At 47.8% G+C, this 227,125-nt stretch overlaps 10 protein-coding genes, 2 long non-coding RNA genes and 1 other non-coding gene across 39 annotated transcripts in view; 7 read left to right on the forward strand and 6 right to left on the reverse strand.

The window, feature by feature from the left end:
• Positions 1-2,298, forward strand: part of LOC121308872 — a 6,326-nt gene extending 4,028 nt beyond the window's left edge. For all 3 annotated transcript variants that reach the window (XM_041241549.1, XM_041241550.1, XM_041241551.1), the window contains 3 exons: positions 241-489; positions 912-1,082; positions 1,871-2,298. In XM_041241549.1, coding sequence (XP_041097483.1) covers positions 241-489; positions 912-1,082; positions 1,871-1,914 — 464 coding nt within the window. In that variant the 3' untranslated portion in view covers positions 1,915-2,298. The remainder of the gene's footprint in view (positions 1-240; positions 490-911; positions 1,083-1,870) is intronic.
• Positions 2,299-22,863: 20,565 nt separating this feature from the next.
• On the forward strand, positions 22,864-59,077 carry itga5 (integrin, alpha 5 (fibronectin receptor, alpha polypeptide)). The gene is made up of 30 exons (XM_041241583.1): positions 22,864-23,286; positions 34,559-34,689; positions 38,189-38,289; positions 38,476-38,599; positions 38,869-38,930; positions 39,714-39,759; positions 40,327-40,452; positions 40,748-40,792; positions 41,125-41,168; positions 41,564-41,620; positions 41,819-41,871; positions 42,304-42,512; positions 42,646-42,837; positions 43,088-43,133; positions 43,273-43,398; positions 44,492-44,547; positions 44,721-44,875; positions 45,445-45,582; positions 47,813-47,880; positions 49,118-49,268; positions 49,679-49,771; positions 51,157-51,236; positions 51,877-51,957; positions 52,354-52,459; positions 52,592-52,750; positions 54,420-54,527; positions 57,362-57,475; positions 57,874-57,975; positions 58,194-58,316; positions 58,626-59,077. The coding sequence occupies exons 1-30, from the start codon at positions 23,024-23,026 to the stop codon at positions 58,707-58,709; spliced, it is 3,243 nt and encodes a 1,080-aa protein (XP_041097517.1). The 5' UTR covers positions 22,864-23,023; the 3' UTR covers positions 58,710-59,077.
• A 133-nt stretch (positions 59,078-59,210) lies between these two features.
• On the forward strand, positions 59,211-66,748 carry LOC121308885 (protein FAM171B-like). 2 transcript variants are annotated; one of them, XM_041241588.1, is made up of 3 exons: positions 59,211-62,582; positions 64,772-64,883; positions 65,283-66,748. In XM_041241588.1, the coding sequence occupies exons 2-3, from the start codon at positions 64,786-64,788 to the stop codon at positions 66,370-66,372; spliced, it is 1,188 nt and encodes a 395-aa protein (XP_041097522.1). In that variant the 5' UTR covers positions 59,211-62,582; positions 64,772-64,785; the 3' UTR covers positions 66,373-66,748. The 2 variants fall into 2 exon arrangements, with proteins under 2 accessions (XP_041097522.1, XP_041097521.1); XM_041241587.1 differs by lacking the exon at positions 59,211-62,582 and having other exon boundaries at positions 63,508-64,883.
• Positions 66,749-66,945: 197 nt separating this feature from the next.
• Positions 66,946-89,984, reverse strand: rapgef3 (Rap guanine nucleotide exchange factor (GEF) 3). Of its 3 annotated transcripts, XM_041241585.1 has the most exons (28): positions 89,856-89,984; positions 89,572-89,720; positions 84,353-84,397; positions 79,440-79,546; positions 79,214-79,335; positions 78,596-78,773; positions 78,055-78,139; positions 77,665-77,725; positions 77,464-77,540; positions 76,918-77,064; positions 76,443-76,555; positions 76,121-76,209; positions 75,513-75,591; positions 74,548-74,698; positions 74,269-74,351; positions 74,003-74,039; positions 73,773-73,851; positions 73,486-73,623; positions 73,035-73,132; positions 71,623-71,748; positions 70,989-71,170; positions 70,776-70,866; positions 70,409-70,459; positions 69,967-70,054; positions 69,378-69,442; positions 69,228-69,282; positions 68,295-68,366; positions 66,946-67,957 (listed from the first exon to the last, which is right to left on the reverse strand). In XM_041241585.1, the coding sequence occupies exons 2-28, from the start codon at positions 89,593-89,595 to the stop codon at positions 67,839-67,841; spliced, it is 2,562 nt and encodes an 853-aa protein (XP_041097519.1). In that variant the 5' UTR covers positions 89,596-89,720; positions 89,856-89,984; the 3' UTR covers positions 66,946-67,838. The 3 variants fall into 3 exon arrangements, with proteins under 3 accessions (XP_041097519.1, XP_041097518.1, XP_041097520.1); XM_041241584.1 differs by lacking the exons at positions 89,572-89,720; positions 89,856-89,984 and adding an exon at positions 85,883-86,678; XM_041241586.1 differs by lacking the exons at positions 79,214-79,335; positions 79,440-79,546; positions 89,572-89,720; positions 89,856-89,984 and adding an exon at positions 85,883-85,916.
• A 1,156-nt stretch (positions 89,985-91,140) lies between these two features.
• Positions 91,141-97,103, forward strand: slc48a1a (solute carrier family 48 member 1a). 2 transcript variants are annotated; one of them, XM_041241589.1, is made up of 4 exons: positions 91,141-91,256; positions 91,665-91,804; positions 95,030-95,197; positions 95,504-97,103. In XM_041241589.1, the coding sequence occupies exons 1-4, from the start codon at positions 91,156-91,158 to the stop codon at positions 95,638-95,640; spliced, it is 546 nt and encodes a 181-aa protein (XP_041097523.1). In that variant the 5' UTR covers positions 91,141-91,155; the 3' UTR covers positions 95,641-97,103. The 2 variants fall into 2 exon arrangements, with proteins under 2 accessions (XP_041097523.1, XP_041097524.1); XM_041241590.1 differs by having other exon boundaries at positions 91,210-91,352.
• Positions 97,104-97,568: 465 nt separating this feature from the next.
• Positions 97,569-123,774, forward strand: LOC121308879 (twist-related protein 2-like). Of its 2 annotated transcripts, XR_005948575.1 has the most exons (4): positions 97,569-97,631; positions 100,248-100,512; positions 118,885-121,921; positions 122,348-123,774. XR_005948575.1 is itself a non-coding variant. In XM_041241582.1 (2 exons), exon 1 carries the CDS (start codon positions 112,106-112,108, stop codon positions 112,607-112,609), a length of 504 nt encoding a protein of 167 aa, XP_041097516.1. In that variant the 5' UTR covers positions 111,794-112,105; the 3' UTR covers positions 112,610-112,625; positions 118,885-121,940. The 2 variants fall into 2 exon arrangements, 1 of the variants encoding a protein (XP_041097516.1); XM_041241582.1 differs by lacking the exons at positions 97,569-97,631; positions 100,248-100,512; positions 122,348-123,774 and adding an exon at positions 111,794-112,625 and having other exon boundaries at positions 118,885-121,940.
• Positions 123,775-127,107: 3,333 nt separating this feature from the next.
• Positions 127,108-181,807, reverse strand: hdac7a (histone deacetylase 7a). Of its 12 annotated transcripts, XM_041241581.1 has the most exons (26): positions 181,625-181,807; positions 164,108-164,176; positions 148,529-148,734; positions 147,939-148,026; positions 146,178-146,295; positions 145,921-146,024; positions 145,635-145,757; positions 145,358-145,467; positions 145,071-145,166; positions 144,790-144,967; positions 143,936-144,111; positions 143,577-143,774; positions 142,713-142,926; positions 142,200-142,333; positions 139,034-139,154; positions 138,584-138,633; positions 137,285-137,392; positions 135,378-135,433; positions 134,651-134,738; positions 133,938-134,057; positions 133,125-133,222; positions 131,568-131,686; positions 131,332-131,465; positions 130,842-130,926; positions 129,883-130,033; positions 127,108-129,335 (listed from the first exon to the last, which is right to left on the reverse strand). In XM_041241581.1, exons 1-26 carry the CDS (start codon positions 181,653-181,655, stop codon positions 129,296-129,298), a joined length of 3,015 nt encoding a protein of 1,004 aa, XP_041097515.1. In that variant the 5' UTR covers positions 181,656-181,807; the 3' UTR covers positions 127,108-129,295. The 12 variants fall into 12 exon arrangements, with proteins under 12 accessions (XP_041097515.1, XP_041097507.1, XP_041097510.1 ...); XM_041241573.1 differs by lacking the exons at positions 127,108-129,335; positions 129,883-130,033; positions 181,625-181,807 and adding exons at positions 152,058-152,154; positions 164,621-165,520 and having other exon boundaries at positions 130,251-130,926; XM_041241576.1 differs by lacking the exons at positions 127,108-129,335; positions 129,883-130,033; positions 164,108-164,176 and adding an exon at positions 152,058-152,154 and having other exon boundaries at positions 130,251-130,926.
• On the forward strand, positions 137,400-142,193 carry LOC121308880. Of its 2 annotated transcripts, XR_005948578.1 has the most exons (4): positions 137,400-137,500; positions 138,730-138,791; positions 139,271-139,395; positions 141,449-142,193. It is a non-coding gene; the product is annotated as an uncharacterized LOC121308880 (long non-coding RNA). The 2 variants fall into 2 exon arrangements; XR_005948577.1 differs by lacking the exon at positions 137,400-137,500 and having other exon boundaries at positions 138,640-138,791.
• LOC121308881 lies at positions 161,912-164,098 on the reverse strand. Of its 3 annotated transcripts, none has more exons than XR_005948579.1 (4): positions 163,552-164,098; positions 163,014-163,109; positions 162,717-162,866; positions 161,912-162,283 (listed from the first exon to the last, which is right to left on the reverse strand). It is a non-coding gene; the product is annotated as an uncharacterized LOC121308881 (long non-coding RNA). The 3 variants fall into 3 exon arrangements; XR_005948580.1 differs by having other exon boundaries at positions 162,717-162,962; XR_005948581.1 differs by lacking the exon at positions 161,912-162,283 and adding an exon at positions 162,606-162,637 and having other exon boundaries at positions 162,717-162,962.
• An 8,400-nt stretch (positions 181,808-190,207) lies between the features above and the next one.
• Positions 190,208-209,741, reverse strand: LOC121308891 (vitamin D3 receptor A-like). 3 transcript variants are annotated; one of them, XM_041241609.1, is made up of 9 exons: positions 209,043-209,741; positions 198,436-198,583; positions 197,429-197,559; positions 193,438-193,634; positions 193,047-193,158; positions 192,749-192,923; positions 192,504-192,655; positions 192,088-192,204; positions 190,208-191,841 (listed from the first exon to the last, which is right to left on the reverse strand). In XM_041241609.1, the coding sequence occupies exons 2-9, from the start codon at positions 198,579-198,581 to the stop codon at positions 191,588-191,590; spliced, it is 1,284 nt and encodes a 427-aa protein (XP_041097543.1). In that variant the 5' UTR covers positions 198,582-198,583; positions 209,043-209,741; the 3' UTR covers positions 190,208-191,587. The 3 variants fall into 3 exon arrangements, with proteins under 3 accessions (XP_041097543.1, XP_041097544.1, XP_041097545.1); XM_041241610.1 differs by lacking the exon at positions 209,043-209,741 and adding an exon at positions 200,916-201,623; XM_041241611.1 differs by lacking the exons at positions 198,436-198,583; positions 209,043-209,741 and adding an exon at positions 197,847-197,990.
• A 2,238-nt stretch (positions 209,742-211,979) lies between these two features.
• stn1 (STN1 subunit of CST complex) lies at positions 211,980-217,245 on the reverse strand. 2 transcript variants are annotated; one of them, XM_041241613.1, is made up of 2 exons: positions 216,908-217,245; positions 211,980-214,241 (listed from the first exon to the last, which is right to left on the reverse strand). In XM_041241613.1, the coding sequence occupies exon 2, from the start codon at positions 213,816-213,818 to the stop codon at positions 212,742-212,744; it is 1,077 nt and encodes a 358-aa protein (XP_041097547.1). In that variant the 5' UTR covers positions 213,819-214,241; positions 216,908-217,245; the 3' UTR covers positions 211,980-212,741. The 2 variants fall into 2 exon arrangements, with proteins under 2 accessions (XP_041097547.1, XP_041097546.1); XM_041241612.1 differs by lacking the exon at positions 216,908-217,245 and adding an exon at positions 215,197-215,886.
• Positions 216,488-216,559, forward strand: trnaq-uug. Its single transcript has one exon. It is a non-coding gene; the product is annotated as a tRNA-Gln (tRNA).
• A 1,195-nt stretch (positions 217,246-218,440) lies between the features above and the next one.
• LOC121308894 (calcitonin gene-related peptide type 1 receptor-like) lies at positions 218,441-225,544 on the reverse strand. 3 transcript variants are annotated; one of them, XM_041241616.1, is made up of 13 exons: positions 225,191-225,544; positions 224,870-224,972; positions 224,495-224,651; positions 224,001-224,111; positions 223,500-223,612; positions 222,798-222,889; positions 222,567-222,693; positions 221,879-222,077; positions 221,238-221,298; positions 220,995-221,061; positions 220,436-220,654; positions 220,038-220,079; positions 218,441-219,337 (listed from the first exon to the last, which is right to left on the reverse strand). In XM_041241616.1, the coding sequence occupies exons 2-13, from the start codon at positions 224,951-224,953 to the stop codon at positions 219,131-219,133; spliced, it is 1,479 nt and encodes a 492-aa protein (XP_041097550.1). In that variant the 5' UTR covers positions 224,954-224,972; positions 225,191-225,544; the 3' UTR covers positions 218,441-219,130. The 3 variants fall into 3 exon arrangements, with proteins under 3 accessions (XP_041097550.1, XP_041097549.1, XP_041097551.1); XM_041241615.1 differs by having other exon boundaries at positions 224,495-224,654; positions 225,191-225,542; XM_041241617.1 differs by having other exon boundaries at positions 221,879-222,032; positions 224,495-224,654; positions 225,191-225,532.
• Between the last annotated feature and the right edge of the window lie 1,581 nt (positions 225,545-227,125).

The following is a 227,125-nucleotide window of genomic DNA, read 5'->3' on the forward strand; positions in this document are numbered from 1 at the left end:
ATTCCCAGTTCCCCCGGGGAATTTGGAATTGATATTTCAGATACATGATAGCTGTTGAGGTTGTTCAGCTGTTTTCATTGGAAGTTCAGTAAATCAATCACTCCTCCAGCTCTTTGAGGGCCAAAGTGCTTTACACGGGAAAACAGTGAGCAGCACAATCAGTCTAACAGATTTAAAGGGGCAGAATTAACTGTTCCTTCTCCCCTCTCCTTTGTTCTTCTCTTTTTCTCCCTCCTTCAGTCTCAGTGACTGTTGAAGGCAGCGGCGTGTCTCTGCACTGCACTGCCTCCAGCCTCCCGGCCCTGACCCGGCTGCTCTGGATTGACTGGGAGGGCAGGGAGGCTGCGTCGGGGCAGGGGGGAGGCAGCAGGACCCTGACCCTGGAGGTACCTGCAGATGCACCGCGAGGAGAGTGGACCTGTGCTCTGCTAGAAGGAGGATTTCCAAAAGCAGTCTACCCTTACCAGCTGGACACCAGCACATTCGTAGGTAAATGTTCTGGTGTGTGCCGATCCCTGATCGATTCCTGATAGACACTCTGAAGAATGCCCCAGCTGGCACATTGAGCTTCTTGCAGTCAGAGTGTTAATATGGGTGTTATGTGGAGTCCCTTTGTTTGCAATTCTAGCCCTATTTCTCCTCCTTGATTGTTATACAGTGCTGTGAAATCTCTGCAGAGGGTTTCTGACATTTTATCTTTAAATTCAGTGCAGGTGCTACTCACTGTTGGCATCTGAAATGTAGGTGTGTGTGTGTGTGTCTCTGTGCCTGTGTGTGTGTGTGTGTCTCTGTGTGTGTCTGTGTGTGTGTGTGTGTGTGTCTCTGTGTGTGTGTGTGTGTGTGTGTGTGTGTGTGTGTGTGTGTGTGTTCTCTCTCCTCTCACACTCTCCTTGTTTTGTATTCCTCCACAGAGCTGTTGGATGGCTGCTTCACTGACTCTGTGCTGTTCTGGGTGCTGGTGGGATATTTGACTGTTAAAACTGCAGCCTGTGTGGGGCTTTGTTTCTGCTTCAAGAAACTTCTCGATATCAAGGTGGAGAAGGAAATGAGAACCAAGAGGCTCCGCGCTGGCACAGCAAGGGGTGAGTGTCTCTCTTTACTGAGTGCTTCTCCCAGCACCCAGTCTGACTGGAGTTCAGGTGGGAACCAGTGCTCGTCACCTTATTAACCACAGAGCAAAGTGAGCTAATGCGTCAAACACACCAGCCTTTCATGGCAGGATCTCAGGATCCTCTCACTCATTTTTGGGGTCCTCCATTCAAAATGTGTAGCCTTATTCCTTGAGCACGCCAGTCCTGTCTGTCTGTCTGTCTGTCTGTGTGTCTGTCTGTCTGCTGGATGCACATTGCATGGGGAACATGTAACTGCCTTTTATCATCTCCAAACTTTGATCATTGACTCCCAGCCTCCTATAGACTTTTTGGGTTGTTTGGGTGCCACCTGATAGTATATGAATTTTACAGTAGAAACATTTGCAACACATCATTATGAGGAGGCTGTGTGGTCCAATGGTTAAAGAAAAGGGATGCATAGTTCACACACCCCAGTCTATAAGTCGTCTTGGATAAAGGTTTCTGCTGAATAAACACACACTGAGGAGCCTCTGTGTGTGCGCACTGGTTTCCACTGTCCGCTGCTTTGTTTCATTTGTTATAAGCTTTGTAAAGAATTTCCCTACAGGCTCACTTATCAATTTTATTTTTTATTCTACTGCATGTGACAGGATGGAGGGGTGTTTGTATGCTTTATCAATCGCTTCTATCCAGTTAATAACTCAAGGTACAGGTGCCTGTTCTAGACCCCGTACCGAAAATCTGTTTCAAATTTCATTTTCAATTTCTCTAAAATATTTCTTTTTTTTTCTGTGTAGATAACAATTCCACCACGTTTTCAATGCAAGTTTCTGGGGAGTGAAGAGCATTCCTCCCTCCCTCTCCCTCCATCCCTCTCTCTCCCTCTCCCTCCCTCTGTCCTTCCCTCCCTCTCTCCCTCCCTCTCCCTCTCCCTCCGTCCCTCCCTCTCCCTCCCTGTCCCGCTCAGGCATTTCAGCTGATGTGGAAGCAAGGCGCTGTTGAAATCAGTGGTTTCTGCTCATTTTCATTTGAAGGCAGTCCAGCTGGAGGGGGTTCCTCCTCTGTGGTTGCAGTGTTTGTGTTGTGGAGTCCTGCATTGGGGGTGCTGGTCCCTTTCCTGTTCCTCTGGCTGTTTCACTCGGCTCCATAATTGCTCGGTTTCTATATGCAGTTTATGAATGAAGTATAGTATAACACAATCTGGAATTTCATAGTTTGTGCTTGTGTGATTAATAATAATAATAATAATAATAATAATAATAATAAAATAAGCTATGTAATAAATTTATTGTTTCCTTGTTGTTTGTTGTTGCTTGTTGTTGTTGTTTTATATTTTTGTTCTAATTTAGTGGTATTTTTTAAGAGCTGGTCACCACCCCGCCCCCCCCCCCCCCAAAAAAAACCCAACTTTTTTAATGAAGATTCCTCACGCAAACCATTTCTGCGACAGACCATTCATTGCTTCTCTTGAACACCAGAGGGCGCCAAATACTTGCTAAACATCTGCCGAGCCTGACATTCATGGTTGAACCTGAAGGCGCCCTTATAAAAGACTGCGGTAGTAAAGCATGCTTGCAAAGCTGGCATCCAGGGAGCTGCTGAGCCGAGGCCTGGGGGAAAGGTCTCTTGATTCGTTTTTAGGCGCTGCGCTACACTCCCCCTCTGCCGTTGTTTAGTTTGCAAGCTCCTGTCATGGTTTGGCAGCGGCTCTGAAAAGCCAGTTAATAAGAAGGGGTTGGTTTTTTTAAAGAGCCCGGCTGCAGAGTCTGGTTTTGATGAATTGCAGAAAAGGCTCTGCGTTTTTTAAACACAGGACCGCGGCAGGCTAGGCTGGAGAGTACCCTGTGGAAAGCAGGGAAGGGGGAGCGGCGCAGTTTCTGTGTGTGAGAAGCTGATCACTCCTGAAATCCGAGCACATTCCAACAACAGTTCATGCTGTATTGTTATTATTATTTATTGTAGACATCCTGGCAACGGGATATTTGTGCAAGGGTTGAATGGCTGGGAGTGTCAGGGGCACAGGCTGGACAGAGTGGCACACATCTCTGCTTCCCTGAGAGCCGGCTGGTCAGTGCCCTCTACAGCCTCTTTGTGTCCCGGGGGGGGGGTTAGACCTGCGAATGGAAACTCTCTCTGCCGGTGTCAACAAGCTCCAGGTGTTTTCTCTGGAGTGCTTCTGACAAACTCAGAAAAGCAAAATTCACATTTTCACAGATTGAGTGTCATCTCCTTTGAATGCATGTGTGCGTGTGTGTGCATCTTTTTACAATGTGTTTTATTGATATTGGTGAAATATTGCATCGTCACTCCTTCGTCTTTTCTTTTTTTGAGACTTTTAAAAGGTCTGATTTTTTATTATTATTATTATTTTTTATTAGGCTTTCAAATAAGACAATACATTTTTTTTTTTTTTTTTAAATGGGAAACTTTAAGCTGTTGTTAAAATATCTCAATTTAAGTTCTAACTTTGAAATAAGAAAATGTGCAAACCCCCCCCCCCCCCCCGAACCCTGCAAATACTGCTGTCTCCCCTTTGAGGTGTTAGTGCTTTCGAATCCTGCTGATAGAATGCCGGGAGCAGTGCTGCTTGTTAAGCCCGGGCTGTGTTTGTGAAGTTCCCTTGTGTTCAGAGAGACAGGAGCAGAGCGGTGGCTGCAGCGCTCTCCCCTTCCTGTTTCTGGGCATTGTGTGGAGAAGCAATACCAGGAAGCCGTTCGCCCGGCTGATAACGGCGACGGCGGGGGAAGAGAGACAGAAACCGCTGCATCGTAGCGCCCTGAAACAATTGCCTGGCTGCGGAGAATCAAGGTGTTGAGAGGGGAGGGGCTGCTCTGCCCCTGTGACCCAGCCAGCCCTCCCCACAGCGACACCGCGCTGCAGTGCAGCTTCACAAACGCAGCTTAGAGAAGCCCCTGGCCTGCAATGCTCTAATTCAACTTTTATATTCCATCTGGAGACCGAGGCTGGGGAACTTGACCTGGAAATGCTGAGCACGAGTCGCTGTTTGTTAGAGGCAATGAAACACACTTGCTGACGTGTTAGTAAGCTTGTTGTTAAGAGATTATAAACTGACGATTTATATAATAATTCAGACAGACAGGGCTGGTGAGGAATAAGGTTTCACATTTTAGAATCGCTCCCTCAGCTCACTTTTCATGAATTTCACATTTGGAGCCAGCGAGAAGGGCGTCCGGGAATTTCTTTCAGAGGAAGAAAGCATTGTTAGCACAGCTGCCCTGTTTCTCAAGAAAAATGCGCCTCTTCTGGTTTTTGGCGTGCAGCTGTGGAGAAACATGTGAGAAACCTGACAGTGCTTTAGAGATGAGGAGAGTTGCTTTAGACCAGGACTGGCTCAAGCTGGCTCTTCCAGTCGGGGTCTTAGTTCCAAACCCTCTTCCAAATTGTGCAATTAAACCTCCGCCTGGACCCTGCCATCCTTCATTATCTCATTATGTTAAATCTTTCTTGGTGATTTTGCCTGTTCAGTTCCAGTGCTCATCACATTCCCCATCCTAACTTAAAAAAACCCATCAAAACAAAAAGACACAGCCCAGGACCAAACGAGGGGAAACGAGATCCTGCTGCCAAAAATCACAGAACGCAAACAAGAAACAAGGGCCGGGTCCTATAGAAACGAGGGGATCTGAAACAACAGGAGCATCTCGCAGCGGCTTCCTTCGGAACAAGTGACTGCCGAGACAGGAAGCTGAGCTCAGAGCAGGGGGGCCTCGAGTGCTTTGTCTGCTTGCTTTTCCAAAAGCAAACCATTCCTTTATCGACTGTATCCCTGCTTCCCTTCCCAGCTCCAATGCCCGCTCCCCCTCACTCCTGTATTGACCTGGAGTCCCAGCCCATTGGATTAAATGGAGAGGCAAGGGCTGGAAGCGATGACCTCGCTGCTCAAAGATGAGCGCCTTGCCATTGGACCCGAGAGCAGGCTGTGCAGGCGAGAGGCAAGCACGGGCCTCATGCTGATGTCAGTCTGATGAACTCATCAGCTGCTAGGAGGAGATCTTCAGTTGAATGTCAAGGCCTTCCTCTTTGAGGTTTGCGGTGTGCGTCCAGCCCTTCCCTTTCCATTCAATTCAATGGGCTGAGATGCCAATTCATTACAGCGTGTGCTGTCTGCGATATCGCTTGCTGTCTGCAATGTCAAGCCCCCTGTGTCCAGTCTGGTTTTTAATGCCCGAGGAGGGAAGCTGAAAAGCGCTGACCCATGCCAGGAGATGAGACCGGGAAGCTGAAAGGGAATCTCCACTCCGCTGGCCCAGGAGGGATGAGTCAGGCGTCCTGGCAGGTGGAGAGGGAGGAGAGTGGAAGAGCCGCCGGGATCACCCGGCTTCCTGTGACAAGAACAGGAAGCGACCGGCAGCGGCTTCCACTTCCTGTCTCCAACACAGAAAACAAACTCCTGAATTCCAGCGCCAGACAAACCGACAGAGACAGACAGAGAGGCTGCTGGCTGTCCTGCCATGGATGCACGCTCTCTCTGTCTCGTTGAATTGCTGTCTCTTGACAAAGTGCTGCATCGTTAAATGACTGTTTCATCTTGTTATGCGTCATGCAAGCAGCCCTCATGTATCGCGATGCACATCACATCGCGACCTGCACATTGTGGCTCCGATCGTATCGCGACAGCGCCATCACTATGTGCGGTCTTGGGGCTCTGCTGTCGTTTTCATTAAAGGGGATTAAGCTGTCACCGCTCCAGGGAAGGCTATGATTTCGGAGAGCTCGTATTTAAGCCTGATTATTCACGGCTGTGTCTTTAAAGAGTCACCCCAGTGAACCCTCGAGAGGTGCTCCATTCTCCCAGCCAGCTAGAGTTCAGGTACACGCAGTCTGCAGGGCTGTAGCGCTGTGTGATCCGTCACCCTGCCCTGCTCCTTCCTTCAGCGGCAATAATAATAATAATAATAACAAGAAGAAGAAACTTAGCTATGAATTACATTGAAACAAGAGGTCTCTGTGTCAGGGTCTCTCTGAGTGCATCAGCACTTGAATTTAAGACCTCTGAACTGTATTTTGACTTTAGCAAAGAAGCGAGGCAGGTGATGCCACCAGGTGATATCCCAATAGGCAACAGTGCTCCTCCCTCTGCAGCAGTAGGAGGTTATGAATATTTGGCATAAGATCTCACCAGTGAGAAAGCTTTTATGATTGCTGTTCTGTGTGTAATATATATATATATATATATATATATATATATATATATATATATGTATGTATATATGTGTGTGTATATATATATAATATATATATATATATATATATATATATATATATATATATATATATAATAAACATACGTAACATTTTTTGTATGCATTCTATGAGAAATGTATTTGGCAGGGAAAAAAATATATATATATATAAAATAGATGCTGTGCAGAAATAAATGATTTATTAGCTATGGATTCCATTGCTGGGGTCAGGTTAAGTATCAGAAGAGACTCTCAAATGAACGCTAACCGCTCTCGTGCGTGCGGCAGGATCAGGTAACGCTGCGCTTTCCTCTAGCGTTTGAAGGCAAAGTGAAAGCAGTTTGATTTGCAATTCTCTAGTTAAAAACAGGAATGTCTCGAGAGCTGAAAACGACGCTGTAAATCAATGGAACCGGTGCGTGACATAGAGAGCTTGCAGTGTTTTTTTTTTGTTGGTTTTGTTTTTAGTTCTGCTGGATAAACTGTTGAGTTTCACTTGAGATTTTCCTCTTTTCCATCACACCGACCGCCCTTACAAGAAGCAGGAGTGAAACATCCTTCTTTTGAACTGTCCTCGAAAGTTTCAATTAGATGCCAAACAGCAGTGATCAGATCGCAGCCTGCCTTTCATTTTCCGAGACTGTAATACTGTGCCTTTACTCACAGAGGCCAGCTTCAGCACACTGTGTCTAATCAGCTCGTGGATCACTGTCCATGAGGCTCCACAGATGTGTAATCCACTCAGCCAGCCCCTGCTCTGAGATTACACAGCACTGCATGGCTGCAAGCTGTAGCGCTTCATAAGGACTGCACCTGAAGAGGACTCCTGACTTTCATTCCTAAACCAGGAGATTTACCCATAGAGGCTGAGTCCTCGTTTACAAGGGGGTCCTGGAAAACAGACATAACAAACAACACAGTGAAAACATGTGCGGGTCAGACTCAATCAGCAGCACGCAGAGGCCACAGAACACCGTGACTGAGACAGGTTTCTGTTTGTTAGTGTGGGCTGAAGGAGAGGCAGTGGCACGAGGGTCGAAGCAATTCCCCAAATCGGATTAAAGCACTCATGATATTGGGCTCAGTCCAGCACTTCATGATGGCGACGCAAAGGCCATCTATTAGGAAACTAAAAAGAAATGTGTTGGGGAGTGGAAAGGAGAACTGAATGCAGTAGAGCAAAACCAGATCCAAAAATAAAATAAAATGACATTCATCTCCTCGCTGAGCTGGGAACCCAATGGCTTGTTTATCAAGATCGAGGAAGCCTTCGCGGGGCTGGGAACGAAGGTCACTGCGAGGGGAATGAGAGCGAATGTGAGCAGTGTGTGTGTGTGTGTCTCTCTTAAACAGCGTGAAAGGTGTTTCAGAGTTCCAGTTGAGTGCCAGTGTGAACAGCTTCATCAGCTCAGAGTTGGGTTATTAGTTGTTCTTGCGTTTCATTGTCTCAAAGAGGTGCTGTTTCAATGCCAGGTCTGTTTTATACTTTATAGTGTTTCTTTAGAGGCATGATGGCATCCATGCGGCCTCCTCGCAGCTTGCCCCTCTGATCTGGTACAGACTGCATCAGCCCTGCTCCCACGCCTCGTAAAAGATTTACTGTTATTGGGAAGACATATTTTCCATGTTGGGTCACTGGGATTCTTTTTGGTACAAGCCCTGGGTAGCTGGGAGATATTTTCACACAGTGGGGGCAGACTGTGACATATCGTTCCACTTGCAGATCCCTGCATTACTGTACTCAAGAGGTATTTCCACTCTCGTTCCGGGCAGATTTACTGCTGCTATCCCTATAGACGTAGATAACCACAAGCAGAAGTGAAAGTGAAGGCCGTTGTTCTAGGCGTCCCGCCCTCGCTGGTTGTGCAATGCTGTGCTGCTCAATAATTCACACGTTTGGTTGAGTAACGGTCAGACCGCGATGACTGGACATTGTACTTGTGCTCAGTCTCTTTAGAAAGAACCTGGAAACAGGTTGCTGAGATCACAGTGAAATTGTACTGGCTCACACTGCTCTGCAATGGGAGTCTTAAACCCGGCTCTGTTCCCCCGTGCACATCGCTCGCTGACCCCGTGTTCTCTGAAAGCGCCCCCTCAAGCTTCCCTACCCTGTTAAATACAGGAGAAGCGAGCTGGACTTTCTTTAAAAGGAACTCCCTCTCTGCTTTTGCTCAGCTTCCAAATCTGTCTTTGCAGTTTAATTGTTTCCATGACTTCCCCGGGCTCTTGCGGTTCTGTCTGAGCCTCGGTAACGAGGTAATCAGAACCAGGAGAGCGGGGCGGGGCGTGGGGAGAAGGGGGCGTGACTCTGCTCTGTGAGCTCACAGCTCTGGCCTCTTCATTGGTCAGCCTTTGACAAGGTAGGGGGTCCAGGGATCTTCCTGTATAGCCTCACTGTACCAGAAAATATCTAAAAATCTAAAACCCTTCCCTTTCTTTGCTGTTTGATGTATTAGTATAGCCATCATATCCCCTGCCCTGGTTCGTCAGTTTGACTCCTCCCCCGAGTCGTCTTGATTGCTGTTCTGATTCCGTGACCTTTTGCAGCTCTCTCGGGCTCCCACCCACCTCTGAGGCAATCTCAGAGCAATGCTTTCCTCTGGCAGAAAGAAAGTATTTTCCATGACTTTAAAAGGGTCCCGTATCTGATCTTCATTGTCCCATGGCATAGCAGTTGTTTGATCCCTTCCTGGTTTTGACTGCAAGTTTAATAGTAAGACACACCTGAGTTTGTTACCTGTGCGCTGTGTAGGTTGTTGTAAAACCTAGAATAGGTTGAAGCTGCTATGCATTTGTATCCCATGCAATGTTAACACAGGTCTCAGGCTTTGGGGGGGATACTTCATGCTTAATGATCCTCCTGTAAGCCGAACTGTGATGATATATAAATACATGCTCTCTCCAGAGGTTTCTGAATGGACTCGCTTTCCTTCCAAAACATTTATGACATGGCCACTTGGCCGGCTCACGCTCTCCCTGGGAGTCCGACATTCCCAGGAACATGCTTGGGGTGCAAGGTGGTTGGGGGGGGGGGTCGAGGTCGGGCTATTCTTGTTTTATTAGCAGGGGGGTGGGGGGACCTGACATTTGACAGGTTTAGAGGACAAATAAAAATCACAGGCATGTTGCAAAGAGGCAGGACAGATGTTATTCCCGGCAAATTAGAAACAGAATTCCGATCCAGGATTATTCCTCCGGGGAGTGCTCCAGAAAGGATTGTTTTAATATGCCTGATCTGGGTAACCATTGATCGAGGTGTGTGTGTGTGTGTGTGTGTGTGTGTGTGTGTGTGTGTGTGTGTGTGTGTGTGTGTGTGTGTCACTCAGGGAAAGCGTGGGAAACTTATGCGAATTCCTATGCACTTAAAGAATGTGGGATGTGGGAATTGCATGCTCATCGCTGAGGTGAGAAAGGAAGAGGCAGGATCGCTGGCCTTTGTGGGTCAGGACTAAGTGTCGAGGATTGCAGCTGACCTGCGTGTGCTTGGACTCCGGAGGATCGTTCTGGAATCACGTTGCGGAATGCTGTCTTTGAGTCACTGCCTCGCGCCCTCTCTCTCTCTGCTCCACTCTGCCCAGGGGAGATGCAGCCCCCCCCCCCCTTTGTCACTCTGACCCAGACTCCTGCATAGAGTGAAGGAGAGGGGATCTCAAACCACTGCAACACTCCAACACACTGAGAAAGACTTCTAAAACATGTCTCAATGAAATGAATTTTCTCTTAGTATCTCTAAAGAAGGGAGGAAAAAGAGAAGAGATGAGAGATCATATCTCTCTCTCTCTCTATATATATATATATATATATATATATATAGAGAGAGAGAGAGAGAGAGATAGAGAGAGAGAGGGAGAGAGAGAGAGAGAGAGAGAGGGAGAACCAACCACCTGCCTTTGATTTAGTTCAGCTGGTTCTGTTTATTTCTTTCTCGCTTTGAATCAGTTTGTCAAAGCTGGCTCTTAGACTCTCAAACACACACACACACACACACACACACACACACACACACACACACACACACACACACACACACACACACACAATCTCACAGCTTTCTCAAGAAGCTCACTGTTAAGGCACACCATGGCCCCTGTTTATCAAAACTGTTGAAGTGACTAGAAAACACATCACCGATGATACATGATTAGCAATGTAGTGACACTGAAGGAAACTATTAAAAGGAAAAACAAAGTTTTGAAATCATGTCGTTTTTCCTACGAAAGCAGAAGACGTCTTCCTATGAACTGAGTGTAAAACAAGGTCTTCTTTTATAATGCTGGTGTTAACAAAGGGGTCTATTTTAATGATCTAAAGAGTGCCGGTCTTACTAACGCCGCCCTAGAATTTCTAAACCCAATCTGTTGTATCTAACAATGTTAATAAGAAGTATTAATACAATAACCTCGAGCTGAGTGTTATTTCAGGACTCGTAATATGACAACAAGATTTTTATTTTGTGCTACTGCCTCTGACAGTACAGCACAAGAGGGAACTGTGTTGCTCACGGTTGCAATACTGAGAAGACACCTCTTACTGCTGAAATGCAGAGACAGAAACTGTGTGGAATGAGGATTTTTACACTACTGCGTGGACAGGCAGCCTTATAAAAGTTTACCATGCTATTTCTTGCACTGTATTTTTGCAGTATTTTCTCCCATGGTTATATGAAAGTGCCCCATAGTAAAAGCACAGCAAAGTGTAATAAAGCATCGTGAAAGCATGATAAAGCATAGGGAAGCAATGTAAAGAACAGCGAGCAATGCTAAAGCATATTAATAAACATGGCAAACCAGAGCAAGCTATGCTAAAAGCATGAGAGCACTGCTAATCAGAGTCTGTGATCCAGCCTTACAGGGAAGTTTCTTTGATCAGGCTCGGAAGACGATGCTGGAGGCCTGGATGGCTGACGAGGAATTCTCGGAGCAGGCAGTGACCCCAGGAAGGAAGTGCTGTGATTCAGGGATGACGGAGATTAGCACACGTTTGCTTACGCTCAAGCTTTCCCAAGTATGTACCTTGTCTTTATATTTTATATACAAACTGCCGCTGATGAATGTCCAAACAGGATGTTGCTAAGAATGCACCGTCAGTGTGCCAGGAGAGGAGAGGCGAGGGGCTGGCTAGCTCGGTGACTGCCAGACTGTGCCTCATCTGAGCAGCATCCCTGATTCAGTGAGCACCTCTCCGATAAACCCACAGCAGAGCCTGCTTTAAATCAGGCTCAGACTGATCACCTCCCCCGCATTGCTCAGGCTATCCAGCACCAGGGTCGAGTTTATGAGGACCGCAGGGGGCCGACTGATCGAAACATTTCCACAGCCAGAATCACACTGCATCACCAAGACACAGGTTTACTCCCGAGTGAAGTATCGTCTATGCAAGGGCAGTTGCACATAATGAGTGAAATATGGGTTGCATTGAGACCTGCTGTAATTAAATCAGCTGGAATAAAGTCGAGGGGTTTCAAAGGGCTTCAAGCGCACAGTTCGGAAGCAGCGATTCCTCCAAATCCCACTAAGTTTGGCACCTAAACTCCGGTGTTATTTGTGTTCAGATTCCTAATGGAGAATTAGGCTCCATTCCCAGTAAATTTCTTTGCTAGGCGCATTCCCATCTTAGTGAGGGGGGGGGGGGGGGGGCGGGACACACCCTTTTAAAATACTGCTTAGGGTCAGATGCTTAGGAAAGTTTGCATTTAATAAAAAAAAAAAAACAAGCCTTCGACAATCAGCCTGCAAAATAAGAGGAAAAAATAAAGTACAGTGCACCTCTTCCATTCTTTCTGCTTATCACAAGAGAAGGTCTGTCCCTGGCCGGTCCTGATAAGAACACATGACCCTGCTAGAGAGAGCTCTCTAGCCTCTTATATCTGATTATTCAGAACGATTTTAAAAAGCAAGGCTGATTGGCGGGGGGGGGGCTGAGTCATGCTGCTATCACTGAACGACTTGTAACCCTTCATTTATTTATTTATTTATATAGCAATCCTGAATGGCAGGCCTCCTACATGCAGCAGTAGGGGGTTACAAACGAGATCTTCAGGTTCTGACTCCGCCTGTTCCCCCAGCCTCTCTATCACTGGGTGAGCTGGATCACTGCCCTCCCTCCCTGGAGAGACCAAGCGCAGTGCAGGGCAGCGCGGGGGGGAGATCTTCAGGTTCTGACTCCGCCTGTTCCCCCAGCCTCTCTATCACTGGATGAGCTGGATCACTGCCCTCCCTCCCTGGAGAGACCAAGCGCAGCGCGCGGGGGGGAGATCTTGTTGTAGATACTGGCTTATTGTGTTGCTGTTGTTAGTGGAACATCTGACAGCAATTGAAGAGTTCAGGGATCGCTGGAGCTCCAGAGGAGCGCTCTGGTTTCAGTCGGAACGCAGGACTGGGGTAGAGAGAGCTTTCGCAAGCCTATCTCTCTCTCAGTGTTGCACCATTGCTTAATCTGTCAGGGCACGTTGACAGCACACTGTTCTGTATTTTACTGTATTAGGGCTCTTGTTTTTTTCTAGGGTCTGTAAGTCAGATAGCAACATGAAGAGGACGCGTCCTTTATAACAGTTCAACACTTTCCCCTCCCATGCTTTTCCCAATGCTCACACAGTGCATTATATATGCTTTACCATAGCTCTCTGTGCTTTACAATGCTTCCCTATGCTTTACCAGACCTCTCTGTGCTTTACAATGCTTCCCTATGCTTTACCATAGCTCTCTGTGCTTTACAATGTTTCCCTATGCTTTACCAGACCTCTCTGTGCTTTACAATGCTTCTCTATGCTTTACCATAGCTCTCTGTGCTTTACAATGTTTCCCTATGCTTTACCAGACCTCTCTGTGCTTTACAATGCTTCCCTATGCTTTACCAGACCTCTCTGTGCTTTACAATGCTTCCCTATGCTTTACCAGACCTCTCTGTGCTTTACAATGATTCCCTGTGCTTTACCAGACCTCTCTGTGCTTTACAATGCTTCCCTATGCTTTACCAGACCTCTCTGTGCTTTACAATGCTTCTCTTTGATTTACCAGGCCTCTCTGTGCTTTGCAGTGCTTCACTATGCTTTACTATGCTTTCCCTATGCTTTATTACATTATATTTTTACTGTGGGAAACTTTTATAAGGGGATGTGTATTTACAAAGTACATTAGAGGGCATTACTGTACAGACAAGATCAACCACAATGGCAATGCCATAATCAAGGAGAATTGTTGTTTAGCTGAAATCCCCAGTGCTCACCTCAGAAGGGGCGCCTGTGCTCCCCTGTTCTGTCTCGCTTGGTTAAAGCGACCATGTGAGAAACAGGATCTGTCCAAGATTTGTTTTACAGCTTCAGTATTTCGATGCTTCCTCTCCCTTAAAAAATGAAAATACAATCTTGCAGGTTTTGAGTGGAGAGAAAGCCCCAGTTCCAGGTTAGTGGGATGACGTGACTGGATGCCTGGGAGAAGAGCGTTCCAGAGGGTAAGTTTGGAGCCCCTGGGCCCAGGCCAGAGGTTTTTAAAGATCGAACATCACTCCCCCGCTTTGAAGGGGCCTCCTCTCCTCTCCAAGGACCAACTCGGTTACTGGGAAAATAGTTTCAGGGAAAACGCAAACACATGCGCTTGTAAGAGACGCCCTGACTGTCTCCAAACATGTTCCCTCAACATCTGGGCTCTTCAGCTTTCTTTCTGCTTCTCTTCATAGGCAAGATACTGATGAAAGAAATAATGAGAACGAGAGAGAGAGAGAGAGAGAAGCAGACTGAGAATGAATACAAGAAAGTAATGGCGAGTGATTGAAGGGTAGATGAAAGAAAGAGTAGTTTTCAGAATATTGTTTCAGTCTCTTGAGCAGCTCATTGTATTGAATGGAAAGACAAGGGCTGGGCGTGAGCCTCTAACCTCCCTGTTCAAAGACAACCGTCTCGCCCTTCAGTGAAAGAGGCAGCTGTGCATTCGAGAGGTCAGTCTGTGTCTTACGCTGAACTCAGTATTATTAAATCATCAGTCGCTAGGAGGAGATCCATTGCATCATCATTCTTCTTTACTTTTGGGATTGTAACCTGATGATACTTCATAATAATAATATCTTTCTATATAGCGCCTTCATAGCGGACCACCATCACAAAGCGCTTCACAGAGGCTGACATTGATCTGACGTCTCATCTGCAGTGCTCAGGGTCACACAGAGAGTCAGTCAGTGGTAGAGGTGGGATTTGAACCAGTGACCTTCTGGTTACAAGCCCTGGACTTTAACCACTGGAACACACTGCCTCCCCCTTAGAGCTAATCAGGGTCTGTGAAATAAAAACTAAAAGAAGTTAATGCAGTTTCTGTGAGTCGTGCATCGTTGGTTCAATGTGTCTTGCAGCCCAGTGTTTCCTGCACAAGTTACACAGTAAAAAAAGCACCGAGCCCCAGCACCTTGCTCCCGTGACCCCGGCCCCCCTTTCCCTCTCCTCAGTCTCCCTGTTGAAGAGCCCTCCTGGGTTCCAGTGGTTTCCAGCAGGAGGGACGAAGAGAAGCGGTCATTAATTGTGTGACCGGGCAGGACACAGAGCCCTTTAACATCACAGGGGTGTTTTAACGGGACTGTAAAGCTGGTTTTACTGCACGCAGAAGGAGGGGTTTCATGCTGCTTCCGAGGGGCCAGGGACTGAGCAGTGTGTTTCCCAGGTACCTATTATTACTGCCATTAGCGGGCAATTATGAAACCTGCAGGGTGGGGTTTTATTTCTGGTTACTGTGAAGTGCTTCCCCTGCCTTTCTCCGAAAGCAAGACCCCGTTATGTCACACCCTGACCACGTCTAACGCATTGCAGTGAAAGAGGTCCAGTGTGGCATGTGGCTGTGTACAAAAAAACAATACTATTCAGTGCCCCCACCCTTCCTGCCCAGCACTGGGAGACCTTGTCAGTCATAAAAGGAAGTGGTGTGTGTGTGTGTGTGTGTGTGTGTGTGTGTGTGTGTGTGTGTGTGTGTGTGTGGGTGGGGGTGAGTGGGGGGGGGGGGGGGGGGGGGGGGGGGGCAGAGTAACTGTTCAACTGTAAACCAAGGCCTTGCCCTTGTGGATATGCCAAAGCAGGAAGTGACTGTCATAATATTGCAGTGCAGGGGTGGGAATAAGACCCCCGTTGCACAGCAGTGTGAGCCATTCCTGGTTTTGCTATGAGTTTAATAAGAAACAAGAAAGCTGCTCTAATTTCCTCCTGCTCCTCAGCAGTGATGGGTACTAGACACAAACAGCAAGATAAAGATGCTCTTTGTCTGTGAATGCTTCGAGATTACAAACACAGCTTCTGTGTATCTGTGTTTATCTGTCGCCTGTTAACAGGTTTATTTATAGATGGATTTATTTATTTATTTTTGCATGTGGTTTTTTTTTATACTGTTTAAAAAGCTGATCTGTTCTTTCTGGTATTGCCTACAGTAACGCTTCATCCTGAGGTCTGCGCAAATCAACTCACTCACAGGTGGGGCTCTATTGCAACACAGTAAGCTTCGTACTTTCTTTCTTTCGATCAGAACCCCCAGTTACAGATCAACACAAACCCCTCCCTCCCCTCTAGCTCTCCTCCCTTCCACCCAGGACCAGTCCCATACAGTCTTTGCAAACACAAAGGCTCTCTAATTGCTTAAAGGTAAACTCTGGCTGTGTCGCCAACACAGTCACCTGCCTGCGAATTAAGAGCTTGCTGGGAGCACTGGGCTATTCCAGGCTCAGCCTGCAGAGAGGGACTCCCCCCACCCCGTGCCCAGTATCTACCCTGGCAGGGAGGGCGGGAAGAGAAGGACGGGCGGGGGGTACATTATTTTGGTGGAAAGCCCAGCAGGGAGTGGGCAGGGAAACGAAAAGCCCTATAATAATATAAAGAATAAAGGACCCCATGTCGTCATAAAACTTGGTAATGCTATGCATATACCGAAGCTTGCCACGGTTTGCCATGTTTTTAAATATGCTTTACCATCCTTCTCTGTGCTTTACAATGCTGACCTGTGGTTTACAACACTTTGCTATGATTTTACTATGGGAAACTTTTATAAGGGTTTACCATTGTTTTGTTTTTTTTAATATGCTTTACCATACCTGTCCATGCTTTACAGTGCTTCCCTATGCTTTACCAGACCTCTCTGTGCTTTACAATGCTTCCCTATGCTTTACCAGCCCTCTCTGTGCTTTACAGTGCTTCCCTATGCTTTACCAGACCTCTCTGTGCTTTACAATGCTTCACTATGCTTTACCAGGCCTCTCTGTGCTTTACAATGCTTCCCTATGCTTTACCAGACCCCCCCTGTGCTTTACAATGCTTCCCTATGCTTTACCAGACCTCTCTGTGCTTTACAATGCTTCCCTATGCTTTACCAGACCTCTCTGTGCTTTACAATGCTTCCCTATGCTTTACCAGACCTCTCTGTGCTTTACAATGCTTCCCTATGCTTTACCAGACCTCTCTGTGCTTTACAATGCTTCCCTATGCTTTACCAGACCTCTCTGTGCTTTACAATGCTTCCCTATGCTTTACCAGACCTCTCTGTGCTTTACAATGCTTCCCTATGCTTTACCAGACCTCTCTGTGCTTTTTACAATGCTTCCCTATGCTTTACCAGACCTCTCTGTGCTTTACAATGCTTCCCTATGCTTTACCAGACCTCTCTGTGCTTTACAATGCTTCCCTATGCTTTACCAGACCTCTCTGTGCTTTACAATGCTTCCCTATGCTTTACCAGACCTCTCTGTGCTTTACAATGCTTCCCTATGCTTTACCAGACCTCTCTGTGCTTTACAATGCTTCCCTATGCTTTACCATTGCCTCTCTGTGCTTTATAATGCTTCCAACTCTTACGGGGTTCAAGAACTTTGCAAAAACACGTGTGCATTATTCAGCCCAGCACAGATAGGAAACTTACCATGGTGCATTTACACAAAAAAAAAAAAAAGGGCAAAAAAAAAAAACAGTTATAGTTACTAAACTAGAAATCAGCACAGGCTTTACCAGACATAGAGAGGCAGTTCAGCTCAGACTGTGAGTATTTAGAGGAGGGGGGAGGGGGGGGGGGTTCTCGCTATGTTTTATTACAGCTTCCCCCTCCCAGCTGTATGAATCAGTGCTGTGGTGACCGTGCGGAGCAGTGTTTATGAAAGCGCAACGGGTCGTCATGGCAGCGGTGGAGATGTCATAATAAAGGCAACGTCAGGACTCTCTTTGCTTGACAGAACCGTTTGCATGTTTCTAAATGTTGGGTGGCTACCTCTAATCATAGTGGGTGTGCTCAGTAACAGCTCAGAGCCAGAATTTTTCACTCGGATCACTGATGAAATCCGCTCTGCAGCTCTGAGCTGCTCGGGGGAGCGGAACTGAGTGTGCCGTGAAGTGGGTTCTTTCACTGAGCGGCTCCCTAACTCAACACACCCACTGAGAGAGGCTGAGAGGCAGGCAGGAGGAGGGCAGGGGGGCTGGCGGAGCCACAGGCACACAGACAGGCTTTTCGTGTCTAGAATCTGCCCTGCTTAGCGACTCCTCCTCACACCTCGTTACCGTGACATCCCATCCCACGCTGCAAGCAGGGGAGGGGGGAGGGGCTCATTCATTCCCAGTCTGGGACCCCCTGGGTGGGGAGGGCTGTCTGATTAGCGGGGATTCTGATTAAGAGCTTTGTCTTAATGTCTTGGTGGGTGTGATAATCAAGGCTAAAAAATGTTTTCCAAATTATAGCAATGACGGATTATGTGTGCCAGCCTGACTTCAGACAGACAGGACATCGCTATCTCCTCTGTCAGCAGGAGTGACAGTAGAAAGGGTCTGCCTCTGGCTAGCACTGAAGAGTGTGTGAAGGGATCAGTCTGTGCTGATCAGGAGAGGCACTGTCTGAAACCTTACTCAGAGGGACAGCGTTTCAAAGAGGGGCTCATTGTAAATACCCCCCAAAATACTGTAAAAAAAAAAAAAAAAGTCCCACACGTACCAGGGCCAAATTCCGCTCCCCGAACGATTACAGAAAATCCCTCTCTGGATGAAAGCACGAGGCACATTCTCTTAATTGGTCTTTGCCTCATTAGCGTCACTTTCCTGGCTCGGTCAGTCTGGACGGCCTTCGTCACAGAGATCTGGGTCTCTCGTTACTCCCCCCTCCCCGGGGGGTGGGGGTCATTGTACAAGGAGTAACGAACAATCCCAAAACAGTAAGTGGCTTCTCTTTGACCTGCCTGTCCCGCGGGTCAGAGTTAAGGAACGGCGTGGAGCGTTTATTCAGCGTTCTTGTGAAGGCCCTCTTAGCTGGGTGTCTCATTGGGATAACAGGACTATCCTTAGGCTGCTGAGCCTTGATCCAGGTGCTGGGCGGTGCCAGCATCAACAATCAGACCTTCATCAGTGTGAACACTACAGCTTGACAGGGTCCCGTCTCCCTCTTGTATTTAAGAATGTGACCCAGTAGCATGAGAAAATGTACGAGCGAGAGGAGGCCCGTCAGCCCATCACAGCTCGTCCGCTTCTGAGCAGCTGACTGAACTCTGCGAGGACCCCAGCGATTCAACAGCGTGGCTTGGAAACCCATTCCACCCCCTCCCCACTCTCTGTGTGAAGACTGACTTGCCCTCCTGACGAGCTCCAGCTGTGAACCCCCCCCAGCCACCACAATGGAAAGTGGATGAGTCAGCTAACCCTGCTTGGGATACCCCAGCGCTAAAGAGTCTGCTTCTAAATATATAAACACAACCCTGCAAGTGGGGAAACACACAGCCAAATTAGGACAGGCTGAGGACTCAGTGAGTAAGAACGTTCAGGTCCGAGTTTCGAGAGCGGGGCGTTCCAGAACACCCTCAGCATTCCAAACACAGAACTCACTGCTCAGCATTTACAATGCAATCAGATTAGTTTCCGTGAAAAAACCTTTGTTCCCATTTGCAAAAGAAAACAACACCAACACACTGCTGTTTCCTAAAGGGAGAAGCTTCAAAGCAATCCACGCACAAGAGCTAATTTACAGCACTTTCACTAAACATGTTTTACAGCTAAAGCGTGTTTTATGTGTTTATTTATACTGTCATTGTTGTGCAGGATCTGCCTTTTCTCTCGTATTCTTGTTTGTGTTGAATATTACCTGCTCTGAACGACATGCAGCACATTGACACACATGCACAGTAAACATTTCTATAGCGCTATTCGTAAAACAGTAAACCCAAAGACTAAACAATAAATAAAAACAACCCGGGAGGGGGTGAAACTGATATAAATCTCATCATCCGTTAAACGAGTAACACTGATCCACGCTGTAATTAAAATATTGCAGAGATTAAGGACAAGAGGCTCGGAACACGGGAGACCAAAGGAGAGAACGGGGGAGCGGGGCCAGGTGTGAGTCTGTGATGTGAGGAGGAGTGGAGATCCAGAGTCTGGGTGCAAGGAGGGGTCTGGGCAGTGAGCAGTGCTCTGTGATGTGAGGAGGGGTCTGGGCAGTGAGCAGTGCTCTGTGATGTGAGGAGGGGTCTGGGCAGTGAGCAGTGCTCTGTGATGTGAGGAGGGGTCTGGGCAGTGAGCAGTGCTCTGTGATGTGAGGAGGGGTCTGGGCAGTGCTCTGTGATGTGAGGAGGGGTCTGGGCAGTGAGCAGTGCTCTGTGATGTGAGGAGGGGTCTGGGCAGTGAGCAGTGCTCTGTGATGTGAGGAGGGGTCTGGGCAGTGAGCAGTGCTCTGTGATGTGAGGAGGGGTCTGGGCAGTGCTGCTCTGTGATGTGAGGAGGGGTCTGGGCAGTGAGCAGTGCTCTGTGATGTGTCTACGAGGTGGGCTTCTCAAGTCTGTAATTCAGTCTGTATCTCTCACCCCGCTGCTTGATTTATAGCCTCTGATAAGAGACTCTGTCCGCAGTCTGGTTCACAGTCTGTAATCCAGGGAATTCTTTGAGGTGATGTCACTGCTGTGCGGGGAGCTGCTACAGCACTCATTCCTCAATGAACACTCAAGACCCTCGGACAAGTTTGCTCTGGTATATCCCCCCCCCCCCCATTGCTTTTCCCCATTGTTATTCTCTGCATTTACCAAAGTTTTCCGTGTTTTTCTTGAGATGCTTCCCTGTGCCTGTGCTTTACAATGCTTCCCTATGCTTTACCAGACCTCTCTGTGCTTTACAATGCTTCCCTGTGCTTTACCAGACCTCTCTGTGCTTTACAATGCTTCCCTGTGCTTTACCAGACCTCTCTGTGCTTTACAATGCTTCCCTATGCTTTACCAGACCTCTCTGTGCTTTACAATGCTTCCCTATGCTTTACCAGACCTCTCTGTGTTTTACAATGCTTCCCTAGGCTTTACCAGACCTCTCTGTGCTTTACAATGCTTCCCTGTGCTTTACCAGACCTCTCTGTGCTTTACAATGCTTCCCTGTGCTTTACCAGACCTCTCTGTGCTTTACAATGCTTCCCTATGCTTTACCAGACCTCTCTGTGCTTTACAATGCTTCCCTATGCTTTACCAGACCTCTCTGTGCTTTACAATGCTTCCCTATGCTTTACCAGACCTCTCTGTGCTTTACAATGCTTCCCTGTGCTTTACCAGACCTCTCTGTGCTTTACAATGCTTCCCTGTGCTTTACCAGACCTCTCTGTGCTTTACAATGCTTCCCTATGCTTTACCAGACCTCTCTATGCTTTACAATGCTTCCCTATGCTTTACCAGACCTCTCTATGCTTTACAATGCTTCTCTGTGCTTTACCAGGTTGTCACTGTGCTTGTATTACACTGTGCTGAGCTTGTACTGTGGTATATATAGTGGTCCTGCTGAACTCCCAGTCTGGTAAATGAATTCTAACTGCTGTCCCAAATCCTCTCCGCGCTGCCAGGGAAGCAGAGCGCTCCAAAAACAATTCCAACTTTTCTAACTTTATTGAGGCCGGACAAAATATCGTTTAAGTATTTATAATACAAATCATTCAGCTGACTTTTAGCTGAGACAGCCTGCTTTCAGAGCTGTGCCTGGAATGTGTCTCGTTGGGTATTCTCAGGAGTCCTGGGCAAGCAAGAAGCCTTAGACAGCAGTTCCACTTTCTGCTCCTAAAATGGCTGTGTTTCCCCGTGCCAGCGGCCGCAGTGCAGTAATGACTGCTCTGAATGTAATGCTGAACCGTTATTTCACTTTGCAGGCTCCCCTGCTCCTGTGCCCGCTGCGTGCTATCGGCATGCACCATGACATCACCGCCTGGGGTAAGCGACCTTGCTTTTTTGTTCCCCTCTCTGTTTGCTCAAGTGTCTGGCCGTGGTTAATATTTGTCAGATTTATCTGAATGAGTTATATATATACGAGATGCCTGAGCTGCAGACCACCCACCAGGCCCCCCTACCTGGGTTCATGCTTGACCGTGTTCAGTACATCTGCACAGTAATTCAGCATTTCTTCCCATGGCTACACGATGCATAAGTTTGCCATTGTTTTTAATATGCTTGACCCTACCTCTCTGCGTTTTACAATGCTCTCACTGTGCTGTATAAAACTTTGCTATGCTTTTACTCTAGGAAACTTGCACTGCGTTCATGCTTCAACTGTCGTCATTACTGCCACTCTCGCCTATTATAATGTAATCATTTGGAGTGGCCCTTGTGGCAATTATTCCAATGCAGACTGGTTTTTTTTTTTAGGTCTGTATGACGCCAAAGCGCCTTCTCTTTGGCTCAAGAGCGTTTTTTTCAGTTCCACTGCCTGCCGTAGATACATGTAACACAGGCTAGATCCGCTGAAGTGATCTGCTGCTTTGGGAACGCACAAACTGTGCGCTAGATAAGGCTGCCCCTTACAATAGAAAGACACTTCGGATGATCTAGCCTACCTAATATATATCTATGGTATAAAATGAATTAACCCAGACAGAAACACCTAAACACAGGTAAAGGAAATATATATAAGAACCATTCTGAACGATTTCAAACCTCCAATAACACAAGGGAAGAGAAACAAAGAAACTGAAAGCATGTAATTTGAAGCTGTTTGTTCTTTGAGTTGTTGTCTCCATACAAGCAAGATGTCGCTTGTATTTAGCAGTTCATTGACCGTACCGAAATCAGCTTTGCAGCGCAACACGTGTGTGTATTTAGATACAGGGAAACTAATTAAATCTTCTTAGATTATGAACATTTTCTGCATGTTTTTTTTATTTTGGCGATGTCTGTTTCTCACATGCTGTTTTAACTCACCTGGCGCCACGGCATAAAGGCGACACGCAAAGAGACCGAGTCCTCGTTAATGGAAACGGGGCGACTCGGTTTTAATTGAGCGACTGAATTTTTTGTGTAATGAAGCACAGTGAAACATTGCAAAGAACAGCGAGGTATGGTAAAGCATAGTAATAGACATGGCCACCCTGGGTAAGCTATGGGAAATGCAAACAGAAAAAGAGAAACTTTTTACAAGGCAAGCGTGTTTAAAAAAGTCATTTTAAACCAATAATTAAAAAAAAAATAACAATCCATTCATATACAAACAATATCTAAAACACACAGACACAGAATGATTTATTAATAACAAAGCTACATACTTGCCTCGTATTTTTTATTTGTGAATTAGAAAGTTCAAGCCCCTCCTATTTTTCGGGGGTCCCCACCCCTCTCTGTCTGTGCTCCAGTACTAGAAGTGGGAGAGAGAGAGAGAGAGTTGGATGAGATTTTGGGAGTCAGTCAGTTAGTAAGTGCTTGACCGGGGAAGGAATGAAACACTTTTAGTGAGAGAGGGACTTCGCAAGCTTTACTGTGCGCGTCTATTTGTGGTGTATACACATAACTTTCAATACGTTATCAATGGCCAGCACTGGATTATTAAACAGAGCGGCTGGGGAGCCCCCTCGCAGCCCGCAGCTTTGTGAAAGTGTTGCAAAGTTGGTTTCCTTCATGAACTCGTCTCTGCCCGGTGTGTTGTTAGTGCCGCTGGCCGCCCTGCTGCTGTTCTTCGCACCGCTGTGCGCTGGGCTTAACCTGGACGCGGAGACACCGTCGCTCTTCAGCGGAGCTAACGGCAGCTACTTCGGCTTTTCTGTGGAGTTTTATCTCCCGGGCTCCTCCAGGTCAGTGTCTCGTTTGGGGGTTTCTGTTTGCTTTTCAGATGCGTGCGGTTTAAAGCTGCCTTTCTTTTATTTTGGAGAGACCGTGGGGGGGACGGAGAGAATGAGATCTGGGAGTTTGGTAGAGAGGGTAATTGATCCCCCCCCCCTCCTCTCATGTGTTTAGTGTGTGATTTGCACATTGTCGAGAACAAGACGCATCGAAAATACCTTTTTTCTTTTTTTTGTTCTGTTTGTGTATTTCCGGCATTAAAGGCATTGTTTATAGCCCTGATCCCCATAGCTTCACATCATTTATTTGTACGCAGAGTTAAAAATCTTCATTTTATGCGTCTCTATTTTTTGTAATATATAATTACACGTTCTCACTTTAAATCCGATTGATTGTCAACGTGTAGCCTAAAGACACATCGGGTCATTTTGAAACAATATAGTTTCTCAAAAGCTGTTAACTTTTTTTTTTTTACGCATTTATCACATTTACTAATTTGACTCCTCCCCTTTTTTTCATTATTCTCCACTTTATCATTCATTATATTTTACATGAAAATTTGAATTGTCCATATTTAAACAAACGGGGTATTGTCTTGAACACAAGTCTTAAAGGGGCCGCGACCCTTCAAAATATAGTCGGCCGACTATTCATTTACCTTTTGCGTGCCTGTTTAAAATGATACCAAAACTGACCAGTCCAATAATGTAGTTGTTTGGTTTGGTAAAGAATAGCCGAGTATTGCACAATAGAAACAGATAGCAAGACCTCTTGCTGTCGCTCTTTTAAGCATTAGCTTTCTACCACCATCTCATTTATTCGTGAATGTAGGATATGTGGGGAGTCTAAAACAGATTCCATGTGTTCCAAGTGATAGTGGGCAGGTTACATTGCGCACCCATTCAACAGGTCAGGTCTGTGTTGAAGTGATGGTTCATCTTTTGGTCCTGTTGATGTGGTTCGTTTTCATGTTCTTTACTGCTCACTACTTTGCAACTGCTGTCTCAGTGATGGCTAAGCCAGGACGTCCCGGTCCTGGGGACCCCCTGTGTCTGCTGCTTCTAATTTCAACCTGAGCTTTCAATCACTTAACTAAATGCTGCATTGAGCTCATAATCTGAGTTCATTTCATTTGTTTTCAGCTCTTAAACAGTTGCAGAGTTCAAGTTGGCTGTAACTTTTTAAAAGTAACTTCAACTCTGCAGCCTTTTAGGAGTTGAGGACGATTAAAAGGGTCTAAATTAAGTACATTGATTAGTTCAATTAAGGGTTTAGTTCAGTAATTGAGAGCTCGACTCTGTGCCACTCCACTAGTTAATCTCTGCACGAGCCATACCTGGTATTGAAAGTGCATTAATTGCACCCTGACTCAGAATTACCCCCGGGGGAATTGGTCCCTGTGCTCTGGTTTGGGTTCGAGCACTCAAGGAAGATATACAGCAGTGATTAAGTACCATACCGCTTGATGCTACTAAACCACCTCCTGCATATGGAGCCACTAAAACGTCAATTCAGATCCACTGCCTTTTCATAGCTGCTGTGAATAGACCCCACTCACTATTGTTTGAGCACACAATGGCAAGAACGTCACTTAACTCAGATTCCTTCTTCAAGTGTGTGTGTTTTTTTTTAAAGATTTGCAAGCGAGTGAGTTGCAATTGGTCTCTTGCTTTCCCCCTGTGTGTGAAGTCGCTGGAAAGATGGGGCGAGACAGGCAGAGCCCACTTGCACAATACCTCTGCAACTTCCTTTTATTCTGCACAGCCCTGCTTTGCAGCTGAGCAGCACTGGTACAGAGTTCCAGCTGGCAATGAGACTCCCACTGCCGAGCGTGATTCCAGAGCCTTCGTCCTGTCAAGCAGCGCCAGAGCACGCTGCCTGCGCTTGGTGGCTTTAAATGAAGCTCAAAAAAAAAAAAAAAAAAAAAAAAAAAGAAATCAATGGGTTGAAATAAGACTCCCATTGCATAGCTCCATTCCCTGGTTTCCTTACGAGTTAAGTGATAACACACCTGAGCTTCTTACCTGTACACACTGTGGCTAATCAATCAAAACCTGGAATGGGTGAAAATGCTATGCAATAGGAGTCTTATTTCCATCCCTGTGGTGACGTAACCCCCGACCTCCCCAACCAAAAGGCTTCCATTTCCACCAGCTGTTTAAAGGTAAACTGAAGTTTAGCTGCTGAACTCATCCAGATCCCAGCTGACTTGAGAGAGAGAGAGAGCGAGGGAGGGAGGGAGGCTGTGTCTGGGCGTCCGCTGTAGGGTACCTACTGTTGCAGTGCGGTGTGCAGGGAGTCGACTGGCTTTCTGTCTCCAATGTCAATTCAGATTCCTTTCGAGGGAATTTTTTTTTAATCCAGAAAGCACACAGAGGAATCAATCCTCTTTGTTTATGGCTATCCAGACTCTCCCGCTCTTGACTTATTTGACATTTTGGTTCACATGACTTCCAGACAGGTGTTGCCTGGGTAGACGTGCTTTCGATCCAGTGCATTGCTGTTATTTATCAATCTGCACGGATGCCCCTGGCCTGTGCCGAGCCTGGCAGCTTGCCGGCTTCCCTGGGTCTCCCCTCGATTCGTCTCTGTGACTCATGGCACGGATTCAGCAGGCTTGTTCCTAACCATGCTGGCAGACACTCGTGAGTCGTGAGCAGGAATGGAAATGAGAAGCGGTCCAGTGTGAGCTCCAGACAAACACCAGCTTGCAGCCAAGGCACGGGGGTTAATTTAAGAGCAAGTCTCATCAAGTGTTGTTTTAATAGCCAAGTACTGGAGGCCAGCACCTCTCGGAACGATCGCGAGGAGCACCATCAAATAGCAAGAGGAATGTGAACCTGGAAAGGGTCAAAGTGCTGTGGGAGAGTCTCGTGTAGGTGAAACCATGAACCGCTATCCCTGTGGAAGATGTAGTAAAGCAGACACCAGAAAGCTAGCATTATTAACTGGTCATGACTGTGGAACACTGCATTTTCAAATACTTCAGCAGGAGACACAAGCACACCCCTCTCCTCTCTGTGGCTTATCAGAGTGGAGCAGGGGGAGGCTAGCAAGGAGATAAAGAGCTTGTTTACAGCTCTGTACTCTGTGCAATCAGCCCTGACCTGGTTATACAGCAGGACACACTCAAACTCATTCAAGACCGCAGAGCCTGCACATGCATTACATGCACACACATTACTTTCCAGTAGTTTATAAGTTCAGCTGAGCGGTTATGAAGTATTTGGCAGCTTATTCACAAATTTAGATGTTTTAAATAGGGTTTGTTTGTGAATGTGGTGCAGGTTTACAGGTAGCAGCAGTGGTGAGTGCGTGTCGGTTAGTCTCGCCAAGCGACACGGGGGCAAGGCTGAGCAGCTGACGTTAACCAAGCCAATAAAGTCCTTGTTTTTCTTTTCGGATGAAGTTAGGAGTGCGTGGCAGACGTAACCCTGAAAGAATGCGACACAAACTTAGTTATGTTTTTAGCCATTAAGATGAAGTGGAACTGAGAAATGCACACCCTGCACACTTTTTGTGAATAAGTGTCGGGGATGACAAAGGCAAGTTCTCATTTTAAAATAAATAATTATATATATGGAAGTGATTCAAGCTGGAGCTATGGAATTTAACAGAAACATCAATAAAACGGTGTGTATTTTTAAACCCTGAATGTGCTGGCCGGGTGATCTAGCTCTTTCCACAGGCCTGTCTGGACAATGGGAGTCATTGTGCGAGGCCTGAGTCACGTCTGATCCAGGAGGCTGCTCCGCTCCCTGCCGGGCCCAGCTGCTCGCTTTGGACCCTGGGCTGTGATCTCCGCTCAGCCTGCTGATTTATCAGTCTCCGAGACGCTCCGGAGAGCCTCCCCACCAGCCCCCACGCTAGGGAGAGCGCGCAGCTTACTGTGACACGGGGAGTGTTTCCCTAAACCGTTGCAAAGATCAGTGTAGAGCTTATACCAGAGGAGTCCAATGCTGGCTCTTCCACACTCCTGTTCAGAACCCTGTTCTAAATTGATTAATTAAACCAACCTCCAGACCCTGAAGTAGCTCATGGTATCATTCTGTTAAACCCGGCGTGGACTGGCCCCCCAGGACTGGGATTGGACCCCCCTGGTTCAGACAGTAGTGTGTGTGCTGTGCAAGGTCATCTATTCCATGCTTATTTAGAGTCATATACACACACATCTTGTGCACATGTAGCCTCATCTACATTCATGTTGTAAGGCATCATAAAAAGGTATGTTCGTCATTGAATTGGTATTTCTAAGTTTAGCTCAATTGAGCGGTTTATTTTTTTTTTTTTTTTAGGTTTGGATGAGAATGATCTCAGACTGACAGCACCACTGTTTGTACTCCATTTTCTAAATGCTCATTTTAAATCTGCATTGCTTTCCTGTACGCAGTTGTTTCTTTGTGTACAGTTTCAGGTTGCTCAGGGGCTGTACAGTTTCTGTGCATTATGTGTTGACCCCTTTGCATTTGAAGATTGATTTTTACATCAATCCTCAACTAAACTCTCCTCAATCTCCTGGCCTCCTATAGATGCTGCAGGATGCATTCGGCTACAATCTGACACTTGGTTTTAAATAAATGCTTGTAACCTTTCTGGTTCAGTGCAGTTGAGAGATTGTGCCCCCTCTGCCTGCGCGTGCCCTGCTCTAGTCCGTTGTGTAGAAGCCTGCGAATCTCCTGCTCTGCCCTGTGATGCTGGCTCAGCGTTGGCCGTGGATATATTAACACATCACTACAGCTGTTCACAGGCTGTCGCAAAACCCATTATCGCTTCACTCTTAACATTGTAGTGTCACTCTGGGTGACAGGAATAGATTGCCCCTTTGAAACCTGACCCCTGGGCTGTATACTGCTGAAAGCACGGGCAGAGTGTGTGTGTGTATGCTGGGACTCTGGATTGACGTGCACTTCACAGCTCAGACTTGTTTAACTTGATGGAAATAAGACTCCCATTGCATAGCAGTTTCCATTCCTGGTTTTACTGTGAGTTTAACAAGACGCTTGTTACCTAGACACTGCGGCCAATCAAGCTTGTATTAAAACCCGGGATGGTGGGGAAGCTGCTATGCAACAGGAGTCTTATTTCCATCCCTGCACCCACGTTTAGACCGTTTTGACTAGAAGTCTTTTGCAGTGTAGACTGCCCCAGCACGTTTGCTTCCTGTGTTACAGTTAACAGGGTCCCACCTGATCGTTCATGAGCTTCCCATTGGGAACTATGTAGAGCCAGGTTTTGGGGGGGACCATTATCTGTAACGCAGCAATCAGGTTTATAGTGCAGTGGAAGAATTAACGATTTAAAAAACCCACCAAGTTAAAACAGGAAGTCTGGCAATCTGCAATGAGAAGCATACAGATTTAAAGTGCAAGCTTGTTTTCTTAAGCTGAAGTAAGATGCCTCTAGCACAGAGCTGCTTGCTGATCCAACTCTTCCTTGTGGGCTGCCAAGCTGTTCCCCAAGTCTGGGATATGTAGAGAGAGCTTGCTTCACTCTTTCAGCTGCCCTGTGTTCTGAATATTCTCGGTGCGTGCCAAGCAAAATACAGAGGGAATGCTAGACTGTGTCAGGTAAATTATTCCTTTGTACAACCAGTGGCCTCCCTTGTTAGCACAGATACCATTACAAGCTGCGCTGAGCTTGCTCTTTTAAGGCTGTGTCATTTTTTGCCAGTTTCTTTTTCCTGTTTTCATTCGGTTCGCTTTAGTTTTAAGTGTTTCCTAATTCCAGACTGGGAAGTAGCTGTGTGTTTGGCTCGGGAGGATTCCCGAAGCAGGCTTGTGCAACACATGTTTGCTTCCCTCGTATCAGAAGTATACCAAAGGCCTGCTGACTCGCACGTCCGCTTTCGTTGACTCTCCCTGGCTCGGGGAAGTGTGCCGCTGCCGCTGCCACATGTGTGATTTGTAGACCAGGGCTGGAAATAAGGCTCCCGTTTTGCACAGCAGTTTTGATCCATCCCTAGAGTCACTCCTTGAGCTTGAGTTACCAATACACTGGAGCGAATCTCTTATTAAAACCTGGCTTAGGTGAAAGAGAGGCTCTTTTTCTCTTTGCAGCCTCTCTCTGCTCTGTGGTGGCGGGTCAGAGAGAGAGAGGCTCTTTCCTTTATAACCAAGGAACAGTAGTGAAAATACGCAGTAATGTTGAGTGCTATTCTGTCATGTTGAGGAATGTTCAGTCTGCCTGTTTTAAAGCCCCTCTCGTGTGTTTAGTGGGACCTGGCGAGCACGGCTGGCCGGGTGATGCAGTGTATTTTCCTGGCTGGGAGAGGGGTGAGTGAGTCAAGCTCAGCCCCTGCCAGTGACTGCACAGAGGAGAGAGTGCTGGCGGCTCTCTGGGGCAGGACTGGGACTGGGAGCGGTGCGGGGGCTCGGCAACACACACCCATAGCAGGGTACAGGCTGTGATTCTGGGACTTTTGTAGAAAGTTGATGTATCTAGGGCGTCTCTCGTTATAACAGAATAGTTTTGCACAATTGGAGCCTCAAACTGCAGGAGATAGCCTCTTCGATTACAGTAAGAGACTCCAGTGCGTTTCACACACTCCTACCCCAAGCTTTTCCTTTCCAGACTTGTTTTGAATTGTGTTTTCAGCGGTGCCTGTTTGTTCCTGGCTTGCTCGGCCAGCCCAACTCCAGTCGGTTAACCCTGCTGATAAGATCACTGCCCTGCAGGCTGAGATTACAACTCCAGGCTCTTTCAGGACTCTGTTCTCCAGTCCGCGCTCACGCTAGGCTGCACTTAGTCTCTTGGCACGGCCACTCAGCGGGGACAGCTGGACTAATTACCCTGGCCCTGTTTCCCAAACTATTATACACACACACACACAAATCAAAGAGCTTCGCCCGCAAAGTATCCCAGTTTGACTCTGTCCCAGTCCTTGGTTCAGGAAATGCTTTCTTCCTTAATGAACCACTGCTCTCTAATTACTGCTTCATTCGGTATCTGTCTGGATTTTCATTCAAGGGACCGGATGTGCATTCCAGCAGAAAGACACCCAACTCTACTGGTTTGTCTCGACAGAACTTGGGGTGTTTTTGGCTCAGTGGGGTGGGGGTCAGGCAGCTATAAATCGCCTCCCTGGATGCAGCTTCAGTGCTATTGGGTTAGGATTTCAAAGATTAAACTCGGATTCCTCCAGCACTGTGACGAGTATCTGAATATTCTCAGTGCAGAAATGACCATGTCTACCTTTAAGTAATTTGATGGATTATTTTGTTACTGTAATGGCGACTTGTTTCAGTTCATTAAAAAAAAAACAGAATTATTAGAGAATACCCAGTCATGAGAAGCACATGTTCACCCCTTACACTTGGTTTAATCTGCAGCAAGCCTTAACCCCCCATATCTGAATAAATGAGCCGTTCAGACTGTGGCCTTTGATATAGTTGAACCATGAAGCACGTACCAAGACCGCTATGCAAGGGGAAACTGGAAAGCAATTCTCTTTATATGCAAAACCATCCTTTGCAATCATTTAGTTTTTATAGTGTTGGGTTTTGTCAATGTTGGTGTTTTTTTTTTTTTTTAAATGTTGCAATAAACAAAATCTGGGATGATTATTCTCAGTAATAAGCGTTCTAGTGGTTTTTAGAGCCGGGATGCAGGAGTTTATGGGTGGAAACTCACTCGGTGAACATGAACACCTGATCATTAAGAGCTTTGAATCCTGAGGGACACGGAGACTTCTCTCCATGACCTCACTCAACCAGCAGTAACACCTCCCAGCAGTGCTTGGCAGCTTAGAGATGGAAGGACATGTTTCGTTGTTGTTGGGGCCGTAACTACATAGTTTTAGTTTCTGCGAATTACAACCAGAAAACACAACACACAAAAAAAAGATAAACTGGGCATGAGGTTTGGAAATCTGTATTGCTTTACTGAAAACAACTTTTATTATTGTTACTTGTAACTGCAGCAAAGGAAACATTTGCAATGCCTTTTCTTCTTTGAGTTTAATTGTGAACATCATCTTTTGGTCTGTAGTACAAATGAGCTTGCAGTGCATCTAATTCAATACACGGGGGGGGGGGGGAGGCTGCATCCCAGTCTCCCGTACTTAATTAGGAGGTCTAATTGTTGTGAACAGACCCTGGGGATTTGGGGAGAGATGCGAGCTTCAATCCCAAAATAAACAAAATCCCATTTAAATGTTAATTTCACTTTATTTACTCTTCGGAGCTCTCTTATCCTGTGATCCGTCCTGAGTGTTCAATCACGTTAGGGGGGAGAAGCTGCTTGCTGATTTAAAGATTGCTAATGCCAAAGGCAGGATGCACTTGTCTGTGGAGTGTGGCTGGCTGGCGGCTGGTTCTCTGTGACTGGATCCTCAGTGCTCTGGGATTAAGAGCAAAGCATTTGTATTTTGTTTTTTGAAAGCTTTGGGGAAGAGAATGGTCCCAGTAAAGAGCTGCATACCCTTGGAAAAGTCTGTTTTACCATGCTGCTGCTGCTTCTATACATTTGCCATATCTACCCTGATCTGCCACGTTTTTACCGTCACTGGGATCCTGTAAGACCTGGCTTGACAAAGTTGAGATTGATTCACTACCAGGACCTGGATGAGCTGAATAGCCTCCTCCTCGTTGGTGCATTTTCTGATGCTGTGAAATTCTTTTAGATGTAGTAAAAGCAGGAATGGATCAAAGTGCTGTGCAACAGGAGTCTTCTTTCCACTCCTGGTGAAGGACATTTCAAGCAGTGTTTTGAATGTCTGAGTTTGTCCCATCGCTAGTTAAGGAAAGTCCAGTGGATTTGCAGACGTGGATTTTTACTATAGAGCATGGCGGTGTAAACGTGAATCGGATTGAAGTGAGACTCTCAAGCCTGGATGAACGGCACTCGCTGGCTTGTTAAATGGAGACGCTCCAGTTAGTTTTCCATGGCGGAGTCTCAGACTGGGGAGGGGAGTTGGCTGCGGGGACAGGAAATGACCTCACCTCAGCTGTAATTGCATTGGCCTGGCTGGGCGGCAGTGTTGCCTGCTCAGGGCAATCTATTTTTTTTTTTAAAAGGTATTTAATTTTAGAGGATTTTTTCTATGTGAAGCTTTTTTTTTTCTAAGATTTATTCTTATTGTGAGAATCCTTCCTTTACAAAGATGGCGGATGCTCTGAGTGACATCATGCCTGTCGGCATGGCGACAACCTCTGATCTCTGTAGAATGTCTCCAGGCTATATTTACTTTAACTGGCACAACATTTTGTTGAGGGGCACAGGTGGAGCCCTAGTACTTGTTGCAGAGAAAGTAATTTAGCAAGAATCTACTGTAACCTGATTTGCATCAGTTATCTGCTTTCGTGAATTCAGTAGATACTGAACATTTCACACAGCTGATTTTGTGTGGTTTTAGGGTTAGAAAAACAGGAACTCACCTTTTTTTTAATTCTAAAAATACCTTTCTTCTCTCGACCAATTTCTACCATCGCTGTAAAGATAAATTTCATGAAGTTTAAGGAACAAGGATATCTTGACCGCAGTTCTCACCACAGTGGTCACCGCGCCAGTGCTTCTGTTTCAGCTGCAGGGTCATGTACTGTCACTGGCAAAATTTCAAACCCACACACCCCTCCAAGTTCCACACAGTTCCACGCTGTGAAAGCTGCACCGCGCTCTCGACTAACCACACCGCTTCCCTCCCTCCCAGCCCCTTACCTCTATATCCCAGTGCCTTGGCTGTATAATCAGCTTGCTGCAGTTCGCTAGCTGGGCCACCAATTTTTAGGTTTGTAAATTTACGTCTAAAAGATTAAATGTTTAAACCTTGCTAATGGTAGGTAATGATTTTCGGGGGGGGGGTCTCAGACTGGGGAGGGAAGTTGGCTGTGCAGCAGTCAGTTAACTGCAACTCTCAGTCTGGGCTGCAGTGGGATTGGAGCAGCCCCTGTCTGTTCTGTTTCAAAGTGATTCTGTGATTGCTCCTGTGAGGCTGCAGTTTTAAATGTTTAAAGAGAGCGCTGATTGAAATCCACTCTCCCTGTGGATAGAGGCTTGTAGCCGTTACCTCACTTTCAAATAATTATACCGTTACCCGTCTGTGAGGGGGGTGCGTATGTGAGACGGGATACCCGCACGGTTTCCTGCCTCGTGCTCTCAGCTGTTGCATGGGAGTCTGGGGAGGAGGTCGAATGCCTTGCTGTGTACGTGTGTCTCTGTAAAATCATAGGAAGATGAATCACTGGTCTGCAATAGAGCACAATACAGCTTCCTCTTTATTTAACTGTCGCTGGGATGGAAACAATACTGGAATCTGTGAAAGGCCCTTGTGCAGGAAAATACAGGACTTGTATCAATTTATAGTCGACATGCCCGCCTAACCATGAATTCACAAAAGGTATGAATTCTCCACTCCGTGTATAACAGGGAGCACTGCGCTGCTTGTATTTCAAGCTGTTTCTGTTTCTCGGGCTGAAGGAAATATGCAGCATGTAGAACACCCCTCCCCCTCCACACCTCCTCCCCTTTATAGTACAATATAAAAAGCACATGCTAGATCGCTGGTGGAGCTGTGACTGCTTTTTCTGGGGGGTGTGTTCTAAACCCCCGCCACCACGGCCCGCTCTCCCACGCGGTATTGGTTTTCGGCTGTTTGCCTCGGTAACGTCCCGGGCTGACTGGCTAGTGAGCGCTGCCGGTCTCTGTGGGACGGGGAGCAGCGGAGAGTAAACACCATTTGGATTGAGCTCTGAGCTGATTGGGTTTGTGTGGGTCGCTGTTCTCTACAGAGTCTCAGGAAAGCAGCTGCTTCTTTGCTCATTCCACTCTGAATGGTAAAGCAGCCCGATCAACACCAGCGACCCTCCACCTGATTTTCTGTGGAGAGCTCGATCTCGGTTCGTTTAATCAGTTCATGCAGCCCTACTCGCTATCTGAGTTCCACATTAAAAAACTGAAACGTGCATTTTAATGTGGGGCCCTTAAAGGAAAATGCAAATGAGCCTCTGCAATTTACAACATACTGTCTCGACAGGGGATTTTAGAAAAATAAAAAATTATCAAACTGGGAAATATCAGGGCAGCGCTGTCTTTGAATTTTATTTTTTTTTCCTTTTTCACCCCTGGAACTACGAATGGTATTCGGACCCCTTGTTTTGTGGAATCGATTCCCAGCACGTTGCCCAGCTTGGTGCTGGAATCGGATTGTGGTTTTAATGGGATTGAAGTGCACACGGGTTCAGAAGCACCGATTTCCCTCCTGAGCCCCCGTTGAACCTGCTGTGTAGATGAAAGGGCCCGTTCGTTATGCATGGACTAAACTTTGCCGTGTCATTTCTTCTGTTGCAGTGTCAGTGTTCTGATTGGTGCACCCAAAGCCAACACCAGCCAACCAAACATCACAGAGGGCGGAGCTGTGTACTACTGCCCCTGGGCCCACGACCAATCAGATTGCAGGATCATAGAGTTCGACACCAAAGGTAAAGTTTTAAACATTTTAAAATGGGTTTAACCCTTTGGGGTGAAATGAAACGGAATTCCCAGTAAGAGTACTGGCAGGACCTCATGAAGGCTTGCGATCCTGCTTTGCTGGGATCCCACATCCTGGAAGCAGTCTGGCCTCAGCAACACGATGATGATCATGATGATGATTATTGGTGACTTGGCAGATGCTTTTCTTCAGAGCGACTTCTTCGAGACGAGGGGGGTGTGAACTATGCATCACAACTGCTGCTGCGGCAGACTCGTTAACGACAGGACATCAGTGTTATGTCTTGCATTCCTTCAGGGCTGGGTTCCTTGAGAAAAAAATAAATCATTGCAACATGTGGAGGGTTAGCGCAACTCCCCAGCCGGGATCACGGAGCGCTTTGTGTGTTTACACAGGAATCTGTTCAGTTTTCCAGTCAGACTGGTAGAACACGAGATTTGCAGAGGGGACAAATTGGAGTGAGCGTGGGCCGGGGGTCGGGGGTCACGCAGAGAGAAACGGCCTGGCCGCGCAGCACGCTGACAGAAATGAGTTTGTTTTGGCTTTGTGTTTCTGTGGACTGGCAGAGGAATGGGGGGGGTGTATTTATTTTATTTCTGCATGCGTTCGTTTTGGATCAGTGTGGCGAGCGGATTAAATCCATTGTGCTAAAAGCTTTTACTGTGAATACAAACACCTGGGAAAACTACAGAGACTGTAGATATCCTTCACGGGCAACAGTGATAAATAGAAGTTAAAAGACTTTTCTGCAAGGTAGCAGTGAAGTAGACGGGCGTTCTGTGTGCTTCACTTGGTTCCTTTACGCAGTGGTTGTACCCTAGTACTGTGAAGTTATGGGTAATATTTTTTGACAACTGCTAAAATTGCCTGCATCGCAGTTTTAATTGTGTTGCACATTGATAGGAATAGCGATGCTGTAATTACACAGTACAAAATGTGTGTTTGTTTGCTTGTGTGTCCCTGAGCGTGCTTGCGTGTGTGTGTGTCTCTGTCTAACCCATCAGAGCAGACCTCCAGCTGTGTCGAAGTGACACCTTTCTCTAGTGTTTCAACTAACCCTCCACCCCCCCCAAATTTAAAGATGTTATTCACTGACTCACCCCCCCGCCGCCTTACCGGTGCCCCTGGAGTGTGTCTGAGGAGCAGATTCTCTTTGAAACCCCCCCCCCCCCCCCCCGCATGTGGGTGGGTGTGTGTGGGGGGGTGACAAATGGCTAAACGCAGGCAGTATCCCTGTGCCCTGCAGAGTGGAGGGGGAGGAGGTCGCGGGGGGGAGTAGAATTTGGGAAAAAAGGTTCTTTGTGTTCCTCGGAGAGAGGGGGGCGTTTTGAGTTATCACATCAGGAACTCCTGTTTAATCAGGGAGGGGGTTTAACAGGGGAGTGGGAGGCAGGCGGGAGGCGACCCTGTCTGTCTGAGCAGTTACTTCACTGGGAGTTTTTAATTAGTCTTGTTTAGTGTAACCCAGCCCAGCTGACAGGCTTTGTGATGGGACACAGAACGCCGCTGATCCTAGGGCTTAAAAAAAAAAAAGTGTGATTATATATATATATAGTATCTTCATAAAAATCAAGTTTAGGGTTAAAAAAACAAATCAAAAAGCCCATGCTTTGCAGGCGTTTCAGACAAAGCCTGCATGGAGAGACATCTCTGGTTACCTTGGGCTACATGGAATAACAGGATTGCTGATAAATTGCGAAGCTGCTGCAGTTTGCTGGGTGCAGATCTTCAAATCAGACGCAAGCTTCTCATCGGAGACAGGAACCCTGCCATGCAGACACACCGAGCGATCTTATCCAAGTGACAGAGCAGATCCAGGCTTCCTTCAAGCAGACGCAGGCCTGCGATGGGAACTCATAGTGGCAATGCAAGGCCACGTACACACACTCGCTCCTCTGCTTCTCTTGCTGTTGTCTGCTCCAGTAGATCTGTCCATCGCATCAGACAGTTATCCCCCGGTCCTCATCCTGTTCATGTCGAACGCTGGCTCTTGTGTAGCAGAGCTCTGTACTCCTGCAAAGGGCAGCTCTGAATACCAACACATGGTCGTACAAAAAGACCAAACTGAATCCCAGCGGAGAGGCAAGTAGTGATGTAATAACTCTGTCGAAAGCTTTGGGCAAAAACATTCTTTCCTTCTATTGAAAATAAAGTGTCTGTTTATACAAATGCACCCGCTCTGTCCCTGCTGCTCTCGCCACTGTTCTGCCGTGCCTGGGTAGCGCTGTGCTGCTGTCTGTGTCCAGTCCGCTCCCTGAAGCTCAGATAGGCTCCTGATTTAGGGAGAATTTCCTGTGTGCTCGGGAGCAACTCCATTAAAGCCTTCTGGGCTGTTAAACAGGCTGTGGGGAGGGATAAATTAGGGAGGTCTTTTAACTGCGATCAGTGCTTTGTGGGGGGTGGAGAGCACGGGAGGTATTGGAGTGTGATTTAAAGGGACACCAGCGCTTCGGCCTGTCTGATACAGAGCGGCTGCTGCACTGGGATTGTGTTCAAATGACTGATGGGTGGACGAAACACTAACAGGCTGCTGTCTGTCTTGGATTATATTGAAGGTATAAAAAAAAATATATAGGTAAGGTAATAAATATGCCTGTGAAAGGTGCTACTGAATTTAGTGAGACGCTGGGGGATTTCTACTACTGGTTAAAACTGAGCATGAATCGGGATGGAAGAGAAACTCTTAATAGCAGTTGGATCCATTCCGGGTTTTATGCTCATTAGCTCATTCTAATGGCTCCTCCTTGCACCTGTAGTTTTTTTTATTGATGTGATTTCTCAGATGTGACTTTCTCACGCTGTGATGAAGTGCGATCGGTTCGGAAGAGACTAACCAGGGTCCTGAGAATTCACAGTCCTGACACCTAGTCGTTTTAAATAACATTCCTACCGCTGAAGTTCTGAAATGCAGGACTCGGGGAGCAGGGCTACTGCGAGTTTCAAACCTTCCTCCACAACGACTTCCCGTATCAAGCAATGCAAACAGAAAGACCCACGAGTTTCAGCTCCCTGGAGTATTGAGTGAATTTCAATATGATCTCCTGATCTGTCAGTCCTGGTGGCTGAAGGTGAATGGAGGCTGGAGCAGTGATCTGCCCTGCAGGCCTCTCTTGCACAGGTCACCAGTCCCTCACAATGAGAGTGATGCTTGTGGACAGGCTGGGAGCTCGGGGGTTGCTTCTCTCTTCCAGAGCGCAGTTGCCGTTATCCAGCCCAGTTCTGATTGCTATCTGGTTTCCTGTTTTACTGATTGTGTTACGAAGCAGATGGGTGCCGATTTTCCTTTAGGCTAGGGGTCACCAGGGGTCAGGGTGTGAGCACGGAACCTAAAACTTCAGCCCAGTTGACAAAGGTGTCTTCCCTCCCTTCCAATATCATTTAAGATGTCCTGGCTTTGTCTACTGGGCTGCTTTTTGTTTTGTATCCTTTTCACAGCTTCTCGTATTTCCTTGGCAGTAGAGTTAATGCCTGATCTCCTCTCTCCACAGGGGACCGATCCACAGTCATCGTCAACGCCACGGAACAGGCGGAGTTCAAATCCAATCAGTGGTTTGGAGCAACTGTGCGCTCCCATAACAACACTGTACTGGTAAGAGAGGCTGGCACTGGAGCCGAGCGAGGCAGGCAGGCAGTAGGGTCTAGTGGGTAGAGCTGAGGAGGGGCTGGGAGGGAGGGAGGCGGTGACTGGGAGGGTGGTCTAGTGGGTAGAGCTGAATAACGGGGAGGTTTTGTTTTGAGGGCTCTGTTGAATTACCCTGCCCCTGTGCCTCCGCAGGCCTGCGCCCCGCACTATCACTGGAGGACCCAGAAGGACGAGGCTGGCTCCGACGCCACGGGGACCTGCTTCCTGTCGGTCGGTAACTTCACAAAGTTTGTGGAGTACGCGCCCTGCCGCTCGGGTGAGTATCCCGGGACTGGTACAGTGAAATGCATTCCTGCTACAGTCCTGGAAATGAGTCCTGTTGCATAGCAGTGTCACCTGCTCCAGGTTTTACCACCAGCTTGAATAGCCACAGTGTGTCTAGGTAACAAGCTCAGGTGGGTCTTGTTAAACTCCTGGTGAAACCTGGAATGGATCAAACTGCTATGCAATGGGAGCCTTATTTCCATCTTTGTGGTACCCGTGGTGTTCTGTATCTAACCCTAACTAACCTTTCTGTGTTCTCAGATCTGAACGGTTCAGGGGGTCAGGGATACTGCCAGGGTGGTTTCAGTGCTGACTTCACAAAGGTGAGAGTCTCTAACCAGGTCCTAACGTACTTCATCAATTCATTACAGCCATTAAACCTGCCCTGGACAGAAGAGCTGCACAGACAGATTATTCCATTGTCTAGATGGAGATCTTCACCGGGGAGGGTCGTGGGAGTCGATCAGGCTGATTCACCCTTCAGAGTGACAGGAGTGAAGCAGCAGCAGCTGCTGGGGTCTGTGTGGATCGCTGCCCTCCACAGAGGCTCAGAGAAGCAGCCATCATCACAAACCCAAGCAGCTGTTTCTTCCCTCGTTTAACTCTGAAGGGTGAATCAGCCTGATCGACAGCAGTGACCCTCACCCTGATTTCTGCGGAGAGCTTGATCCGAATAATTGGTTCCTGCAGCACTGCTTGGCAGGACTGGAGTGTCTCAGCAAGCACAATTCACCCTGTCTGAACTTCTCTGTGAAGCCAGCAGCCCAGCAAGATGTGATCGTCCTTCTCTCTGGCAGCTTCCTCCAGGGAGATCAAACCTGACCACTCAGGAGCTGCTGGAGAGCGCTGAGCTTTTAGAGAGGTGCGCTGAATGGATAGGCCAGCATAGGAGTGCCCCGAGCAACAGCATAGTGCAACGCCCCCCCCCCCTCCAAAATCAGCGGGGTTCTGGGGAGCACCGTCGCAGAGATCTGCTAGCTAACCGGGCTTTCCAATCTTGCAACTGCTGCTCTGGCCTGGATCCAAGCAGCCTATAAATGCGATCCAGTGCAGAAAACTGTGATAGATAGTGTCTCTAATGTGTATGTGTGTGTCCTGTGTTGCAGAGGGGGAGGGTTGTCCTTGGCGGACCAGGAAGTTTCTTCTGGCAAGGTAAGGCATCCTGTGGAGGAGATCTGTGGAAACCAGACTGTTGTCTATCTGGCACTGAACCTTCAGATCCAGTGGCAATACAGTCTGTTCCTGTTTGCTGCTAACCCAGTGTGAGAGAGAGAGAGTGCTTTGTGTGAGCACTTTCTGTAGCCAAGTGGTTCTGCCACCCAGAGTGTAAAACATAAAAATAGCCCATTGCATCATAACAGGGATGGTAATAAGACTCCTATTGCATAGCAGTTTCGCTAGTTCCAGGTTTTACTACCAGCTTGATTTAGCCACAGTGTATAGGCTCGGCTTTGTCTCCTTTAAACCAGGAATGGATCAATTTGCTATGCAATGGGAGTGTTATTTCCATCCCTGTACAGTAAAGCCTCTTATCGGAACTAACCAGGGAGCGTTTTAGATAATTTAACTGTTGTGATAAACCAGTGATGCTTTTCAACATGACTTTCCCAATCAAGAAACCTCCTAAAAATATAACACCCCCCCCACCCCCCCTTTACTGCACCGGACGTCCTGAAGCCCCACGGCTTGTGATTGACGCCACGTCTCTAACGTCCGCAGGTCAGCTGATCTCTGCCACTCAGGAGGAGATTGTCAAGTCGTATTTCTCAGAGTACTTCATCACGCAGGTGGGGGGGGAGATCCAGACGCGGCAGGCTCACGGGTCGTACGACGACAGCTACCTGGGTGAGTCTCGGAGGGGGAGGAGGGGGGGGGGCTCACTTTGGTGTGGATTGATTGATCTGGATCAATAAAGGTATTGATTGATTCCGCATTGGTGTGTTTTGCACTATATCTTTTACAGTGATTTTGTAAAGCTTTGTTAAATCTCGACGTGGTTGTTTTTGCCTATCGAGCAGCGTTGTTTGAATATTGGCTCCAGCGCGTCTTGTGGGAAGGCAGCGCTGGCTGCAGTACAGGCTGGTTTTATTAGCAGGGGCTCGGAGGCTGCAGTGTGACCCGTCTGTGTTTTGGTTTCAAGGTTACTCTGTGGCTGTGGGAGAGTTCACTGGAGATGCAGATGAAGGTGAGTCGGAGAGCAATGCATCCTTGTGCCTATAAAATAATTAACAGTACTGTAATTTGCAGGAAGATCAAATAGATGGCATGTATGGAATTATTGTTTCTACTGTGGTACCCTGCAAGTGATATAACATACTGTGCAGGGATGGAAATAAGACTCCTATAGCATAGCAGTTTCAGCCAGTCCAGGGTTTAATACTAGCTTCGGCCCCCACAGGATATAGGTAACAAGCTCAGGTGCGTTTTATTAAACAGATAATAAAACCAGGAATGGATCAAACTGCGATGCAGCGGGAGTCTTGTTTCAATCCCTGTCTATTCTTTTTTTTTTTCTAGATTTTGTAGCCGGGGTGCCGAGGGGAACTCTGATAAATGGTTATGTAAGTAATCTTCCCACCGGATTTCCTTGTAAGAAGCTGACCACGGAACCTGTAAAAGGACTGTGGTGAACTCTGCTGTGGATTGTCACCTATAGAATGTGTAGCGGTCTGTCTGATCTGCTTGTGTCTCCAATCCCTCGCCCTTCTCTCTACCAGACCATGCAGTACCTGTGATTTATTGATGGGCATGTAGAATAAACCTGTTGGTCTGTAATTGAACAAAAATTCCATTTGTAATTGCAATCTCAGCAAGCCGTTCTGCTGTAATTCTGATTCACCCCAGAACTGGCTCATTTTCAGTGTTGAACACAGATGTCAAAGACAAGGATGCATGGAAGCACAGAGCTGTAGTGATTGGTCTGTTTAATGATAATCATTATGTGATCTTCATCCAGGTGGCTGTACTGAATGGAACTGACCTGAAATCTGTATTCAACTATTCAGGAGAGCAGGTGAGTTTGACTTGAATGACTGAGTGAAGTCTTTTAGAAGCAGTAAGAGTAGTGAGAGGAGGGAGGGAGGGAATAAAGCAGTCCTGGACAGCCAGTTAAGGGAAATGTAAGGAAATGAGATTCCAGGGAAGAGAGGAATCCTGCACCATCATAAATTCCTATCTGTGTAATTGGAGATGCTGATGTAATATTTTCCAGATGGGCTCCTATTTTGGCTATGCCGTGGCGGTGACTGATGTCAACAGCGATGGGTGAGTCAGGGCTGGGATGAGCTTGAGGGGGCTGCGAGTGGGGCTTTCTCTTCAGAGACAAGAGGAGGAGAGGCGGGCCTGGGTTCAAGACCAAGGGTCATTGCATTCAGCACTCTGTACCCCAGCGATAGCACGTTGCTGAACAGCGGAAGCAAGGATTGTGAAGGCACAACACGAAACAGTTTTATTACAAATTCATTTCCAGGTGTTCGAAGAACAGAAAATATGATTTGAAATGGTTTCAAAACTGAAAGTACAGACCGCTATAAAATACCTTTTGGGGCAGGTTTCTGACCCCCTGTATTCTTTTGTTCACGTTACTTTTAATAAACCTTTGAACAGACTAACGGATCAGTGACCGACTTCTTCCTTTCTCCCTCTCTCCTGCATTTTTTGTGCTCTCCCCCTTTCTGTTCCTCTGTCTGTCTCCAGTCTGGATGACCTCCTCGTGGGCGCCCCCATGTTCATGGTGAGGGGTTCGGACGGGCGGCTGGAGGAGGTGGGGCGCACGTACCTGTACCTTCAGACTGTCCCCCTGGAGCAGAACCCCTCTGCCCAGACACTGACAGGCTCCGAGGTGTTCGGCAGATTCGGGAGCTCCATCGCCCCCCTCGGAGACCTGGACCAGGACGGCTTCAATGGTGAGAGGACACTGCCCTCTTATTTCCATCCCTGTAGAGTGTGATCTCTAACCCTCTCTTTCTGGTATCTCCTCTACACTGTTTGTTTGCTCTGGTGTCCTCTCATTGTGATCTCGTCTTCCTCCTCTCTCAGACGTTGCGGTCAGCTGTCCGTTCGGAGGTGAGGAGCAGCGGGGTCTGGTTTACATCTATAACGGCGGGGTCAGGGGACTCCGGGACACCCCGTCCCAGGTGCTGGTGGGGCAGTGGGCGTCCAGCAGCCTGCCAGCAAGCTTCGGCTACGCCATGCGTGGGGGCAAGGACATCGACGGGAACGGCTACCCAGGTAACTACGGAAACCACCGCGTGGCTGCTTCTGAGCGAATGGCAAGGGATGAAAATAAGACCCCTATTGCATAGCAGCCTTATCCACTCCAGATTTTACTACAAGCTTGATTGGCCACAGAGCAGTTGTGTGATTTAAACTTGTAGTAAAACCAGGAATGGATCAGACTGCTTTGCAGTGGGGAGTCGTCTTCATCTCTGAAATAGTGGATTTTAATAGGTCTGTAATATATAATTTTATTTTTTTCCAGATGTTCTAGTCGGGGCGTTTGGAGTAGACAAGGCGATTCTATACAGGTAACTCCTCTAGTTTTTATTATGGTGTCTGGCAGCCCAGAAGCTCCTGTCTTTATCGCGTGTTCTAACAAGCAGCGCGGTGTGATCCGTGATGTTGCTTCGTCTCACTTCTATCCCTGATGTTGCCGTGACTCTCCAGGGCCCGCCCGATCGTGAACGCCAGCGCCACGCTCTCAGTGTCCCCCGCCATGATCAATCCGGAGGAGAAGGCCTGCTCCATCAGCACCACCAAGAATGGAGTCAACGCCAGCGTTCCAGTCTCCTGGTAAGGGCTGCGGGAGAGCGATGCGCTGGGTCTGCCCGCTGCGCAGCGCGTCGCTGCTTTACAGAATCGCAGGACTCGCCTGCGTTTTAAAAGTTTATCCGTCAAGTTTTTGATTTAGCCACGTTGTTTTTTTTTTTTGCTTTCCCTGTGTTGAATTAGTAATTATTATTATTATTATTATTATTATTATTATTGTTATGCCTCGCGTGTGTGCCTGCGTGCACGCGTCTCTGGGGCTCTGACACATTCTGACCCTTGCAATTCTAGAGAAGACTCCTGTTGCAAAGCAACTTCACCTATTTCAGGGTTTTTTTTTTTGTTTTTACATGTTTGATTAGCCACAGTGTGTACAGGTAACAAGCTCAGGTGTGTCTATTAGATGCATAGGAAAACCAGGAATGGATCAAACTACAGTCTTGTCATGATTTTTAGTAATATTTATACCGGAACAAAATACAGTCTCAACTCCGTTATTTTGGCATGAAAAGAGAACATTCTAGTTTTCTGTGACGGATGGTGGGAGGAGAACGTGTGGTGTGAAACTTATTCAAGAGGAATAGTTGCTTGGCAATGTTGGGGGGGGGGGGTCATTCCTCCAGTGAATGAGAGATATTGTTCAGTGGGTAAAACGGCTGGGATGCATCACTGGAGCGTGGGATTGTGCAGAAAGGGGAGAGGAGGCGGGGCCAGTGGTAGTGATGTCATTGCTGTGCTGTAATCGCCAACAGACATCATGGGATGACTATTAAAACCAGAAGCCTCGGGGCAGCTTTCAATGGATCTGCTTTCTGGATAGCGAGATTGAGAATGAATTAACATTTATAAAGCAAGAATAATTTTAAAGGTTGCAGATTCTTTTTATGGAGAAACCACAGTGGCAAAGTGGAGAGCGAACCCCAAACTTCATGCCCTCGTTACCACCCCAGCCAGGGTCCTGTGCTTGAGCCCCCCGATCGGAAATCGCACTCGTAGCACACAGAGACCTACACACACTGCTCAGCCCTGTATGTGCTGCTTTGCAGGTTTGATTGCAATGGGACTCTGCAGTTTGTTCAGACAGTGTCGTCTCTCTCTCTCTCTCCTTTTCCTGCAGTGTCACCCTCAGTTTCTGTCTCCACGCGAATGGGAAGCACCTTCCAGACCGCATAGGTAAGAGCTGCGATTGTGTCTCTGCTTGCAAATCCTGAGCTCACAGCTGTTTGACTGATACTGCACAGCTGCTTCAATCCTATGTTCTGTAGAAGGTGCAAATGCCATTTTATTGCATGTGTGTAATTCTGTTTCTGCTGCTCCAGTATTGAATGAAGTCTCCCCTCCTTCAGATTTCAACGTGGAGCTGCAGCTGGACCGGCTGAAGCAGAAGGGAGCGGTGAAGCGGGCTCTCTTCCTGCAGTCCAGGCAGCCCAGTCTGCAGCAAACCATCAGCGTGTGGAACGGGATGGGACAGATCTGCAGGGAGATGAAGATCTACCTGAGGGTACGACCCCCTGCCCAACCCTTCCTCCTCTATACCACATAGAGAGCAGGGATGGAAATGACACTCCAGTTGCATAGCAGTTTGAACCATTGCCAGAGCTTGTTATGAATTTGTAATTTAGCAGACTGTTCTGTCCAGAGCGACTTGAAGACTTGGGGTGAACGATGCATCGACAGCTGCTGCTGCAGAGTCACTTGCAACAGGACCTCGGGTTTACATCTCGCTGTGGCTAGCTCATAGCAAACCCTGAAACAGCTGAAACTGCTTTGCAGTAGAAGTGCTGTTTCTTGATAGGACTGGGTATAAGATGAGGTTCCATTGAGGTGGGTGTTCCACAGGTATGAGTAGGGCCACTGGTTAGTACTGGGGGGTGTTAACATGTCCCCCAAAACATTTACATTGCAAACACAAGGACAGGTAGCACAGTTTCTGTAAATGTTGCATACGCAATACAAAAAAAAAATTTACCTGTATTTTAAAACTATTTTATTGTATTGAGTAAACCCTGCTCTGTGTATAGATAGATGTCCTGGATCAGCATTAAAACCATGCTCTCCCTGTGTTTTCAGGATGAGTCAGAGTTCAGGGACAAGCTCTCCTCCATTTATCTCTCCCTGAACTTCAGTCTGGACCCCCTCGCCCCCCCGGACCGGCACGGCCTGCAGCCCATCCTCCACTACCAGACCCAGGACCTCATCGAGCAGAAGGTACCAGAACCGAGCTGCTTCTAGCCTAGTGGAAACGGGGCTCACTCACGCCAGCCCAGTCCTGGGGTTCAGAACTCCCCTCAGTGAAGTCTATGAAAATGGTCAGGAGTCTTGTTAAATAAACCGTTCTTCCTGTATCGCTGCAGGAGCAGCTGCTGTTAGTAACCCCAGTGATTCAGAGGTGAAAAAGATAACCTGCTGTAGAATAGCTATCCCCAGAGCTGCAACGGGAGAGCGCTCTTAATTTCTTGTGTGGGTTGTTATATAATTTTTATGCACATCTGTGGCTGGCATCCACAGCATGTTCTGTTCTGAAGTATGACAAGAAGAGAGGGAGGGAGGCTTTTAAAGTGTGATCACTTTATTCATTCTTCCCCGGACGGTTCTGGGTCTTGATTTTATAGAGACCTTCTAATTTGGCATGAGAGCGTGCCAGCCAGGCAAATAAGAGGCAAGAGAGATGAGGAGCATGCGCACAGACAGGCGTGGGATGCGATGCAAAGAAATACCTGCAAGCCTTTTATAGAGCCGACTGTATCTGCATGTGCGGCCGGCAGCGCTGGGTGACGCACAGCCTTCGCGGACTCTGTCCCCTGTCAGTGAGAGAGGAGATGAGGTTAAAAGCTCTGTAGCCACACCGGCACCGCGGCTCGGACGCTGGCTTGCAGGATCGCCGGTTCACACCCAGCCTCCGCTACACTGTACTGTATTGGACCCATCAGCTGAAGCGCTGGCTGCCAGAGTCTTGAGTTGGGTCTTGTAGGTTAATGTGGAAATGCAGTTTCAGGGTTGGGACAATAATTGCTCGTCAAGATAGTATTGATTTAATCTCAGTTTTGATTCTTTATCATACTGAAAAATAGGTGCATTATAAACTAAAGGTTTATTGGTGTGTGCAGTTTTGTACAGCAGGAGCGGTGCTGTGCACGAGCACTGCGCTTACATGCTGCATAATCTGAGCCAGATGCATGGCAAATGAATGAACAATGGCTGCAACACATGTATTTCCATGCTGGAGGGATGTCAAATATTAATAGTGAGTCCCCAATCAATCTAAATGTCAGACTGGCTCCTTTCCATAATCTTCATAATGAAGATAATTATATATATATATATGTGCGCCTCCTGATTCTGCAAGCCTTTCCAAAGCTCAGAAGATTCATTCATGTGTCTCTCATGACATTTAGTCTCCCGCTGGTCACAAGCGTACAAGAGTCCCAGTGGTTTTTACTTAAACCCCAAGACACAGAATCTGCCAACCGGGTTCACGCTGTCTCTGCTGGAGAGAGACCCTGTTCAACTGTACCAGCGATGTAGCCACCCCCCCAGGATATAATACACACGCTGGGGGTCAAATAAGGACGCTCAACGCTGAAAAGGAACAAGGGATGATGACTCTTGAGCTCTGAGAAGAGCAGTGCACATCGCATTAACTTCATGTCCTCTGTGCAGCGAGGTTGCAATGGGGGCGGGACCAAAGCCAGCTGGGCGCTCGGTCAATAGAATGGATAGGAGTCTCCAGAGCCAGCTCGGGCAGTGCAAGTGGCTGTTAATTTGCTGGCAGGGAGCGTGCATTGAGACGCATGTGCCCACAGCATCAAAGCGAGTGTAATCAGTGGAATTGAATCCTTGCTTTTGTTCTGAACCCTGTCCAGCATCTCATTTTAGCTGACGTTTGGAGCTGAAACGTACGGCTGGCGTTCTGGTGCTTTTAATGATCCCCCCTGCTCTTAATTAGAATCAACCACACAAAGCGTTTTTTGATTTGGCGGCTCGTGGATTTATTTATTTATATAATTTATTTTCGCATGCAAGTCGAGGGCACATGGGGAAATGATTAAAGTGATTGAGACAGTGTTCTGTAGTGCAGTGCATTTTGAAAGGGAAGTGTTTTTCTCTCTCTCTCTCATATGCCAAGCTGTGGGATGCGTTCTGTTGCAAGGGTCACGATGGCTTGCTGGGAAAGCCTGCTGGCCAGCAGGGTCACTGGTTCAGATGCTGGACAGGAGATAGCTGCGCACCTTGGAGTTAACCCCCAGACTCGCCGGTGTGACTTTATTCATGCTGTGATGAGAAGTGTGATCTGTTCACTCAGAGGCCTGATTGTTGAAATTCCTGGCGCCTGCCTTGTCATTGTAGTAATGTAACTGAACAAGACGAGTTATGAAATGTGTGTGTCTCTCTCTCCGTTAACACGTCTCCCTGTTTCTCTTGTTCTGATTGCACGCAGGCTCAGATCCAGCTTGACTGTGGGGACGACAACATCTGCGTTCCAGATCTCAAGCTCACAGTCCACGGGTAAGAAGCTTGCTCTCCGATCACTGTCCCGTCGGACTTTTACAAGCCTCTGCAGCCCCTTGAACCCTGACCACTAGCCCAGCCTTCATGGCTTGCAGTACATTGTAATGATGTCATTGTCAAGCTTGACTAGTGCCACCCAAACTTTTTGGCTCTTGTTTTTAATTGGAATTCTTCAGCTGTCGTTCTCTTTCTTCACTGATCGATGTGTAGTGGAAGTTGAGCAGAGAGAGGCTATGAAGTTCAGAGTGTAATAGTCCAGTGAAGGCATCAGAGTCTGCTTGTCTCCTAATGCACTGTAATGTACAAACATGCAGACATGATGCAGAGAGCAGGTGGAATGCACAATTACCAGCTGGAGCAGGGAGCAAATCTTTAAGATCAAAGTGATGGAAAAAAAAAAAAAAAAAAACTTTAGAAATCGGATTGCTTTTTGAAGCCCCGGAAGGTTTGATTGAAGTAGTCTGGGTGCGTTCTCAAGATCAGCAGCTTTTATAAGATTAAAGGAACAGAAAGGAATCGCGCAGCAGCTCTGGGAGGTGCTTACCCTGCACTCAGAGCCGCTGTTTTTCAGCAAGAATAGAGCTGCAGTTTAGAACTGAAGTGTCAGCTGAGTAGCCGCTGGGTGATTTTCATTCCAGCTCGGCGATGTTGAAATTCCACATTGTGTGTGTTTTTTAAACATTGCGGCAACATTTTTAAGAGGTTGGAACTTTCCCCCAGAGTGCTGTTTGACGTTCTGAAACTTGTAACAAGACACCTTTTTAAGTGAGCAAGCTTGTCTTGCTGAGTGTGTAACTGTTTTTACCCCTCCTCGAGGCAGGGCTCCCCAGCCAGCCGTATGGAAAGTCTCCATTCTGTTGCTTCCTCTGGCCTGCTTTGAGGGCCTGTGTAATTGGAGTCAGCTGCCTGTGCCTCGTATGGAATCTCTTAGTGTTGTGCTGCTCAGACACATGCTGCGCTGTGTCAGATGAGGCATCCCTTATTGCTACACTGAGCTGGGGGGGGGGGGCGGGACAACCTCAGCCTGCCTGATGCATCGGGGAATTTTAAATCTCCGAACTGCAGTAAGAGACTGAGTTCTGGGTGTAAGAGTGGGGGCTGGTATTGCACATCTCTTCCAAGGCACTTACTAGGGTCACCTTTTTAAATGTATTTTCTGTCTGAAGGCTTGTTTCTTTGTGTGCTGCTGTGCGCTGTCTTGACTCTGTCCCCTCTCTCTCTCCTCTGTCTGCAGGGACAGGAAGGAAGTGCACCTCGGGGATGACAACTCTCTGACTCTCACCTTCAACGCCTGCAATGAGGGAGAGGGCGGGGCCTATGAGGCGGAGCTCTACGTGGTCCCGCCCCCAGAGGCCGACTACAGCGGGATCGTGCGAAACAACGAGGTGGGAGCGCAGCTGGGTTATTCTATTACATAACGGTGGAGTCGTCTGGTTCTGTGGGCTGTTACAGGGATGGGAGGAAGACTCCCATTGCATTGCAGTTTGATCCATTCCTGGTTTTACAAAGAGTTTAATAAGATGCACCTGCGCTTGTTGCCTGTGCACACTGCAGCTAATCAAGCTCCTAGTAAAACCTGGACTGGGTCGAACTGCGATGCAGTGGGAGTCCTATCCGTGTTTTATCACGAGACACGGTACACGACACTTATTAACTGGTTATAAATCACAACTGAACTAGTTTTTAACATTTTAAATGTTGTGTAATCTAGATGCAAGATAAGAGTTTTGATTTGTCCTTTTTGCTGTGTTTTTCCCGCGTGTGATTTCAATGTTATCGGTGTTTTGTGTTGCAGAGCTTGTCCCAGCTCGCCTGCAGCTATGAGACTGAGAACCAGACCCGAGTGGTGATCTGTGACCTGGGGAACCCCATGCGGTCCGGCGCCAGCGTAAGTGTGCCGGCCTCTTACTGGGCAGCTGGACTTTGAGGGAGTCTGTCAGTTTCAAAAGAGTCAGAATAAACAAGATCTCTCTTCTCAATGTGGACTGAAGGAGAGGCACTGGCACAAGGCTCTCTGCTTTTCCCAAAAACAAAAAAAAATAAATTCATTCATCCCTGCAGTTTTGAAGAATGAGTTTAATATTTTAAGACTACTATTGCTTAGCAGTTTCACCTGTTCCAGGTTTTAGTATGTGCTCAATTTGCTTGATTTTTTTGGCCTCGGGTGTGTTTTATTAAACTTGCCAGTAAAACCAGGAATGGATCAAACTGCTATGCAGCAGGAGTCTTATTTCCAGCCCTGAACTGTGATCAAAAACGTGTTTTTTAGCAACAAGAACAAGTTCTAGCAAATTTAACTGAAATCAGGAACTTGGATAAAAAAGAAACTGAGTTCTCTGAATTTCTCTAATCTAAAGAAGGTCTCTGATTCTCAGGAAGAAAGCAGCAAGCAGCCATGCTGTGAGGAAGCTGCTGCCTGTTTTAAATATAGACTCCGTCGGGGCTACTGAGCGATCGCTGGCTTCCTTAGGGAAAGGCATGAGAGCGCATCCTGTGTGTGTGTGAGAAAGAGAGCGCTTCGGTTTGAGCAGCATTGCCTCTGGTCCTGTTTCCATTTGCACGCTGGATCAGTCCGAGATCCCACTTTGTATTTCCAGGAGTGGGACTGGGGGCTGCATTCACTGGTATTGCCCACTTCTGTACCACACTTGACCAGGGTCACTTTCATTGCATTGTCTATTCAAACTGGATTTGAAATGGATGCTGGAAGAATTATTTTATGTAATTAGTTTTATGTTCATAAATGCATGAAGTTGGGGTGGGGGGGGGGGGGATAGGTCCCTTGAAATGAATTCTGCACTATGTGTTTAAAGGGAGTTTGTGTTTCCAGTTGCGCGGAATGGTTCAGGGGAAGCTAATCTGGATCTAGCAAGAATTGAGTCATGAAGCACGACCCAGGAATTTAAGAGGAAGCTACAGTGTGTGCGTGTGGTGGAACCCTGTTAGGAGTGGAAGTGCTTCTTGATTTTAGTGTATCTAAACTGTGGCAAAGTATAATAAAAACAGAAGTCCAAATAAACATCGTCTAGACGGACAGCCCTCCCTAGTCTTAAGTGTAGCCGAGGGGGAGTGGAAGGGAGAGAAACTGAGAAACTTGCTTTACCATCGCAGCCAGGTGTGCAACAGCTGCAGCAGGAGACAGGACAAAACTTTTATTAAAATAAAAAAGGCTTGTGAGTGTGGCGCTGTTGGTGAGCCAGCTGGCTAGTTTCAGCGCTCCTCGGCACTGCTCTCACTGGGATGCTGTTCCAACACCTCTCCCTCTCCCCGCAGCTCTGGGGCGGTCTGCGTTTCACCGTGCCGCACCTGAAGGACTCCAAGAGGAGCGTGCAGTTCGAATTCCAGATGAGAAGGTAAGCGGCCCACTCTAACCGGACTCCACTCCTCAGGAGCTGAACAAAACGAGTGCCAACTGCAGCGGACCCGTTGGAAGATCTGGCCCGCTTAGCTGATCTGATCTGATCAAGCGGGCCGACTTAGACTGATCAAGGGAGCTAATCCATAGACCGCTTTATATGGGGAAAATATGGACCAGCGCTTCGGACGATTTTCTGTGCGCTGTGGTGCAAATATAATCCAACCACACTATTTACCCCTGCTTTTGTATTTATTTTATTTACATTAGCTTACTGACAAATGTTCCACTGCCTTTGATTTCCATGTCTTGTTTTATTTTTAGTCCCACGATCAAACACTTTAAAAAAACTGAGGCTAAGCCCACTACACCAATGTTTCAGCTACTACGGTCATCACAGACGGCAGTTTTATAAGCTTTACACTCGTATGAACTGCATGGATTCTGCTCCTGCTTCATTTCCTCCTCCAGGGTGTTTTTGTTCCATCCCATGACTCGCTGTTCCAGACAGCTTTGTGGGTCATGACTGGAGCTTCCTCTCTGCCAAGGAGCCCAGGAGAGAGGAGCGCTGCCCTCACACAACTGTGAAGAGGCTATGCTATTGCAATTGTAACATTTTTGAAGTTTTTCTTTTGCAGTAAAAACGAGATGAATTCCCGCAGTGAAGTCGTTGCTTACAGGCTGGAGGTCGCAGTGTTGGCAGAGGTCATCTTTCAGGGGTGAGTTCAGCTGTCAATAGTGCAGATCTTTCACTGATTAGCAGGAGCTGCTGCAGAGATTGCTGTGATGCTGAACCTGCACTTCAATGGCACGTATACAGGAGCGTTTTAAAGACAAAGGGGGAAAGCCTTCTAGTCGAAACGTTTCTCAAAAGAATTACTATTTATTTGGAGTATTACAATGAGTGAATAAGAATGCACTGTAGGTCACAAGACCTGGGCTTTCACTGGACCCTGAATGGATATTGTATTGAGAGCTCATGCAGAGCTGTCTTGGGAGGCCGTTGTATGTTTGATGGGTTCAGTTCTGTGGTTTAAGAGGTTCAAGGATGACTGTGTCGTGAGCTGTCTTTTTTTAATGTGCTTCTCTCTCTCTCTATCTCTCTCTCTCGTCAGGGTGTCCAAGCCAGAGAACGTGGTCTTCCCGCTGGTTAACTGGAAGGCCAGCAAGCGCCCTGTGATGGAGCAGGACATCGGGCCGCTGGTGCGGCATGTGTACGAGGTGAGGAGGGAGGGAGGGAGCCCTGCTCTGGGCAGCGCAGAGTGAAAGGGCAGTCTGCAGTTTGTCTGCTGGTTTAATGATAGGCGTTTTGTTTTGCACGGTTATGTTCTTGACATCTCTCTCTCTTCACAGCTGGTGAATAACGGCCCCAGCTTGATAAGCCACGCCCACCTGGAGCTGAACTGTCCAATGAGGATTCAGAATCACCAGCTGCTGTACCCCGTGGAGGTCTTCACCCAGGGACCCCTGAATTGCACCACCAACAACACCATCAACCCCTTCCAGGTCAAGGTGGGTCACTCCTCCACTGTCAAACTCTCCAGTGATCAGGGTCTCAAATAGCTGGTTACCTACACACACTGAGGCTAATCCAGCTCCTAGCAAAACCTGGAATGGCTGCGCAGTTGGAGTCTTATTGCCATCCCTGTTGCATTAAGGGCTGGTCTTACAGATTCTATGCGAAAGGAATCCTGTTTGGGTGTAGCATTCCAAAGAACTGTCAGAATCCCGGTTCTGCACTTGCATGGGAGAGCCGCGTGCGAGCGCTGGGAAGGGTGGCAGGTAGATGCGGTTTGCCATCTCTCTCTGACCTTCACAAAGTAGCGCTTTCTTGTACAGGAGTGATTGTCTAAGCTCTTAACAAGCTGTCCTGGTCCACTTCCCAACACCTACCTTTCAATAAATCTCCTGAGGCTTGGCACAGGATAAGACACTCGCGTGTGGTGTGCGTTCTCTTTATTCAGCCATGAAGTTTGCTCCTTCCTGAGCCGTTATAACCCCCTTGGTTTTGAGGGGGGGTTTGTTCAAAGCAGCTCCAGATGGGTGAAGGAGACCCTACCTGTGCTTGCAAAGATTTGTTTTTCTTTATGAATGATTTTGCAGAGACCCTGCCTGGCTTGCTGGCTCACCAGACTCTCTGAACCCAGGTCCTGGAGTTTTATTAAACTGGCAGCATAAGAGAGAAACCGTATGTGCCAACATAGTGTGCAAAAAATAAATAAATAAATAATTTGACTGCAGGAGCCACGGTGATCAAAGTCTTTACAACAGCTACAATATTGCACTTGCAGAACGCAGTTCAGTTTCACTAAAATATTTAAATCTAATTTGTGCTGGCAACGAACCAAGAAATGCCTTTTTAAGGTAGAGATTTGAAAACCAGGACTGACTCTGCTCGTCTGACCAAAGGAGGCAAGGAAGAGAATGTCCTTTCGGAAGGATGCCAAGATCTTGTGTCACTAAAGCTTCACAGACCCCCGTCAGCACTGCTGTTGGGCTGCCTTGCTTATGGTGATTAGTGCTGGTCAGGTCCTGTACAAACCAGCTGCGCGTGTCTCTCTGTTTTTTATAAGTTGCAGCGAGTCGTTTTAGAAAGCACTTCGGACGATTCTGTGTGTGTATCGTTTTAGCGTGGGAAGAGCTTGGGGGTTTGTCAGGAGGAGATGGCGTTTGGTTTTCTCTGGGATTCGCCCTGCTCTCCTCTCCTCAAGGAGCTGCTTCGCTCAAACAAAGGAAGTTTGGAAAGCAGCCTTCCAGATGTTTTCTGACATTTCCGCTCGCTCTCAGGAAAGCAAGTTTTGTACAGGCAGTCTGTTTTAAGGAAGGGGGAAGCCTGTGTGCCTGTAATATTAAACGAATCGCAACTCTGACCCTCGTTATAATCCCACTCTGTTCCAGGCAGATCCTAAATCAGTGTATTGGATCTGCTTAGTCACTAATTTAGGATCTCATGGAACAGAAGCCCGGGATGGATCTGAAGGGCCAGGGCTGTTACCTCTACACACTGTGGCTAATCAAGCTCCTAGAAAAACCTGGAGTGCTATGCAATAGGAGTCTTCTTTTCTTCCTTGCGGGTTCAGAGGAGTGATGATTTAGGGTGAAACTGGACCCTATTTGCAGCTGGAGACACAGACAGACCTGACTCGACTCACTGCTGTTTCTTTAACCCTTTGTGTTCCAGCTGAACCACTCTCCCACGGAGCAGACCCCCACCCTCACCCCCGGCCCCGAGCACTACATCCAGAAACGGGATGCCCCGCGGGACGCTCTCTCCGAAATGGACACGCTGGTGAGTGTGGACGGTGGGACACTGTTCAAACCGTCCTGTTAGAAACTGAATTCAAGCAGCTCAGAGTGACAGCCCCTGAAACAGCAGGAATCTGGGACTGGAAGTACAAGAATAGGGCTGCTGTTAAACCAGCCATTTATTATTATTATTATTATTATTATTATTATTATTATTATTATTATTATTATTCAGGGCTGAGCTTGCATGAAACATGTTTTTAATTAATAAGTATTAGTAATGGCCAGAAGAAATAATAATAAATGAAGTGTAGTTTTAATATTTAATATTACAGGCTTTTAAACAGTATGAGATTGTTTCTCTATAGGACCTGTGATATTAAACCACTCATTGGGTGTTTTAATAAAGAGCCTTCTTCTCCTGCCCCCTCGCGCGCCGTGTGGAACAGGATGTGTGTGAGCTGGGGGGGTCTTGCTCTGTGGAATCGCGTGGTTTTGGTTGGGGGGGGGGGGTTGTCAGTGTCACATTTATTCTGGGTTTATGAGTGCCCCCCCCCATGCTCATGCCCTCAAGGTCATTTTGTTTAATTGCTTTTCCACGTTTTTTTTTTTTTTTTTTTTCTCTATCGCTCGACAGATAAAAGCGGCCGGATGTTGCCTCTGCTTCTGTCCCGTCGTAAAAGAGGTGCTTGAAGGGAGGGGGATTTAATGAGCCGTTTCCTTTTTAAAATATAATCTCGATATCCGTGCTGAAACACTGCAAAGTACACCAGAACCAGGCTATCCCATTGCTGCAGGCGAAGTGTGAGAAACAATGTTACTAAATGAGAGAACACCCGACACACCCCCAGACACACGCACACCCCCTCCCCGACACACACACACACACACACGTAGAAGCAAAGTGAATCAGTCTCAGTCTTTTTTTTTTTTTTACAAGATTTTATTGTTATACTGAAAGCAAACCTGAAGTCAGTCCTCTGATAATAGAAATCCTGGCACTGAAACTACTGCTCCACAAGAAACTAGATTCATTCAGCCAGGCTTCTACTCCAGTGCTAAAAGAATTGACTCAGAACAGCAAAGTATTGTTTCAAAACTAGAGCACTACAGGGAGTGCATTCACACACTGTGCACGTGCATAGACAGAGAGCAGCCCTTTTACAAGTCTTTGAATCGCTCCATTGACATTCTGTTCTGGACGTGGTTAGAGAGCGCTGCGCACTTACTGCCCCCTCCCCTGTAATCGCTCAGTTTGGACAGCCCTGTAATTGAGTTGGGGGGCGAGTCAGGTGTGTTTGCACAGGTGAGCAGATCCCAGTGCTGTGCCTTCAATCTGCACTAATTACACAGAGCTTGATGTCTGACACAGAAGCTTTTGATGTCATCGAGCTAATGGGGGGGCACTTTAGGTCAGTTTTACACGTGCGAGGTGGGGGGGGGGGCAATCGCAATAAATGAGCACCCTGTTGCCAGGCAGACAGTAGCTCCATTGATGCTGCTGTGAGTCGCTCTCACCTGGTGACTCTCTCCCTGGTACCTGCACTGTGAAAGAGACCCCACCTGGGAACACAACCCCCTTCCTTTTATACTCCAGGCTAGCTCTTGTTTTAAGGAGTTGTTGATGTATTTGAATATTATATATAGTGTCCGGTCATCCAGGCGCTCGGTTTCCTCCTCGCGATGCCCGAGTCGCTCTCCGATGTGTTTTTAAGAAGAAACGGTTTTGATAAGCTCTCGGTTCCTGGTGCACCTGCAGGGGTTAAAGAAGGATGATTAAGCCGTGTTGCTGTTCTTAATGATGTCATTTCTGTCTGGTATTTCGGATGGCTGGCTTGCATCAATATCAGGCTCCACTATGCTTGAGAGCCTCATTAGTTATTATTTTGTTATTTTTGAATGCTTGTTACTCTTTTGAAAGGAGTTGCTAGCGCTCATGTTTGAAGTCTGGGTTTGCCTTTAGCTCGGCAGCAGATGGTTGCTATTTATTTTGCTCGTTCTTATTGACCCAGAAGATTGCGTTTGGAGGCTTTGAGAACCGCAGAGAAGTGTTGGAATGTCCAGTACGGCTGGCTGGCTGGCAGTTGGGTACGGTGCCTCCCCTGGCTTGAATCTCTATCATCGCATTTCCCCAAACAAACAGCCCCCGGGGCCAGGATTCTATTACCCCACCCCTCTCCAGTCTCTGGCTTTCAGTTGCATGGGAATCGCTGGGGCCCTGAGGGCAGCTGGCACCCAGTCCAGACTCGTCCGGGCTGCCGGATCACAACAGGCAACGGTCTCCCAGGATCGGGGGCGGGATGCTGTGACGACAGCGAAGCTGGCCTGTGGTTGGCTTTTTCGGTCTTGCCTTGTATAGTCCGGAGTGTTGCTGCTCATCAGAGATGAAGCATTTGACTGGTTGTGTGTTTGTTTGCTAAGGCTAAACATTCTTCTGATCCTGCTTATTTCCCTTTTGAAGGTGATATATATATATATATATATATTCGTTCATGCCAGGGATACAATTACAAGGAGAATGATCGCATGAGATTCTCAGTTTCCGTTCCACTCAATTCCTGAGTTTGTGAATTAGGGGCAAGAAGAGGTCGGGGGGGGGGGGTCTGTGAAATGAGCCATTCTACCCTAAACATTACAGCAGTGTGGTATGTGCAGCATTTAACTGTATACGGGGAACAGTGAAGAAATACTGAGTGTGAAATCAATCAGGCTGCACTGTACACTCTCTGCTATGCAAACACAAAGTTAAAACCCCTGTGATCTACATGCATGTCTTTCAGAAGGGTTGAACGCTTAGGCACGGGTCTGGTGTTTTTAAACAGCAAACCGTCGCGTCGCTGTGTGCTAACCTTGCTCGTGCCCCCTGTCTGTCTGCAGAGCTGCTCCCAGGTTTACTGTCTGAAGCTGCGCTGTGAGGTGGGGCTGCTGGAGAGGGGCACCAGTGCCGTGCTGGAGGTGCGGTCCCGGATCTGGGCAGAGACCTTCACTCAGGTACGACAGCACCAGTGTCACGCCGGCCCAGCGAAGAGACGGTACTGAGCATGTGTGAGGGGGTGGGGGGGGTGTTAGCGAGAGGGATTCTGGGAAATGTAGTTTTTGTGGTGCACAGCAGCTTGCTTGTAGGCCTGTTTCTCCTGTGCAGTGTGTGTAATGTCTGCATTGAAAATACATTAGTTGGTTGGCAAGGTTTCTGTGGTCACAGCATAGGAATGTGTTCTTTTGTAGACCTGCACTGCTCCCCAGCTGCTGGTCTTCACTGCCCTCTGGTGGCTGCCTGGAGTTATCACCAAACTAAGTCAGACTGCCCTTTCTCTAGTAGTTTAGCACTGACAGCAGAAGTAGCTTAACGATCTGAGTTGTAATTAATATTCTCTACATGTCTCTTGCAGAGGAAGTATCTCCCCTACGTGCTGGAGTGCCAGGCTGCTTACAAAGTCCTCAGAATGCCATACGAAATCCTGCCCAGGACGCCCCCTAGTGGAGCAATACAGGCAAGTACACTCTGAGGATAACTGCATGCAAGCCGTGATGCCTTTGCCCTCTCGTAGTCTAGTGCACGTTTTTAATACTGCAGTCGTTTTTATTACAAACTCCACTGTGCTGCTTCTCGTGAGCACTGACACTCCAGACTATAAGACAAGACCACCCTGTGCGAGTGTCTTCGCTGCCTCGCTAACCTGCATTTCATTACCCCCCCGCCGTCCCACAGGTGAGCACATCGGTGGTTTGGACCAAGCCAGACAACCCGTACGCCGTGCCTCTGTGGATCATTATCCTGGCGGTCCTCGCAGGACTCCTCTTGCTTGCTCTTCTCATCTACATATTATACAAGGTCAGTGGCGGGGCGGGGCGGGGCGGGGCAGGGGCAGGGGGCACCTCTGGCCATTGGGATGAATGGAACCTGTTCAGAGACGCCTTGCCATTCAACTGAAGATCAGGCTGTGCAGTGGAGAGGCGAGTGCGGGTCTGATGCTGCCAGAGTGCAGACTCTGCCTCTGCTAGGAGGAGTGGAGGAGTTTGGGGATGCATGTTGTGTGCATAAAGATGTAGCTGTATCTAGAATTTAAATTTTTTTGCTAAGTGAAATGTTGAAATCCATTCTTGGGCCTTTTTTCTTTTCAACTTTCCTCGTCTTCCTCAGCTTGGTTTCTTCAAACGCTCCTTACCCTACGGCACCGCCATGGAAAAGGCCGAACTCAAGCCCCAGGCTGCATCCGAGGCCTAAACTGCAGTAGGCCACAAAGACCAAAAAACAACAACTAAGGAAAAGAAACATTGAAGTGAAACACTGCAGCTCGGAGCGAGGAGGGAGACCACTGGAACTCAGACTGCACTAAACACAGCAACAAAAAACTAAATGAATGTTTTTTTTTTATTTTATTTTCTGAGGGTGGGCAGGGTGGGTCTTGGAGATCTGAGACTGAAATGAGAACGCAGCCTGATCTGTACGGCGTTGCTTTGCAGTGCTCCGGTCATGTGGACGGTCCTGGGTGACTGTTGTTTGGTTGGCTTTTTATGAACTGGTTTTGGCTGATTTGTACAGACTGCAATTTGTGTGTGTGTGTTTTTTTTTTTTTTTTTTTTTAAATGTGTACATTTCTTTTTCATTTAGGACTTTATTTCATGCATATATTTAGGATATATATATATATATATATATATATATATATATATATATATATATATATATATATATATATATAGTATATATATATATAGTGTGTGTGTGTGTGTGTGTGTGTGTATATGATATTTTTTTGGTGCTAGAATTAGGCTGCCTCCCTCCCTCCCTCAATTCAGGTAAGTCTGGGGAATGTCTCGGAAAACGTAGGCACCCCTTCCCGCTCCTCCTCAAGCCCTGCTTTCCACCAGAATTTCCCCTTGAACTCCCTCCAGCAACCCTGACAATGCAGTCTTGCTGCCTGGCCTCCAGCAGTCAGGTGCCTGTCGCTGAGAGGGGGGGACCAGTTCAAATATTCCTGCTTTTCTGCAATTCGGAGACGCTTGTAAAGCCCAGACTGTTCCAGTAGTGTAGCCCCTTTCCTGTTCCCTGCACTGGCTGTTTTGTTCTAAAGCAGTGTGGATTGGAATGAGGAGAGGGGGAGGGAGGACGTGTGTGTCTTTGACGGAGAGCGAAGCTGGGGTCTTTGCTGTGTTTTAACGGGACTCCTGGAATGAACCAGTCTGTTGGTTCTGCAGACTTGTGCTCAAGGAAAATGCAAAAACAGGAGCCTGGATTACACCTAAATTACAGATGCTGCCAAAACCCTCCTGAGATTAGAATTTATTTACAGCACCAAACCAGTATCGGATGAGAACAGGGTAGTGATGGCTGCATTTGTTAATGCTAGCAGCACTGCAGAGTATGCAAACGTCCTCCACTCTCCCATTATTATATAATGGGACTGTAGCACCATAAACTTTTGATTTAACAAAGGTCATCCTGGAGAGGTCAGGGGTGTGTTTTTACACTCGCACTGAAACTGAACAGTCGTGTCCGAAAGCCACTACTAGCAGCTGCAGCTTCTTTTTTTTTTTTTTTTTTTTTTTTTTTTAAACTATCATGATTTTGTTAGGTTAGATTTGATATTTAATTTTAATCTGGGAAGTTTCCAGTACCCAGGTGAACTCGCAGGTCGACTCTGAAGACGCTGCTACTTTTAAAACTGGTCTTAAGAGAAGCAGGGAGCTTTTTGGGTTACTAGAATTAGATTGCAGCCTTTTGATTGTGCAGCAGGGTTGTAGAGAAGCCGGGTTATTGAGAACCCCTGCTCAGTGTTTTAAGTGCAATATATTTTATTTCCGAGGCATCGTTCTAGGATTGGAGTGTGCAGGACTGACCCAGAGATGGCTTTCATTCCCATCTTTACCATGTACGTTTCTAAAGGTGCCAGTCCAGCAACATTGCATAATCTCATTGGAAAACGCACGACACTGGCTGTTGGAAGGATTGACAATCAAGGAGAAGTAACTCCTAATAATATCAATGCTAATGAGGGCTGTGAGAACACTGCCGAACACGAGAACGTTCACGAGTGAGAGGAGGTCGTTCGCCTCATCAGTGCTCGCCCGGTCCCCAGCAGCCAGTCGATCTTAAAACTCTGTCGTCAAGCTTGGTAGCCCATTCTGTACCCTCCAAGCCTTCTGTATCCTACTGAGGCCAGTGCTGCTCAAGCTGGATGTTCAGAAGAGCCTCGTTTTGGGTCTGCAGGTTTCTGCAATGAACTGGGTCGGTCCTCGCACGTTTGATTTAGGCTTCCTTGGTTTTTCTTCCCCCTCCAATCAATTTCAGAGTTGTAAATATGTATTGGTAGAGAAGAATATTTGAAGGTGTGCCTTTTGAAAATTCAGTGAAAAAATGAATTTGCTCTCCCCATATTGGGTGACACGTACATATATTTTTATTATTTTCCTTTTTTTTGTTGTATTCTACTGTTTTTAACAAGCAAATAAAATAGATTTTGTACATAAGCAAGTATGACCATGGAGAATCTGTCTGCAGGAACGTTCTCAAAAGTTCAACTGTTGCAGAATCGTTGTTTTATTTATTTTTTGCCAACAAGACACTTCGTTCAAACTCTTAATGTGGGAACAATAGAGAAGTTACTCTGTAAATTTGCTCACTTATGGAAGTTCCATTTATAGGTAACTTCAGTAGTAAATATTTCATGCTTGGCTGTTTTCGTTTCAGGTTAGATTCCCCATCATGTAGCTCCATTGCAATAATGTTTCTCCCAGGGTCCAGAAGGTGTCAGAGTGGATGGTGTGTCTTGGTTACGGGCTCCAGTCTGGCCTGTGTATTGAGCAGGCACAGTGAAGCCTGCAATGTACAGCATGGTGCTAGCCCCCTTTTTATTTTCCAAATTGTATTTGTTAATCCCAGAATTTCCAAATCTATAAAAGGTGTGGTCTATATATTTAAATTGTGTTGATTTAAAAAAAAAAAAATAATAATTGCTTTTTTTTTTTTTGTCACCAAGTGCTTTTTCAAAATAATAAAGTTTAAAAAAAAAAAAAAAAATTCTTTTATATTGAGTGGTGGGATTTGATTATTTCTGTGTGTGTTATTTATTCTTGGCTATTTTACAAACCCTGACTGTGTTCAGTCCTGTGCTTAAAGTATCTATCCAAACCGTGCGTCTACTGGACTGGTTTCTCCGGGTTTTATCTTTGACTTGTGCTTCTGCTTGCTGCAGTTTTTAAAGTGCTTTTCCAGCTACGAGTCAATCAAACATAATGCAAGCTGCAGGAAGCTCTTCCTCAACCTTCCCACCATAAAACGATATTCCACCCATGCAATAAATAAACAGTATTGCGTGGGAAGAGCATTCACATCGAACTGGCAAAATAATCCCATCACAGCGGCAGCGCCTGGAGGTTCACAGTCACCAGAGTGAGAGAGATGCTTGCAGGCTGCAGTGAAGAGACCATTCCCTCCCCATCCTCTCCCTGAATCTCAGGATCTCCCCCGCTGGTCGAGGGATCAGGACTGTGAGCAGCAGCGTCCCAGTCCCTGTGGGGCTGACGGTGCGGATTTTAGAAGCGCGTCTGTTTGGGAGCAGGACGGGCGCACCTGGGGGAGCTCTTTCTCTTCAGCTCTGTCGCACTCTGGGCTTACGCTGCAGTCTCTTCGGGGCTAGAGCTGGGTTTTGTTTTATTTTATTTATTTATTTTTTAACGAAATTAAAGCTACAGAACAGAAACTAATAAAGGGCGCGCGCGAGCACTGCGTTATTTATTTGAAACTTTGATGTTAAAAACAAACTTTTTGTTTCGCTTTCTATTTATTTATCAGAAGAAAAAATAAATTGTTAACTTTAACGCTGTGCCAAACGCTTTGTAAACATCTTGAGCTTCATATTACAACGGGGCAGGGCAGGGGTGTTTTGGCCCTACGGAAACCTGTTTCGAGTTGCGTAAGACACTCCCGCAGGAGACCCGCTACACCCGTGCCATGCAGGACCAGGGACGAGGGTCACTGACTGGGGTACAGCTGTGGAAATCGGTTTTTTTCTGCTTTGCATCCGTGCTTTTGCACTAGCGGACCTCCACGGGATTCGATACGCACAGGGGAAGGAATGCGGCAATAACAGGCAAGGTAACTGTCTCATGTGTGTGTCTCTCACTTTGAGACACGACCCCCCATCTTATGTGTAGTACTTACCGCGATAAAGAGTTGTAGGGTGCTGACACGCTGAAGAGGGGTTAGTGTATGTGTTGAAGATATAAGACCCTTTGCTCGACCCCAGGTAATCTGATCTGGGGTGCAGGTGGTGACAGAGAGCGGCCCGGGGCGTTAAGAGGTTGCCCATCTGTTCCCCGCGGCCGGTCCACCGGGCTGTGGCGGAGCTGGGACGGACCCTCGCTCTGACAGGCAGGCAGGGGGGAGGTTGAGCAGCGGACTGTGTGTTGATGCTGCCGCCGCTGCTCCAGATTTCTCTTCACTGTGGAACCCCGATCCAGGAGCGCCTCTCTCTCTCTTCCACCCAGCCTGCACTCTGCGCCACTCACACACACACACAGCCACGACTAGCATGGAGCCAAATAAAGCCGGAATGTGTTAATAAAGGATTTAAAAAGGCATAACATTAAATAAAACAGAGCTGTAACGTGCAGATTTCAGCGACCAGACGCGTTCAATTAGTTTCAGGTGCGAAAGTGATGCGGAGAACGCTCCGTCAGTTTGATTAAAGGAGGCGCTGCGGCTGCGCGGAGGCAGGTGTTAGCAGCACCACGCCCAGCTCGCAGCCAGGTAAAGGTGTTTTACAGGTTAACGTGAACCCGTATATTCGGGCTGTGTCGCTGCACAGGGTTACCCGCCGCTCGGCTGCTGGGTTTGGTGTGTGATCTGTATTTCTACAGGGTAAGTGTTTTGTGATTTTCTGTTTTCCGTGTGTAGTAATAAATAACCCGAATGTGTCCGTGGCTTTTTAAAATACCCGACACAGAAGTAAACGCGTTTGAAAATTCAGAAAAAAAACCCAAACAAAACAAAAACCACGTGTGAAACATTTTTGTACTAATTTCAGAAATGTCTGTTTTTATTACAAGTGGAAATGTTTACATACAGTATAGGGAAAGCCGCATAACAACAGGAGCGCCAGGTGTGTGTCTGTCTCTGTCTCTGTCTGTCTGTCCATCCTTTCCCTGGCTGTCGCTAGTGCTGTGTGTGTGTGTGTGTGTGTGTGTGTGTATATGTCTGTCTGTCTGTCTGTCCTTCCTTTCCCTGGCTGTCGCTAGTGCTGTGTCTGCCTGTCTGTCCTTCCTTTTCCTGGCTGTCGCTAGTGCTGTGTCTGTCTGTCTGTCTGTCCTTCCTTTCCCTGGCTGTCGCTAGTGCTGTGTCTGTCTGTCTGTCCTTCCTTTCCCTGGCTGTCGCTAGTGCTGTGTCTGTCTGTCTGTCTGTCCTTCCTTTCCCTGGCTGTCGCTTGTTTGTGTGTGCGCTCCTGTAAGCGGGTTAACTGCGGTGTAAACCTGACACAATGTATTTGCTTTGTTTCTGTGGTTTGAATAACTCTCTACTACCGGCAGCCCCGAATCAGGTTATCGGTTCGGTTGCCCGAGAATGAACGCGCTTCATTATAACGAGCTGAGAAACGATTCGGGTCACAGTCTGCACCGGGTTATGAAACCCTTTGTATTTTCCTTCTAGTCATCTGTGAATCCAAGGCTGGTGATGTAAATCCTGGCTATTTAATAGCAATGTTGTGCTCTTGATGCGTCCGGGAATCGGATACCTTCTCTGTGGAAGTCCACAGTCGCTCTTGTAAACGAGGTTCATTCACGCATTGCGAGAGGTTTGCGTCATTTATCTGAAGTTTGAAATTTTACCGAACTTGTTCGGGAGGATGATGTCACGATGACGATGGAATAGAATGTTCATTCCGGAGGTTCTGGAGTGCCTCGTCGTCACAGCAGGGGTTTCTCTAACAAACACATTGTTATATGATACATATTCGATATGACTTCTAAAGATGACCATGCTACTGCGATACGGATTCTTTTAAATCGTGTAATAGGGTTTTTTCCATTTAGTTTTAGGTGCATGAATTTTCCACCTTTATTTTTTTCTGAAAAGTTCGTGCGACGCACTGATGCCATCTAGGGGCCACTCTGTAGATAACAAGCACAGTGCTGCCAGGGCCGGTATTGTAGAAGTCATGCCGTCAGCAGCCCGCATCCACTCCTCTATACCGTATATAATTGAATTTTAGCATTACAGACTTTGAACACGCTCTGCACCCCGATACTGCACGTGTGTGTGACGCTGTACCCCTGTTCTTGTCGCAGGGCTCTCCGCAGCGATGGACCCCGCTCACCACTCCACTCTCCTCGTGGTCATTCTCGTCACCGTGCTGCTGCTTCTACTGGGGGTGGCTGCACTGCTCCTCAACTACTGCAGGTGAGAGAGAGAGAGAGAGAGAGAGAGAGAGAGAGAGAGAGAGAGAGAGAGAGACTGTCGCTGTCAAGACTCCCACTGTGTAGCGCTTTCACCTGTTCTAGGTTTTACTGCCGGCTTGTGTTGGTAGCAAGATCGGGTGCTTCTTGTCAAACCAGGAATGGATCAAACTGCTCTGCAGTGGGAGTCCGTCGCTGCCCTGTGTGAGGAAGTTACTAACTGAGCAAGTCTTGTAGCGGCTGTCTGTGCTGCTCCATATACAGCGCTGCCCCCCCTCCTCTCTACTTCACTGTCCGACATTTTTTTCTGTAGTGTGTTTGCACGGGGCTTGAGACTCCCTAGCCTGGACGCTGTGCAGCTGAGGGGTTGTAACGCTGGTTCTGTCTGCTTGTTGTGTGACAGAGGGAAATGCCTTCAGAAGACAAGGAGATCTGCAGTACAGAGGATGGTGTCCTTCAGAGACCAGGCCACCTCCACTCCCAGCCTGCAGGCCGTCCTGTCCCTGCTGAGCACGGGGAGCCCCACGGCCGAGCCCAGAAGCCGCGCAGGCAGCCGGCAGGAGGAGTGGACTTCAGTGACGTTGACCAGCAGGAACCAGGACGTGTGCCCAGGGGACCCCAGCAGCAGAACCACCACGAGGCTCCCTCTCCACGACTGGACGCCCGAGCAGCAGCCGAGCCTGGTGAGCGGGGTGCGCAGGATCGCAGACTCTCCGATCGGGGATCTGACGCTGACTCCCTACCTCGCGGTTCCAGCCCAGCCCCGGTCCGACAGGCTCAGCTCCTCCATGAAGAGCAACTCCAGCCCTGAGACCCTCCCTGCACCGGTAGAGTCTCCAGTGCTTGGGTCCAGCCACTCACTCAGAGCTTCCAGCCTCCACAGGCAGCCAAGCTGGAAGACCTCCACCCGCGACAGCCCGCTGAACCGCAATCCCAGCGCAGAGGATGTGGAGCGGGGGACGGTGAGGGGGGACCGGTCCAGCCTCCTGGAGCTCCTGGAGGGCACCCTCTCCAGACCCCGGCCCCGCTCCTGCTCTGGGCAGCTGCAGGAGGAGGAGGAGGAGGAGGAGGAGGAGGAGGAAGGGGGAAGCAAGGTCCCGTTAGAGCGGTCCCTGCTGGAGAGAGCCAAGGCTGGCTGCCAGCTGTTTCAGCCCAGGGCCTGGTTCATCTCCTGGGGGAAGACTCCGCAGGCAGAGGCCGTGCAGCAGACGAACGCAGGCAGCCTGGATTCAGGGGTTGATGTCCTGGAGAACCGGCACAGGAGGGAAGGGAGGCAGGCCGGTGTTGCTGGAGCCCCCAGGAGGGTCTGTCCGGGCGGGGTCTCCACTGATGAGGGGGATCACAGAGCGCCTCTCTCAGGGTCTGGAAAGGAGGAGGTGGAGGTCGTGATCTCACCCAGGGAGGCAGTGGTGACGTTTGGGATGCCGCAGTTTGGGAACAAGAGGAGCCTGTGGCAGAAGTGGGAGGATCGGCCCCTCATCGCGATCAACTGAGGATCGGAGAGACTGGGGCTGGGATGGGAGTGCTCCAGAGATAAGAAACCTGTATTCCTTATTGATGTGTTTGCAATCTGTCTCTGTTTTTTAAAGTGTCCCTGATTCGCTTGCACAGTCACACCAGCATGTTCCCTGTGAAAGAGATGGATTGCAAGTGCTAAAGGTGTTCCCTGTGTCTCTGGACAGTGCGTTACGAGGAGTAATGCAGCAAACGGCCTTGCAAAGTTCAATTGAGTTCCGTCGGGCAAATCTCTCTCTGCATCGTCACACTGTGTGCTGGAAGTGTTTGGAAAGGGGGAAACTTGTTTTTGTTTAGAAATTGTTCTTGTGTTGAAAATAATGCACTTTATTTAAATGTCAATCTGTAATACACTGTTTTTTTTACATGTACTGAGCTTCTATTCAGGTCATATTTAAACTTTTTTACTTTATTTTATAAGCTTTACTATTTTTAATAAACTTTTTCCAAACAACTGTCCTTTCCAGTGATTTCCCTTTTAGAAATTCAGTAATAATCTCAGATTCAATGCAGTGTGTAGGGGTGTGTGTGAAAATGACTGTGGACGAGGGTCACTTTGCAGTTGATTTTATTCATAATTTTATATACATATAAAGATACCTCCATTCCAATACGAAGCAGGTGAGGAACAGAGAGAACGATGCATATGTACCAATTCGACCTCCACCCCTGTTTTGTTTAAATGAAAGGGTCCTGTGGTTATCAGTTGATTTTGCATTACTGGAAAATGCATCACAGGGGAATCCGAAACAGACCATTCCAAATTGGAAAGGGTGAAGTCTTTTCTGGCAGGATGAGTTTAGTCTGTGGAAAACAAATTGAGAACTGCACCTCCATCACTAGCATATAGCCAATGACACCTCTTCTTCTCAGAGGTGTCATTGGCTCCGGGGGTGGGTTCGCTGGGCTCCGCGGGGCGGCTCCATTCTTTGAGCTGCGCGGGCTCTACCAGAACGGCTCTTTTTGAAAACGGAAGGCTTGGTTTTTAAGGCACTGCAGGCAGCGAGGTTTACTTGTGAGTTTATTTTTTTTCTTTTAAAGTCTTGGCGCTGTTAATCAGGACCGCGTTTTGTCTGCAGTTCAGCGCCGCATTCATCTGAAGATGGGCAGGCAGGCAATGCAATCTCACTGCATTCGCAGCGTCAGACTCCCATTGAAGAAGCAGTCCAGCAGGCTGGAATCGACGCTGTGCCCTCAGCAGCACATCCCACTGCAGAGTCCCGGAGGAGGAGTCCAGCGGTGGTCCCAGGAAATCCCATTGCAGTGGAGCACGCAGGCAGTCTGTATTGCAATGACAGGATTCCCATGGCAGTGGAGCACGCAGGCAGTCTGTATTGCAATGACAGGATTCCCATGGCAGTGGAGCACGCAGGCAGTCTGTATTGCAATGACAGGATTCCTATGGCAGTGCTGTGGTCCTCCCTGTCTGTCTGTCCGTCTGTCCTCAGGGTTCCAGTGTTCGGGAGAGCTGGGTCAGGGTCCGCTGGTTATCGATCACTCTGAGGTTCTGAACGTAGAGACGGATCCCGATTGGGCTCCGGAGGGACAGAGACTGCTCCGAACCTGGGGGGGGGAGAGCAGTAGGGTCAGGACTGGGTCTCGCCCAAAAACCAGAATTCTGAGGTAATCCAGAAATGAAGTCAAGTAGACTAGCCTTTTGTGAGCAAATCAAATAGTCAGCCTTCGACAGTAGAGATACTAACATTTAGTCTAAACATTTGTCGTCAAACGTCAAGAAAGAGGCATTAGACAAACTGTTCAGCCTGTGTGACCCTCAGTGCGCCGAGCGGAGCGCACACACACACGCGCACGCTCCGGCTCCAGCAGTGCTAGTGTTTTCAGCGCTGAAGGAAGCCTGTCTGCCTGTCTCACTGTCTCGTAGTTCCTCCTCTGCACTTACAGGCGGAGATCCTCACAGCTGCGCTCTCCGCAGACACTCTGTCGCTCCGGCTCTTCTGTGGGGACGTTGGAACTGGAAATGAAGAACAAAATGAGAAATTGGGGAAACAATAACCCCAGAGATCAATAAAACAGCAGCTTTGTTCTTTACTGGAATCTACAATGTGCACTAGAATCTGGAATGCTCAATGGGATCTAGAATGTGCACTAGAATCTGGAATGCTCAATGGGATCTAGAATGTGCACTAGAATCTGGAATGCTCAATGGGATCTAGAATGTGCACTAGAATCTGGAATGCTCAATGGGATCTAGAATCAAACCTGTAAATGGCTGCATGCGTCTGAACTCGGGTGCACAGTGTTTCCTGCCCAAATGCATTTAGTCTCTTGTTTTCCCCTGCATCTGAGTATAATCTCCCCCCAGTAGCTGCAGTGTAAATGCAAGGTGCGAGGATGGAGATGTTTCTAAACCTCTGCATTACCAGGGATGGTAATAAGACTCCTATTGCATAGCCCTTTCATGCAATCCAGTTTTTAATACCAGCTTGATCAGCCTCAGTGTGTCTAGGGAACAAGCTCAGGCGTGCCTGATTAGACTCCTAGTGAAACCAGGATCAAACTGCTCTGCAGCGGGAGTCTGATTCCCTTCCCTGATTCCCGTACAGCAGCGTGGAGAGCTGAGCCGCTGTCCTTCATACAGACCATACTGAAGCTTTCTAATCAGTAAGAGATTTTCACTTTTTATACACAGCCCCACGTGCACTTATCTCCTGTGTAACGGCCCCAGCATGACATCAGCCTGTCCATCTCTCTGCGTGACTGTGTGTTATAAACGCGATGGTTTCAGGCAGCTGTCCTGCCCACTGTTTTACGCTGAGGTCAAGCCAGCTGTGTTTAAGATCTACAGTGTGAACAGGGAAGAGGCTCTTCTTACTGTAGACCTGACTCCGGCAGTTCTCCATGACCTTCATAGTCTTTGCAAGCATGCGCTGTTGAGAACAGAGACAGGGGGGTGGGTTAAACAGGTCAGGGGTCAGGGTTTATTTCTCGCTGGGAGGGGGGGCCGGCGGGACGGGACACTCACCATTTTCTCGAAGTTGACCAGGCTGTTCAGGTGAGTCTCGTTGCCCTCATGAATGAAGGTCATGTCTGTGTCGAGAATGAGAGAGACAAGGGGGTCTGTCCAACTGTTCAGTGATCCACTGCTAGAGTGGAAGCAAGACTCCCACTGCAGAGCGCTTGGATCCAGTCCTGGATTTGCTATGAGTTTAATCAGACACACCTGAGCCTGTTACCCTCGCACACTGGGGCTCATCAAGCTGGTAGCAAAACCAGGAGTGGGTGACACTGCTCTGCAGTGGGAGTCTTACCTCCCTCCATGCACGTTCGCTTCCTTCCAGAGGGAGGATTGTACATATTGGCTCTGATTTAAATCAATTAGGCGGTCTATTCTAAGAACAAAAATCATCATATGTGCATTTTTATACACAGATCCTCTATTTAAATATCTGTTTTGTATGATTAGTTCACACATGACTTGTTGCTGTTTTGAGCCGAGTTATCGTCACTGTCAACACTGTGCATGAATCTAATCCGAGGCGTGCTCCATAGAGCTGGTTCTAAAGTTCACTTATAGGGCTCAGTCCAGGGCTCATGTTGAGCAGATCCCCTACCTTTGAGCAGCAGAGGTATGAAGGGGATGGAAGGGGGGCTGAGCTTGGAGACGGCCAGGCGGTACGCCCTGTGATTGAGGGAGGGGTCCTGCAGTCAGAAACAATAACCAGAGGGTTCAGAAAGGCTTTGTGGTTTTTACAAGCGTGACGCGACCTTAGATGCGCTTCCATAACGATTAAACACTTCTGTCCGGTCGAAACGTTTGCTGTTTCATTCTGTCTGGTCTTTAAGTGACATTGTGAGCCCACAAGCCGAAGATGAATATATCACAGTGCAGCGAAGTTTAGGCAACAGAAGACAGCAAAGAATGAGTTACAGTGCAGCTTTTAATTTACTCTAAAACTGTGATTTATTTATTTATGTGCATGAAATGAGTATCACGCAAGTTTGTGCGTTAATAATAATAATAATAATAATAATAATAATAATAGTAATACGTACCATTAACCTCTCGTAGGCTGAGTAGATCCTTTTGGTTTTGTTTGGGAGTCTCTGTATAAAAACCAAAAAATCAAACCCTTTACACAGTGAGACATTATGCCTTAAAGGGGTCTGACTCTCCCACCCCAGCACGCTGACCCTCCTCAACACCCCCCAGCACAGCAATGGGACATTCTGAAAGCAGAGCCCCCTCAACAGCCCCCCCCCAGCACAGCGGTGGGACATTCCGAAAGCAGAGCCCCCTCAACACCCCCCCCAGCACAGCGATGGGACATTCCAAAAGCAGAGCCTTCTCAACACCCCCCCAGCACAGCGATGGGACATTCTGAAAGCACGCCCCTCGGTCTCCTGTCTCCCCAGCGCTCACCTCCCAGGTCAGAGACAGCCGTCGCACAGCACTGTTCCCGAGTCCAAACATGACGGCAAAGAAGGAGTTCAGGTTCTTCTGCTCTTTGAGACTGGAACGAGAACGAGGAGGAGGCAGAGGGGGTCAGAAAAGAGACCTGAACACCTGTCAAAACACAAGCGTCACCTGCTACACTGTCATGGTTAGACAGGCAGTCAGCTCTGCGATACTCACATGCTGGCGATCTTGATGAATTTCCGGAGCAGCTGGGCTCTCCTGCCCATTTCACTGCAGAGGCACATCTCCGTGGCGACCCAGTACTGCACCTCGTTGAAGCGCAGCATGAATCTCTGCAGGTTCGCCGTCGTGGCGCCGTGGAACTTGTGCTGCCCGAAGACATGGTACACCAGCTCCACCTGGTGGAGAGAGTGGAATATTACACCATGAGGGCGAGATAAAGAAATCTAATTCTCTATAAATAACTCTGTGCCATGTGGGTGTGGTTCCCTGTGTGTTTGCCTGTGTGGGTGTGGTTCCCTGTGTGTTTGCCTGTGTGGGTGTGGTTCCCTGTGTGTTTGCCTGTGTGGGTGTGTGTGTGTGGTTCCCTGTGTGTTTGCCTGTGTGTGGGTGTGGTTCCCTGTGTGTTTGCCTGTGTGTGTGTGGTTCCCTGTGTGTTTGCCTGTGTGTGTGTGTGGTTCTCTGGCTGTTTGCCTGTGTGTGTGGTTCTCTGGCTGTTTGCCTGTGTGTGTGTGTGTGTATGTGGTTCCCTGGGTGTTTGCCTGTGTGTGTGTGTGCCCATGTGTGTGTGTTTGCCTGTGTGTGTGTGGTTCCCTGTGTGGTTCCCTGGTTCCTGTGCTGTGCCACTCGCCTGGTGCACGCAGCTGAAGAGCTCCCAGTCGTAGTCGCTGAGCTGGCTGGCAAGGTCCTTGGAGCTCATCTGCTCGAGGGAGTCGGTGGTGCCCACCTCCGGCCCGAGCTGCTCCCTCAGGGGGGTCTGTCAGGGTTTGGAAGCTCTGTTTAATGCGGGGCTGGGTTTGGAAGCTCTGTGTAATGCGGGGCTGGGTTTGGAAGCTCTGTGTAATGCGGGGCTGGGTTTGGAAGCTCTGTGTAATGCGGGGCTGGGTTTGGAAGCTCTGTGTAATGCGGGGCTGGGTTTGGAAGCTCTGTGTAATGCGGGGCTGGGTTTGGAAGCTCTGTGTAATGCGGGGCTGGGTTTGGAAGCTCTGTGTAATGCGGGGCTGGGTTTGGAAGCTCTGTGTAATGCGGGGCTGGGTTTGGAAGCTCTGTGTAATGCGGGGCTGGGTTTGGAAGCTCTGTGTAATGCGGGGCTGGGTTTGGAAGCTCTGTGTAATGCGGGGCTGGGTTTGGAAGCTCTGTGTAATGCGGGGCTGGGTTTGGAAGCTCTGTGTAATGCGGGGCTGGGTTTGGAAGCTCTGTGTAAAGCTCTGTGTAATGCGGGGCTGGGTTTGGAAGCTCTGTGTAATGCGGGGCTGGGTTTGGAAGCTCTGTGTAATGCGGGGCTGGGTTTGGAAGCTCTGTGTAATGCGGGGCTGGGTTTGGAAGCTCTGTGTAATGCGGGGCTGGGTTTGGAAGCTCTGTGTAATGCGGGGCTGGGTTTGGAAGCTCTGTGTAATGCGGGGCTGGGTTTGGAAGCTCTGTGTAATGCGGGGCTGGGTTTGGAAGCTCTGTGTAATGCGGGGCTGGGTTTGGAAGCTCTGTGTAATGCGGGGCTGGGTTTGGAAGCTCTGTGTAATGCGGGGCTGGGTTTGGAAGCTCTGTGTAATGCGGGGCTGGGTTTGGAAGCTCTGTGTAATGCGGGGCTGGGTTTGGAAGCTCTGTGTAATGCGGGGCTGGGTTTGGAAGCTCTGTGTAATGCGGGGCTGGGTTTGGAAGCTCTGTGTAATGCGGGGCTGGGTTTGGAAGCTCTGTGTAATGCGGGGCTGGGTTTGGAAGCTCTGTGTAATGCGGGGCTGGGTTTGGAAGCTCTGTGTAATGCGGGGCTGGGTTTGGAAGCTCTGTGTAATGCGGGGCTGGGTTTGGAAGCTCTGTGTAATGCGGGGCTGGGTTTGGAAGCTCTGTGTAATGCGGGGCTGGGTTTGGAAGCTCTGTGTAATGCGGGGCTGGGTTTGGAAGCTCTGTGTAATGCGGGGCTGGGTTTGGAAGCTCTGTGTAATGCGGGGCTGGGTTTGGAAGCTCTGTGTAATGCGGGGCTGGGTTTGGAAGCTCTGTGTAATGCAGGGCTGGGTTTGGTTGGGATTCAGAGACTGCTTCTTGTTTTACCAGCTTGTCGACCTGATCGGCAGTGCAGATGAAGAGCCTCTCATTCAGCCCCAGGGCAGTGTGCACCCTGGTGGCATCCAGCTTCAACTGCAGCTTGTCTAAAGGAGAGAGGAGACAGAGGATTGAGACACAATTAAAACAAAAAGATATAAACATAGTTTGCTTAACATCATGAAATCAAATAAACTACAAGATGACATCGCAAGAGAAGCCTACTGGAAGCTGTAATAGTAGCACGGCAGTATTTCATGTTTGGTTTCGAAATGTCACGTTTTTCTTTCTTTCTGTCATTTAAAGGATATGGAAAAATACAAAGAGGTGTGCAATTCAGTATGTTAACATAACGATATTCAGCAGCCTTCACTTCATTCTGTACTTGCCACCCCTCCTCTAATGCAGACTCCACGTGCAGCGTTGTGTGATTGAGCTTTTCCGGCCCCCCCCCACCCACCTCCAGACGAGTTCATCTTCACCAGGACGTGGTTCCCCCCGGGGTTCACCAGCGATGACATCACTTCCTGCGCAGAGACGTTCACGGGCAGCATGAGGCTGACGAAGGTGTGGTCCGGTCTGAAGTACTTCTGCAGGACTGAGGGAAGGAGACGGTTACAGAGGCAGTGAAAGCCTTGCACTGAGGCCCAGTAGATCCTGGCACTGCCACTGCAGTGGCTCAGGAGGCACTCAGCAGGTGCTGCTTGAGATTCTCTTTCGGAGTCCCAGCCGCTGCGGAACACTCACCTCTGTCCTGCGCTCTGATTGGCTGGCAGCTGCCTAGGTGCTCCTCCGGATTGGCAAACCAGTTTAAACAGTTCAGGGCCTGTAAGGAAACAGCAGAGTGAGTGAGAATTGGCTTTCCGCGCCCCCCTGCATGCCAAACACGGGCATTCTCACGACGTGCTCCATACAGACTTGTGGAAACGACCCGCAAGATCTGCTCAAGCCTGCTGGGATCCGGGCTGTCAGGTTACCTGGGCCGGGGGAGGTGTCTGGCAGCTGCTTTCCGATCTAGAAGACAAAGAAGAGAAACCGAGTCGACACGGAAGCAAGCGACACGCTTTCAGCACAGTGTGGAGCCTGACGGCAGGTCTCTCTGCATAGATATTGTGACTGGGCTTTCCTGCTCTTTGCTGTGCTTTTAGAACAGCGAACTGGGACAGGAGGAGGAGAGTGGAGGGATAAGGAGGGGTGCAGGCAGCGACACACAGCAGGGACCCCCTCCCATTCGAACACTTACATTCGGGTCTTCCTGTGGTCCTGGAGCTGCTCCCTCAGCATGCTGGTCAAGCGAGAGTCACTCTGGACCCCCTCGGTCAGCCTCTGCCATACAGAGAGAGAGAGAGAGAGAGAGATGGGGAAAAAAACTCATTGCATAGCAGCTTCACCCATTCCAGGTTTTACTACCAGCTTGATTAGTGTGTCCAGGTAACAAGCTCAGGTGTGCGTGACGTACATTTCAATGATATTCCTCTACAGGGCAGTTCTGATGCCCAGGGTTGCGATTCCCTGCTCTCACCTCCAGAAAATCCATGGCGATGGGATCCTCCTTCAGCAGCTCCCCGTACAGAGACACCCACTGCCCGACCAGGCGAAGGATCTTCTGCTTCTTGTTGAGAGAATAGGCAGCCTTCTCCAGCTCAGAGCCCTCACTCGGCTCCGCGAGGTAGGTGAGCAAAGGGTTAAGGAAAGGGGGGTTTCAGCGGGCGCTGCCACCTCGCCTGGCATTCCCACAGCCCGGCTGGTGCGTCAGCAACGGCCGCCTTCCTTCAGCGCTGTGTGGTGAAGGAGGCAGCGGCTGAGATGTGGGTCCGCTCGACTGTCGGCACGCTGCTAGCAGACCTACCGCTCCGGCCAAGAGTTTAGCATCACCCTACAGAATGAACAAATGTGACCTTTCGAAATCTTGCATGAAATACTGAGCTACTGTTATGGCTTCCAGTAGACGTTTGCCGATAACATTTTGCAGTTTCTTTGCTCATACGATGTTAAATAAATAATCTCAATTATGCTCATACAGTTTTATTTATTAATTTATTTTAGGTAATGCAACACGTTTGGCCACAGCTTTGTAAGTGTCATGCAATTGGTTTTAGAACAGATTCAGCGGAATATGCATTCTTAAGGTGACCGTTGAAGTTTTTTAAACTCGCACACCAATGCATTTCGCTACAGTTGGACTACAAGTACCAGAATGCACTGCGGTGTGACTTACTGTTCCATCTATAAAAAAAAAAAAAAGATTCCAAATTCTACCTTGTCTATTCTTTAGCTTAGCTCAGCTATTAATGACCGTATAGCCAAACCCTAAGCATTTCCACTAAGCTGATTGAATCAGCGCGTTGGTCGCTCCCCGGACTCTCTGTGTGTTTCTGTGGCCTGATCAGCGTTTCTAAGTGGCTCAGTGCTGCTGGTGCCCACGTGTGCCGTGGGAGGCATGGCGTGGGTTCTCAGGGCCCTGGCACAGGAGACTGGCAAGGATATTGGTGCAGCAGGGCAGGGCAGAGCAGCGAGGTGGGCATGAAGACCTTGTGGGTCTGGAGGAAATCAGTCATGCAGGTCTCTGGAGAGAGGGAGAGAGGGAGAGAGCAGGGGAGAGGGAGAGCAGGGGGGAGAGGGAGAGAGAAAGGGGTAGAGAGAGAGGGATGGAGGGGAGGGAGAGAGGAGAAAGCGGGGGGAGAGGGAGAGAGAAAGGGGTAGGGAGGGGAGAGGGAGAGAGCGGGGGAGAGGGAGAGAGAAAGGGGTAGAGAGGGAGACAGGGGGAGAGGGAGAGAGGTGTTACACGATGCATGAATTTACCATAGTTTACTACATTTTTCACTTTATTTTAGTATCAGCTCGCAATGCTTGCTTGTGCTTTACTGTGACTGGAGTTGACTCCGCAGAGGGAGGGGGTTGATGTGGAAAGAATGTGTGTTTTTTTTAATCCTGTAATATATCTCATTTCTATTTCACGCTGTGTGTAAAGCAGGGCCAAAGAGAGCCGTTGAGACGGTGTCTGAAAGGCGGTCCGAGTGCAGGACAGTTCATCTAGATCTGCTGTGTATAATACAGTGTGTCCTGTCCTGCGAGAGACGACTCTCTGAGCTCACCTGTGAGGTCACTGCAGCCGGAATCCAGGCGCACAGATTCCAGTAAGTGTTCTAGAATTTTCTCGGGGGTTCCAGACATCACAGTGTATCTGTGGCAGAAGGACGGATGGAAGAGATTACATTTCGGTTAACGAGCGCATGGCACCTGGACTGTGAGAAGGCAGAGCAGTACAGCATAAAAAGACTTGAAAAATTGTGTGCGTACTTGTAGTTGAAGCTATCTGATTGGTTAGGCATACAGAAAAGGGGGCGTGTGCTTCCTTGCGGCGGTTCTTCAAACCTCCCTGATTGGCTGTGCATACAGAAAGGGGCGGGGGCTTACTTGTGGCTGTTCCCAGAAGCTCCCTGATTGGCTGGTCCTCCTCTAGGGCTCTTCTCCAGCACCAGCACCACCTTCCCGTGCTCCTCCAGCCGGACCGTGTTGGCCTCCACATCCTGGAACAAGCAAAGCAGCACAGCTTATTGGCTGAGAGGGGAGTGGAGACACGCCCGCGTGCAGCACCACCCAATGGCAACGCAAGGGTCTGTCTAAGGCTCGGCGTCTACGATAACATGAAATGAATTTTTATCATCAATGACATTTCTCAATTCCCAGTAAACAGTAGCTAAGGGATGTCTGTGTGAGTTTAATGGGTCCTGGCTGAGCGGCTCTCAAGTTCCAGCTGACATGTAGAGATCTACCTGCACTTGGAAACCCACAGAAGCTGTACAATCTGCTGCTGAGACTTGGGGAGGCTCTGCAGTGCTGAGACGGGGCGCCTCCTCTGGCTGCGCGTTCCCGTCCCGCTCGCTCTCACCTTCAGGATGCGGATGAAGTCGTGCTTGTCGACGCGCAGGAAGTGACAGCGGTCCTCGCGCAGGATGATGGTGGCGGCTCGGGGGGCATCGTTCACCAGGGCCAGCTGACCGAAATCATCACCCTCGTGAAGCGTGGTCACCAAGCCCTGCGCACAAACACACACACACACGTAAACACAGAGAGAGAGACACACACGCACACAGAGAGAGAGAGAGAGACACACACACACACACACACACATAAACACACAGAACTTGGTTTCAGGAGACTTGGTTTCAAGTCAATGCACAGCACACCAGAGGAGACTTGGGGTTTGATACAGCAAAGTTGTCTCAAGCTAGGTCTCCCGGTCTCCTGGAAGCAGGTTTCAAGCCACTGTGTGTTCCCTCAGTTTAAGAGTGGGACAGTTCTTAAAAACTCACATCCCAGTGCATCCATGCATGATGCTTTTAACTCTCTGAACTACAAGTACCAGAATGCACTGTGGTGCCAGGGATCCTGGAGCCCTGTGACCACCATGTGCACCTGCCTTCTACTGCAGTACCTTCCCGTGCGTGACCACGTTCACTGAGCCCTTCCAGATGATGTACCACGAGGTCCCCTTGTCTCCCTGGCTGAACACTGCAAGGCAGACAGACAGACAGACAGGCAGGCGGTCAGAGCAGTGAACTTGAGGTCTGATGACATTTATAGAGGAGTTTACAGGCTACCTCTGTGCTTTTAAACACTGTGCTGAGATACTTACAGACCGTGCCAGCCTTGGCGTGAGACTCGAACACCAGCACAGCCGCGAGCTCCCTCCGAACCTGAAATTCAACAGCAAAGCTGGGGGCTGTCAATTCAAGGGACCGTTTCTGAGTTCAGATAATGCACTGTGTGCTTACACAGAGCCGCATGTGTTAACAAGTGCAGCCACTAGATGGCACTATAAACAAAGGAGACATTCAAGAATGGAGTTCAATGTTACAGAGTACTGACAGCGCTGGAGAGCTGAGAGTGAAGTGTGTTTAAACCAGTGCTCGTTATTATTAAGGGGAGGAGCAATGACAGCGCTGGAGAGCTGAGGGCGGAGCTTAGACTGTGTCCACTCGGTGACTGTCGCTATGTATTTAAATTAAAGAAGGAGGCGTCTTACTGAGCTGGAGAGGTGCGCCACGGCTTTGATGTGCAGAAGCTCCTCAAAGATCACCTCCAGCTCCTCAGCGGTCCTCTGGTTTGGACTAAAGAAGAGGGGGGGGGGAGGAGAAGCAGCGGGTCAGTACAGCAGACAGCGCTGTCGTGGCACATGCTGCCCCCTGCAGGTCAGGCAAGGAATTACCACCTTTCTCTCCAGAACTGGGCGTACAAACCAGCACTGTTACAGGGGCTTCCTCAGGAATGCAATATAAACTAGTGGAATAGGCATGAGTACAGGTTTGATGTGTCATTCTTTTGACAATATACTCTGTGTCATGTTTTTTTTTCTTAAAGAACATGTTATACGGAAGCTTGTTATTCTTGCAGCCCAGTAGGTGGCGCTAAAGAACTGTATACTCTTCTTAACCAGTTCCAGCCAAGGATCGTTATAATCGAGCCACAGCAAGAACCTGTTAATTCCTCTTAGAGGGGTGCAGCGCTCAAAGGTGCCTCCCTGGGTGGAGTTTAGTGCTGAGGGGCGGCAGCTCAGCGGGACTCACGGTTTCCGCAGGATCATAGTGAGGAGAGCATCGGGCCCCATCTGAATCAGCAACAGCAGGGACTCCTGAAGCTCCTCCTCCCGCTCCTTCTCATTGGCCGCCGGCTCCACTCCAGACTCCGCCTCCGGGAAGTGGTAGAACTGCGAGTCCCTGTCCTGGAAGTTCAACTCCTGCTTGACTGAAAAGCGAGGGAAGAAGCAGGCCAGCGTGAGAGGAGAAGAGAGCTGAGTTTGTCTTCAGCTGCCAGAATACAGCAAGGCAGTTAATCATAAACCCTGCAGCTTGAAAGAAAAGTGCTGACACTGTTCTGGCAAAAAAAGTTAATCTGGAGTCACATTCCCTTTGCTGAACTTCAAGCAAAACTTCTGTCTGCTGAGAGCAAAGGTCTTTGCACAAGCTAATAGCCCAGCAGCAGCGATGTGTTTCATCGGGGGGGCTACCCTCTCGCCCAGCACTTCACCCAGTGCTCCACGCAAGAAAGAGCTTCATCGTGTTCCTGCTACAAAAACAGCAAGAGCAACGAACAAAACGTTCTCAAGACCTAAAATAAAGAAGCAGGTTTGCACCCCCCCTAAGCCCCCCCCCGCCCCGTCGTCAGTCAGGCCGACCAGTTCCTACCGTGAGCAAGCACGCCCTCGTCAAGCAACACCTGCAGCACCCCCACCGCCTGGCTCCGTGATTGGACAGAGACGCTGAGCCTGATCAGCCAATCAACAAGCTCCCGGCCGGACGAGCATTGCCTGCCGAGGACGAAAAAACATGCCGACTTTGATCAGGTTTCGATTCGCGTGGAAAGGAAATTCCAATGAAATCCGCTGGCTGTTCCGGCCGTAGGGTCCCCAACCTGTAGGTCTTGAGATGGTGCTTCCTGTCTCTGATCAGCGAGGGGGTGTGCTCCAGCAAGGCGCTGTGCAGGACTCTGCCAGCTCTCCACACACGCTCCGACGAGAACTGAGGGCAGGCAGACAGATAGACCTTAGCAGATTTGCACAGTGATTTTTTCCTCATTAAACTATGCATTTGGAATGGTTTTCCGTGGCTCTTTGTGGGATGTGCCTGCCTGAGCTTTTCCACAGTGTTACGGTTTTCTACTGTACTTTTTCTATTTTTTTTTCCCATGGCAAACTTTTAACAATTATTGTTTTAAGAGGTTTGACGTGAGTCTTATTTCTTTCACTGGTTACAGATTGAATCCAGTTAAGAAATGCCAAAGGATAAGACCGGCAAACAGGCAGAGAAGCAAACAGAGGAAAGGTTATTGGGAGGGTGTCGTGTTCTGTGTTTCAATGTGAATTCACCAGTGACTCTCGCAGTAAAGGACTCCCATGCCCCGACTCGCAGCTCCAAACAGAAGCCCTCCTCTCCCCTGGAATGCAGCCCCTGGCTAACACGCTCTCTTGCGATTGCCATGCTTGTTCTCAGACTTCCTCTTCATTTCCTTGCTGTTTGGTAAAGGCGCTGGTCGATCGCACTCGGTTTTTGAGATGGGAACCCAGCCTCCGCCCCAGCAGTGTGTGTGTGTAACTGAGATTGTGTTTACCAAACTGCCCCTCACTCGAGTCGGGTTTCACGGTTACAATGGGATCAGTGCAGGGCAGGGGCATCTACTGAACCTGGTCCTGCCAACGGCACACCTGAGCAAGGGGAGGGAGCGCAGGAGAGGTGCCAGGGGGGCCGCAGGAGAGGTGCCAGGGGGCCCAGGAGAGGTGCCAGGGGGGCCGCAGGAGAGGTGCCAGAGGGGCCGCAGGAGAGGTGCCAGAGGGCCCAGGAGAGGTGCCAGGGGGGCCCAGGAGAGGTGCCAGGGGGGCCGCAGGAGAGGTGCCAGAGGGCCCAGGAGAGGTGCCAGGGGGGCCCAGGAGAGGTGCCAGGGGGCCCAGGAGAGGTGCCAGGGGGGCCCAGGAGAGGTGCCAGGGGGCCCAGGAGAGGTGCCAGGGGGCCCAGGAGAGGTGCCAGGGGGCGCAGTTTATCGGCTTTGTTTAAGTTTTTGTTGTGTTCCACCTTTTTTTTTAATTATTGTTTAACTTCATTTTTATTTCAAATTGTATTTGCTTAATTATAACATTTCTGTGTGTGTGTGTGTGTGTGTGTGTGTGTGTGTGTGTGTGTGTGTGTGTGTGTGTGTGTGTGTGTGTGTGTGTGTGTGTGTGTGTGTGTGTGTGTGTGTGTGTGTGTGTGTGTGTGTTTATGTGTGTGTGTGTGTGTGTGTGTGTGTGTGTGTGTGTGTGTGTGTGTGTGTGTGTGTGTGTGTGTGTGTGTGTGTGTGTGCCGGTCTGTGTGTGTGTGTGTGTGTGTGTGTGTGTGTGTGTGTGTGTGTGTGTGTGTGTGTGTGTGTGTGTGTGTGTGTGTGTGTGTGTGTGTGTGTGTGTGTGTGTGTGTGTGTGTGTGTGTGTGTGTGTGTGTGTGTGTGTGTGTGTGTGTGTGTGTGTGTGTGTGTGTGTGTGTGTGTGTGTGTGTGTGTGTGTGTGTGTGTGTGTGTGTGTGTGTGTGTATGTGTGTGTGTGTGTGTGTGTGTGTGTGTGTGTGTGTGTGTGTGTGTGTGTGTGTGTGTGTGTGTGTGTGTGTGTGTGTGTGTGTGTGTGTGTGTGTGTGTGTGTGTGTGTGTGTGTGTGTGTGTGTGTGTGTGTGTGTGTGTGTGTGTGTGTGTGTGTGTGTGTGTGTGTGTGTGTGTGTGTGTGTGTGTGTGTGTGTGTGTGTGTGTGTGTGTGTGTGTGTGTGTGTGTGTGTGTGTGTGTGTGTGTGTGTGTGTGTGTGTGTGTGTGTGTGTGTGTGTGTGTGTGTGTGTGTGTGTGTGTGTGTGTGTGTGTGTGTGTGTTTGTGTGTTTGTGTGTGTGTGTGTGTGTGTGTGTGTGTGTGTGTGTGTGTGTGTGTGTGTGTGTGTGTGTGTGTGTGTGTGTGTGTGTGTGTGCCGGTCTGTGTGTTTATGTGTGTGTGTGTCGGCCTGTGTTTGTGTCTCCAGGTGTGTATCGGTGTGTGTATCAGTGTGCGTTTGTCTGTGTGTATTAGTGTGTGTGTCTGTTTGTGTCTCTGTGTGTCTGTCCCAATGTCTCTGTGTGTGTGTGTGTGTCTCAGTGTCTCTCTGTGTGTGTGTGTCTCAGTGTGTGTCTGTCTCAATGTCTCTCTGTGTGTGTTTGTGTCTGTGTGTGTGTGTGTCTCAGTGTCTCTCTCTCTGTGTGTGTCTCTGTGTGTGTCTGTCTCAATGTCTCTCTGTGTGTGTTTGTGTCTGTGTGTGTGTGTGTGTCTCAGTGTCTCTCTCTCTCTCTGTGTCTCTGTGTCTCTGTGTGTGTCTCTGTGTGTGTCTGTCTCAATGTCTCGGTGTGTGTGTGTTATCTGTGCATTACTGTGGGCTGGTCCTCATTTGCTTCCCAGGGTGTTAAAGCTACCGTTGTGTCAGCACTGAGCACGTGACCGAAACGCTCTGCTTTCAGCTTGGTGGGGGAAGCTGAGCTCAGTGCTAGTTCTTCCATTGCGGTTGGAAACACACAGAAATCTGCCTGCTTTTGAAGTGTAATTGCCTCGCTGCACCCACAGTGCAAACATCCTTGTAACGAGGGGTCTGGCTGACAGAGGAGCACGCCCGTGATGCAAACACTTTCACAGGAGAGTAGCTGCTGTGCACTGAGCTCGGCTCAGCCCTGACACGAGCGTCACAGTGTCCCATTCCCAGAACAGCATGCCTCTAGCCAGGACTGCACAGCCCCTGGAGAGCTGACCCCACCAGCCAGGGGTCCTGGGTACAGTCTGCCCTCAGGAGCACAGAGCTGCTTTCTCACAGGAAAAATCTTCCCACTGCAGAGAGTCTGTGCAGCGTCTGGGGAAGCACACAACGCTGCCAGCAAGGGGCTCTTCAGACCCTCAGACGCAACTCTTGAAGAACTTTCTAGCAGGTCTCTCTATAACATTTCTGTTCTGTTCTCGTTTCAAACATATTAATTCCATCACGCTGTTTATTTTTTTAAAATTATTTATTTGTTTTATTATTGTTGTTTTACGTGATTTTTGTAATCGGTCATAAGCTATAGTTTATACACATAATGACAATAATCGGATTCCTGGAATGAAAGGGGGGGTCTTGGATGGACTCGTTGTTTTCAGTCAGCTGTGCTGTGCTTATTATTTCAAAGACATTGTGTCCTAGAAATCTCATTCACAGGGAAGCCTCGAGGGCAACAGCACGTGACGCTTTGACAAAAGGACTAAAGAGACAATATAAATATCTACAATAGGGTGCAATGCGAGAAATTTAAAAACAATCGTCAGCTTTAAATAATGTAGGTCGTTTCCCAGCATGCATTGTCTCCGTGGCTGTAAGCAAACACAGTATTACCTGCTGTCAATTCTGGACACAAGTGAGAACAAATTGAATCTGTCATGCTGGTTCGGCACCATTGAAATATCAGACAGCAGGGGGCTGCAATGCCTCGAAGGAAGCACAGGCTGTCTCAGGTTATTGTAATTAAACTGCTGATACTGAACTTCAGTTTCCTCACGTCAAGAAATCTGCCTCGCAGTGTTTGAGGGACCCAGTCATGTCAACCGAGGAGGCTCAGGAAAGGGTTAATGGGAAAGCTGGTAAACAACTAAATCCCTGGGCAAACAGGAGCGAAGCAAAGGAGGAGCCGCGCAGGAGGGCAGAGAGATTAGAGGGGAGCCAGAGGTCGTTTCAGCAAGGGCGTCCCTCTTAGAGACCAGAGTGAGAAAGAAAGGCTGGAACTTTCCCCCCCTGCGGTCGCAATCTTAAATATTGAGAATGACAGCGAGCCCGCTGCATTGCTCACGAGAGACTGAGGCTTGCAGGGGGAGAGCGCAGACAGCACACGGAGGTGTGTTCGCTTGAACAATTAACAGGGTACATTTTTATTTAGATGCCAGTACATTAAATACCTTGCCTGGTAGTTCCAAAATAGTGAACCAAATAATGGTGTATTAATAATCCAGGTTTTACTGCTGTGAGCCCCAGTGTGTACAGGTAACAAGCTCAGGTGTGATTAAACTCACAGTAAAACCAGGAATGGATCGCACTGCTATGCAATGGGGGTCTTACTGCCATCCTTGGTAATGTATTGCACATGACTTAAACTCTCAATTAACATAACAGCTCTGTTCAATCAGACATATTTAATATTTTTCAAGGTCTTTTACAGTTGATGATTCAAGGTGGAAGACCTGTGAAACATTCTGAATGCCTGTAGAGAAGTGTTAGAAAGTGTCCCGCAATCAGATCATTAGACCGATTTGAAGTAATTGAGAGCTTGGGGTGGCACGAAAGCCAGGAGGGGGGGGGGGGGAGGGTTCTGGGCGCTCAGGCTGTGCCAGTGCTACCCCTGGTTCTGTTCTCCTCGTGGTCTCCACCCGCGGGGGGGGGGTTTCTGAGCAGCGCTGCTAAGGGGTCCCGCGACATTGTGACTCGTCAGCACTTTAGACCGAATGCTTGTGGAAATTTTTACAATCCAAACACAACAGTCGAAGGAAATTACCTGGCAGTAAATAAAAGATGCCAGCCGTGCACTTTCAGTGGATTACCTCCTGCCACGGGCTTTTAATGCCCTTTTCATAGGGAGATCCAATCAGTAAACACAGCGCCCCCTACAGTAGAGTCTATCAGAACACCTCAGCACTTATCATTCTGTACCGACCTGCGTGAAAACCTCTGGGGGCCAGAATTTCAATTTTCCGCTCAGCAATCTAGAAACAGCAGGCCCTGGAGAAGCGGTTTAAACCAACGTATTGATTATCAGAGGTATGAAAGGGGAAGCCTACCTGCTTCAGGGTTTCAGCAGAGTCCAGATTCTCAGGCAACGGGGTCTAAAACACAAGCAGAGTTATATATGAGTTCACATGGCGTTGAGAGAGAGGGAGGGGCGATCGGGGTGCAGTACTCAGCTGTAACCACTAGGTCACGCAGTCTGTGGTAGAGAGCATGGAAGGTTTTGCCTGGTCATGTTGTTGACCACCTGGACCCTTTGACAGCTCTGAGATCAGTCTGGGAACCGGACGAGCTCAGGTGGGCACGAGAGGACCGCCTCTCGTTCTGAAATGCAAACCAGCCCAGAGGTGCAGCACCAGCAGAATTGATACCGATCCACAGGGCGGGGATTGAGATTTGAACCCAGATCATTAGACCCCCCCTGGGTCTGATCACTGCCCCAGGGTTTACAGGAGAGTCGCCTAACGTTTGTGTCTTTAAAGACCTTGAAGAGTGTCCCAGGCTTGCAGGCTGCTGAGGGAGGCTGTCTCAGTGCTGCAGCGATTCCCTCCCAGCAGCTGTTCAGCTGCATGTTGACACAGTAAACATGGCTGGTGCTGCTAGTAATCACGCAGTCACACGCTATTTGAGGCTGAAGTCTGCTGAGCGCAGTCTGACCGGGCTTATTGTGACCTGCACTCCAGTCAGCAGAGCCCCTGAGCTTCACTGCAACAGGAATGCGCGAACTGTGACACAGCGGCTGTGCTGTAACTGAACCGAGGAGTGTGAAGACCCCGGGGGTGTCTGCGTTGTGGTTTCCCCTCGTCTGCATTACTCTCAGCTAGCTAACTGCAGTTTCCATTCACCCACCTCACTACACACACACACACACACACACACACACCTCCAGGTATGTGAACTGGATACCACGGTTACCATGGTTTCCGGGGGGGTGGGGGGGTGCACTCAGCATGACCTATTTTAAAATTAGCCTTCCCATTTATTTCATTGTTTCTGTTCCAACGCAGAAAGTGCAAAATGACAAAAAACAAAAGCCATTCAGCCTTGCACACAGGTCCTCAGCGGGTATTGCAATGACTGTGGAGCACTTCTGTGATGCAACCATTCCAATGGCTCTATAGCTTTGCAGCAAGTGGAGCTGCAGTACTGCAGGCTGGAAGAACGGGTGCTGTAGCCTTGCTCTCTTCAATTTACACTTAAACAAACTGGACAGCCATCAAGGTCTGGCTGCCTAAGATTTAAGGATTAAAGCACCTCGCTTTCACCGCGTTGAATTGGTAGGGTTGGATGACGCTGCCAATCTGAAATGTACCCGCTTATTGTACGTGGAGGGGGTAGGACAAGAAAATAGGAACACCTGCCATAACACTGTCAATACCTGGGTTGCGTGAAACTGCTATGCAATAGGAGTCTTATTACCGTCTCTGTAATCTATAATATAATAATAAAAATAACAGATAATCAGTTATGTACTTATACTGCAGTGCGAATGCAAATATTATAGTAATAGAATAACTACACAGTTACATGTGTCATGTAATAATAATAATAATAATAATAATAATAATAATAATAATAATTACCCAGCTGATTCCTCGTATAGTGTCGGTCTCCGCCGAAACCCGGTCTGGCTGCACATGGTACACATGGCTTCGAAACAAAGGCATGTTAATATTATTATCGCTGCTCCCGTCAAACAGGTACACCTGCATTGAAGATCTCCACCCCACCCCACCCCCTGTGCGAGGGGGGCGTCCCGAATAACCCTAAGTTCCACTGTGACGCAGGTGAGGCGAAGTTCTCACTCCAGAAATTCCGATTCTTAAACAACGAGCCGCACGCAGGACAGAAAGCAACGCGAGTCTGCCTTCATCGCCTCACACATGCAATGCCGTGCGCCTCACCATTAAAACAAAGGCGAACTTTGCACAATGAAAACGATATTCCTGTCAGACGTAATGCGTGCTTTAAAAGTTTGCATCTGGGGGAGGAGAGCGGGGGTGTAATTTCGTTTCAAACCCTACCAGTGTAAAATACAGTTTCGGTTTTGAAATGTTGTCTTTATATCTCTAAGCAGGGCTCCAAAAAGAACTCCCAACTCCAGTTTCAACGCGACTAGTCCGGGTGACGTTGTCTTTCAGCTCCGGGGAGTTGCTGTGGAGACGCTGCCGGGTCCCAGTGAGGCGCAAATGCCCTCGGGGTTGTTATTCCAGTAAAAGATTGATATGCGCCCTTTAACACTCCTCAATCGGGCTTGTTCTGTTCTCAACAACAGCGATACAAACCAGCGGGGCGGAGAGTCAAGTCAACAGCGACCTCCAGACTTCTTTTCAATCTGGAGATCTCTAATTCATCGATATCAAAACACACACACACACCTGCATAACAGGTAATATTAAATAACAGACTAATCCCGTGTCAACGGGTATATTAAATATCACATTTCTCTATTCAAATACTTCACAGTGAATATCCTATTTTACGCATCATAAGTATTCCTCTGGTAGCGTTTTGTTTTTATAAATAAAATTAGACACTTTGGGTCAGGTCAGGCATAAAATCCTGATCGCAAATTAATGATCCTATCCTGACAACACCAAAAACAAAACAAAACAAAAGCATGCTTGATTTCCCTCCAGCTTGAGAGGGCAGGACCCGCAGACCCGCAGCCCAGCAGCCCAGCAATTCACCCGAACCGAAACACCCTCTCCAAAGTTTCCGTGAAGCTCCTCTCAAATCCACAGGCGGTGCGTTTCAAACAGGTGTACGCGTGTAGTGGAGACACGTCGGCGCGCTCCAGGTGCGGGTTAGTGCTGATATTATTATTATTATTATTATTATTATTATTATTATTATTATTATTATTATTATTATTATTATTTGCGCCCATTATTATCGTTTGGCACCCAGCTGCGCAGACGGTAATAGCGCAGCGAGGCGGCTCACACCTCGCACAGCACCGCCAGTCTGAGCGCTGCTGTTTGGCAGACAGGTGACCTCGGCGATTGGCGCTGGAGTCCCTCCCTTGCCGAGTTTGCGCCCAGCCTGTGTAGAGGGAGAGGCGGGCGTGCCCTGCGACACTGCGCGCTGCTGTTTGGCAGACAGGTGACCTCGGCGATTGGCGCTGGAGTCCCTCCCTTGCCGAGTTTGCGCCCAGCCTGTGTAGAGGGAGAGGCGGGCGTGCCCTGCGACACTGCGCGCAAGCTTGTTTGCTGGCTGGCCGCTGTGCGCTGCTTGCACGCTGTTTAAGTGGGCGCTGCTCTTCGCGCATCTCTTCTTGCAGGGCAGGTGCTCCCTTCATCGTTTAATAACACAACAGATTGAAAGAAAGACGGTCCTATTTTTCATTTCTGTTTTATATTATGTAGTATATTATGTCTATAAACCACTACAGCACGCTTTGCGCCATTATAAAGGTTCGCCGCGGTGTTTTTGTAGGATAATTTGGCACGTTATCCATTTTTGTTCATATTTATCCGTGTTTTTTTGTATTTGTATATACTTCACTATATCGCTTTGTACATTGTAAAAATAAATACCGTATTTTTACGGTAAATTTATTTTAATATTGACATGTTTTGTTTCAGTTTTTTTTTAATTACGGTAAAAGTTGTTCAATATTAGTGTCAAATAATAATTTAAAAAACATGTACCTTTAATACAAAAATATACAAGAGAATTAATCAAATACCGTTTTATAAATCCAATATTAAGGTAAATTGACCATAAAAACGTTGTATTTCTTTATTTATTTTACAGCATGTGTGTTCACTGTGCTTTACTGCACTTTGCTGTGGTTTCACTGTAGTACACTTTTAAAAGCGCAGGAGCATGTTGAGAGAAATCATTTTCAACAACAGCACTTGAGCGCTGGCGCTCACTTGAGAGTGCGTTCTCCGAAGTGAAAATAACAAGGGAGCACTCAAAGGTTTTTTGTTTTTTGTTTGTTTTTGTTTTCTGAATATGGCTGGAAGGGTCCTGTAATATTCAATAAAACGATGACTCCTGTCAAAGCGAGCCCGGCCGTTATCAGGAGCCGCATCCTGGGACCAGGGAGGGGGGTGTTTCGGGGAGATAAGCTTCTTGCTGGGGGCCGGTGCCTGGCAAAAAAAACAGCCGAGCCCGAGTGACTCGAGTTATTTAGCAGACTCTTTGATCCAAAGCGATTTACTGAGACTAGAGGCGGCACTGTGCATCACAACTATGCCCTGTACAGCGTACCCCCCACACCAGCGGGTAACCCTGCGCTCTCTGTGCGCAGCAAGTTTTGTTTGACTGACCTCAGCCAGGACAATAAACAAGAAACAAAACGCCACGTCCCGGCGCTAACTCCCCTTCCTGCCTTTAATTAAAACCGCAGGAGACTCCGGATACCGTGAGGCAGGATCAAAAGCTAGGCTGACCTGCCATTGTGCTCCCGGCCTTCCTCCACCCTCCCACCCACCTGTTGTGAGGGGAAATCTTGCAGCTTAGTTTTGGTGAAATGCTGCCCTCTGCTGGCTCATCACCTTCACTGCAGCACCCTCAGCATCTTAGACGTGGTTGTTTTACAGTTCCATGACCAGGCTGCAGCACGCATGCCATGCAATACCACAGTGCCAAGCAGGTGGCGCTAACAGAATTCTGGAATATGATACCAGTGCAGTAGTGAATTCGGCTCAAAGGCAGTCAGAGAAAGTAGCTACTCAGCTCAGGCCCACGGTGTTAGGACGCTACCCCGGTTTGTGGCACTGTTTGTGGACCCGGCTCCCCAGTCCCTTCAGCACACTGCAGCAGTGGAGCTTCAAAGAGCAGCCGAGTTTCCCCGTGGTGATGGAGGTGAGCTGTCCTGGCAGGGAGGGGAGGACGGGCTGTGTTTTCCTGAAACTGAACTGGACCCACAGTGTTCAGCTCATTGCACCGTGGGAAAGGTCAGAGGGCAGGGTGTGGTCTGCATGAAGCCGGATCCAGAGCGCTCTTTACATCCCGAGAGAGGGCAGCTGACATTCCCAGGCAGGGAGGCGCTTCACTCTCTCATACTAAACATTTTCAATGCAGTACACCGCATCCACAGGACTGTGCCAAAGAAAAGCCCTCTGAACGTTATCACAGTAATTCTGTGGTTGTTCCCATGGTAATACCATGCATGCTATAGTTTACTTTTTTTTTTTTTAAATATGCTTTACCATACCTCTCTGTGCTTTATTAAACTGTGCAGCGGTTTCACTGTGGAAAACGTTTGCAAGGGCAGGAGCGGAAGCAGGATTGACTTTTGTTTGAAGTTTCTGCTCACCTCGTTCCTGGCGCGCTGCAGCATGGTGCCTTCAAGGGGGTCCAGCCCATGCAAACGGCACAGGGTCCGGAGCAACAGAGCTAGCTGTAATGAGGCCAAGCACAGCACACACTGTAGAAAACAAGAGTCTGCAGAAAGTACGTGAAAGTCTGAGAGAGAGAGAGAGAGAGAGAGAGAGAGAGAGAGTTCACAAATCACTGCTTCAGAATCTCTTTAGATGCTGCCCAGCTTGGGAGATTACTGTCATTCAGCCTGGAAACACAGAGGCACTGTGTGCCGCTCACCTCTCCCGGTCTCTGCTCTGGTTTGCTTGCCCGCCCAGCGCCTAATCCATCGCTCTTCTGATGCACACCTGGAGTCCTGTGATCAGCCTGCCTGCCTCCTGCTCTCACGCGTCCTGTAAACAGAGCACCGCCCCCTCTGTCACCAGCCCCTAGCAGCAGCTTCCTGCTGCTCTGTGATTGGAGGCTGGCTGGCTGGATGGACAGAGTACTGGCACTGCAGTAAAACAGTCATGGCACTGGCAGTATCCGAACGGGACATCTGGAAGGGGCAGAGGGCGGTGGGGGTGCTGGTTAGGTGCAAAATGTGACTGTTTAAGTTTACAAGACACGGCCTGAGGCTGCAGAAGCATTGCTAGCTTGCAGATCACTCCTACACCTCTCTGTCTTGACAGAAGAAAACCGCATCTTCAGAAGCTGCAAAACTGAGCTCAGACCACCTCTTGCAGCTGCATGCAAACCCGTCGCAGAGACCACAAGCTGAAAGGAAGAGTGCTGCGGTAGCCCTGGCTGTCTGAGTGACTTCTTATTTGAACAGGTCTGTCTCACGCAAGGTGAACCTGTGTCTGATCGCCATGGGCCCCTCACAGCAGGGGTGTCCGATCACTCACAGTCCTGGAGGTGCGTTTGGAACAAAGACCAGGCTTGGAAGAGCCCGCTTTGGCCGGCCTTGCTTTATAGCAATGCAGAAAAGTTTTGCATCACCTAGAAACAAAAACGACCATGTGAACATAATTCAGAGATTTTATTTAAACACCAAGTCTAGCGGAAGCGATAACGGTAGTACAGCATTTCCTGTGATAATGCAAGGTTACCCAGCAGGTTTCACTCGACTTTATGAAGCACAACGCGTTCATTCTGCAGGGCGGTGATGCAGAACGCCGAGCCAGCGGGCAGGCCTGCAGCCGGGTCACATGACCTTGCTCTTCAGCGCACTTTGATCCTTGTGCATTCGTTTTAGGGTTGAACCCATTAATCGATTAATAATCAAGCAAATGCACAAAAAAAAAAAAAAATGTAGACAATCGAGAAAATGTGTCGGATTACACTATAGCCAAAAACAAGCCCAAACTGTCTATCGGAAGCTAGGAAGGTGATGATATCCCTTATGCTTACAAACCCATTAAAACGAAAGATTAGAAAAAAAAAAAACATGAGAAACTTGTTTTTTTTTTTTTTTTTTTTGTTTTGTATTTAATTACGCATTTAAACAGAAACCGTGCATCAAAACCAAACCACGGCCTCTAGCGTGCAATGCCTCCTCCGGACCCTGGGCGTCTCTGCCCTAACAGCAGACACGCAGATGCCGGCGCAGCAGGATCTGGCTCTTGGACGGGTGTCGTTGGTAGCTAGCAGGGTGCAAACACATGAGAGGGTTGCAAACGATAACAACACCGGATCTGTGTTATTATACTTTCATATCGATTGCATAACGCGTATCGCCGCTTCTCTTCGCCAGAGAGGCTAGCTGTGTGTGTTTGCACACATATATAGATCTGTGTATGTGTTAATATCCTAGCCTGTATAGATTTGTCTCTGTGTGTGTTAATATACTAGCCTGTATATATATAGATCTGTGTATGTGTTAATATCCTAGCCTGTATATATATAGATCTGTGTATGTGTTAATATCCTAGCCTGTATAGATCTGTCTCTGTATGTGTTAATATCCTAGCCTGTATATATATAGATCTGTGTATGTGTTAATATCCTAGCCTGTATATATATAGATCTGTGTATATGTTAATATCCTAGCCTGTATAGATCTGTCTCTGTATATTTGATATCCTAGCCTGTGCTGTCTTGCTGCAGTTTGGTGTCAATGGGGCTCAGTAAAACGCATCTCAGTATAGGCTATGCCTCCGCCGGGGTGCTGGTGGGGGTCTCCGCCTTCTTCGTCTGGAATATCGCTTTCAAACAGCCCTGGACTGCAGCCATGGGGGGCCTGTCAGGTAAGCACGCTTGCATTTAATAATAATAATAATAATAATACATTATTATCAATTTAACATAATGTATATTTCTATATATATATATATGTAATTCTGTCCGGATTTCTTTATAGTTTGTAATTGTTTCTGACACGCACTGTTTGTGTAACTCGGTGTTTACAGGGACCGCTGTACAGTCCACAGGGGCGGCTCTTTGCACCAAAACAAATAAATAAAAGATAACAGTGTGCAGCAGTATTAGACCTCAGTTAGTTGTTGGTAAAGCCAGGTGCTCTGACTCGGTTTTTGAAAGTCCCCGGGTTGAGTGTGGGGTCTCCAGCCCTGCCTGGGCGGTGTTTGCAATGTCTCTCTCGGAAAGGCAGGGGTGATGTTATTCATTTGGATTCATTGGTCTTGCCTGTCAATAGAAACGTGTCTCTTATATTTGGGTAAAATCCACTAGATGTGATGGAGATGTGTTTCTGCGCAGCCGCTGTGACTTCGCGTCGTGCTGACTCGCAGCTGTCATCACCAAGGCGCTGCGGAGTGACCCGTCGCGACTCCTGGTCTCTCCCGGTTCCGTCACTGGCGGAGTGGGTCTGGTGACACCGTCTCGCCGGGTGTGAAACCGCGGGCTGTGAGCGCCCCACACGGGGAGCCACAGCCCGCTGCCCCGCTCCAGCCTCCAGCATGCCCATCGCACGGAGGCGCTGCTCTCTGCACAGACGTGGCATGTTTATTTTTTCTTCTTCTTCATTGCTTTTATTCAAGCTTGCAATTCAACGGCTGAACTCGCCCCCTATCCAGCGTCTTCTATTGTAACTTTTTTCTTTTTTTTTCTGGTAACATTGTGTATGGTGTGTACAAGGTGTGTATAACCACGATGGCCCGAAGACTCCCGTTGCATAGCACTGTGATCCACTCCTGGTTTTGCTATGAAATTTTTTTTTTTAAAACATTTTGCAATAGGAGTCTCATTCCCATCCCTGAATACCTGCATTATTAAGAGTGATAGAACGAAACTCTATTATTAGATGTTAGTAACAGACAGAAAGTAAAAACAGGTGTCCTATTTTTAAAAACCTTCCTGAAAGAACAAATAGATTTCTTTCCCTCGGGGGAATTCCACTTGCAGATTGTAGGCGTCTCCCTGGAGAGAGAGGCATGCAGCAGAGTAGGGGTCTGTCTGTCCGTCAGTATGCATTTCTCTAGAGTTTTACAGAAGTGCAGGGGGTGGTAATAAGACTCCTATTGCATAGCGGTTTCACCCATTCCATGTTTTACCACCAGCTTGATTAGCCCCCAGTGTGTACTGGTAACAGAACTAGCAATGGATCAGATTGCTCTGCGGTGTTACGGGTCTCGTCAGAGCCCAGGTTTTAGATAATTTTGTGTTTCGCTCCTCGATAGCAGTTGGGTTAACGGCGTGCTTACTGTAGCTCTGTTTAAGTGGGACCATCTTGACAGTCAGACCTCAACGGGCCTGTCCTTGCAAGAGAAACAAACAGCGAGAGGTGACGGGTGCTCACGGCAGAGTGTGCAGGGAGCAGCAAGCGCATTCAGAATTCAGGACAAAGCCCAGTAGCCTTTTCCCCTCCCCTAATTTAAGTGGTGACCCCTTACACACATCCAAAACAACTGTTTATTTTTTGCTGAGTCAGATAAGGACCCCCCCCCCCCTCCCCCTGCAGCTCACATGACTTGGTAAATTTCAAGACTGCGTGAAAAACAATGACAGTGTGTTTTTTTTTTGTTTTGGTAGAGCAGCACGTGAAGGGACCGGGCCTGTCGGAGGTCGTGGTTCCTGTTTTGTTACTGAGAGACTCCTGAACTGGAGTCTAGAGAGAGAGAGAGAGAGAGAGAGAAAGAGAGAGATGTGTTGTCGTGATTCAGAACGAAGAGATCAGCTGACTAGGTCCTGGCTGAAAGAGAGAGCAAGGGGGAGAAGGAGATAGCATGAGAGAGATAGAGAGGAAGGGGAGAAGGGGAGAGAAGAAGGGGAGAGGAAGGGGAGGAGAGCGAGAGGAAGGGGGAGAAGGAGAGAGCGAGAGCAAGGGATAGAGAAAGAGAGATGGAGGAAGGGGGAGAATGAATGAAAGAAAGAGTGTGTGTGTGTGTGTGTGTGCTTTGTTCTGCTGAGTCATGCTTTCACTGCTCTTTGACCCCCCCCCAGTCAGCCTGGGATCTCAAGGGCCCCTGCCTTCACTGACACAGCACTCTAATAAGCTGAGTCAGTCAAGAGGAGGAAGAAAAAACAAAAAGGAAGCGTTTTAGAATTGCTCTTTCCTTGAGTGTGCTGGCTCTTTTTTTAAACCACTTTTGAAAAAATATGTATTTTTATTGTAAGTAAATCAAACAGATCTTACAGCAACTAAACAAACAACCTGAGTCAGACCTTCTTTAACAGGTCATGGGTGTGTGTGAGTCATGAACGAGAATAACTAGCTCTGCACAATCCTAATATTCAGCTGCAGGCTCACAGGCTATAGCTCATTGGTTAGGGTTGCTGCAGCTGTGTTGGTAACCCCTGCTCCCCCTCTCCTCTCCTGTCCTCTCCTCTCTCTCCTCTCCTCTCTCTCCTCTCTCCTCTCCTGCAGGTGTGCTGGCGCTCTGGGCTCTCATCACTCTCCTCTCTCTCCTCTCTCCTCTCCTGCAGGTGTGCTGGCGCTCTGGGCTCTCATCACTCTCCTCTCCTCCTCCTCCTCTCCTGCAGGTGTGCTGGCGCTCTGGGCTCTCATCACTCTCCTCTCTCTCCTCTCTCCTCTCCTGCAGGTGTGCTGGCGCTCTGGGCTCTCATCACTCTCCTCTCTCTCCTCTCTCCTCTCCTGCAGGTCTGGCGCTCTCTCTCATCACTCTCCTCTCTCTCTCTCTCCTCTCAGGTGTGCTGGCGCTCTGGGCTCTCATCACTCTCCTCTCTCTCCTCTCTCCTCTCCTGCAGGTGTGCTGGCGCTCTGGGCTCTCATCACTCTCCTCTCTCTCCTCTCTCCTCTCCTGCAGGTGTGCTGGCGCTCTGGGCTCTCATCACTCTCCTCTCTCTCCTCTCTCCTCTCCTGCAGGTGTGCTGGCGCTCTGGGCTCTCATCACTCTCCTCTCTCTCCTCTCTCCTCCTCCCTCGTCAGGACGCGAGACCCAGAGAGCGCTCTGGGCTCTCATCACTCTCCTCTCTCTCCTCTCTCCTCTCCTGCTGGTGTGCTGGCGCTCTGGGCTCTCATCACTCTCCTCTCTCTCCTCTCTCCTCTCCTGCAGGTGTGCTGGCGCTCTGGGCTCTCATCACTCACATCATGTATGTTCAGGATTTCTGGCGGACCTGGCTCAAGGGGCTGCGTTTCTTCCTCGTCATGGGAGTGCTCTTCTCCGCGCTGGCCATTGCGGCCTTCATCACCTTCCTCACCCTCGCCGTCACCCAGCACCAGTGTGAGTCAACCAATCGGAGAGCTCCCTTCGCTTACAATCCTCCTAAGAGAGGTGTCTTATTAACCAATCGCAGAGCTCCCTTCACTACAAGTCTTTAGACACACACAGAGTAACACCCCGTTCACATATAACACAGCTACATAGAGAAGACTGAATCTAATAAGACGCAGAGACTGTGCAAAAAAGCTGATCAAATCACTCTCCTCTCTCCGCTCTCCCCTCTCCTCTCTCTCCCTCTCTCTCTCTCTCTCTCTCTCTCCTCCCCTCTCTCTCCCTCTCTCTCTCTCTCCCCCCTCCTCTCTCCAGCCTTGACAGACCCAAGGAGCCTGTACTTGTCGTGTGTGTGGAGCTTCATCTCTCTCAAGTGGTCCTTCCTGCTGGCTCTGTACTCGTACCGTTACCGCAAGGAGTTCGCTGACATCAGCATCCTCAGTGACTTCTGAGACCCCCCCCCACCCCCCCGCTGCACTGCGCCCCCCCTGAAGCCGGGAGAGAGGGACTCGGTGCTGACTCCCATTGCAGCAACGCCCTGCCGAGAACATGATTATTACTGTAAACACATTCAGTTTGTGCACGCTCGACCAAGCATAGCTCAGGGAGGGAAGCGAGGCTCCCGCTGCGTAGCAGTGTGATCCATTCCTGGTTTCATCAGACGCCCCTGAGCTGGTTCGCTAGACACACTGGGGCTTGCTCTTGTAAAACCTAGAGTGGGGGAAACCGCAACGCAGCAGGAGTCTTGCTCCCCGTCCCTGTCTCAAATGCTGTCATTGTTTTTGTTCAAATGCATTATAGCACAGTAGATATTTTTTATTTTTTCCCTCGACTTTTTTTGCAAAGGAATAGACCCGTTGTGAGCGGATGGACAGAACAGAGATGACGAAGAAGAAAGAACTGAAAGGCGGTTTGTGTTCCAGTTCAGCAGTGACTTCGAGGCAGTTTGCAAAGACGGAAGGATTCTTTCCCAGGAAAAGCTCTTTTCTTTGTTTTTTTGTTTGGTTTAAGTTGTTTCACGCTGTGTCCTTTTTTTTTGAAGACAGAGGTTGGTTAGGAGGGTGTTCACAAATCTCTCACACACTCGCTCTCTCACACTTTCACACTCATACACACATTCTCTTTTTTACACACTTTCACACACTTTCTCTTTTACACACATTCTCTCTCACACTCTTTCTCCCTCTCTCAGAGCCGAGTCCACCTTTCCGTGTGCACTATATTAACAAACACTGAAACTGAGAATATTACAGCGTTGAAACGCTCTGCGGCAGTAATTCCTGCTGTCACATTTGGAGCGAGCGAGTGAGTGAATTTACAGAGAACTGTCCGTAATAACAAAGCACTTTAAAATGAAGTTTCGCGTATTGCGGGATAACCCCCTTTGCACAGTGTGATGCAGCACCAGTTTCCGGACCCAGGACACTGTCTGTGGGAGCCGGTGCCCCTCAGATATTACACCTTCGCCACACCACCACGAGTGGCTGAACAGTGGCATTTAAACCCAGTCCCTGGGCTCTAACAGTTAGGCTGCCCCACCTCCAACTCACACAGGCAGTGAATTAGTGATGGCGCTTTGTATGGGACTCGAACCCAGCTCAGTCTCCTGGCTCCCAGTCCGCCCAGTCTAACGCGGTTGTGGTACGCAGGTGAATTTCACATGTAAAGTCTAATCAATTCCCAGCCGCTGTCTATCTGTAGCTTACGTTGCGCGCATGTTCGTGTTTTAACCCTGTTGATACTTAATTAAGCTAATATAGAAATAAGTGGGTATTTTTTTGTTTTGTTTTTTTGAGAAACAGTTTTTAATCTACATGTTTGTTTAGTTTCTTGTATTTTTTTAGAAGTCTTTTGTCGTCTCCTAGTCAACTTGTGTATGTAACGTATTAAAGAAAAATAAAATATTATTTTATCATTTAGACTTGTGTCATTTTGTACACACACACACATATATATATATATAAGAAGGATTAAAAATTCAGTTAATAATTAAGTATACAGTGTAGATATATTTTATAACTGTAAATAATGCTGACGTAAGAGCCAGCAGAAGCGGCGTTCTCGTTCAGAATTGTCAGATATTTAAAAAACCTGCGCGCGAGCGAGACGGTTGGTTAATTCAACTGGATTTGAACTTTCTGACTCACGGCACTGCGCGGGTAAACACAGCCAGACACATCGTGAGATAGAAAACATTCAGCTTTTTAAAAGTACGGTCATGTGCAATATTCCGAAAGATAAGGTGAGCACACGAGAAAGCGAGTACGAGGTAAATCAATATCGTAGAGTTAGCCGCTGAACAAATCCCGAAAACAAAACCTCCACCCCCCCGGCCCGTTTCGCGTGTTGAAATGGTTCAGTCCGGCTCAGGTAAGCATCGCGCGTGCACTCACGGTATTTAAACCCTCCGGCGCTCTGAGAGACGGTATCGTTTTGTAAGCAGGTTAGTTTTGATACTTGTTTGAATCGTTGTTTTATATATATATATATATATATATATATATATATATATATATATATATATATATATATATATATATATATATATATATATATATAAACATTGCTATAAGGAAAACAACAATAGACCTGTTATCTGCTCATTGGCACAAATAACCGTGTTTAATTTAACGAATTTTTTTAAAATTAAATAAATAAATTTATTTATTGTGATGTAGCACTGAGGCGCTTTAATATCTCATTCGCAACAAACACAGGTTGTGATGCGGATGTGACTTACATTGGGGGGAAAAAAAAAACATATCACATAAATGTGACAGGGTGTAGTAATACCACGAATACCGCTACGTAAAAATCATTTTATCACACACACAAAATCCCTGTGTGATAAATTACGACGTTTATAATTAATTCCCGCAGGGGTCGCTGTTGTTTCACAGTTACAATGGGATCCTGTATTTATAATTAATTCCCGCAGGGGTCGCTGTTGTTTCACAGTTACAATGGGATCCTGTATTTATAATTAATTCCCGCAGGGGTCGCTGTTGTTTCACAGTTACAATGGGATCCTGTATTTATAATTAATTCCCGCAGGGGTCGCTGTTGTTTCACAGTTACAATGGGATCCTGTATTTTTGCGAAACTACCGTGCTGGGTATTTTGAGCTATTGAAATTGATGTAAAGTTGACGTCTTATGGACAAAAAAACCCCCAAAACGTTCAGTTAATCATGATAACAGTGGAATGACGTTTAAAGACATTTTTTTCCATAACTGCATGACCTTGTGTAATTATGAAAATAAATATTACTGTGGAAGTTTAACTGAATTGTCTGAAATTGGTTAAAATTCCAGTTGTCAACAACACAGATTTTTCTCCAGCGGTTAGGGATTATATATATATATATATATATATATATATATATATATATATATATATATATAGTTATTATTTTTTAAGATTCTGTGTTTTTTTTTTTTGAAGGGCTCTTTTTGTTTTATAAAAGTCGACAGCTGTTTTAGTTAAAATATGTTGGAATCAATTCGCTGAAAAGTCAGTGTCATAACGTTGTTACGGTCAGTTCAGTTTGTATAGTTTGGTTTGTCGATACAGTAAGCTGTATAGAGCACGACCAAGGATCACAAATATTTTAACAAAATGTCTGATCGGGTTAGGGCGTTATTTGATTAACAGAGCTGGCATTTTCATAAATCTGTTTAAAAAACAATGTGTGGTTCTCTTAAACCACGATAGAGAAAACTTTCAAAGATGCTTCTCACAATGTGGTCAAACCTGCACCACAGCAAAATGCTATCTAGCACTGTACTTGATTGGGAGGGGTGGTGGGTGCGGCCAGTGTAAACAGTTCAGGTGGCCGCTGGACTCTAAACCTTGTCCCTGTCTCTAGAATGAGGCACAGGAGCGGTAGCTGCACTCGGAGAGTGATGAGAAAAACAAGAGAGAGGTTACTCTTTAACTTTACAAACATGAAATTCCCCTGACCTGTTGAGTTTAGACTCCAGTGACCTTGGACAAAACACTGGCCTCTAACAACCTCCCCCCCATCCTGCCCTAAAACAGGCCGCCCTGGGCACCTGGCTCCCTTGTTACAGGAAGTTTTTAGTATCCACTTCCTTCAGTCAGAGCTGCAGGTCGGTGTGAGGTTACGTCTCTGTCATGTTACACAAGGATTGCAGTGCTGCCCAGGCCTGGGGTGGAGGGGCAGGGGCACGATACTCCCCCTCTCCGCAACCTCCTCACACACACACACACACACGTGCAACCCCCCCACCCCCCACTCCCTCTCCTCCAATTATCTTCTCGTAATTAAAATAATTGCTGCTCTCGCCGCGGCCGCTCGGTGAACACAAACACAATTATAATCTGTCAGGAATGCGGCTCTGGGTTCCAGGGCCGGGGCTGGGAACACCCACAGAGAAAGAGGATAAAAGAAATATATCCCAGCACGTGTATATATATATATATATTGTAGTGATAGGAGGAAGAGGTGCAATCAGTGTGTGTGTGTGTTTGTGTGTTAGAGTTGGGGTGCGGGAGCCCAGAGTGGGAAGCAGGAAGAAAGCTTCTTCAAAGAGACCACAGAACTGCTCCTTCATTTCCCCCACATGGGGTCCAGCACAAGTCGAGGGAGGCAGGGAGGGGGTGGGGCTTGGTTATGGTGTAAAGAAGTGCTCTTGCATATTTTTAAAGATTTTTTTCCCCTAATTAAGTCAACCTTTCAACTACCATGGACAGGAGGGAGGAGGGGGGTGGGGGGGCTTGTTTTGTTGCTGACAGAAGTTACTGTGGTAGCAAAGGTCCCCATATGTTACCCATGTTAATAAAAACATTCAAATTCAATACACAGAGTAGTATATGTAGTGGTTACACTGGAGCAAGAATACGACGACAGAGTCCTGCACAAAGGTTCCATAAACAGCCTCAAATAATCTCTGCATTGTAATCAACTCACCAGTTCCACTCAACCATCCCAATTATAAGTGCCTGCTAATAATTAAGTGCAATTGTTTTCGCCACAGTCATTTATTTATTTATGTTTTTTAAATAACAATGCTGTTCTTTTTTTTTTTTTCCTCAGAGTGCAGTCACGCAATCAGGAGCATGCTGGATGGAATCCTGGTGTCGCCAAGTTGAGGGCCAGCAGGATGAGGTGGTTTGGTCCTCACGCTCCCGGGGGTTGAGGAGGGAAGTCGCCCCACCACCCTTACGTCCCCTGTCCCCACCCCCCTCCCTTACTGGGTCTCCCCAGGCTGGGTCCTTGCTTCCTCGCCTCCACGGTTCAGCTGCTTAGTAACGACCGTCGCTGAAGGCAGGCCCACAATCATCTCCAGTCCTTGTGATGGGTAAGCGGGTTTCAGCGGTGATGCAAAATTCAAACTGAGCTTTCAAACTGGGTAGAAAAACGAGGGGGTAAAACCACTAAAATAAAATGAAAATGAAAGGTGATAATTGCAGAGTGTGGCGTGCAGAGCTGGATAGACGAAGTCTCACAGCAGCAAGTTAACCAGAATGGTGGAAGGGTGGAGAGTAAGTAAAGAATAACCCTTCCAGCACTGTCATAAATCTGTGGTTTTGAAACACTGACTGTGGAAAGAGGTTACCCTGAAATGCTGGCTCGCACGTATTCAGTAAAACTTTTGTGTTTGTTTGTTTTTACAAGGTATTTGGGTGACGTGTTGATCTTCTGCTACCAGCACAGCTTGTCATAACGAAGTGTTACAAAAAAAACAGCCCGTGAACCCCTTCTATCTATTCATTGGATTGGATTGGGCCATAGGGAGAAGGGGGGGAGGGGGGGGGCCTGCTCTTTACGGGTGAGATGCGTCCGTGCTGTGCAGCCGTCAACATGTGGGCTGGAGTCACAGTCTTATCTTTAAAAAATAAATACAGAAATCCGTGGAGGAACCGAATAAGAACTGTGCTGTTTGAACCCCCTGTTCCGTGCAATTGGCAGCATTCAAATGCATTCCTCCAGCAGCCATGACAGGGCCGCTAGTGGCTCTAGTTTCTTTCTGGTGTTCACGCCTTGCTTCTGCCCAGCCGGGGTTACCCTCCTCTGGGGCTCTGCCTCTGGAGTGCAGTACAAGAGCTGGCGTGGGGCTCGCCTCAGATTAAATGCAGCTCCCCGTTCAATCGTCAGCTACACTGTCCAGCGCTGACATCACAGTGCTCTCCGTGCCTCGGAACTGCGTGCAGTAATTCTGGAATTCAGATCTCTGCATTCCCTTACAGAGCCTCTGTTAATATCTGATATACTATACCACAGTATGGGAATAAGACCCCCATTGCGTAGCAGTTAGATCCATGCCTGGTTTTTACTCTGAGTTTAATAAGACACACCTGAGCTTGTTACCTGTACACTGTGGCTGATCAAGCTTGTAGTAGTCAAACCTGGAATGGGGGAAACTGCTGTGCAGTAGAGTTTTGTTGTCATCCCTGTACCATGGTTTAGGATGTATGCCAGATTCGTTGTTGTTTTTCATGCTTTTTCATACTATAAAATACACTTTTATTACCATTTTCTGTGCCAATTCATATGGGCCGAGCATTTGTGAAAATAGTACAGCATCTAGCATCACCCATTTAAAAGTTCACCATAGTAAAAGCACAGCAAAGTGTAACAAAGCACATTGAAAGCATTGTAAAGCACAGAGAGGTCTGGTAAAGCATAGGGAAGCATTGTAAATCACAGAGAGGTCTGGTAAAGCATAGGGAAGCATTGTAAAGCACAGAGAGGTCTGGTAAAGCATAGGGAAGCATTGTAAAGCACAGAGAGGTCTGGTAAAGCATAGGGAAGCATTGTAAAGCACAGAGATATCTGGTAAAGCATAGGGAAGCATTGTAAAGCACAGAGAGATCTGGTGCTGTATTTTATAAAGCAGGTGGATATAACAGCAGACATTCAAATTGTCATGTAACTCCAGTACATATAGAAGATGCACCTCTGTTAAACAGCTGCAGTTCACTGAGCCTGCCTTCTTACGAGTCCTTTAAACAGCATCTCCTGTGCAGTTTAATTGCTTACTCTCACTCTTCCCTTGGTTTGGGTGCAGCTCTGCTCAAAGACTGATAGGCGACATTGCGTTTTTTTTTTTTTTTATAAATTAAGATTTTTTTTTTGTTTTTTAGTTTTGTTTAAAACAAAAGGGCAGAGGTTAGAACATAGGCAGACCCAAATTTACACAAGGATTTATAATCAAAAGGATTGAGCGTTTCCCAGTCCACATAAAACACACTGGCGCTGCGGGCAGCAAACCACTCCGGGTAATAACCTGTGCTTTGAAGTGAGCGTAATTATTCAATCATCCATCGCGCTGGCTTTGAGAGCGTTTCAATAGTGCTTCGAAACACTGAAATAACTGGCTTTTACTGTTCCATAAAAAGGAAAAACTAAGCCTAGTTTCTCTCCTCTAATAAAGTGAGGCTGTGTCTGTAGGCTGCTGTTTTGTTTGTGCAGGAGAAACCCACGCAGGAAAGCCTGCCAGCCTCCACACAGCAGACATGTTTTTTTGGGGGGGTTTTTCTGATAAGTTTTTAATTGCGTTTTTTTGAACACACCCGAATAGGCGCACAGCACACAGAAAATGTAAATGCCATGCAAGCCAGAGAGAGGCACCTCTACTATAACCCATTCCAGATTACCTGCCCAGTCTGCACTGTAAGTGACATTGAATTCTGCTCAGCTGAAAATTAGTCACCAGATCTGCACAATAAAATAGTCACAGATGCAAGGCACTTTTTTTTTTGTTTTGCTTTTCTTTGATTGGGCTGTATTATCCAGATCATTCTCAGAGGCTTTTAAAATTCAAACAGCATGCAAAAAATCAATGCGCCATGCAGTATTGAAAATAATAATTGTAAAAACAAATAAATAAATGCAATAAATCAAAATGGGCTTAACATTCCATAAAACAGCCCGTAATGTTTTAGGAATAGGATCCTAAGCAATCATTATTCCTTATGGGTTTGGTGGTGGTGGTGGTGTTTTTTTTTTAAATGCTGTCTCAATGCTTGTCCACTTTGCTAAATTAATTGTCCGGGATGCTCGGTTGGCAGGTGCTTCCTTTTCCGAGGCCCCATGAGTTGCTGCTCTTTCACGAGAAGCAGTCTCTAAAGTAATTGGAGTACTTTCTCACGTGTACGGTAGACGTTGCTTGGGTTATGATAATGAAACCAATGATGTGGCAGCAGAGCTACAGGCGAGCAAGGAAAAGGAGAAGTGAATAACACAGGGATTGGCCAGCTTGATCAGTGAAGACCCCCTCGCTCTAATGACACGTACCCTCTAATGGGGGGGGGGGGGGCAAGTTCCTTGTTAAGATATAATGACACGTCTTTTATAAGCCGCTCTTGGTGACTGGACTGCAGCCAGAGCAGGATTCGATTGCCAGCAGATTTCTGTTTGAAATCCGACACGTAGGGCAGTTCTGTGATGTCATTCAGTAGGTCACGGAGCCCGCCTGCGGCAAGCCTGTTTAATGATACAGAGCAGTAAAGCAGAACAGCGGGGCTTGTTTGAAAGGCTCACTTATACACGGGGCTCGGTTGGCAGATGCTTCCTGTTCACTTGGACTTTCTCATCCTCATTATAAAGCTGGATAGATTCGGCAGAACGTACCCTCTCAGAACCTGGGGTTCCTGACTAATGCGTTAAAATGAGGGAACATTAGCCAACTCTACCATTAAAAAAAAAAAAAAAAAATCCATTGCAAATTTATATAAAATCTGCTTGATTTATTTAAAAATAAAACTGCATTTTGTGGATCTATTTCCAGGGATGGGAATAAGCGTAGTGGTTTCACCCATTCTTGGTTTTACTATGAACTTGATTAGCCCCACTGTATAGGTAACAAGCTCAGCTGCGTCTGCTTAAACTCCTAGTAAAACCAGGAATGGATCAAAGTGCTGTGCAACGGGAGTTTTATTTCCATCCTTGTGTTTGCATGATGTTCTGGCGCTGAGGCTGTGAGTGAGACGGGCTACAGCACCCTTTCTAAACATTAACGTGCATGAGTTCTGTCTCTGCAAACATTGTGCATTGTTCACCGTTCATAGGGTTAAAAAAGCTCTCTCAGCCTTTTAGCTGTTTGGCATTTGGCTTAAAAGAATTTGCAAAAAGAAAACACACACAGACACACACAGACACACACACACACACACAGCTGAAACATCTTGAATCAGTGGAGAACCAGATGCTCGTTTCAACATTAAAAGTCTTTTGAAAAGCAGCTTCAAAACGATTCTCGAAAGACTTCCGCAAAAACAGAACAAAGCCCACAGATATTCAAGCAATATCCAGTGCAATTTAGTGTTTTATTTACAAACTGAAACACATGTCAGAGTACTGTAAACGGCTCTCTCCCAGTGCTGCACAGTATCTGTTTGATAACAGCAGCAGCACCAATAGCTGTAATATCCCTTCTGTGTTCAGCACTCCCTCCAGCACACTGCGTTTTTTAGAAAAAATAAAAGGCAGTTTTTAAATACACGTACCTTCTCGATGCCTCTCCCTGCGCTGCACCCTGCTCCCCTGCGCTGCACCCTGCTCCCTTGTGCTGTAGCTGTGGCTTTCAAATTGCAGACACTCTCTGGTTTAAAAGCTTCCTGGTGTTAATTCCTAAAGGGCAGTCACTTATTAATATTGGTTCTTTTTTTTTTTCACTCACTGGTTGACCCATAGCAATTGATGGTAACAAATAACACCTCAGAGGGGGGCTGGCCACTTCATTAGGACATGTTTACCATTAAAGGGCTTTCAAAGGTTGTGCTCCAGTGCAATGTTTGAACTACCAGGGGAAAAATAACTCCTTCAACACCTGGTCTTGAATCAGGTCTATTCTTTAATCTCTGACAGCTAGGGTTAGTTTATGTCACCTTTTTATTTAGTAGATAGGCAGCCCGTTGAATAGGTTACATTCTGTTTTCCCAGAGTGATCAGTGGTCAAGAGTCAACAGTAAAAGTCACAAATGCATGCTAAACTCAGTCACACACACACCCAGTACAGGTTATAAATACAGTGCTGTACAAGTCCTGTATTAGTGCTGTTGCTGATGGCTTTCACCAGACATTCATCTGCTCTTGATCTCTGGGTTTTGCTGCACTTTGCTGTGATTTTACCGTGGCACACCGCAGTCATTTCTTCACAAGGGCAGTTGGCATGCTGTGTGACAAGTCTCCAGCTCTGAAGGGGTTAACAGCAAGCGCTGGTTTTCGGGAGGGGTGTGGGGCTGCAGCTCCCTAAGGAGCTCTGAGCAGGCCTCCGATACAAGCTCTCGGCTTAAACGCTGTAATAGGATCCAAGGCAGGATAGCGGCTGAGTTTCACTTGAAAGGAGCAAACTTTTGGGGGAAGCTTGCATGCCAAATATTATTATAAATTACTGCCTAATAAAGGGAGATAAGGGGGGGAGAGAAACAACACAGGTTAGCACGCAAAACAACTGTTTGAGCCAGTTTACAATGCACTGGGACAGCTCACAGGCACTCTGAGGGCTGGAGTGCAGACTAAATCGAGGATTTCTCTTCATTGTTGCATTTCACCAGAAAAGAGTGCATTTTAATAGGATTTCCTTTTTGTGGAAAATCTGCCTTTTTTTATTACATTAACTTGCAGTGCAATCAATCAGCAGTCGATGCATTGAATAAAAGACACCACTGTATCCGCGGATCTATTGCAGTACACTTCAGTTTTGACTGCAGGTTAGAGATCCCAGATGCTGCTTTGTGAAGATCACAAAGTATACTACAGTATAAAATCTGTCCAAATCGAATGAACGCTGGGGGGGGGGGGGCTCTGCAGTGTGTTGGTGCAAGAACCCTCCCTGTCTGTGTTTGACTGTCCAGCGCCGCTGCTCCAGAGGGCAGGGAGCGGGGCTGCCATACTCCCCAGACTCCCCAATCCCTGTCAGTCTGTCACAGCCCCCCTCTCCCCCTGCCTTCAACAACACAGCTTCCTCTTGAGTAAATATATCAAACAGGAAGTGCCGCTTGACCAGAGAGAAATGGGTGCCAGATGTGGCTTCTAGTAACCCCAGGATACAGGGTTGGGGGGGGGGGGGGGGGGGGCAGGAGTATGGAACATACACACTACCTATACATTACAGGAATGCGCAGAAAGCCCAATTATGTACTCCCCTTTAGGGTATTACTGGTTGCCTTTGATTCTAATTAGATTTAAACTGTAAACTGTATACATTGCATTGCGACTCTTCAAATCTGTCTTGACCTCGCGGGTCATTTTCAGGTCCCGCTGTTCCTCGCTGCCTTGCAGTCATTTGGAAGTCTCAGACTGCACTGCACCGTCGATGTGGGAGCGCTGTACCTGTCTGCCCACGTGTTAAGGTGTAAACTGCAGGATCTGAGCTGAGCAGGCCACAGTGTGATTGGATTGAAAGTGACACACGCAGGGATCTGCTGTCTGTCAGGCAGAAAAAGGAACGCGATAGAGGCAACTTCATTCATGCTTTTCATTGTTTTTAATTCTAATTATTAAAGCTAGGAGTGAAGTTGGCGTGGAGTTTGGTTTTAGTTTGGTGCTTTATTTTTGCAGTCAGTTGTAATGTATTGCATGGTGGGTGCTAGTTTTATTGTCGGTCTGTTGTTTTTATTGTATTTTGTTGTCACTGAATTATCTGGAGATGCACAAAAAAAAGATTCAATGAGAGGTACACACATTTGCATGTTTATAACGTTTTGGTCTCAATTTTAAGCAGTTCGTCTGTCTCATAGGAGTGGCATCTGAATAGCTGCTGTTGTATGTTTTGTAACTGACGTCTAGATAATTCTACAGCCGCACGGATAGCCTAACCACAGCTCCTGAATGAATTCGAGTGAAGCACTGCACGCATTATTTCAAAGTGCAATTGGAATGAGACTGTCCCTGTGAAACGGCATGCGATTTATCAGTGATACACTGGAATATTTGGGGACGGGGCTCCGCGTGTGTTTTGGATTGTCTGCAGTTTGCATTTCATCAGTCGCGGGTCAGAGAGGAAGGACACAGGATCTCTTCACAGTAATGTCTGCAGTGACGTAGATCCCCCTCTCTCTCCCTCTCCCTCTCTTAAGTAAATGATGTGTGAAATAAACACAGCACATCTAGAATGGAAATAAGACTGCTATTGCAGAGCAGTTTCACTCATTCCAGGACCCCATTGGGTGTGTTCAGTAACTGAGCGGCTCAGAGCGAGAGTTCTTCCGCTGACTCGGATCACTGATGAAATCTGCTCTGCAGCTCTGAGCTGCTCGGGGGAGCGGAACTGAGTGTGCCGTGAAGTGGGTTCTTTCACTGAGCTGCTCTGAGCGGCTCACTAACTTAACATACACATTGACACAGCTGAGCATGTTACCTATAAACACTGGCCAGTCTAGCTCACAGCAAAACCTGGAATGGGGGAAACTTCTATGCAATAGGAATTTTATTTCTATCCGTGCTGTATCCGCTCAAGCGCAGAGGACCAGCGCTTGCAAGATCTCTCACTATCTCTAAATGTATGATTGAATGTTTAGATGTGGGGCGGTAGATGGACGAAATTGGCACGCGAAGGCGATCATTTTGTTTTCCTGCTGCTCATCTGTTTGGCATTCCTGCGGCGCACTGTCTTTAGAAGCAGCAGCAGAGAAGAAGGGGTTAAAAAAAAAAAAAAAAGCGTTCTCGAAACATTATGTCATTTTATTTTTATTTTTTGACAAGGAAATGAAATGTGCAGCATCAATCAGGGCCCGTCGGGGAGATCAAAGGCAGCTCAACACCAGCGCATCTGGTTCTGTTTCTTCGTAGCGAGGGCCTTCCATGTTTTTCCAGTTATACATTCCTCAGGGTTTCCATGGCAATGGCACGCTAGGTGAGCGCTTAACCCCTTTTTCTTTTAATGAACAATGCCGTCTTTTAACTGCTTCCAAACCGGGGATCTGCGCAGACAGACGGAGAGACAGACCACTTTCTTTAGAACCTCCGCCTGTCCGCGTACATCCTCTCGGAGTCCTTTTGAAGTAGGCTGATGATGCCAGCCTGGCGCGCTCCATGCTTTATGTGTTTATGTGTGCTGTACAGAACCTTTATTTTTTTTTATGACAGCTACCTTATGGAAAACATTATTATTGTGAGTCGTTGCTTACATAGCTGCTTCAGCACAAAAACCTCAAGGCAGTCAGATATCTTCTGTATATAAAACTCGGAGACAGTCGCATGCAAGAACATTCCAAAAACCTGCAGGCTGGAAATGTTTATACTGAGCGACAGGCTGAGCGCACAGTGCGGTCCAAGCACAGGGGGCGCTCTGCCTCCTTCCGGAGACACAGGGAAAGATTGATCGAGATCGTCGCTCCACTGCGTGCAGCCGATGTCAAATTAAACTGTGGAACTCTGCAGACAGAAAACGCACCACCGTTGTGTTCATCTTTTAAGTAGGGCTGTACTCGCGATTTTAGGAGAAGCGTTTCAGCTCGTGTCTGCGTGATTCACTGTTGAAGACGCTGACCGATGCATTTTCCTGCTTGACATGCCTTGGATTCCTTTGCAGACGGTTTTCACAGATCCTAATTGGCACTAAATCGAGGCATTAGTGCTGATATTAGTTTCTGTGAAACTAGCCACATAAGAAGTCCCGGGTGACATGGTTTTTACTCAGCAATGGCCTGCAATCGATCCTGACGGGGCAGCTGATGCTCCTGGCATGCTTGGTTTGTCTTGCGTCAAAGGGCTTGTGCAGGGTTGGTAATAAGACTCCTATTGCACAGCGGTTCCACCCACTCCAGGTATTACTATGAGCTTGATTAGCCCTGGTGTATAGGTAACAAGCTCAGGTGAGTCTTATTACTTTATAGTCAAATCAGGAGTGGATTAAACTGCTATGCAATGGCAATCTTATTCCTGTCCCGATTGTGTGCTGTCCTGCCACTGTCTCTCCTTGGCTTCTGATGCCTGTGCAAGCTGAGACGTCAGAGTGCGCGTGAGTGAGTGAGGGGGGTGTCTCGTCAGCCCTGTGGCTTCCCAGTACTCAGCAGTGCTGTACTGAGGACTCTCCACCTCAACACTGCCAGCCAAAAACAATGCAGGCTGTTCCAGACTGCAAACCAGAGACTCAGACAGCACGTGGGGAGGATCCAGCACCGGCCACTCCCTGCTCTCATGTCTTTATAGGATTTTTTTTTTTTTTTTTTTTTACTGTATAGTAAATCCTGGTATTGATTTGATACAGCGTTACCAGAAATTTCTGTATCAGATAGAATCAGTGTCACATTACAGTTAGCTAGACTGTTTCATTATTCTTATCTGACTGTAGCTATGGCCAAAGGTTTTGCATCACCTAGAATTTTAGGACAGAGATTCATTAAAAAAAAAAAAAAAAAAAAAAAAAATCTACAGGAACATCATTTAGATCTTTTGTTTAACTTCATGTAAGTAAATTAAAAACTACAAAGTGATATCACACCAGTCTACCGTTTTTTTGTTAAGTATCTGGGAAAGCTACAAAGCGGCGCTGTGTAATTCGATATGTTAACATGACATTATTCAGCAGCTTTCATTCGACTTTATGAAGCACATGCCTTTGTTCTGTAGATTATAAATTTTGTTCTGTATATATTATATAAATACAGGGTTCTGTGTGCGATACAAGCTGATTATTTTCACCCTCTCAAGGTTAGAGTGGCCAGTAAGTCTGACCTCTTGCAGAGTGGTTATCAGCACCCTGTGTGTGTGTGTGTGTATATATAGCTATATCTTCTACTCAGTCACTGTGTGTATAATTGAACCATGTTACATTTCCTATCTATATATCTATTTTATAATGCATAATGTTTTTTAATTAATTTTTTTTTTTGGCAGGGCAACTTCTCGAACTCCATAGAGTTCACATAAACTGTTTCTACAGATGAAATTATAAAAGTCGTGACCGGGCGGGCATGTAGAGTCTGTAATATATAAATACACAGGGACATATTTGATGGCGATGTGCAGCTGGTTCTAGAAGCACATTTCACACGCAAGTCTTGGATGTCCCTGCGTTGCTGTGGCAACCCCATTGTGGCACACATGTATTTCGAAAGATTCTGTCCCACACCCACCTTGGAGCGTTGCCCAAGACGCGCGGTGCCAAACCAGCTCTGCAGAATCACAAAGTCTCCAGCACTCTCACAGCCAGTCAGTCGCTCGTTCAGTTAGATCAGCTGGCCAGTATACTTAAGCTTTAATCTGCTGGGCAGTGGCAAGAGGAGGGATTGAGTAAAATGGTCCAAGGTACTGGATAGAGAGTGTGTGTGTGTGTGTATAATAAATATCTATCTATCTATCGAGCTATCGATCTATCTATCTGTATGTAATTAAAATGTATCAAATGAAATATTTTATTACAGTATAGATTTGTGTTGTGCTATATATGGAAGAATAACGAGCTCCAAGGGAACCTGCCTCCCAGTCCCCGGCTCTAGCCACCAGGCCACCCTCAGTATGTTTATTGCACCAAACCCCAGCTGCTCCTCAGAACCGCACTTTTAATTGCTTTCATTCTCCCTAAACCGTGCACAGAGTGCCATGTAATTTGTTTACACGAAGCTGTAGACTGAAATTACTGACAATCAAGCAGAAATAACAGTTCATCCACGCGCACACTGGGGCTCCCTGGAAGGGAACTGGCGGCACCTCTCCCCTCTCACCTCTCACCTCTCACCTCTGGGCCAAAGGGTCGCCTGGTCAAATCCTGCATCATGTTTTTTTTTTTTTATAACTGAACCATCCTGTGTGTGTTTGTCTGTGTGCGTGAGTGAAGACTTACTCGCCTTTCAGCATTTTTTGTGCTTTTAAAAGAGGTTTTGTTTAAACAAAGTGTTTTACCATACCTGCGATGGTGATTCTAATCCATGCATGTCTAAGTGTTGACGTGATAAAATACAACCTATGAGACAGTGTTTTAATTCAGAAGCAGGTGATTGAGGCCGTGCCTTCCTGAAGGAGCGTTTTAAAGGGACAGTGTCGAGGGGTAAAATGAATCCATTGTAAAGCAATGCTTACTCTAAACCCATTCACTTTGGGATGGCAGGTTTTTGTACTCATTGATAAGTGTCAGTCTAGGGGGCAGTGAGGCACACGTGTGTTTCGTACGCGTCACTTCTATAAATATCTTCAAAAAGGCAGTTCAGTGAGCACATGTGACAGTACAATCCACATTATTTTTTCTACTTTTTTTTTTTTTTTAAATCATATTTCAAGTCCTGGGTTTGCTTGTGTCGTTCTAATTTCAAGGAGCCTGTATAGGGAGGCTCGGATATAATGTAAACCCAGTGACTGCCCCTTCACCCCACACGCCACGTTGAACAATCAAAACATTTCCGACAACTTCCCCCAAAGCATTTATCTTTCAACTGGGAATGACAGGGTTAACCAGTTCAAGAGAGAGAGAGAGGTACAACGTTTCTAAACTTTCAAAATTTTTCTAAACAAAGAAGGGGGCATAAAAAAATCTGGAACCTATAAACTTCAGACAACTTCTGTACAAACTCCAGTTCTGCCACTGATTGGCCGACACGCTCAGGCTGTCCACGCCCCTGACCGGGGCACGGCCAATGGGAGGCGGAGATGAATGGGTTCCGAGGCTCCTCCCCTGGCTAATAAGAGCTGGAGATCTCGTGAAAGTGGCTCCAGAACATCCAGATGTTTTGTGAAGTTGAGCAGGAGACCTGAGGCTGCTCTCGACACTTTGAGGACTGAAGAGGGGAAGACGGCTCTTTTTTTTAATTCCCCAAGCATTTGCGTCCCCCCACCCCCTTTCATCTATCCCAGTACAATCTGGATAAATGGATATGCTCAGTGAGCAGAGGTTCAGTTTGGGCTGCAGCAGCGCTAAGTGTTATTATTAGTATTACTATTAATTGTCATTGTTATTTTACACGGTAGTGATTTCAGGAGCAGGCGGATTGGATTCCCCAGCCCCCTGCAGCATGAGAGAGGACCTGGCCTGCCCCGACTCCCCGGAGGGGGGTCTGGTTGTCAGCGAGGACGAGCTGCAGAAGAAGTGCGGCGGCAGGAAGAGGATCCCCCACACCAAGAAGGACAGCGAGGACGGAGGGAGCCCTAGTCCCATCCCGTCGGGGCCCAAGCGCCCAAAGAAAAGCCCCGTGGACACGGGGCCCCCGCAGTCCTTCGAAGACCTGCACACCCAGCGCGTGATCGCCAACGTGCGGGAGCGACAGCGCACCCAGTCCCTGAACGACGCCTTCGCCTCCCTGCGCAAGATCATCCCCACCCTGCCATCCGACAAGCTCAGCAAGATCCAGATCCTCAAGCTGGCCTCGCGCTACATCGACTTCCTGTACCAGGTGCTGCAGAGCGACGAGATGGACAGTAAGCTGGCAAGCTGCAACTACCTGGCCCACGAGCGGCTCAGCTACGCCTTCTCCGTGTGGAGGATGGAGGGAGCCTGGTCCATGTCTGCCTCGCACTAGCCAGCCAGCCAGCCAGGTACAGTACAGTGCAGCGCAGTGCATCCGCCCAGCCAGCGCTTCACAGAGTCCAGTGAGCAAGCCTTTCCGCCAGTGGCGGTTTAGTTGTAGTTTTACCTTAGTGCAGCGCATCATCCGTAGCTTTGAAACACTCAGTCGGTATTCGAATCAGGCGCTAGCCGAGCCGTTTGTCTGCTTGTCTGTGTTTCTTACAGTCTTGACTCTCGGTGCACAGTGAAAGGGCTACCCCGCTGCTTTCATTGGAGGTCATTTCTGAGGGCTCTGTCTCTCTGTGATGGCATTGATACTTGTTATTGTAGAACTGACCTGGTAGTTCAGTGTTGCTTCTGTTCTTTCTTCCGTTGCTCAGTACCAGAGCAAGCTCTTTCTTTCTTGTCAGTTACACTATCAAGCAGGAGAATTTTCTGTCTCACTGAAGCCGACACAGCAGATCTGCAGGCAGTCACTGCTCCAAGACTTCCCCTCTCCTCTTTATTATTCTTCCTCTCCAGTTTATTTGTTTAATTTTCCTGAAGTCCTTGGCATTCTAGTTGTTTGTTTGAAAGTAAAGCAGAAGACATAACAATCAAAACTACAAAAAAAATTACATTACTTATTCTAAAGGTATTTTTTAAAAACATGCGCTTATAATAATAATAATAATAATAATAATAATAATAATAATTAATAATAAATAGCAACAATAATAATAACAACAATAATAATCTACAGAAGAATGTACTGTGAATTATAGTTTTGTGAAATTGCAATGGTAGGATCTGTTGAGAACATTTATTTCAAATAGTAATTTTATTTATTTATTATTATTATTATTATTATTATTATTATTATTATTATTATTATTATTATTATTATTATTATTATTAGTGTGACAAATAAAAAATATTTAGAAAAAAATAAAAAAATAATCTGTGTATCAAAAACAAAGCCAAGCGCCTACCAGGACCATTCAGAGTTTATTTATTAAGAAGCCAGCCTCTTAGTAATTCACACAGAGTAACAGGATATTATAGGAATATATTATTTCCTTGTTCGTACTACTATTGATACATGAACTTTGTTACATTTTAGATTTTGCTTTGTAAAAAACTAATGGAATTAAGGCCTTATAAAGTCTTTATTTCCAAAAATACAGCAGTATTGAGCCAGGTAATGACTCCCTCACGAAGTGAGGAGCACACTTATTTTATTGCGTCACATTGCATTACCTGTCAGCCCCTGTAATGACAGGATGCTCGTTCTTTTGATAAAACCCGAGTCCAGGTTTACTGCAGTCACTCTCCTTTCTATGTCTGCTTATGCAGCCTCAGTTTGTTAAACGCTTGTGTTGTGCAGGGACATGGACAGTAAAAAAAATTAAAAATAATAATAGTTAAGTTTGTAAAAGTTTATTTGTGCGGATCAAAAAAAAAACACACACATCTTAGCAAACATGACTTTTACAATCAGTGTTTCTTTTTTTTTTTTTTTAAACACTGTTGTGTTGTATAATTTGACTTTGCCCATTTTGTGATTATTTTAACTTAACAGAGTAACTTTCAGGAACTGGTGATGTTTTCAAAGAATTCATTTTTAATCAAAACCTCAAATTGTTATGAATTGATACGCGGTACAGTATAGTACAGTAAGACAGTAATAATGTGCATGCCATTCCACATTGTGCCTCGTTAATAACAACGCTTAAACTGCACGTTCTGTTTAAAACATGGGTTTGAAATTACACAAGGTGCAAGTGACCCATTTTCAGTGAGAAATACAATCACTAGCATTATAAACACAATCACTGCAGCATTATAAACACAACCACTAGCATGATAAACACAATCACTAGCATTATAAACACAATCACTAGCATTATAGACACAATCACTAGCATTATAAACACAATCACTAGCATTATAAACACAATCGCTAGCATTATAAACACAATCGCTAACATTATAAACACAATCACTGCAGCATTATAAACAATCACTAGCATTATAGACACAATCACTAGCATTATAGACACAATCACTAGCATTACAAACACAATCACTAGCATTATAAACACAATCGCTAGCATTATAAACACAATAACTGCAGCATTATAAACACAATCACTAGCATTATAAACACAATCACTAGCATTATAAACACAATCACTTTTCAAAACTTTAAATAAATGCAAAAACAATTTAAAAATTTAAGAACTTCCATTTATGTCACACTATTTAATCTAAAATAAAAAAAGTAAAAAAAAAAACACATATGCCTGAAAAAATATTTCTCAAAAATAAAGTATGTCATTGAACTGGTAAAGTCTAGGGGGGAAATGGTTCTTTTAATCTGAGCGCATTCCAGTGAGTTTTGGAAGCTCTTTGAGCTTGGTGCTGCTAGTTAAGCAACGGCAGGATCTGATATCCAGTTTCTTGCAATCAGGATCCACTGAGAGCCCAGACAGGCAGGAACCCTTGAGATTAGAAACAGTTGTGAGGCATTAGGGAGGCGTGCGCGGGCCACAGGCAACAGGTTAGTGTGTGTGTGTGTGTGCTTCTCTTTGTGTTCGTGAGTGTCTATCTGTCTCTGTGTGTGTGTGTTGCTCTGTGTGAGTGGCTGTCTCTGTGTGTATGTTTCTCTTTGTGTATGTGTGTTTCTCAGCTGTGCAGCGTGTGCTCCGTCTGTCAGTCAGACACACTCTCTCTCGCTCTCCCCCTCATGACAGAGACAGCTTGTGAAATATCTGCGCTGGTTTTTCCACAGCCCAGGCCCGGGGAGCTAATCTAATTAACTGTTTTTTCCGGGGAAAGGGCATTTTCAGAAATTATCAGCACAGAATAGGAACATGAAGCAGTCATTTTCCTCCCCACTCAGCCAAATACCAAGGTGACAGCAACGCACAGAGAAGATAATGAGCCGATAGTTTACATGCTGCACGCCAAGGGAAAAGCATGGAGGCACAGACAAGGACCGAGGTGAAGCATACCTGCACAATGACCATGGCAGATGTACCATGGAGAACTTGTAGATGGGTTGTGGCAAAGTCTTGTAGCCAGTGCACGTAACGCTAGCTCTAAGGTGGTTGAAACCGCAGTTATTTTTCCATTGCCTGGAACGGTTTGCGTGTTTTCGAAAGACCGCCACGCCTTCTCCGTAATTTATTGGATGTAGGATTAGATTTGGCCTGGCCGCGATGCAACAGTGTATTATATTTTCTGTTCACTGTCCAGAAACGCAGTAACAGCGGGCAGGCTCTGGGAGGTTTGGGTGACCTCCCTTCTTTATAATCCTTTTAATTAGACACAGTGCTGTGTGTTGGGATGCACGGTGCACAGCACACCCTCTGCACTGTGTAAGGATGCACGGTGCACAGCACACCCTCTGCACTGTGTAAGGATGCACGGTGCACAGCACACCCTCTGCACTGTGTAAGGGTGCACGGTGCACAGGCACTGTGTAAGGGTGCACGGTGCACAGCACACCCTCTGCACTGTGTGGGGATGCACGGTGCACAGCACACCCTCTGCACTGTGTAAGGGTGCACGGTGCACAGCACACCCTCTGCACTGTGTAAGGGTGCACGGTGCACAGCACACCCTCTGCACTGTGTTGGGATGCACGGTGCACAGCACACCCTCTGCACTGTGTGGATGCACACTGTGTAGCACACCCTCTGCACTGTGTAAGGATGCACGGTGCACAGCACACCCTCTGCACTGTGTAAGGGTGCACGGTGCACAGCACACCCTCTGCACTGTGTAAGGATGCACGGTGCACAGCACACCCTCTGCACTGTGTAAGGATGCACGGTGCACAGCACACCCTCTGCACTGTGTAAGGGTGCACGGTGCACAGCACACCCTCTGCACTGTGTAAGGGTGCACGGTGCACAGCACACCCTCTGCACTGTGTTGGGATGCACGGTGCACAGCACACCCTCTGCACTGTGTAAGGATGCACGGTGCACAGCACACCCTCTCTGCACTGTGTAAGGATGCACGGTGCACAGCACACCCTCTGCACTGTGTAAGGATGCACGGTGCACAGCACACCCTCTGCACTGTGTAAGGATGCACGGTGCACAGCACACCCTCTGCACTGTGTAAGGATGCACGGTGCACAGCACACCCTCTGCACTGTGTTGGGATGCACGGTGCATAGCACACCCTCTGCACTGTGTTGGGATGCACGGTGCACAGCACACCCTCTGCACTGTGTTGGGATGCACGGTGCACAGTCCTCTTTCTCAGTCAGCCCAGCCCTTTCAATCTCCTTATTTTGGGACCAGCTTTCAGCTGTCTCAGTGTCGCAAAATTCAGAAAAATTATGCTTAATTCCATCCTTCTGAAATTGTGTTTAGTGACATAAATGGCCGTGTTTGTTCATGTAGCAGAATGATAAACAGCTGGATCAAAAAGGTGCAAAGAGAACCGATGCATGAATGATGTGTGAAATCAGTAACGCATGCTCCACTGTACAGAAACGTGCTTCGCTCTCCTTTCATTGATGAGGAATTGGAGGAGGTACTCGGTTAACCCGAGAGATTTAAAAAAAAATGTAAAAAAAAGGTTTTACTGCAATATGGTACCAATTATAGTTTTATTTTTCAGCTTGTTAAAATTTTTTAATTTAATTTTGAACATATTTCCGGACATGAAAAGCACAGGCTCCTCCCTGCACCCTGTCTTCTAGTCAGACCACCTATTTTTGCGCGAGGGGCGATTTTGGAAAAGTTTTTTTTTTTTTTTTTTTTGTCCCAGTGTTTGCAGTTTACAAACCGTAATCGCGAAATGCCTGCTTGCTGCCTTACAGGCGTATCTCTGATTGCAACCGCTTTCCAAATCTCAAATAGGAGAAACAAACTGAGGGAAACAGCTCTGATGTGGTTTGTGGTCAAGTGAATATCAGGTTTTTGTAAAAGAAAAATAATTGAAAGCATTTTGTGGTGGAATATGCTAGATGTAGCCCCTTGATTTTATTTATGTATCTGTGTGTAAAGATGTTAATGGGTTATCTCACTGATTATTGTGTTGTTTAACTCCTTCATGGTAATGCACTGTTTTATGTCATGGTAAGAATAATTCACAGCACAGTAAAGCATTGTAAAAAATAAGAATATTGTAACCATGGTAAAGCAGGATAAATGCATGAGCAATACGTTACAGATCAAATCTCTTTCAATGTCTCCCCCCCCCAGTGTATTTTATTTAACCAGGATAGAACCCCCAAGATATAAAGCAAAAAACAACATTATTTCAAATCAATATAAAAAAAAAAAAGATCAATCATTCAAATAGGACAGAAACAGTTAAAACAATCCATAGAAGCAGTAATAAAAATGAAACTCATTCCAGTTTGATTGTGGTTATAGTCAGTATTGACAGGATTTGCAAACCCCAGTCAGATTTTAAGATAAATATTTCGGAGTGGTTTTTAAAGATGAGATGCTTGATGTACGAAGGCACGGTGGCCCACATTAGATCTCAGTTTAGGGGTTTTAAAAGTAGGCACGCCATTTCAAGAACATTACAAATGGTGCTTTTGAAGACTAGCACCCTACCGTGACGAATCAAACCTGCCACCCCACTAGTCAGTGGGGCGCACACAGAAATAGCGGGGCGCGTTCTTCAGGCTCTCCGGGAATACGCAAAGCCGGGGCGCGAGAGGAGTCTGCCTGTTAAATCCTCCATCTGGAGAAACGACCCATTCCTTGCAATTTGGGCTTTATAGTATAATTGTATCCATCTGACTCTGCAAACCACACACAGATTTACTGGTCTGTCTTGCGCTGACTTGCGTGGAGAAAGAAGGCGGGTGGAAAAGACATGCCGTAATTAGACACACGCTGGAACAAACCGAGGCTCAAATATGTGCTTGCTAAACTTGTGTTTCTGTTGTTATTATTATTATTATTACAATGTATAGTGTTATAATTCCTAGGATTTTAAAATGCAAACCTGCCTCTTGGGGCGGGGGGGGGTGAGTATCCTGCCGGCTGTTAGACGGTAGTTTCTTTTTTTTTTTTTTTTTTTTGCTATATCTTTGCAGCCACTCATCCAGTTGTGATGAAGCTCATAGGCAAGGGCTCCTTCTGTACAGGAGATGTTTATTACAGACTGGTGCAAAGTGAATCCTCTCTGATACTGTGTCTCCTGTCTCGTTACCTGCACTCCTCCCAGGGTTTGCAGCTGCTCAGCACTGTCTGAGGTGCTGTATGTCTGGGTCACACATGTGCTCAGCAACGAATGACTAACAGCATGTTTATTCTCTCCTTCTAGGGCCTGACGGTCAGCAGCTGGAATCGTCTTTCAAGAGAAGACCGTCACCACCTGCCTCTGAGCAAGGGACAAACTGAATAAAAAAAAAAAAAAAAAACATAATCAAAAATATATTGTACATAATCTTGTACAGAAGCGAACAGTTGAATATTAGTCTGAAATCTCAAGCTTTGATGAATGAAGGAGAAGAAGATTTTCGTCCAACCCCTGATAAAATGGATAGGCAGACGGATGAAAATAATCAGTATAGAGAGAGAGAGAGAGAGAGAGAGAGAGAGAGAAGGATCTCCAGAACTCCGGAACACGGCCGAGGGTTCTGTTTCTATGGAAGCTTGCTTCAACTCCACGGCAACAAACCATGCAGGCGGGAGGGTTAAGAAGCCTCTTCCCTTCACTCGGATTGGTTAACCTGTAAATAGAACCCTTTCCTTCTGATTGGTTAAAACAGAACAGTTTTAAAAATCTTTGGCGTAAAAACACTAGTACCAGACACACCAGTTGATCAGATTCCTGACTCCACCACGAAGACATCCCTTGAGTCGGCTTTGCAAGAGGGGCTGCCGGGACCACTTTCACAGGCAGAGCAGTCTGCTGCACTTGGGAGGGAGAAGGGGGAGAAAATGTTGACTTTTTTGACTTTTTATTAGACAAACAAATACAAAATAAATTAAAGAAAGGAAAAAAGAGTTGATTTACTAAGCTATTTATATATACAAAGGCATATTTTAATCTGCGAGCAAATTGGGGATTTCAGCTTCAACGGCTCGGTATCACTGGAACTGCGTGCTAACCCAAACTGGAATCGGGCTGGTCCTTTCCAGCCCTGCGTTTCATATCCCCGGCCTGGATACCCTGCGGACTGACCCTCTGCAACGCGAAAGCACCCGAGGGCTCAGAAGAGCAACAACAGTGAGCATACGTGCACAAGCAGAAGGAATATTCAGTGTGAGAGACAGAAAAAAAAACATTTATGTTAACATTTAAAAAAAACAATGCATTTAGTTCTCCCTTTCGAGGTGTCATTGGTTGCCTTTGACTGATTTGGGTATTTTAATTAAAAACATGGGGGGGAGAATGTTATATATTGTCATATCTACAAGCTGGGAGAGAAATGAAAGCCAAAGTTGAAAACTTTTCAGACAAAAAAAAAAAACAGGGATGGTGATCTCTCACACACTGTGTGCAGACTACAAACTAAAAAATATACAAGCTGTATTACACTATAACCTTTGGTATATGGGTGATATATTGCACGGCATTTTGTTTCCGTCGCTCTGCTGCACACGACAGATCCGCTAGTCAAGGCAAGCAACGTCACCTTTAGGGCAAACCTGTTTCTTTGTTTTGTTTTGCTCACCCGTACTCACCGTGACATCATAGCGTTCTGCATCCACACTCTAACAAGTATATTATGTTGCAATAACTTGTTGTTTCCTGCAGTCTGTATTGTAAATTAAACCACTTAGTAACGCTCCAGCAAAGGCTTGCACGCTGCTTTACAAGGCACGATGAGGTAACACCCCCCCCCAGTGCCTGGGCTCCCTCGAACCGGCTCGCTGCCCCAACCCTCAACCCAGCTTACTGGCACCTTAATCGCCTGCTGATTGTGATCTGCATTATTTCAAATAGGACCTGCTCGAGGTATTTACGAGTTTCCTGAATGCGTTGTGTGTTTCCGATTTAAACACACACACACACACACACAAAAAAGCTGTCCTTTCCTCATGCATTCATTCATGGAGCCTGCAGGACACTCAACATTACAAATAGAAATGGCTTTTACATGAGGGGGCAGCTGTAACCCTGAGCTTGTACTCCTCAGTGCTCTCTGTGAAAGGAGAGTGCTCCCGTAATGGAACAAAACTAGTATTAGGAAAACAGGAGGAGCTGAGAGCCTTTAGGAACAGTGTCCCTTCTGGTTTGCATGCGGCGCAGACACAAGCCCTCGCTTACCCCCCTGTGACCTGCGTGCCACACTGCTATACTTGCAGCTGTAAGAGGTTATATATAGTGCAGCTCTGGTATAACTCAGGATGCAAAACAGAAATGGAAAATGTTTGACTTGTGTACTGCTATGTTCAATTACAGGTTCATAAGCCGCCTTAAGCATTTAAAAGCTTTTTTTTTTTTTTTTTTTTTTTTTTTAAATCGGCCTTCTTGGTTTTGTACCGCTGCCAGTTTTCTGTTCCTTTTCACGAGTGTGCTGTTCTTGTATAAGCCTGCAGTGTCTGGGGGAGCTTCGTGTGAGTCTGTGCGCTCCTCTCTGAAGGGCTGCTGCAGCCTCTCCTCTCAGGGGACTGCAGGCTGTGATCCATGCATCTGCTTGTGGTAATAAAAATAACCTGTGTTTGCCTGTAGCCCCGTGTCTCCGTTTGTGGATCTGACCTGCGTGCCCAGAAAGATAACAGATTTTCAGTCCGCAAGTCATAGTGCAGAATACCATAAAGGAACTTGGCCTTTAATGTCACCACCTTTAGGAAACGACTTCATCTTTAAAAAAAAATAACATAAATGATCTGCATTTGAGACTGCTTTGGTACATATGACCACCAGGTGGCATGCGTCCCATTAACAAACAAAAAAAGTATTGCGCTAGTTCAGCGTACAGCGACAGACAACACATATGACTTGTTTATCGTTAAAAATGCATAGTAACAAACAGAGTTTGTTTCCCTTCTGCTGTCTATAAGCGCTATGCAGCCGAGTGTTAGCCGGTAAGCGCAGTGGCCCGGTGAACACGGCGTGCCCTCACCCTGCGGTCCCGGCGCTGGAGAATTTGCGCGCAGGTGTGCCGCGCTGGAGTCCTGATCGCGACCCCGCCCCTCTCCCCAGGTAAGGGACAGCAAGATGGCGGGGGGAGCAACTTGATCTGAATCTGGAGAGAGTATTCGCGTTTAAACGGTGTGTTAGTGGAGGATAGTGCGCCGGAGCAGCGGGTCGTTAGTTTCTCCGTCGCTGGTCCTGTTTTTTTTAGCCGAGACCGGAGTTTGGATACAGCCTGTTTGTTCTCAAGACCTAGCGGCATGTAAAATTACAGGTAAGTTTTTAATTTTTTTTAAAAGAAATTAGTACAGAAACTGAGGATGTGGGGGTATTCATTTCGTATACATTACAGTTCATGATGCCGCCTGATATCATTTCAGTGTGCACAAAGTTACGCTTTCTTAATTAAACCCACAGACGCTTTGTTTTTTTTTTTACTTTAGAAAAATGTTGAGCTGTTTTGTTTTGTTTTTTTCCCCCAGCAAATGTTAAGTTCGTTTGAACTTTACCTTGAAAAAGTAAAACGTGTGTTGTTTATTTCACACCTCCTTTGTGCATCAGATTCTTTTGCATGGTATATTTGAATTGCTTCAGTCAGTCATTTATAAATTCAGTTTCGTTTAAATAAACCACAGACAAAGGCTACACTGTTACTGAGCTCTGCCCCGTGTATTTTTTTTTTTTTTTTTTTTTTTTGCAGATCCTGCGAGGCAGCGAGACGCAGTTCTCAGGACGGCGGGTCGTGTTTCTATCTCCGCACACTCTTAAACACGTATCCCAGGGAACACTCATTCGCATCCTGTCTGCTGCTCTCTATTCCAGCAATACGAACCCTGCTTTCCAATGTCGAATTTACGGTTTCAGATCCTCCTTCTTTCAAAGCTAGTCATTGTATCGGAATGTTTTGTAGATGCAGTCTAGGTGACTGTGTGTGAGATTTCCTCATAATCTCTGCCGTCTCCAGTAAATGTGCGTCAATACTGGAAAATACTAAGAAATACAACACTTATTTGGGCATTTGAGATTTAAAAAAAAAAAAAAAATTAAAAGCTAGCTTTTTCTAGACTCGCCGTGCACTGTACTGTCTCAAAACTCATCTAAATGGACAGCTTTATTTTCAGATTGACGTCCTTCACAAAGGCTTGTTTTCCGACACTTGGTGTGAAAGGCGCTATATAAATAAATGCGCTTTTTTACAGTTCTTTGAAAAGTTGTGCAGAACCGGGATGTGAGGGAGGGGGTTCCACAGTGACATGCAGGAGGTTAAGAAGTAGTCTGCCTGCTTCCAGGGAGCCTGCAACACGACTGGAGGCATGGATACCAGGCACAGTGTGATCAAGGGTAGTGGGTTATTCCCTCCAGCCCGTCACCCCGGCCTGTGTCTGCAGGGTGGCAGGTGAAGCAGGCATCCTCAGGCGAGCACTGTTGTGGATAATTTGATCAGTTTAGGTTTACAATGCAGAACACGGTTTCATTTTTTTATTTTTGTAATCCAGTAATTAATACACGTTAGCAGCACAAAATAAATAAATAAATAATACTAGTACAATTTTGCAGTACAGGTTTTAAAGTTATGGTTCGTGTTTGTTTTTGATAATGGCTTGCAAACACCGCTTGAGCTGTTGAGAGGTTGAAAGCGCAGTGTGTGTGTGTGCGTGCTGTATCTTCTGTCATTAATAACATCTTGTTTCTCGTTTATTTTTCAGGACAGTTAGACTCCAGTCCCCAGCACTGATGCACATCAAGAGATCTGCGGTTCTGCCTCTTTAAAGGGAGTCTTGCTGGATGAGTCACTGTTCTTGTGACTTTTTCCTTTGGAAAGCCAGCGTTTCAACCAGACGCATCTGCTGTGTGTGTGTGTGTGTGTGCGTGTGTAAACCAGCAACTGTGGGACGATCTCTGTACTTCAGTACGCTGTGTACTGTTCGATGTGTTCACTTCAGTTGGCGATTTCTTTTTTCATGCAAGCTGGAAGTCCGATGGGATCTTGTGCCCTGGGCTGTTTAATGTTACCATGAGTAGAGTATTCCACGATCACTGGTCATTGGCATGTTAGTCGCATCTTATTGTGCTAATATAACTGCCTTGTCATTCATTGTGTAAGTCTGTGTGCACTGTATGTAATAAAGACTTCACATTGTAATGCACTTGTATGTGTGTTTTTTCATGTCTTTGTTTGCTGCATTATCACTCTATTGCAGTAAGCAGCATGATAGTGCACAGGGCTCAGGACAAAAAGAAAGAGGACAGAAGTGGGCTGATTATGTCCTTGTTGTCAAAGTACCACCCTCCCAGTGTTGGCTTCACCCCTCGCTAATAAAAAACTATAGCATTTGGTGTGTGAAACGTCTCCCAGTCTAAAAGGGTTTTAGTGCATGAAGTAGCAGGTGGTGTGGACGGAGGCTTGACTGGCCAGGAAACGGTACTATTAAACAAAACCAGACAGAAACTCGAAAGGATTTATTTGCATTATTCATTGACTCGTTGCACAGGACGGGCACTGTGAATGAGCATCAAATACACGCTGAGACAATGAGGTTATAACACGCAGAGTGCAGACCAACACGAGGCGTGCTTTTACACAAGCCCCGTTTCAACGGCTGTCCAGCACAGGCAGAAACAACGGCCACATCACCATTGCCTGGGATCTGGAAAACGCAACGCAAACACAGAATGGGTGCACGCAGGTCACAGGCACACACAGTTCAATAAAACAGGCAGACACAAACAAGGCACAACACTGTGCATGGGTCGAAAGAAGGCATTCTTTAAAGATGAAAGGAAAGCTGTGATAGATAAAGCTACAGAGAGGGATACATATCTAATTAACGTTGGGATTAAATACATCACCTACGCAACACAAGCCTGCTTTAATAAACGATGTTATCCACACTCAATACCTCTTTTCACGACTATGGTTTAAACACGACAATAAAATAACCCAGCAGGGGATGCCGTCCTTACCAGATCTACCACAGCAGATACCAGCCGGACCGAGGCCAGTCTCTCATGCAGCGCCCCCACACCCCATGCTCACCCGACCAATTAGGGCCGATGGTATAAATAGAGGGCGGGTCTGAGCCCAGCTTGTGACAGCGCGGCTCCAGCGGAGGATCCCGGTGTGAACGCCTCGCAGAACCGCCTCACACCACCCTGCAGAACAGCACGGAGGCACGCTTTCTACTCGAGGGGCAAGCAGAAATGGTATTCATTATTGCAATGCTTAAATTCGTTTTTTTTTTCTAAAACAAGAGTGGGGTTTTATATATGTATTTTATATCATTTTTTAAAGCAACATTAAGCTCTATCAACGAATTCAAACTGTGCTGGAATATGCAAGTTTATTTATCAAGTTCTATATTTTATAACGTTGTGTGTTGTTTTTTTTTATTTAATACACTTTTTTGTATAAAGTACAAATGTGCGTTTTATATTTTGCAACGTTAAGACAAGTGCAAACCTTACCTCGCACTAACACGTTTCTGCAACAAAACATGAGTTATTTTTAAAACCTTGAAACGTGAACAAACGAGAAAAATCCGTGAAACAGACCGGCTGCAGCAAACGCATCCTTTATTACAAATTAAAAAAGCTTAGAAAAAGTTTAAGACCAAACGCTTGAAGGAAGGCAGCTCGGTCGCGTTTGCACGCGTCTCTCCAGCTGGTTTGCAACACATGCTTTAAAACCCAGAAATACAAACACACACACACACACACACGGCTTAAACAAACGCGCAATTCTCGCTTTGCACCGAACCCGCACAGCGCCCCTCTGTGCAGACGCTTTAAAAAATAAAGGTGTTTCCACTTACCTTGTTTGCTGTTAGTTGATAAACATCTCCCTTTTTCTCACAATTTGTTTAAGGGCTACAGAACAGGTCTTGCACTAGATAGCTAAGCGTGCAGGTCTCTTAATGCTTGTTTTGTGGCGGGGAAAAAAACACTAAAAACGTCGAATAAACTGTGCCGGTCTCTGCCAGGACTGCAGCACGCCGAATTGCTCTCCACGCCATCTTGCTGCTCGGTGGAATGGGCGGGGCCGGGGGGGTTCAGCCAGGACTGCACCCCAACACCCGACTGCGTGGCGCCCCCGCTTGACCAGAGTGTTTAAAACACTTGGTAGCCTGGGCCAAACAGAGAGGGAGGAAGGCTCTGCTGCTCTCTCCACAGCCTCCCTCTGCCCTGTGCTTGTGGAGCGCAGAGAGGCTCTGCGGCTCTCTCCACAGCAGGACTCTGTCAGGGACACACACACCCCGGGACCCCCCTGGCAGTACGGGGAGCAGCGGGCCGGGCCGGGTCGGAGGGTTCTCTGTGAAGCCGGCGCAGTGTCTCTGCAGGGAAGCAGGGTCCGCTCGGACCACTCTGCAGCTCACCGGAGACGGGCCTGCCTGCCAAGAGAGAGGGTCCGGGTGCGAGCCTGCTCCTCTCTAGCGCTGCCCCTGGAACAGACCACACGAGACAGGAGGAGCAGCCCCTGGGAGTGCTAGCGGGCGGTCAGTATGGAGCGGACGCAGTTTCACACGCTGTCCTCAATGCTGTTGAAAGCGAATGCACTCCCCTTGTGAGTTGAGTTTCTCTCTGTTCTGCTGGTGGAACAGACGGAGGCTCACACTGGAGAGGGGAGCGCGTTCGCTTTCAACAGCATTGAGGACAGCGTGTGAAACTGCATCCGCTCCATACTGACCGCCCGCTAGCACTCCCAGGGGCTGCTCCTCCCGTCTCGTGTGGTCTGTTCCAGGGGCAGCGCTAGAGAGGAGCAGGCTCGCACCCGGACCCTCTCTCTTGGCAGGCAGGCCCGTCTCCGGTGAGCTGCAGAGTGGTCCGAGCGGACCCTGCTTCCCTGCAGAGACACTGCGCCGGCTTCACAGAGAACCCTCCGACCCGGCCCGGCCCGCTGCTCCCCGTACTGCCAGGGGGGTCCCGGGGTGTGTGCGTCCCTGACAGAGTCCTGCTGTGGAGAGAGCCGCAGAGCCTCTCTGCGCTCCACAAGCACAGAGCAGAGGGAGGCTGTGCAGATAGCAGCAGAGCACGCAGTAAATGACTCGCAGATTGCAGGAGAGGGCGGAGGGCTTGTCTTGCTGTGCTTCCCAGCAATGCTTTCAAACAGCAGCTTACCTTTTGAAGAGGGGTTCAGCCTTGAAGTTGCAGTGCTTTCGTTTTTAATATTTCACAACTAAACCATTCTGCTGTCTGTCAGGGAAATATAAGAGCCTCCCTTTCTCTGTTTCACCAGCACAGCGCAGAGGGAGGCTGCAAAGCAGGAGGAAGAGCCTCCCTTGGTCTGTTTCACCAGCACAGCGCAGAGGGAGGCTGCAAAGCTTTGATACTCGCCTGCACGTTCCAGCAACAGCACTCTTCCTTGAGTCAGGAAGGAAAATCAGGAACAAATAACATGATTAGAGCACGCAACTGAAGGAGGACTGCAGCCTCTCTGATGATAAAGCAGACAGTTGAATGAAATAAGAGACTCTCTTTGCATTTAATTTTTTTTTTTTTTCTCTTTAATTCAGGATAGAAACCTCATTGCATAAACATTGTCATTTTGGTATTTACATACAGAACAACAAAAACAGTAACTATATATAATGTACAAGAAGGCGGATGTGTTTCTCGGAAGGACGCTGCTGGCACAGATCCAGGCGAGGCACTGTGGGTAGTCAGGGTTTTGGTCCACAGGCATGGTTTAAAAACAGTAGAAAAGACATAATGGTCCTAACGAGGGAGGTCATGCCCTAGAAGTATTGCATAGAAAGAATACTTTCCAACCTCCACGCTTCGTTGCGCGGTAAACAGACGGACATTCGGACAGGCGGGGGACACAAGCTGTCCCGTTCGGAGAGTCCGGGCTTGTTCTGGGTGGCCCGAGTATTGATCTTGGTTCTCCCGGCTACAGGACGCCGGAGCAGAACGAGAACCCAGTGTGTTCCGATTGTGCATTGCAGCGCAGAGTCTGTGTTTAAGTGCTTGTGAGAGGTAATGTTAGGCAACACGATGTGACGGCTTCCTTGTCTTGAGTCACTGCTCAGCGATCCCATTGTGTTACAGTTTGCTGGTATGTTACCGATTTCAAAGTCTTACTGGAATTTGACTTTCCTCTTCGTTTGTTTCCTTTCGTTACAGCTGGAATGGGAACGGGGGGGGGGACCCAAACACTACATGATAATGCAACGTAATTAATGATATTCAAACTATACAATACAGTAGGTTTATTTATCCACAGGTTAAAATACTGTTTATTTTTTACATACAATCAACGATAAATTGGAATGATTCATTTATTATTTTAATAAAGCGCTTTGCATGGACTTTTTTCAATGCAATCCAATATTTTGGTTCTTGCAGCTCTTCCACAGGGGTGGGGTGGGGGGGAGTTTAAGACACTTTCGGTTTCTGCTGACTGCATCGGACTGGAATAGCGGCGGGCAGGGCTGGGCTGGAGCGATTGGGGGAAGGTATGCAATCGCTTGCCCCTGGGTATTGGGCTTGATCAAGCCTGGGTCTGATCGCTTAGTTCTCCCGTGAATCTACTTGGGTTGTCCAGAACGGACTATTCTAAAACGGGGGGGGGGGGGGGGAACCAGCGTCTAATTGCTTAAAATGAGATTCGTGACGCGCCGCAGTCTTCACTTTAACGATGCTTCAAAAAGCACTGGCCAGCTTAGTACATAAGACACTGTGTGTGTGTCTCAGATCCCAATGGAACGACATTGCAAAGTCTTTTGTCTTCAACTAGGCCTAAATCCGGCCAAACGCAATTGTCTTTTGATATAAAAGGATAAAAATGCCAATGTTTAAAAAGAAAAAGAAAAAAAAAAATACTTGAAACAAATGGCCAAAGTCCAGTTAAGAATTCCGTTCCGCGTGTGGCGTCGTTCACGTTCTGGAATGCACAGTGCAATTTAACAGACCACAGACTGACACCTTCTGCTTAGTTTGGTGTGTGTTTTGTTTTTTTTCACTTTTTTCTTTGTTTCTTTTAGTGGTTTTAATAATAAAACAAAATCCACAGGAAAAAAATAAATAACTGATCAAAGTTTGTCAAAACCTAAACCAGTTTGTTTTCCACCCACCTATAGCGGAGCAAACTTCACTTAATAGAAAAATAAGTGTCAAACCCGTTCACGACCTCTACATGGCGCTATGCAAGGCAAAACCAGTGCTGTCCAGTTAGTGGCTGGGGGCTTGAGCCACTGGGTCCAGGTGGTCAGTAACAAGGCAGGAGGGGATCGAGGTTCGTTTTGAAGACTGGCTGGAATCTGGAGGACTGTTCGCACAGACTTCACCAAGGCGATTTTAAAGGTACGAAGAAAACAAGAAGTCTAGCTGCTTCAGCATCTCTGTTTCTCAGGTAGAAGAATGTGCTTTTCATTTTAAAAAGGTTCTTTGACATCATTGTACAGCGCGGTTTCTTATAGAAGAACATTTTAATCTTGAGGTTTCTGAAGCACCAGAGATTCGCAGAGACTCCAAGTTCAAAACCCACTCCTGTTTTTGTCTCTCTTGTGCTCCTTATTTTTAGAAGCAGGAATGGTTTTCTTTGGTCCTGAAAGGCGAGGCAGGTTCCTGGTGGAAGGAAGGGGAGCAGGCCATGTTCGCTGTCCTGTTAGTGGAGAGGATCCCAGCGCCGGAGGTCAGAGGTCACTGTGCTCTAGACGGAGTTCTGGTCGTCCATGGGTTCGTCTTGAAGCCTGCGAGAGGGGAGCGAGCGTCCGTTAGCAATCGGACAGCAAGCCTGCGATTAGCGCTAACGAGGGGTGGATACAGTAAGTGGCTGTGGTGATCGGGGCTGCTTCTCTGACTCATCTGGGCTTCACTCTCTTTCAATGCTGCAGACTGACCTGTTCAATCTTTCAAAATGAGCTCGGAAGGGTTTTCCTATTCGAGTTACTCGGGGTTGTATAATTTTGTTTTAAAGTTTATTTGTAAATTTTGTACAGGGATGGCAATAAGACTCCTGCTGCGTTGCAGTGTCACCCCTGCCAGATTTTACTATGCACTTGATTAGCCACAGTGTGTCTAGGTAACAAGCTCAGGTGAGTTTTCTTAAACTCCTGGAATGGGTCAAACTGCTAGGCGATGGGAGTCTTCTTCCCATCCCTGATGTAATGGGACTGGCTCAGTGTTAACCCCTGCACCTCCTCCCCTGTGACTGTTTCAATGCAATGTTGTGTGTTTGTCTTTCTATCTGTAGGCAGGAGTCTCTGCAGCAGCTAGGCTGTTTGAACTCTGACTGACCTCTTGTCAGCGGTGACCCCAGGCGTGACCCCCACGGACAGGGAGGCGAGCGCAGAGACCGTGTCCGTCTCCTCCTGGTCGTGTTTCTGAGCTTCCAGGACAGAGTATCCCGCCGTGGGGCCGAAGCGCTGGACTGACTTCCAGTATTTACCTGCAGGACAGTACGGGACAGCATCATTCCCCCTAGCCCCTCCTCGCTGAACCAGGCAGGTACGAGAGAGTCCCATTCCTGCTCTCTTACCTCCTTTCAATCCAAGACACACTCAGTGAAAGATTCCCACAGTGAAAGCACAGCAGCGTCGAATAAAGCACAGAGAGATCTGGTAAAGCATAGGAAAGCATTGTAAAGCAGAGAGATCTGGTAAAGCATAGGGAAGCATTGTAAAGCAGAGGTCTGGTAAAGCATATTAAACGAGGGTAAACTACTGTAAATGCACAGTTTAACCACAGGAAAAGTACCCACATTTTTTACAGTATGTTTGCAATCACTTGCAAGGAGAGAGGTCTGGTATTTTTAGACACACATCAGTTACGACAAGTGTATACTATTTCTAACTTTTTTTTTTAAATCTTCTGCATTAACCAATTCTTGCAGGTTTTGATTTTATTGTAAACTGTGGAACGTTTGTAACCAGTGCAGTGTGGCTGTGCGCAGCGGCCCAGCGCCAGCGAGCCCTTGAAGATGATTGATGCCAGCGCTGCTGCCGCCCCCCCTTCCACACGGTAATTACACTCACCCCTTGAATAAACGACAAAATAGGAGGAGAGGATCAAAAAAAAATAATTCAAGGAATGGGTGGGGGGGAGGATGAACAAAACATTTAAAAAGGAGGAATTCAGGGGAGGAGGAGAAAGGAACTGAAATACAAGAGGGTGGGGTGATTCGGACAAAAAGAAAGCAGGGATGAAAGGAAAGAAGTGACTGAGGAAGGAGAGGCCCACGGGGGACGGGGACTCACTCTGAACTTGCAGCACCATCTCCAGGGATCGCGTCCCGTTGGCGCTGGGTCTCTGCCGGAGCACGTCCTCAGAGAGAGGCTCCATCTGAAACACGGACAGCCTCCGATCAGCACGCTGCCCCCGGCAGCCAGGCCCACACCCCCTTCCGATCAGCACCAAACCCCAACAAGCATGCACCCCTCAATCCAGACCCCCAACCAAAAGAATTTCAACATGAGGAATGAAGTCCTGAGCGACTTAAAGAATACCCACACAAGCCATACAAGTGCAAAGGACTGACACTGCTGTTGAATATCTGTGTGTGTTTGTGTTTTTAATGTGGACCAAACTGAAGGAGCCACTTTCCCTTTGGAGCTAAGCTGGCTGCATTAGAAGCCTGTGTCCTTTTTTTTTTTTTTTCAAAAAGTCCTTCCCTCGAGGGCTGCAACAAGCAGGTGTTGAATTTTACTAACGAGACCATCCTAATTCCAACGCCCCACCCCCCCTCACCTCGTTCCCGAGCAGCGCGCTCACACAGGCCTCCGAGGCGTCGCAGATCGCAGTCAGGTCGTGCCCCCCCTCCAGCACCAGGACCAGCCTCCCCCCTGCCAGCCCCATGAGCTGCCTGGTCAGGAACCCGAAACCTGAGAGAGAACGAGGGGTCAGAATCACACCGCTCACTCTCAATCGCTCAACCCTGATTCGGAAGATCGCACTGAGAGAACCCCAGAAAAAAAATAACTCACATTTGGCAGACACCTTGTAGCCCCCGAGCGGAGGGGGGTGTCCGTCTGCAGCGTCGAACCCCGAGGAGACGAGCACCACGTCTGGGGAGAACTCCTGGGCAATGGGCATCACCACGGTCCTGCAAGGCAAGCGCGGGGTCAGGAGGGGCTTTGAGAGAATCCTGATTTCATTTTTTTTTTTTACCTCCCTGTCTCTCTCTTCCCTACCCAGACGTCACAATCGCAATTCAAAGACTGCTCAAGATCCAGCCGAAAATTTAAAACAAAAATGATGAAAAATAAAAATGTACAAGTTTGTCTAACATTTTTTTGTGGGCCCCCCCTCCCTCTGTGCTTGTATCGATGTAATACCAGCTGCAGCTCTGCTAATGTTTGCCATGCTGTTCTATAAGGGATGGCGTTTTTTTTTTCTTGTCTTCTGCCTGTGATTTACCACGCATTCAGTTTGATGCCCCCTCGGCTTAGTTCAAAGCGCCCGACTCGCGTCTGGTTCCCATTTAAGGCTTGTCGTCTCCTCACGTCACTGTCAGTTCCGTAGAGGCCCATCTGAAATCTATTAAGCTTAATTATCCTGCTCTGGATTCTCTGCAGCAACCACCCCACCCCCCTCCTAGACCAATAAACCTCCCTGTGCCAAGTGGAATATCTCAAGAACTGCCATAAAGCAGGCAGGGGGAGGTCCCACTTCACATCTATTGCGGGGGGGGGCTGCTTGCAGCGAACGCTGTTATTGTCTACAGATGTAGCGAGTCCTTTTTTGAGCTTCGCTTCAGTGGTCTGTCCCTTGGGTGGTAATTCGAGGAGGAGGCCATGCCATCTCTGTGCCAATGTGTTCTCTACTGGGGGAAGCAGCTGGATGGATAATGCTGCTTGGATGGCATCTGGATTGTGGGGGGGGGGGGGGAACAACCTGCGGCTACACGAACCCTTGAAAAAGAAATTTCACCGGGACCCTGTTCTAATCTCAGTTAGTGTCCAGCAGAACCATTAGCTGTCCTGTCGTCCCAGTGGCACTGCTCTTGCCAACCTCATGATGCCAGGATCATGCCACTGTCACCCGCCTGTCTGCGTTGCCATTTCACTAGATCCAGCTTGGTTTGCCTCTACAGAACATCATGGACTGGGTATTTTTGGTTCTGAACCCAGGCTCCGTTTCGGTCCAGTGCATTGCCAGACTCGCAGCCGCAAGATTTTAAGGTTCTTGAAAAGCTGCTGCCAGGACGCTGGTATCCTTTCTTAGTTTAGCAGCAAGAAAGGTTTAGATTTTAAATGTAATCAATTACACACGCTTCCCTTCGAGGTCAGGGACTGGCAGGGAGCCACCGACAACAAAGGACCATTCTCATCCCATTTTTCTTGTTTCAATTTTTTTTTTTCATTTTTTCTATACAGATTTAAAAATAGCTTTTTAAATTGTTTGCTGTAGCTGTGCAGCTCCTGCCAAGTATTAAACAGTAAGAGCTATGGCTCTGGAGGACGTGGTGGGTTTTGTTTTTGTTACAAAACCATTTATTAATGCACACAGTGCTTCTCCCACGTGTGAATGAATGATCTTACCTGAACGCAGCCAGGTATTCTGCATCTCCCATCGGGGGGTCAAACCCGCCAGTCCATGCAACGTTCACGTTGAAACCAGTCCCGGGCCCTGTCCCAACCTGGAAGGAGGAGAGCGAGAGACTGGTCAGCACCTTTCCACAGTGACGCCATGGAGCCAGGCAACTTGCTGTTTCCTACCAGCCCCTCCCCAGCTGAGCATGGGGGGGGGGAGCGGAGTGGCCACATGGCATCCACACTCTCACGGGGCAGAAGCAGCAGCCGAGGGACCGCCACCTGCCTGCACCCAGCCCACATCAAACCAGCAGCCCCCTCTCCCATCGGGACAGCGAGAAATAAATTTGGGGTTATTTTTAAAACCAGGGTCCTAATAAAAAGGCACCCACTAATCCTGTGGGGGCGGCAAGTGCGTTGCAGGAGACCTCGGCACCGCTCTGAAATTCACATGGGCAGCATGCTCGGGCAAACTCAAACCAGATGAGCGCCCCTCCACGCTGCCAGATCACTGCTTCCGGACTCTTTCTTTATTCTCTTTGGTATGACGGCTTGTGTTTTTTTTTTTTTAAGGAAACAAGACACGCAAAATCCAGATGAAAGTTGGAACCAGTGTGTGTGTTTGAATCAGTCTTGTACATCAATGCTGATTTCTCACCCTACCGCCCCATGCAATGATGGGTCAGCCCAGTCTACCGCTCCAGCCCATGGCCCTCCATTCAGAGAGTATGTGTGGGTGCATGATGCTGGACTCCAGGGATCCAGCCTGGGTCTGCTGCTCTGTGCTCGGGGTGGGTTAGCTATTGGGAGGGTCTCGCTCACCTCACTGGGACCCCCACTGCCTGGGAAGAAGTTCCCGTCGTCGTAGCGATGGAGGGAGATGTACAGAACGCTGGGGTCACTGTAGAACACTTCCTGGGTTCCGTTGCCATGGTGAACATCCTGGAAAACACACATGGGAGAGGATGGAGATCAGCAACACTACCTTTCCAAAGAGGAGCCATTGGACACCCGAGAGTTGAACCAACCAACCAACCTACACCCACATACATGCTAGCTCCCACCCTCCCACTACTCGGACATTTTGCAATAGATTGCTGCAGAATTCTCTGGTGGTTTTTGTGAAGATTAAAAATACTGGAAGTGGATTTGAGTAGCTGCGTGATTAGTGTGGAAGTGGAGGGCTGCAGTGTGTTCAGTTGGTTTGGTATTGCACACTGTGCACTGTCTCAGGGCTGCAGTGTGTGTGTGTTGGTTTGGTATTGCACGCTGTGCACTGTCTCAGGGCTGCAGTGTGTGTGTGTGTGTTGTGTTGGTTTGGTATTGCACGCTGTGCACTGTCTCAGGGCTGCAGTGTGTGTGTGTGTGTGTGTTGGTTTGGTATTGCACGCTGTGCACTGTCTCAGGGCTGTGTGTGTGTGTGTGTGGGTTTGGTATTGCACGCTGTGTGTGTGTGTGTTGTGTTGGTTTGGTATTGCACACTGTGCACTGTCTCAGGGCTGCAGTGTGTTCAGTTGCTGTCTGTGCTTCCTCACCCAGTCCACAATGAGAATCTTGCTGGCGTTTAGTTTCTGCTGGAGCTGCCGGGCTGCGATGGCAACAGAGTTGAAGAAGCAGAACCCCCTGTGATATTTTTTTTTTTTTTTTTTTTTTTTTTTTTTGGGGGGGGGGGGGGGAGAAACAAGACAGTGGAGTCAGCACAAATCACAGAGACCCCCCCCCCCCCCCCCCCCCCCCCCCGGCCGCCTTCATCATCATCATCCCATAAAACATTAATTTAAAGCACAGTGATCCTGACATCATTGCTGCACATGTGGCTCTCGTTGGAACTTGAAACGCACACATGCTCTCGCTTAGAGCTCTGGGGCAGGTGAGCAGAGGAGCTGGTAGCAGCTCTCTCTATCTGTCTCATCTCTTTCCCTCTATCTCAACTTGCACATCATTCTGACAGCTGCTCAGCAGGGTTAGCATACAGTGTACCCCCTTCTGCTGGAGACTAGCTATCCCAGTCCTCTGGGGGGAGGGGGAGTGTCTGTCTATTAATTAAACAGATTAGAAGAGTACACGCAGGACACCTCTGGCATGCCAGAAAAATAAAATCATTTATAAAAATAATACTAAAAGAAGACTTGGGCAATTCAATGACAAACATTTTGTACTGCATCTATAAAAACGGTATTGAAAAACTAAAACTGACATTTCTATAAATCTGCATCTCTCTCTCTCGGTATAGTCCCAGACAGAGCCGGTAAGGAGACTCACATTGCGTTTGAAGAGTCTGCGTGGTGGCCAGGGGGTCTCACGATTGCAAAACCGTTCTGGAGAGAGATAAAGGAGTCCTGGTTACTATACAGTGAAGTTCACTTTATTTACAGGTCACCCTGATCACTTTGTTTTAGCATTTAAACAGAGCGTATAGAAAAGCCAATTTTCAAACCCAAGTATTTGACAAGTATGAGAAAATGCCTTTTCCTTTCTTCTTCTTTCTCTGGCAGCTGTGCATGCGTGGGCTGTGGGAGCGATGCGCGAGCGAGTGCCTGTGGTCGGTGCCGCTCTGCACTGAGGGAGCGCTGTGGGAGCCTCCAGTGACTGCCAGCTTGTCTCTCTGACGAACACAAGAGCCCAGGGCAGCCTGGGGAGCAGGCGCTGAGACGGCACTGCAGGTGTGTGCAACTCCAAACTATCTCACTGACAACTTCACCCCTTTCACTAGCTTTTACAAACCTACAACTATGGCCAAAAGTTTAGCATCACCTAAGAATTAATACTGACACTTCATTTTAACTGAACATTTAGATATTTTATTTCATGTAAAAGTTTACCAGACACCATAACAATAGTACAGTATTTCATGTTCGATTTTGAAATTGCATTTTTCAATCTGATTTTCGTGAAATGTATATGGGAGAAAACAACTACAAAGGGCTGGTGTGTAATTCAATATGTTAACGTAAAGTTATTCTGCAGGTTTAATTACACTATGAAGCAAAGTTAGTTAATTCTAATTGTGCCAATTTTACGAGGAGCGCAGGGGATTGCTGGAGTGGAGTGCCGATTTGAAGATTCGACTCTTTCACAGCACTGAGGAACTGAGCACTGCTCTATTTCAATTTTTTTTTAAATGCATGTTCAGGACATGCATAAAGTTTCAAACGTTATGCCCCAATACAGCGCTATAAACATGGTTTTATATCTTCTGCACCCTTAAGGGTCGTTCGTTCATCCCGGGGTGGTCCGTGAGGCTCGCTCATGTCTTCGTGGGTTGCTTTGAGCTCCCTATGAGAGATTCCAGACACAAACAAGCCCAGTAAAAATAAAACACATGCCGAGTTTGAAATCTGTGAACACACGACATTGTAGGAACGCGTTAAGCTTCTCATTGCAAGACGAGATTGCCTGACTTCTTTGCGATTTTACATATTTCAGTCCCATTCTATAATAATGAGAAAGCGTCTTCAAATCAGATTGGATGATTTCTCAGAGCGTTTCTTCTTTGATAATAGCTGGGGATTTCTTTTTTTTTTTCTTTTTTTTTTTTTACTTGGGTCAAAGGTATGCAATTTTATAAGAAGGAAGATTTAAATGGGATTCATGAACCATTTAATTTCTCATTATTCTGAAAAGGACCACAATAGACAATTTCTGGCCGTGCAACAAACAAATATATATTTCAGGACAACGTACTGGCAACTTTGAATATCTTAATTCTGTGAAAATATAATAGAACTCATTAAAAAAACATAAGTACTGATTTGAAACCCATTGCACAGTAATTAAGCTGCATTACAAAGTCATTCACCAGAAAGGGGTAATTTGTTTCCAACATCTGTTTTTTGAACAGCAGATCAAGACAAAGGAGTTGGATTCCTGTTTTTTTGAGAAGCACTCTTTTAGCAAACTAGAAACTGACCAAAGGAAATGGTTACAGAACCGTATCGAAGAAACATGGAACACCAAAATCCACAATCTGAAAAAAAGAATCGCGGAATTATGGGATTGAAAGTACAATGTGCCAATGCCTGTCTGCAACCTGCAGATCATTCAGAATTTAGTTAAAAGAACAACACTGCACAGTAACATTTCTATATGATGCAAAGGAATTCCACATGGCTGTAGGATCACGTCAATGTGAGGCTCCACTGTGAATGTGCTCTCTCTCTCTCTCTCACCTTGAGCTCCCCCTTGGCCACTTTGAAGGCCAGTTCGGTCACGCTGCCCGCTGCCAGGCGCGCTGCCGTTGATGTGTGCATCTCGTTCCAGATCGTGTCGTTGTCAACCTGCCAAGACACGGACGCAGCCAATCAGGAAACCGGGGGAAACACAGCGACAGCCAATCACACGAGTCTGGAGACTCAACCGTTAAACTCCACCCAACCTCAAATACAGTAAGTACTGCAGCACTAGAAAAGTACCCAGTAAATCTCTTGACGCTCTGTGTGTGTGCAATCTTCAGCAAAGCTAGTAGCACAGCTATGGCCAAACATTCTGCATCCCCTAGAATTTTAGGATTGAGACATTAACATTTTTTATCATGTAATCAAAACTACAAGATGATATTGTAATTGTACCAGAAGCTGTAACAGTGCAGTATATCCTGTTAGAATGCAATGTGTTAATGTAACGTTATTCAACACGTTTCATTCGACCTTTTATGAAGCAAAATGAGTTCGTTCTACAGGGTGATGCAAAACTTTTGGCCAGAGCTGAACGCCCCGGTCGCCCCCAGATCTCCTGGAATGACGCAGACAGATTCCGGGAGACAGCACTGCGGAGCGGCGGCTGAAAGGACGCTGTGTTCCTGTGTGATTTTTGTCTCCCGTCTTTTTGTTTGTTCTTGCGAAAGCTCACATTATTGGGGGTTTGGCAGCGCAGTGGAATCTCTTTCATCGTTGTCATCGTCGGCATGTTGTTTCAATCAGCTCTGCATCACCAGGAAAAGCAGAGGCAGCAAATCCCCAAAGATGAAGCCCTTATCAACACCGTACACATAAAATGTCTGTGTCTTTTTTCTCTTCCCTAAGACTCCTAGCAAAACGTGTCTCATTCAGCATGCGCCCCTCCCTGGGGAAGACTCTGTATCCTCATAGCAACAGAGTTCCTGAGGAAAACGCCACTCAAAGCACTGGGAAGGTCTATCCATTGTCTGCTGTTCAGCACCCCTATGTTATTCCATCTTTTTATATATATATATATATATATATATATATATATATATATATATATATATATATATATATATATATATATATTTTTTTTTCCCCTTGCTTATCCCTATAACTAACTAGGCTAGTGGTTTGGGAGATTAGAGCTGGGATTCATCGACTCTGATCCCACTGGAATAAGACGGGACGATAGCAGGAACAGAGAGAGAGAGGGGGGGGGAGGCGCTTCCTTTTTGATCTGGAAATCTGCGTGTGACTCAGTGGAACCTCAATAATTTTAATATTTTGTACTTGACCAGGACTCACCCCAACCCCTCCACACGGCAGCATCACAAACATCCGCTGAGACAAGATTCCTGGGGGGGGAGGGGGGGAGAAACAAAACACAAGTAAATAAGTGTGTCTCTGTCTCCTGGTTTAATTACCATCATCAATTCCATTTTCTTCTTCAGACTGGACCAGAGCAGGGACGGCACACTTGTTTTGCAGGAGACCCTGTCCCCACTCTGAAGAGGTGAGTACAGAACTGATTGTACAGTTATCTACCTATTCTGGCTTTAGAAAGAACCAGCTGGAAGGAGAGGCACCACCGCCAGCCCTTTGTGCAGGGCAGGGGAGACTGGGCTGGGGTGTACCTGTCCTGGGTGTGGGGTGCTAGGCTGGTTAGCTGTGTGCAGGCTGGGGTGTACCTGTCCTGGGTGTGGGGTGCTAGGCTGGTTAGCTGTGTGCAGGGACGGGGCAGCCCCAGTGACGTACCGGCCAGCTTGCGGTTGTCCAGTTTGAGGCGGTTGAGTGGGTTGGTGCCGTACAGGAGGACGTGGCGCTCCGAGTGCACGGACTGCAGCTCCTCCAGCGTGGCCTTCCTGCCCCGGATACTCTGGGAAGGGGGGAGAGGGGTTACACTTCAGTATCTCGCAGAGAGGGAAAGGCTGATTTGTGTGTGCTTTGTGTTTTTTTGTGTTATTAATTTTAATTAAAAATTAAAATTGACAGTCCTGATGAGATGGCGCATGTGCAGTTGGGGCTGGTCCATGCCGAGCCTGGAGCTGGTTTTGAAGTTTTGGATCCTCTGATTCCGCTCCGGACACAGGAACAGAAGCTCTGGGATGGCCGGGATGGTGAGCATGGTTTTATTTTTTTGTGTGTCTGTGTTGTGAATGGTGGCTGATTGCATGAGAGCATGTTTGGTTGTGACTGCCTGCTGATTGGGTGAGAGTGTGTGTGACTGTTTGCTGATTGGGTGAGTGTGTGTGTGTGACTGTGTGCTGATTGGGTGAGAGAGTGCGAGTGGCTGAACGGGATTGGTTGAGAGTGGCTGAACGGGATTGGTTGAGAGTGGCTGAACGGGATTGGTTGAGAGTGGCTGAACGGGATTGGTTGAGAGTGGCTGAACGGGATTGGTCAAGGGGAGGGTTTTGTGGATGGTAGTTTTTTGATTGGTTAAGGGGGGGGGGTGTATGAAAATAGTGATTTCTGATTGGTCGATATAATGTAGTAGTTTCTGATTGGTTGAGAAGGCAGGATTAAAAAATAGTAGGTTTTGATTGGTCATGTGGGAGGGTGCAAGAATGGGTGGCTTTTGATTGGTTGAGAGCATGCAGGAAGTTGTTTGGGATTGGTCGAGTGGGCTGTGACTGGTTGCTTCTGATTGGTGGCTTCTGATTGGCTGAGTATGCTATGAAAGGTGGCTTGATTGGAGGAAAGGCTAGACTGTGACTGGTGTCTTTTCTTTGGTCAAGAGGCTAGGTTGAATGGTGGCTTCTGATTGGTTGAGAGGATATGCTGTGAAATGTGCCTTCTGATTGGTGGAGAGGATAGGATAAATGGTGGCTTTTGATTGGTCTAGAGGACTGGCTCTTGAATGGGTAGTTTCCGATTGGTTGTGTCTGAATAGTTGCTCTGCTGCCCCCTACCCATTCTATTCAGATACTGCACCCCTTACAGCTCTCTCTCACTGCTGCCCCCTACCCATTCTATTCAGATACTGCACCCCTTACAGCTCTCTCTCACTGCTGCCCCCTACCCATTCTATTCAGATACTGCACCCCTTACAGCTCTCTCACTGCTGCCCCCTACCCATTCTATTCAGATACTGCACCCCTTACAGCTCTCTCACTGCTGCCCCCTACCCATTCTATTCAGATACTGCACCCCTTACAGCTCTCTCTCACTGCTGCCCCCTACCCATTCTATTCAGATACTGCACCCCTTACAGCTCTCTCTCACTGCTGCCCCCTACCCATTCTATTCAGATACTGCACCCCTTACATCTCTCTCACTGCTGCCCCCTACCCACTCTATTCAGATACTGCACCCCTTACATCTCTCTCACTGCTGCCCCCTACCCACAGCTCTCTCTCACTTCTATTCAGATACTGCACCCCTTACAGCTCTCTCTCACTGCTGCCCCCTACCCATTCTATTCAGATACTGCACCCCTTACAGCTCTCTCTCACTGCTGCCCCCTACCCATTCTATTCAGATACTGCACCCCTTACATCTCTCTCACTGCTGCCCCCTACCCACTCTATTCAGATACTGCACCCCTTACAGCTCTCTCACTGCTGCCCCCTACCCATTCTATTCAGATACTGCACCCCTTACAGCTCTCTCTCACTGCTGCCCCCTACCCATTCTATTCAGATACTGCACCCCTTACAGCTCTCTCTCACTGCTGCCCCCTACCCATTCTATTCAGATACTGCACCCCTTACAGCTCCCCCTCCCATCTCACTGCTGCCCCCTACCCATTCTATTCAGATACTGCACCCCTTACAGCTCTCTCTCACTGCTGCCCCCTACCCATTCTATTCAGATACTGCACCCCTTACAGCTCTCTCTCACTGCTGCCCCCTACCCATTCTATTCAGATACTGCACCCCTTACAGCTCTCTCACTGCTGCCCCCTACCCATTCTATTCAGATACTGCACCCCTTACAGCTCTCTCTCACTGCTGCCCCCTACCCATTCTATTCAGATACTGCACCCCTTACAGCTCTCTCTCACTGCTGCCCCCTACCCATTCTATTCAGATACTGCACCCCTTACAGCTCTTGTCTCTCTCTCTATCTATAGGGTTTTAATTAATCACAATTTGATAGAATTTTTTTTTTTTTACATAACCCATTTGTCCGCTGAAATGTTCTATTGGTCCTTTTTTTTCCCTCTAGTTTTGTCGAAGTGTTACCACACTGCTAACACCGACCTCTGCTGCGCTGCTAAAGGGCTTTCCCCCACGGGACATTATTAAAATGCGTTAATTAATTAAACAAGCCTGCACATTCCCTGCTGCACCTTGCACACTGAGTCCGTAATTGTATGCAAATTATTTTTAACGTACGTTACAAATGACATCGACCAACTTGGGGAAGAGACGTGGATTCTTGCAGTTCCCTGAACAAAACAGGAAAATGAATTGCGTGCGTCGCCAAACAAAAATTACTTTGATAAAATCCGACAAAGATAACCAAGACTTTCAGAGAGATCGGGGCGAGGGAGCGTAACCCGAGAGCGATCGGAGCGAGAGCGATCGGAGCGAGAGCTCTCCGGGCTTAATGGTCACCATAGCAGTACATGAGAGTGACGGCACTGCTGGCTCCACACACAGTAGAAGGTAATTTTATGGTTTAGTGTTGTTGGAAGCTCGTTGCTAGCTTCCCAACTTTATTTTGGATCTATTTATTACAGGAGCGAGTGCTTGAAATGAAAATAATGGTCTCTGATGTTTGTACTACTGAATGCAGTTGTGTAATATCATGGTTTATCATGCATTGTGTAACATTATTTTAGCTCGAGTAGAAACTTAATAATTAGCAAATGTTTTAACTTCCACCTTTTCGTGCCCTAAAGAAAGTGGTTTCCGATCGGCGTGATGCTGTACCCACTCCGCTCTCCACAGTGCCCATGATCGGGGGTCCGTACCTCGCAGCGGGTCCTCAGCCCCCTCTCCTGCAGACGTGACCAGATGCTCTGGATTCTCCCAGCATGCTCTGGGTGCGTGCTGTTGTCTCCGCATGTGCACTGGTGCTTCAGCATCTGAGAGTCGTACACGAGGCCTGCAGACAGACAGACGGACGCTGTGAGTACCTCCCCTTTTCAATCCTAAATGTCATTTTTTCCATTGTAGTCATTTTTATTTTTCATTTTTACTGGACTGTATTTGACCCCGCGCACCGCTAGCAAAAGGTCTTAACCAGCGTGCGAGAGCCAGGCTCCTCTGCACTGCTAGTTTTTATAGCTTATAACCTCCTCTCTCCAACCAGGGGACAGAATCTGTAACAGCAGCGCATCACACAGCGCTAGCCGTTCCACTCTCCCTACCTTGACCTCCGTGAAGGGCTGCAGTGTCAGCCTCTGCTAAATGACTCCTTAATAATGACAGTGGGCTGCTGTAAGTAAATGGGACTCCTGAAATGCACGCCGCGGTCGGGTTACCTGTAGTGAAGCGAGGCTTTGTGGGCGTGTCCTGCACAGGAAGCGCGATGCTCTTGTCTGGAAGTGACACGGCAGCAGCAGCAGCGGGCGAGGACTGGGCGCGGGATAGCGGGCGGTGAGGACCGAGCACCATGGGAACAGCCAGCGTCTCCATCTGAGCTGTGTGTCTGCGCAGAGCCTGTAACTGCTTCTGCTGCTCCCAGAGATAGGACTGCTGTGAGAGGAGGAGGAGGAGTGAGAGTCCCATACACAGCACAGGCTCCTGCACATTTCACTGCTGTGAGAGTCTCAGACACAGCACAGGCTCCTGCACATTTCACTGCTGTGAGAGTCTCAGACACAGCACAGGCTCCTGCACATTTCACTGCTGTGAGAGTCTCAGACACAGCACAGGCTCCTGCACATTTCACTGCTTTGGAGGGGGGGTGTGTGGAATGACCGGGACCCTGTAAACACAATCCTCACCACACACAGACTGCTGTACTGGAGATGGAGATGTGCTGCACTCTAGTGTTTCTGCTCAGGTACTTGCCACTTTGTAGTTTTCCATATACTTAACGAAAGTGACATTTAAAAAAAAAAAAAAAAAAAAAAAAAAAAGTGACATTTCTAAATCGTAAATAATTCATTAAAAGATCTCAATTCTATAAAGGCTTTTTTTTTTTTTTAATTGTCTCAATCCTAAAATTCTAGGAGATGCAAAACTTTTGGCCATAGCTGTAGTGTTTCTGCTCAGGTACTGCTGCCCTCTAGTGTTTGTTCAGGTACTGCACCTACAGCTCTCTGTCTGGCTTGTTAAACTCTGACCTCCTTCATGTTTTGATCCTGCGCTACTGCACAGAAGACCAAGCCGCCGCGCTTTACCTGCTGAAGGATGAGCTTTTCCTGCTGCTCCAGGTAGATCTGCTGCGGGTCCCTCTCGCCCCTCTCTTCTCTGGCCTCTCCCCCTCCTGACTCTGCCCTCGCTCTCGGGGGGGCGTCGCCCGGCCAGCACTCCTCCGAGTCCATGTCCTCCGAGGGGATCTGTGTCAGACGAGGCTTCTCGCTGGATTTGGACATGAGCTGTAGGGAGGGACCTGGGTCACACACAAGCCAGAGAATAGACCTCACGCACACTGACACGCAATCTGGGAAGGAGGGAGGGTCGGATGTTCTACACAGTACCAGAGAAATGGATTGATCTCGTGCGCACACACACGCACGCACGCAGAGGTAGGGGGTACCTTTCCGAGGTGCGTCTGCTGCTTCAGCCTCTCCAGGAGCTGGCTGTGCTGGCCCTGTTGCAGGAGGTGCTGCTGTAGAGATCTGGGGTTCTGGGGCAGCGGCTCTGAGCGCGTGCGGCTCAGTGGCTTGTGGGGTCCCATGGGGGGGGCATACTGCAGTGGGACCGTCCCCAGCCCTGGAACAGAGAGAGAGAGAGAGAGAGAGACTGGTGAGTACTGCAACTCTCTTGCAGTGTCTGCTGGGAAACGAGCCGGAGCTGCCCAAGGCAAGCCCACGTGTGCTGACAGGCACACGGACTTTGGGTACAGGCTGTTTTGTGCGAAAAAAACACAGTTACTCCCCCTGAAGTTTAAAGTACAGGACATGCGGGCTGAGATGCTGATCAGTGTTCCCATCCCAAACTGCCCTGCCAGATCTATCAAGACCATATTAAAAGCACTGGGAATGGATTTGTTATTATTTGAACAGATCAGTGTGTTTGATTCCCGATGCAAACAGGAGGGGGCAGTGCTGTCCCACTTCCCGGTCTTGCTTCTCACATCTGGCTCCTATCAGTGCGAGGGCTGGCGGCAGAGCTGGGTGTTCCTGTTTTTGTTTCATCTCGTTCAATTCAGTCCGAGGCGAGCCCAGCAGCAAGGAGGTGAGGAGGCTTCTCCAGAAATCAACGCTGGCTGTTTCTGTAACAGTGCTGTTCCGGAAGTTTGCACTGGCGTTATTGGTACAAGCGGCAGTGTGAGTGAGAGAGAGAGAGAGAGAGAGAGAGAGCGAGCACACTGTGTGTTTTGAAAGGAGTTTGTGTCTGACAGCAGTGTGTGTGAAGTGGTGAGCAGAACTGTCTCTGTGTCCCTCTCACCTGACAGCAGTGGCGTGTGCACCAGGCCGCTGGGCTCCAGGATGACCATGGGAGCCCCATTCTCGTCCAGCCCCACAGGGAGGTACACGTGAGGGGCAGCCTCGGCCAGGACCGGTCCGCTCAGGACAGAGAACCGGCCCGGCTTCAGAGAGCCCAGACCTGAGGGCTCAGAGTCGCACTGCAAAAGAAACAAGGAGAGCGGATCAGAGTGGAACCAGAACCAGGGGAGAGAGAGAGAGAGAGAGAGAGAGAGAGAGAGGGACCGGGGAGGGGGGCCTCACCTTGGCATTGGCTGGCAGCCCCAGGGTGATGGTGGGCAGGGCAGAGGGGTTTGTGAGGGCAAAGTGAGGCAGGCTGCTGTCCTGGAACAAGATACGCTGAGAGACAGAGAGAACCAGTTACCACTCTCTTCAGTTAATTCACTCTGGGCCCCCAGTGAGGGGTCAGCACAGGTATGACCCCATGCAAACAGTAAACCTTATTCCACATTGCATGGGCCACTAGGGTGCAACTTTTATTTTGATCGCCTGTAACATTTTTGTGCTGCGGGACTGGGGGCGCCTCGTACCTCGTGTGGGACCCCCGTGCTGAGGGGGAGGGTCCCGTTCTCTGTGGGAATGCTGTCGTTCGGGGAGCTACATCCTGACACTGGAGTGCTGCTGCTGCTAGGAGACGAATCTGAAGAGGGGGGGGGGGGGGAAACAGAGACAATAAAACAGAACTGAGACTGCTTTGGGATAATCCCGAGTACTTGAATGTTTCTTTGGTTTGTGGAGAATGGGAGGTACCGGTTGTGTCTGGGGTGGGGAGGGGAGGGGTGATAAAGAGGGAGAGGGGGTACGTACCCATGGTGTCGGGGGCTCTCTGTTTCAGGGTCGCCGGGGCGCTCTCCTTGCGTGTCAGGGGACTCTTCCTCGCCCCCAGGTGCTTCTTCAGTTTGTTCTTCACCTTCAGGTTGGGCTCCGACGCTGAAACGGGACGATGCTGTCAGGCTAGGGCGTGCGTCCAGACGCCAGGGATCGAAATCAAACACAGCACAGCCTTTTCTCACTTTTTAAACTAATGGAAATGCGATACTGTATTGGGGTTTGTAGAAGTGGAGTGTAGGGGGGAGGGGGAGGGGAGGTTTACCTGTCCGTCGCAGAGGGAGGTCCTCTGCAGGCTCGGTGCTCTGGTGGGCAGGGGGGGGCACCATCAACGAGGGAGGGGGGACCTCTGGGTCCGGAGCCAGAGCCCTGGAGAGAGGAGGCGGTTAGTGAGAGCTCTCCTTCAGTCTGGGGAACACGTACAGGAATCAACATGCTAGCGTGTAATATTGATTTCTATGGAAGCCGAGCGTTATTCCATTGCTCAAGGGACACTGTGTGCGTGTGCGACGATCGTCCCACCTGTACGCCACGGGGGTGCTGCTCAGGGGGTTGGAGTTGGTACGCTCCAGGGCGGCCTGCTGCTTCTTGCGAATCACTTCCTGCAGCTTCTGTTTGACCACGGAACTGGCCACGGCACCTGCCAATCAACAGACAGACCGACACATTTAGACAGGAGTTTGTACTGGGCGAGCGGTCCTGGGTTCACAGGAACACACAGAAACCAAACATTAAAACCCAGCTGCACAGCGAGTCCACCCTGCGACTCAAAGCAGCCTCGGAGAGGATCTGCTCCAGTTGGAACTTCTGTTGAAGCTCGTTCCAGTCGTCTGCTGCTGCAAAACGGACGACCAAAACAACGTCTTGCGCTCCTCCATGCTGAAGGGCCCCCGTGGTGGTCCTGACAGCTGCCAGGCCAGTCCGGAACCTCTCCCCCGTGCTCTGAGCAGTTGGAGGGTCTCCTGGCGCTCAGGAGTGGAAAAGGAAGTGAACTTGACAAACTCCCGCACATCTGGCATTGCAAAGGGGAGGCATGACTCAAACCCCCTGAAGAAAACTAGGAGGGCTTGAACAGAAACGAGCCGAGGGGCAGCGCAGGGCTACACAGCTAATCCTGCTCACTGTGACTCATTCAGATGGCAAGGAGTGTTTCGGTGGCGGCTTGATGAGTCGCCTCCTTTTAAAAAGGTCCAGTTCAATACTGACTCTTGATGTTTGCCTGGCGCGCTGATCTCACTTCCTTGCACATGCAAGATTTGTTTTTTTGTCAACGTTTTGGTTATAAAACACAAGCCTGTATTTGAACCACCCTGAAATAAAACTAATAAAACGCCAGCTTTTTTTTTTTTTTGTTTTTGTTTTTATAGAGGCTTGTGGCTCTCACTCAGCCCTGATATAACTACTTTTGCAATGAGATTTATTTTTGGTGGAAAGCAGAAGCTGTGGCTCCCTGATCAAGGAAGAACACACACTGCTGCTTGAATCAGCAGCGCCTCATTTCCTTACTGTTCCTTTTGAACCCGGATTCGCTGGCTCGGGGGGGGGGGGTGGTTCTGCCTCCAGCAGGATCGGGCTGAACCAGAACAGACAGAACACTCAAGCTGGAGGGAAAAATCAGCAACAACTAAACAGAGCCCCTCTCTCTCTCTGTTTAAATACAGGCCGACTGCACCTGGGAATCCCTTCAACACCGGCTGTTTCTTCTCAAATAACAGGTTTGGGTTTTGGCGCGCACAGAGAAGCAGCGTGATGAGAAGCAGCATGAAGTCACTAGACGGGGGTGAGGCGCGCGCCACGGGACCCATCGAGGTGGGCAGCGCACCCCTTTCATTTTTTTCTTTTTTTATTCTGGTTTAACCTTCACCTCCCTGTTAATCTGCCCCCGGCTGGAGAAACGCAGAACCCAGACGCGGGCTTCTGCAATGGTTACTCTGCAGCAAGCAGGTCTCCGCTGCAATGTGTTGGGTTACTCCCTACGCCTCTCTGTTTAAAACTAAACCACCGGGAGCTAGAGCTGAGATCTCCTGCAAGAACGCCATTCACTGCGCATAATTCCACCATGTTGAGGTTTTACTATCTATGATCCTAATACATAGGTATGTTTTGTTTCAAAGTTTTTATAGGGCAACTTCTCGAACTCCATTTGAGTTCACACAAACAGTTTATAAAAAAAAAAAAAGTCTACATTATTTAAATATCTACGAACAGATTTTACGGTAAAACTTGTCAGTGAGGAGTGAAGTGCTCGGATCATCCCCGGCTGCAGGGGGCGCTGTGTCTTACTCTGTTTGTTCTTCTCCTTGTGCCACAGCTGCTGCAGTTCCTTTTGCTGCTCGTGCTCCTGTTCCAGGCGTCGCTGCTCCATGTTAAACTGCACGAGAGGGGAGAGGAGGGAGTCAGAAACGGAATCTCCTGCAGTCGGCTTCCTTGCAGCAGTAAGTGGTTATAAATCTACCTGGCTGTTAATACCAGGCTATCTGAAGGAGGCAGAAGCCAAAACTTCAGAGCTAAAGCCAGGGTCAGGGTTAGTTTAATTTTCTTCTGCACTCTTTTCTAGTGATTTGAGTATCCTTTTGGATCTGGATTTCTCTTCAGATGTACATACAGCTGATCTTGAATTCTCTGTATATCTATCTATCTCCTTGACTCCCTGCTTGTATAATTGAATAAGTTTCCTATCTATGTGTCTACTTTATAATGCATGCATGCATGTTTTTTTTTGTTTTTTTTTTCAAAATTATGGCAGGGTGACTTCTAACTCCATTGAGTTCCCTCAAACAGTTTTTAAAAAATTTCTAAAAATGAAAATAATGAAAATAATAAAGGTTGTGATTGACTGGGATAGAGAGATAGACATCTCCACACACACCCACCCTGATGTGCTGCTGCAGCTGCTGCTGGGAGATCTGTGTGCAGGGCGGTGGGCCAGGGTAGGTGCCGATGAGGAGGGGGTGGTGGTGGGGAGGGACAGGAGTCAGCATGGTTCTGTCCGAGTCGGGCCTGACCAGCCGCTGCCCCACTCTCAGGTCCATGGGTGCAGCCTGAGGGACTGCCAGGGAAGCAGGGGGGCTTGAATCCGCTGGAAAACAAACACGGGTCACTTCTGCTGCTGGAATTATTATTATTATTAAGCGGACAATTTTATCCAAACAGAGACTGCTCAACTGCTTCCACTAGGACCTCACTTGTTTTACGTCTAGTCTGAAGGACAGAGCACAAGGAGGTTCAGTGTCTTGCTCGGGGTCACACACACAGGGAGTCAGTGGCTGGGATTGAACCTGGAACCTCCTGGTAACAAAGCCCCTTTCTCCAACCACTGCACCCCCTTACTCCCCCCCCTCCTCCTTCACTTCTCCTGCTTTCTCTTTCCTAGGTTAACAAGATGCAAACTTTCTTTAGCAGAGCTGACTGGCGCTGGTCCGAGAATGAGAGACGATATGAGGAGAGAGAAAGATGTCAAAGCCCAGCAGTCAGACTCTCTTAAACCGCAAGCCTTCTTTCACAGCTAAAAGAAAAAAGAAACAGCTGCTAAATTTAGACTTGTGCGTGTTTGTTTGTTTTGTTTTAAGCAAGGTTCCGGTCGAGGAGAAAAGGAAATCGGAATTACCGCATGCGAATGCATCGAGGGGTGGTGAATTAAAGGGAACGCTGCCAGACTCCAACAGAGCTGGACTCTTCAATCGAAACAGGAACCTTTTGGGGAATTTTGATAACGGTAGAATTAAAAATAATTTTAATGGAAGGGGCTGTGTTCCCTCCATTCACGCCTATCGATGACACATCCCACACCGCTCCCAAATGAACTCGCATCACCCCGGCTTCGTCACAAACCAGCTGCTTCTCAAAGCCAGAAAGCAGGCTCATGCTGTCTAGCTGTACTCTCAACCTTAAGCAAACAGGAAACGCTCCAGACTGTATATAATGAGGAGTATTCTGATTTTTCTTTTTTTCCTTTCATTTTTCATTTTTTCATTTTTTGTATTTCTCAGCTTCAATATTGAGAGCCAGGTCAGTGCCGCGGTGTGGCGAGAGACGCAGTGACAACACCCAGAGCTGAGCAACGTCTGCCCAGCAGCTCGTTACCAAGGCAACCGCACCACTGTGTTGTGCTGGGAGAAACTGGGAACAAATGACCCTGCCTGGTCAGGCTCTCAAAACACCTCACTACTGCTTTCCTGCCAACACACATAACCCCCCCACCTCACATCCAGCTGAAATGGTATGGCTGTGTGTCTTTTGTTCTCATGTGAATTACACCACTTCCTGCTGGGGGGGGTTATCAAAATCGTTCACCAGTGACAGAAGTCAGAGCCAGAGGTTAGTGCGGCTGCATTCCACAGGGGTTGCTCTAGGAGATAGCTTGTACAATGGAACGGCTTTGTGTGCAAACCAGCAGCACATGCAGATTTAAATACCTTTTCAGAGATGTAAGACAATGCCAGCAAGGCTGTTACATTCTTGTAATTGTCTTTCACCCCCCCTCCCCTCCTCCCCTCGCATCTAGGCACGCAGGCATGCATTGCACCCACCCACACTCCCAGTACATTCCACCCATACACTGGTTTTACTGGTCCAGTAAGCATTGCCAGTAAGAGCTCCTGCTCAGCCAACATCCTGACCACAAAATACTTCTCGTTTCTGAGCTCTATATATAGACTGCACTGGGCTGTGCTTTCATATCACTGCGACACACACATACCTACAATCACACTGTGCCATTTCCTGTTGATCTGTTTTTAGAAAACGGGTGTGTGTGTTTTTTTTTGTTGTTTATCAATGGTTTTGGCAGGGCAAGTTCTCATCCTCGCAAAAACTCTTTGAAACATTTCTTAGAGTATAAACTCTGACTGAAAGGCGGTTTTATTAAGAATGCGTTTTGTGCTGCTATACTGGCAGCGGGGGAATCTGCTGCTTTTTAAAATGCCAGTAATAAATCCTACTGGGATTAACATCTGCTTTAAAAAATAACAGTGCCTGGCTGAAACTGAAAGCGAGGCAGTCCTCCCCACGCTGGCACATCCTGTGTAAGACTGAAATAGCAAATCCAGCCAGGCACGGACCCTGACCTAGCCCCCCCACTTCAGATGCAATGCTCCGATCAGTGTGTCCTCCAGGGCGGGGCTCTGAAACAGCCAGGGCTGCATTATCCTGCTATTGCAATAAGAGCGACGCTGTTGACCTGAGCGGAGTCTGCAGCAGCTCAAGCCTATACCGCGACGGTGAGCCGAGACACACAGTATCTAGCGAAGGGATTCCTGGCTGCGGAGCGGTCCTGTAATTTCCTCTGTATAATTACCGCATTGGGGAATTCTCTTCTGTCGGGCTAAGAAAAGCAAAACAGATGGCCAGCGCTGAGAAACGGTTTGGAAAAACTTGGTGATTTACACACGCCTTGCACTTAGAATAACTATAGACTCCCAAATTCCATACTGTAATGCAGGGACCTGCGGCCCAGTGTATTAATCCCACTTCACTTATGAATATATCAGAAATACATATTTTAGCTTGAGTTGCTTTTTCAAATTTTCCGCATAACAATCAGCACGCTGTTTTAATTCGTACAGGAGAGGCTACTTGCTTCTTGTCTTCCTCTCCTTTTCTCAAATGCACATCGATATCCATCTGTGCCGATGCATACTGCAGCTAAGGGTTCAACTCCAATTATTATCAAAATGTTTTCTTCTTGGCAAACTTTCAGGCTGAGAAACAGCAGCTTGGTGACAGTAAGTAGAATTGATGACAATGCTCCCTTCTCACTGTGCGGGTCTGTCCACACAATGTAGGTCACGCACATGCTGCATCGTTTCCTTTGTACTTCTCTGTGCTGTACAAAAAGCCCCTGTTGTGACATCACCATTTACCTAAACCACTACAATTACCCAAACTGACTATTAGTACTTTCCACCAAAAAAAAAGCAGCTACAGGTGCGGTTTGTAGACAGATGCAAGATGGAGCGAGCCCAGTCCCTGAGCCTACAGCACCATGCAACTCAACACAGAGCTAAAAAACCAGGAACATCACGCGCTGTGATGGAGCAGCATTCCAACAGATCTATTTAAAGATCTGAACCAATAGTGTTTAGTTTCTTTCTTTTTTGAAGTATGCAAACGGCTCTGCACCTGTGTTGACTCCGGCTCGGGTGTCTTTTTCAGTGTAACAGTAAACGCGCTATTCAATTTGAAGCTTTGTGTTATTCAGCATTGCCAAAACCGCCCCCTCCTGCCCCCCAAACAAAAACTAAACTCGACACCCCTGAGAAACACACAGGCGCTTAGCAGCGATGCCTAAAAAATTTCTGACGACACCCAGGAGACACAGACAGGCTATTATTTGCACTGCTACACAGAGAGCTGCAGGTGACCCCCCCTTCCCCCCCAATAGAACTGAATTCTGAAACTCACAAACGTTCCACATTCTCAACATGCCAGGTTATCGTTCCACACTTCTACACAGCTCCCATACGCTTCCATGGACCGTGTTCCCAGGGGCCTAGCGACTCTGTCAAAGAAGAGAACAGCACTGTGTTTACAAGCGCCCGACCCCCCCCCTGTTTTTTTTTTTGTTTTTGTTTTTCATTAAGCAGGCTCGAGGCCAAAGTATATCAAGTGCACTGATCTTGAGAACTCTGTCTGGGTCCCCCCCCCCCCCCCCCCCCCCAGTGCACTCCAAACTGTTGGGAGTTGGAGACAGGATTCTATCCTCACCCTGCCCAGGCTAATTTAATTTACATTTTAATAAAAATAAAGAAAGCAAGTTTTTTTTTTTTTTTTTTTTTTGCTTGCGCGGTGGAGACGGAAGACGGCGTGCTTTTAATTATCCCCGGACTGAACAGGATGCTGGCTGTCTTTGCTTCCAATGAAAAGCAGGGCAGGGTACCAGAGTGATGCACTGCAGAGAGAGAGAGAGAGAGAGAACACTGACCTGCCCTGAACTGCTGGACAGGCCAGGGACTGTCTGACAAGAGTCGAGAGAAACTGCATTGTCCAGACACAAAGGGCAGAAAAACATTGTTCGGACACGACCTGATAATGCTAGCAAACCACAGCGTTGCCAGCAATGGGTGCGTTCAGTACCCGAGAGGCTCACAGTGAGAATTTTTCCTCTCTCCCTCTGATCGCTGAAATCCACTCTGCAGCTCCGAGCTGCTCAGGGGGAGCAGAACTGAGCGTGCCGTGAAGTGGGTTCTTTCACTGAGCGGCTCCCTAACTCAACACACCCACTCTCAGCACAACAGGCTATCACTGTCACCTACTGCTCGGCCAGTCTAACGTTACAGTTGAACCCGGTGTCACGGGGAAGCTGATCCGATCTCCCTGCCTCATTTCCCTACGCGCTGGTTTCTGGATGGAGGGATTTTCAGAGCAGGCTCTCCTGCTCTTGTGGGGAAGCAGCTCAGCATTTTGCAAAGTGTATGGAAATCCAGCGAGCCCCGGGTGTCTATGAAAATTAATAGCATTTCCAGGATCGGAGTGGACTTCAAAAACACATTTTTTCAAACAAATTCTGATGCTGGGAGCTCTTGAGACCAGGCAGAGAGAGACAGAGAGACACACCATTAAAAAAAAAAAAAAAATCTACTGTTTAAATTTAAAAATAATAAAAATAAATTAATGATTTGATTCTCTACGTCTATTTTACGAGGTTTTTTTTTTTTTTTTTTTTTTTTTTTTTTTTTTTTTTACACAGGACACCACGTCATGCGTAACTATTAAAAATGATTTTTGTGCTAAAATTAAAGTCAAGAATGCAAAAGGCCTCCTGCTTTGCAGAGTTAAACCAATCTCTGCATAGCCACTGTGACCTCTTGCCTAGTACCAGCGATTTTTCTCATTCGCAATTCAAGCAGGAATGCTCCCTGTTAACATGCAGGGGGGGCTGGTGATGCACCAAGTGAAACACAAAAGGCTAATTAAACTCCCTCCCTGGGGGTGGTCTTCTTGGTCTCTGTATATCTCTTGGCATCCAGTCTCTTATCTTCTGGTCCAGCGATGGTCCACTCTGCCATTTCAGTGCTTTTTCTCTCTTCTAATAACATCGCTTGCTTTTGTTTGCACTCTTATCCATGCCTTCCTTTTCCTGTCTCTTCTTGTTCTTCCCAGCATGCACTTTGCCCTACTTCATTGAGTTTTTTTGTATATATATATATATATATATATATATATATATATATTCTATATGATATATATATAATATTATATATATAGCTGTACGCTGCCTCCCTACACAACTTTCCCACTTAATTAAACAAGCAGTGTGAAACAATGAATTACTCTCCCTTGTTTTGTTTTTTTAAATCCTTCATTTTGGTTACAGACTGCTGCGTCCTATTTTGAGGACAGTCAAGTATTAGTTTAGAGGCGCTGTTATTCACAGCAGTGAAATTTCACGCCGGTTATGAAGCTCAACACAGAGAAAATGGAGCCTTATCGCCACGGCGGGCAAGAAAACACCAAGACTTATTTTTAGTCTTTACAAGCTGCCTGCTTTAAATTGAAGTGTCATAAAAGCACCTGAAAGGGTTTGCAGAATTAACAGCTGCACTTCGACCCAACTTCTGCGGTTCACAAAGTTTTAAAGTTACTGCAACAATATAGTTTAGAAAGAAAACGTCAAACAGGTAGGTGATGCCAATTAAAAATACTCCAAAAGAGAATTCTAAAAACCTAGCCAGTCCTCAAAGGAGGACTCTGGCGCTTAATGGGTTAAGTGCGTTTAGCGGCTGCAGGCAGTCACCTGAGCTTCCAATTGAACTAAACAGCTGCTACTCCCTGCAGCAGGAGCGGGCTCTGACTGCTACATCAAAGATCTGTATTATCTTCGGGGAAGCAGAACAAAACTGTCATCCTAGGAGTAAGAAAAAAAGAATTTAAAATCCTATTTAAAATGTGTGTTTACATGCTAGACGACGCCTCACGTGGCAAGGGCCTGGGAGCCACTTCATTCTGTGCTACATATTGTATCCCTGCGCAGCGTTGCAGTGCAGTCCAGCAATATCCCAATTGCGTGCCGAGGGACAGCAGCTGTCCTGCGTCCCAAGATGAAATGCCGACTCCGCGATGGGTCATTCCTATTTATTGATTTATTTTTTAAATTTGGCTCTGAAACGGGATCCATTGCAACGCACCAGCGATAGGAATCAAGTTTGTTTTGTTGCATGTTTTCCAAGGGCAAGCTGCAGGACAGAGGCTAGGTATTGTTCTGGGATACAGGAGTTGGATCAAGTTTCTTTTACAATGGACCCTGATAGGAGTTCAGGTTTCACTTCATTGTTGATCAGTAATCCTTTCCAAGCAACAACAAAACAAAAATCTAAACCTCAAACCCACTGCCTTCCACACTGCAGCCCAGAACTCTAACCCCTGAGCTCCTCAAACCCACTGCCTTCCACACTGCAGCCCAGCGCTTTCTTTATCTAACCACTGAGCTCCTCAAACCCACTGCCTTCCACACTGCAGCCCAGCGCTTTCTTTATCTAACCACTGAGCTCCTCAAACCCACTGCCTTCCACACTGCAGCCCAGCGCTTTCTTTATCTAACCACTGAGCTCCTCAAACCCACTGCCTTCCACACTGCAGCCCAGCGCTTTCTTTATCTAACCACTGAGCTCCTCAAACCCACTGCCTTCCACACTGCAGCCCAGAACTCTAACCCCTGAGCTCCTCAAACCCACTGCCTTCCATGCTGCAGTCCCTCCAGGCTGGACCTAATGCTAGAGGCTGTTGTGGTTCAGGGTTAAGTTGAAGACAGAAGGAAATCAGAGCTGGTCTTGGCACTTGGCTGAGCTAGATCACCACCTCCCCACTCCAGCGCTGTTCAGAAGTGTGGGATTGTGGTCACCACAGCAGCTCTAAATGGAGATCCTGTGTTGCTTAAAACCTGTGTCGCAACAGAGAAACACGTGGAGTCCAACTGCATCTGCCAGGGGGGGGGGGAACTGCAGCTCCTCCGAGAAACACGACCGCAGCACAGGGGCTGAAACAAGACTGCAGCCGCAAAATTAAATCAGCGAGATACAAGAGCCCAGGGACCGGGGTTCGGGAAGCCCTGGAGCCCTGGAGCCCTGAGGAGCATTGCCTGGGACAGCCCTGGTCTGCGAGACACTGTGAAAGAGATCGGAGCTCCGCGGGGTCTGCAGCCATCTTCTTCACAGAAGTGCCTCATTTATTTGAACAGCAGCTTCAGCTGCTTCAGGGGACACAGGCATGCGATTGATGACAACAGAAAGAGGTGTTTTCTTTTGTTTTTATACCAGTGTAGTAAAACCACATCCACGCTCGGCTATCTCCCTTACAAAACTGCCCTGGGACAACAATCTAACAAGGTAGCAACTGCCCTGCAGCTACTGGAGAACAGTGCACACCCAACTCACCCCCCCACGCCACCACTGAAACACCGTGCCTGCAGAGCAGAAGAGCGGACTGCCCCAGGATCTCCAATGCAGACAGAGGCACTGCTCCTATACTTTAAAAGCAGCGGCAGGCTGCCACTAGTGGAACGGCAACAGGGTGGCTTCACAGCGTTACACTGATATATCTGGACACACAGCGAGTTCAGGCGCTAGGGTTACTGGTTTGCCTCCCTATCATGCTGCTGTGTGGCAGCAAGTGATTGTGCCGGGGCAGGCGACCCAGCGGGTCTGTCTGAAGCGCTGGGCAGGGTCGTGTGTTCCCTACCTGCCGTTCGCCGCACGCTTGGCTTTTGTTTTTGATTTTCACAGCGCTGCTTCCCCTTTCACTTCTGCACAGCAGCAATGCCTTTTTTTAGATTCAAAGTTGCTCAAAATTGTCACGTCTAAATCTAGTGTCCTGACTTCCTCCTCGGTCAGAAAATCCACCAGCGAGAGCCAGAAAGAAACCAGCCCCGCTCCGCCTTACATGTGAGGGGGAAAGAACAACCGAAAAAAAAGAAGAGTGATATAATGTAGGTCCTCCTCACATTGACAAGGCAGCTTATACTAGTTAAGATTTTAAAAAGAGAAAGTCTTTACTGAAAAGATGAAATCGCAACGATGAACGACAAACTGTAACATCCTGTAAAAAAAAAATAATAATAATAAAAAATAGAAGTTACTAAAACACACAGATTACGTGCCAACTCCACCTACAGGAAGTGTCTGTCTTTATACCCCAACTTCCCTTGTCTACCGCCGTTGCCTCGGCAACGGCACGGCTCCACACTTATCTGCTTTGCTGTGGCGTTCACGGACAAGGCCTCCCCCTCTCACTACAGCGAGTTTCAAAAGAAATCAGACCTGCCTTTCCACGAACTCCCCCAAACTATCTCTAAAATTATTTAATTGAACAAAATGACTACTTACATTGAAAATAACACTGCGAAACTAGTCACAATTCAATTGTTCCACGTCTTTCAAAATTGATGGTTTAGGGTTAACGACGAAACCTGGTCTAGAAGACTGCACTGCCTCTTAAACCGAGCAGTAATGATGTTTATTTGGCAGACGCCTTTATCCAAAGTGCTTTACACGTGTGAAGGTGCAAAAAACTTTTTAAATACAGTGTAGTTTACAGTGAGTGCAAACACTACTAGAATACCACACGAGATAAGAAGTAACAATTTAGGATCGAGGCAATTTGTATCAACAATGACATAATAGCAGTGCAAAGGACAGTGCATCAGCAGAGGGTCCAGCAAACTCTACAGAGCAACGAGAAACAAATGTGAGAATCTCTTCAGAGCAGCTGAGGGCTGAGCTGGAAAACAAACACATCAGATCCTCCCAGTTTTATTTCCTTTAGGTAAGTCTCCTCCTGTGACACGTCTGTGTTAATTACACCCCGCGTGCACACACAGGTATACAGTCATCGGCACACCTGACAGCTTATTCCTGGAAGGGGAAAGTTCAACATTCCTCAATTTTTATTTCTCTGGTTTTTTTTGCAGTTGTCCTAGTGGCTGTGGGATACAGCTTGTGTTAAGAGTGGCTGTTTTACTATCCCCAGAGCTTCTTCACTCGTCTCTGTCACCAGCTGCAGGTGGAGGAAGCAGCCCAGCGAAATTTGACCCTGCCAGGTCTGCCAAAAACAAACGCAGCCAAATTTACCAGAGCAGAGAGGTGTGCGCTCTGTGGGAGCCAGCGAAGCTCACAGAGCCGGTCGAACAGGATTATCAAAGCTGGGTGACTTCAAATTAATGAAAATGAACTGCACAAGGTTACAATTATTCAGCTCGAGTCGTTAGCTGTGTCTGTAGACCCGAGCAGTTTGTGTGTGCAGTCGCTTGTGTGCAGACTGTGTGACCTGCTCCTACCATGTGCTGCCCCTCTGGTCTCCTCTCCTCTCAAAAGGGCCTGTCCTGTTAAAATTGTTAAGTTGATGGCAAAGTGGAAGACTGAACTGGAGCCTCTGAAGGGGGCTGCCATAAATCAATGGGGGGGGGGGGGGGGGGGTCGTGAGGGGCAGGATGGAATTCACTGCAGCCAGAGAGCGCGGGAAGGCAGGAATCGTGTGTGCATGGAGAGGAGGGGAGGGAGAACCGAAACATCACCAAACACAGACGCGCACACGCAGGGCTGTATCTACTTCTCTATTCAGTTCACTAAATCGCAGATTAAAAGGAATAGTTGTTTTCAGATCCGGCCCCACCGCTCTGCTCCTTCCAGCCCAGGAGCGATCTCTATTTATAGGATTAATACAAACAAATAAAGAAGATATGACAGCCTGAAATCCAGGCGCTTGGCTGTGTGTTCAGAGATCTGGAATGACACCAGCGAGTTGCCTGGGAGCCGTCAGTGCAAATCCCTGCCAGGAATGAGGCAGCCCCTGCAACGCTCTGCCACACCGACAACTCCCAAAAACAGGCTCCCGCAATGCAGGACCCACAGGACGGAAGGGAGAGAACACTTTGAAACCCTCTGTGAGTCTGTCTGGCACCATGGGTCACAGAGAGCTTTTCAGCAATACTGGCTTGGCAGGACAGGTGTCCAGATGTCCGATCAGCTCCGAGCTCGGCAGGAAGGAGTGACCCCTGTGACCTGCGCTCCAGACAGGTCACCCTCCACTTAGGGGGGGTCAAAGGGAGCAGTTTTGTCCTGTTGGGACGCACACAAATACTCTAAACCCCATTTAGAGAAAAGCGCAGGAGAAACAGCCACTGTACGCATGAGCCTCTCGGACCATTCCCAGCACAGCGTTTCTGATCAGCAGCTGAATTCGGCAGCTTGATTTATTTACTGAAGAAAATGTTTTTGCTGTTTATATGTTAGGTATGGAAGTTATAACATATAATCAGTTTGCGCATGGAAACTTTTCAAACAAAATCCAATATCTCTACGTGCCTCGATAACAATCAGCATTTCTGAGTTTGTGCGAAAACAAAACAGTTCAACAGTTCATTTGTCAAAACCTCAAACTGTGACTCCTGTTCTTAGTGCAGACATAGCTGTTCTCTTTGCGGGCACCATTACCGTACCCCCCCCCCGATTGCGCGCTGTTCATTCGAACCGATGACTCACGCTCACCGTTACAAAGGCACGATGTCAACACGGGAGTTTCTGTAGATATGAAGGGGTTACAGCGTGTCTTTCTGTTTAGGTCTTGAAAGCTGGAAATTACTCAGAGACTGTTTCCCTTGGCAGCAGGTTACACTGACAGCGAGTTGACCACACGCCCTGCATTTCATTTGTCTGTTGCTGTTTCTGGGTCATGCAAATTGCATTATAGTTATCCATGCATGGGCTGTCACTGAACACGGAGCAATCCCTCATACTGACAATGCACAAACTAGACTCCTACTGCAGAGCGGTTTCACCCATTCCAGGTTTTACTAAGAGCTTGATATGTGTGTAAAGGCATCAAGGTCAGGTGGACCTTATTAAACTCCTAGTAAAACCAGGAATGGCTCAGACTGCAGGGATGGAATTGATTCCCATTGCATAGCAAAGTGTAACGAAGCACAGTACAGCACAGGCAAGCATTGGAAAGAATGACAGTGCTTGTCTGTGGTATGATAAGATACTAATAGAGGGGGCAAGCCAGGATAAAACTGTGGCACTGCACGGCAGAACTGCAAAGAAATACACTGGTGAACTTTTTAAAGGGGATGCAAATTAGGAGAGTCTGTGCTGGGAAACTCCAGAAAGCGTCAAGCAGAAACATCAAAACACAACAGGATGTGCTTGAGAGAGAGAGGGCACTCCCCTGCCTTGCACATGAATACCATGTGAGCGTACACTGTCAACACGGATCACTGCTGCACTGTACTGCATGCAACATACATGATCAAACACTCGTGTGAGGCAGGGCAGCCTGGACACGCAGCGCTCCGCAGCTTAGAATACACAGACACTGTATCCCTCTCCTCTGTCTTTATAAAAAAACAAAAAAACAACGAGCAATGACAGTAATCAACTGTCGTCCTCACTGCGAGCTGTCAATCAATCAATCAATCAATCAAAACCTTCCTTTATCCAGACAAGTTGCATCACGTTCTCACTTGCAAATGCCGACCTGGCGAGAGAGCTCGCGGGGAAGCCTGGAACGGCTCAGGATTGCCCTGCAAAGGGAGTCTCATTCGCATCACCCCCACAGCTGCTCCGGCACTTCAGAGGATTCTAACGTTTCTGGGAGGGGGCGCCGATTCAAAACCTCCCTCCGCCGGCCCCACACACCGGCGGCTTCTGCACAATGAGTTCCTCCGTACGCCCCCACACTTCCAGAGCATTCACCCCGCCAACGCAACCTGCTCAGGCTGGGAAACGCCGCTGTACTTACAGCACGCTGTTTTCCGCAGCGTGCATTTGCACAAGACGCAGCTCTTGCCAACAGCTTTGAGAGTGAAGCTGTCATTGAGGTCTTCATTCTGGCAGCTAAATGGCAAACGATGCATGACAGAACCTGCAGAGCTAAGGGAGGCTTCGCAGCGACGCAGCGCACGCACGCACGCACGCACACACACACGCACGCACACGCACACACACACGCACACAGACACACACACTGCAGCTTGCTCCACGCTGTAGTTACGCTGGAGGCTTCAACTGAATGCTTCTCCTTGGACTTCAGTTTAGTGTTTCTTTACCCACACATCCAATCAACAGTGCAGGCTGCTATACTGTGGATGAATTCCTGTACAACATTACCCTGTAGCAGACACTGATACACAGGAGGCAAACTCTTTAGACAAGCTTATGAAAGTGTAATAAAAACAGCCAAAATACCACGGGAAACAAAAATGGAACATCTTCAAAACCTGCAAATCCTATGTATCTTCATTATGCACCGAAATACACCTGCTGTAATCCTCAAATTCTCCCTCCCTCGCTCCTCAGCTCCAGTAGGAGCAGTGTAGTTACCTCTCCCTCATGCTGCTGTGTTTGAGGTTTCGCTGTGAGCACACAGCTCGGCACCGTCAGTCAGCTGACTGCGAGGAACAGGAAAACAGCTCCCAAAAACAGCATGCCTATTGTTACCCCCAAAACCTTTCCTGGTTCCATGTTTTGGAATTCCCCCTCCCCCCTCCTGTGTGTTCCAGAAACACAGCTTTGGTTTCAGTGCGAGTGACTCACAGTGTCTCATTCCAGAGAGCTGCATTGTGTTTGGAGGTTGGGGGGGGTGCATTTCCTCTTCTGATTCAAGTGGCTTTAAGTCATGTAAATATTCCACTTCATATACGAGTGGTCTGTTTACACAGAGAAGCACAAGCACACACGCACACAGAGACCCCCCCGCCCCCCCCACACACATACATCTCACACATAGGACACACACATACACACACACACACACAGACCCACTCACACACAGACATCATTCACTCACACACTCCACTATTATCAAGTCAGCCCTGCCTCTTACAAAACTCATTGTTCTCAAACTTTGAGGCCAAAATTAAAGTCAAACACGATGAAACGAAACACTTACCGAAAAACATGAGAAGTACTACAGAAGAAAAAATAATAGCAGCTTAATGATACAGAAGAAAGTTCTGGCATGGGAAGAGGCGAAGCCTCCCAAGCCACTGGCACTTCACTGGCACCGGGATTACGCTATCTGATTACACTGCGCCCGGAGAAACGCAACAATGCAGCCTGTGTGCCTCTCTGCTCTCAATCAGACACGGCTTCACTCACAAGTAACACTGCAGCCCTCGAGCTTTCCACTCCCTCCCTGGCCCCGATCAGCTTCATTATCACCCCCCCCCCGGCCCCCCCCCGATCAGCTTCATTATCACCGCCCCCCCCCCCCGATCATTGTCACGTGAACCTTTTAAAATAGAAATACATTTCTCTAGAGCGGGGGTACAGCACAGCTGAGCAGCCCTGGATATTACTACTGCAATTATTATTATTATTATTATTATTATTTATTATTATTATTATTATTATTACTAGTATTACGTGGAATGGGTCTCAAGTCTGAGCCAGTTTCTGGACCCTCATTGTTAATGAATGGTGACACGGCTCTCTGCCCGAAACCGGACCCCCAGCAAAGACACCCGATCTGGGGCTCTCAGATCCAGGGACTGGGTCCTCTGTCACTGCGGGACCCAGCCATCCATGCAAACGCATCGGCTTACAGGCTGTATGTCCCTGTGAACCAAAGGGGGGCAGTCTCCAACTGCAGGGTCAGGAGAACTCCTTTCAAAACACGCTGGCACCCACCCTGAGCCCCTGCAGAACACGCTGGCACCCAACCTGAGCCCTGAGAACACGCTGGCACCCAACCTGAGCCCCTGCAGAACACGCTGGCACCCAACCTGAGCCCTGAGAACACGCTGGCACCCAGAACACGCTGGCACCCAACCTGAGCCCTGAGAACACGCTGGCACCCAACCTGAGCCCTGAGAACACGCTGGCACCCAACCTGAGCCCTGAGAACACGCTGGCACCCAACCTGAGCCCCTGCAGAACACGCTGGCACCCAACCTGAGCCCTGAGAACACGCTGGCACCCAACCTGAGCCCTGAGAACACGCTGGCACCCAACCTGAGCCCCTGAGAACACGCTGGCACCCAACCTGAGCCCCTGAGAACACGCTGGCACCCAACCTGAGCCCTGAGAACACGCTGGCACCCAAACTGAGCCCTGAGCCCTGGCACCCAACCTGCAGAACACGCTGGCACCCAACCTGAGCCCCTGCAGAACACGCTGGCACCCAACCTGAGCCCCTGCAGAACACGCTGGCACCCAACCTGAGCCCCTGCAGAACACGCTGGCACCCAACCTGAGCCCTGAGAACACGCTGGCACCCAACCTGAGCCCCTGCAGAACACGCTGGCACCCAACCTGAGCCCCTGCAGAACACGCTGGCACCCAACCTGAGCCCCTGCAGAACACGCTGGCACCCAACCTGAGCCCTGAGAACACGCTGGCACCCAACCTGAACACGCTGGCACCCAACCTGAGCCCCTGCAGAACACGCTGGCACCCAACCTGAGCCCCTGCAGAACACGCTGGCACCCAACCTGAGCCCCTGCAGAACACGCTGGCACCCAACCTGAGCTGGCACCCAACCTGAGCCCCTGCAGAACACGCTGGCACCCAACCTGAGCCCCTGCAGAACACGCTGGCACCCAAACTGAGCCCTGAGAACACGCTGGCACCCAAACTGAGCCCCTGAGAACACGCTGGCACCCAAACTGAGCCCTGAGAACATGCTGGCACCCAAACTGAGCCCTGAGAACACACTGGCACCCAAACTGAGCCCTGAGAACACGCTGGGATCCACCCTGACCCCTGAGCCCTGGCACCCAAACTGAGCCCCTGAGAACACGCTGGCACCCAACCTGAGCCCCTGAGAACACGCTGGCACCCAACCTGAGCCCTGAGAACACGCTGGCACCCAACCTGAGCCCTGAGAACACGCTGGCATCCACCCTGACCCCCTGCAGAACACGCTGGCACCCAACCTGAGCCATGAGAACATGCTGGCACCCAACCTGAGCCCTGAGAACACGCTGGCACCCAACCTGACCCCCTGAAGAACTAAGCTGGCAGCGCAGGGGTGGAAACAAGACAGCTTCACCCACTGCCCAGGCTTCAATACGAGTTTGAGAACACCACAGCGTGTGGGTAATGAGCTCCTGCAAAAGCAGGAATGGATTGAACTGCTCTGCAATGGGAGTCTCGTTTCCACCACTATGAGGAACTCTCACAAGTTCTTACTCAGACCTTCCAAATCGCTAACAATTACTCCAGTCTCCAGATAACTGGGAAAGGCACACATATATATACACACACACACACTTTTTAATCACTCTGTATACATTTCAACACAATTTAGTAAGCACATTTTTTAAAGCTACCCTTAACGGAACTGCCTTAGACAAGGACGTGGGTGTCACGTTAATTAACGCATGCATTAACACCAGGGGGGGTCTGAACGAGCGGCAGAACCCCCTCTTGCGTGCTTCTGTGACGCGGCAGTCGCTGTGTTGGGAGATCCTAGCGACACTGGAATTCGTTTTTAATTAATGAAGTGGAACTCTGTCCTACCTGTTGTCGCCGTGGAAGCGAGTCGGTCCGGTTCGGCTTCTAGAATCTGTCCGCTTGCCGTAATTCCATCTGCGAAGAAAGTCGAATCCGACTCGTAAACGGTATTCAACATCTGGCGCGGTACTGGCGCGGGTTATGTGGTGTGAACTCGGAGCAATGCGGGGCTCACACACACACACACTTTACACAGAACACAATCTCTATACATAGGCTACATACAATCAGCATTGCGTCTGGATAGATTATTTATTATCCAAGCCACCAGCATCACACTCGTGGGTTAATCTTACACTAAACGCACTGACAGCAAGACGATCACCTGCCCTTCAAAATGAAACAGGCCAGCGCTCAACTTTTTAAAAAGTAAAACATGCGAAAATCAAAAGAGAAACGAGACGCGGAGCAGGTGCGCTTAAACTAATTAAATAAAACTATTCCTGTGTGTTTTTAAATTATATATATAAAAAAAAAAAAAAAAAAAATGCATGTAAAAAATGTTTTTAAAAAACAGACCTGTGTCGACAAAGCAATGTTCATTGAGATGGCGATGCACCAAAGGGGTTTGCAGCCGGCTACGCAAACGCTCGCTTCTGGATACTGGTATTTACACTCCCGTCTCCCAGTATAAAAAAAAGCTCTTTTCACACTTGAAACTCAAAGCGAAATAACTTTGCTCGGAACAAACCCCCCCTCCAGATCCCTGGACTAATAAGGCTGCCCGGTTACTCGTGTTGCTGCTGCGATTGTCCTTCTCTATCGGTTGATATTAAACAGATGATCGCGATTTAACCTCCAAGCACAGGCAGCGGCGCTCTGGGGAGGAAGCGACTTTGTGTTTCTCGTCAGCGACGGATTGCTGCATCACAGTGAAGGGAAAGCAGCACACGACAGAACAAAAAAAAAAAAAAGAGGTCTATCCTGCGCGACTTCTCCCCAAGCTGCGGTTGCAATTATAAAAAATAAAAAAAATCATTTGAAAATCATTTTTTTTTCAATTCACAGCGCGCAAGGAAAATACAGCCTTCGTTTGCAGGAAGAAAAAAATAACTTTGCAAAGCAGCTTTTGTGTTCCTTTTTTTTTTTTTTTTTTTTTTTTAAGAACGACACATTTTAAAACATGCAAAAAAGTTTTGTTTTCTGTTTCCGGATGCTATATTTCCTCCCCCCCCTGTTTTGTTTTGTTTAGCTTGGATGGTTCAACTGTGCGCAGTTACTCCTCGGCTTCTCTCTAATCTAAACTAAACTCCTTTCTCAAACAACCCAGCAACGCAAGAACCCGGTTAATAATAGCGAGAGAGAGAGAGGTATAGGAACTGGGTGCGCTAGAGCTAGACCGGCCCCGCTGAGAGACCAAAAATAGCCAACTGGGCGGAGCTCGCCAAAAATAGCCCTGACGTCACACGGCTCCTTTCAAACTGCAGATCTGCATTGTTTCCAAAGGGGGGGACCCGATTGGTGAGTTTCGCAGCCAATCAGACACTCGATATGATTTTTCCCTTGCTTGCGAATTTGGCTTTGGCTGGTGAAAAAGTTGAAAGTTTATATATATATATATATATATATATATATATATATATATATATATATATATATATATATATATATATAAAAGCAATGACATATTTTCCAATTTTAAACAAAACCAGCATTCTCCATTGGCAATAGCATGCGAACATCTTGGATTTCTTGAATTACGTTATTTTTTAAAACATTCCATAAAAGGCGATAGACCAAAACAAAAAGCAAAACACACTGGCTTCAGTTTGGCACCATCCTTTAGTATTCTGCATGACTTAAATATTCAACACTATACTGTATAAGGATGGGAATGAGACTCCCATTGCACAGCCTGCTTGATCCATTCCTGGTTTTACTAGGAGTTTAAATCAGACACAGCTGAGCTTGTTCGCTACACACACCGGGGCTGATCACGCTCTGATTCAAAACTGGAATAAATTCTAGAAAATCAACCTCATACCGACGAGATGAAATAACTGAAACGGCCGAATTACAAACGTTTCGAGCTGGCTGTGCTGGTTTGTTGTTTTTTGGTTTTGTTACAAAGGGGCCCGGGACAGAGAGCAGCACCTCGCCCCTCCGCTCTGCGCTCAGAGACCAGGTTGCCCCACTTCCTGTTCTTCACAGTACCTCGAAACCTCCTGATCACTGCTGTGGCTTCCTATGCGAGGTGCAAACACCAGCAACAATTTCTCAAAAGCACGCACACACGCACACACACACACACACACACACACACACACACACACACACACACACACACACACACACACGCACAGTTGGTCAAATTACATTTCCGTAGGCCTGTGTGTGTGTGTGTGTCACTGTGTGTGTGCGTGTCTCTGTCACTGTGGGCGTGTCTCGGCGTGTGGCAATACCGATCCAAGATCTATTAGGCAAACTCTTCATACTGCCAGCCAAGTGACACAAAAATAAGCTGTGAACTCTCCACCTCCTCACTTCTCATGCGAAGCTGCACAGCAGTTACTCCAGTCTTCAGTGTGTTACATAAATCAACAACACACTGTGTCTGCATGACATAACCTTACCACAGCTACTACAGAACAAATACAGAACCATCTTCACTATGCGTCACAGAGACACACAGACTCACCCGGCCTTCCCAATCCGAGCTCATCTTAAAAGACTCAAGAACAGTGCCAGACAAACAGCTGATTACTGCAAGGGGAAGCGGACTGGGTGAGCAGGACGGACTTTAACTGCAGTTTGAGCATGGAGATCTATAGGGGGGCGGGGAAGCCTGCAGCTGCTCCTGCCCCCCTCACCCCTCAGGGATCCTGTGAGAGGGGCGAGTGCAGCAGTGGGGTCCGTCAGCCCCAGGGGTGAACACAGACTGGGCTCTAGCTGATCAAAGCTCTATCCCAGCTATAGAACACATCATGCAATGCACTTTACAATCCAGCTCTTTGTATCACAGTTCACAGTATGGTATTCAGGGCTCGCCCCATAATGCTGCTCCACACACACACACACACAGGGAGAGAGCGAGCGAGAGGGAGACAGGGGAAGAGAGCGAGCGAGAGGGAGACAGGGGAAGAGAGCGAGCGAGAGGGAGACAGGGGAAGAGAGCGAGCGAGAGGGAGACAGGGGGAGAGAGCGAGCGAGAGGGAGACAGGGGGAGAGAGCGAGCGAGAGGGAGACAGGGGGAGAGAGCGAGCGAGCGAGACAGGGGAGAGCGAGGGGAGAGAGAGAGCGAGCGAGAGAGCGAGCGAGAGGGAGACAGGGGGAGAGCGAGCGAGAGGGAGACAGGGGAGAGAGCGAGAGAGGGAGAGAGAGGAGAGCGAGAGGGAGACAGGGGGAGAGAGCGAGCGAGCGAGAGGGAGTCAGGGGGAGAAAGAGCTTCCATCTGGCACGATGTGGACTGCCTCCCTGCCAATCTGCAGGAATTCTCCCTCAGGAAATGAGCCAGAATTTCAGGAATCTTGGAATTCTGCCGCTGGAATCCGACAGGAAGGGCCAAGATGGAAGCAGCAGATGCCTGATCCGCGAGAAAGAAAAAGGGAGCGCCGGAGCAGAGACTGGGGACAGAACCCTGGCTGAATCGCAGTCCAAGAGACGAGGCTGCATTCACTACAAAAAATAATAATTACAAAGCTATACAGGATCCAGTAAAGACTGGACCTATTTAAAAAGAAAAAATAAAGGGATTTGCAATGTGGATTAACGTCCACTGAGACGAAGGTGGAGTCCACCAAACTAGATCAGAACCCAGGGGCTGGCTTCACAAAGCAGATCAGCAGCGGTCTACTAAATCCAATTCACTTTCATAAAAAAAATAAATAAATAAAAAAATAACGCATCTATCCGGCATCACACCGGCTCTCCAAGTGGATTTCTACTAAGCCTTATCATTCCAGTACCTGAACACATTGTCTTTTGAAACCGGTAGAAATCAAGACAGTTGCTCGCTGGCAGCCTGCTGAGTTCTGGCAGTGCTTTGTGAAGCTGGCTGCTACAGCTGAAAGGTGAGCAGAATTCGCTGAATCTGCACTTCCTAGACAAGTCGTAACCCATAACAAATATATAATAGCAGAACTCCACAAAACAAACACGTTCTTCATTTTCAAACTCAACCCTGAAACCATCTGGACGCGGCTGGCAACAAAAATCAATTATATATATATATAAATAATATTTTTTTTAAAAAAGGAGAATTTCTATTTATTTTACTTTTGTTTTTTAAATGAGATTAAGACCTCTGTAGCAATCCCACCCGATCTGATTACAATCAGTCGATTCATCCCATAGGAACGGGCCACTGGGCATCTACTAGACTCCCAAACAGGGAGAGTCGGTCTGGATCAAGCGCTTAGATGCACGTTGGATGCAGCAGCCAGTAGAGGGCGCTATACAGTGTTGAACTAACACAGTTTAATAGTAACACAGTGAGGTTCGGGGGTAGAGATTAGGTTTAGGGGTAGACATCAGGGGGTAGAGGGTTAGGGGGTAGATTTCGGGGTTGGGAGGCTAGTAGGTACCTACTGGCCCATTCCTATAGGATGATTTTCCTTGATAACGTCCCACTGACTCGACTGGTTCTAAATCAAAGCGCCTGGCAGTCCCTAATTGGTTCGCTGTTGACTGTCTTAAACATTCCTCACTTTGCCAGCTTGTGCAAGTAACAAACTCAGGTGTGGTCTTTCTGAACTCACAGTAAAACCAGGAATGGATCAAACTGCTACGCATCTCGCTAGTGAAGTAATCCAAAAGCTTTTGGGTTTTTTTTTTTTTTTTTTTTTTTTTTTTTTTACAGTTCTGTAGAATTAGCTTCGTTTTTTTTATTTTTTTATTTCTTTCCTCTGATGAAACAGGGTTTAGATTTCTAGATGTCGATTTTTAAAAAAAAAAAAAAAAACAACATTTTCCTGTTATCTCGTCGAGAGGGGAGGTGGGGGCGTCGGCAGAAGCCACAACACAGGCGCTCGCTAACTGACAGGCTGGAAAATACGAGTGTGTGTGTCGAGCGAGTCACCCCGAGGTACCGAGAACAGAGCGCCACTTCTCAAAAGAGCAATCACCAAAATGACTTTCCAAAACAGGAAAAACAAAACCAAAAAAACTCCCTAACCACTTACTTCACAAATTATACAAATGTGATTTTTCACAGTTTCAAATATATATATATATAACGTAATTACACACACAAATTGATTACAGTCCTGTCCTCCTTATCAAGGGAGTTAGTAGTGTAATACCCTTTGACACGGTGAAGGTTTGTAAGTCAGTCATGCCATCACTAGTGTGTACGTTATTACACGTATTTCTGTGTAAGACTGCCCAGAATTTCAAAGAGTGACCTCCAATCCTCAATTAAAAAATAAAATGATACCAACTAAGACCTGATGACCTCGAGGGTGCCGAAGATCACAATTTGCTTAGCTGTTTGCGCCTGGTCTTGCAAATTTAACGAGCCGTTTCACCTCTTTCAAAAAAACCAGGAGCATTAAAATGACTGGAGGAAACACTTTCAAAACACAGCCCAGTGTGTAGAGTACTTAAACTGTACCAGCAACAGACTGTGAAGGAACACAGAGTAAGAAATAAACTGACCGCACTGTACCCTCACTGCTGCTTCAACACCAAGGCCAACAGCTACATTGGATATGAACAGTTTTAGCTGAAATTCTACACGTCTAACACTTGGCTGACTTGTAAAATATTTACAGCTGCTATCGGTCTGCCCTGGTATAACAGTCATTCGTGCTTTGAGAGATGAGGGTCCCTTTCCAGGAACTCCCTTGAGCACACGCTCCCACCCTGCCTCTTTACAGAGACTGGGACAGGGGAACGAGAGCCCCCAGCGTCCACGGTGAGGACAGGGACACAGAGGGACTGACAGCTGCGGCCTCACGCTGCACAGAGCTGCGAGGCTGTATTCATAAAGCAGCAGCGTGCTGGTGAATACGTGAACAGGGGCCGGGCTGGGCTGTTCCTCTTTAAAGAGATTTCAGAATCCATTTCAGCCCTGGCTGCCGTCTCTCGGTTTCTGTTTCAGCAATAAACAGCGGAAAATAAAAAGAAAACGGGGGTTTCCGGAAAGGCACCCTGGCCCGGGCCGAGCTAAAGATAGCAGTGAAACCAGCCCGCCCCCATCTCTCAACAACAACAAGACCGATGGGGTGGGAGGCAGGCAGGCAGGCAGCGTGGCAGGAGGATGGGGCCGTGGGCGGGGACAGAACACACCGTCATTCCGGGCTTTCCTCGGAGACTCGGAGCGGCATCACAATCGTTTTCCAACGATGCTGCAGACCGAACTGATTCACCATCACCAGAGATGGGACAAAAAGCAGTGGGGCTCACCAGCACCCATCCAAACACAGAGCCAGGACCCATTCAAACACACAGAGCCAGGACCCATTCAAACACACACACAGAGCCAGGACCCATTCAAACACCCACACAGAGCCAGGACCCATTCAAACACACAGAGCCAGCACCCATTCAAACACCCACACAGAGCCAGGACCCATTCAAACACCCAGAGCCAGGACCCATTCAAACACACACACAGAGCCAGGACCCATTCAAACACCCACACAGAGCCAGGACCCATTCAAACACACAGAGCCAGGACCCATTCAAACACCCACACAGAGCCAGGACCCATTCAAACACAGAGCCAGGACCCATTCAAACACACACACAGAGCCAGCACACATTCAAACACCCACACAGAGCCAGGACCCATTCAAACACAGAGCCAGGACCCATTCAAACACACAGAGCCAGCACACATTCAAACACCCACACAGAGCCAGGACCCATTCAAACACCCAGAGCCAGGACCCATTCAAACACACACTCAGAGCCAGGACCCATTCAAACACACACACAGAGCCAGGACCCATTCAAACACACAGAGCCAGCACCCATTCAAACACCCACACAGAGCCAGGACCCATTCAAACACCCAGAGCCAGGACCCATTCAAACACACACTCAGAGCCAGGACCCATTCAAACACCCAGAGCCAGGACCCATTCAAACACACACCAGAGCCAGGACCCATTCAAACACACACACAGAGCCAGGACCCATTCAAACACCCAGAGCCAGGACCCATTCAAACACACACACAGAGCCAGGACCCATTCAAACACCCACACAGAGCCAGGACCCATTCAAACACACACACAGAGCCAGGACCCATTCAAACACCCACACAGAGCCAGGACCCATTCAAACACACACAGAGCCAGGACCCATTCAAACACACACTCAGAGCCAGGACCCATTCAAACACCCAGAGAGCCAGGACCCATTCAAACACACACTCAGAGCCAGGACCCATTCAAACACCCAGAGCCAGGACCCATTCAAACACACACACAGAGCCAGGACCCATTCAAACACCCAGAGCCAGGACCCATTCAAACACACACACAGAGCCAGGACCCATTCAAACACCCACACAGAGCCAGGACCCATTCAAACACCCACACAGAGCCAGGACCCATTCAAACACCCAGAGCCAGGACCCATTCAAACACCCAGAGCCAGGACCCATTCAAACACCACCAGGACCCATTCACACACCCAGAGCCAGGACCCATTCAAACACCCACACAGAGCCAGGACCCATTCAAACACACCAGAGCCAGGACCCATTCAAACACCCAGAGCCAGGACCCATTCAAACACACACTCAGAGCCAGGACCCATTCAAACACCCACACAGAGCCAGGACCCATTCAAACACCCAGAGCCAGGACCCATTCAAACACCCAGAGCCAGGACCCATTCACACCCACACACACACAGAGCCAGGACCCATTCAAACACACGCACACACACACACACAGAGCCAGGGCCCAGTGCTCTCCTCACTACAGTGTGCCTAACTCAGCTCAGGTTGTCTGCTACAGTTATTCCCACAGTAAAGCCCAGCACAGAGCAATCTCTCCATCTACAATACCCTGCGTCTATCACACAATCTCCAGTGCAATCTGCATTGCAGTTTTTGCTCAAATTATCGTCCTTCCAACCGCCACTATGATGAAAACGACCCCCCACCCCCCCAAAAAAAAGAGAGAAACCACAGGAGGAAAATGCAGTGCAATGTGTTTCTGTGAAGCGTTGTTCCAGCTGTGTATTTAACACCACCAGCACAGAAACAAAAGGCAGGTGTTTGCGAATGTGATCAATTCATTTTCCATTGAAAACAGCAGCCGCTGCAGCACCACAGAACGAGCAGAGACAGACAGACTGGGTCAGGATGGAAATTGTGAATACTCTGCTACTGCCACGTTCACGATGAGCGGAGAGGCACTGGGGCACGCACGCTGCGGTGTATCGAGGGACGCAGAGCGCAGCGACTCCGAAAACATTATAAAAACAAATCCCTCTGGGGCGCAGCGATGAGGTCCACGTCAGCGGTGGTGCTGGGACTTCACTACCTGCTGCTACCCTGTCCTGCCACTGGAGGGCGTCTCTATAATCTGCTGAAGGCAGGAGCTTGGGAGAGATGCCAGTGGAAATGTTTGCTGCCTTGAGTTTCTTACACCTCAGAATTCTGTCAAGGAGCCCGGGAGAAAAGTTTCCTGGGAAACGAAGGAGCGCTCTCGCTCTCTCTCTCGGTTTAGGAAGTGCAGTGGGATGATGTGAAAACATTGCAGTGGTACACATTGCAGCCTCAAGCCATTGGTGCTCTGCTCGTGCTGCCAATGCCATTATACTGCCAGCACAGCGCTACTGGAGACAAACGTGGTAAAAGAGTGGGGGGGGGGGGCCTACGGTGAGCATAAAAAGATACATCTGTTAAAAAAAAAAAAAAAACACACACACACACGCATGCACACACACAAGCACACACACAACAAAAACAAGCTCTAAATGCAGACAGGCTTCCTTTCAGGTCAGGTCAGTAGTCGTGGTAACCGGAAATCACTGCTTCCTGCCAGGGTAGGAAGTGCTCCATCTAGAGCTTCCAATCGAAAACAGATCGGGTGGGCGGGGGGGACAAGAGAGAGAGAGAGAGGAGGCCATTCAGCCCATGAGCGCTCGTCCAGTTCCCAGTAACTCCTCGATCTCAAAACTTGGTCCAGTCGGGTCTTATAGAGATCCCAGTGATTCCAGCGTGGAGCTCAGCCCCACAGACACAGGGACCAGACTCCTGAGCGGAGCTCCAGCGTGGAGCTCAGCCCCACAGACACAGGGACCAGACTCCTGAGCGGAGCTCCAGCGTGGAGCTCAGCCCCACAGACACAGGGACCAGACTCCTGAGCGGAGCTCCAGCGTGGAGCTCAGCCCCACAGACACAGGGACCAGACTCCTGAGCGGAGCTCCAGCGTGGAGCTCAGCCCCACAGACACAGGGACCAGACTCCTGAGCGGAGCTCCAGCGTGGAGCTCAGCCCCACAGACACAGGGACCAGACTCCTGAGCGGAGCTTCAGCGTGGAGCTCAGCCCCACAGACACAGGGACCAGACTCCTGAGCGGAGCTCCAGCGTGGAGCTCAGCCCCACAGACACAGGGACCAGACTCCTGAGCGGAGCTTCAGCGTGGAGCTCAGCCCCACTGAGACCAGACTCCTGAGCGGAGCTCCAGCGTGGAGCTCAGCCCCACAGAGACCAGACTCCCTGTACTGCCCTGCTGATCGGAGTTACACTCCCGCCCGCATGCTGCTGCAGTCGCACGCTTCCCTAAGCCAGGGAGAAAGGGGCAAAAAAAACAGCCTCAAAAACTATAACTTCAGCTAGGCAGAGGATCTGGCATTTTAAAAAAAATACAGGAAAACGCAACCCAATCATCTTTAACAACAGACAACTTCATTCACACACACACACAGGTATATAGTTACAGTACATTCCAGGACAACCACAGACACAAAGAGACAGACCAGAACCCACCCCCCACCCCCACCCCCCATAGCAACATACAAGATCACCTAAACAAAGCACCTATACACGGAGAGAAACGTGTTGTATTTTATTATGAAGCATTCATGAGAACTCTCTGGGGTACAGACAGGAAACTGCAGCTTACACACGCAGCGATGCAAGAGGTCTGGCAATGGGCAGGGGGGTGCAATATATTCATTCGGAGTTCACCATGATGATTAATGTTTACACTGTTTTCTCCTCTGCTTTGTCTGACCGAGTGTTCAAAAGCAGCAAACTTTCTAACAGCTTCCTAGAGATCTACAGCCCTTCCTGCAGCGGCGCAAACACACAGAGACAGGCAGGCAGCTTCTCTTCCGTCTTCCTCAGGTGCTTCAAAACAATTCAACAAAGTAAGAAACAAATGAGACCAGCCACTCCCACTGTCACAAACTGAGCAGCACAGACACCACGCTGCACCTTCCCGTTGAAACACCTGGACTGGAGTCCCTTTCCAAGAAAGAGTTATCCTGCAAGAACGCAAACACAGCCAAACAAACTGATCGATCGGGGATCAACAACAAGAATAATAATAATAATAATAATAACAACAACAAGCAGTGTTTTCCCCTCCCTGCAGCCCCTGAGCTGCGCAGGATTTTGGGTGGATCTGTTTTCAATTTGCTCCCAATGTTCCCACAAATGCAAGTGTTTGCGCAGCTTCACGCACTCCAGCGGGGCGAGCACACACTCCGCACTCACACGGGAAAACCGGGTTTAAGGGTTGCACGGTTTTGTAAAAATATATAAAGAAATCCACACATGCTCCACCTGATAGATATCTCAACCACCCAGTAGGAAAGGAAGGAAGGCAAAGAAATGAAAGAATGAAAAATAAATAAAAATGAAGGAAGGGGCACCGGTTTGTTAACTAGCCCTCGCAGCCACCAAAACTTACCATCGGGTTAATATTAGGATTTTCAGCCCACTTTGCAGATAGGATGTTTCTCGCCGGAGACTAAATTCTGCAGCTCTTGCAAAAGGACTGCCGGCTTTTCAAACGAGCGAACTGAAACTCTCAAAAGCAAAAACGGAACACTTAATGAAAATTAAACAGAAAAGCCTCAAAAGTGTCTTACCAGCTCTTATCTTGAACATCCAGTTTAAGGGAAAAGCTTATTTTGATGTCCCGGGCGTTAGTTGGGACAGCGCGCAGTTGCTCCGGTCTATCACTGAGGCACGTCTGACTGTCAGAGAAGCAGAGCTCAGAGGAAAAGGGGGAGGGACCGTCTCCAAAGAGCCCGGAGGCAGTCTGTGCAAGACAATGACAGGAAGCGCTCTATCAAGACCGAAAAAAACCTGCCCCTGTACACACAGCAAAACAACATGCAATACAATTAAAAAACACTCGCAGACTTTCTCTGCTGCTCACCCACAATTTCACACAACCAGCAGTACCCCAGTGTGAAGTGCAGGAGGCGCTGTGCGGCGCAACTTGAACCCGCTTCACCTGGCAGGGCAGAGCTAAAGAAAGCTGAAACGCAGCAATTGCAGTTAATTTAAGTTTGTGGAGATCTATGACAAAGCGGGAATTTTGAAATATGAGGATGAAGATGAGGAGGGTGATGATTATAACAGCATGATAGAAATAAGACTCCTATTGCACAGCAGTGTCACCCAGTCCAGGTTTTACTACCAGCTTGATCAGCCCCAGTGTGTCTAGCGAACAAGCTCAGGTGTGTCTTATTAAACTCAGTGAAACCAGGAGTGGATCAAACTGCTATGCAACGGGAGTCTTATTCCCATCCCTGATAATTGCAGGTAAAATAACTGGAAAACTTGCAAGCAAAAAACACAGAGCTGCTTCCTGATAACGAGGGTCTGGGAGCAATATCCTCCCCCGTGAGGTGTTAACTGCTTTCCACCAGCAAAACCTAAAATACACCTGAACAAAATCAAAAATAAAATCGTGTATCTTCACTGATATACAATGGGAATAATAACCTCCAGACCAGGCATCAACAGCCAGTCACTGGTGTGTGTGTGTGTGTGTTTTAAGAATTTAAGTTAAAAGTTTGAAGTTAAAAAGTTAATATCAATGTGTATTGTAAAATCTGAAATGCTCAGAATCTTCTGAAGTGTTTTTTCCCTCTGTGTGCTGGTCCTGCACGTTGTAAAGCCGTGTTTAACATGTTTCCAGTCAGGGTGAGTCATGCGAATTGGGACTGACTCCTTCAAGGGTAATACAAAAAAAACACAAAAACAGGAAAGAATTAATAAATGAAACGCAACACCGCTTTGAAAAGGTTCTGCAGATCAAGACGAATGCACTGCAGTCTTTGTTAATTAGTCATCCAGCAGAGCCTTTTATCCAAAGAGACTAGGGGGTGAACCATGCATCACAACATGCTGCTGCAGAGTCGCTTCCAATAGGACCTCGCTTTTTTTACGTCTCATCAGAAGGACGGAGCACAAGGGGGTGAAGTGACTTGCTCAGGGTCTCACACAGTGAACCTCCTGGTACCAAGCCCCTTTCTCTAACCACTGGACCACCGAGCCTCCTTTAAAGAACAGAGCTCTGCAAACTCAAGGCAGGACTGAGATTCTCTCCTTTAATATTCACACCTCTGATCCATTTGTCCGTCACCCCCTCCAACTCAGAGCCACTCAACAGAACAGTAAAAAAAAAAAAAAAAAAAAAAAAGGTTTTCTTGTTGCCAGACTTTTGCTAACTCAGTGACATAAAAATGAGATCCATCTGACTGACGGGAAAAAAACAAAACAATTAGATACACATTTTTATTCTATCATCGTCTATTTTCACACAGAAGGAATTCGCTGGGAAATATTTCCGATCCCTTCCAATATTTCTCTCTCTCTCTGTCTCTTTGGCAGGCACGGAACTGGAATGCGGGGAAAGAGAGGAGTCATGTGACAGTCTTCAAGAATAAACAATGGCTCTATCTTCTTGGAACCCCAGGGTCTGACCTGTGACCTACATTCTGAGACTTCTCAGAGAAATTGTCCGTACCAAGTTTCACCACAACTGCACCAAGTAACCCTTAGAGGATGGCAGGCACTTCTTCACTCAGAGAGTGGCGAGGGTGTGGAATGGGTTAGCTTGCCATGCTGTGGATGCTGAAAAAAATCACTGGGATCCTTCAAGACTCTGCTTGACAAACTTTTGAGCTCAATCCGCTACAACCAGGACTGGGTTTGGGTGTTGCGCGCTCTACCACAGGCGATCTGGGCTCGGTTTCTAGTGCAGCATCCAACGCAGCTGAGGAAAAATCTTAGAAAAGTAAATCAATATAAGAATTACACTGTCGATTTAAAAAATCTGAACGTTCAATAAGAACCGATCCAAAAATACTCACAGTGGAAATTCCACAAGCCACTAGTGATGTCTCCCTGCGAGCTTCATTAATCCCTGCCATGCACGGTGACCTCATAAGGGGGCGGAGGTTAAAGGTTAAGGGCTATATTTAACCCGAGTGGAAAGTGCTTCAGGAGGTCAGGGGGTGGCAGCCCCGTCTGGGATTGCTGTAAACTGTTTCACATGTGCAGAGTGTTTGACCAGACAAACAGGCCTGATGACAATCCCTGCTACCCCCCCCCGGTCTACGGCGCTCAGGAACGCGAGACCTGCCCGCCCGGGTGACTCCAGGTGGAGGGTATGAATAACGGGAAAGCTGCAGGCTGGAGCAGTCAGTTCAATTACTTCTTGCAGACTGACAGTATCAGAGGAGGAGCATGTCATCGATTCCTATCTGTTTCCTGTCGATTCCTTGCAGTGCTTGAGATCGTGGAGAAAAAGGAGTGTGTGTGTGTGTGTGTGTGAGCGGGGGGGGGGGGGGGGGGGGGGGTTACTAAGCCTGGCATGTCCTTGTCGCTATTTGGTCTAGTTGTAACTATAAATAGCAATGGCAAAAAAAGAAGGGAGCAGGGTTGGGATGAATAGGCTGAAGGATAGGGGGGAGGGGGGTCCCATCCATTTTCTGCAGCTGTTGATTTCCCCCCCCCCCGCTCACACACACTGTCTCACTATCACACACACCCACACTACGCCAGTGCCAGGCTGGATTATATCGTCCCATGAAGAATGAGACTTTGTGAAGAGACAGAGCAGCTGGATGAATGAACGAGGGAATGAGATTCTCCCAGGAGGGGGAGAATGACTCCAAAACATACAGGAAACATTTCACAGAGGGGGGGGGCTGGAGTTATTCACTGCAGGAGGCGAAGGGAGGGGTGGGTTTAATTAGGAACTGTGCCAATTCCCCGACACACTGAATGATGAAACAACAAAAGAAGAGAATGCCGAAGCAGTGGCGGTCAGGAGAGCTGGAACAGGGTTACTCACTGGATCACTTCTCTTTTTATTTGAAATATCTGAAGATGATTGGGGGAGTAACAGTCCTGGCACCCAGCCTTCCTCAACCCCTTCACCTCTAAATCATCTGTAACTGCACCCTGCACACGTCCCTTTAAACAAACACACACACACTGCCTTAACGTGCTTCAAAGTACTGGAGCGCCTTGAGCAAAGCATTTGAAGCAAGGATAGAGAGAAGACTCCCACTGCATAGCAGCTTCACCCATTCCTGATTTTACAAGGAGTTTAAAATTGGACGCACCCGAGCTCGTTGCCTATACACACGGCGGCTGATCAAAGCTCGTGGAAATACCTGGCATGGGCGGCACTGCTACACAACGGGAGTTTTACTGCCACCCCTGGGAAGATATCTATTGCTGGACGGACCGGCTGGAGCTGGTTACAGGGATGTCCAGACAGAGACATTCGAAGTGCCCGGTTACTTGGTCATTCAGCCCGTCTCACTGCAGCTGCTGCTTCATACTATCCCTTCTCAGGGCCAGTACAGCAGCCTGCAGTCACCAGCAATCTCTAGCTTGAGAGCCAGTGCACTGTGCCGCCAGCTTCGTGCTGGGGAGCCAGTCGGGCACGAAGGCGAGATGGCAGTTCACTGAAGGCGGCGGCATTGCCTGGTTCACTTCGTATAGTTTCTTACTGATTCACCTTCAATGAACAAACCCAGGCTATTGCTTTAGCATTCCTGTGGCACAAGCAAACAGCAGCTACTGTTTCTGTGCATGCTAGAAAGCCCCGGCACTGCAGGCAATGCACTCAAAGTCCTCCAGCAGCCAAGGGGTTAAGCTGGTGGTCTGGAGTGCGATAGCGATCGAACTAACAGGTGCAGCGTTCCCCCCCCCCCCCTCCCTTCCCTGACAACTCACACCTCGGAGTTCAGAGAGTCACAAGGGTTTTTACAGCGAAACGGGGCCGAGCAGGGGAGATCAAACCACACTGCGTGTGTTCGGCAAGCCCGCGGTGAGATGAGGCTCAGCACCTGTGCATCAGAGGGAGCCGTGTTACATAAACTTGACAAGGCTCCTCTCATGAGAGGCTGCAGCAACTGGCTCTCCTGATCCAACACAGCATTGCATTGCAAAGTGCTGCGCAGCGACAGACAGGCTGAGGGAAGCTGGACAGATTACAGGATCCTGCATTGTATATTCAGCTAGAGAGAGCAAGACAAGCTATCTAAAGCAGTTCTGTACAGCTTGACAAACACACCGCATTGGGGAAAAAAAAAAATTTGCATTGCTATTGTAAACAAACTGGACTGTCAACAGCGTGCTTCAGAAAGTGCAAACTATTTCATACCTTTTCAGGTCTCTCTGGGAAGACCCGAGCGTGTGTGTGTGTGTGTGTGTGTGTGTTCGTTCAGTGGAGCAGTGTTGTGTCTCTTTACAGTCGTTGTGTTTATCTGTTGATCGCTGTGGTTGGAGGTCTCATACAGGAGCGACGCTGCCAGAGTACACCTGCGGGAGGCGGAAGAGCGAGCCGCGTGTGAGAAGCAGCTCTGTGTGTCTGCACATCACACCATGCGGTTCACTGGCTCTCTCTCCCCAACTCGAACTGCCGAGAGGCTGGCTGCTTTCTCACACCCCCCGGCCCTCCAAAACTCCCACCAACGCCGCCTCAACACTGCAGGTAGAGACACCACGGAAATCGAACATGAAATACTGTACTGTTATTACAGCTTCCGGTAGACTTTTGGAGATATCGTTTGGTTTCTTTGATTACATGTTAAATAAAAGATCTAAATTATTAAAATTCATGTGGTTTTTAATATTAAAATGTCTCAATTCTTTAAATTCTAGGTAATGCAGAACTACACACAGAACAAAACCCGAAACGAGTCAGAGAGATGCTGGGCCATGCATCTGCAATGCTAAGTGAAAATGCTGAGGTTTCAGCAATAAGCACTTTGCAAAAAAATTCTCCCACTTCTTTCTCATTTTAAATCTGCGACAATATTCATGCACTGAAGTAAAAAGCTCAGTAAACCCGGCCCTTTCTCTTAAACACAAACACAGTGGACTTTTTTTTTCGCTTCACTAAACAGAAAGGTTTTTTTTGTTTCTTTTTTTGTTTTGTTTCTGGCGGAGGTCTGCTGGCGATTGTGTCTGCGCTGCGCTGCAAATCACAGCCAGAGTAGTTTTTTCCTATTCCAGAATTCCTATCTCCCCCCACACACACTTCCTCCCAATCTCTCCCGGCCAAGCAACCCTCCTCCGGGACTCGGAGAGAGAGGCAGGCAGCCCCGCAACAAGAGACTCGCCCTGCCTCGAATCGCCCTCACACACTGCTGCTTCCACTCAGAGAGAGCTGCAGAGGGAGGCAAACTCACACTGCCTCGCAGCAGCCTGAGGGAGGAAATAACACCCAATGCATAGCAGTGGCATCCACTCCTGGTTTTACTGAGTTTATTAGAACACACTTGAGCTCGTTGGCTGTAGACTGGGGCTAATCAAGCTGGTAGTAAAACCTGGACTGGATGACACTGTACATAACCTAATCTTCAGGAAACTTCACTTCAGTGGCCAATCAAGATCTTATTTACCCTCAAAAGGAAACAAAACCTATATACTTTTTTAAAGACTAGCATATCTTGTATAATAAATAAACAAACCGCAAAAAAACAAAACAAACCACAAGCTATTTTTGGGGAATTTGTGTGAAGAGCAAGGAAGGGCTGCTCTGCTTGTTCCGCTGTTCACTTTCACTTGAAATACTTCAAGACAGCGAGAGCCGATCAGAGCGATCTCTGGGGACAGAGTAACCCAGCTCTGACACACACACACACACACACACACACACACGCACTGCTGGAAAAGTCCAAATAAACCACATTAAAAATAAAAGGACTCTGTTCAGATCTCTCCGGAAGAAGGACCCGATCGGCACTGCCACAGCGAGGCAAACTAGGAGACACAAGGAGGAGCTGGAGGACGGCTCCGGACTGGGCCCAAACTGGCAACTTCGCTCTCTGCCCCCCCCCCCGCCACCCTAGTGACTCTCTCATCAAACCACAGCTACTATGTGAAAGCAGGTCACCCCGACCACAGAGTGTCACATGAGGCCACAAGCGCAGGTGTCCTGAGTGAGGAGGCAGCTGTTACCCGAGGCAGTGGGAAGCGGGGCACGGGGGTGTCCCGATCGCAATCAGGAGGTCAAATCAAACAGGACATGGAGAGAGAGAGAGAGAGAGAGAGAGAGAGAGAGAGAGAGAGAGAGAGAGAGAGAGAGAGAGAGAGAGAGAGAGAGAGAGAGAGAATCCGCTCAGCAACTCACCAGCCTGGCTGCCTCGTCTAGGTGTTCCCATAAAGACACCGTCCACGTGGCTATCCCTTTCTCCGTCTCTTTCCACGCCGTGAGTCCTAAAAAAGTCCAGAAGTCACAGAGAGCAGGGTTAGCTGTATAGTCCAGTCACAGTGAGCAGGGTGAGCTGTATAGTCCAGTCACAGTGAGCAGGGTTAGCTGTATAGTCCAGTCACAGTGAGCAGGGTTAGCTGTATAGTCCAGTCACAGTGAGCAGGGGTTAGCTGTATAGTCCAGTCACAGTCACAGTCCAGACAGCAGGGTTAGCTGTATAGTCCAGTCACAGTGAGCAGGGTTAGCTGTATAGTCCAGTCACAGTGAGCAGGGTGAGCTGTATAGTCCAGTCACAGTGAGCAGGGTTAGCTGTATAGTCCAGTCACAGTGAGCAGGGTTAGCTGTATAGTCCAGTCACAGTGAGCAGGGTTAGCTGTATAGTCCAGTCACAGTGAGCAGGGTTAGCTGTATAGTCCAGCAGTCACAGTGAGCAGGGTTAGCTGTATAGTCCAGTCACAGTGAGCAGGGTTAGCTGTATAGTCCAGTCACAGTGAGCAGGGTTAGCTGTATAGTCCAGTCACAGTGAGCAGGGTTAGCTGTATAGTCCAGTCACAGTGAGCAGGGTTAGCTGTATAGTCCAGTCACAGTGAGCAGGGTTAGCTGTATAGTCCAGTCACAGTGAGCAGGGTTAGCTGTATAGTCCAGTCACAGAGAGCAGGGTTAGCTGTATAGTCCAGTCACAGAGAGCAGGGTTAGCTGTATAGTCAGTAGTTGCCAATGTTGGTATTATATGAGAGTACAAGTCTGGGTCTCTGATTGACACAGTTCAGTTTCTTTTAATGAGAAGCAGACAGTGCAGTTGGGTTTGGCCTGGCACGCTCATTTCATTTTAATTGCATTCATTTATTATTTGCGTCAATGACACGACACAGTGGCCTATAGTGAATTCCCCTTCCTCCCTCCCCTCTCCCCTCTCCCCTCTCCTATCAGAAAGCAGAGCCAGCCGCCACACTCCCCAGCCTCTCCCCTTCCCAGCTGCAAACACATGGAAGCATTTAAGAGGAAAACACATACACACACACACACACACACACACAAATTCCTCCTGATTTTAAGACTCGATCATAGTAAACTTCCAGATTTTCCCATTAAAAAATGTAAAAGAAATTCCACGATTGCAGCTGATCAGCGATCCTGGCCGGAGTCCCGTCAGAGCTGCCGCGGGTCAGGCTCCTCCACCCTCACCTGGCTCCTCCACGGGGAAGCGCAGGGCTGGCTGCGAGGGTTTGATTGACAGGGATGCCAGCAGGGCGGTTCAGGGTAAACCCAGGTGAGCCGAGATGCCCTGCTGCTTCTCTCCGCTCGCTCCTACTCTCTGAAGGGTTAAAGCCGAGGCATGCTCCAGCGTGCCTTTAATGATGGGCACAATCTCTTACAGACAACGTTCAATCCACAATTCTGCACAGCCCCTAGAAAACGGTGAGCCAATGCACTCCCATACTTTCAATAACAGAATGTCCTGACCAAGTTTGAGCACAGCTGGACACCTGCTCCAGAGAGGTACGCCTGGCCGCTCCGTCACCCACTAAGAGAAAGGGTGCTCCCTCCAGCCAGCAAGGGGACTGAACTGCTCCCTCCCTGGCTCCCTGCAAGACCAACCACTGCAAATCCAGCGCCTTTACCAAACAAACCGTTTGAAGAGAGACCCGAAACGGTCTAGATTACATTACAGTGTGCTAAAGGGTCCCTGGCCAGGTTCTGTGTTGTAATGCGATCCTGGTGAGCTGTGCTCGTTTGGTCACGGTCCCTTGTGGAAATATTTAATAACAAACATTAAAAATACCACACAACTGCTTCACCGCATTCCCACGGTCTGACTTGTGCTCGCTCCGACAGCTCAGATAAAAATACCCTGTCTGGCCCGGCTCCAAGACGCTCACAGAAAACCAGGAGAGAAAAGGAAACGAAGGAGAGAGAGAGAGAGAGAGAGAGCTAGCAGGCCCCACTCACATCTACAGTAGAGAGAAAGCGCCATCCCCCAAAAACTATGCTTTCAGAAATCTGCAGAAAAAATTAATTAAAAGAAAACAGCATCAGCTACCTAAACTAATCTTTATCTTTGAAGCACGTTTAGGAAAATCCTGAAGTTAAACGATTAATAGCACAAGAATACACGGGCACTGAGCGAGAACCCGGGCGGGGCTTCTCAACTTAAGCACAAGAATTCAACACTGATCAGCCAGGCATGTGTGTTACCCCTACCCTGGCAGCCCAGGAGCAGGGGGGGGGGGGGGGGGGGGGGGGGAGCCTCAACTCCCACCGACGAGGGGGTAAGATTAGGGTGGTCCTGACGGAGGGAGTCTCCGAATGGAAAGGAGTTGTCAGAGTGCACTGCACTGCATTACGCACATCCAGACGCTGCTCTGCAACAAACAAGATTGCTTACTTTCATGCAGTCCGTTTCGTTTGCGATTTCAGGGTCCGAGAATGACAGTCATTTGGGGAAATTATATATTATATATTTATTTTTAAATGAGGTCTCGACCTTAAAATTCTAGGTGATGCAAAACTTTTGGGCCCTAACTTTTGAACCTTCTAAGCCTGCCCTTGTGAGATGAAGACGGTGAATGGAAGTGACCAAGCAAATCCGAGAGGGTGGTGGGGGGGGGGGGGGCATACATTTAAAACAAAAAGTTTCCTCACAGGAAATATTCTGTTTGTGCAATGCGTGCCATGCTGCCTTCAGAGAGAGAGAGAGAGAGAGAGAGAGAGAGAGAGAGAGGGGGGGGAGAGGGAGAGGAGGACAGGGAGAGACTTTCCCCTCTTGAATGGAAAGTTTTCCTTCCCTTTGAAACAATAGTCGGGGCTCATGCTGGCCGACTTCTCTGATATATCCTTGCTTTTGGTGTCGTGGAAACCAAGCGACTGGTGGTTTGCTTTTTGAGGCTATAAAAAGCCAGGTTTGTAAAAGTCCTGCATGCATTCCAACAAAAACAAACCTTAAAACCACTTCTGACTGCTTCCGACTGGGTTCTGGCTTGTAAACGCATTGGACCGGCTGGCTACCGAGCCGCTGCTGGCTGTACGGGTTTTGCACGCTTTATTGAAAGGGATGAAAGAAAGCTCTTCGGGGTGGAGAGAGGTGTACGATCGTTACCCAGCAAATCCCTACAGCCTTCCCCCCCTCTCACAACCAGCGCTGGGCTGCAGCCTGGAGTCTTGTGCATTCACACGCATGTTGCAGCTGTGTGCACTTGTGTAATTATCTATTTACTGTTACTGTTTGCATTTAATGCGAAAACCACAATAAAAAAAGGGCTGACACCAGATGTTCCCTGGTACACGACGAGCAGATAAAAAAAACAAAAAAACACAACCACCTCGAGAAATGAAGCAGCCACGTGCGCTGAGCAACAGCACCACCTGTATCCTGGAACGTGTCGGTTCGCTCCGGGGGATTCTGGAACAGAACCTGTGCAATTCTCTCCGGAATCTTTACTTCGAAGGAGTTCCAGTTCCGGACGATCAAAAAAGTTTTGAGAAAATAAAATTTAAAAACCGAAGAGAACTGCCCCCCCCCCCCCCCCCCCCCGAGACAAACTCAGCGAAGCCGGTCTCTGCACAGCACCAGTGGAAGTGAACAATGAGTCACTTAGTGATTTAGTAACACAAAGCGATCTGAGCCTGAGCGAGAATTAAAATAAATAAATGGGTATAAATAAAGCCTGAAGCCAACAGTGAAGCTGAAATGCCTTCCAGGATCCCGCAGTGAAAACTGAGCTCTGGAGAATACACAAGTGCCACTCAGAGCCTGTTTACACCAAAGACAAACACTGGAGCAGGGGGGGGGGGGGACAGGCATCAACAGCAACACAGAACTCTAATAACCGTTTCTAATAAAGCCGTTTAGAATCTAACCCAATGCCCCCGTGGAATCATCTAGACCAGGAAGGAAGTGCGTTGCACCTCGCAGCTCATCTCAGCTAAGAGCCCCTTCAGGTTAGCTTGCTCTCGGTGCCTTCACAGTGCAACACACTCTCTCTCGCACCAGCAAGGGCAATCTGATAACCACAGTGAGTGAAATAACAGACCACAACCGTTCTCAGAGTCTATCAGGGCGTGTGTGCCGTCGCTGGTATCCGCTGGGTGGAACGTTTCCCACTAAGAGGGAGAATTCCTAGAATCCGGGTGCAGTGCCCGGAGCCACGCTGATAACAGGGCAAGGCCTGCCGGCACAGCCACTTCTGTTGAGCTGGGTGGTTTGGAGATGGAGGTGAGCCGTTGTGCAGGGCTCTGAGAGATAAGAGCAGAGGGAAGATGGAGGGCTACCTCCTCGAGAGAGGACAAGACCGACCCTGCTGCCTGTGTTTAAACCAGGGCTGTCAGGCTCCGATCCCAATAGGGGCCGCGGTGTCTCCTGGCTTTCGTTCCACCCCAAGCTCTCGGTAACTTCATGGATCCCAACCACCTCCCCCTCCCAACCCCTCTCCCCCTCCAAACCTCTCCCATCTCCTCCGGAGGTTTGGGGGAGGACAGCGAAGGGGGGAGGTCCCCCCCCTCCAGCCCCCTCCAGTCTCCTCCCCCCCCTCCCCTCCCCTCCCCTCCAAACCCCACGCACCAACGGCTTGCCCTGCCGATTGCAAAGATCCTGCTTATCTCGCCAACCAGCCCCCTCTCCCTCAGCTGACAATGAACTGTCTCTCTCGCTCGCTAACCGTACTGATGTGCTGATAAGATTGCTCTTGTCTTTCTCGCTGACTGCTCCCTGTGTCTTCAACGTGCTTTCTGCATGCTGTCTCTGCAAACACCCCTGCTTTACCCCCCGTGTCAGTGGCGTGCTGAAAGGGCAGCCCCTGGGTTCTCGTGCGTGTTGCTAGGGGAATCTGAAACACGCACTGCTCTGAACAATCGTTACTGCGATAGGATAGTGCACTGCACTGCACTCAACACTGCAGGGTACTGACTAAGACAGATATAGATGCATGCGTATATGTATGTACACAAACATTACAATTATGTGATCATATATTACCATAATAATATCCCTATTAATAATTCAGGACCCCTTTGAAAATGACATCAGTCTTGAGGTACTGGATGAGCAAATACACAAAACAAAACAATTTCCCAAAAGTGAGATAAGCAGGAACTGGGATGGATTGGGTACATCATTACAGGGGGTCCTGTGCATTGTGACGTCACTTCATTCCGCTCACAGCAACACCGTGTTGTCGTTACCATGACGTGACGATGATGATGCCTCCTCTCCTATTCTCAGAGAAGGAGCTGCGGTACTTCTTAATTATTTAATCACAAGCTTTCAAGACCTCAGAATGTCTATTCTTGAGGTGATAGCAGGACATCACCCGCGGTGGACAATACGATTAATAATATTAATAATGATGACCGAGCAAATCCTTCAAGCATCAAATCCAAGTGACGTAACTTGCCCATGATCTCTCTTCAGTCTTTTTAAAGCACACAGATAGCCCCACTGCCTTCGGGTTTCTTGTTTGTATACTACTGATAGGCACACATTGTGTTTAAATATAGACGTAATTACCTTACCTGCAGTGGAGAAAAGCGTCTCATCCTCTGGAAACGTCTTACAGTCACATATTTCCATCAATCACTTACACACACAAAAAGAAAAATATTACAAATTCTAGCTAGACTGCATTTCCAACTAGTATTGCATTATTAAAAAAAAAAAAAAAAAGTGATGTCACCGGTGCGGTCGGGTTTTTCACTGTGACGTCACCACTCAACGTCACCTCGGTTCTTGGCTCACAGTTTCTCGCAGGGTCAGGAAACATATTTGACTGTATTATCTTTGAAATAAATAGTTAAGAAACCCTAGACAACATTAATGATAGTACAGGTCAGTCTGCTCTTGAGAAAGCATTGCACTGTGTTTATACGAACTATGATGCACTGTGCAAATCTAAATATACCAGAGACCCTTCAGGGAAATTAATCACTGCTTCAATTCACGAGGGGGGGTCTACATTTCAGACTGTCCTTGAGAAACGCCACCCGTGCACCGCAGAACTCAAAAACCATGTGGCGCTCTTTGCATTTCCTCAAATACGGCCTGTGAGCTGAATGCGATTGCGAACAGAAGTTAGGCGACAGCGCCTCCTTGTGGAACAAGGATGGCATTACAGTCTGGCAGCACCGCAGGGAGAATGGAAGCTGCCGGTTCAAGGGCGAGCGAGTCAGCTGGCCACAAATGAACGAGTGTTTCCAACCAAAATCTCACGACACTGGGGTTTAGTTAAACGAGAAAAAAAACACACACACAATCACCGCTCTTTCCCAGTTACACTATATGCATTTATTTACCGGTTATATTTGCATGATCGCTTCCAATGTACAGAATCAAAAGACACAATCATTTTAAAAGGAAAAACGTAAATGATAAAAGTGAAACACAACGATAACAATAATCATAATAACAACAACATTATTAAACATTATCATGCATCAAGTCTGCGTGGAACTTTACGAGTGTTGAGATACACCGATATAGAGAGACAGACAAGCAAGCAAGTCCAGCCAAACCACCAACCCTTAAAAACAACACACAGGCACCTCTAGTTTTCCTTCTTGGTTTCTGTTCAAAATCTCCATTCATTTCAAAGCGTGTAAACAGCTGGAGCACATTGAATAGCCGTGTACCGACAGGACTGCCCCGTCCCCCCCGCCCCCCTCATGAGGGAGGGGTCGTTACTGAGCTGCAGAATAGATCATAGTTTATACACACTCTGCACTTTGAAGAGGGGTTTTTTTTCCGTTGCTGTGCATTCAACAATAGCTCTGCTTGTTTGAGTTCTTTGCTGATTTAATTTCTTGTCTGGTTTGTTCACTTCTTTATGTAGATACTGATTGGAGGTGGTGTTGGGGGGGGGGGGGCAGTACAAAAACGACACATTTCTAAATTTAAAAGACTTTTCAACCGGTTCTGAACGCGAAGCACGGGGTGTTCTTTTTGCTGAGAGATGATATTATATATTATATATATAATCTCCATGCAGGACCTGATGCGGGCAAAATAAATTAAAATGTAAAAAACACATTTCATTTCATTTATTTATTTACTTATATGCGGACGGTATTTTTATACACTAAATTTAAACTTTTCAAAAAAGGCTAATCAACTTTGAATAGGCATACATTTATATCATAACAAAACAAAAACAAAAAAGATCGGTTGGTAGGTGCTTCTCCGAAACAACCGACTGATGTTTCTCCTTTTTTTTTAAAAAAAAAAAAAAAAAAAAAAAAAAAAAGAAAAAGCCGTCATCCTCAGAGACGAAGAGGCGTTAACACGTTAGGGAAAGGTCACTTCTCAATCCAGAACCATTTCAAAACGCCTTGTAGAGACTCGCTGGCCCCTGGCTTTGCACCCTTGTTGACAGTGCTATGGCAGGTGTTTCTGATTTTGTCTCCAACTCGGATATCCGATCACAAACCCTCCTTCCCCTGGCTCTCTCTCTCTCTCTCTCTCTCTCTCTCTCTCTCTCTCTCTCTCTCTCTCTCTCTCTCTCTCTCTCTCTCTCTCTCTCTCTATATATATATATATATATGCGCGCATTGCATAAAAAAGTATCACTGCATAGGGTCACTTGTTGGAATACATTCTTTACCGTGGGAACTTATATTACTCTGACAACTATGTGAGGTAGGATTTATTTTTTAAATATATCTATCTATAAATGTATTTACAGCTAAATACCACAAGATGGCACCATTACCACCACGCAAAAAAAAAAAAAAAAAAAAAAAAAAAAATACAATTAAACTCGGTAACCCAGGCGCTGCTGCACGGGTAGCGCAGTCAATCCATTGCCAGGACACTGCTAATGCATGGACCAGACAGGGACCAACATCTTGTTTTATTTTTCTTTTGGTTGTTCTGTACAGATGCTTGTGTGAGGGCTGCAGAAAAACAAACAGAAAACGAGCGGGACTAAAGCCACTGAAAACACACAGCGTCGACTCCTGCAATAACCGCGGTGCGCTCCCACTGCGGCAGATAAGAGAGGTTTGAGCGATCAGACCCCCTGCTGAATAAATAAACTCTCTCCCTGAACCCCCTCTTCTGGTAGTGAAGCTGGACTCGTGATGAGGAGGGGGGTCTCTTCTGATCTAGCCTGGTAAGAACAGCTGCAATTCCTGTCCTGGCACCTTTACCTACTCCCTACATTTTTTTTTTTTTAAAATCACAATAAAAAGGAATTCTGAAAAAGCAGGAGAAGAGCTTCCTGAATGTTTGACCAGGTCACCAGAGTTCAGCAGCTGGCAGTTTTAACCCGTCAGGATTTGAGCAGCAAGACTTTTCTATACAGCGATGATAGAAGACAAAGTGCAGACTTCAACTACTGAGAGACACTTCACAGCTCACAATATACAACCTTTAAAACAAAACCAGAAAGGAGGTGTGTGTATATATATATATACACACACACATACCTTTAACATAATTAAAGAGATTAATATATATTAATATATATAGATTAATATATATATTAATCTTTAACATAATAATAGAAATAGTTAAGAAATATGTCTATAATATATTTGCCATTTTTCACAATGCTCTTGTGTATGTAAAATGAATCATTCTGCCCAGTGAAGATTTGTTCCCAGCTAATTTCTACGATACACACTGAGTGTGTAAAGAAGGGTCTCCAACACAAGAAACCTGAACCCCTGAACCCCCCCCGGCCCCGATTCAAAAACTACATTACATTTAACTATACTTTAAAAAACGCAGGATCAGAATACTTCAGCAGAAACTACAGGAAACCGAGTCAAGCAGACAAACGTTACACATTCTCAGAGTTTTTACCTTGACGGCAACATTAGCGTGGAACAAAAATTATAAAAAAAAAAAAAAAAAAAAAAAAAAAACACCAACCACCACCCGTCAAGACTGCTGGGCAGAGGGGCGCCTGTGTGAGCAAAGGCAGGCAGGCACGAGCGAGACTGTGGGCTACAAGCCACGTTCGAGAGACCTTTTGGTTTCTATGCTGTAATGGCACAGGGGTCATTCTGATGCAGCTTGCATAGCTTTGCCTGCAAGTGGTCCACACTAGATAGAACTGAAGGGGGAGTCGAGAGAGGGAGAGGGAGCGAGGCGGGATGTTTTGAGGGGAGGGGGGGGGGGTGGTTGCAATTTTGTTACTCAAATCCAGCGCTGGAAGGAGGGCGGGACGGACCAAGCCTGCTGTTCCAGCTGAAGCGCAAGCTGCTCTTGCATTGAGATTCCTGCAAGCCTGGAACCTCAACACCAACCCCTGCGACACTAAGAGACTTTCGAGTTACAGCTCTGCTATAGTTCAGTCACTCTGCTTGGTGAGCAGAGATTTGGCACTTTACTGTAGTGGCACTTTGTTTTACTGATCACAGGCCTTTAGTGTTCATTTGAGCAACACTAAAATTTCACACCCCGGGCTCTGTCTGCAAAGGGAACTAAAAGTGCATGCTTTTTAAAAACACTTGTCACCCCTTTGTATGTGCTGAACGAGAAGGCCCCATGCGGGTGACAGTGCAAAGGCTGCTGTCAGAGACAGGGCTAACCCAGCACAGAGCCCCCCACTGCAGTCCTCTACAACGAGAACACGGCGCAGCACCATGCAGGCACTGCCCTCCCGACGAGGGCAACTTGACGATACTGACCGAGACCTGGAGCGGATCAGCAATCGAAACGCTAACGAGGGGCTTCCATGGGGGGTGGTGATAGTGCTGGGAGGATTACACTGAAGGAGGGAGGGAGGGTGTAACAAAACAGAAAAATCAGTCATTGTCCCTAAACTCAAGCCCCCCCTGGTCTCTCCAGCGACAGCAGCTTCTTAAAACGTGGTGTTGATTGCAGCGGACGCAGGGACCCCCAGCCGCCCCCCCAGGCCCTGGTTTCCCGGGGAGGATGGGGGGGCACTAGGACACCTCATTACCGAACACCTCCAGCACCAGGGGGGTGAGCTGCATGCTGTGCTCAGGCTGAAAGGAGATGCTGCGGTACTGCTTGGAATGCTCCTCATTTAGGCTGCGCAGGTCCGCCAGCTTCTGGATCATCTTGGCGTAGAGGAGGCGGCCGCCGGGGTGACGCGCACGAATGTAGGCCTGCAGGACTTCCGAGATCCGGTCCTGGAGAACCTCGATCCGAGCCCTATCCTGCACCCCGGGCCGGTCTGTAACACACACACGGGGGGGGGGGGTGTTAACGGAGTCAATTCTATAGCAGGGGGATACAAACTGATACACACCTGGGTTGTTTTGGTAAGTTCTTAGAGAACGACTATGCTAGAAGCAACCTCTCCAGAATGTGAAGGAACCAGTTCCTGCACCTCCGGGGGGGGCAGGCTGCTCAAGCCCCACTGGGGGAGGCTCTGCCCTGGGTGCTGACTGATCCCTGCCTCCCTGCTCTATTCTCTTACCAGGGGACAGCAGGCAGATTGCCATTAGCAGCACATGCTCCTCTTCATGCATGCAGAGCTTCTTCAATCCCACCTGGAACTTGACCAGAGGCTCCAGGAGTTCCATAGTGTGGCCAGCTGGGGGGGGTAGAGAGGCACTGTGGTCAATACAGATTCACATTACATCAGGAGTGGGAAGAAGACTCCCGCTGCATAGCAGCTTGACAGTAGCAAAACCTGGAATGGGTGAAAACTGCTGTGCAACAGGAGTCTTATTGCCATCTCTGTTACAGTTTCAATGAATGGACCCGGTCACCGAAGCGACGCAGGCATAATTACAAAAGGGGGCACTGGAAATCAAAACACACACCCCGCTGCAGCACTGTGCTCCCCCCGCTGGTTAGACTCCCCTGCCCCCTGGTTCCCGAGCCCCTCACCCTGCGTGACGTCGTCCACCCGGTACTTGAAGTCCTGGCTCCCGCAGTTCCAGGACATGTCGTCCAGGCTGAAGGACTGGTTCGAGCGCAGCATGATGATCTCGATGGCGCTCGACTTGAGCAGGGCAATCTGGTCGTCGGCCGTCAGCTCTCTGTGGTCACAGAGAAGAAAAGGAGAAAGGACTCAGCATGCACGTTCCGCCACTCTCGTCTCTGAACCAGCAGACAAGGGGAGGCAGACTCACTTGAAGCCGGGAACCATCTTGGCGAAGCCGATGACCTTCTGGATGCTGTAGCTGACCAGGTCTGCAAGGTGCGGCAGCATGGAGATGCTCTGAGAGGCCAGGCTGGAGTCTGAGCTGCTGCTGGACTGGCTCATCAGGAGGCTGCTGGAATCAAACAGCTTCAAATCCATCGGGTCTACAGGAGAGAGACGCGCACGCACCGTTACTACAGCACACCCTCACTCTCCCTGTGTTAGACTCCAAGCCCCTTGCAGTGGCTCAGCTGCTACTGCAGTAGGTTGTTCCTGCTCTGGCTCACCGTAGGTGGGGTTGAAGGAGTCGGAGGAGTCCTCAGAGGACTGGTTCTGGAGAGAGTACACTGAAGAGGCGCGGGTCACACTGCGCGTGACTGGGCCCTGGCGCACAGGGGGCTGGAACACAGGGAGAGAGGAGCCGTCAGCGACTGACACACGCGCGCATGCACGCTGCAACAGAGCGACCCAATGGAAAACAAGCGTCCCACAGTAAATGCATAGCAAATTGTAATAATGGTAAAGCACAGAGAGGCACGGTAAAGCATACAAATACAAATGGCAAACTATGGTAAATGCACAGCACAGATCAAGGGGGAAACGCACAAGGGGGAAAATGCAAAGACACTGTGGTGTTCTTTTTAAAGGGAGTAACTGGCGCACGGCGGACAGGCTCACCCTGAACTGCTGGAAGTCAGAGTACGAGTCGTCGTATGTCTTGCGGTGAGCCTCCAGCAGCAGGGCGATGACCCTGGACTGCTCCTCCGTCAGCCTGGGCTGCAGGGCCTCTCGCTGGGCCTCTCGCTGGGACTCCTCCTCCTTGCGCTTCAGGATCATGTCCTTCTTCCGCTGGACCTCTGCGTCGGTCAGGATAACTGAGAGAGAGAGAGAGAGAAGGCACCGGCATTATTTAGAGGAGAGGCGAGCGAGAGAGAGATGCTGGGCTTCGTAAATATTTTTTTTGGCAGCCCCTAATCTCAGCGGAGTGACGGCTTCTCTAGATGTAAAGCTCTAGACCAGAGATGGTAATAAGACTCCTCCTGCAGTGCAGGTTCACCCATTCCAGGTTTTACTACGAGCTTCACTAGCCACAGTAAAACCAGGACTGAATCAAACTGCTATGCAACAGGAGCCTTACTCCCATCCCTTGTGAACAGGAGACGAGCAGCAGAAAATTCAAGCACTGACGGGGACGACAGAAATGGGTTGACACTGATGGAGCTTAGGCAGTCGTTTGTCTCCTACTAATGCAGACGGAACCGAACAAAAGGTCTAACAGACACAAGGGCAGCAGGCGAACGAGTCTCCAGGAAGCAGCCTGCTGCTTGCTGCGAATCCCTGAAGGCATCGCACAACCCCAGCACGACCGCCACAGCGATGACTCAACTCTGATCGGTTTTATTTATAATTGGCCTTGAAAAGGACGAGGAGCAACCAGCCGAGCTGCATGCAAACACCCTGGATAAGGAGAAGGTGCTCTGCTGTGTTTCACTCCTCCTCCAGCGTCGTTGTCCTGGAGACCAGGGCCAGGCTTTGAGTCACTGTGACCCAGGGCTTGTTAGACAGACAGGTAGCAAAACAGCTAGCTTGATTTTTGGGAGATCTTATTAAATGCTACGTGCCTGTACCGCAAATGGTTCTGTGCTCCCCGCGAGCACAAGAAGAGAGGCTACTGCTAAACCGCTGCTTTTTACGCAGGTCACATGGCTTGACCTTTCAGTCTAAACAACACACGAAAAGAAACCAGCTGCAACTTTTCTGAAAAAAAAAAAAAAAAAGTCTTCAAAACGGAAGTCAACCTATTCAGTGATGAAACTACGACTTGCAAAGCAGTTTCACCCACAGGGCTTGATTAGTGTGGAGGGTACAAGCTCAGGTGTGTCGTATTAAACTCCGAGTAAAACCAGGAGCAGATCAAACTGTGATGTAGCGGGAGGCCCACTCTCATCCCTGCTAGTGCCAGCAGGTTGATTTGAAATCCTTGGCTGGGAGGCCTCTATTTCCCTGCTGTCTCCGTGGCGCTGGGCTTTAGCTGGAGGAGGCGTTCTGACAGCGAGCGCATTGCTGGCGACGCGCGCGCCTTTTTCTTTGGTATTCATTCATCAACGCCGCCCGGTCCCATTGGCATCGCGTCAGGAACCGCTGATCAATGCGACAGCCAGTCCCCGTCTGGCTTGGCACCCTGCCCTCCTATAAACTGAACTGGCACCCGCAGCTCTGCCCTGTGTAACAGCAACCTCATATCCGCGGGGCACCCCGACCGGCTGCCCTGCTAATCCAGCCTGCAGTACACCCCTGTTGAAGGCGTGCCAAGCAAAGATTTAAAAAAAAAAAACACATTTAGTCTTGTTAGCACTAGCAGTGATACCACTGGTCTGTTGAAGAATTTCTGGTGTGTTTTTTTTTTTGTTTGCAGGCGATTTCAAAAAGGCCATGCTACTCCCTGGTCCCCAGTCACTGCTGCAGGTCAAACTCACTCCGAGGGCTACATGAGCTGCAGCAAAGGAAAGTGCCAGGATGCTGCGGCTTGTTGCGTGTTCCGAAGAACCAAAAACCAGACATATTGACAACGTTAGAAAACGTATTTGAAAGCATCAGTTAGCAGCTCATGACCTTTCATATAAAAAAAAGGCAGGCATGCCTGTGGTGTCCTGGAGAGAGAGAGCGAGAGAGAGAGAGAGAGAGAGAGACAGAGAAAGAAAGAGAGAGCCAGTCTGTGTTTTTCTGGGTCGACACAGTTGTGTTTGCAGGTCAGGTCTAGCTGATAAGACTTCTGACAGTGATCTGGCAAAATGTAAAAACAACACTGAAGAATGACCTCCAGCCACAGCATGTGCGTCCGAGACACCTTGCTAAACTAACTGCGAAGCTGCCGCTTCTTGCTTTTGTTTTTTTTTGCTTGAGAAATAAATTCCCCTGTTATTCCAAAACAACCCCCCCCCCCCCCCCCCCCCCAGACCCGAGGACTCCGGCTTCGACGTTGGCAAACACACACACCTCCACGTGACTCCACGGAAAACACACCCCTCCGGAGAACAGGAGAGTGCAAAGTTCAAGCAGGCAGGCTCGGAGCGAAGTGCAGTGCAGCTCCAGGAAACGGGAGGCAGAACGTGCCTTTCCAAATGACCTTCACTTGAGTTTTCTGATTAATGAACTGCTCAGGGAACAAACAGCAACGCCTCACAGGCCTGACGCAGAATACCTACAACTGCGAGATCGCACTTCAAAACCTTTCAGTGCCAAACGTTTACAAAGCACTGCGCTCGCAGGGTACGCCAATGCATTTCACAGGTCAGAGTCCTCCACTGTCTCTTTCCAGCAAATGCACACACACACACACAGGCACACACACACACAAGATACAGTTATGTGCACAAAATGATTTCCCATAACTGCTTTTCTGACTGATTACACAAACGCTTCTTGGACCGATCCAAAAAGAAAATAAAAATGCTGATTGCTTTCTACTTTGTTTGCAGGATTCTTTACTCTGCGTTCGAGGAGGACAGAGCAGGCTGCTCAGACAGGTTTCTCTAGAGGAAGCATTTTCGTCTCTGAGACTTCAATGATGTCTTACCCCTCTCTGAGCATCGTTACAACCATCTGAAAAGGTTCCCAGTAATGCCGCAGGGACTCTGTGCAAGGTGTGACCTGGTTTTACTGCGAGTTTAATAAGACACTAAATCAATCTCGCAGTAAAACCTGGAGTGGGCAAAACTGCTATGCGATGGGAGTCTTATTCTGATCCCTGGGAATGTCTGTAATCAATCAGAAAAGTCATCATAGGAAGCTCTCCCACCCCCCCCCCCCTAACACCCCCCCCCCCCTGCATGTTTAACAGTTGCAAACACATTGAGCTGTACAATTTTTATTAATAACGTTTGTGTACTCGATTAATGTTAAAAATATTATAATTATTATTATTATTAATAAAACACCCCACTAGCGCAGCTGTTGGAGCTGACTGCTTCGACGCGATGTCGTACCGGTCAGGTTCCCAGGGGAGGTCTCAGAGACACGGCTGACGTCACCTCTTGTAGAACATCTTACACTGCCACCCCCCCCCCCCTCCCCCCTCCCCCCCCCCTCAATGCCTCCCCTCCAAGGGGAGGGGTTAGTCAGTGCCTCACACCCCCCCACCCTTCCCCCTCCAGGGTTATCAGTGCTGCAGTGTGTTTATAACACAGTGCCAGGAGCAGGGTGAGCGAGTCAATCAGACAGCACGACCACACCAGATTCATACAGATACAGTCCAGGAACATCATTCAATGAGGGTGCCTTAGTTATATATTTAAAAACACACAACGACCAAACTGCTGTAACCCTGTTCCCAAGCCTGCTGTTCAAACTGGAGCCAAATAACTGGAGAACAACAGAGGATTAGTTCAGATATAGAACTGCATCTGGATACAGTAACAGTGTGCAGGCAGGGGTGCAAGCCCTTATAAAAGTGAACTACAGGAAAAACCCTGCAAAGTGTAATACAGCACAGCGAAAGCATTGGTGAGCAATGGAAAGAAAAGACAACTACGGTTAAAGACAGTAAAAAAAACCAAAAAAAACACATAACATTGCAAAACATGGCAACCTATAGTAGATGCATAGGATAACCACTGGGGGGGGCTCTGCAGGTGAGGGAGGTCACAGGGGTCAGGGGTCAGGCACTCACACTCCTTCATCATGCCGATCTCCACGCAGCGTTTCAGACGGCAGGCCTGGCAGTGCCGGCGGTTGTCCTTGGTGATGGTGCAGCTGCCGCTGAAGGGGCAGGTGAACATGGCCTTCCGCTTCATACTGCGTCTGGAGGGGGGAGACAGGGGTGCAAGGGGGCCCGTGAGACTTCCTGGATTAAAGCAAGCACCACCCAGACAAGCGAGACACTGCCAAAAATCGGGACCGAGCTCGTGGACCCAGCGACTTCAGAACTGCTGTGCCCACGACTTCTTGTGCCAGCTGAGCTGAAGCCAGCGCGTTTCACAACACACAGTCTGCTTATCCACAGGAAGAAAACAGCAAAACAGAACACAAAGTTCAGCAGCCAGTAAGGAAAACAGCAAACACACGCAAGCTTAACCTTTCCTCCTCACCCTTGGCATCTGCATCAGGGTTTGACGATAGCAGTGCAGGATCAGACCCCGTCACAGACAAGAGAAAAAAAATAAAATGAACTGCACTGCCTCAGTGCTTGAGCCAGTCCAAACTCTGCAGAGAGCACAATTCCACCTCCACAGACTCCCCACATCGTACAGCTACCCCGTCATCCTAAACGAACACAAACAGACCCCTGAAGTGACCTAAAACACATCAAGATTACTGGTTCGGTTCTACTTCTGTTAAATTAAAGAGAAGTTTTGACTCCTTCAAAAAAAAGGTAGGTGTCAATTAAAGAATCGAGACTTTGAAAACGCATCCCGACAACAAATCGCACGGTTTTTTTGGTTCGACAGTTTCTAAAAGACTCTGCTGACAAAATAAAATCTGAAGTACTTCACCCACAAATCACCCCAGTATGATTACGCTCACTTTGAGTTGCATTTTTATAAGCCGTTATTAACACAAAACACAAAAAAACACACAAGATGCTCTGCAGGACACTCCGCAGACACACGCATCCCCTGCCGCCCCGCAGATCAGGACGGCCCCTCCCCTGTGCCCTGGGCGTCGGCCGCTGCCTACCTGAAGAAGCCCTTGCAGCCCTCGCAGGTCATGGCATTGAAGTGAAAGCCGGTGGCCTTGTCTCCACACACCCCACAGATCCGCGGGACATTGCGGTCAAACTCGTCCGCCGGGCTGACCGAGGTACTCACTGTCATTGCTTCCATGGCTGCGGGAGGGGAGAGAGAGAGAGAGAGAGTGAGTGTTAGGCAGGGACAGACTGAGCAGCACACTTTTTCCACCACAAGCACTCTGCGATCTGTCCTGCCCCCATCATGTTTTGCTACCAGTAACATTTTTTAAAAAGAAAGCATGGTTTTGCTTTCACAAAGGTGTACATTTTAGGACGTAAAACTCCTGGACGCTCTTTCAGCCAACATCACTTCATCTCTTCTCACACCTCGAGCTGCTTTCCAACACCGCCCTACTCCCAGGCTGCTCTGTGCATACTGCACCAGAACTCAGCTTCTCACAGGACACTGCCACTGATGGTCTTTTCCAAAAATTGAGCCCAGCACACAGCAAGCTTCAGATCGTGCCTCTGCTCCTACGGGACACTTCACAGATTCGGTGAATGGACCTGGTTCACAGTGGACTATACTTCACTGTGTGAGTCACTTTACAGACTCGCTGGCAGAGATCTAAAACACTGAGACGGCATTATATTAGAAATGAACAGCTCACCCACGCAATGATAAAGGGGAGCAGTGAAAACGGTACTTGAAGCCAGCAAAAAAACAAAACAAAAAAAGGACACTCTGCCCTGTGCTCCGTCTCATTCTATTGTATTATCCTTTACTCTGGAGCCAGTTCAGCGTTCAAGGCTGCGGGCGAAAGGGCTTTTCTTTTGTGAACAGCCTTGGACTTCGTCTCACTGCCAACTCGCTCTGCTTCTCCGTTATCCTTCACGGAACTACAGGGATGACTTCACTTAGAAATCACCTGCATCGTCAAACACGGAGCTGCAGAGCGCTCGGCACCTGCAAACGCTGTCTCTGATCGTCCACTCACTTTTAGCTACTAGTGCGGCATCAAGAAGAATATACTGTACACCCTGCTGTGCTTAACAAGGCTTCAATCCCATCTAAGGGTTTGGGAAGCATGATAAAACCAAAATGGATTTCCCTTTAAAATTCTGAGTACATATTCAAAAGAACTGCCCAGTGCTGTGTGTGATGTTTAATAGTGACCAGTTCAAGCCGTTACCTGTAAAACAGGCTATTCACGTCAGCATGACGAAATCCCCTTTTTATATATTTCAGGAGTTGCTTACACTGAAGCATGAGGTCTATACCGCCCTACTGCTGGAAGTAGGAGCCGTGCGACTCGCAGAGCGACGCAGCGCCGGGCTGGTTTTCACATCGAAGGGGGTCACGTGGCAGCAGCCCAGTCCTTTAACCTCAACGCAATGCAAACATCACCAAGGTCATCGTTGTGATAAAGCACATGAAGATAAACCATGGAAAAAACACAGTGAAGGAATGCTAGCGGACTCCGAATCGCAGCGGGACTCCGCGGCTTTTAAAAAACACTGTACACTGCAGCACCAAACAAGGGAGGGAGAGAGGCCTGCTCTGCTTTCCGTTCAAGTCCAATGTGCGGGCAGAGCTAAAACTACAATCAGGGGGCTGGTACAGCACAGGGCTGCATCCCACTGCAGTTTAAAAGGTCTCTGGTATTATCTATTGCGAGGGATGCCAGCCCACACAGCACACAATGTGCGTGCGTCCGGGAGCACTCGAAGCCACAATGAGGCCTCGCTTTTGAAATCGCGTTCCTGGAAAAATCAGGGATACACAAACGCACTTGTTTTTCAGTCCTGAGACACATGAGAAATGACTAATACAGCACAACATGTTGCAATAAGGTAACCAGACTCTGAAACAACCAGCTGCTGCCTTTAAATATGCAAAAGACCATGACAGCGAGTCCCTTTGGAGATCCTCACAAACACGGTCCCAGCTCTCAGTGGTGAAACGATGAAATCGTCCCTGTTTTACTGTTGCATTCACAAAACTGCAGCAGTGCACTCAGCAAGACAAAACAGCAGAGTCGTCCATCGGGGCGCGTTAGCGCCATCCATTAAAATTAAACACAATCTTCAGGGTTATTTGTTCAAATGGGAACAGCTGATCTATTTCTATTTCTCCCTCTTTTTGTACATTGAAGAGGATTAGATGAGAACAGAAAGGAAGCAAGTGGTTTTGATCTGCAAATAAACACACCCGGTGTTTCATTTTGAAATTACAATTGTGATAGTATTACTACTGTAACAATGCAACAGCCAAACCCACAGCAAAACTTTTTAAAATGCTCAGGGAGACCCAAAAAGAAACAGGTTCTGTTATCAGAGCAATCAGACCTGTCTCTGTATTTCACGACCAACAGAGACAGAGACAGAGAGATTATCAGAGTCTGTAAACCAAACCCTCCCAAACCACAGGAACCAGGTTATGCAAGAGAACTGATTAGAAACGCTCCCGTCTGTCGGCTTCTCCTACCTTTATGAAATACTCAGTCCATGGCCCTGGCGTGTTTGCCCTTTTTTGTTTGTAATAATCCTGGAGCGAGTGCCCAGAGCGCACACACACACACACAGACTGCTTATTCGTGTGAGATCCTTGCTGTTTGCTCAGCACTGGGACTCTGATAGCTCAGCTGGCTCTGGTTAATGTTCAACCAGCACAGAGGTGAAAGGGCCGAGAGGAGAGAGCGGAGAGTTATTCACGGTTACAGCAAAGCAAACGGAAAGCTGTGTAAAATGCCCAGGCAGAAGGGGGGGTGAAATCAAAAGGCGAAACTCAAAATGAGGATAAAATGGAAAATGTGAGGAGTGTTGGCCTGGACTGTCCCAAGAAGCAAAAAAAAAAATCTCTAAAAAGAAAAACAGAAGCGCCTGGTTCATTAAAGACTGGAAACCCTTTTTGAAAACATGCAGTGAAGTACGCAGGGCAGGTGAAGGACAAGCCTTCCACACAATAACAACCAGTACTGCACAGCACGGCCCGTCTGTCTGCAGCCCATCCAACATACTCGCTTCTCTCAGGGACACTTCGTCCTTTATATTTGCTCAGATTTTTATTATTTCTATTTTTCAAAGAGAATGTTCAAACGGTTTTAATTATCAAGCTATTTCTCATCTGCTCAAAGACCTTGGAAATAAGACAGAAAAACAAGCTAGGTTGAATGCAGAAAATTTCTCTTCACTTTCTTTTGAAATTTATAACAAAAAAAAACAAAAGAAAAAGAGGCAATTAGTTTTTTAATTCCCACGCTGCTGCTTCCCAACGTACACAGCTCCCCAAATGACATGAATACCCCATCACCGGTGCACAATTATCCATCAGAAAGGAAGAAAATGAGGAATCCTCTTTGGGAGGAGTTGTTCAATTATAAAGTGATAAATATATTTTCTAAACCAGAACAATTCTAATTATCTAGAACTCTCCAGGGACGGATGTAAGACTCCTGTTGCACAGCAGTTTTATCCACTCCAGGTTTTATTACAAGCTTGATTAGCCCCAGTGTATAAACCACAAGCTCAGGGGTGTTTTATTAAACCAGGAATGGATCAAACTGCTATGCAAAAGGAGCCTTATTTCCATCCCTGAAAATCACCAACACAAGGCTTCTGTATCCAGCGCTGCAAGCAGAACAGCTAGGATCAATAACAACGTTCCTCCAGCAATCTGAAAACAATTTCGCTGGCCGTGTTTCAGAGAGCGCTTGGGCGGCACAGTTGTGGGCAGCTCTGTTTTTCACACAGCGAGCCTGGCAGAGCTCCAAGGAGATTTTTAATGTGCTGTAGAAAAACACTTCACCCCCTCGGACTTTGCCCACCTTTAGCAGAAATCTGACTGACGCAGGGTTTTTTTGACAAGCCTAGCCAATTTTCTCTGGTTTCATGCAGGCTGGGAAAAAAAAAAATGAACTCATTTTCCATTCAAGATGCATCGAGTGCACGGATCGAAAGATTCCCGAATTATTTTTCTGCTGAGGTTTTAAACACCTTCTCGTTACCTCTAGTGCAGTCCTGCCGCTGCGTACGCGCTTGCTGGCATCACTGAGACTGCAGGAACATCAGGTTTCACAAGCCGAGACAGGCATTCGTGATACAGCACTGCAGTCAAGGGATACAGCACAGAAAACCTGCCCCTCCTGCTCTACAGACTGGCCACAGGGCAAAGTCAGGGAAGGAAATAAGACTCCCGTTGCGTAATAGTTCGATCCATTCCTGGTTATACTACGAGTTTAATAAGAAGATGCACCTCAGCTTGTTACCTAAACACTGGGGCTAATCAGGCTCCTAGTAAAACCTGGAATGGGTGAAGCTGCTATGAAATAGGAGCCTTATCTCCGTCTCTAAACCTGGTCTGGTTGCAGTACGGCACACAGCTGGCTCAACTTGTTCCTAGAAAGGAACGCTCACATTCCTAACTCAGTATTTTTCACGTTTGCAGTTTCTCCAGTCGAAACGCTCCACCCCCTCCCTGATCTGTCCAGTTGCTTCACTTGTTTTTTTTTTGTTTTTTTTTTTTCAAATGAATCTAACAGGTTTAAAAAAAGAATAACTGAATTCCCTGCGTGTTTCCAAAATACAGAACGTTCTCTTTCTTTCTTTGATTGTTTTTGTGTTTTGTGCAACACAGGCTGCACAGCGAGCACGTTCCTGATCCGAGCCTCGTGGGCCTAAACCAGAGAGACGGGGCAACAAGGGCAGAGAGTCGGGGCAACAAGGGCAGAGAGTCGGGGCAACAAGGGCAGAGAGTCGGGGTCTGAGGTCCAGTGTGATGAAACACTCACTTGCCGCAGTCCCCCCCCCCCCCCCCCCCCCGTTTGGATTAAAAAAAATAGCATGCAAAAACACAGTGGGGAAACTTTAACAAGGGGAGAAAGACATCCACAGCAGCCTGTGCCCCGTCTCCAGCAAGCGGACAAGAATGCAGCACAAGCTGCCGTGGATATTAATAGGAGCAGAGCGCAGGAGATCCGGTTACTCTACACATCGCAGTGGGCAAGTCCGCTTGCCCGGCCCCGTGCCGGCTCAGTGCGGAGATCTGTTACCGAGAGGATCGGCCACAAGACAGGTCCCATCCCAGGGAGCGGTCTTCCCTGCTTGGTTGATCTCTTGCAGTGTCGGGATATCCAGACGGAACGCTGCTTGGAAAACGAGCATGCTCCCATTCCGTCACACTGTGTAACACAATTTATAAAACGCAACGGATCAAAAAGACAGCATCCAAAAGGAAGCCAATGAATACACGAGCTCCGAAATAAATAACTCACAGTATCACCCCCATATATCTCAGACTGGAGGCAATGAAAACATATTTCAAATCATGTTACCTGGTTCTCCCCCCCCCTCACTGAGGGACCATGTGTTAGTGAAACGATCGGGCTTCGTTCTGCTCGCTGTGTACAGCTCTTCATTCTACTCGCTACTTCCTGCCCGTTTCCAAGAACAGAGCTACCTTGAGATTTTTAAACAGTGCACGAAACAGGAAAGGGAAGGAACACATGTGTGCAAGATCAGGGTGAGAACACACACCGCATCTCACACACAGAGGGCTCAGACACGCTCTCAAACACAAATCACACCACTTACTTCAAAATGCAAAAGAAATAAATCCAAATACAACCCATTTATTAATGTTATAAAGCATTTCAGGTGGGGGGGAGTGGGGGGGGTGAGAGTTGCACAGGAATTGGTGTTGAAGGACATCCTCCCTCTCCCTCACACCCACACTCACTCAGATTACAGACAGCGTACCCTTCCTATACTTTCCTTAAGGTTGCTGTGCCCTCAATTTTAACCTTTAAAAAACAAAAAAGACCGATCCTACCCATAAGAGTAATAAAATGCCAGTGTTTTTAATCTCCCCCGAAAAGTCCAATTCTAGAATTCCGGAACCTTTGCCGATTGTCCGGGTCCATTCCGCACAACCGGTGTCCCGACGTTCCAAAACGGAAGAGTCAGGAACTCTCTTTTTTTTTTTTTTTTTGGAGACGAGCCAAGAAGAAACAGCGTCGTGTCCCGCAGTGTGCAGGCATGCCTCAGTGTGCTTCAACTGCTGCCAAACAGGGTTATCAGCCTCTCAATGCAAGCAGGTCGCATTCAGTACATATATCTCACACGTTAGGCAGCTATTTGCTTCAACAGCAGCGTGGCTAAGCCTCCCACCACACAATGCAACACTACACAGACCCTCAACAGCTGGGGTGTTCTCCAGATCACAAGACAGGCAGAGTTCAGAGCTCCCTTATCAGAACCCGGGAGGCTGCTGGTGCATGTGGATTTATTACGCTCCTTGGAAAAGGCGAGGGAGACCGGAATGGGCTCCAACAGCCCTCAGACAAAATTTCCAGAATTCAACAAACGTTTGCATATTTTTCATTTATTTATTTTTTTAATTAGCCCTGCTGGAAAACGTGCGCATAAATTCATAACATTATTAAAACTAAATATAAATATAAAAACTGAATTCTTAGAAACCAGAACTGCTGCAAGAGCAGGTGTGATCTTTCACACAGGACTTCACAAAACTAGAATTAGTTCTCAGGTCAGGCATGTATTCTATTTGGCTATCGTTTTTAAAAATCACTATTTCAGCTGAACACGGTGTTGAAACAGAGATGCAAAATACTTTCAGGTCACGAACCATTTTACACACAGCATTCCACACCAAGGAATTCTGCAGAGATAAAATACCTCTCACACACACACACACACACACACACAATACAGGGTTAGACTTGGGACTTCAAAAAGCAAAACCAAATTCAAGACATTATCTTTGACTTAAGAAGACACTATTATTAATATTCTCTTCATCTAGCCCAGGGGTGTCCAGTCTGAGGCTGCAGGGTCTTCTGCTTTTCATTGCAAATTAAACTCTGAATTAAAAACTGATCTTTACTCGTTCCAGATCTTTTACAGCTGATTTCAACAACGCACTTGGATTCAAGGCCTGGAGAGAAGTGTTAAAATGTGTCCAGTTAAATAATCAGACCCGTCAAAGTGACAGAGAGCTCGGGGTGGAACGAAAAGCCAGGAGGCACCGCGTCCCTCTCTGGGACTAGAGTCTGACATGCCCGATCCTTGTCATCTTTGCAGCTCAGAACCCCGTCTTCACAAAGCGCTCCCCTGCAGTGGGGCAGAGTGCATGTGGCTAAACCGCGATCGAGCAGTTAGCTGGCTGCAGTAGAAGACAGCCAGCTTGTTGGGGTGGAGAGACTGGGAGCCGATCCCGTGCGTGACAGGGGCCTCTTACTCTGCTGCAGCTCTGGATAGCTCACTGTCTAAATTAGGAAGCTTGTTTTCATATGGAACCTTTTTTTTTTTTTTTTTTTTTTTTTTTAAAACCACTCCAACAAAAACAAATTGCCTTGTGACCGCTTGTGCTCTGGCAACAGCTATCAGTGCATCTCTATTGGAGATGTTCTTAGAATCTGTGTGGTGTCGTGGTTAGAGCCGAGGGATTGGGAGGGAGCCTAACGGTTAGGGTTAGGGTTAGGGGGGAGGGAGGCAGCATGGTCACTGTCTGATCTTTAACATCTTTTACCCTGTACAGTAAAGACACAAGAGACTTTCAGCAGCAAACAGATGTAGTTACTGAACTGTAAGAGAAACAGCCAGTCAGCCACTTCAATTATAATTACGCACATGATAACCTTTAAACAGGATTTCTGCAACATTTCCCAACATTGCAAAATACATTTAAAAAAAGAATTCCCCTTTAGCCTACAACTCTGTGGTGGATTGAACAGAAATGTTTCAAGTTCAATCTGAACGCTGAGAACCGAACCCTGGCAGACAAGCCTCTGAACACTGCAGGCTTGAAGACTAACAAACAATCACACCCACTTGACTGACCAGACCACTTCCAGACCTCACAGCGGGCCCCTCTCAAGACAAGCTCAGAGAGAGAGAGAGAGAGAGAGAGAACTGTGTAAACAACCTTCCAGGAGACAGATTTACTAAACCTCTGCTCCAGAGCAAAGCCCATTACAAACCCCCCCCTTACACCACCTCACCCCACCCCACCTACAGAACCTGCTTAGCAACTGTAGGTATGTGTAAGGGTTAAGCCTTTCAATGTTCTCACGTTTCAGAATTTGAAATAGAAATTCAGAAGCATTAGCGCACGCACACACACACACACACATCCTTCATGCATTATGACTGTAGGGAAGGCTGGGTGTTTGCTTTTGGCATGCAGAACATCCTCTACAGAAGAGAATATTCCCACTGCTACTGCAACTAGATGCGTTACTAACATGCATGACCCGCTGTGGCTTAATCGTAAATTACAGCAATCAGCATTAGAAAAAAAAAACAGTACTCTACAATTAAAGACTGACCATTCAGGCTTCTCCATGTATACCCAGTTTCCAATCCTCTCAATACCTGAGAGCAGGGACCAACCCACGTTTCATTGCAATTGAAGTGAAGAAGTTTTCTGTGCAAGTGAAGGGCTTGGCGCGGGCAGCGAGAACGACGACCAGACCCCTACTAACGCACCCCGATTCTCTCCCCCAACAGCGTGTGCTGAAGAATGTCCTGAACACCTCGCCATCCTCTACAACGCTTTCCGTACCTGTGCTTTACCGTGCCCTCACTTTGCTTTATTACGGGGGGGCGAAGAGGAAGGAGGCTTTCCAGGACTCAAGGACGTTTTGGTTTGCGGACAGGGAATGTCAGAAATGATGAGGGCGCGACGAGCACACGCTGCTCTGCATTCCCTATCAGCACAGCGTGTCTGCGTTTACACAGCGTGCAAAGCCAGGGGGGTGGTCTTGCCTTGTCCAATAGCCACCAGGCTCCACCAGCCCCTTTCCAAATAACAACTAAACTCCCCTTCCAGTGGCTATAAATAAACAAGGCACGTATTAAATCAGCAGCCATCGGCCTGCTTTACCCATAAAAGACTCCTGTGCATCCAGGCATCCGCTATGCGTAACACATCCTCCACTGCCACGGACTGAGACTAACAACTAGAGCCAGGACGAGCGTGACCCTGGATCTGCGGCACGGAAAACTGCAAAGAGTGCCACACGCGTGACAGCAAAGAGGCATCGCAGACAAGAGCAACCAGGTTCACAATGATGCTGACAGGACTCAGGGGGGATAACCTGATCACCATCAACTACATCCCACCTCCTGGGGGGCACTTTAGTGTGATCACTACACATTGATTACCTTCTGCAGACAGGCAGAGCCTTGCTGTACGCTACTGAAGGTCAGATACAGCATGCATTCGTTTACTAGGCAGACACCTTTATCCAAGGCAAATGGCATGCGTTTACAGGGCAGTACAGCACTGGGTCACAATGCTAAACCAATATTTATAGAGTAGTTTACAGCAAGTGCAAAACACTACTTAGAATGCAATAAATAATAATAAAAAAAAACCTATCTGTATCTACAATGACAGAAAAGTATTTCACAGCAGAGGATCCAGTAACGTGGTGCTGAGGTCAGGCAAGAGATCTACAAGTGCAGTCTGAACAACTTCTTATACAGCCAGACAAACATGTTACGATAAAGGCAAGTTCCCATAAGAGTCACATTACAGGGCTTGAAATAGGACTCCTGTTGCATAGCAGTTTCAACACAAGCTTCATTAGTCAGTGTACAGGTAACAAGCTCCGGTGCTTCTCATTGAACCCACAGCAATGGATCAAACTGCAATGCAATGGGAGTCTTATTTCCATCCCTGCATAAGCACAACAGTTTAGAAACTGCACCCAGTCCACTGAGAGAGGTGGGAAGAGATAGGGACAGATTAACTGCATATAGGGACAGATTAGCTGGACATAGGGACAGATTAGCTGGATGGGTTTAACACACAGCAGTCTTTGGACTGTGCCCAGGCTGTGAACCTCATGCCTTATTATTAGGCCATTCCCATGCATGTGATGAAAGTGTTCTCTGCAGTCCAGGCAGGGTCTGCTGTGAAACGCAATGCACACCGTGGCTTCCCCAGGTGACAGGGACCCGGCTTCGAGGACCCGGCAGCACGCCCTCAAGACTGACTCGTAACAATATAAACAAACTGAACAGACAACAAGGTCGTGGCACGGGTGCGCAGTCTACACTACGAAACAGCGTACAGCAGAAACCGATCACTTTAGAATCAATATGAAAGAGATAAGAACCTAAAATTAGCGAGAGAGAGAGAGAGAGAGATATTTTTGGTCAAGACAAAGCTTAGTATGGACTGGTTGGCTTACTGCCGGGTCCCGTGTTTGGTTTTTTAGTGACTGAACCGCGCAGCCACTGTGTGCTGTTTAAACCGATGCAGTATATCCACATTTAAACACCAGCACATGTAAACAAAACAATCAATCAAAAACCCCCACCGCGCAACACCCCTGGATCAAATTCGAGAAAATACCAGCGTAGCGCGGCAGCAGCATTACACATTGCAGCTGCGCTCCTGTTGCGACAAAGTTTCCGACTAACTTTGGCACTGGGTCCGGATCAGAATTAACTCAGCGCCGTTCAGCTTTGACAATTCACTCACACTCACACACACACAGAGGGCAAAACATACCGAGGGTTAACACTAGAGACAGCGCTGCGTACATCAGCACGCAGGTTACTTATTCAATAAGTCAACACTCACCTATATTATGATCATGACCTTGTCTTGAAGACGATCCCCAAACGCACTCCCCTCGTCTTCCTCCGGTTCTGCTTCTTCAGTTTTGGATCGTTTCTTGAGGCGATTTTCAAAGCGATTCTGTTCCCCTCTTGTGCAACAGTTTGTCAGCTCAAACAGTAAACACGTCAAATCTGACACAGTGAATGCGCACAGATTCTGCAATATTATTTTTAAAGCACTTTTTTTTTTTTTTTTAATGTTGGAAGTATACCAATATATTGCTCCGGATAACTAAAACTACAAATAACAGGTAACTGTGCTGAGAAACGCGGACAACAACACGGCTCCAGACACGATCTCCAAACTCTGTACTGCGGACCGCGTCACTGCGTCAGCAAAACGACCCTGCAATCCAAAATAATAATAATAAAAAAACTATACGTACGTTTCTCTTTTTTTTAACTTCGATGTGTCTTTTTTTTTATAGAATTGACAAGCGTCCTAAACCAAAGCCCGTGTCAGCATGCCTCTCCCGTGCTAAACTCCACTAAGCCCGCAGACTGGTGCACAGCTCAGCGGTGCAGCTGGGCTCTCCTTGCAGCACCGGGACTCGGTTTCTACTCGCCCCCCTCCTGCGTGCTGCGCTGTCTGCCCGGTTAACCGCACCCTCCTTCAGCCGGACCACGTTTCAGCTGCTCTCCGCCTCTCGTCGCTCATTGGACAGGTGTCTTTAAACTCGAGTTCCAATTGGCTACCGTGCGCGCCAATACCGCGAACCACGGGGCAACTCCCCCAGCAGCATTCGGGGGTGTGTCATGACGTCATTGGTATGCTGGCAAGGCAAACAAGCTCCGTGCGTCACGGTTTAATGAGAATGCATGAGGTCCTGGCTGCACAGTGTTTGCTCGAAGAGATCTATCAGACCCATTCGCCTTTTCCTTGCAGAGAAGTTTCATGGGTACACACACCTCGTCTGTACAACCCCCCGATGTCTTTCGGTAATAACGCTGTGAATAAGCTCTAGCTGCTTTGTGAATTAGCCAGGGCTCAGCACAGGCCAGGGCCAGTGGGTGTTCACCCTGGAAAAGCTTATCTTGTGAAAGGCTGCTGTGCAGGCTGCCAGACACCTCCCCTTCCCTTTGTCGGGTTTCCTTTGTGCAACCAGCAATTAGCAGCCTGTTAAGTGAAGCAGAGGCTCCATCGTCGCTTGAATACAGACAGCCTTTCCTTGTGTGTTCAGAAACCTGCTTTTGTATCCAATGTAGTCTGTTCCTCTAAAGCAGTGGGGGGGGGGGGGCAGGATTTATCATATATATTTTAACTTAACCAGCTCCTCCTTGCAAACAGCCTCTTTATTGTCAGTCTCCCTTCCTGTACGGCCTGCCGGCTCTCATGCGCTCCGGTCGTTTCTCTAATGTCTGTTCTTGCTAAACTAACCAGCTCTTCAAGTTACCCTTCAAGTGAGTGACGCTTGTGAAGTGCCATGTTTACAGCAGCATTAGAGAAATAAGGCATGGCGTTTGTCACGCTGCAGCACCACAGCCCAGAAATAACTCTGGCCCCATGCAACACTATCTCTCCTCTGATGAGTCAACGAAGCTGGGCTGCAAGCCGAGGGGGGGGGAAGAGACACCCCCTCACACGGAGCTCGGAGAGAACAAGAGGACACTAGTGGAAGCTGAGTGAAAGAAAGTTGAGAGCAGAACTCTTGAAACAGCATGGAACAGCCTGCCAGGTGAAGCAGTAAGATCTTAAACTCTGTGAACATTAAAAAAAAAATTCTGTGCTTTCAAATGAGTCAGCCCTCCATCCTCCATCAACCCTTTCCCGGTACAGACTGGCCTCCCAGGACATGTGCAGACTGACTGATTTAATCCACAAGAAATCCATTTGCACAGAAGAGTGAGAGGAGAGTCGCCCTGGCTTTAGGAGCTAGCTAAGTGATCGTTCACTGCGCGCTAACCCCTGCATTAACTTAATAACCCAGCCTGTGGCACGTCTGCTCTGCCTCCGTGTGTGTCTGCAGCCAGTCGTTTGTATTTATTAGACCTTCAGGTGGCCTGGCCATGTGTCTGTGCAGCCCGGGCTTGTCAAGAAATGGGATCAATGCAATTAAAAACAAGTTGGTTTTTTGTTTTTGAAGACCAGCTGTGGGAAAAATGGAAAAAACTGGAGCGACGGAACTAAAGAAGATTGCAAATTGAATAAAACGTAAAAAAACCCCTCAAATTTATGAATCTGGTAACTACTGTATAAAGTTCTGTGCAAGGACAGTCTATGAGACAGGTGCAGATCACACAAATGTGCGTGGTATCTTTAAACAGTCTTTTCATTTTGATCGCATCGCACCGGAGACAGAGGCGAGCAGCAAAGCCTTCTGTTTGCATCCTTTTTAATTTCAGCGCCACCTAAAAGCAACTCGCCTGAACAGTCAGCCTCCTGAAAGCTCTGTGGGGTTTCATGGGACCGAGAGAGCCGAGACTAACAGAGGGGGGGGCTGTGTAACTGGAGAGGAGGGAGGGACCCGGGCTCTTTTGAAAAGAGCTCCTCACGATGAAAACAAACATTTGAGAAAAAGATAAAAATGAAAACAGACCAGTTTTGATGTCCTGGCTGAGGAGCTCAGTGTAAACAAACAGAACAATACTGGCCAGGGGTGTGTGTGTGTGTGTCAGCGTGTGTCTGTTAGTTTGTGTGTGTGTGTGTGTGTGTGTTTGGGGGGGGCGGAGGGTAGTTACATTAGGGTTAGGAATCAGACTAAACAGGTTAAGAGTTTACAAAGATAGATTTCCGTAGCTTGGAAATTTTACACTGACTAACACGAAACTTCTATTTTTTTGGCAAGAGATTTAAATACTCTGAGGCTCACAATGATGTTCAAAGCAATGCCTGAAAAACAAGCAGCTCAGGAGCAGCACTGCGAGGGGGGGGGGGGAAATCGCAAAGCTGACTGTGCTCCCCCCCCCCCCTCGTTAGCTTTAGTCCTGCAGCAAGCGTAATTAAAGTACCTCTTAAATCAGGAAGCAACTAAAACTCCTACTAAAAGCTGGTATTCAGAGTGTTGCATGACACAGTGGTATATGATATTAGTGATATAGGAGCTTTATTGAATGTGTCCCTGGATCTTTATGGACGCAGTAAAACTGAATGCAATCGCTTGATATTATTTACAGAGAAAGGAGATACTCGTTCATGCCAGCACACACTGGAAATTCCAGTTTACCAAGCCGTCTGCTTTCTGTGAAGGAGAGCGAGGGAAAAAATAAACACACGTCTCTCAAAAAACAATTACCTGCGACGCAGCAAGAAATGATGCAAGGGAAAGGGACGAGCCTTCAGTGTGCCGGACTGCCTCTCTCTGTCTCAAAACCGGTGTGGGAAACACCAGGCTGGGGCTTACACTGAACACAAGGAAGCTTAGCAACCAGGGGAGGTCGTCAGGCACATCGAAGCTTGTCCGGTCTGAAGCACTCCTTTTTCAGCAAAGCGGTTTGTTGTTAGTTTGTGTAAAACCTTTTTTTTAACAGTACAGAGTTTTTTTGGCACAAAAGCCCACTTTGGCACTTCCACGCACCCATAAGAGGGCTTCCCAAAACCTTTCTGCTGATGCATCGACTAGAGGCTGCAGTTTCAGAAGCACTGGTATTGGGAAGCCAGCGCAGAACAGCTGGTTGCACAGCGCCTGCTTGCAGCTCCTGCTTTTCTACACAGCAAGGATCCTCAGAAAGCCACGTAGTGGCTGCGTGTGGAGCTGACGATGTCACTGCTCAGCTCCAGAGCGTCGAGGACCTGGCGCAGCGCGGCCTTGTTCACGGACCGGAACCGCTCCGACACGCTCCGGAAAACCTCAAGGAAGTGACAGCCCTGCTCAGCATTGCACGGCAGGGCGCAGTCGGCGAGGATGATCTGTCGAGTCACCCTCAGAAGCTCCTGGTCCTGCACCGTGACCTGGTAGACTTTCACTGGGTAGTATTTTTTCACGAACACCAGACCCTCTTCTTCCAGCTTCCGAGTGGCGTGTGTGAAAACGTGGCGCACTCGCTTCGCGGTAGAGGCGGCTATTTCGGCTTCCTCCTCTGTGGAGACGCTCTCAAGAGGGCGGCAGGCCACCGACACCAGAGAGTCCACGGTCTCCAGATCCTGCAGACAAAACGTGGACACTTTGCTTTCCCGCAGGAACTCCCTGAGCTGCTCCGACATCAAAGTCACCAGTTTGCTCAAGGTCAGGGGTCCGGCCGCGCCCGTGTCACCCGGCCTCTTCACAGCGTCCGAACCAAGGCGGGGCTTGTCGTAATATTTCCTGTAGAGCCGGGGAACCTCCCTCATCCAGGAGATCTGAACTTCAAGCGTCGGGTCGTCCACTTTGCAGTAGGAATAAGCCGAGATTTCCATCTGCTCTCTGTAAGTTTGCACGCGTCCTCTGGCACGGATCAGGTCACCAAGCTCCAGGGTGGAGAGCTCCTGCAACTCCTGCTGCTGCCTGGCCCCGGGCAAGACTCCGGTGGAGTGCCCCGAGTCAGAGACCTTATTCTGACGGCCGTTCTTCCAGCACAAGCACCTCACCACTCCGGTGCTGTCGTCCACCCCATAGCAAGTGTACTTCTCTCGGTCCTGCTTGAAGACCACAGTTCCCAAGATTTCCACTTTGGTTACTGGGTGCGATTTATAGAAATGGATTTTTCGACCTCGGTTGGACGGCTTCAGTTCCAGAATGTCTTTAATGTAAAGTTTGGCAAACATAAAGAAAAAGGGATCCAGCCCCCATTCTTCAGGGGGGGGCTCCCCTTCAAAATCCATCCGGACAAACTCTTTAAGTGCAGGCGCACTAGCTCCTGTGCTAAATAAAAGAGCAGTGCCAATTATTATTATTATTATTAGTACTATTCTTATTATTATTATTATTATTATTATTAGTCATTTAGAAGTTGCTTTTATCCAAAGTGACTTACAGGACACTTGGGGGTGAACTATGCATCACAACTGCTACTTCTGATCTCAGAGTTTACAGACAGGAGTTCAGCTCCAGTAAGTCTGGTTATTGATAAGTTCTCCAGTGCTGGGTCTCAGAGTTTACAGACAGGAGTTCAGCTCCAGTAAGTCTGGTTATTGATAAGTTCTCCAGTGCTGGGTCTCCAGTTGTGTGAGTTTTTCTCCAGCTGTGCGAGTTTTCCTCCTGCGGCTGGCAGAGGAATCCATCCTTCCTTTCTTGAGACGACAAACCTGAAAAACAAACGACTTGCAAATGAACTTTGCAGCAGGAGAGAGGAGCCTGGACACTCAACATGACCCCGCAGGGCAAAATCAATAAAAGCATTTCCGAACGGATTATGATGACAAGTTAGTTCACCCACTAAGTGGCCACGGCCCTCATTTTGAGGACAGGCTAGTAACTGTGCTTCATAAAGTCGAATGAAAGCTGCTGAATAAAATCACGTTAACATATTGAATTGCACAGCGCCGCTTTGTAGCTTTCCCAGATACTTAACAAAAAAACATGACAACTGAGACAGATAGAAATCTAACATGAAATACTGTAATAATTAAGACGATAACATTTTGTAGTTTCTTTGCTTACATGATGTTAAATAAAAGATCTAAAATATGCTCATATACGGTATAGCCATTGGTCTACTCTCCTGCCCCCTGCAGGTCTGTGCCGGCATTGCTCGCATTAGTCCACTCTCCTGCCCCCTGCAGGTCTGCACCGGTAGTGCTATATATATATATATATAGATAGATAGATAGATAGATAGATAGACACACACACACACACACACACACACACACACACAAACACACTGTGCTTTACCGCTATCATGCATTCACAACGCCGTGGCTCAGCGCAGCGTGCATGCTTGATCATGCTCCCCTGTGAATGGCTGCTGGCCCGGGTTCCCGCACGCTTTCTGTGAGACTTGTCTGCACGTTGAGTCTTTCACAGTAACCCTAACACTCGGCCGGCCATGCTGGTCTGCATGCAAGATGAAAGCACAAGGTGTTTTTGTTAACGCTTTTAATCCGCTGCGCACAGGAGCCTATCTATATTGCAATTGTGTGCGTCATTAGCATCCCGTTTTGATTTATTTATAAATGTTTCGGAAAACTTGTATTTATTATGCAGTGCGTACGAATAAAATCAACCCACTTTTTAAAAACACAAATAAAAACGACATACCTTGAGCGAAGCTTGCGAGGTCTTCCACAGTACGTTACGCCAAGCGAGCTCCCGTAGCCAATCAAAATAAAGAACACAGGCATAGCTCGGGTAGTCATTGGTTCAGTCTGGAAAAGGCAGGTAGGCTGCTAGCCAATGACCTGGCTAGACAGATTCCGAAGCCTGCCCAATTAGAATGAGAAGCGCTGGATGCCGGACAGATGCTCTTTTAACCTCTTTTCTGATCGCTGTGCAGTTGCTGTCGTGTTTATTTTATATATCTATCGGGTATCGGCTTCACGAATTCCGGGGGTCCCCCTGTGGCAGATCGGGAACCGAACCCCGCTCGGTCTTTATAACACGCTTCCCCCTGCACGACAGAGACCGAGGCGACTAAAGCCATGTGAAGGGGCAGCTTTCAAACCGGCAGCCGAGCTGCTGTCAAACAGCCCCGGCTCCTGGCTCTCATGCAATCTTCATAACCGCAGCGCGGATAGCAAGCCGAGAGACAGCACTGCCGAGGCCCGCAGCAGCAGAATCAAACTGCGCCGCTAATCCGGGCCTCAGACTGCGCGTCTTGTTCAGCATAATAGAGCATGCATATAGACATAATTCCTCTGTCAATCTGCACCGCGCCCTGAAAGCGCTGTAAATATGCAGGATGCACGCCGTGCATGTGCAAGAAAGAGGAGGCGAGCTGTTTGACTGGCAGCAATGTGGACCAGTCGGGCTTATCAATGGGCGGGACCGGAGAGGTATCTGGAACCCCGGATGCGGCCCCGCACACGAGTCTGCAGCCTGTGCAATGCGTTGCGATTTAAAAATAAATAAATTAAGAAAATAAACCGTGACTGTAAATAATGTTGTCGCTTTAGAAAACGGCACGGGTGCAGCAGTGTTTAGTTCTTGTACCCTGCGAGGCGAAGTCTGCAGCGGCAGGCATGCATTCACAGCGAGGAAGTGTTTAATGACGCGCGGGCCTTGGCTTTACTTTCAGGGTCCGGCGCGAGTCTCATTTAGGGGAATTCGTATTTTCTGCAAGATTACAAAACGAAATAAATAAATAGATAGTGGAAAGGTTTTATTTGTGTCGCTTGCACTCTGCAGTCTCCACGGTGCAGTGGGATTTGGTGCGCTATTCGAGTGGGTTGTGTGGGGTCGTGTTGCTGCGCAGTTGTGGATCCACGCGTGTCGCCCTGCAAGCATTGAGGAATCTCTCTTTATATATATTTAGACGCACACGCGTTTCTCCTTTGCAATTTGAAATGCGTGTGGTTTGTAGGTGTACTTTGCAAAGCGCTAGCAGGTAGTCGGTCCCATGGTGTAATGGTTAGCACACTGGACTTTGAATCCAGCGATCCGAGTTCAAATCTCGGTGGGACCTCAGATTTTTTTTTAATTTTTACATATAAAAACAAACCAAAAATAACCGTGCAACTACTTGATAAAAATACTGCACTGAGCAACTGGACGCGAATGACACGTTATGAATATATATATATATATATATATATATATATATATATATATATATATATATATATATATATATATATTTCAAAACAGTGAAAATTAATAATTCAATTTCATAAAAACAAATAAAGAATTCCTTCACGGTGGGATCTGAAACAATCATATGATTGTTTCAGATCCCACCGTGAAGGAATTCTTTATTTGTTTTTATGAAATTGAATTATTAATTTTCACTGTTTTGAAACACGCAGCACAGTACCTTAATCAATAGTCATCCCACCTGGCCCGGTTTTTCCTGGCTCGCCCCGGTTTTGAGGAATGTGTCCCAGGATTTCCATATCCTTTCCCGGGACACTAAAAGATCCTGTTGTTTAATGTTATGCTTCCAAATCCATGCAGATTATAACGGCAAAGCCATCCCGTAAACAGAGCAGCAACACTACTCTGACAAACTTGCGGTATTAACCGATGGTCAGTTCTTGTAGTATATAATACTGCTCTGCCGCTTTGCAGGCTATTGCTAGAGCGTCTGTGTCACTTTTCGGGTAATACCGCTCCTCCGTTCCGCTCTCGGTTTGTTTGCACCTCGATCATATTTTTTATTTCAGTTCAGTTGGGAAGCTCGCCGGTAGGGGGCAGTGTTCGCTGTAAATCCCAGCAGCGTCTGGTTTGACTGACAGAGCGTGACTGTGCAAACAAACACACACACACACCCCCCTTCTGGCAGACTGAGCGCGTTTTGATCACACTATCCTTAACAACAACGTGAGCAGCTGTGGATTTTTGAAAGATGTCCCGGTGTTCCCCCCTAGGAACCAATGTTCAGGAATATTTGTAACCTCTTCTTTTTTTTGTAACAAATCTTTCTTTCCATATTGGTCTAAAGCCATGCATTTTGAACTAAAACCAGAATTTTAAGACCACTTTCCCTAACCCTAACCCTAACCCACCCAGACAGCTCCAGTCTCACCTACAATGAATTAAATAAATGCAAATAAAATAACAGTTGACTGAAGATGCTGTTTGCAGCTCAAAGCCTCCACTCGCAACGACCCCTGTGAGCCATGCTAGCTGTAGGGCACGGGGAGGACCTGTGAGTCAGGCAGGGTCCCTGCAGGAGTAATGAAGCAGGGCACGGGGAGGACCTGTGAGTGACAGGCAGGGTCCCTGCAGGAGTAATGAAGCAGGGCACAGGGAGGACCTGTGAGTGACAGGCAGGGTCCCTGCAGGAGTAATGAAGCAGGGCAGGGGGAGGCAGGGTCCCTGCAGGAGTAATGAATCAGCTCTGAAGGAAACTCTCTGCAATGCAGGAAGGCACAGTGCCGCCACTCGGCCCCCTGGGAAGGAGAACAATACCCGGGCCAGGAAACAAGGGCTGTGAATGCCGCCCACACAGTGGGAAAAATATATTTCACAAGGAGAGAGAGAATGAGAGGCATGAAGACATTAAAATAACACTGAGAACTGTTTACTTAAGGGTACATGTGAAGCCATCTTGAGGCAGGGAATGCAATTTAAATTTTTTTAAAAAGTGGTCAAAATGTTTAAAAAAAAAAAAAAAAAAAAAAAAAAAACAATACACACAACTTAAACAGCGGTAGAAACACATGGGAACATGTGACACAATCAGATAAAAAGGTCTTTATGCCCCCTTTAATTAGAAGCATTCGGTTATTTGACACAGCTGTGGCAGACATATAAAACCTTGAGACACAGTCGTCTAGTTTATTTCTCTCACAATCACTAACAGACAGAAAGGCACCACACTAAATCATTTCAGAAGACCGAACACTGCCGTGAATTCGTTTTATTTATCATAAATATCATTCCCACAGTTTTCTATAGTACAATCTTCAAGTAACAATAATACAGACAATAAAAAAATAATATATTAGCAATAAGAACATCAATATCATATATATCATATCTAGAAAGATGCATCCTCACAAGAGAACAAGCTACTGGAGACCCAGGGAGAGGAGGGCAGCCCAGGAAGCACCCTGCTTCAGAGACCCCTTCATATTCAGACTCTGCACAACCTTTCAAAGCATTTCATTGCATCAAGAATCTGTGTGGTGCTCAGTGCAGCAACGAAGGGGGCTTAACTGTCAGTGCAAGGATAGAGATTTATATATGTATATGTATACAGGGAAAGACGAAGCATTGCATCAATGCAAAACCTGATCAAATATCTGTCAAGCGCTCTATACTCTGGAACCACAAAATATTCTGATAAGAAAAGAACAGTACAGCTCAATGCAATGTTGAGATCTCCACCCAGGTGCTTAAGTGCCCATGTACAGTATAAGCCATTTTGCCGATGTGGTTTCTTAAGAAAAAAGTCCCTGCAGGACATCCGGTCTTCAAAGAGGACGGACAGCTTCGGTCCCCGTGTGCAGAGAGTCTCTCGTCTGCCGTCTCCGTGTCAGCAGGACTTGTGTTCAGTGCGAGTGTGCAGTGGGTGCACGGTCCTTCCCCCCGGTCAGGCGAAGGTCTCGGCTGGTTTCAGAGCCACGCTCTCCGTCGGGGCACAGTCCTTGCCGTTGGTGCTGTGCTTGGTGCCCTGGTTCCTGCTCGGCTCCACCGCGGATGAGTTGGTGTGGCAGTTGGAGTGAAGGTCGTTGCTCATGAGCTGTCCGCTGCACTGATCTTTGTAGTGAAGCCACTCCCTCTTCAGAGCCGCCTGGACCTGTGCGAGGGAGAGGGGGTGACAGAGAGGCTTGGTTGTCCAGTGGCTAAAAAAAAAAGGCTTGATAAGCAGGAGGTTTTCAGTTCACCTCCTTGTGCTCTGTCCTTCAAAAACCAGAGGTCCTATTGGAAGTGACGTATAGTTCACCCCGGTCTCTGTAAATCGCTTTGGATAAAAGCATCTGCTAAATGACTCATTAATAATAAATGAATAAGGGCAGGGCACTCCCAAAACTTCAGACTACCTCTCATTTACAGCAGGAACTGCTCTGGCTGCAGCTCTCAAGAGACGAAGAGGGGAATTCGTTTCACAGGAGAACCCAATCCTAAATCTCATTACTCCAGAATGTAAACCCCCCTGTGGGTTACAAGGACAGCCAGCTGAGTTTACTGTTAACAGAGAATCTTAACAGTGTACAAAGCTAGTCCAGAACTCCTGGCTCTCCCACAAACACAGGACGCTTTAGTGTCTGGTTGTTACCCATTCACGCCTGTTCTTTAGATTCACTTTTTTTAAAAGGCAGACTTTGTTGACTATCCATTTGGTTAATATTCGTCAAAGGTAGTTTTTGTTAAAAATCCGCTCCCCACTAAAAGTGAACTGCCTTTAGCAACCTGCACTGTATATACTGAGGGTAAGGGCAGTGGAAATCAAACTCGAACATGCTAGTAGAGAAATGTGTGCGGCTGGGAAGGCTTACCTCTCCATTACAGAAGCAGAATATAGTGGCGACCAGCAGCCCCTGACGAGACACAGAAAACAGGGTGAATAGTTTGACATTCATTCCACAACACTATAGAACAGCTTCAAAAATGCACACAGGTTTAGTCTTTTAAAATGGTTAAGTGTCTGGCACATGTCAGAGCTGCACAGGGCTGCAGCGTGATTGCTGGCAGAATAAACTGCAAACAACGAAACGCGTTTAACCCTGTAATGCCCAAGCATTTTTGGAAACGAGAAGCTCTACTTTATTTATTTGTTCGTGGACCTGGATTCCGTTTCTCGCCCTGCATTGCGTCGCATGGGATACAGACGCGGGCGCCGTGGGGTTAACGGCATGGTGAACGGCCCCCTGTCTCTCTCCAGGCCGCCGCGTACCTGGTAGTGCATGAAGATGTGCATGATGTACTCGTAGATCTCCTCGGCCAGCCGCCACTCCGGTTTCCATGGCAGCAGGACGAACTGGATCCCCAGTAGGGGGACCAGGATGAGCGTGGCTCGCACCGCCTTCATGTAAGCGCTGGACTCAGCCTGGTGAGTCAACTTGAGCTTGGTGATGAGAACACGAACAATGTTGAGCAGGAAGAACAGGTTCACCTGCAGAGAGGGGGAGAGAGGCAGCGATCAGCACACTGCAACATGGGGGTGCAGGAATCTGTGCGCTGCAGTGGAGAATGGGGGTGCAGGAATCTGTGTGCTGTAGTGGGGAATGGGGAGCAGTAATCTCTACTTTATATACATGTTTTGCCCCAGTTTTGATGGATTCACAACCCTGCAGGTGTATTTGACCGTTCCCTCATAGCTGCTGCTGCTGTTTTTCAGCTGCAAACAGAAAGCAGTTCCACTCTCCCTGCTATGTGTGTCTGACGTGAAGCAGCTTCTCTGTGCAACAGCCCTCCCCTCCCCTTGGGCGCTGCTATAATGAGCTGGTGCTTACCAGCAGAGCTACGCAGATCGGCCCGTGGATGATGTACAGGAGATGAGTGGCGGCGCTGATCCAGCAGCTGGAGAGACAGAGAAAAAGAGAGAAAGAAAGCAGTGAACCAAAACATGCATCTTTTAAAAAAAAAAAAAGTTTCCCCACTCCAAAGTAACATCCTTGAGTACGTGCGTGCGTGCGTGCGTGCGTGTGTGTGTGTGCCGTTTATCACAGTGCTGTTTCACAGGGAATCGTTCTTACTTGTCATTGAAGAAATGCAGTCTGGCCACTGCATGGATGACAGCCGGGATCAGAGGGAATCCTGGGACACACAGAGGGAAACAGCTGCGTTAATTCCGGAACCCGTACTCCTGATTTACAGAAGCTGGGAGCACCGCTACAGCCAGGCTGCCTTCGCTGAACCCCCGCTGCATACAGTCCAGCCATTATTCATCCAGGACCAAAGTGTTTTAAATGTACAGGGCTGTCTGCGGTGAAGGAAGAGACAAGTAGAAACAGCTGGCCGAACAGTCGCTGTTTTCAGAAATAGCTTGGGGATGTATTTAATGCTTGGGGATGTTTTTAATGATTGAGGATGCATTTAATGCTTGGGGATGTATTTAACGCTTGGGGATGTATTTAACGCTTTGTTTTTAAGGACTACCTGAAAGGAGTGACTGAATTGAAGGCGACTCACACAAGCAAACAAAAAAAAAAAGTTTTTGAACTTCAGAACTCCTGTCCTTTTATAATTCTGCTTATTAAAATTATTATTTGAACTTAAATTAAAAAAATAAATAAATAAAATAAAAGCAACTCTCCAAATTCCATGCAGAGGACGGCATCTCAACTCAAGACTTTGGAAGTTTTGAGGGGTTGATTTCTCCGTGCTGTGCACTCACCCCAGCCCAGGATATAGTACCAGAGCAGCCGCTGCTGCTCCACGAACACGGCCACGATGATGAGGGTGTGCAGGTAGATCCCCTCGCACAGCATCCAGAAGTAGTTACAGCCCATGGTGTAGAGATAGAGAAACTGCAGCACCTTGCAGCCAGCCTGCAGGGACAGGAGGAGTCGCCGTTCACACACACGCAGCTGGAGCTGCAGAGCAGGCAGTTAGCATCTCTGGGTTAGCACACCACAGAGAGGGCTTTACACACACTGAATCAGGCACCAGGGCTGGGGAGAATTCCTCCTTTTCAATGGCAATGTCTTCGATGGAACTGGAATGTGCATTTCAGAGGCTTCACTGTGGAGATTGTTCAGCTGCTTTCATCTCCAGCCAGTTTTAATCGACTCGCACTGCCAGTGACTTCAGTGTAATCTGTTGCCACTGCAATAAGCTGGTTTTTTTTAATACTGCTTAGGAATTGCAATTTTTCATCAACGATGTGTCGGAATTGATTAAAGGGGAATGGGAAGTGGGAATTTTTAAATGGAAAAACAGGAATTGATCCCCAACTCTGCTGGACACGAAGCAAACTGGGCAAATACCATTACCGGATGAGCACAAGAAAGACGGACTATACAGTAGAGAGCTGGACACCAGGGACACTCAAGCGAAACTGACTGGAGACAGGAAGCTCCTACCGTGTTGCGAGTCTCGTGCTCGTGGTTATTAGCCACGGCGGAAAGGCAGATGATGGTGACGATGGAGTCGAGGATGAAGGACAGGAAGAGGTTCTTGTGAAGAGAGATGCGCTGGCAACTCAAACTCCTGCCAAGGAAAACAACAACAACAACAACAATAATAATAATAATAATAATAATAATAATAATAATAATAATAATAATAATCATCCTCATTTAAAAAGCCCTCACTTGAAGTAGAAGAAGATGCAGAGCGAGATGAGGAGGGATACCAGAGAGAGACAATGTCCCGTGATTGCCAGGTAGTACTTGCTGTACGCCATCTGCTCAGAAAGAGAAGAGGCTGCGTTACAGAACTGAAGAGGCATTCCCCACCCTGCAGCCTGAAGAGACTCCCTCCATTCTACACTGTGCGACATGCAGGAAACGCTAAGGGTTACACGAGTCTACTGACCAGGCACAGAACGCGGGGAACTGAACTCAATATTCCACCCTGATCACCATCCAACCCAGAAAGCTAACACCTCAATGAGCCTCCCATTGCACAGCAGTTATTTGATCCAGTCCTGGTTTTGCTGGGAGTTTAATAAGACACTCCTGAGCTTGTTATTACCTATACACACTGGGGCTGATCCAGCTCCTAGTAAAACCTGGACTGGGTGAAACTGCTCTGCAATCGGAGTCCCATTTATTTTTGAATCTCTTTGAAACATGTGTCATTGATTTTATTTATTTTTAACTCTCTGTATTTAGCAGTGTTGAGTGGTTTTATAGTAAATCCAAGCTATTTAATTTCCCAGGAAAACCCCTCTCAGGGTCTGTCTTGTCCTTTCAGTGATCAGGGCAGCAGAGCTGCTAACAGTGCCTGTGTGGAGTGTGAATGCTGCCCTGCTGCTGTCAGGGGGCTGGGGGCTGGGGGCTTGGGGGTCTTGCCTTGAGTTTGGCCCTGGTGAAGGCAGAACACAGGGTGTAATTGGACCAGGTGCGGTTACTCTCTGGGTGTCGAAACCACTGTCCGTCTTCATTACAAACCTTCGTCACCTTTTCTGCAAACACAGCGAAGAAAACACAGTCACAGCCAGCTCACAGGCATGGGAATGAGACTCCCGCTGCAAAGCAGTTTGATCCATTCCTGGTTTTACCAGGAGTCTACTAATACGGCACACCTGAGCTTGTCACCTATACACACTGGGGCTAATCAAGCTCGTAGTAAAACCTGGAGTGGGTGAACCTGCTACGCAAAAGGAGTCTTATTACCATCCCTGAAAGTCATGATATAAACCAGCGCTCTGGAAGTGTGGAATTCTGCTCCCCAAGGCTTTCATTAAAACTCATGCATGGTATGCAGTATGTGGGCAAAATGGCATAGATAAGAGTAAGAGTTTCACCTCATTACAATCGCAGTGCGCTTGAATCCCTGAGGCCAGCACTCACCCAAGGGATCGAAGTCCTGGAAGTATTCAGGGCAGAACTGGACAGCCTTGCTCCCGGGTGGGGAGTCCTCCCAGCACATCCAGCCATCCCATGTGCGGTTACAGTAGGGTCCTGGGACAGGGAGCGCTCGTTCAGAATGGAAACTATTTCACCCCCCCCACCCCCTCCCCGAATCGATTTAGAATGCCAGCTCAGGGGAGAGTCCTTCGTTCCCCATGCCAACCATCTCTTTACACCCTGGAGCTCCACAGCGCCCCCCTCTGGAGCCCTGCAGGAGTGTGCTTTGAGATCAAGGGGCGCCCGGCCAGTAGGGCGCGCTGTAGAGCACCTCCCTGTGAAATCTTTCAGCTTCACACAGCCAGGACGCTCCCCGGAGCTCCCCCTGAGTGCTGACTAAATCCGTGGACCCCTCGCCTTTCAGAGTCACTCTCCCTATAATAACGAGACTCCACTGAGAACCTCTTTGCTAACACTAGCCCTGGGGGGGGCGTTACCGTCTCCCCGGTAGGGGGGGTCCCTGAGGATCTTCAGGTAGCACTCGAACTGGGCAGACAGGATCTGTGCCCTCGACACCCCCATGGGCATCATAGACTGGGGGGTGGCAGACACGACTGACAGCGGCTCCGAGGACACCAGCGCCTCCGCAGGAACCTGCTGGAACAGCGAGAAGAGAAATGCTTTTATTTCACTTGCTGGGAGCGCCACTGGAATCACATGATCCCCCATTAATACTGTGTAATAATGCACCATTACGAAAAAGCAGTCCTGCAAACACACTGCACTGTATTATAAACAGGAACCACACTGGCAATGTTAATGTTTTAATAGGGTTTTTTTTTTTTCAGGTTTTCTGCGTCACTTCTCCCTACCTCTGTTACCAGCGGCAATAACAGGATCCACAGCAGCTGTCCTCTCCCCATGGTGCAGCTAGGTGGCGCTCCCTCACACGGCATGGCTGTGCATCAGTGGCCTCTGAAACAAGCACCACGACAGATCAGGAACACACAGCACTGCCTGCGCCTCTCCACACACACTAGCTTAACCCAGACGCACACAAGAAAAGGGACCAGGCTCACTGGCAACCAGGACGGGAACACGACTCCTGTTGCATCGTAGTTTCATCCATTCCAGGTTTTACTGTAAACTCACTCTAGTTGTTCTGAAGCCTATATGAGCGCCACACCTCTAACCTCTGTAAGCAATCGGCTTGCAGTCTGTCCATCCCCTAATCGCAGCGTGCTTCTGCCCTGGTTTCAGCTGTCTTGGGCCCCTGGGGTGAGTTATAAAGCCTCCTTTGTCTGTTTAAGCTCAGGATCAGCAGAGTCTCGCTGAAGCAGCATTCCCAGCGACAATCACACGGACACCAGATTTCATTCCGCACTGGATGAATACAGATACCCAGAGCCCAGGGCGCTTCAGTCAGGCCTGTGAAGGAAGCGAGGCGATGTCAACTGCATCCACCCGCCGTTATAAACTCTGTGCTGGGAGTTGAAGCTCGATTCTGTGAGCACGTCACAAATAGCACTTTCCCAGAGACCAGAGCCAACTACTTTACACAACAAGAGCCTGCCGCGCTCAGGGGAGCCACACAAGAATGGAAAACAAAAGGTTTTCTTTAGTTCAGAGGACAAACATTTTGTCAAATCAAATGATTCACTCCTCAGGAACATATTAACTAATGAGCTTTCTCTTCCCCTCAGCAAGCACCTTCTAAATCAGGCGTATCTCGATTCCCGGAGAGGGGCGCAGTGCCTTCTGGCTTTCCTTCCACCCGGAGCTCTCGGTTAGCTCTGATTAATTGATCAATTGAACACATTTAACGCGTTTCATAGGCTTGAATCAAGTGCATTTTTGAAAGAGCAAAAGTGTAAGAGCTACTCCCTGCTGCGCCAGGACAGAGCAGCGGGAGGGGGTGAGGAGAGTGTAAGAGCTTCTCCATGTTACGCCAGGACAGAGCAGCGGGAGGGGGAGAGGAGAGTGTAAACCTGGAATGGGTGAAACCGCTATGCAACAGGAGACACGTTTCCACCCCTGCTCTCGGGGTTTTCATTGGGAAGCAGCACACTCCGGTTTTGTCTTTGCGTTTGTTTTTGCTTTGCATCCTTCCTGAGAGCCGGCGCGCTTGGCAGATCGTGCCAGATTAGTTGCCCTGACTTTTTTGTAAAAGACACCAGGTTGTTTATCAAGAAGTTGTGAACCGCAGCAGTTCCTCAGGAAACGGCCTCTCTTCCACACTTCCAGCATCTAAAAATAACCCCCATTGTCTGCCGTCCCACGGCGCTGGCTCACCCGGTTCTGTGCATTGTGTCGGATTGTGAGAATGTTTTCAGGGACAATGAAGCGAGCCAGCCCCTGCTTCCCCTCGGAGCCACATGCCTAGACACCTCCGTAAAAACAACAGAGCGATTGAGTTTCTTTTTTTTTTTGGGGGGGGGGGGGGGGGGGGGTTGGGGGTTGTTGGATTGTTTTTCTAACTCTTTAACAAAAGTCGTGCCCTGATCAGACCTCTTAATTATATAATTACCCGCAAACCACTGAAACGCCGCCCCTCGACCACCATTGCTGCTAGCCAGCAACAAAACATCACAGGACTCTTCGGTACACCTGGTTCACAAATCAATATTTCAACACTGAGACTGTATAGCCCCTGCCCATGAGAAATGATCTTGCAGGAGCTGGTTAGGTTTCTCATTGTTTAAGCTGCTGACGCTAGCGCGGATAACACATATCATTACTCAATCTAATGGAAATAATTCGATTGATTTCAGTTGTTCTCCTTCAGCACACTGACAAGCAGAAATGAGAAGCGGGGAAAGCTTCAATGAGATGATAGCCATGGGGACTCTCGGAGGCACTGCCTGCCTGTGCAGGATCTGTGAACCACATGCTGCTCGCTGGAGTCCCTGCGGCTGTCTGACAGCCCATACACAACAATGCAGTTCATGTTCCAGACCCGTCTGATCAAATACAAGGTTAATACATTACAGCTAGAGAAAATCAAACACCTCTCACACACACACACACTAGCTTATTTACAGCACTGTTTTTTTTTTCCATCCAGCTGAAGGCTTGCAGTCTGAAACTCTGTGCAAAGGCTTGCTCTGTTAATGTTTAGCTAATCAGCG

Source organism: Polyodon spathula, unplaced genomic scaffold (genome assembly GCF_017654505.1).
Source record: "Polyodon spathula isolate WHYD16114869_AA unplaced genomic scaffold, ASM1765450v1 scaffolds_796, whole genome shotgun sequence".
Lineage (NCBI taxonomy): Eukaryota > Metazoa > Chordata > Actinopteri > Acipenseriformes > Polyodontidae > Polyodon > Polyodon spathula.

Bases quoted from the DNA above. Each gene is read 5' to 3' on its own strand.
- itga5 (XM_041241583.1), top strand. From the start codon at position 23,024: ATGGCCAGCACTGGATTATTAAACAGAGCGGCTGGGGAGCCCCCTCGC. The intron at 44,876-45,444 runs GTACGACCCCCT...CTGTGTTTTCAG, and splicing joins AGATGAAGATCTACCTGAGG to GATGAGTCAGAGTTCAGGGA. The intron at 49,772-51,156 runs GTAAGTGTGCCG...CTCTCCCCGCAG, and splicing joins CCATGCGGTCCGGCGCCAGC to CTCTGGGGCGGTCTGCGTTT.
- LOC121308885 (XM_041241588.1), top strand. From the start codon at position 64,786: ATGGACCCCGCTCACCACTCCACTCTCCTCGTGGTCATTCTCGTCACC. The intron at 64,884-65,282 runs GTGAGAGAGAGA...GTTGTGTGACAG, and splicing joins CTGCTCCTCAACTACTGCAG to AGGGAAATGCCTTCAGAAGA.
- rapgef3 (XM_041241584.1), bottom strand. From the start codon at position 86,011: ATGCAGGTGTACCTGTTTGACGGGAGCAGCGATAATAATATTAACATG. The intron at 78,774-79,213 runs GTAGGAACTGGT...CTCGCTTTTCAG, and splicing joins CGAGGGCGTGCTTGCTCACG to TCAAGCAGGAGTTGAACTTC. The intron at 75,592-76,120 runs GTGAGCTCAGAG...CCCTCTCTCCAG, and splicing joins CGGCTGCAGTGACCTCACAG to AGACCTGCATGACTGATTTC.
- slc48a1a (XM_041241589.1), top strand. From the start codon at position 91,156: ATGCCGGCGCAGCAGGATCTGGCTCTTGGACGGGTGTCGTTGGTAGCT. The intron at 91,257-91,664 runs GTTATTATACTT...GTCTTGCTGCAG, and splicing joins GATAACAACACCGGATCTGT to TTTGGTGTCAATGGGGCTCA. The intron at 95,198-95,503 runs GTGAGTCAACCA...TCCTCTCTCCAG, and splicing joins CGCCGTCACCCAGCACCAGT to CCTTGACAGACCCAAGGAGC.
- LOC121308879 (XM_041241582.1), top strand. From the start codon at position 112,106: ATGAGAGAGGACCTGGCCTGCCCCGACTCCCCGGAGGGGGGTCTGGTT.
- hdac7a (XM_041241570.1), bottom strand. From the start codon at position 181,655: ATGGGAACACCTAGACGAGGCAGCCAGGCTG. The intron at 143,775-143,935 runs GTACCCCCTACC...CCCTCCCTACAG, and splicing joins AGCAGACGCACCTCGGAAAG to CTCATGTCCAAATCCAGCGA. The intron at 142,927-143,576 runs GTAAAGCGCGGC...CTCCTCTCACAG, and splicing joins AAAAGCTCATCCTTCAGCAG to CAGTCCTATCTCTGGGAGCA.
- LOC121308891 (XM_041241609.1), bottom strand. From the start codon at position 198,581: ATGGAAGCAATGACAGTGAGTACCTCGGTCAGCCCGGCGGACGAGTTT. The intron at 197,560-198,435 runs GTAGGCAGCGGC...TCCCCCCTCCAG, and splicing joins GGCTGCAAGGGCTTCTTCAG to ACGCAGTATGAAGCGGAAGG. The intron at 192,205-192,503 runs GTGAGGGGCTCG...TACCCCCCCCAG, and splicing joins GGTGGACGACGTCACGCAGG to CTGGCCACACTATGGAACTC.
- stn1 (XM_041241613.1), bottom strand. From the start codon at position 213,818: ATGGATTTTGAAGGGGAGCCCCCCCCTGAAGAATGGGGGCTGGATCCC.
- LOC121308894 (XM_041241615.1), bottom strand. From the start codon at position 224,953: ATGCCGTGTGAGGGAGCGCCACCTAGCTGCACCATGGGGAGAGGACAG. The intron at 223,613-224,000 runs GTGAGTGCTGGC...CTGTGTTTGCAG, and splicing joins CCAGGACTTCGATCCCTTGG to AAAAGGTGACGAAGGTTTGT. The intron at 220,655-220,994 runs GTAAGCACCAGC...CCCTCTCTGCAG, and splicing joins CGATCTGCGTAGCTCTGCTG to GTGAACCTGTTCTTCCTGCT.